At 43.1% G+C, this 243793-nt stretch overlaps 1 protein-coding gene across 1 annotated transcript; it reads left to right on the top strand.

Moving 5' to 3' along the window:
- Positions 1-441: 441 nt before the first annotated feature.
- Positions 442-196205, top strand: TMEM132E (transmembrane protein 132E). The gene is made up of 9 exons (XM_063298507.1): positions 442-594; positions 163981-164887; positions 166997-167137; positions 176439-176631; positions 177916-178059; positions 188011-188216; positions 190045-190324; positions 192115-192306; positions 194108-196205. The coding sequence occupies exons 1-9, from the start codon at positions 522-524 to the stop codon at positions 195140-195142; spliced, it is 3171 nt and encodes a 1056-aa protein (XP_063154577.1). The 5' UTR covers positions 442-521; the 3' UTR covers positions 195143-196205.
- The last annotated feature ends 47588 nt before the right edge of the window (positions 196206-243793 follow it).

The following is a 243793-nucleotide window of genomic DNA, read 5'->3' as shown; positions in this document are numbered from 1 at the left end:
CCCCCGCCCCATTTTGTTTCCTTTCGGGGAGACCGCCCGTCTTATTTTATCCATGCCCTCCTCCCCTCCCGCCTCCCCGCACTTGGTTTCCTCTGGTCCTAATTACTTTGGGGGGGCTGCATCATTAAGCTTTTCCGTGCTGGTCCTTTCTCCATTTTGCAGCCCTCTCCCCCTGGATATTTTTTTATCGCCTAACGTCGCTCCAATTCCCTGATTCCCCCCCCCCCCCGCTTGTTTTGCCCCTATTTCCATCCGGTACCCAGCCCGGATTGCACGTGGGGCCGCTGCGTTCTCTCCCTGCCCCTCGGCGCCTCTCGTCTCTCGAGCCCCACGGACTCCCGGCTTCTAGGCGAGGGGCGGTCTCCCCCTTCGGCCGATTCTGGGCTGGCTCAAGCCCGAAGTAGGCGGCCCCCTCCTCTCGTTCCCTCCTTGGGTCCCCCTTTCGCCTCGGTCTTTGGCTTCTGGTTCGGATCGCACGTGCTTGGATTCGATTTTCTCCGCGCCTCGCCCCGGATTCCGCCATGGCCTTGGCGAGGAGGGCGCGCTCCGGACCCGCCGCCCTTCTCTGCTGCATCGGAGCCCTCCTCAGCCACGGTGAGTGAGCCGTCGCCGACGAAGGGGAGGGTCGCTCGGGTTTAATGAGGTGGGGAGAAGCCGGCTTTGCATCCTTTAAAGCAATAACCGCGATAGGCGTAAGTCTGGGCACAGGCAAAAGATACAGAGTTAACCCCAACTGTCTTGAACTCCTGCCAATTTGCTGTTTTTTGCCTCTGGTTGAGAAGCAACGCAATTCTGGGGGATATTGCAAGTAATCTAATCATGTGCAAAGTGCATTTGTGAACAATCAAGATTAACAAAAAAGAATGTTCTGAGCGTATGTAGAAGGCACTGTTGTTTGGTACCATAGCCTGTAGGGACTTAGGTAACCAGATACAATAACTGTATCAATGCTAGGGCATCTAACCATGTGCAGAGTGCCTTTCCATCACCACCATGCCCACATGGTGGAGCGGGTTCTAGGGTAGCAGTTGGTGTCATGGCCAGGCAGAGCCCCAACTTCGAGAGGAGTTGGCATTGCCGGCGCAGCTACCACACCCCTCTCTGTGTTCTTGTTTTGCCTCCTGTCTTAATTTAAGTCAGTGCTGAAGCTCAGAATTTGATCTGAAGGCTGAGGCTGAGGCTGGTTCCTGGGATGCAACATTAAAGAGTGTGGCAGGCAGTTGGGTAGCCGGGATTTGAGCTGAGCAGGTGTTCTTTAGGGTTGATGGAAAAGAAGATACCCCCCTTCCACCTCCTGCGCTTCAGGGTTGACAACTTGATGCTTCTCCAAGTGAAAATAGTGCTGTTAGGCTGGCAGGAGGCCTAGTGTAGCCTGTGAACCGTTTTCGGGGTTAGCTTTTATTTCTGGATGTGGTGCCTCTGAGCATAAGCAGAGTGTGCACCCAAACACAGAGCCATCTTTGGTGTGTGGAGCGTGACTTGCCCCTCTTTGATATTATTCTTGGTCGCCTGGCTGCAGACTGCCAGCCAGCCAGCCAGCCAGCCAGCCAGCCAGCCGGAGCAAGCAAGCAAGACAGACAGCAAGCCAGAGACCACCAGGGTCTTGGTTTTATGGCCCCCATCAGAGGCACAAGGGCTCTCCTTACCAGTTTCTCTGGGTGGCTTGTCATTCCTGTCTGGCTTATGGGTTTCCCAGAGGCATCTAGACTAGTCTTGGAGAGAACAGATGCTGGACTAGATGTTCCTTGGTCTGATCCAACAGAGTCATTTGTTCAGTCTGGAATAAGTTCTCTTGGCCCAAAGGAGGCCCATCTAACCCAGGAACAGGCAAAAAGGGTCCCTCTTGTTATTTTAGGCTTCGGCTCCCATAGGGTTGGGCTGACCTGGTCAGAGGCAAAGGTTTGTGGGAAAAGTAGTCCAGAATGTCAGTGGAGACTCAGCCTATCTGTTCTAGCTCAGCAGCTTTCTTTTCCATAGGACACAACAAAATGGGACATGAAGAGAACAATTTTGATATGTCCTTCCAGAGGTATGGTACTCACAGATATACTGCCCCTGATCATGGAGGCTCTGTTGAACTCGCAGGCCGGATAGCTTCTCTAAGAGCCCTTTGGCTGGATCAGACCCAGGGCTCCATTGGCCTAGTGCTTTTTCTGCCTTGGTCAGCTTGAAACAAGACCACAGCAACCATTCCCTTTCGGTTGTTTGATTAATTTATTTTTTCAGCATAAACATTTATAAGCTGCCTTGGGGGTAGCTAACTGTGATTTATTCCCCATCCAGGATGGCTAACAATAGTCCAGACTGGAAATAAAAAGAGATAATATACAGTAACATTTGAAAGAAGAAAGGGGAAAAAAAAAGCTCTAAAAAACCCATGTTATGGGAAAAAAGACAGATCCATGGAATAAATAACCTGGCCCCACTTGCTTGCTAAAATTGAGAAGTTTTAGCCAGACAGAGGGCACAGAGTTGCCACAGTAGTTGTAGTGGTTAGCTGCTTTTGAACATGGAGGTTTTGTTTTGCTTCTTGACCCCCAACCAGGTCTTCGTTTTCCTTCTGGTGTCTCGGCATCTTCCTTGGACGCTCCAGGGCATCTCCCGCTGCCCTCTTTTTCCTATCAGGATTGTTGCCACCTGCCCCTCTTTCCAAGTTCATCCCTCCTCTCAGATCTCTGGGGGAGAGGTCTGTCTTTTTTTAAAGCTTGACACCAGAACATTTCTCCTGAATGGAAAGAGGGCAGGGCACGTCCCCACTTCCTTAGTACAATCCTGAGTAAAGCTAAGCTCACATTCTCACCTGTTGGAAGAAGAGGACTGAAATAATTTCATTTCTGCGTTTGTTACAGCACTGTGCTTTTGCCACTCAGTCCCCGTTCCCATCTCCCAGCTGTCTTTCCAGGTTGGACATTTCAGATTGTACCCCAAACACTGAGAAAAACAATTTGCAATTTTAGCAGCTGGGATAAAGCGGGTTTATCCCAGCTGCTAAAGGCAACCCAGCCGCAAGCCGTGCTCAAGGTCTGGGTTGCCTTGCTGAGGGCTGCGCACTCTCTGCATGCTCAGGATAGTGATGTGCTGGTGGGGATGGCTGAAGGAGGTTTTGAAATGGGCTCCTTTAACTCCTGCTCGCTCATACCTTGAGTTCGTTCTATTTCTGCCATGGATTTGTGCATTTGGAAAGAGTTTGTGGGTTTCTTTCCCTTCCGTCCTCTGTTGGTTGCATGTTTTGGTGCGGGCAAACGCTTCCTTTCCCTTGGTAAATCACTCCTTTATTCTACAACGGTGAATGCAAAACCGGCAGTAACCACTAGAGATCCTGGAATATCTTCTCCTGGGGTAGTGGATTCTTTTGGTTTTCTGCAGCCCGCCATCATGCTGCTTTTTCAGCCCCTCTTCCCTATGCCAGCTGGCCATTAATGAAGACTGGGCTGGGGGAGCGAGAAAGAAGCTGGTGGTTTTGGAAAAGGAAAAATGTAGGGGGGCTGCTTGTGAAGTTGCTCTCAATGGGCAGTGAGCAGTAGAACGTACACTGCAGAATGAAGCAAAGCCCTGCTGTGTGTTTGGGGGCAGATGGAGGCAAGCAGACTGCCCCCCAGGTATCTTAATGGCAGCGCTCTCAAGGTTGCTAGGAGTTAATGTCTCATCCCCTCCATTGCCACAACACCCACTTGCAAGGACACTTTTTCATTGAGAAAGTCTGATCGTGCAGGATAGGTAAGGGCAAAAGGCTTTAGATGCTGATGGCTTGGGACTGCACCCACGGCAGAAATGGATTTTGTTTTTGCCTCCCCCCCCTGCCCCACGCTCCTTTCTTTTTCTTTTTCAATGTGGAAGAGCTGAACAGACTAGCTGGGGTAGAAACGGGGGACCTGGTTATGCCATCAAGGGAGTTTGCTCTACTTTTTCATTTCTGATCTCCCCGGGTGGAAGATAAAAACTAGATTTCTCCCAGGTCTGAAAAACTGGTGTACATGGAGTGACGCCTTTCCCACTGCCCAGAGAGGGAATCTGGCACTAATTTCCCCCTTTTTCTCTGCAAGCTGGGAGCAAAGACTGTGCCTCGCCTTGGGGTGGAGAGGAGGGAGCGGGTTTTAGAACTGATCAGAACCAGGCGTGCAAACTTTGCCTTTTCTAAACATTCCTCCTGTCCTGCAGTTTTTTCCCCCATGCCTGCAGCTCGCATTGTGCGCAGCCTGTAGTGTGACTCCCTGTCTGGTGTTTTTTGTTTATAGCTGCTTTCTCCAGGGCCACTGTGGAAGGGGCAAAAAAAGAAAAAGAAAAAAAGAAAAAGAAATCAGCCCACCCCATTTTTTTTTATTTTTCTTCCCTGCCAATCCTGAGCAAGGAACGGAGCCCCGAGCAACAGCAATCTATGCACGCGCATTATAAAAACGGTTAATAATACATCACGACGAAGTGTTAAAAAGCTCGGGGTTGGCGCACTGGATTTTACTGCTATGTCTCATTCTACACGCTTAAGTTTACAACTAGCTGGGTGATTGTTCCTGCCCCACCCCAGAGCTGATGGTGGATGGGGTGGGTGATAAGGAGCAGAGCTGGCTGAAACTGGAGCAACCCACCCTGTCTGTGGGGGAACTGTACAGTTTTTAATATTGATGGCTCTGATAGCTGGGATTCCAAAGGAGTTAGAAATCAGAGTGTTTTGTTTTCCTCCCTTCTCCATCCTTGCTTGCCTTTCCAATGCATTGGCCAACATGTTTCCTACCACCTGTAGCCCCTGTGAAAATAGTGATGAAGGAAGATCCGTTTTGGTGGGGGAGCTGAAAATGGTCTTTCGTGTCAACCCTCCACTGCATGTGCTGCTTTATCAGGAGGTGGAATCTGATGCGATGGTTACAAGGTTAGATGTTGAAAAGGAAAAAAAAATAGATCTATACATGGAATAGATTTCCCTAACCTGCTGCCCTCCAGATGTTTTGGGACTAAAACTCTCCAGTACCCTGGTAGCGTGCTAGCTGCAGTCCCAACAGGAGAGTGTGCAATTGAGAAAGACTGTCCTGGAGGATGAGGCTAACTGCAATGAACATTGAGGATGAAGTGGAACCTCCGTGTTCAGAAGCAGTGTACCAGATGCTGGGGATGAATGGGAAAGCAGGATAGATAGTGTTCAGAATGGCTTTAATTGACATCAGGAAGATGGTGGGGGTGAGAAAAGTTGTCTCCCTTGACTTGGGTTGGATTAAGTACTAGAAGTGTGTTTTTTGAGGTTTGCTTTGTCTTCAAGGAATCCATAAGCTGGAAGGAGTTGGGGCAAGGCATTCCTCTCCTCCCCACAGTTCCTTTTCTGCCTGGCATCTTTTTTTAAGCTCTGGTGCATATTCAGACCTCACTGGGCTGTGGGGGAGAGGAGTCGTATTTTATTTTCTTAGATTCCTTGCTTAAACATGTCCATACATTTCTGCAAAGCTCAGGGCTTCCCTGAACATGCTGATACCTCTGTGTTTCTCATTGTCCCAGTTATGGTATTTTTTTTCTTCTTTCCATCAGCACTTTCCACCTGAGTTCCCAATTAGAGGGAGCGATAACACAGAAGGGAGAGCTTCAAAGCATTCCGGAGTGCGTATAATAATCTTGCAAGGGTCGTATTGTAAAGAGTTTGTAGAATTTCTTTTTATTGCTTTCTCACATAAGCTGCTTCCCTGAAGTGCTGTTATACTGTATCCAAAGGAGTCTTTCAAAACCAACCAGGTTGGAGTTGACCCCTCTTTCTGGGATGCAGCGGATTGTGTGGTATTTATTTATTTGTTAGATTTCCCTCTTTTTGTTCAGGAGCTCCAACTGATGTACCCAATGCCCCATCCTTCTGTTTTCCCCATAACAATAATCCTGTGAGGTAGAAGGGGCTGAGAGGAGTGACTGGCTTTTGCTTCTGGGGTTGGACTTGAACCTAGATCTCCATGGCATCAGTCCAGCAATCCCTACCCCATGCTAAGAGGGCACCCTTTGAATCTGAAAAATCAGTCCGTAGAAAACGAACAATCAAAAAGAGAATATTCAGAGATACGGTTTCTGCAACTTTCATGCTGGGGTCGCCTTGCACAAATGTGTGTTCGTCGGGGCTGTGGGGGTGGCAGGATAAAGAAAGACGCGATGCCAGGACAAAAACAAAACCCTATCTAAATTAAATGTAAGATGGAACCAAATGAATATACAATTAATACAGTCTCCCATTGTGTGTATTATAAGTTTTCATCTTATAGTTTGGTAGCAGTTTTTGGAAAGATGACAGGGCTGCACCAAAGGCCTAGTACATGTGATGCACAGACCTTGGCTGATTTAAAGTGGGCAAAAAAGCAGCACATCAGTGGGGTAAAAAATAAACACCCCAGGCTTTAGGCAAAGATTCCCAGGCAGAACAATAATACTCAAATACCAATCCTTAACATTTCAAGGATCTTAGTTTCTCTCTGTGCCCCAGTCTGGTGGCATGACTGCTGAATTGTCACCTGGGGTGGCTGGGTGGGCGGACCGGTGCCCACATTGGTGCTGTTGTATCCCTCGACTGAAGAAAAGCAGTGAGCGAACCAGGACTCTGTGCCTCAATCTTCCCCCTTCCTACTTGTTCATGGGAATAGACTGGCTAGCTTCCCCCAGCATGTTAAATCCTAAACCTAGCTTAAAACACAAGTGCTGTGCTTGTGTCATATCTTCTGGCCCAAGGATGATTTCTACAGCACATACCCATTTAGCAAGTCTGGCATGTAGATGAACCCAGCGAATGAGTCACATCACAGCGACCTCCTGTTAGCTGGTGGGATGTTTGGCTGTTAGTTGCGGGGGCTGAGCTTCATCAGGCCCATCTGAAAAATCACTTTATCGGTTCCTGCATGTCTGTCTCCATTTGACGGTTTAGTTGTTGACTGTGGGATGGACTGTGTGCTGTTATCCTTTGGTGGAATTGCAGCAGAGTCCAACTTTAACAAAGTTCAGGGTAGGATTGTGTTGAAGCTGTTGCCGGAGCAGGGAGAATGTGGAGCCTGGAGCCGAAAAGCAATGATCTGGGAGAGAAGGGAGACCAAACCAGAAATAAAGGCGGGGTTCAGTGAACTAGAATTATGGGAGAGCAAAATGGGTTTCCTGCTATCTCAGATGCCCAGAATTAATTCCTTGTCATTTTTTTGCAGAAAAATTTGGCAAAGACCCGGTTGATAAACTGCATTAAGCCAAATTGTTATATCACCATCTTAGGTGTGAGGTCCTGCAAAAGCTTTTATTTGAGGTCTTAGTTTTGCATAAGGTAAAGGTAAAGGTTTCCCTTGACGTAAAGTCCAGTCGAATCCGACTCTAGGGGGCAGTGCTCATCTCCGTTTCTAAGCCTTGGAGCCGGCGTTGTCATAGACACTTCCGGGTCATGTGGCCAGCATGACGACTCGGAACGCCGTTACCTTCCCGCCGAAGCGGTACCTATTGATCTACTCACATTTGCATGTTTTCGAACTGCTAGGTGAGCAGGAGCTGGGATTAACAACGGGAGCTCACCCCGCCGCGCGGTTTCGAACTGCCGACCTTCCGATCGACAGCTCAGCAGTTTAACCCGCAGCGCCACCGCGTCCCTCTAGTTTTGCATATATTTCCTATAAAAAGGCACACAAATTTGATGGGGGGAAAGCCTTAGAAGTCAAAGTCTAAAAACCTAACAACCCTTTATGCATCTTATCTAGCTCCTGAACCATACAAAAATCCCTGCTAAATTGAATTTTATAAGCTCTGTGCTTCCCAGATAAAATGTTTATTACATTGTACTGGGTAACTATATTGGGAAGAGGGTGGGGAGATCTGCACTTCAGACTTATAGACTGAAATTCAGCAAAACAATTCTGTATACAGATTCTAGTTTATTGGTTAAAAAAATTCCAAATAGCATATTTCCAGATTCTTTTTTCTCAACAGTTGACAACATAGGTTATTTTCTAAAGAATGTCAGATTGCCTTAGCAATCTCAGGACCAGGTTACTAGCCTTTTTCATTGCTTTCTGTTCAAAAGATTGTGACTGCAGTACAATTAAATTTATGAAACTGTGAAGACTACAGACTAGAGTAGTTTTTCTGTTTAAATGAACCCAGCGAATGAGTTCTGTTTGTTGGTATGAAAACTATATTGGGTTCCTATCTCCTGTTTATTGAAGGTGTATGTTCAATTTTTTTTAAATGGACTACTTACTAGTGCAGAAGAGGAAAATCTTATGATCTTCCTGAAGATGGCTAAAGATTTTCCTGTGTGTTTCAATTACAAAGCTATTCTCCTGATAAGTGTTGATGCTAAGATTTTAATAACTACCTTGGCACGCAGATTATACCTTGATTCTTCCAACCACATTAAACCTCAATTTACTGGATTTGATGTAAAGGACTTCTCATGGAACGGACCAATTTTCTGCACCGATTAATATCATTTGCGTAATGGTACCATTATGAAAATGATGCAAATTTTCATTTGTGTAATGATGACAATGCATAAATGGTTGAGGATGAGCACTCTTTAACAGATATTCATAGATAGTGGATGACCCCTCCCCATAATTTGTCTGTTAAAATGAGGCTTCATTGTATTGTACATCTAGCTCAAGCTACAATAATATTGAGTCATCCGGATTTTGATCATATTAGATTCTTGGTCGGTGTCCTTGCTTTACCACAACTTAGACTGAAGCCAGCAACCATTTTGTTTGTAAGTTGAGAAAGCTTTTGATACGGTCTCTTGGAAGATTGCGAAGGTTTTACATTTTTGTTATTTTTATTCCCATGAATGTTTGGGGGTTTTATTGCGTCAAGGCATTCTATCCTTGAATGACTGGTGAAGAAAGCTGTTTTAGTACACTGGGCACAAGATATTTATTTGGACTAGAATAGGTAGCAATTTGTGGTTACATCACCAGTTCTGTCTAATTTTCTGCATCTAATTAATCTGGTTTGGCTGATAGGGAAGTTCTCATTCTGTGCAATCAAAGCCCTTTATTTATTCATTTATTTAGATTTAGATAGCTGCTCATCTCACATATGTGACTCTGGGTGGCTTATAAGTTAAGCCAAAAGAAGTTTGTTTACAAATTAAAACTCATAAGTAAAATTAGAACAATTAAAACTGATTAACCAAATACGTTAAAAAAAAAACCCCTATTCCTATGTGATTTCTGAATCTGATTAGCATGGTTGTCTGGGTATTGTTTTCTGCAATATAGACTTTTCCTTAAAATGAGTGGCAGAACATGGTTCCTGTTAAAGTTTTGGATTTTACTGCATCAAGACCCTTCCGTTAAGCATGACTGGTATATGTGTTTGGGTGTTAGAAGATATGTGTCTTTTTATATTCATGAATGATGAATTTGGTTGGCTGGAAAGTGGACATTCTTAGCCATTTTCAGTAATAAAGATGTTTGTCAAGTATATAGGTAGTCCTCGCTTAACAACCACAATTGGGACTAGAATTTTGGTTGCTAAGTGAAGCTGTCATTAAGCGAATCCAACCTGATTTTATGACCTTTTTTGCGGTGGCTGTTAAGCGAATCACTACAGTTGTTAAGTACACCATGTGGTCATTAAGTGAATCACACGGTTCTCCATTGATTTTGCTTGCTGGAAGCCAGCTGGGAAGGTTGAAAATGGTGATCATGTGACCAGGGGTGCTGCGACAGTCGTAAATGCAAACTGGGTGCCAAGCGCCCAAATCATGACCATGTGACTGCGGGGACGCTGTGATGGTCATAAGTGTGAAGACCGTCGTAAGTTGTTTTTTCAGCACTGTTGTAAGTCTGAACCATCGCTAAACAAATGGTTGTTAAGCGAGGACTACCTGTAAGTAGTGGAATCTGATTCCAATGGGGAATTTCTGTCACTGTATCTTCACTTTTGAGTCTGACAGGTCTCTCGAAGGTGGTTGGCTTGGTTAGCTGCAAAGTGGGTATGCAAGGTGAAAAACATTTGAGTTTTGCCCTGAACAGGTAGCAGGATACAGAACATGACTCACAAGAGGAACAGCCCCCCTCATGTCTTCTTTCACTGGACAAGCCAAAGGAGTTTCCCCTGCTAAAGAGATGGGACCTCTGCTTGCCAGTGATCCCCATTTTGCTGCCCAGCTGCACTGATTCTTCCAGTCTTCTTGCCAGAACTACAAGCCCCCCCTGACCCCTCATGAGGAGAAGTGAGGCTTGATGGCCAAACAGATGGCAGAGAAGGGAGAGCAGGAACTTAATGATACCCCACCTTCTTCCCCACGGTGGGAAACACAATTGCAACCATCCCCATCATCAGTTAACATGAAGCTACTGCCCCACAAAGATTACTGACCCAACACAACCGCTTGACCTCCAAGTGATCAGTATTAGGTCCCCCTTTTAACCTGGAATGTGCCTGGGTGGGCTTGCATCCATCATAGATCCTTGCTTTCTTGACTTCCTCTCCCACCATGACACGTTGATACAGGAAGCACGGACTGCTGATGAACTGCTACTCAGTGGATTTCATTCATTCATTTCATTCATTAACCACTCAGAGTCCCCTTTTCGGGAGAGATGGGCGGTGATAGAAATTTGAAAAATAAATAAAATAAAATTTCAATTGGGGCTGGACCAGGTGTAAAGCATGGAAGAATGAAAGCGGGCCAGGGGATCCTAGTCTCCACTACTCTGCGTGCCCCACATCAAGGCCTCTCCCCCCACTCAAGTCATATTCCATACCAATGTTAATCCAATTCCCCCACCGCGCCCTGTTGGTAATCAATGCTTATCTGCCCCCAGTGAGGCTGAAACCCCAGATCAGAGTTTCATGGACTGAACTGGAAACTTCTGCTGCTGACCTTATACTGCTGAATCCAAATGCACTTACAGTCCTGGGCGGGGACCTCACTGCTAGGTTGGGCCCCAGTGGCCGCACACTCTGCCCAGCACAAGTGTCCCCAACCCTGAGGCTGATAGATTCCTCCTCACCTGTTGCTCAAAAGTTCAGAAATCAAACTTCTGCCTGGCTCGAAAACCTTCAGGTTAAATCTCCACATTTTAAATGGTACCCTTGAAAGTGACTGTCCAGCTGAATTCACCTACTGGCTTCAGAATGGGTGCTGTCAACTATATTATCACCATATCATTACTTTGAATCAGCTGAATTCTGAGGAACTTGTTTTTCAAACTTTGAGGGGAACTTAAAAGTGTACCTTGGCAATTGTTTGTTTTGAGCATCTGTTATTGTTGCTAATAATATTGTTGCTTCTGGAGCTTCACAGCTGTTACAGATTTTGAAGAAATCAATTAGGCTGCTAAGCAGCAATCTGTATGAGAATGAAGGAAAGTGGTGAAATTGATACAAACTGGACTGTTATATTAGCTACTGACCAGTAGGAGGCACTACATGACCTGCTTCATCCTTATTGGGACTCTTCAGGTGTAGGTAGCTCCCTGCTAGAGCCTCTAAGGACAAAAGCGGTCATGTAGTGCCTCCTACTGGTCAGTAGCTAATATAACAGTCAAAGCTACATAGACCTTCCCTCAAGGCAGTGTTTCTCAACCTCTGAAACTTCTAAGATGTGTGGACTTCAACTCCCAGAATTCCCCTTGAGGCCTTTAGCATGAGGCTCAGACCATCAAAGATCAGAAAACTTTCCAGAATGAGAAAATACGGAAAAAGTGAAGGTGTACTTGCATAGCTTCTACTAACTGTACTAATGATTACACACAGTTTTTAGAAATAATAAGCACAGATGTCCAGCTCTTGTAAGCCAGTGGAGAATTGCTTTAAAAGAATTGAAATTTTGACCAAGGGAACAGAATTCTAGTATTTCAGGTATACTAGAAAGCTCAGATAATGTTTAATGAGGGTTGGTCACAATTGCCTTGCTAATGGAGAGAGAAGATAGGAATTGGAACATTTAATTGTATGCTCTGGTCTTTTATTATTGCTACATGTTGGATTGAAATCCAAAGGATTATAACATGATTTAGCAAGGTTGTTCTATGTTAAGAATGCATATATTCTGCTTGACAACATTTACAGTGTTTGAAATTTGTCAAAACATCAGGAGTTGTGGATTTTTTTACCCATAAGGGATAACAAAAGAGCTATTGTACAACATAGAATGGATAAATGTACACTGGTGTATTGCTGATATGTGTTATCTGTCAGTGTTCAGATTTTTTTTCTTTGCTTTCAACGAAGGGTAAGGCAGAGAACTTCAAAGCAGTTTGGTCAGTGGGGGTGGGATTGTTTAGGTTGAGATATTTTCCATCCCTATTTTGAATGTATGTCATATGTTACAGCTATAATCATGTACATGTCGTTTTTCCTGGGCTAAACAAGGTGAAATTTGGTTTTGGCTAAGCATGTGGTATGAACCACACAGCTGTTGAGGCTTGTGAACCTTGTTTATGGCTTAGCATGTGTGTAGAATTGGAGGAGTCCACCTAGGTCAATTGGACACAATATTTGAGGTGGACTCTAACATGGCGTTTCTTAATCTCAGAGCCTTTAAGATGTGTGGACCAATGCCCAGAATTCCCTGGCCAGCCAGATGTGTGGACTTCAACTCCCAGAATTCCCCAGCCAGCATGCTGGCTGGGGAATTCTGGGAGTTGAAGTCCACACATCTTAAAGGTTTTGAGACGAAGAAACATTGCTCTAACATATGCAGAATAAGGTGAAACTATTGCTTTCTATGATTTGGAAGCTCATATTTCCATTGATATGGCTTAAAACTGTGTTTGCCTTTTGTTTTTGTTTTTTTTGCGGCCATGTCTAATTTTGATTCCTATACTATAGAGATTGTGATCAGTTGTATGTTGTGGTGGACCCAGCCAATTGTGATTTATTTGGTAAACACACCATGCTGTAGTGTGATACATGAAGTCAGTCAAAAAGCCCTGGAGCACATTCAAGACTAATTATTTGGATATGATTTAGTCAGTGTGTTTTGTTAGGTATTAAGATTCCTGGATTTTAGTCCATGAAAACTTACACTGCAATAAAATCAGGATTCTTTAAACTGCTGCCGTGTTTGCTTTGATTTCAAGTACAAGCTAAATATTCACATGTGGACATTAGCTTTTATGTTCAAATAGTCCATCTGTCTATATTTCCCTGAAGCTGGACCAAATATTTCGTTCAGCGCTCATACCATAATCATGACGTTTATGTTAACATCCGGTGTGAATCTGGATCTTTGATAGTTCAACTTTTTCATCACTTATAACGGATTCTGGGAAAAATAGCATCAACAGTACTATTAGAGCTGCATCATAGTAATTTTCCTTTTGGACATTAAAAAATTGATTACTTTGTGAAAGATGAAAAAAATTCGGCATCCATAACAGAGCAATATCTTTATGAGGACAAGTCAATCTTCCCCTTAAAAATTACTTTGGGGGGAGTTCTTCACATGTTGCCATACAGACATTAAGGAAAATAAGCAAAGATCTAGCACGGGGGCAGAAATGACTGAAATATAACCCAAGATTCCAAGCTTTGGAATATACTGTATAGACTTGAATTCTCCAGTACTCTACATCAGGCAAGATACCCACTCTGGAGAGATACGCTTAACCATTTTTCTTATTATGTTTCCCCCACCCCCCCAACATGAGGCTTTGGAATGGGAATGAGAGAGATGTGGAAGAATGATGCTTGTGGCATTTCCACAATGCGTTTAGCCAAGTCAGTTAAATGCAACACAGTGGTTGTATTTGCACAAGTATTGCTTTCTTGTGGTGTAGTGTGTGTCTTGTGAACACAGCCCATTTAACTGGTTTACGAATTAGTGTACGAAGCAAGAAAATGGGTTAATTCAGTAACCACACTGAGTATGTTGTTCAAATCTAGCTGATCTGGCTTTCCTTGAAAATCATCTGTTTTTCTCTTATGCAACTCTGAAAAATTTGCCTTGAGGTTTAAGCTGAATCAATGCAGCATCCTGTTTACACATTCCATTGTGCTGGGCTGACAACCCACAAACTTACTCATTTATTTCTTCATGGTGGTGGGGGTGGGGGTGGGGGTGGGGGGAATGTATTGGGGAAAAAAGTAAGGAAATCAGAAGCTTGAATGGATCTTGCTGAAAGTTTGTTGTACTTAATAGTAATGTTAAGTAATAATAGTAATTAACATTAATAGTAATGTTTGGATGGAAGGACTTCATACTTGGTAGTCTTCATACCAAAAGTTGAGATTTGAAAGTCAAGGAAAAAAATAGTAATGTCTTACCTTCCCCTTGAAAATCAGGAATATTAAGAGGGAGGACATGAAAAAAAATAATTAAGGGAGTGGGTTGGAAAGCCCCTAGTTTTTCTGTTTTGGCCCCTTCCCCCAGGTCTTCACATTTCTATCTGAGGGATTCAGTCTTTGGTCCTTCAGGAGCTTCCTTGTTTCCCAGTGAGAAGATCAGAAATTGCGGATAAGCTCCATGGAAGGGAGATCTGTTTTGGTTAGATTTCATTTTGGCCTTGCCTAATGTGTGAAGCCAGCCATTCTCAGTTGTGCAAATAAACCAAAGATTTGACAGATCATAGCTTGGGGTGATGTGTGAATCCAGCCATGTGTATATAACAGGAGGCATGGGGAAGGAAATCGATAAGACACATTAGGCCTTTCCATGTTCTTATCAGCTTCCTTGCTTGGGAGAGTTTGAATGGAAACTGATCGGGCTTAGTATGATTTTTTTCAGCTTCTTTGGTGAAGTTTCTGAAGAATAATCATAGGGTGGGCAAGAAGGCAGGATAGAAGGGGAGGGGGTTATACAATATTAGTGGTGCCACTTGTCAGGTGGGGTTGCATCTGAATTTAGTCCTAGGGCTGTGTTTCGCAACCTTGGCAACTTTAAGATGTGTGGACTTCAATTCTGGGAGTTGAAGTCCTCACATCTTAAAGTTGCCGAGGTTGAGAAACACTGCCCTAGGGATATATTGCCAGCATCCTGCTGATGAATGAGGGCATACCTTCTCTTTTCATGAGCTAGAAGAAAAAAAATCAGAAAAAGAACAACTTGAATAGCGTCAGTGCAAATGAACGGAACTGGATAAAGATTCCGAGATGATTGGCAATACTTGTATGTGTATATAGCTATGCATAAAAATTAAAGTGGAGATTGAGTGGTTTTCCTTTTCTTAATACAGTAGTGCTAAAAGTTGAGGGGGGGAGGGGGGACGGAGGGCAGGACCAGAACTAACAGGTTAAAACTGCGAAGAAGGAGGTACAGGCTAAATAGCAGGTGGAAGCTCCTGACAATACAAGCTGTAAGCCAGTGGAACAGGCCACCACACAATATGATGAGTTCTCTTTTGCTAGGTGGTCATTTCTCCAAGGTGCTGCAGTGGATCCTGCACTGAGCAGAGAGCTGGATTGGATGACCTCGGTAGTCCCTTCCGCCTCCATTATTCTACGACACTTTGTGCAAGATGAACCAGAATGAAAATGCTGCTCCACACACAGTGTATCTCTAGCTAATGCAACTCACTGCCACAAGATACAGTTGTGGCCACTTGTGTCTTTCTGCATGCCTTATGGAATAAAGTGATGGCATTTTAGGGGGTTCCACTAGAATTGGTAGGAGAAGGAGTGCATCATATTGCAGAGATGTGCAGATTGAGGCGCTGGGGTTGGATGTGGCTCTCTGCAATCCCTCCCAGAGATGCCACCCCATGTAATATTTGTTGGCTGACCCAAGGGAGGAATGATTAAATACTGTACATAAGGAGTAAAAATTCTTGACTGTATTAATTTCAGTTGACATAAATCAAGTGTAGTTTTTATTTGGGTCCCAACCTGCTTTGTGGACTATGCCTGCCTCAAAAGTGGGCCAACCCTGATTGCATGATCTTTCCCATAAATACACGCCCAACCCACGAAAGCCACAGTGCGCTGTTGGATGAAGTGATTGTGGGTTGCCCTCTCTCTCTCTAATGCAGTGTTTCTCAACTTTAGCAACTTTAAAATGTGTGGACTTCAACTCCCAGAATTCCCCAGCCAGCATGCTGGCTGGGGAATTCTGGGAGTTGAAGTCCACACATCTTAAACTTGCCAAGGTTGAGAAACGCTGCTCTAATGAAACTGCCTATCGCATGCCAGGAGCAGGCAATGGGAAGAAGGCTTTCTCTTCCACACCTTCCATCTCACAGCATCTGGCGTATGGGAAAATACTGACTAAATCTAGTGAAATACTAGCAAGTCCACCCCTTTCCCTTCCTCTCATTCCTCCTTCTTGTCCTGCCCTACCTCCACTTGCGTAGGTGAGAACGTGCCGTGGCCAGTAAAGAAATAGACTGACCTGTCATCTTCATCAAGCCGGTCCGTCATAAAATGCCGGCGCCTCACCAGCCAGCGTTCTCCTTTGATGAGATTGCTGTGGCCTGGCTGTATTTCACAGGCCTTCTGAGACAGCTGTTAAACTATTACATCTGCCCACTCTTTTTCCTGTGCTTCCTGCCAGCCTAGAGCTCTTTGTGCAACTGGGCGGGGGAGTGGGGAGCCGACGGGAGGTGGGGGGGGGAGAAAGATCTGCGTCCACGCGCATGGGAAGAGGTAACGGTCATAGATGTTCTTTCTCGGAACAATCTGTCGGAAAATGCACCACTCCGCCCTGCGCCTTTCAGTCCACCCGCTCCTTGCTCTTTCTTTCCTACCTGGAAGTGAGACGGATGGCAGCCAAAGATGGGGGTGGGATAACCCTGGCATTTGGAAATTGAGGCCAGTAGGTGGGGATAGATGCTAAACCTGGTAGCCGGCTCTTGGTCTCTGGCTGTTCTCCTCTCCCGTCTCTGCCAGGCTGCTGCTGCTGCTGCTAGTAGTTGTCTCCGGCAGATGTTTTTTGGGGGTTGTGTGTGTATGAGCTCCTGTTACTCAACACCAGTAGCAACCGTTCCAACTCTCAAGCTCCCTGGGTAATAAGACTCTCTACTCAGCCAGCCAGCTCCAGTGGACTTCTGATTAGTGCTGGGGTGTGTGCGGTGCAGAAGCGACAGCTAGAAGGTTGATCTGCACAAAGGGATCTGTTGGCAAGATGGAAGCGTCTCAGCAGGATTTCTTGTGAAGTGGGTTGTTTGGCTGACCAAAGGTTATCAGTAGAGGCTTTTTGGTTCTGCAGAAGGGCCCATCTAAATTTTCTAAATTTATCACAGCGTAGAAACAGGAATGAAGGCAGCAGCCTGTTCCTTCTGCTTGTCCAGTTAAAGGCGCGCTGCTTCTGAGCATAGTGATTCCTTTAGCGGTAATAACTCCACAGATCCACTGATTTGCTTTTAGTGCCCTTTAAGGCAAGGGCTGTCATCTTGTCTTGGGGCAGAGCTCTGTCCTTTAATGAGGGGTCGAATGAAGAGGTCCTCTCTCTTTGTTGGGATCCACAGCCTGCCAGTCCCAGGAGCTGACCTCAATTTGCACAGAGGAGTTTCTCGCCGCATGCTCTTTTGAATTATGGGCATGCCTCTTTTCTTCGGTTTTTCAAGAGTCGGGGAAAAAACAAGTTCCAACACATATGCCGATTTTTAGAAAAACGAATTGTGCTTGCAGAGAGTCTGTACAACTTGGGAGCATTAGCTCACCCAGGGCAGGTGCCAGCTTGAGTTGGTTGGTGTGCTTATTTATTTTACAAGCTTGTTTTACCAGCCCTGAGCCACAAACGCAGGGAAGTGTATTGCAGAGTAAGGTGTAGAGGGAAAAACACCTAAGAATGAAGAACTGCCCCTGAGATGGCCACCACTCACCAAAGTTAAAAACGCAGTGGAAGAGGGTTGCTTTGATGGCTTTGCCAAACACCAGAAGAGAGGGGGCTGAATGAACCTTGGGGGGCAAGAAGTTCCAAAGCATGGGGGGGGGGAGAGTATGTGATGTAACCTGGGTTCCTCTTTGGGACAGCTGCATGAAAATCTCTATAAATAGGAAGTGCATCTTCATCGGGGCTCTAATTGCATAACTGGACACCATACTTGATTTGTAGAAGGGAAGCTGCCCCCTTGCAAGCTGCTTGGAAGCCCCACTGTGGTGTTTTGCATGCCTGTCTCCAGCTGGCAAAGGGAGGGCAGAGATGCCCATGGCTGGATAGAAGGTTGGTTGACCTGCTGGCCCAGAAGAGGACTGTGTGTAGTGATGGACAGGAAGACTGCAGTTTATTTGCCAACCCTGGGCATCCAACTAATGCTTTGTTGTTGTTTATTCGTTTAGTCGCTTCCGACTCTTCATGACTTCATGGACCAGCCCACGCCAGAGCTTCCTGTCGGTCGTCAACACCCCCAGCTCCCCCAGGGACGAGTCCGTCACCTCTAGAATATCATCCATCCATCTTGCCCTTGGTCGGCCCCTCTTCCTTTTGCCTTCCACTCTCCCTAGCATCAGCATCTTCTCCAGGGTGTCCTGTCCTCTCATGATGTGGCCAAAGTATTTCAGTTTTGCCTTTAATATCATTCCCTCAAGTGAGCAGTCTGGCTTGATTTCCTGGAGGATGGACTGGTTGGATCTTCTTGCAGTCCAAGGCACTCTCAGAATTTTCCTCCAACACCACAGTTCAAAAGCATCGATCTTCCTTCGCTCAGCCTTCCTTATGGTCCAGCTCTCACAGCCATATGTTACTACAGGGAACACCATTGCTTTAACTATGCGGGCCTTTGTTGTCAGTGTGATGTCTCTGCTCTTAACTATTTTATCGAGATTTGTCATTGCTCTTCTTCCAAGGATTAAGCGTCTTCTGATTTCCTGACTGCAGTCAGCATCTGCAGTAATCTTTGCACCTAGGAATACAAAGTCTTTCACTGCTTCTACATTTTCTCCCTCTATTTGCCAGTTATCAATCAAGCTGGTTGCCATAATCTTGGTTTTTTTGAGGTTTAGCTGCAAACCAGCTTTTGCACTTTCTTCTTTCACCTTCATCATAAGGCTCCTCAGTTCCTCTTCACTTTCAGCCATCAAAGTGGTATCATCTGCATATCTGAGATTGTTAATGTTTCTTCCAGAGATTTTAACTCCAGCCTTGGATTCCTCAAGCCCAGCTTGTCGCATGATGTGTTCTGCATACAAGTTGAATAGGTAGGGTGAGAGTATACAGCCCTGCCGTACTCCTTTCCCAATCTTAAACCAGTCTGTTGTTCCGTGGTCTGTTCTACCTGCAAATGTCAGCCTGGGTGGGCGAGAGCTGTCACGGTATTTTTAGGCCAAATCAAGATTGGACATGTGAGAAGGTGCTGTGATCACCTTTTTTTTTTTTAAGATGCCTTAATTAGGATATTTTCCTTTTTTTTTTTTTTAGTGTCTGCCTTCCTCTTCAGTAGAGGGGTTAAAAACTGGCCTGTGCAACAAGGGTGTTGTTTTTTAAATGAATAATTTTGTTTGGAGGAGCAGCGTTGGTGCCAAATACCCACTGCAAAGGAAGATGGTGGGAGAGGAGGGATCTGTCAACACTCCCTGCTCACAAGCACCCTAGAGGTTGTGGGTTAAATTTGCTCTTGATTTTCCTCCGGGGTCTCTCTAGGCTAGGGTTTCTGAACCTTGGCAGCTTGAGGATGTGTGGACTTCAACTCCCAGAATTCCCCAGCCAGAATGCTGGGGAATTCTGGGAGTTGAAGTCCACACATCTTAAAGTCACCAAGTTTGAGAAACCCTGCGCGAGGCATCTCTTCTACACTTCATCTCCAGGAGATCCTCTAAAAACTCGCTCCCCCCCCTCCAAGCAGCGACTAGTACCCCACTTGAACCATGCATCAGAGCCTCAGGAACAACCCCAAGTTTGGTCTATGTGAATATAAAAAGTGGCTTCAGTGACTCCCACTGAAGTTTCCATTGTCCAACGGTCTGCTGTTCTTGGGTATCCCATGATAACAACTGATACGCAGAATCAGCCGCTGGTATTCGGAGATACGCTGCTGCTGCGTGTGGAGACTTTCTACTTGGATGAAGCGTAATGCCACGTCCCCCTTTGGAAATCACTTCTTGCCTTGTGCTTTTGGGCTGGAGTATTTTAATCTCTACTGCAGCATATTGAAGTAAATAATAACTGCACTTCCCCGTATTCTTTTCCTTGCCTCTTTCTGGTTTCTGTCAGAGAGGAGGAAAGCTGCGAAGCTGAATGATGGCCTTTCCAATATGTAGCTGCTTTCATTGTATACGCTTCATCCTCTCATGCAGATCTTCTGTGGGGAGTTTAGCAAGACTATTTTTATTCTCTTTGGGGATTTTTTTCCCCCCTAGCGCAACTTGAGTATGCTCACAGATGGATATGCTGTTTGGGTTTTCTGATTTTCAGGGGATCCCTTTCAGGAGAATCAGTCGTCCAAGGAATCTCTGAACACCTGCCAAGCAAGTCTAGCTTTGCAGATAGAAATAGACTTGTACAAACATGTACACATACATACAGGTAGTCCTCGCTTAACGACCACAATTGGGACTGGAATTTCAGTGGCTAAGCGGAGTTGTCATTAAGTGAATCCAACCTATTTTTATGACCTTTTTTGTGGCAGTCATTAAGTGAATCGCCGTGGGCTTTAAGTGAACCATGTGGCCATTAAGCAAACCACGTGTTTCCCCATTGATTTTGCTTGCCAGAAGCTGGCTGGGAAGGTTGGAAATGTCAATCACATGACCATGGAGTGGTCATAAATGTGAACCGGTTACCAAGCACCCAAAACATGATCACATGACCATGGGGATGCTGTGGCATTCATAAGAGTGAGGACCAATCGTAAGTTGGGTTTTTCAGCACTGTCGTAAGTCTGAACCATCACTAAATGAATGGTTGTTAAGCGAAGATTGCCTGTATGTATGTAACTGCTTAGTTCTCACAGGGCCCTGTTCTTAGGTTTACTTTTTGCATTGCAGCCACTTTGGGGAAGGGTGCTAATTGTCAGGGGCGAATCAAATAGCTAATTAAGAATTAATCCCTGATTTTGCCTCCCTGCCCTTCCTACATCCTTTTCCTTTTCTAAACCTGTTGCAAGAATTCTTTACTAGTGAAACATTCTGGGGTTGTATCCTTTAAAAAAGGAGACAAAAGGGCTTCAATCAAATAAATACCTTTTTTTTCTGGTTGTATACAACTCACACAATCAAAATTCTGCTCTTTGGGGCTCCTGACAGTGTTTGTTTCTTATTTGTGCTCGGTGTGGTGCGGGGGATGCGAGAGCTCTGTGGTTGGTGCAGTCTTGCCCTGTTGAAAGGCCAGCCAGCCGGGATGAGGAAAGGCATCAAAGGTTAATCTACCCTGTTTCTGTATTAGTTTAATTGTCATGGATACTTCTTGATCCTTGGAGTGGTAGTTGGCATACTTCTTCAGTAACAGTGGTCCAGAGAGATCTTTGTTTATCAGTGTAGATTAATGTGCCTTGTTCTTAAAGCATGGCTGTAGAAAACTTGATCATCGTGGGCCTAGCTGTGTTCTTGTAAATTGTTACTAACTTTCTGCTTGAATATCCTGATACGTTTTCAACCCCTCCAGGTTTTTCTGGAACCCGTGAATTTTGTGAAAAGAAAAAAAACACATTAGCCCCACTGATGTGGGGTTTGCAGTGGTCTCTATGCAGAGACTGATTTGGTAGGGCTGCCAGATTGTCTGGATGACCACTAGAGGACAGCAGAGAGATTCAGAAAAGTTAACGTGGAGTCCCTGGTGCTCTCTGAGCCTTGCTGTTTTCTTGCAGACGTTTCATTGCCAGGCTGGGCAACACCTTCAGTGCGAAGAGGGAGTGGGCCTTGCTCTCTGTTTATGTACCCTCACGTTGGTGGAGGTGTTGCTCTCTCCTTGGGAGTTCCTTGATTGGGCTGTTGCTTGCTGCTGGGTTGATTGACTGAGTTAATAGTTCCTTGATTAGGGTGTATTGTGCTGTTTGGTTGTTCATCTGGGGTTAATTGTAGTGTTGATTTTTGCATATGTGGGTGTTGATTGATTGCTGGTGAGGAGGTGTTCTGATCTTTTGGCTTTTCTATTGTCTCTTTTGAATGGTATGTAAATGTTGTTTACCTCTGTGTGTCTGTTGATGGCTGACTTGACTGAGTGCCAGGCTTCCAGGAATTCTCTGGCATTTTTGGATTTGGCTTGGTCTAGGATGCTCACAGTTTCCCAGTTAAAGCTATGGCTGAGTCTGTCCATGTGTTGTGAGACTAAGGAGTTCTCATCGTGTCTTCTGACTGCCAGTGGGTGTTCGTGGATGCGCTCTGCTAGTCTTCTGCCCGTCTGTCCTACATAGTGGCTGTTACAGTTCTTGCAGATGACTCCTGTTTTTTCTTCTTGGGCTTCTGGGTCTTTTGGGTTACTTAAGATGTTTTGAAGAGTTTTAGTTGGTTTATGTGCTACGGTGATGCCATGTGGTTGTAACAGTCTGTTGGTGGGTTCTGAGATGTTTCTGATGTATGGTAGTGTTATCCTTTCATAGCTTCTGTTGGTTGGGTTGTAGTGGGTTGGGTGGTGAGGCACTTTTTGATAAAGTTGAGTGGGTGTCCATTTTGCTGGAAGATGCTGTACTGATGATCTTTTTCCTTTTTCTGGTGTTCTGGGTTGCTGCAGTGCATAATTGCTCGTCTGAATAATGTTCTTACACGGCTTCTCTTGTGGGAGGTTGGATTGTTCCTTTGGCAATGGAGCACTTGGTTGGTATGGGTAGCTTTCCTGTAGACCTGTGTCTCTAACTTGAAAAGTTAATCTTTGCCACCATCTTGAGATTGTCCTGAGTTTTGTTGCTCAGATCTGGTAGTTTTAGGTCCATGTATATTTAGTTCAAAGAGTTTCAAACTCTGGAACAGGTTTGAAAACTGACTCTGGATGCCAGCATATGTTTTCAATTACACTTACTTAACCCTAGTCAGCTTGGCAAATGATTGGGGGGATGGAAATTGAAATCTAAAAAATCTTGGAGAGACCCAGGCTGCAGAAGGCTATATTAAGCTGACATAATAGCACACTGAGAATTTGTTGGATCGGACCAAATGGGCCCTCAGTCTAGCATGTTTTTAAACTAGGATGGCCAACCAAACGCTTTGGGTAAGCCCACTTACGAAGCACAATTTTCCCTATTGTTCATTTTCTGTTCTCATATTTAGATGTTATCTCACTAGCTTTGGAGGTTATTCCTAGTCATGCTGAGCTGGAGCTATTGATGGACAAATGCAAGACGTTTACTGGTCAGTTAAAAATCAGAAAATTGGTTGACCAAGTATTTTATTTTTAAAAAGGGTGGGCAGTTCTAATTTTTTTTCCTTTCAAAATCAGTGCCTCTGATCATAGAAGAATATATGTATATCATCTGTCTGTCTGGTATCAGCCTCATCCATAAGTTTTTTGCCTTCTTGGCTGCATGTTTCAAACATAGAAATCATAGGGGAGTTTCAGGTAAGAGGAAGAGAGTGAGAGTTTGGAAAGCTAATGCAGGCTTAAAATTCTGGTCTAAACAGCTGCCAATTGCTAGAATTCACTTCTGCATCCTAGCAACAGGTTGGTCTCTTTTAAAAGGGAGATTCACCATCAAAAAAGTGTTTGGTTTCCCTGTGAATTTTTAAAAACACAGCATGGCCCCCTTGGATTTCCTCTGTGGAGGAACGTGGTGTGTGTGTGTGTTTTTAACCTTATAGTGTTTTCCCCCTTTTTTTAATAATATTTTTTATTAAAGTTTAGAGATACAAAGATAAAAAACTAATACACACTAAGAAAAATATAAGAGAGTAAAGATAAAAGATAAAAAGTGCAATTTTTTAAAAAGAAAGAAAAAAATGTCGTAAAGAAAAGAGATATATAAAGAAATGACTTCCCCCTTCATCACGACAAGTACAATTTCAGTAACTTATCACCTTCTCTGGTACTACAACAAAAGGTCTCTTCTTCCCATATCTCATCTCTTGTCTATAAACAAATTTTTAAAGCCTCATCATTTGGTCCTGGTTTGGAAAAGTCCACTAAGAATGACCAGAAGCAACAACATATATCTTCTAACCTTGATCAAATAAACCAACTTTATATTCCTTCCCTTTGCTTTTGACAGTCTTGATCTTTAATCTCTTTAAATAGTGTCCCAGAACTTTATTTCTTTTCATTTTCTCTTTGTCTCTTCTCAGAAGCTCCTTCAAAACTTTTAACACATCTCTTTTGTAAATTGAAAGTAAGAAAGTTATTCAAGTCACTCTTCTGGTTTGTTATTTGTATATTCCTTTTAATTATTAAGACATCAGTCAGTTTCATTTGTAAATCCAGTATAACATCTTTTTCCATATTCTTGTAACCTGTCATTTTAAAATCCACATTTGAATCAGCCTCAGTCTCGATCTTGTCCAGTAAAAGCTGTTCTCTTCTATAACCTCTTTTAAATCCATTTTTATAATAGCAGACAATCTTAAGAGTAACTTCTGAGTGCATTGTTCCCAAGTATCCTTGAATTCATCCAAAGTTAGAGTATTTTGCTCCATTCTGTATTAGTGAGTCTCTTCTTCTTTAATTATAATCTTTAGTTCTTTCTGGTTCCCTCTAGTGTCCAACTTCAAAGTTCCATCTTACCATTTTTTTTCCTAATCAACAGCATTTTCCCATGGGAAGGTTTCTTACAGTATACTTAATTTCAAAATCTTCATATATTTTTATATAGAATTTTAAACAACCTGCAGGAAGGATTCTTGTAATTAATTTCAAGAACGTATTTCAAATCCCTCTGGCCCCTTAGTCTGTTTATAACTTTCCAAAATCAACGTTCTAATCACCCTTTTGCTGTTCATTCCAAAATAAGAATTTTTTAAGTCCTTAAACTTGCATAAAACTTCTTTCATCAAGGATTGAAGGAAACTCATCTGGTTTAAAGAAACTTGCCATTGTGAAGATTCTTAATATCCAGAAAATCTTTAACAAGCAATTTCTAGAGGTGATTTAAGAATAGAAGTGGGTGATCCTAGTGTACTTTTGAAGGTGCTGACCATGGCTTGAACAAAGATGGCTATTCCCTCAGCATCTTACATACAGTCTCCTTGTGGAGAGCTACTGTATGGAGTACTTGTGGGCGATCCCGAGTCCTCTCCTTGTCTGGAGAGGAATTCTGAGAATCTAGTCCATTTGTCAGCTCCTTATTCCACCATGGTCATCAGCTCCATTCTCAGTGGAGCTGTCTTCAGTTCACCATTGCTTCCCTGGAAGTCACCCTTATGGTGTGTTTTCCCAGTGGACTGCCAAAAACAAAAATAAACCAACAGTATTCAGAGAGATGCAATCCTCTTGTCTCTGTTGCAGCAATGGAAACAGGATAGGAATGACATTAAAAGAAAATAGGCCCATGCCTTGGTCTCCAGATCTTTTCCAAAAATAAAGCCACTTTGGGGAGAAAAGGAAGTGCTGATCATTCCAAGGCAAATGGTATTGAAAAGGGGGCATTGTACCATTTCTTATCCATGCTGTTTCCTCTGCCCCTGGCCTGCCAATATTTGCTGAATTGCAGCACACCAGCCGCAGCGGACATTGCTGGATAGGTGTAGAATCTTGGAGCTGTAGTTTAACAGCCTCTTGGTTAAGATCTGCCTGTCTGCTGTTAGCTTTCCTGATGAAGGAGGTCAGGTAGCTCTAGGGCAGCCAGAAAGAGGAGGGTGGGTTTTGATGAAAGAACTGGTGATTTATTCTACCCTCCCCACACTAGTTTTCGGATCTTTTTAAAATTAATTTTTAGTTTGCATTCTTAACATACACAATTAGCAAAAGAATAAACTTAAAGAAAAAAATAATGGAAACCAAACCAAAAGAAAATAAAAAATAGAAACCCCCCCAAACAAAATAACACCACCACCACCACCATTGGTCAATTGCAAAAGGCAGCTTTATTAGGAACAGCTTACATCCTATGGTGATACCTTTAATACCATGAAACAACAACATCTGCCTATCCCAGATCCTTGGGAAGGACTCAGTAGGTAGACAAAAATGCCAAATCCAGTCTAAACATCTGGCTGACTGTGCGACCAACCACAATAATACGTTAAACTTGTATGCTGCCCATCTATGGGCAGCTCACAACAACCAAAGAAATTACAATAAAATCAATAAAACATAAAAGATAAAGGTAAAAGATGGCAAGTGCAACAGATTTGTCTCACTCTCCGTTGCCAAAGGCCTGGATGAACAGCCAGGTCTTCACGGCTCTTCTGAACACCAGCAGGGTGGAGACATCTGGATCTTGGGGGGAACCTTGTTCCAGAGGAAAGGCATTGCTACAGAGAAGGTGCACTTCTGGGGTCCCGGTAGATGACATTAGCTTCCCAACCCTGCACGATTAAGCTGGCCAGGTAGATGTTATGAGAGAGAGGTGGTCCCTCAAGTAACCAGGCCCTGTGCCATGTAGGGCTTTATGGGTAACAACCAGCGCCTTGAATCTCCCCAGAAGCAAACTGGCAACCAGTGCAGCTTCTGAAGCAGAACTGTTACTTGGGCATACTGAGGCATGCCCATTACTCCTTGTGCTGCCATATTCTGGACCACTTGAAGCTTTGGATGGTCTTCAAGGGCAGCCCCATGTAGAGTGTGTTTCAGTAGTCAAGCTGTGAGGTGACTAGGTCATAAGTGACTGTCTGGAGTCACTAAGAAATAAGAAAGAAAAAAAAGGGAAAAATCCACCTTACATATTATACTTATCTGTAGTCATCAGTTTACTAATCAGTACACTAATATAAACTATTCCAGCATTGTAAAATATTACGTCTCTAGTATAGTAACACATATTGCTGCATCCTTTGATTAGTGGAAAATACTGCCTTTTCGAAAATAGATAGCTCATGCATTTCTCAAACCATTCTTTAACAACTGGAATAATACCACTTTTCCAATTTCTCAATATGATTCAGAACTAAAAATAATGAAACTGGATTGTCTTCATAGCTTAAGAGAGAGTCATTTGGGAAAAAGCAGTGGAGAACTTTGATATCTTTATTATGGTCAAAAGTCAGCAACTTAAAACACCCCTTTTTCTGTGCCTTCAAGTCGGCCTTTAATTCTAGTGATTGCCTGGACAGGTCTCTGAAGTTTTCTTGGCAATCTTTTTGGAAGTGGTTTGCCATTGCCTTCTTCCTAGGGCTGAGAGCGAGTGCCTGGCCCAGAATCACCCAGCTGGCTTCATAACTAAGGCAGGACGTTATATTAAATATTCAGAGCAAGGGTCAGTAAATGGACTAATTCCGGTTAGCCTGTCACTTTGGGCCAGTCCTTCTCTTTCCGTCCAATCTACCTCACAGGATTGTTGTGGGGTAAAATAGCAGCTATGTACACTCCTTTGAATTCCTGAAGGAAAGATATGTATTTAATAAGGAAATAATTGATATTACACTAATATGGCTATTAACTAACTATTATGGCTGGGTTCTCGACAAGTCTTAAACCTGCATTAATAAAACATGGTTGGGTGGTGTTCATACAACATGCTTGACAGGTCAAGTTAAGACTTAGCAGATGCATTTGTGTAATCAGCTAAACCTGGTTCGTGTTAGGATTTTATGGCTTAGTGTGTCGTGCATACAGGGACTTAGTCTGTGTGGTTATTTCAGTGTCTTCTGCAAATGAAGTCAGTGAGTTAATTCAGTACCTGTGTCCTAACAACCAGGAAACACACTGAGACAATGAACTGGTCTCTAATATTTATTGCTAGTACTTAACAGGAATCCTAACAAACTGAAGAAGCGTGGGAAAAACCCAGACATATAACCCCTAAGGGTTAAGGCGGTCCCGATCTGTGTCTCTTTGAATGGCTGAACAATTCCTCAGTGCTACGCATGCGCTTGACAGTCTGGATGGGAGCCCCCTGCTCGCCATCCTTACTCATGACAACCTGGCTCTGATGTGCTCACATAATATGCTGTTCCCAGGAGGAAAAAATGCCATGATGCTGTGTACCAACACAATATAAGACAGCCAGCTAAACACAATCTGTCTATGACAAGAATGCTGTGCAACCCTAGCCCATGTATTACAGCTGATCATGCTCCCCACCCCCTTTAAAGGGAAACATCACCTGTTTTGGTAAACTAAAGAGTTATGGGCTTCAGTTCTCTATTTTGGTAAACCAAAGAGTTATGGGCTTCAGTTCTCTAGTAACCAGCCATGCTCAGATTGGAGAAGCCTGGGTACATATATATGAAGGCTGCTTTAATCTATCTCTATTGAGGAGGTTTGGCTTGCAGTATGGCTATTTCCTGTCTCAGGACAGTGGCCTCTGGGTGGTTGGCCACAGCGAAGTCAATTTCCCAGGAATCTCCTGATAAAGACATGATATGAGTGCTGTATGGCAGCAGTTGTGTTCGTACAACACGCTGAACCAGATCAGGTAAAGACACAGTGACTGCCTTTGCGTAACGGCTGAAGCTTGGCTAGTATAAGTCTACTGTGTGTATCTGGTCTATTTAGTTAATTTAGTCAGTGTATTATGTGTATTCAGTAAAAGCAGGTTATGGAAAAAGACCTGAATATGGTGGGATCTTCTCAGAGACATCTGCAGAGGGGGGTTCAAAAAAGTCAAGATGGTGATCACACCATCAAAGCCCTGTACATACCTACATATAAAAGGGGTGGGGCTTTGATAGGATCCTGGCAGCTACCATCCTGCCTTTTTTGACAACCTCCCCCACCCCCCTCTTTGGACCGTACTGGATCTTCTACCTGCAGCAGAAGATCCCAGATTCATTCTCTGGTATTTCTCTGGTATTCCTGGAGAGTCTTAGATTAAAAAGGCCTTGCTAAAGATGTTTCTAAGTTCAATCTAGCATAGCCTCCCTGAGGAGGCGAAGTTGTGGCAGTTGCTCACTTATATCTGCTTTGCATGGAAACCACCTTTCAATTCTTGGCACCTTGAGTTTAAAAGAGTGTTTGGCTAAAGGAGCTGGCAGTGAGATTACCTGGGACTCCATCTGAGAAAGATGGAGGTTTGATTTGGGATAAGGCAAAATTGCAGACTCTATGGCAGTGTTTCTCAACCCTGGCAACTTTAAGATGTGTGGACTTCAACTCCCAGAATTCCTCAGCCAGCATGGCTGGATGGGGAATTCTGGAAGTTGAAGTCCACACATCTTAAAGTTGCCAGGGTTGAGAAACACTGTTCTATAGACTCTGTGCTCAAGGATTTATGAGAAAGGGATGGAAGCTGTGGATCGCCTGACAAAGGTGTCCACAAGATCCACCACTTTTGTGAATGTAACAAAAGCATCGTGCCACCGCAACGTGAGCACTGCCAATTTCGTATGTGGACATGACATAATGCGTCTTCAGAAGAGGCATTCTTCCATCATTTACCCCCTGCCCTTCCCCTCCTGCGGGCACTGCTGTCTTGAGTTGTTGATCAACTACAACTAGCAGCCTGCAGGGATCTGTATTTCAGCAGCCTCTAGAAAGCCACAGCTTTTCCTTGCCTTCATGGAGTTCCTGGTCTGAAATCTGGCATGTGTGAAATCACCTTCTGGAGGAAATCCTTCTCTTCCCCCCTCTTTTTTTTTAATTTGCTCCTTTTTAATTTATTTTTTAATAGTAAATTTTATTAGGTTTCAAGAAAAGAATAAAAACTACAAAAAACCAAAAACTACAAAGAAAGAAAAAAAAACCTAAAGAAGTGCAGAGACACAAGAGAAAATTTTTTCAAATTTACAAAAAGATGTGGCTTCCGACTTTTAACAGCAAGGATATACAAAAATTTCCATAATCAATCTCTTACTGTATATTAAACCAAAATACCACATTACTTCTATACATCATTCCACTTTAACACACAATAAAAGTCACTAAATACAGTTATTCCTCCCCCTTATATTAAAATAAAGGAAAAAAATTCATATAAACCTCCTAAACATCTTTCTCCCCACCAAAAGATAAAAATATTTAATTATTCCCTTCCTAACACTATTCTGTACATTCCTACTATAAGAATCAAATTAAAAAGCACATAAGTTGTCTTAATAGTACAACAATTTTAATAATCCCAATCTTAATAAACCCTCCCAAAAAAGACAATTCAAAACAGTAATTCCATATCTCTAAAAGGGAGTAACATCAATGAAATCCTTAAAGCAAACCAGATAAACATTCTTTAACCCCAATACGACAGTTTTAATAATTTTCATCTTAATGAATCCAAAGAACAAAGCCAATTCAAAACAGTAAATCCAAATCTTTAACGCCAAATAGCATCAATCAAATCCTTAAAGCAAACCAGATGAACATTCTTCAACCCTTATCCCACTTCAAAATAAACCAAAGCAGTTACATATCCCCACAATGTGCACAAAGCTTTCCTCTTGAAAGAATCAACCTTCAAGACAGCCCAACTGCCCCCCTCAAAGATTCCAGGTTCTTTTCATGGCATTCCACCAGGAGATCGATTTTACTTATGGCTTGCAGATCACTTTCTCCCTTAGATTTCTCCAACTCCATTATCCAGTCTTCAACCAGCATCTTGATAAAACCCCCAATCCCAGTCTTAAAAAAAGCCTTTCTATCGCTCTTAAATTCCTCAATTTCATCCACCACATCCCCAACCTGATGGCACATTTTAGATCTCATATTTTCCACAATGTCCTGGATATCTTGCATAAAAGCTTGATAGAAGTCGGAAGAAATCTGTTTAAAATCCTGGTGAAAGTCTGAAAGAATCTGTTTGAAATCCTCCATCTCTCACGCAGTAGATTATGGCGCCCCCTAGGAGCATAACCAGCGAAAGTTGAAGATATGGAAGAGTTCCAAAGTGTGTTTACATAAAGTGAGAGTGAGATAGCAGACAGTTCTCAAGGGGAAGTGCAAACAGAAAGCTGAACTTTCAAATCAGCCGATTCAACGTGTAGGAAAATGCTAATATCTTCAAATGTAATACAGAAATAATAACAGGAAGACAATTGTTTACTCTCAATCTTTGAAATTTCCTTTGGAAGGAAAATGAAATCTGAAACTTAAAAGAATTAAAAAAAAAGTAATCCCAAAAATAAAGTTAAGCACCAAGGGAACCAGCTTCTCCTCACTGTAGAAAGCCTCTCTTGGGGTACATATACTTAAAAAAATACAAATTGGTGATTTAGAAATGGGGTGGCTGGTCTTAGTGTCCCTTTAAGGTTACAGTGTGGCTTGGAAAATGGTGAAATCCGTGCCTCACAGCTGGCTCTTACCAGTCAAATGCGAAATGCTGTTTGCGATCTTCTGGTTGCAAGCAGCCACCCAGAGAACAGATGGGACGATTCCGGGTGTTTTCCTTGATCCAGAGAACGTTTCTGGGCTTCAGGAAAATCTGCCTGAGCCCGAAAAAAGTTACCAGCGGGCACAGCCGTTCAGTCCTCCATTCCCACCAGAAGCCCTTTAATTTGCTCCTCCTTGTACCAGCTCCTTGGCTTGGCTCATTGCACTATTCTTCAGAATTGGTATGTTGTACATCTAGAGGTTGCTACAACAATCCCCCCCCTTTTATTTCCCAAGAGGCAACACCAATTTAGCTCATGCTTTCAGTATCCAGCTGGGATTTCAGAACTGGCCGGAGAACATTGTTGAGATAGAATGTTTGGTGTCAACCATTCCTTTCCTTCCGTGTGCATGTTCCCTGAGAAAAATATTGATTTGTCATTGCCTTTGTTTGCTGCAGTTCATTCACAGTAATAAAACATATTTCCCTTCCCCTTTCTTTTGGGCAGGTGGGGTGGGGGAGGAAATGTTGTTTCCTTAGGAGGGGGCTGCTCTCTCTTGAGCATCTGCTCTGCCCCGCCTGCAGTCAGTTACAAGAACCCCATCGATGTCTTTTCTCTTAAAAGGTCTGCTCTGCCTCTTTGCATTACGGTTCTGACATCTGAAACGGGATTAAATGAATGGTGAACAGAAAGACACCCCCTCTTTCTCCACATTGTCGATGAAATATGACAAGATGAATAGTTGGGGGTATCCTTTGGCTGTTGGGCTGTTTACATGGTAGAATGTGATTTCATTGACTGTAATTGTAATCTGTAATTGGTGACTGTAATCACCAAAGCAGCATGAAATTGAAAGGATAGAGAAGCTGTTATCAGCAGTGTGTTCCCCTTTCCAGCTGCCACGTGTGTGTGCGTGTGTGCGTGCAGTGGAAGCATCAAAATCCTTTTGGGCAAAAAGCGATTTGCTTTTCTGATCCGTTCTTTGTTCAAGGCGAGTCCCCTATGATCTGTCAACGTGCACCTTATGGAAGTGGAACTGGGTCTGGAGAGATGTGTAACGGGGATGAGGTGGGCGTAGAACAAGCGTGCGATTCAGATTTCTTCAGCATGGATTTGCCACAACCAAATAATTACCCCTCACTCTCTAAAACACGTGGAAGAAAATTTCTCAATCACCAGAAGTTGTCTGCCTGCAGCAGGGGGAGTGGGGAACAGCATGTCGAGATGGGTCACTATGGAAAAATAGCATTGCTAGCATTTTGCACCATGGTTAAAAGACTTGTTGGTGAATCAGAAAGTTTCTGGTTTTGATCTCATTCCCATCATGGGGTGCCTCTGTTCCCAGTTTCTCCGTCTGGAATAGGAGGGAATAAATAATTTTCCACCTTGTTAATGTTGTTGTTCCTGTAATTATGTAAATGAAATGCTGTGAGGCCTTGAAAATGTTATAAAAATCCTAAACATAATTTTGCAGTCACGCAATGTGCTTAATCTCATGAGTTACCTTTTCTGGATGTGCATAATATTCTGGGCTGTAAATAATGAAATGAGCTAGGTTCACACAATATGCTAAGTCTCAAAAAGGAAACCAAGTTCAGAACTATCCAGTGTAATTCAGCTTGTTGTGCTGTGTGGTGTCAACCCAGCAGACCTCATGCTGCCATTTATTATCATCTCCAGCAAAAGGTCTTGAGAAGAATCTGTTTCCACATTCAGCTGTGAACCACACTATGCGAATCAGACAAGGGCTGTGAATGCTTATGTGCCTATGGGAATATAAGAGCAGGATGATGGAAATTAGAGTCCAAGAGGTCACGTGGGAATTCGGGGAGGGTTATCTTAGACAAGTAAGTGGGGAGAACGGTTGTAAGCCACTATTAGGCACACCACCATGTAGAGAAGCTGTGTGCCTCAAAGAATGATGTTACATTTGCCATTTTTAAAAATCAGTGAAAGCTATGGCAACCTATGTGAACACACCACTTGGTACAGAACTTGGTCATTTAAAAATGAGAATTAGAAATTAAATTCTTAGTGCACCAGATCAACTTTGGGCCCAGATGATCTGGCATCTCCAAAGCCCAGGGAGGTTCTTATAGGGGGAGCTGTGAAGACGTCCCCAGGGGTTAGCCAGGGAAGAGGGGAGAGAGTGATGGTTTGCGGTCCCATAAAGGACCCAGAGAGTTAGCTTTTGATGCTGATGATAGTGATAATGACAGTGATAATGATAATATATTAAATTTACATCTGATAGACTTCCAGAGGTGTCTGTCGCAAACCACAGTGATGCCAGAATACATCACACAAATGCCAGACGTATGTGCATGTATCCTGATACCCGATGCAAGTCCGTAAGTCGCAGCATGATGCCATCATGCATGACTCGTAGTTGTCCCCTCGACCCCCGCCCTAGCGGACACCCATGGATTGGAAATCCACTCAAGCCCAAGCTGTGGCTTCCACAAGCTTGTTGGATGGCTCGAGGCACAGCTCCTTTTCTCAGCTTTTTTCTCAGCTTCTCAGCTCTCTTTTCCCAGTCTTGCTTTTTTCGAGGTACAGATAAACTTCTTGAAACTGTTGTCGTTAAAAATAGACGTTAAGCCAAGCTGGGTTTTTTCCTGGCAAGAGAAAATATGGAGGCATGCTTACATTATTATTAAGTCATTTATCATATTTTTATCCTGTCTTTTGTCCTTACCTGGGCTAGGTAAGGGGAACATAGTGAATCCAGTAACGTAATTTTATCTAAGCGGTTCCTCTCCAGATGAATTCAGCTTCAGCTGTGATGTTGATCTGGCTTGGGAAATGAGTCCCACCAATCAGGAAGGGGCAGGTGGATTACTGTATTTTGCACCATGTGTTAGCACTGTCGTCGTGACTTGGCTTGTGATGCTGCGTGCAGCCTTGGTCCAGGGTTGCCCTAACTCCTCCTTTTGCCCAGGGGTTCGGTTGTTGCCTTTTGTGATGAGTTTAGCTTCTTGAGGAGGAGGAAGAGGACAGAAGGGAGCAGAAGAGATCCTCTTTACCTGCGCTTCCAGGGACTAAACAGCACGCTGGCTGTTGGTTGTGGGTTTTTTAATTTTTGTTTTGATGCTGTTTCTAGTGAAATCCTTCTCCCTACTGTGGGATCCTTGCTACTTCACCTGCTAGAAGGCCTTTTCTCTGGTTTTCTCTCCCAGCGTGCAGATCTAAAGGGAGTTGGCTCATTTGCAAAGCCTCTTCTCTAGCAGCCGGGGCTGGAGGTGGTAATGCCTAGTCACTCTTCCAGATTTCTGAGGCCAGTGATGGCCTCCCTCCCTCCCTCCCTGGGGCATTTGATCCATGGATTCATAGAAGACCTGCCTGGCTGGAGTTCCTTGCAGGCTGCTGCAAGGCTTCCCAACAGCTCTGTCTTTTTCTGCAAGGTCTGAAGAGAGGAGGAGAAGGTAGCAGGTAAAGGTAAAGGTAAAGGTTTCCCTTGACGTAAAGTCCAGTCGTGTCCGACTCTAGGGGGCGGTGCTCATCTCCGTTTCTAAGCCTTGGAGCCGGCGTTGTCCGTAGACACTTCCGGGTCATGTGGCCAGCATGACGACACGGAACGCCGTTACCTTCCCGCCGAAGCGGTACCTATTGATCTACTCACATTTGCATGTTTTCGAACTGCTAGGTGAGCAGGAGCTGGGACTAGCAACGGGAGCTCACCCCGCCGCGCGGTTTCGAACCGCCGACCTTCCGATCGGCAGCTCAGTGGTTTAACCCGCAGCGCCACCGCGTCCCTTGAAGGTAGCAGAGGGCGTTCCAAACTCTAGGTGTGAGATGGTGCCAAGGTTGGGGCCAACTCTGTGCTCTTGGCAGTCAAAGGTAGGGGACTGAATGGACATCTCTGTTGGCTGGCTAATTAGAATACTGCAGGCTGCTTTAGAAGGAACAAAAACACCTGTTTTTTTTTTTTCCTGAGTGTAGACTGAGGCCAAACAATTGTCCTTATTTTTGTTTTCATTTGGGGAAATTGGGAGCAGTTGGGACAGCTTTTACAAACAACTTTGCATTGTGGAGTCCTTGGTGCTCTCTGAGCTGGGTTGTTTGCTTGCAGACGTTTCATTACCTGACTAGGTAACATCACCAGTGCACTGATGATGTTACCAAGTCAGGCAATGAAACGTTTGCAAGCAAACAACCCAGCTCAGAGAGCACCAAGGACTCCATAGTTCAGCCCTGAGCTACAGGTACTCTCTCCTATTGCAACTTTGCGTTGCTTCAGCATTGGCTTCATGAGCCATTTTCCCCCATCACCCTCCCTGCCCTTGACCTTATTTGCCCTCGCAAATTCTTTTGATTGATGGGGTTTATTCATAGCAATATGATGCTTCAGGTGTGATAACAATATAGTGGATGCTCATGCACAAAATTCCATTGTTTGCCATCGTTTGGATATATGGCCAGCTGATTTGTTTGCTTTTCTGATATGAAGTATGTGCCTGTACATGTGTTTAAATGCTGAATGAAAAATAGAAAGGTGTAGACCGGGGGTGTCTGCGGGGGACAGTTCTTTATAATTTTTTTGACCTATCTCTGTGGGTATCCTTGCTGTAGACTCATGCATTCCCCAAGTGCAATTAAGAAGTCTTCATGGCCATGAAACGATGGAATTTGACATCTAATACTCTGGTGGCGTTGAGAGTTTTTTGATTTTTCGAATTATGAGCTCTTGGTTCCAGAACATTTGGGTGTGGGGAGGTCCAAAGGAAAGCAGAGAACAAAAATACATCACAGAGTTACTATACCGCCCCCCTGCTTTGTACTTGCATTGTGATTTCACATGTCGGTGCGTGTGGGACAGAGTTTGCATTGTGACATAATGACACATGTTTTGTCATTTTGACAAAGCTTTGGTTTCTGCTCATGCCTCTGAATTTGCAGCAATTCAAAGAAATAGAATATACAGTTGTTGGGGTCAGGACGAAGTTGAAACTACCATAGGATCATATGGTTCAAAAGGACCTTGGAGGTCTTCTGGTCCAACCCCTTACTCATGCTGGCAGCTCTCATGCTGAAGACAACGGTTATGAAAACATCCCAGCTGCCATCATTAGATCTGCCAGAGGACAGAAAGGTAGCAGGACAAAGCCAAAACTTCAAATGTAGCTTGACCAGGCTCTGAATTCCTTCCTTTGGGGCAGTCAGTTGTTATGTTAGAATCATCATTCTTTTCTGCAATAAAATTTCTAATCTTGTGTGAGAATCTTTTCCCAAGACTAGTGACATTCTGAAAAGGGGGTTAAATGTTTGCAGTACCCGTGATTTACCCATAACCCGAAATCCAAGTTGACTGTTGGCTTGGGGGAGTGAAGGAAGAGTATTTTGCCGGTAGCTTTTCTCTGCTATTCTATAATCTCATTTGTAGTGCTGAATGGGACGGAGTATTGGAGCAGCTTACATTGTTTACTGCTCCAAAATGTTTTCTATTAACTTTGAATAGGAAGACTATTACTATACAAGACTGTAGAATAGCTTAGTGAAGGAAGCCTACATTTGCCTAATTTTGCTCATTGCTCATGGAAAACCTTAACAACAGCTGGTCACTTGGAAAGGCCTTTATTTATTTATTTTCTATCCTGCCTTTATTATTTTTATAAATAACTCAAGGCAGTGAACATACCTAATATTCCTTCCTCCTCCTATTTCCCCCACAACAACCACCATGTGAGGTGAGTTGGGCTGAGAGAGAAGGACTGGCCCAAGGTCAAGGCTATAACAATCAAGATGGCTTCCTACATGTTTTCCCCTTTATTTAATTGAAAGTTTTCAGCACTGACAATATTGAGGACTAGTTACTTGGAAGCCAAAAAACTGGAGGGAAGGGGTGGCCCAAGGACAACAAATAAAAGGAAAAACAGAACAGGTAGAATAGACAGAAGGTCTTCTGTCCTAGGATAGATCCATGTGTAATGGAAAAAGAGTTCTGATAGAGGCAGGGCTCACTTGAGCATTTTAGATATTCTAGATAAGAGCCAGACACAGTACTTCGCCTCCTATTTGTGTTTGCCCTTTTAAGGCTTCCCATCTCACGGGGAAGGGGTGGAATTTGGTAGGATGCTCTAGCTGGAAAGGTATAAAAGACTTCAGAGATCCTTTCCCTGCAAAGTGGGATGGGGATGGATTGGTTTCTGGCTTGGCGGTAAAGTCAGCTTTACCTCCCTAAGAAGTGGTCCTGGAGCTCTTGAAAGAGAGAGGATATTTCCTTGGTGCAGTGGAAATGGGAGGAGTAGTCCAAATTTGGGGGTCTTGGGATGGGGAAGGAATTTCTCTGGATTCTAAGGTTGGGGTCTCCAGTTCTGCAGTGGATTTTGAAGAAGCAAGGCAGAAAAAAATATTGATACTTTGAACATTGGTGTTAGAGAAGACTTGGGGGGAATACCATGGATAGTAAAGAAAACAAATAAATGGATCATTGAACAAATCAATCCAGAGTTCTCACTTGAGGCCCAGATGTCCAGGCTCAAACTATCATACTTCGCACATAATATGCAAAGACCTAGCTCTCTGGAGAAGTCTATAATGCTGGGAAAGGTAGAAGGAAAGAGGAGAGGAGGATAACCAGCAGCAAGGTGGATGGACTCGATTACAGTGGTCATGGCTGCACCATTGGGAGACCTGAAGGGCCAAGTTGGGGACAGATCGTCCTGGAGAAAGTCTACCTGTATGGTCACTGAATGTCCCCTTATCACTAAATAGGTACAGTCCTGCAGTGCAAAAGACATGTAGATCCATGATTTTGACCTGCGCTGCAAGAGAATATTGTAATTTTAATGGCATTCTCTTGTTCTAGGAGCAATAGTTCATTCTTGCAATCAATCAGGGAATGACAGACTGAAGCACAGCATGTATATTTCTAGAGTAAACTAAACAAGGAATTTTAAAAGAGTCTTTTTTCATAGTAATTTTCAAATCATGGCTTAATTGACAACTGAAATGGCCTGGATCTGAAATCAATGCACCTTTCACGGAGGAAGCCATTGTGCTAAATTTTGGCAGTTTTAAGTACCACAGCCTGGTCTTGTGGCTGTGATGCTGAGGCTTCTCACTTTTATTGGCTGAGCTGCTGTGATGACAACACAGTTTGGGGATTTCAAGATTAATACAGTCTTATCTGATACACAGATTGAGTTCGTGCATCATATAAGCCAAGAGCTGGGTAACCTCATGCCTGTTTGCTTGATTTTATCTATGACATCCCAGATGGCATCTTCATGGTTCCAAAGATTTGCACCATTTTGTTTTCTTAACATGACCAGAATATTGCGGGATACACGAATATTGCAAAATCTGGGGTGAGAATGCCAAAATCTCATGAGATTTGGGGGTGAGAACACTGTCCTTTTGTGAGATTTAGTGAGATTTCAACTAGTGTAACAATTTTTTAAACTTTTTTTGGGGGGGGTGTTTGCAAAATCACAGGATAGTTCCTATGCCTGAAACAGATGTGGACCCTTGTGTGCCCTGCCACAGTTTATTGAATTCATTTATTTGTTGGGTAAGTCACAACTGGCTGTGTTTGTGCAACACACTAAGCCATCAACAGGGTTTATAGACCTATAACAACTGGACCCATGTAACATGTTAGGACAGAGGTGCAGACTTGCAGCTGTAGAGCTGTGAGTCTTCGGCTTGAAAGCCTGGAGTGGGTCCCTAGCCTATCTCCAGATGTTGCTGCCAAATAGAATAGGGTGAGACAATGGGAAAAAAGAATAATCATAGAAACTGCACTTAAGAGATAGGAAGGTTTGGGGGAAAAAAACTGGAATAAATTGGGAAAGAACTGTTTTTTCCCTTTTCCCCCCCAGGGCCTTTCCCCCCCTTTTTAAAATGGGAAAGCATTGAAACATTTTGGAAAGAGAAGAAACCTGGCAATGAAATATTTTATTTGAGGATAATGAAAGCAATAAGACAGGGTACTCATATACTGTCAACGTTTACTGCTCCAAAACGTTTTCTATTAACTTAGAATAGGAAGACTATGACTATACAAGACCGTAGAATAGCGGAGCATTTCCATTCCTGTGCATGGAGGATGACCAAAGTAATATAAATCTCCAGTGGAAGAGAAACGGTTTTTTCCTGTGCCCCACCCACTCCTCTGGGGTGCTGCCATTTTTGCCAGGAAGGAAGAAGGATTTGGTGGCCAGTTTGCTCGTGGGCATGTTTGTTGCTGATTTGGTGGATCAGCTCTTAACCTGGCCTTGAAAGACATAACTCTAGCTTGTTTTGTTGGTGGTTTCTTCTCAGCTTTGTTTTTTCTAACTTGTCAAACTGACAATATTAAGAGAGCCCAGATGTTTTGCCTAGAATTGTGTTTCTGTTTCTGACAGTACCTGTTTTGACAACTGATGTACCATTTAAGCGATGGCAAAAAGATGTATCCAAATTTACATGGCAAGGGAAAAAACCACGAATTAAATTATAAAGTGTTACAAGATGCTAAGGAAAGAGGAGGACTGGGTTTACCGGATTTGAAATTGTGTTTTGCAGCTTGTTGTTTGGCCTGGATGAAAGAATGAGTGTTGCTGAGGAACAAGAGACTTTAAGAGTTGGAAGGCCCGACCTGAGGTTTGGATGGCATGGATGCTTATGGTACAATAAAGTTAAAATTAATGTGGATTTTAAAAATAATTTATTTAGATGCGCCATATTGAGACTATGGAATAAACCCAGGCTGTGCCTGAAAACACTTCCGTGGATCTCAGCACAAGAAGCATTCCATAGAAGAGAAACAGCAGGCAAAGACAAATGGTTAACATACCAGGAATTACTGGAAAATCATCAAGGGGAATGTAAGATTAAATCGAGAGAGCAACTAATAGCAGAAGGATATAGTTGTCAGTGGTTTTCCCATTTACAGTTATCAGAAAGATTCAAAATGGACAAAAAGAGTTATGGTAGGGAGCAAAGTAAGACAGAATTTGAAGTACAGTTGTGTGTGGATGATGAACATGTAATTGCTAAAATGTATAAACTTTTGTTGAAATTTGAAACAGAGGAAGAACAGGCTAAAGAATGTATGATAAAGTGGGCTAAGAATGTTGGTTATAATATACAGATGGATCAGTGGGAAAATATGTGGATAAAAGGGTTGAAACTTACATTAGGTTAAGATCTTAAAGAAAATTTTTATGAAATGATGATTTTTTGGTACGTGAAGAAATTATCTAGAATGTATAAAGGCATTTCAAAAATATGTTGAAAATGTAAACAACATGAAAGGACATTTTATCATGCTTGGTGGACATGTAAAAAAAGCTAAAAAAATTTGGATTCAAATTCATACATTGATACAGAGGAATTTAAAGATTAATGTTCAGTTGAAGCCAGAATGTCTCCTTTTAGGACTAATGGATAAACAGAAAAAAGCCATGGAAGATTATTTCAAAATATGATTACTGCAGTAATCTTTCCTTTTTGTTTTCTCTACTCTTATTTAGTTTCTGTTAGTTCTTATTATTGCCAACAAAACTTTCACTAAAAATTATAAAAAAAAATTAAGAGAGCCTAGGATTCTTAGATTTCCATGGCTTACACAAAAATTAAACACTTGAAAAAGTGTTTAATTTTTGTGTAAGCCGTGGAAATTTACTTGAAAAATTTACTTGAAAAATTAGTAACCATAATTGTTGCCTGACTGAATTCTAACATGATAACTCTATGAATAAACAGTTATACATATTGCACTGAATGTTCTTAAAATAGCAAAGTGAACTTAGATCAGTGAAGAGAAGTGTAAAACGAATAAGGTATATATTTAGTTTTCTCCCCAAATGTCCATTTTTTCCCTGGGGTGGAGGGGTGGGGAAACGGAAGAAAGATTTTTTTCTTGTGGCTTCAACATTTTCAGAAACTTTCTGTGTCTAATTACCTTTAATTAGCTTAGGGAACTTAAGTTAAATAAACCTCCGTTTCTGCTTTCTTTTGTCCTGTTTTAAGGAGTGAGGCCAATAGGATCACAGTAAATGGCCAGGTACAGCCTTTGGCAGAAGAAGGTTGCACACCTTGCGCTGTGCCAAAGCCAGATAAACCAGATGATGGTTGAGCCCAACGCTTGAATATGTTCTCTTGATCTTTCTCAGCTGAGAATGAGCAAAGGAGCCACAGCCAGCATTTTACTGCTACCCTAGAAAATATACATCACTTGCTCTACCCTGTCTCCCTGCTTCCTAACAACAGATGCATCCCATTAAACAAGCTATTCTGGTTTAATAAGAGCCAATTTCTTCATTTTCACATACACAAAAAAGACGTTGCCTTTCTTTTTCCATTCCTGTCCGTGGAATGATTTGTGCAAATTACTCTAAATAGCTAGTGAATAAAAACCAAACGGAGGAGTAGGATTTACCTTTTTTTTCCCGGTGTGTTATTATTTTTAAAATATGTTGCTTCTGCCTTGCCTCCCCCCCACTTTTTTTATTAGCAGTTTGTAATAAAGCAGCTCCTGCACATCAGCAGGACTTCAGAGCATGAAGTGCAACTGAGAAGAAGAGAAGCAAAATTGCTGTCCCTGTTTAATATTTAAGGTTTTGTGTTTCGTGGAGAGGAAGCTGTAAGTTGAAGTACTTGAAGTGAATGTGGCCCTGTGCAAATAAGGAGCTGGCTCATACTTTCGTGAGAATATAGAATGTTTTCTGTGGTGATACCACAGGTTCAGCTTCTCAGATTAATGCTGAAGCAATGTGATTGCATGGAATAGTTACAGATAACGTCAGCAACTCAGAGAAGAAAGTTGTCTGAGCTTCTGCAGTTGTCAGTCTTACCAGGTAGAGCAGACAGGAAACATGACCAGATAAGCTAATTCTACTTTATTGTAAAGCTACATTAACAGAATCTTGCAAGTCTGAAAGTAAATTCTCCCCCCGACCTATACAGCCTGAGAAACTAGGCAGGGTCCCTCCTGAGCCTCTTGCCCTGCCCACTATCTAGCTCCTGTCTCTGTCCATAATGTTGTCTCTTACCTGACCATTCCCTAGGCAGCATCTCTTCACCCAGTCTCCCAAGGTCTTTCCCATATGCCATTACTGTACAGCAGTCTTCTGTGAGAGATGGGGAATCGGTTTGTTTGGTTTGTGTTAGAACCTCAGACATGTTTCAAGGACAGCAGGACATTTTCTGGGGCAGGCTGAGTAGGTGAGTGATTCTGGGCAGTGAAATAGGTAGGGGGCCCAGATACAAGATAGTTGAAAGGGAGCAAAGTTTGTGAACCAAAGAAGGGAAGTGTGATTGAGTAAAGTGGGGTTCAGAAAAAAATGCCTTGGAATAATATGAGTTGGGCTTGTAACACATGCTTAGTCAAGTTGGTGAAGACCAAGTGGCACCACATGCAGAATTTAATCAGTTTTAATACTGATTAGGTTTTCTGGTGATATAGTACTGTGTAAACCCAGGTCCGCCTAGTTAAAGCAATGGTGTTCCCCGTAGTAACATATGGCTGCAAGAGCTGGACCATAAGGAAGGCTGAGCGAAGGAAGATAGATGCTTTTGAACTGTGGTGTTGGAGGAAAATTCTGAGAGCGCCTTGGACTGCAAGAAGATCCAACCAGTCCATCCTCCAGGAAATCAAGCCAGACTGCTCACTTGAGGGAACGATATTAAAGGCAAAACTGAAATACTTTGGCCACATAATGAGAAGACAGGACACCCTGGAGAAGATGCTGATGCTAGGGAGAGTGGAAGGCAAAAGGAAGAAGGGCCGACCAAGGGCAAGGTGGATGGATGATATTCTAGAGGGACGGATTCGTCCCTGGGGGAGCTGGGGGTGTTGACGACCGACAGGAAGCTCTGGCGTGGGCTGGTCCATGAAGTCACAAAGAGTCGGAAGTGACTAAATGAATAAACAACAACAAACCCAGTCTATTTCGCTAGTTTATGGTTCAGTATATTGTTGTGATGGAATGTGTCTCTGAAGGGGGAAGGACTTCAGTGACGCTGCTGGTTCTCATTCCAAGGAAGGGAGCAAGATAAGAGAAAAGCAGTCTGGAGCTGGAATGTGGGAAGACTAAGAGATTCAGAATAGCCCCACCCTAGAGCCTTCCAGGTTATTTCTCCTTAGGTTAGGTTGCCAGCTTTAGTCTGGCAAGATTCTGACTCTACCGTGTGAGCAAATAAAGAACTGAAGTTTGGCTGGATTGATTCTTTGTTGTTCTTGGGCTGGGCCTGACAATTGTGTGGATTCAGAAAACGGGTGAATGAGGTTAAGCATATTGTGTAAGTCCAACCATAGAGTCAGAATCATGGTTCATCTACTTAGTATGTTGTTTACTCTGGTTGGCAGTAGCTGACTTGAGCTACAGAGATCTTTCCAATGATCTGCTGATTCCTTAAGATGACAGAGCAAAATTAATCTTCTTGTTCTCAAGTTCAGGTTTTAATTAGAGATGCCAGACAGTAAATCTGGACTTTCCACATATGGGCTTTTCCTCTGAGCTTTGGAACATCCTATTTTTACGCCAAAGCTTTTAAAGATAACTTATTTATTTATTTATTAATTAAATTTATGTCTCCGCCCATCTCCCCCAATGGGGGACTCTGGGCGGTTTACAATAAAATGACACTAAAAATATAACCACCTAATTTACCTTTAAAATATAAATAAAAAATGTATGTAAAATCCAAGTGGAGATGGAACACAATCACTCAGAGGTGCTATGGCGCCAGTCATCCCCGGGTGGAGCTATCGCTCTCCCCCTCCCAAGCAAGGCGGCAGAACCAGGTCTTCAGTTTCTTCCGGAAGTCCGAGAGCGAGGAGACCCGACTCAACTCCAGGGGCAAGATATTCCAAAGGGCGGGTGCCACTGCAGAGAAGGCTCGCCCCCTGGACCCCGCTAGGTGAAATTCCGTTACTGATGGGGTCCGTGGCATGCCCTCCCTGACTGACTGGGTGGGGCGGGTCGATGTTATGGGGATGAGACGGTCCCTCAGGTCCCATGGTCCCATGCCATGTAGGGCTTTAAAGGTGATAACCAACACCTTGAATTGGACCTGGAAGCAAACTGGTACTCAATGCAGCTCACGTAACAATGGTGTCACATGGGCTGATTTTACAGCACCGGTAACTGTCCGTGCAGCCGCATTCTGCACCAGCTGAAGCTTCCGAATACTCTTCAAGGGTAGCCCCATGTAGAGCGCATTGCAGTAGTCTATATGGGAGATGACAAGGGCATGAGTGACTGTTTGGAGGGCATCTTGGTCCAGGAATGGGTGTAGCTGGCGCACCACCCGAAGATGTGCAAAGGCCCTCCTGGCCGCAGCTGCCACCTGCTCTTTGAGCAGGAGTCATGAGTCCAGGAGACCCCCAGGTTCCGTACTGGTTCTGAGTGGGGAAGTGCCACCCCATCCAGAACCAAAGAAGACAACTTCCTGGAACCCGAGGGGCCGTCAATCCACAGCCACTTTGTCTTACCAGGGTTCGGTTGAAGCCTGCTGTTCCCCATCCAGACCCCCACAGCCCCCAGGCACTTGGAAAGGGTGGAGACCGCATCACTTACTTCACCCGGGATGAAGATATATAACTGAGTATCATCGGCATATTGATGATACCTCATCCCATGGTGATGGATGATCTCACCCAGCGATTTCATGTAGATGTTAAATAGGAGAGGAGAGAGTACCGAACCCTGCGGCACCCCACAATGGAGGGATCGAGGGCCGGATCTCTCCTCTCCTATCACCACCGATTGGGAGCGGCCCTGGAGGAAGGAGGTTAACCAGCGCAAAACTACACCATACTACTTAGGGTACATTGTGGCAGGGAATAATCTATCTGATCTAATATTACTGGATTCTGATTGGTCACAGGTCTCTAGAGTCTTTGGTTCTCATCTTTGGCTTGAGGTTCTAGAACAGAACGTGGGACTTCTTCAATGAGTTGGTGTCTAGCTGGTGATAGGAATTGCTGGACTAGACTTGGCAGCCTGTGGATGTCTGAATTATTTCCTGTGTGACTGAGCCTTGTAGGATCTCAGTGCTTGAGAATGTGATCAGGCCAAGGTCCTTCTCAGTCCAGCATTTGATTTCTCACAGCGGTCAATCAAATGCTTTAGTATCCTTGCAAGCAGGAGATGGAGACATGTTCCTCTCTTGCCATTATTCTCCTGCAACTGGTATTTGAAGGCCCGTTGCCTCTAGTCTGGAGGTACCACTGATCCTTCAAGATTAATTGCTCTTGATAGACCCATCTTCCATGAATTTATCCTTTCTCCTTTTAAAGCATCCAAGTTAGTGATCATTACCATATCTTGTGATAGTGAATTCTACTGGTTAATTATACACACTATGAAGAAGTGTTTGCTTTTGTGTGTTCTAAATTTTCTGGTCAGCTTCATTGGGAGACCCCTGATCCTAATGTTCTGAGAGGGAGAAAAACTGCATGCACGCTTTATCCATACCATAAGCACTGAGAGATCGTTCTACCTCAGAAGGAAGCAGATTTAACATGAAGGTGTACCTTTTGTTCCATCTTAGTGTTTTAAATGATGGAAAGCATAATAAAAAGCAGCATGGAGAGTCCACGCTTTGGAATGGTGGAAAGTAAGGAGCATAATTCTTTTCTTGCCATTATTCTCCCATTCCAAACCTCTTCCTCTCCAGCTGCTTTTCTAATAGAGTTTATATGTCTTCTGAAGCCATATTCATAATATGTATCTTCATAAAAGTTTAGTTACCAGCTTTGTAGACACTGCAGAAATGTACTCCTATACTTAAATTTTCAGGGGTGGGAGAGAGATAAATGTGTGTGTGTGTAGGAAGTGACATTGGCCATTGCTTGTCCAAATGATTGATTGTGTAGTAATTTAATACAGGAAGATGGCTTATGAATGGATCAGATTGGCCTTGGCTAGGGATGTTGCAGCTCAGGATTGTGCTTTGTTGCATGAGGACAAATATTTACGAATGATAAGCAAAATAAATAAACAAACAAAGTATTAAATTCTGCTCAGCACACAAGATGTAAGCTGAGAGCCAGTGGGCCTCAGGGCAGAAATGTTAGTTATGTCAACAACCAATAACTGCTCAGCTGCAAGGCCATAAAGTGCAGAGCAAAGAGTCTGTTAAAATAGGGGAAAGTGAGAAAAGCAAAGGGTTTTACCTTCTCTGGTATAAGAGGGAATAACATCCTCATGTTGGCAGAAGGGAATTAACTGTTTCAAATGGCTTCATTCTAATTTGCAGTAAAAATTCTTACCTAGTTATATCATGTTGACGTCTGAGACTCTGCTGCCAGATTCTTAACTAAGAGCCTAGTTAAGTTGTATAAGTTTCGGGAGTAAATATTTTGTTCTGAGGCAGAACAAAACAACCCTCTTGGCATGTGTCCTGTTCAGACCATGCACCAAACCAGTTCTCAGTAAAACTCTTTATTAAGAACTATTTACAATCAATAAGTCCTTAGAAAAAGGAGAGTGGAGTAATCAAGGCTAGACAACGTAGCAAGGGAGCACTAGGTATTCTCTGGGGGAGAGACTGGATCCAGTCGGAACACGAGGACTGGAGACAGCAGATCTCAAACCGGAATAAACCTGGAACAGCACGACACGGGATGGCTGGCTCAATGGATCTGGATGGAAGGCTACGATCCACAAACTGGAGAACATGGATTCTCGGGCATGGGACTTGAACTCAGAACGAGGCTGGACTCGGCTGGAATCACCGGACTGGACTGGATTTCTGGAGAAGACGGGTAGGAGCTAGACTTGAAACTTAGCACTGGGCTAGACTCAGCTGGGCACCCTGGACTGGGCTGGATTCTCTGGGCAAGAGACTCGATGCAAGGCTTGGAACTCAGAACTCAACTTGACTCGGCTGGAAACCCTGGACTGGACTGGATTCTCTGGGCGGGAGACCTGGAACAAGGCTTGGAACTCGGAATGAGGTTTGACTCAGCTGGAAGCCCTGGACTAGGCTGGATTCGCTGGGCGAGAAACAGCCAATCGGGCTGCCTTCTCCTTTGCGCGCTTTTCAGTGCGTCTCTGGCGCACGCTGATTGGTGTATTCAAATCCCCCTCCTGATCTCGCCCAATCAGCATTGCGGATTCGTCCCGCTCTGCTGAGTCGTGCTGGAGTTTTGTTTCTCCAATTCCCGCACAATAAGTTTCTAATTCCTCCTCTGACTCGGAAAGTGAAACTAAATCTGAGCCAGAGGCAGGCCTAGTCCTGACAGTAGGCTAGTTCAAGAAACAGGCACGTCAGGGATTTCGGAAATCGTCTTCATTGTTGTAGTGTAGAATACCAGAATATTGAAAGCCTGTAAGAATTTCTCTCTGCCCCAACTTATCCCAAACAAAATCAAGGCAGGGTTATTTTGAGTTCCTTTCTCATGCTTTCTTCTTCCACAGGACTGGGTAGTCCTGATGATTCATTCATGCCTTCCCATTCCTCAGGCCAGGTCTACATTCCTGTTGAATGTCGTCATGCCTGCTTCTGATCTTCCTGCTATCTGCCTAGCTACAGGATGCTAGATGAAGAACTTGGCGTGGTCTTTCAAGAATAGTTGTTAAACCTTAATTGGATTTGCTCTGGCATCAGTGTAAGAAGGAAAAGACAGAAGTGTAGGACAGAATTAGAACCATTCCAGTAAGTTACTTCGGCAAACAGGAGTGTTGGGCGCATGGTCAGCTGTAAGTGCTGTCTTCTATGATCGTCCCAGCCAGGCGAGATCTCTTGGCTACTCCTACATTGCTCCCTTTCACACACAGCCCCCAGGAATACTCTCTAGCCTTTGACAGCTGTTGATGCAAGTGGTTCTGAAGTATGGGAAGGCAGGAAATCTTCCATGAACCCCAGTGACCCTTGGGCTTCATTGCAGATGACCACCGTTTGGCAACCTCATGTCAATTGCCCCACTCCTCCAAGCCACTGAGGGCCTTTTGAGCCCACGTCTTGAATGGAGGCCCTGTTTAAACACATAGAGGTGCCATTAATTAATGAGGATTCACAAGCTCTTCAGACACCTCTGCTGGCATGCTAAATGTGATATAACAGAGGCTGCATATGCTTTTATTTAATTTTTTGAGAATTGTAGGCTGAAAAAATGGCTCCTGGCCTAGTACAGATTCTGGATTGTCTATTGTTAGCATTTACTAGGTGCAGTCAACACTGAGGTTGCCATGAAGCATGTACAGAATTCTGGTGATGTAGCTAAGGATGCATTCAAAGCACTTTTTATATGCTGTGTCTACCCCCTTCCCTTTTAGTTGTGGAGATACTTGGTCGGTTTTCAAAACTGATCTGAACTGTTAGGGAATCTTCCACAGTTCTGTTTTTTTTTTATGTCTCTGGATGCACAGTTAACCCCAGCTTTTATTTCCTGTGTATTTTGCTCCTTTCTCTATGCTATCGGTGTCCATGTAGGCATTGCTAAAAGTTTGCAAATAAATTTATCTTGATGTGATGCACATTTATTTCAGATTTTTTTCTTGGGTGGTGGTTTAGTGATTGACAGAGTCCCCCTGGTGGGAGGAGATGGGCGGTGACAAATTTGATAAACAAACAAATGAATGTATGCATGAATACAAAAGCACATCCGTAAAGCACTGCATAAAAGAAAAGAGGAAGCTTGTTAGTGGTGGCTGATACGATTGCATCACAATGGTTCTTTTATTCTATCTATCTATCTATCTATCTATCTATCTATCTATCTAATTTATCCCCGCCCATCTCCTCCTGTCGGGGGACTCTGGGCGGTTTACAACTATCAGTTAAAAACCATAACCATAAATACACGGAATAAAATACAGTAATAAATAATATAAATAGAGGTAAAAATAAAGAATCCAAGTGGCGAAGAATCTAAAACAGTCCAAGTGTGGGAGGAGTGGTCTATAGCAGCCATCCCCACGTAGATTGATTCCCCTCTCCACCCCAAGAGAGGCGGCAGAACCAGGTCTTCAGACTCCGCCGAAAGGCCAGGAGCGATGGGGCCAATCTCACCTCCGGGGGCAGCATGTTCCACAGGGCGGGAGCTACTGCGGAGAAGGCCCGCTTCCTGGACCCCGCCAGATGAAATTCTCTTACAGACGGGGTCCGCAGCATGCCCTCTCTGCACGATCGGGTGGGACGGGTTGATGTAATGGGGAAGAGGCAGTCCCTCAGGTAACCTGGCCCCATGCCATGTAGGGCTTTAAAGGTAATAACCAACACCTTGAATTGGACCTGGAAGCAAACTGGTACCCAATGCAGCTTGCGCAGCAGTGGTGTTACATGTGCCCTTCTGGGGACACCAAAAACAGCTCGCGCGGCTGCATTCTGGACCAGCTGGAGCTTCCAGATACTTTTCAAGGGTAGTCCCATGTAGAGCACATTGCAATAGTCTGTATGAGAGATAACAAGGGTATGAGGGACTGTTCAAAGGCCTGCCCGGTCCAGGAAGGGGTGTAACTGGTGCACTGCACATAGCTGCACGAAGGCTCTCCTGGCCACGGCTGCCACCTGCTCTTTGAGCAGGAGCCGTGAGTCCAGGAGGACCCCTAAGTTACGCACCAGGTCTATCTGGGGCAGTGCAACCCCATCCAGAACCAGAGATGTTAATGTCCCAGATACAGAAGAACCATTAACCCACAGCCACTCAGTCTTGCCAGGGTTCAGTTGAAGCCTGTTGTTCCCCATCCAGGCCCGCACAGCCCCCAGACACTCGGAGAGGGTAGTCACGGCATCACTTACTTCACCCAGGATGGAGATATACAACTGAGTATCATCAGCATGTTGATGATACCTCATCCCATGGTGATGGATGATCTCGCCCAGCGGTTTCATGTAGATGTTAAAAAGGAGAGGGGAGAGTACTGATCCCTGCGGCACCCCACAAAGAAGGGGCCGCAGGGCCGATCTCTCCTCCCCCATCAACACCGACTGGGATCGGCCCTGGAGGAAGGAGGTGAACCAGCATAAGACCACGCCACCAACCCCCAATTCCCTGAGCCGCCCCAAAAGGATACCATGGTCGATGGTATCGAGGGCCGCTGAGAGATCAAGGAGAGTGAGGATGGATGCACTGCCCCCATCCTGCTCCCGCCAGAGATCATCCATAAGTGCGACCAATGCCATTTCCGTCCCATATCCCAGCTTGAAACCTGACGGAAAGGGGTCTAGATAATCTTTTGCAGCGTTTATTCATATGCGGTATGTACAGTGATGGGAACATAAGAAACTACAGGTAGTCCTCGTTCAGCGACCACTCGTAGTTATGACAGTGCTGAACGAGGAGACTTACGACTGCTCCTCATAGTTGTGGCTGTTGCAGCGTCCCCATGGCCACGTGATCATGATTTGGGCACTGAGCAACTAGCTCGCAGTTACGACATTGCAGTGTCCTGTGGTCATGTGATTGCCACTTGTGACCTTTACTGCCAGCTTCCGACAAGCAAAGTCAATGGGGAAGCTGGCAGGAGGTTGCAAATGTCAATCCTGTGACCGCAGGATGCTGCAACTGTGCACGATTCACCTAACGACGGCAACTGAGACCGCCGCAACTACCATTGTAAGTCATCACGGTCACATGATATCGAGTTGCCAGTCCCAATTAGCATTGTTAAGCAAGGACTATCTGTACATCTTCTTCTGCCCAGTCTTTGGTTCTGTGTGTTGATTTTTTTTTAATAAGAATTTTATTCAATTTCAACATACATAGTTAAAATACAATGTAAAAAAATATAGGAAGGCAGTGTTGATTTTGACTCTTTTGCTGGACAGCTCTGTTGCCGTTCAGCAATCCTTGTTGCAGATTGGCACCTTTCCCTGCTGTACAGCTCCCCAGCCTCATCTGCATGTCAGCAACACACCTCTGGACTGGCAAAAATGAGATAATTTATTATAGCTTCTCCAACCTTGGTACCCTTCAGTTCTTGGCAGTGGGCACACTGCTGGCAGGGAAATTTTAGAGTTGAAATACTGTACACATACCTGAAAGATGCCCTGATTGGGGAAAGTTGATTTGGTACTTTTATTGGTTGGATTTTCCCACCTGCAAACCCTGGTGGTGCAAATTTTAGTATCAAAATCTAAATGTAGATCCAAAGAGGGAGGCTGGGTTCCCAGCTTAGTCTAATGGCAAGAGTCTGCATCTTGGTTGGCTGAAATAGTCCAGCCTATCTGGACTATGGTGAAGTCCCGTGGAAAGAAAAAAAAAAAAGGAAGAGAAAATTAAATGTTTCTTCTCACTCCCCATGCCAAATTGCTGTTTTTTAAAGTAGTGTATGGAATATTGTATGGTTAAAATGAAAGAAAGCATTGTGTCTAGAAGTATTCACACCAAGCCAAGAAATAAAGTGACATCTTCAAGATTAGAGATCACTTTAATAAAAGCAGAAGTATTTCTGTTAGAAATCTGTGAAAATGCTAATTTGATAAAAAAATAAAGGTTTAGGGAAGAAACCCTTTGCTGATAGTACTTCAGATTCAAAAAATGGGACCAATTAGACTGTTACATATGGCAAAGTATTCTGACACTTGGTTCCTTCTTTTCTCAGTTATTTTTTCTGAAAAATAATGCTTTCTAATTTGATAAAATGGAGAACAACTGCTTGTTACATTATTTTGCTATGAGAATTAATGTTTACTTTTGTTTTTAGTGTTAAGGGTTTTTTTTTTTTTAACTTAATCAGGCAAAAATTAAGATCATTCTTCCAGTCATTATTATTTGCCAAAAATTACGAACATTTTAAAGTCAATTCAACCAAGTCTATGATTATTTTCTGAATAATGTATGCATTTCGGTTTTATATAGCACATACAAGCAACCCAATTACATATAATACGTTTTATAAAGTGAGAACCAGTTTGGGGTAGTGGTTAAAGGCACCACACTAGAAACTGGGAGACCATGAGTTCTAATTCTGCCTTAGGCATGAAACCAGCTGGGTGACCTTGGGCCAGTCACTCTCTCTCAGCCCTAGGATGAAGGAGGGAAAGGCACCTACTGTTGCTGCCAAGAAAACCAGAACTTGGTCAACACCTCACCTGTCTTTGGAGCTCCCTGATTGACTTTGGCACCACCATCCTTCACCTCAAATTACATTGCAGGGTTGTTATTAGGAGTATAAACGAGAGCAGCCTCCCTTCCCAGCACCTCTTTTTGATTTCTGAAGAAGGACTAGGATATGGACCCTGTCCATGAGATACTGTTGATTGGCAGGGTCCAGGAGGAAGGCCTTCTCTGCCGTGACCCCCGCCCTTTGGAACAAGTTGCCCCCAGAGGTGAGCAGGCCCCCACTCTCCTGGCTTTCCGAAAGGGGTTGAAGAATTAGTTGTGCCACCTTGATGGGGCCAATGATAACACCTTATTCACCATCTTGGAATGTACATTTTATATCTTGCATTTTTATATTTTTATATTTATGTATTTATATTGTATTTATTCTATTGATATTTTAATTTTTGATTTTTTACTGTTCGTAAACTGCCCAGAGTCATTGTAATACGAGATGGGCAGGAAAGAAACATGATAAATACATAAATACACACACTACCTTTCTGCTTGGGGGCAGAGGAAGAACTTTGAGAAATGCGGGGAATGCACTGGCTGCCATGGTGGATGTGGCCAGCCAGGAAACCTCTGTTTGCCAAAGAATGGAGTAGCATCCAGCAGAGAAATGTGTTGCTTCAAGGCATCCCAACTGTTTCTGTATTTTTAAAGTTAAAAGTCGGGTGACCCTGGAGTCTAGTGGGCATCAGAAGAGTTTTAGGGCACATGGATGCTGCAGGGACTGTGTAGCCAATTCCTATCCTTGGGGAAAGTGGGATATAAACAGGGTCGCAACTAGAGGGGGGCAAGCGGGGCATGTGCCCTGGGCACCGCACTGGGGAGGGTGCCAAAATGAGCATGGGGGGGGGGCAAAATGGGCACGGGATCCATGTTTGCCCTGGGTGACACAGACCCTAGTTGCGGCCCTGGATATAAACACAGTAATGGGTATAAATAAAGACATGGCATCTTGCCTTGTGAGCTGCCCTGAAAAACAATGTTGATAGAAATACACTAAAAAATAATAATAGACCTTCCGTGATGGGGAACTACTGTGTTCATCTTGGTGGTATTTGGATGCTGTTGTCTCTGTTTTCTTGGCTGGGTCTCATCCTTTCAGAAGCTGAGCTGCTTGATAAACCCGCTGTAAGAATTCACCTCTTGCCTGCACTGTGCTGGCAAAGGCAGAGTTGGGGCGGGTGCAACACGGGTCACGGTAGAACAGCTCCTTTTCTTTTCCAGCTCTGACTCATCTGGAATCCCGAGGCCCTGGTTCCCTTCCATGCGGTGCTGGAATGTAATTATTACATTTGTAACAATTATTCACTTAATTGAGTTCCAATTAAAGAGGAGGGTTTCTGCACATCAAAGAGAGTGCTTTGCTATGTTGTCCCTTTTTTCCTAATTTGTAGCTGCCCCGCACTCTCTTGTTAAAGGGCTTTTTGCAGGGCTCCAGAAAGACCTTGAGCAGGATTTTGTTTTTAGCAGTTTCCAGAAGTGGTCGGTCTTTGAGGTTGCGTGATGTGGGTCCAGTTTCTGGAACGGTGGGAAGTATTCTGTTCAGGGATTTAGTTCTGTGGTAGCAGAGAGGACATTCCACATCATTCTGCAGATGCTGGATGGTAGGTTTGAGTGCTTCTCTCTCCGTGAACACCCTTCCTCCCACCAACACCCCCATTAAAATATAATTGTTGGGCTATATTTATTTTCTTTGCAGGAGGCATGGAAAAATGCAGGAGAGACGTTAAAGTTTGCATTTAATAGCTTCAGTCTCTGGTCTCATAGTCCCATCTTCCAGTGGGATGTTCTCCAGATGTTTTAGGGCTGCAACATTCAGATTTCCAAGCCAGCATGGCTACATCTGGAGGGTGCCAGGTTAGAGAAGTTTGGCCTAGCCTGTTCTACTGTGTGCATTGGTCAGACTGCAATCACATTGGCTTTCAACTGATGATATCAGGATCTGGGATGCAGGGGCACCATCCAAGAAGATGTTCTGGGGTACAGGGCCATTGAAATGAATGGAACTTTGACAACCCCAGATCCTCCCATCTCTTGTATCCTGGAAAATGTCCTGATACATCAGCTTTAACTGAGCTGCATTGGGTCCCTTTAAGCATTCCTTTCCTCTTTCTCTCACCAGTCAGGATAGGCAGCCAGTTGCAGTGGACAGATAAAGCGACCCTGATATTAGTCTCTTCCCAGTGGAGCAACACCAAATGAGTTCATGCAGTACCCTGAACCTGGTTACTGCATTAATTCATTTTTTGAATTTGTATGGTATATTGAAGCATAAACTGATCATAGGAGTTAGGCTTGCACAATACTCTAAGCCAGGAAAAAAGCAACAACATTGACACCTGTTTTAATACTTTGATATAAAACTGCAATAAGGAAAGAAACAAACACATGTGATTACATATAAAACAAAGTAGAATACTGAACAACTAGATTAAAAAAACCTGTCAAAAAGAAAAAAAGACATATGGCTAAATAAAAAGTAAATCAAACGTAATGATAGTATAGAATTGCATCCCTTAAGGAATTGCTACCTCTCAGCTTTGAAACACTGAATTGTGCCTTGACTACATGGAATTATATTGTCCAGTCTTTCCTCAAGGCTGATACAGGGCCAGTTCAAAAGCTGAGTATAGACAAATTTCATCAAGTCAGCTTTTGGTATCTGGTACACAAGTATATTTCCAGGAATACATGATATTTTTTGCAGCAGCCTCAAATTCAAAGTTTGTCATAAATAGATAAACTCCATTTTTTTTTCGATTATTTAGCAACATGCTAACACCTTTAAAATTTAAATTTCCTTTCAAAAGCAAGTATATCCACCAACAGGAAAGCATGTGTATTAAGCATGTATGCCTTCAAATTTATTGAGATCCAGTTTGGTGCAGCGGTGAAGGTGCTGGCCTAGAAACCAGGAGACTGTGAGTTCTAGGCCTCCTTTGGCATGAAATGCCAGTGGGTGACTTTGGGCCGGTCCCTCTCTCTCAGCCCAATCCACCTCACAGGGTTGTTGTTGTGGGGCAATAGGAGGCAGGAGAATTAGATATGTTTGCCACCGTGAGCTACTGTGTATATAAAAAAAGTGGGATATCATCATCATCATGTCCAGCATAAGATTGAGAAACAGCCTTTTTAAAATAGCAATTGAAGGGCCCAATAAATTTGGAATTTTTTTTTATGAATTAACCTTGCTTTAAGATAATATGAAACATATTTACATTTTAACACAGAAGATTTTGTAACATTGGAAATTCTGATTTCTGTTTCTAAATTTCTTGTATGTGGTAAATTAAAGTTGAATGTTACCAATATTTAATATGTGCTAAGTGTGTTGAGTGAACCCAGTGACTGTATGAGGTCATAGAACAGTGCTTCTCAACCTGAGCAACTTTAAGATGTGTGGACTTCAACTCCCAGAATTCCCCAGCCAGCAGGAGTTAAAGTCCACACATCTTAAAGTTGCTCAGGTTGAGAAACATTGTCACAGAGTATAAATTAAAATGGTGGCTAACTTCCAAATAAGTTTTTTTTAAATTTGTGTTGCAAAGAAGTCAATTATTCTTCTGACTCTTAGTTATTCTTTTTTCTATCTTTCCTTTTTTGTTGTTTTCTGCACTTCCTTTTTTTCCTTACTTCTTCTATTTTTTCTTTTAGTTTTATCTTTTATTGCTTGAAAAAATTATATTAAAAATGGTAGTCAACTTTCTCACTTGCTTTTTGGTGTAGTATTCAACACTTTTTGTACTTGCTTGGTTAGAATATGCACCCTGATAAGAAACTGAACAGCTGCTGCACCCATTTCATACTAAGACACATTTTGAGAGACCAAGATAATAGAAGAGCATCTAGCTAGGAGAAAATTCCCATCTTCGAGACTTAAATGAGTAGAAAAATTTGTTGAAATGATTGTGTGTTCTTTGTAGGGATGTCGAGGATTCTGTGTGTATGCTTGTGTGGCGAGGTTCTGGATTTGAACATAAATTCACATAATCTGAAAATTATGGGTAGAGAAATGATCTATATTGAGAAATTATGGATAAGACATGATCTGTATTGGAATCTTCCCCCACCTACCTGCTGAATTTTACAAGAAGCTCTAGAACAGCCTTTTTCAACCTTTTGACCCTGGAGGAACCCTTGAAATATTTTACCAGGCCTTGGGAAACCCCTGCACATTTAGGCTCAAATATAGGTCAGAAGTTACAAAATTGCTATATTGGTTTCATGGGTAGGCCTGTATATATGCATGAACAGTGTTCTTAAACTAAAAAGAAAGAATGAAACTTGCCTCTTTAATGTGAAGTTGTCCAAATTTGAGATAATTTTTTAAATAAATTGTGACCTCCCAGGGAACCCCTAGTGACCTGTCGCAGAACCCTAGGGTGCCAGGGAACCCTGGTTGAGAACCCCTGCTCTAGAAAGTTACTTAAAATTTTGACAAGGGGCATCTTGAGCAGTTGAGGGCTTTGCTAGAAAGCATTGCAGCCACTTCTGAGGTTGAAATGGGTCCAGAAAGAATCGTACCTGACAATATAGTGGCTCTACTGGGAGACTGAGCAGAATTGGCTCATGCCAGTTGAGTGATATGGCATCACATACCCTCCTTTCCCTGGGGCATATCTGGCCCCAATTCGATCCAGGCAGCAGCTTCTGTACACTACTATGTACTCAGCTTCCTTTTTTGTTTTTTTAATGCATGCTGCATTCATTTTCAGTCTACATCTGGCTGGGTAAGATCCATGCTTTCAGTGAAGATAGAACCTTCTGACCAGATCTTCTCTCAGCAGTCTGACTTAAGGCCAACTCAAGCCACACCTTCTATTTCTATGCCTTCTTTGAGTGTTGCTTCAGCCACTTGACCCCTTTTTTTCAGTGGCCAAGGAAGGAGATGGGTATCACTCTCTCTTCTGATTCATTCCATCAGACACGATCTGCTTGCCTTCACTTACATGCCTGACAGATGCGATGGTTCCACTTATGAGCCTTATCACCAAGTCGGGAGGCCTTTGATAGTAGAAGCCATGAAAACTTGTACAATTCTTTCATCCAGGCATCTTCTGTGATGCTGCTAATTTGCAGGATCACTCCATTGCTTGGCCTCTTGTTCTCTGTCCCAAGAAAGGTAGATCCTGGGACCAAATTGTGAGATAATCAGGAGAGTGTGAGATCATTGGGTGTTTTTCTCTTCCTGTAACAAATGGTTGACTTCATATATGGGGATGGATGGGTAGTTGTGAGACACCTGCTGTTGTCTAAGTATGTTGTGTGAACCAGGTCTTCATATTAAGTTGTAATATGTTCTGTTTGCTTAGGCATAGCATATTATGCAAACACAGCAATTGTATTTGTTAACACAGTTTGGCAAGAGTGCTGTGTGAACCCAGCCAACATTTAAGTAGATGCCTTGTTCCTTTTTGAAATGTTCAACTAGTTGTACCGTGTTACTCAGAATTCTGTAGTTCCAAATCTTTCTGTCTCTCTTATTCTGACATTCATTAGCTCTTTTAGAGATGAATTCGATGGAAGAGCCAGATAAGGAGCAAGATAAGGAATTGGAAAGTACAAATAAAATGCACTTTTTGTGCATTGGCTGTCCAACTTCTGAGGATAATAAGAATTGGATTTGGTGAGATTAATAATAGTGGAAGTGTATTTCTGAAGGATTGCCCTTTGCTGATTTTGTCTGCCTTCTTTCCCAGTTTGACACCATTTTAGCGTTGCTGTACTCAGAGAGAGAGAGTAGTTTATGCAGGATAAAAAAACCCTCCCCTTAACTTTTGCAAATATTACTCATCTTGAGAAATCTCTGCTGGAGTTGTCTATTGACTTGCAAATCCTACCCAATTCCTTTGCTATTGACTATGTCGTAATATTGTCATGTTGTATTCGCTGATTTCTAACACCCTATGAAGTCTGAAGGTGATGACTTTGGCATGCTAACAAATTTAAATGCATGCAGTCTTGGGTCTGAGGGGTGTTACTTGTCAATTTGATAGCTGTACCATTGTGTATCTTAAGGGCATAAGAGCCCTGCTGGGTCAAATAAAAGATCAAGCAACTTCCCACTGTGGCTACCCAAAAATTTCCCCCAAAAACCACCTGTAAGGCATGAAGAACCCTTCCACAGTGTTGGTTCCTAGAATCTGGTACTTTGGGGGATTGCTACTTCTTAACATAGAGGTTCCAAATATTATTCTATATAACACCAAAGGGCTATTTTATCTAGCTTCATATTCCTAAGAGTGGATGATTTCAGGAAATTCATAAGGAAGATATCGGGTGTTCAGTTGTCTACTATCTCTGTATTTGGGAGGCATGTTTAATATTGTATTTACAAATTTTCTCTAGGTCTAGGAGGCATCTGGGTTGAAGAACATTGAAAGGTTTGATTAAAAGGTACAGCATTATTTGAGGGCACATGTGGCAGAAGTTGGGAGGATCTATATCAGTGTTTTTCAAATTTGGTGACTTTAAGATGTGTGGACTTCAACTCCCAGAAATCCTTAGCCAGCATAAAGTTGCCAAGTTTGAAAAACACTGATCTATACCATTAAAGGGGGAATCCCCATTTCTGATGTCATCTGGAATTTTTGAAAGACCGTTGGAACTCTCTTCTCACTTCTTCCTTTACCTACATGAGGAAGTTCCATCATGAGATCACTAGCCAAGGCCCAGATCTCTAGATCTCAGATTCACACATACTTTAAAGCCAAAGATCATTCCCTTCTTAAGAGATGCAGAAGCAGTAAATGGTAGTAGGAACGCAGAAGTTTCATGAATCCACTGTACTCATGAGGACCCCAGAAATAATTTGTGGAAAACAAGATACTTCATGACAGTCATACACCAGCTCAAAAACAGAAAGAAAAGTGTGAGACAGCAAATAAAAACCACAGTAAAACCCAATAATTATAAAACCGGTGTGGTCAAGGTGTGATGTAGTTGACAAATTGTAGAACAAAACGTAGCCACGTTAAGAGAGACAAAATCACATTGATTGGATAGTACAGTAGCAGTTGTAAATAAAATGGGTGGCTTGGAAATCTGAGTAGATGGGAAGTTATTAATGGTAAGCAGACATCCTTGTAATAGGAGTGATATAAAATAACATGGGTTAGTGTTTCAGGTCTGTTCAAATGGAATACCCTGTAGTTTCCCCTCAAGAACAGCTGTTGGGAGGGCATTCAACCTTGCCAAAGTTAGGGCCATTCTGAATTCGGAAACTGTAATTTGGCTTAGATATCTAGCCAGCTTGAAAAAGGCCTGCCCAAGAACACATCTCTGGATATGACAGCCAGGTCTAAGTGGGCTTTCAAATCCTTGGCACTCTGTTTGAGGGCTGCCTCTGCCTGTTTGTACCCCATCATCAGGAATTCATTAAATGAGGACCATAGCACTTAAGCTTCTTGTGCAGTGTCCTAGCCCAATATGAAATAAAGTCATCACTTAAAATTAGAAATGTGAAGCCCACAGGAAAAATATAAAACTTTAATAAGAGAAGATGCATGTCCGAATATGGGTTTCAACCCAACTGTGGGCTCCAGCCTTATGGTGTAAGACCATGTTAGGAACACATTGTAGGACTTGAAATACGTTTCTTAAAAAATTTGGATTGCACGGTGGCGCTGCGGGTTAAACCGCTGAGCTGTCGATCGGAAGGTCGGCGGTTCGAAACCGCGCGGCGGGGTGAGCTCCCGTTGCTCGTCCCAGCTTCTGCTCACCTAGCAGTTCGAAAACATGCAAATGTGAGTAGATCAATAGGTACCGCTTCGGCGGGAAGGTAACGGCGTTCCGTGAGTCATGCTGGCCACATGACCCGGAAGTGTCTATGACAACGCTGGCTCCAAGGCTTAGAAACGGAGATGAGCACCGCCCCCTAGAGTCGGACACGACTGGACTTTACGTCAAGGGAAACCTTTACCTTTACCTTAGGAGCTGTATGGGCTCCTACAGTTGGGCTCCGAACAAAAGTTGTGCCCACACTCTAGCTGAGAATACTTTCATCGCAGCAGTATAAATAACCCCAACCTTAGTTTTTGCATAGTTTATTCCAAGTGCTTGCTTTAGAAAATTGGTGTCTGAGATAACAGCACAGCATCATCTGCATATAAGAGAACTTTGGTGTGTTTGTCATTCAGTTTAGGAGATGATGAGCCAGTAATCCTTAATTCATCCAATCAAGAGAATTGGAAATGACAAAAAGACCAATAAGGACATAATACTGTACATATAAATATATACTATACTTATATATATATGTGTGTGTGTGTGTGTGTATCTGCAAATGCTTTTGGAGAAAAAAAAGACACCCCGTAGGAGGTTTTCTGGCACACTAGAAACAAGACAGACAAATAGTTTGCTTAAGGCAACTGAGGCAGTCCTGTAATAACTGAATGTGTGCTACTTCCCATCTAGCCTATTTATTATCCCTTACTTCTTGGAAACCTTAAGGAGGGAAAATCAGTTTAATAAAAAAAGGTACAGTGGAATTCTGGTCAGTTGTGAAGAACTTGTAGTGCATCCTCCAGGGACTCAGCAAAAATAGGGCACAGGGATAGCTCTTCTAACAGAAAGGTGGCTATAAGTTTCCCCACTTCCAGTCTTATTCCAAATAATGAAACAGCTTTTCTGAATTTTTGGGTAGTGACAGATGCTTTGTTGAAATGCTTCTTTGTCAGTGCATCAGAGAAGGAATGTTTACTCCAGGGAAAATTCCCATTTCAGACTTTAAATAGGGAAAGAATTGACAGTTCAAAAGAATCCCCAGTGCATTCTTGTGTATAAATGGAAGAGTTTGCTCAGAGATGCTCTTCTTGTAATCTGTTGCAGACATGAAAGCAGAAGCAGAGCACCTGATGGCATAAGTTTCAGCATTTAGCCACCATTATGAAAATCGCATTGTGACGTTAGAAGCAAGCTCCACCCCTTCTGACTTGCATTGTGACATCTCATGCAAGTATGTCAAGGGCAGAGTTTATCTTGCAATGGTCATGTTGCTGCTTACCCCCCTTTTCCGCCTGTGGATGCCTGTGTTGATGATAAACCAGTTTAGATGTCATGCGTTTCACTCACCTAGGAAAGTGACCTTTGGGTTCCCTCCTTTTCTCTTTTTGTGGGTTTGGTCAGTAGCAGCCAGTTTGTACTGACACAAGGGTGGGCAATTGTGGCTTCATGCCCCATTTTTAATGGTCCTTCCAGTGGCATCCATGGGTGTGGGAAAGGGGTCAGAACGATGAAAGCAGCATTACAAGCTCCATCCATTTTGTACAGGCGTTAATGATGTCATTTTGATGCAGCAGCAAGGTCCTGCTGAAGCCCACCCAGCAATGTCTGCAGGGGTGGAAGAATGTCAGAAACAGCACTGAGACGCAGCCCCCTCTCTTTTGTCTATGCTTTGCGATGTCACTGTTTCAACATGCGAAATCCCACTGCTAACACCATGTTTCAAAGTCTCTTCCAATAAAAATGAGTTGGAGGTTCATTAATACTAAATGTCTTCATTAGCTAACAACTCCCACCTACGGCCTCCTGTTCTAACTACTTGTTGAATAAAATGAACTACTTCCAGGGCCAAAGGCTGTACATCCCAGCAGAAGGTGTGCTTCCTCAATCTCAGTCCTTCCTCTGTGTCACCAACTTTGTCCTCCTGTCTCTACCACTTAGTTCCACCTATCGATACACTCACCACTTTCAGTAGCAAACATACAGACACCTAGATAGGCCCTAAATTAAATTAAAAAATAAATAATGCCTTGACTCCTTCTCCAAATCCAGGAGGAGGATGACACATCTCTGTCCCAGATCATGACCCAGTCTTGTTTGCTTCACATCATCACTCCTCCCCCACATTTGGATCAAGGTATTGATCCCTGGTATGTGGTGTGATCACAGAATACCCTGAGTTTTGGAGGCCCTTATGACTTCCTTCAGGTCTTTATGTTGTAAAGGTAAAGGCTCCTTTGAGTTGAGCTTGACTCCTGATTACTTCAAGGACATGCCTGTCTTGTTTTCTTGGTACCAGCATGGAAGTGGCTTGTTCAGGGCAACAGTGCAAAAGTGGCTCTTCTTGACTTCTTAGTCTAGTCCAGGGTTTCTCAACCTTGGCAGCTTTAAGTTGGGTGGACTTCAACTCCCACAACTCCTCAGCCAGCCCTGGCTGGGGAGTTGTGGGAGTTGAAGTCCACCCATCTTAAAGTTGCCAAGGTTGAGAAACACTGGACTTAGTCTGCGGCACTTGTGCCCTCCCTAGCCGATTTTGAATCAGCTCAGCTTTCTTTCAGATCAACTCATGTTTGCTTGGTAGTGCTTTTTGTTGCTGTGTGAGTCAGGCTTCGGCACACAAGCAGGGCTGCATCACTTAATCAGGCTCACATGAAATCCAAGAACGTCTAATACTGTAAGTAGCATTTACTGAAGCAAGTTAGAAAGCCATACCGAAGAACATCAGCAACTTCTGTGCTTCAAGAACAAGCCCTATATATAGAAACGGCACTCAAAACAATCTTGCTTGTCTTTCTTCTTCCCACCCTACATGACAGAACATTTGGCCCCTTCTTCTGAGCAGACTGGCCTGTTTCCATCTCCCCTTTGTTTTTGCAACTGTTAGATTTGTTATTGTGGTTTTTTTTTCTACTGACTGTGTGAGAACTGACTCACAATATGCCTAGTGAAAGGTTTAGAACAACAGACCTATTGTTTGATATCACCTGGGACTGTTGTGTAGGGCTGATAAAGCTTTACAGTGGCACTTTGCTTGGTTGGTATTTTGTTCAGCAAAGCTCTTCAAGACTGTTTTCCAAAGCAGAGTGGTCCTCTTGTCCCCGAACAAGTGGCTCCATAGCTTTGTGTGTCTTCTGGGTCTCTTCTGGTAGATCTCATAATGGGAAGTAGATTCTGTGCCTAGGGTCCCATCCTCTCACTTGAGCTCCTGGAAGTATTAGAATGGGCTTCTCCATGCGTGCAGGACACATCCAGAAATCTTTTCCAGTTGTTGGATCTACCAGTGGCGGAAGGTTTGAGGTGATGCCAAGCACCTTATCGGGGAGATTAGCTTTGGTTTGTTGAGGAAAATTGTGCCACATCTGAAAGGCTCAGTGTTAAGAACATGCTCGGCTAGGTTAAAACGGGATTGGCTTGAGTAGTTTGCTGTTCATTGTTTTGTAGGAAACCACCATTCTGTTAATATACTGCATAAACTGAACCATCATGTTAACTACAATTGGGTGTCTTTATTTGGCCATAGCATGTTTGGTGGGCATAGCAGTGTGTGTTATTAACTAGGTTTAATGGGTTGTATAAACCCAGCCATTGAGAGTCAATGCTGTAAGACCATGTAAGACAGCATCATGGCTCTGTGATGCCCAAGTGAATTTGGTAGCTCAGGTGGCATTTGGCATTTGCAGAACTTCAAAATTAAGGTCTGTGTGTGTGTGTGTGTGTGCGCGCATGTGTATGTATGTATGTAAATAAATCTTAGAAGTTTGTCAAATCCTGTGAGGTTACAAGCAAGAAGGCCAAAATCTTATGGGTCTGTGGCTAGAATAGTCAAATTTCATGTGATTATGTAAGATCTTGGGAATGAGAGTCACAAGTTTTAAATTTTATTTCCTGGGGACTTCACTGTCCTGTAGACTTGCACAATATAATAGCCTGGCTTCTCAAACACACTGCTGATTCTTGACCTAAGTAAGATGTTGGGGGCTTTGAATTGGAGACTGTAACCACCGGGTCTTGTTGTTTTGCAGCATAATTAAAGTGGACGCCTGAAAAGGAGTAATGCATCACCTGGTAGATGTACAAGCTCTGTGTCATAGTAAATGGCAAGAAATGGCAGAATCAGTATAAGAGTGGGAGAAAAAGTCATTAATTTGCCTAGTTTTTCTTTAAGCACACATACTTATTGATCTCTATTAAACAATGAAAGTGTGTGGATGTTGAGTGAAAATAACAGAAACCAGGGTCATAGAAATGACCTTTCTTGAGTTAGAATTTATATTAATGGTATATGCAGTGTAGATCGTAGGGCTCAGTTATACTTCTGAAACCTGTAATAGCTCCATGGCAGGATTCTGTAATACCTGTGCCTGTACAAAGGCTGCTTTAAAATTACCATACTCTGTGCACCTCGTATTTAACCAAAGAATCTAGTTCAGCATAGGTGTGGTGTGAATGATGACACTATAATTTGCAAGGCAAGAGGCAGTCAGTCACTTGGCTGGAAATGAAGCTGTGCTATTCGTCCACCTGTCCTCATTTCCCCTTTTGTCCTGCAGTGCAATGGCCCTTTAAAAAGAGCTCCAATCCCAGTAGGAGCGGTGGGCACCCTGGGGGAAGGGCCAAGAGGAGAAGGGAGAGGAGAAGGAAGGCAGGATCAAGCTCTAGCAGCTGAGAAGAGAGACTGCTAGAACCTCAGTGTTCCACCTACTTCATGCCAAAGCCCCAGCTCCAGACCAGATCAGAGTATAGGGTGTAGCTTATAGAATAAGGTCTAGGGCAGTGTTTCTCAACCTTGGCGACTTTAAGACGTGTGGACTTCAACTCCCAGAATTCCCCATGCTGGCTGGGGAATTCTGGGAGTTGAAGTCCACACGTCTTAAAGTTGCCAAGGTTGAGAAACACTGGTCTAGGATAACATAGCAAGTGCGATAAGAGTCTTAAGGTAGCATTTCGGGAAATAAGGCACATTATGGTAGATTTAGGTGCTAAGAACAGATAAGGCTGGGACCTCAGATTGGAGTCAAAATCTTTATTTTGTAAAACCTTTGTAATGAAAAAATCACAGTTAAACAGATACAGGAATTGTCTTGCCTCCTGAGCTCTGAGTTGATCACCACCCGAAACTGAATCTATGACACATCTCACACTCTGTTTCTCCGTTGATGGGCTAGGCATGGGTATGCATGCGTTCCCATGTCTTTCTCTCGTTTCCTTTCATGTAGTACTTAATGAAGAGGACGAGCTGTCTTCCCCACTGCTCTGGGAAATTGGTTTCCCTGGATATGAAACATTGCTGGTTGCATTAGGGTAAAGCAAGCCAGGTGAGGGGGTGGTTGATAGGTCCCCCACAGATGGAATAGGAAAAAGAAAAAACAGGAAGTCTTCCTTAGTGAAATTGGACCTTTGCACCCATGCTGGTCCTGCTTCAGCCATGGGCTAGCAACGTCTGCCTCTGGCAATGTCTTTGTGTCCATTTGCCAACTTGCTAACACCCAGTGCTGTGAACACCATTGACTGTCAGGTATGGATTATCTTGCGCTCAAGATCTGTTGAATCACTGCAGCGGAAGCAAGGTTGGAAGCAAACAGAGGACCAGATTAATGGATTAAGCTAACTGACTTGAAAGGAATCAGCCTAATGAGGGACCATCAGTGCTAATTTTTCGCAGGGTTTACGTTTTGCCTGAGCAAAAAATCATTGGGGACCTGCATTAATCTCTGGAAAAACATAGTGTTCCAACATAGTGTATGTTGGAAATGTTCACAAGGAGTAGGAACTTTTTACCATTTATGGTGGACATGTGAAAAAGCAAAAAAAAATACTGGGAACAGATACGTAAAGTTATTCAGAAAATTCTTAAGGTAAATGTAACCAAAGAAGCCAGAATTGTTTCTATTAGGGTTAATGGAGGAAGATTTGGAGAAAAAAAATGGAAATTTACTGTTATGTATGATCACGGCTGCTAGAATACTCTATGCACAATGATGGAAGGACACACAGATACCAAGAGTACAAGAACGGATAATCAAACTAATGGATCCAGCACAAATGGTGAAATTAACAGAACTGATAAGAGATAAAACTATTTCTAGTTTTACGGAAATATGGTGGCCATTTTTAGGATATCTGCTGATGACAAAAGAAGATGAAGCTATGATTATGCGATTTATACAATAGTGAGTTTACTGGTTAGAAATAATGAAAGTATGGATGAACTAATAGTAAGAGAATATATTATATTAAGTATTAGTATATCTATAATTGAAGTAGCCGGAAGTCATTAATATTATAATATAATATAATATAATATAATATAATATAATATAATATAATATAATAATATATAATGTATTTTAATATATATATATATATATATATTTCTTTTTCCTTTTTTTTACTTTTTCTTTTTGTGTATCTTTTTCTTTTTGGTGTATTGTTATATATGTATTGTATGTGTTATGTAGTTCGTTATACTCATTTTTTTTTCTTATTTCTTTTCTATGTAATTTTATTTGGAAATAAATAAAGCTTATTTAAAGAAAAAAGAAAAAGAAAAACATAGTGTTGCCCAACTGGAAGCTTTGGAGAAACGGAGGGAATTATTCAGTTGGTAGAGAATATTTCAATTAATTGTTTTGGCCCTAGTCAAGGCCATTGCTTTGCCTAGACGCCATGTGCTTTTGGGACTGCAGCCCCAGCATGTTCTTTAAGAGTCGGATATGGTGGTTGTCCCCCCCAAATGACTTCACACCATTTTCCTAAGAAATAAAAGTCACCTTTGGCTGCAAAACCAGTTTGTTCCTTTTCTTGGCAAAGCAGCTGGGGGAAAAATGATGGCAGGACTAGCTTTTCCCTTCACACTGATAGAACAGGGGAGAGTTTTATGCCTGCACCCCAAAGATAGTTTATGTAGCCTTTCCAGTCAAATCTCTGCTGCCTGTCATGACTTTGGTCAGTGGAAGCTGTCACAAACCCTTTTTAGTAATATTGACAAGGTTTAGTCTCGGTTACCAGCCTCTACTGTTTTTATCTCATTGTTGTACGCCGCCCAGAGTTGCCTTGTGTGTGATGGGCAGCCGTATAAATATGAGCAATAATTAAAAATAAATTTAAAAAATAGTTGTACCCATACCACATGCAGCATTTTGGCCAGTACTCCGTAAGTGTAGCCAAAGCTAGTTTTTTTCCACAGGCATGATCTCTGTATTCCATGCAAGCTAGGATTGTTACACGTTCCTCTGTTTATTCTTTTCCTCATTCGACTCCCTGCTGTCGCATATGTGCAGGTCATCTCCCTTGTGAACTGTCTAAGCCACTGGGGCTAAATAGGGGCAGCTGAGGCTCAGTAACACTCAGTCTTGGTGGGGGGAGAAAGATTATTAGTGGATGCACTTACACACTTTCAACTGAGATACAGGAGTTCAGAACCTTGTGCAGTAATGAAAATGCTCTAGGGAATACAGAACACACAGCGAGTCTCTGTTAACCTACAAAGCTTTCATTGGCTACAGTTTGCTTCAGCATCACATTACTCATGCACACGCACCCACGTACTCAGTTTCCTCAATATAAATTGGCTAAGGTTGTAAGGGGTTTGGCAGAGGTGAGGCACCAGGGTCTGATGATAGATGCATGAATGTCAAAGTATCTCTTACAGTTTTCCTTTTGATTCCTTACAGCAGCGTCCATCACACATCTATATACCACTAAAATTCTCATGTCTGTTTGTCTGTTTGTAACCTTTAATTGGGTGAAACAGCGTATCATAGGGCACCAATTTTTGAACTAAGGTATCTCAAAAGGGGCAACTTACAGAATGCATCCAAAATCCAGGACTGTGGGATTGAAATTCAGCAAAGTTGTGGCTGCTTCAGCACCGCTGCGCTCCCACGGTCACGTGATAGCCATTTCCAACACTCCCTGCCAGCTTCCCACAAGTCAATGGGAAAGCTGGCAGGAAGTCTAAACTTGATCATGACTGCCAACGCTCCCTGCCAGCTTCCCACAAGCAAAGTCAGTGGGGAAGCCAGCAGGAAGTTGGAAGTCCAAGGCCAGCAGGCAGGTAAGAAGCTGCTGCTGGGTAGGGGTGGGAGCAAGGGTGTGTGTGAGAGGTGCAGTGAGGGGGGTGTGCAAGAGGTGTGTGGGTCAGAGAGGGTACACGAGAGTGCGAGGGGGCACCTGAGAAGTATGGCAAGGGTCAGGGAGGGTGCACGAGGGTGCAGCACAGGTTGGGGAGGGTGCAGGTCAGGGAGGGTGTGTGGGGGCGCCTGAGAAGTGCGGCAAGGGTCAGGGAGGGGGTGTGAGGGTGCATTGCAGGTTGGGGAGAGTGCACAAGGGTGTGGCATGGGTTGGGGAGTTTGCGCGGGGGTGTGTGAATGACCAGCACGGTGTGAGCGCAGAGGGACTGGGGGAGGGTGAGGGGGTGGGGGAGACTTGCCCAAGCAACTTGTGACCTTCCCTGCCGGCTTCCCTATTGACTTTCTCCCTGTGAGCTTCCCACAAGCAAAGTCAGTGGGGAAGCCGGCAGAAAGTCGGAAATTGCTCCTGTTCCCACTCCTTTTTTGCCCACCCGTGGTCATTCTGTTGATCTGTCTAGGTAAGTAAATATCTCTGAAGCAATGCCCCAACTGAAACGATGACCCAACAGGTCACGGGTTGCCTAGTTCCTTTCCACATCACCTCAGCCTTTTATGACCTACTGTGTGGCAGTTCATATCTGTGATGGTTCATGTCCAGACCTGGAATGGTGGCTTCTTTGGTTTCCCCCCCTCTCTGCATGTCCATAGTTTTCTTTGTGTTCAAATTCCATTCACCACTTCCTCCCAATATTTTATTTCTTGTAACAAGATCTCCAAATTAGAGACTACCTTGCAAGTTGATGTACTGTGGCGGGCAACTAACCAGCTAGGAATTACACACATAATGACACACTCAGGATGCAACATGTTAAACTCTAAATTCTTGTTAATAGAAGATGATTGTTGTCGGAACATATAAACCATATTATGAATTATTGTGCTGACAAATTAGCATACTGCTGTTTACATTCACCGTCTAGGAGGTGCATGCAAGTCACTGCCTCACACTGAGGATAATACTGAGAGAAAGATAAAGCAAGAACAAAGAGGGCCTGCGTATCAGCATCCAAGCAGGAGATCCAGAGCATCTCTCTCTAATCACTGATGCCTTCCCTTCCCCCCACGCCCATATCTCCCTTTCTCTGAAACATCCTTTTCTTGTTTCATGTTCTCCTATCAAGATTTGACTTCCTTGGTTTCATAAGGGAATTTCTCATTAAAATCATCAGAAAGTGCAAGAGTCACAGTTCAACAGATAGTCTAAGTGTTATAGGATTGGCGCAAGGTTTACGAAATTCTGTATTTCTGGGCTTTAGGCAGGAAGACCTAAAGCACCTTCCCATTTTTTCTAGAGATGGGCTGAAGGAGGAAGGCCTTTGTAGAAAAGCTGAAAATTTCCCAACTGGAGAAACTAGGGTTTATCAGGAGATTCAGGTGGCAGCCTGTCAGAAGTATTTACCCATGAAAGAAGGAGTCTGCTAGTGAGTTTTTAAGTAATCACTCTTTGTGTTTGTTACAGCTTTGTAAGTACATCACACTAGGTTTGGCTAAAATGCAGTTGGGTAGTTACAACTGAGCATATTGCGTGAACCAGGCTTCACATGAAGCCATAATATGGAATGCAGGTTAGGTGACTGTAACCATTGTCTTTCTGTTAGCCTAAGTTTATCATTCAGCGTTTTGAACCTTTCTTTCCCTACTGTAAGTTTGGTAGTTTGCTAGGTGGAGATTGTAAACCAGGATTCAGGGACTTTAGCCCCAGCCCCAGTCAGCTGCTTGGTAGCAGGAGAGGTACCAATAGCTTGACTGGCAACATGGCAGTATTCTCTGGCCTGGGCCATAGTGAAAATTGGCTAGAAGCTTGAAATAGTTTTATGAGTGGTTATGATGAGTCAGTAGATTCAGGATTTTTTGCTAGGCCCGCACACAAGGGGGCTGTGCTATTCTAAACAGAGAGATCTAGGATGTCTGGTTGAAAGGCACTCCATGGCAGTGTTTATATTTGGATGTTGGAAGGAGTTTTTTGTACAGTACATGAAGTCTGGTATTAAGCTGTCAGAAGGCAAGATTGCAAAGCTAGGGAAGCCAATCTGCTAGTCTCTTAACAGTTCAGAAACCCCTGGACCAGCACAGGCTGCCTTGGTGTCTTTTGAACACAGAAAATGTGTTGCTGCTGTACGAGAGAATCCCCTGGATGAAGGGATACTGAATAAAATGAATTATTTCCATGTAAGCTATCAGCATGCAGAGAAATTGAATATGGAAAACGTAGGTGTGCTGTAGGCCGCGGTGCCCTCCAGATGTTTTGGACAAATCCTATAATCTCTGCTGTTGACCATGCTAGCTTTGGCTGATGAGAGTTGGCCCGAAGCACCTGGGGAGGAGAACATGCCCAGTGGGCTTGGATTTAGGGCCTGCTGTAGCTAGATGAGCTGAGGGTCCGAGTGTGAAAATCCTATTTAAGCCCGAGGTTGGGCAGACATTCATTTAGTGGCCTTTGGGATGCAGGGGTTTCTCTGCTTTGCCCCTACTCTTCAATCTGCCATACTAGTTACTAGACAGGGTTACTAGTGTAAGAGTATGGTGTAAGTGCTGATGAACAAACAGGAAAAGGAGTTTGTTGGTGGAACCCTTTAGTCAGGAAGTGGTGAGCTTTTCTTCATTGGGTGTATTCAAGTGGAGGGTGACAGCTGTTGGCTGGAGATGCTTTAATCGGGATTCCTGCACTGAACGGAGGGTTGGCCCCTTCAACGCTGTGTCAGCCCACCTGCTTTCTATTGGCCCAGAGTGCAAAATATAGAATAAAACCTTAGTTCCAGGAAGGCAGGTTCTGATGGTCTGCTAGGAAAAGGAATGCCTCCAAAAAGCAGAAGCAGTTTATGAGTTTGACAATAGAACCAATGCCCAGAGAGTCGGGGGCTCTCCTTTGCTGAATGGGTTCAGGCAGAGGCTGGACAGCCATCTGTCAGGAATGCTTTAATTTGGCTTCCTGCATTGAGCAGGAAGTTGGCCTCAGTGGCCTAAAAGGGGCCTTCCGAGTCTGCAATTCTGTGGTTTGAAGGCTGCCTGCTTCCAGCCCTCAGATGTGCTTTACAGACTCAGTCTGGATTCTTGTCCCTGAAGAAGCCTTCATACTTCATTCCTGGGCAGTGGAAGCTGTGCATTTACTTCCAGGGCTTGCTAATTCCTGCTTCTGAACATCTGTTAGTTAGGAGAGGGAATATCACAGCAATATGGGGTTCTGCAGAAGGCATTTCGGTTGACCTCTGACTTCTTTGTGGGGAGAAGGATAGATTTATCCCATGTCAACTCCAGGTTTTAGATAATTTTAGAAGACTATACCTACAGCTAAACCCAGAAGCAAAGTGCTTCTCAGTGCCTCTGGTAGGTAAAACACTGGCACCGCTTTCAAGGACAGTCCCACATACAGTACAGTGTAGTAGTCAAGCTTATATCGGAAGATCAACATGGCACGGATGAAGCTGTGCAGTCCAGGTGAAGCCTGGCTCTTGCAATTCACGTCTTTTGGTAAAGTCCCAGACAGAGATTTCTGTTGCAACCACAGATAAGAGTCCTTGTTCGTTTTTTGAGGCCGCAACAATGAGGCTTGCAAATTAATATCTTCATGGGAGGATGCCTGGAGGAGGTTCCAGTAGTCAATTTACCACTTTCAAAGAAGAACAAATGTGATTGATACATTTGTTCAAGCTTGAACAGAGAAACAAACGAGGGAAAGCTAAAGGGGTGGGAAGCCCCTTTGCATATTGCCCTGACATATCATGTTATTGTGCAGACTGGCTGGCAGCAAATCTGGCTTTATCCTTCTGCCTTTCTTCTTAAGAGATCCTTTGCTCTGGTGTGGGCAGAAGTAGCAGTGTCGATTTCCCCCAAGTGTTTAGAAGACAGGGGAGGCCCTGATTTATATCCCTGTTAGGATTTAGAATCTGAATAAAGCAGATTTCCATGACCTTGATTCTTTTTTCCTGGGTGGGCTATATATTTCCATACAAACCCTGGCTGCAGCCATCACCCCTTTTATTTTCGAAGTATGTGAATGAGGCCCTTGTGGGTCCCAGAGGCATTCTTGCAAATAAAGTTTATGTTGGAATCAGGTACTTGGCTTGCTAACATTCTGTCTTCCCATCACGTTTCTATTATTAAAAGGAAATAATGTTAAGAAAAGGAAGCCTGAAGGTGCCTGAAAAGCGTCTTTGCATATTATGCTGTCTTCCCCTGCCCTGTCTGATTCTTTTTCCAGCTCTTTTCCCAAAGGAGTAATACACTGGTCGGGGGGAATTAAAACCAAACCTAGAGAGCTGCTCCCTGGCTAATAAATGTATGTATGTGGTCTGTTTATCAGCTAAAAGCTACACTCCCAAAACAGGTGTGAGGTGAAAGATCCCCTGTGCAAGCACCGAGTCATGTCTGACCCTTTGGGGGGACGCTGTTTTCGCGATGTTTTCTTGGCAGACTATAGAGCAGGGTGGTTTGCCATTGCCTTCCCCAGTCGTCACCTTCCCCAGCAAGCTGGGTACTCATTTTACCGACCTTGGAAGGAGGGAAGGCTGAGTCGACCTGAGCCGGCTAACCGAGAATCCAGCTTGTGCTGGGATCGAACTTGGGTCATGGGGAGAGTTTCAGTTGCGATACTGCCACCTACCACTCTGTGCCACACGAGGCTCTAAACAAAACAGGACAATAAATAAATAAGTAAATAGAATTAATAACTACTCAGTAAAAATGATTGCCTGTAAAACTAGGTACCCCATTTACAGAATGAACTGATTGGCATCTGCATATTGTAGCCATCACACAGAAGCCACTCTGACATACAGAAATGTATAGAAACACACATACTCTCCAGTCCTTCCTTCCTTCTGAACCATCAAAGAATTAACTGCAGATGAAAATGTGGTAAGGGAAAGGAAGGGCTGCAGTGGGAAGGGAAAAGAGAGAAACGTGATTGTACAGGGATGAGGAAAGGGAAGAGGTAAGTGGCCAAGGAAGATAGGGGAGGGCAAAGCTGCTGCAAAGGGTTAAATTCACCAGGCAAGCTGTCCCTGCCAAGCAACTGGCTAGCAACTGGCTAATTTTTAAAGGCAACCATGCTTTGTAGCACTAATATATGCAACCATTTGCACCTTCTCTGCAAATATAAAATGGTCTTCCAGCTCCTGAATTCACAGCCTGCTTGCTTGCTTGCTTATTTATTTATTTAGTGGGGGGCGGAATCCTCTTTTTCATATTTGGAAACACAAGTGAACGCTTGGAACTGGTCCTTTATTTTGTGGCTGTTTGAAAAGAGGACAGTGGGATAAAAGCCCTTGATTGTGTGGGTCTTTTTGCAAAGCTCTACAAAGACCTAGCCTCCAATCTTCTGAAAAATCTTTAGGGCCAGGGCTATGGGATTCAGTGATGATCTGCTGTGTTTGTTATTTCTTTCTTCCAAGGTTAACAGCCTCTCTCTCAGTTTGATCAGGATAGAAAATTGTCTCTACATTCCAGTGCTGCATTGTAGAGGCATGCTTTTCAAAACTCAAAGAGGTTTTAAAAATATTAGAAGAGTGAAGGGCCTGATTACTAGCTCTTTGCCAATTTTTGAAGAGCATTTTGTTTGGACAAGCATTCATGTGTAACCCCCACTCGAGGATGGTTACAGAAGCAAGGCATTCCCGTCACTACTAAGATCGAAGGGAAATAGCTGTGTTGCTCAGCTTGCCAAGAAATGACTTCTAGCTTTTGGAACCCACGAGGAGAGGCTTTGAAGTGAATCCCAGACTGTTCTCATGAGGTCCAGTGGTCACATCCAAAGTCCCAACATATTCCAGATGGAAGAAATAAAGACCAAGCAAAAACGTTCTGATTTGGAAGTAGAATTCACCACCAGGAACAATGAAGCAATGATAGTTTCCCTGGGGAAGTACCAGGACTTTCCCACACAATGCATGATTAACCCAGAGCATTGTAATTAGTCATCAACCATGTACATTGCCACAATAAGAAGGAAGATGGCAAAATAGTAGGATACAACAGCATAATGTTCTCTCTCCAATAATTACTATTCTAGCTTTTATATTTAAAAAATCCCTTCTCACCCTAATGGGTAGTATGTGTCTTCTTCAACCTTGGGTCTTCTATCAGAGGCCTGGGAGTCTGAGGGTTCTGTGCAGCATTTTAGCTGTTTCTAGCACTGCACTCTTCTGGACAGAGAGCTCTGATGTGGTTCCTGGGACCTGCTGGAGCCACTCTCCCAGCTTAGCAGTCACAGCCCTGAGTGCTCCTACCACCACTGGCCTTCACTTTCCACATCTTCTCTAGTTTCTCCTTCAGGCCCTGGTACTTCTCCAGCTCCTTATACTCCTTCCTGATGTTGCTGTCACTTGTCACTGCTACATCTGTCACCACCACTGTCTTCTGGTCCTTGTCTATTACCACAGTGTCTGGTTGATTGGCCAGTACCTGCCTGTCTATCTGGATCTGGAAGTCTCTACAGGACCTTAGCTCTGTTACTCTCCATGATCTTTTGTGGAGTCTCCCATCTGGACTTGGGGGGGTCTAGCCCATATACTGTGCAGATGTTCCTGTACACAGTGCCAGCTACTTGGTTGTGCCATTCAGTGTATGCTGTTCCTGCCTGCATTTTACACCCTGCCAGTATGTGTTGGACTGTCTCTGAGGCCTCTCTGTAGAGTCTGCAGATGCGTGTGTGTATGTGTAAAATAAACGTAAACATAACTGTATGAGAGCCAGCATGGTGTAGTGCTTAAGCTGTTGGACTGGGAGTGGGGAGCCCAGTCTCTAGTTCTCCTTAATGCACAGATGATGAAGGGATGAGTTTGGGCCATGCGTTCCCTCTCAGCCCTTGACTGGGAAGTTGGAAAACATCTATCTAGCAACCTGCACTGGACCAGCATGGTAGATTACAGTACATATCCTTCTGTGAAGAGGCCTCCATCCTCTAGTAGACTGACTCAGGCTGATAAGAATAATAGTCACTGAGTAGTAGTAGTAGTAGTAGTAGTAGTAAGATACGAGTTGAATTAAGCTAAATGACTACATAGCCCCTCTCTCTGGCTGAAAAGTGGCCAGTAAGATGAGCTAAGAAGCTCTGAAGCAATGGATGAAGGCACTGCTTCTTCCCTGCTTCTCCACCACCGCAACTGACATTCAGAAGCATAGAATGCCTTACATTCAGAGGTATACAGCACTTGAGCAGAAGCTTGGTTTAGCTACCATACCTTAAGAATATCAAGTGTGGTTGTGACTATCGCAACATCTTATGGCAGTAAATTCCATAAGGTGACTATCCAGCGTGAACAAATCCTTTCTTTGGAATGTATTGTCCCCATCAATACTATATAGTCCTTAGCATTTATATAGTGTATTTCTGGGCTTCAGAGTATTTTGGATAATTTATCCCTCATCCCCCATTTGTTAGTAAACTTTGGAGACCCTGCCACTGCCTGAAAGACCCTGATATTTGTGCTGATGGGAAAGAAATCATTGGGCCCGGGGATGGGGGGGAGGTGGGGCAAATTATGAAAGCCGCATTGTGCCAGTGCAGCATGAATGTACGTACATGCATCATGATTTTACACACATGTACAAAAGAGGCAGGGACGCGGTGGCGCTGTGGGTTAAACCGCTGAGCTGCTGAGCTTGCCGATCGGAAGGTCGGCGGTTCGAATCCGCGTGACGGGGTGAGCTCCCGTTGCTAGTCCCAGCTCCTGCCAACCTAGCAGTTCGAAAACATGCAAATGTGAGTAGATTAATAGGTACCGCTTCGGCGGGCAGGTAACGGCGTTCCATGTAGTCATGCCGGCCACATGACCATGGAAGCGTCTACGGACAAACGCCGGCTCTTCGGCTTTGAAACGGAGATGAGCACCGGCCCCTAGAGTCGGACACAACTGGACTTAATGTCAAGGGAAGCCTTTACCTTTACCTTACAAAAGAGGCAGAGCTTGTATTTTGGTGTGTGCACAGCTCCTTTTGTCATTTTCATGGAAGTGATGGATGCTTATGGATGAAATCTTCCACCAGAACCTTTATGTTAGGCTGGACTCTTTTTATGTCGGTCACAGTGTGAATGCTATAGTTCTTCTGCTGCCTCCTGGCTCCCTGGTTCTTCTACTCTTCTTCCCACCATGAATCTCCTGTTGCTTTCCTGGCACAGCAGGTGGTTCTTCCTGGATAAGCAGATACTGCTTATTTTTGGTTTGTGTGTCTGTGTGTTCCTTCTGCCTGGGAAAAAAACAAGGAAAGCCTTTCACGGTTACCTTTCTTTTTGGGGGTTACAATGGTAAATCCTGAATGGTTAGGCCCTGCTGGTGTGTGATACCCAAGAGAGTAACATTAAACGAGCAGCTTAGTTGGCATACAAGAAAGAATATTGTTTTAATGCTTAAAGAATGGTAAACCAAGCCACTGTTAGTTTAGAGGAAAATAATGCGCTTAACCAAAAATATAACCTGAGACATTATTTTTGGGCTGAGTTGACACAATGCCCTATGCTATGCTAAAGTGAAGGTTGGTAATTTGATTTTCATGGTTTTCTATGAAACCCAGCCTTTGGTTTAGTATATTGGGGAGGCCAGGCCATGACATTAAGCCATAGTGTGGTTTATTTGGGCACTGTAAGTTATGTGAAAACAGGAATAGTGTTTATTAATCTGGGTTAGGTTTTAGTTTTCGATCCATAAACCCTGTGTTGTGTACACAATTGTGGAAAGTTCTCCCTGAATCAGAGGAGAAGAACAGGGAGAAGAGGAAGCAGCAATGATGGAATGGCTACTATTGGCCAAGCATACATGTCCTGAGACCCAGGTCATAACTCTGGGCCAGGAATCTTTTGGATGCAGTGTTCCCATGCAGTTAGGCAGCTCCATGGTGGAGCTGGACCTGTTCCTCAGTTCTGCAGCTCCTCAACCCTGGGAAGGTTCTTCTGCCACCCAGTTCCCATGATTAAACCTTTTCCTTGGATGGTCATAAAGTTCCAAGAAGCATTCCTTCGAAAATAGTACTTTTGGTTCATGCTATTGCCAGATACAATGTTTCTCCTGCATTTTGCCAGTTCTAATTTGAGGACAGAGAATTTGCTTTCAAACTTTCTCAGAGGAAAAGAGAATTTTGGAGGAATTTCGTGGGTAGGTTCTGTGTTCTTACATTTACTCACTTATGAGGTGGCTGAGGTTTTGCTTTAATTGTGCAGTCCTCTCTGTTTCAGCTTACAGCTTCAATTAAATCCCAAGAGATTATGTTGGGAATACAGGTAGTCCTTGCTTAACAACCACAATTGGGAGCAGCAACTCATCGCTAAGCGATGCAGTCGCTAAGTGAGACATCACATGACTGTGATGGATTTACGACGTCACTTCTGCTGTGGTTAACTGAGTCACCCACGGTCATTAAGTGAGATATCACGTGACTGTGACTTGTGATTTTACTGCCAGCCTTTCCATTGACTCTGCTTGTGGGAAGTTGGTTGTGAAGTACACAAATGGCTATCACGTGAACGTGGGACTCTGTGACGATCATTAATGCCTGCCAGTTGCACAGCACCTGAATGTCAATCATGTGATCATGGTGATGCTGCTACAGCCCTAAGTGTGAGGACCAGTCATAAAGTTACTTTTTCAGTGCCGTCATAACTTCAAACAGTTGCAAAACGAGATTTTTAAGCAAGAGCTACAATGGGAGGCTGCAGAGTGATGCATAACAAAAAACACCATTCTCTTTCAGCTCCAAAGAGAAGCTTAGGTAAAAACAAACAAACAAACCAAGAGAAATTTTAAAGAAATTCTCAGGCATCCTGTAAGTGAAGTTGAAAAACAGAAGCATCCTTCACAGGGGAACAATATGTTTTGAGAGGTTTCAAGATGGATCTCTGTACAGTATTATGCCTAGTTGTAGACCCAGTATATTGTGAAACCCTTATATTGCCTTCAGCTGATGTCTGTGTACTGGGTGATTTGATTCCCTGCATCACTGCTAACTGATGCTGGAAACAGCCAGTCAGAGGCGTGTGTGTGTGTGTGTGTGTGTGCGCGCACGCACGTGCGTCGGGTGAGTTCAAAAAAGTCAAGAAGCCCAAAGCACTCCTTTGATCACATGGTGATGGCTGCCTTCTTGACCTTTTTATGCCTCCCCCCAAACACCCGTGCAGCTAGGAAATGCAGCTGTAGAATACTGCTAAGCAGACTTTCTCTAAATAGAGAGACTTAAATTGGGCAAACTTCATATCTCTGAAGTTTATAATTCCTAGTGCTTAGGAACTCATTTGAATCTGCCAACAAGATCTTTGTTTGTAACCCTCCAAATCCCTTTTAAATGAAGTGTGATTTACCAGTGTACTATTTAAATATTATTGATGCCATGATGTTTTTTTCCATCCAGTCTACACTCTGCCTTTCTGTTTAGTCGAACACTCAAGGTGCCTAATAAAAAGTTAAAACATGCAGAATTGATAGGGAAAAGTACAGTGGTACAGTGAGAAATTTCCTGAAAGTGGAAGGCATTTATTTAATTTAAAATGGTTCTGTCCTGCCTGTAATTTTAGGTACTGTACAGTATGAAAATATCATTGATTCAGTTTCAAATAAAGATTATAAAACAATTTTTAAAAAGAAAACATACTAAAACATGTAAGGTATGAAACCCAAGGGGAACAGAGATACGCAGATACCATTTTTGGTATTCCAAATTTGATAGGTTGCTTTTTTTTTTTTTTTTTTTGCTTTGCTTGGATTCTCCCTTGAAGATGCCTTAGTGCAGTGTTTCTCAACCTTGGCAACTTTAAGATGTGTGGACTTCAACTCCCAGAATTCCCCAGCCAGCATGTGGGATTCTGGGAATTGAAGTCCACACATTTTAAAATTGCTAAAGTCGAGAAACACTGTCTTAGTGAGAAACAGGGAAAAAATTCCATTTTGATGTCATCACAATATATCCTTAAAGTATTAGACATGGATTCTATTTTTTTTTTTTTAATTTCCATTTTACTTTCCTTATCATCCATGTAATAATCAGATATTTTCTGTCTTTTTTTGACAGTTCGTATCTAAGCTTTTTTAAAAATTCTGGATATGAGTGAGGTGTATCACTGAGATGGTAAAAAGGAACAGAGACAACAAATCCCTTTGAAAATTTCCTCTCCTGCTGTTTACATTTCCAATTTCCTCACTATCTACAAAGTTGTTTTTCATTTTTCATAGGTTCTTCTACAAAATTCTAGATATTTGCATTAATATTTCCAAAGATTTCAGTAACTAACTATTGTATGTAGAAGAGAATTAAATGCCTTTTTATAATCAACCCAACCCATTTGCAAGGTGCTTTATTTTGCTTGGTTTTTGTTGGTGTCATTTTATCTGTCAGCAATTGATCTTTTGTTCCTCATGAATTTCGGCAATTACCTTTTTGTTCAGGTGGATACAATGGAGTTTTGAAAATGTAACTCAGAATTGCAGTTGCTAATACACCAGTGAACAGCTTGAACATAGTTGGCAAGCAAATAATTGGTCTGTAGTTGTTTGCAACTGTACCTTTGTCTCAGCCTTTGATTATTAAAAATGCTGTACCAGTTATCATCCATTCTTCAATTTTTCCAATTTGTAGTTGACTGGCCATGGGACGCGGTGGCGCTGCGGGTTAAACCGCTGAGCTGCCGATCGGAAGGTCGGCGGTTCGAAACCGCGTAGCGGGGTGAGCTCCCATTGCTAGTCCCAGCTCCTGCTCACCTAGCAGTTTGAAAACATGCAAATGTGAGTAGATCAATAGGTACCGCTTCGGCGGGAAGGTAACGGCGTTCCGTGTCGTCATGCTGGCCACATGACCCGGAAGTGTCTATGACAACGCCGGCTCTAAGGCTTAGAAACGGAGATGAGCACCACCCCCTAGAGTCGGACACGACTGGACTTTACGTCAAGGGAAACCTTTACCTTTACCTTAGTTGACTGGCCAGTTTTTCATGGAAACACAGTTAAGCCCAAATCCGTGTATTTATCTGTTCCTGATGCTCTCCAAGTTCTTAATCTCCTTTGCTTGCGTTTCAGTCATTTCTGATGTTTTACTGTATCATCCATTTTGATTGAGACAATTTTCCTTTCTATCTCTTTTATCCATTTTGTGTCTTTGTTATGTTCTTTAAATGTTTCTCATCTTTATCAGGGGGAACATCTATGCTTGTGTTATTTCTTAGCAAAGCTTTATAAAACAGATGCTAGTTTGTTTGAAACTGCTGATTTTGTCAAAATTGTTTTATTCTATGTTTATATCTGGACAATTTTTGTCCAGTCTTCTACCTTCCCTTTCTTGGGAAGGTGGTTGAGAGAGTGGTGGCATTGCAGTTCCAGAGGGTCCTGGATGAAATAGATTATCGAGTTTCAGGTCGGGTTTCAGGCCTGGATATGGGACGGAAACTGCTTTGGTCACACTTATGGGTGATCTCTGGTGGGAGCGGGATGGGGGTAGTGCATCCATCCTGACTCTCTTTGACCTCTCAGTGGCTTTCAGTACCATCGACCATGGTATTCTTTTGGGTTGGCTCAGGGAGTTGGGGGTGGGTGGCGTGGTCTTGCGCTGGTTCATCTCCTTCCTCCAGGGCCGGTCCCAATCGGTGGTGATAGGGAGCGAGAGATATGGCCTACAGCCCCTCCTTTGTGGGGTGCTGCAGGGCTTGGTACTCTCTCCACTCCTTTTTAACATCTACATGAAACCGCTGGGCAAGATCATCCGTCACCATGGGGTGAGGTATCATCAATATGTAGATGATACTCAACTATACATCTCCATCCCAGGTGACATAAGTGATGCTGTGACCGCCCTTTCTTGGTGCCTGGAGGCTGTAGGGGCCTGGATGAGGAACAACAGGCTTCAGCTGAACCCTGGTAAGACAGAATGGCTGTGGGTTGGGGGCTCCCGGGTATCCAGGAATTTACCATCTTTGGTTCTGGATGGGGTTGTACTGCCCCAGACAGACCTGGTGTGGAACCTGGGGGTTCTCCTGGACTCACAACTCCTGCTCAAAGAGCAGGTGGCAGTCATGGCCAGGGGAGCCTTTGCACAGCTTCATTTTGTGCGCCAGTTACACCCCTTCCTGGATTGGGAGTCCCTCCAAACAGTCACTCATGCCCTAGTCATCTCCCGCATAGACTACTGCAATGTGCTCTACATGGGGCTACCCTTGAAGAGCATCCAGAATGGTCCAGCTGGTCCAGAATGCGGCCGCACGAGTAGTTTTAGGAGCCCCAAAGACGGCCCATATTACACCTTTGCTGCGCAAGCTGCATTGGGTGCCAGTTTGCTTCTGGGTCCAATTCAAGGTGTTGGTATCACCTTTAAAGCCCTACATGGCAGGGGTCTGGATTACCTGAGGAACTGCCTCATCCCCGCTACGTCGGCCCGTCCCACCTGGTCAGGCAGAGAAGGCATGCTACAGACCCTGTCCATGAGGGATTGCCAATTGGCAGGGCCCAGGAGGAGGGCCTTCTCTGCCATGGCCCCCCCCTTTGGAATAATTTACCCCCAGAGGTGAGGCAGGCCCCCCACTCTCCCACCCTTTAGAAAGGGAGTTGAGACCTGGCTATGCCACCTCGCTTGGGGTGAGAGGGGGCATAGTCAATCGTGGAGGTTGCTGGTACCGTGATGCGGCCCCAGTAAATTTCATTAAGACCATCTTGGACTTCATATTTTATATTTTATATTTTTATATTTTTATATTTATCCATATTTATATTTTATAATGAATCCTTATTCTTTTATTCATTGTAAACTAGTTTTTTGGTTTCTCACAATAAGCTGAACCATAAAGTAACCAGATTAGGTTTTCATAGCACGGCAAACTACAAAGAAGCCCTGACAAACATTAATGCTGACCAAGATTTGCATGTTGTATAAATGCATCTGCTAGTTCTTTTTCTAACCTGGTTAAGTACCGTATATACTCACGGATAAGCTGAGAATTTTAGATCCCAAATTATCCCTCCCAAGTTACGTTTGGCTTATTTGCTAATGGGATGATGATGATGATGACGACGACTGCTACTACTATATTTTTATTCTGCCATACATACAAAGTCAACTCAAGATGGCTAACTTACCTAATGCTCCTGCCTCCTATTGTAATGACTGTCTATTCAAAATAGTAATCAGACTCACACAGGTTTTCTATGGATATCTAATTTAATAATTGAATAGTATGCAGAAACACAGGTAAAGCTGAGAATACCAAAAGCGCTGGATTTCTCCCAAATAATTCAGAAGCAATCTCAAACCCCTCCCCCCAAAGTCAGTACAATTCCATCCCCCTGCAGGTGTTCCTAACGGTTGCTGGCAACCTTCAGGTAATGTCCTTGACCAGTCAAGTTAGCTCAAACATGCATTCCTCTAGACTCGCATCATCCAGCTCACTGCCTGGCACCAAGGAGCAGCAACAACACATGTCAGCACCAGCATGGCATGGGAACTCATTGCAATGTTTCAGGAACATTGGAACAGGAACCATGACACCTATTTTCCCCACAGCAGCAACCCTGTGAGGTGGGTTGGGCTGAGAGAGAGGGACTGGCCCAAAGTCACCCAGTGGCTTTCATGCCTAAGGTGGGACTAGAACTCTCAGTCTCCTGGTTTCTAGCCCAGCACCTTCACCACTACACCAAACTGGGTCTTCTAAAGGGCTCATATGTACTTGTGGATAAGCCCATCCATGGATAAGCTGACCCTCGAATTTTTAACTGAAATACTATGAAAAATGTGCCACCTGCAAATAAGCCAATTGTGAAAATTAAAACATAAGAAAATTTTGGAGGTCGGCTTATCTGCGGATGGGTTTCTCCGCAAGTATGTATGGTGTGTTGTGTGGACGAAGTCTCATAGTACTGGCAAAAAAACCCTCACTCGGTACCCAGTTCCCTTAATCCCCTACCTGGATTATACTCCGCCACTCCCTGAAGACCGTCAGGATCCCCCCTACTAATTCCTAATGCCTTTTTTCAGTATGGTTGAAAACTAGCTTTTTTAAATCAACTTTTTAAATGCTTCTAAGTATGTACCTGAGCTCACTGGGGCTGAAAAGCTTTCTTGTAAATGGAATTAATAAAAGAGTTTGGTACTTTGCTTTGCCGCATGTTATCTTTCCTTTTATTGTTGTTATTAAATTTTCTGTTTTCAATTGGAGAGGCAGCCTGTTGAGCATCAAGGGAAGTGTCCACTTGTGCATTGGTGTCACCACTTTGGAAACTTAAGCTGCAGAATATTTCAGACTTGGCAACGGGGACAAATGGTGCCAGTTTATTCAACCTGCTTTGTTCTCTATGTTTTCATTTTTATGGAAGGATGAGAAGGAATCACGCAGAGCATTGCAAATGCCATTAAAAATCAATGGTTGCCAACCATCAGCGCATCATAAGTACTAGAAACTTTATAAAAACAAAAGTGGAATTTCCCAAAGAAATCAGGGAGTAGACTGCATTTTCCCCTTGAAAATCTAGTAGATGACCAGCCCTCCAATGAGTTATGTAAGTTATTAAGAAGTGTTTTTGGTTCTTTTGTTTAAAGTATTGTTGAATAGTCACATTTTTCATTTGTCTTTGTACCAAGAGTAGGGAGAATACAAAATATGGCAAACAATTATTGGTCAGTTAATCGCTGCCTTTTAGAAGGTGATCTCAGATTTAAACATTTGTGCATTTTGTCAAAGCTTAATAAAGGTCTTGGAGGAAATATGAGAGAGATTTTAAGGGGAAAAAGCTGGCTGTTATTAATAGAAAAATAAACCATCTTTTCTAAGGACAGTAATTTCTAGGTGCTGGGTCTCCCTTGAAGGAATGACTCTTTTGGTCAGGTCGGCTGGCACCCACAGAGCCCTACCCTCTAGAGTAGATATACTGAGAAGCCCTTTCATTTGCATAACCCATTGCTACAGGATATTGCAATGGATGCTAGTTAGCCATGATGATTAGACATAGAAACTTCAACTTTAAAGACTGTATCCCTTTCCGACCAGAAAAGTCCTGGCTAGCTGTCCCAGTATTTTGCTACATGCATCATAATCCAAGAATATCCAGGGAGGTGCCTCTGGTAAACCAGAAATCGAGTATAAAAGCAACAGTGGTTTCCATTCTTCCCTACTTCTGCTCCTCTTTTTGCCTCTGAGCATCTGTTATCCGATAGCTGAATACGAATGCTCCATTTACATATGACTAAAATATAAAAAAATGTATTTGTTTAATTCCTTTCAAAAGTCATCTTGAGGTGAGGACTTCTGGAAGCCCATTGACCCCACTTTGGATCGATCTGGTGCAGTGTCTCTCTCTTTTCTGCTGGGCAGGAAAAAGACCAAATTGTGCTGTTTGCCTGCAAGTATATTATGCCAGCTTCATTTTCCTTGCTTCTGGGGGGCACCTCTTTATGCCCCTCTGGTCTGGATGTCTGCCTCTGAGAATAACTCAAATGCTGGTTCCTCTCCAGGTTGGGAAATCTGGATTCCCACACCCAAATGTGGGAAATGTCTGGTGATGCCAGTCCATTTAGTAGGAACCTCTACAAACAGATTGACGTACAGACATGCCGTGCAGCTCCTGATCAAGTGAAACAAATTGCGGAGCAACCCTGTTGGCTGCTGAAGAGTCTCTGGAGCTTTCAGCACCGTTGAAAAATGCTGGGCTGCATGATTGAGACCCCAAAGAATGGCAGCTGAGTCAGCTAAAGGATGCTTGCCCTGAGTTAATTGGCGGTTTGCAGCAGCATTCCAGTGATTTGTGAAGGGATTGGTTGCTCGCTGTACGTACAACTGACTTGGGACCTAATAAAGTTATGTGTGTTAAAAGACATTAAAAGTCTGCATCCCGGCCCCACCTGAATTCTGCCTGCTGTGCAAATAATGGCAATTTGCAAACTCTCATTTCACTTACTTTTCACTTAGTGTTGGATTCGTTTCCAGATCTTGTTCTGACTCATCAGAAGGGTTCCCTTTCCTGTGAAGATCTTCCACAGAAAGAGCGGCGTCTGTGGCCTTGAGGACTAGACACTTACTCATTACTTTCAAAAGCTGAGCTCCTCAGGCAGAAATTTTTTGGAGGGGGGAGAATTGAGGCCTATAAACAGGCCTCAGGTTCAGCAGAAGAAGGTTAAAGGTGTGCTTTGTGTTCATCATGAAACTCCTTGTGATGCACCAGCTGCTTTCGTTCATACCCTTCTTTCTCTGGCATGTCTGCTCCTTCCCTCCATTCAGTTTTCTCTGTTACTGATTTTAGGCAGCAAGGTCTTTAGTGGGTCTATGTAAAATGTCCTACTTTGGAAACAGAGTGCTTCAAAGAAACACAGAATGTTTGTTTCCTCCTCTGAATCAGGCTACTCTGCCTGGTCCAGGAGCGGTCTGATAGTTTTCTAGAAGCTAATCCTCCGAATCTGAAATAATTTGTGGTGCTTGAGACATGGTCTGCTCTTGAATCCTCTGGATCCCCACATCTGGAATTCTATAAACTGCTCTTGGTTTGGAGGATTAACTTCCTCTCAGTGCGGTCTGGAGAAGAAATTGAACATTTCTGCAGTACGTTTTGCACATCTCTGTTCCTTAAGATTAGAAATGGTCTGTTTGTGTGTCTGTAAATGGGGCTGGCCCTACCATCAGCAACTGCTCTGAGCAGGAGATGGTGGTAGGTGACAAATGGAGGCTGCTGCCCCATCCACTGACTTCCTGACCCGTTGCCCAGGGCAGCCACTTCCTGATCAGTGGCCTAATGCGGCTACGAATGGTGACAGGATTAATTGACTGCAATGCCTCTTCAGTGCATTTGCTGTGAGATTTGCCTCCTTTGTGTGCTGTGTGCATTAGCAAGGGGTTTTAATGTGCTCACTGCTGGCAGCTGCACCCACTCTGGATTGATGGAGAGTTAGGATATTGACCATTTCTCTGCACCATTGGAAAGGCTCCTGAGGAAATGTGTCTGAGAGCCCTGAGGGCAGAAGCCAGGTCAGCCGGTAAAACAAACTCGCTACTGAGCAGGCAGGAAGTGGAAATGCTGAAAGCCTGATGCCACACGGAGTGAGTTTCTCAGCAGCCTCTTGTTGGTGTGACCAGTTCTGGAGCAAAAAAGCATCAGAAGAGGTTGCTGGATCAGAGCAACCTAGACCAGTCAAAACCAGTGTTTCTCAACCTTGGCAACTTTAAGATAGGGAATTCTGGGCATTGAATTCCATCCATCTTAAGTTTGCCAAGGTTAAGAAACGGTGGTCTAGACCTCATTATTCCAGTTGGAGACCCTGATGTAGGATATGGAGTCAGAGGCCGTCTCTGGTTGATTGTGACCAGCATTTGAGCCTTTGGGATAAACTGCCTCTGTGCAGATGGGTTCTGCTCAGATACTGTGTTAATTATTTATGAATATATTTAAGCCGCTTTTCATTAACAGCATTCCCAAAGGGGAGCACCATAAAATGGTGGCTAATGAGTGGACTTGCTAAATCAGAGATTATCCTCCTCCTAATTTGGCATCCTGCATTTCAAAAGTGGTCAGGCAGAGGCCTCTGCTTAAGCCATAAATAGGGCATGAGGGCAAAATTGTTCTCCCATATTTATTTTACTTCTGTCAAGGGGCTCGGACTGATGGGTGTGATGGTTCTTCACCCATAACCCCAAGAAATAGGAAGCTGAGAAACAGGATGACTAACCCAGGCTCTCCTGGTAGCCTTTTAGATGAGATGTGGTGTAAAATTAAAACTCTCCAGTCCTGTACAGTCTAATGGAGCCGTCCCAGATGTGTTAAACTACAGCTCTCCTGATACTAGGTTAGCACACTGCCTGGGGATGAGTGGAATTGCAGTCTAGCGTGTAAGGGTAACATCTGATAAGTCCAATCTAACACTGGTTTTCCAATGTTCCTCCCCCAGTCAGATGTAGACTGTTTGTAAACATGGAGGTTTCATGCAGCCATCATGGCTTAACATACTTGCAGGCTGGTGACTGTGACCCCCCCCCCCCTTTCAAGTTAGTCTTGACTCCTGGTGACTGCCTGGGCAAGTCCCTGCAGTTTTCTTGGCAAGGTTTTTCAGAAGTGGTTTGCCATTGCTTGCTTCCTAGGGCTGAGAGAAAGTGACTGGCCCAAGGTCACCCAGCTGGTTTCATACCTAAGGCAGGACTAGAACTCCCAGTCTCCCAATTTCTAGCCTAGTGCCTTAACCACTAGGCTCTTTTGAAATAATTGGTGCTTGTCCAGTCAAAAAGGTTGTTGAGGAAGGATTGTATAAGGGGTGGGTGGGAGGCCAAAGGTCCAAGTTGCCCTTGGTGCTGGGCCTCGCTCCTTTTCTTCCTGGTTGACATGGCAGAAGTGAGCCCAGTTGCCTTTCACATCTCAGAACCTGTCAGAGCAAATGCCCCATTTTTCTCAGTTGAAAAATGCAGAGCTGTTCTTTGATCACAAACCGAAAAGATGTAGAAAGGAGCAGAATTATTTCTGTATGAAAGATGTAGGCAGGCTATGAGACATGAAGAATGCTTTCTGACAAGATGGAATGCCACTGCTGGGGGAAGAGAGCGCCTTTCCTTTTGCCACAAGAGATTCTTAACATTTCAATGAAGCGATGCTTTGATTTCATAGAACATTGATTCACTCAAGGGATAGGAAAGAGCGCACTTAGTATCCCTTTGCGATCCAACGCTACCTTTCCATTTCAGCTCAGTGGCTTCTGCCATTCAAGGAATTCATTTACTGAAACTGGAATGAGATGGAGTCTCTTGCATTGTTAGAAGATGGGCCAGGCCACCAACAGGTGCTCTGTAAAAGGATGGTGCATGTTAAGTCTTACAAGAGATCCTCCAGTGGCCTGCTGCACTAGAGAGTGCCAGCTGGCCACTGTTCCTGGCCAGAGTTCCTAGCTGACTTCATAGAGGAAGGGTGAAGTACAGGGAAACCCATACATAAATGACTGAAAGTCTGTGGGACATCATCTGGACAGAGAATGAAATCCCCCCATAAGGCATGTCAGACTCCTAATTGTTCAGGTTTTGACACGTTAGGTGCCCATGCTACATTGGAATGACATTGTATATATGTTGTTCTTTTCTTACGCTGTTTTTACTAGGTTTTATTATCTTTATGGCCCTGCTCAAGGGTGAATCTATTACACGTGCCCCCATGTTAAGTTTATGGTCACTTACTCACATGCACACAGCCTGTCATGGCATGCAGATCTCACAGCCCCCCCCCCCAATGCTCTACCTGGGTTTTCCAGAGTGGTGCAGCTAGTGCATATGAGGCACACAGGCCTGGTTGACACTGCGAAATAATTGGGATCTCACGCAGATCACTTTCAACTGAATGCTGAGGCACATCATGTTCTGATGGAATACACAGAGACCCGATGAATTTAGAGCAGCAACAAAACTTTTATTGGTGACAGTGTACATTAGTTTCTCTCACACATGCTCATCCCCACTTATGTGTATCCTTCTCATCTAGGTTGCCAGGCACTAGCTAGAGAGATGGAAAGTCCAGATCCAGGATGATCAAAGTGTGGGTGGACTTCAGGGCCCCTTTTATCCCCAAAAGCCCTTGCCTTCTTGATTCACAAGTCTGGTAGCTATCAATAGGATTGAAGTGGGGGTTCCATGTGCTCAGTGTCTAGCCCCCTTTGTCTGTCTTCCGATAACCTTTCTCCTTTGTTCCTTAATGGCTTGCTTCCTTCTTATCTATCTCCTGAAAGGATCTTTTTGAGGAGATTCCTAGCTTTTTCCTCTTTGTGTACATGCCTGCTCCATTTTTAGATTATGGCAACTTCAGCCTAGTCTCACATTCTCACAGAGCCCAATCTCATGTTCTCACAAATCTGAGGCCAGATTCAGTCCACGCCTCCCTTGCAAGCCAGGTGACATTTCAAGGTGAAGGGCTTAATGGAGGCAGTGGAGGACTAGAACTCTCAATTTCTTGGTTACTGGTACCTTTAAACACTACACCAAATTGGCCTTGTGTTATGTGAGTACCAGCCCCCTTTTGTGCTTTCATGCCAACATCATGGCGTGGTATAGATAATTCTTGGCTGATCCAGAAAAGCCCCAGTTTGAATGGCAGAAGATTCTACAAATACCCGTCCTGGATTCTTGTATCTTCAAGTGCAGTGTTTCTCAACCTTGGCAACTTGAAGACGTGTGGACTTCAACTCCCAGAATTCCCCAGCCAGCATGTGGGATTCTGGGAGTTGAAGTCCACGCAGCTTAAAATTGCTGAAGTCGACAAACACTGTCTCAATGGATCCTGAAAAGCTTTGATCTTCTCACCCCCCTGGGCAACAGCTGGCTCCTCTTGGAAGAAGTTGTAAAAGTTGTCTCTAAAGCAATTACCGGAGCTGACACAATGATGAAAGTCCCCAATAAATTCATCAGGAAGGGAGACCTGAGAGACAAAGCTCCAGCATGCGTGGGGAGAGACTTACTTTATTATTCATCACTTGTAAGCAGCTGGCTCCTGACTGATTTAGGGGCTCTGCTGGAGACACTTTCATTCCACAATGCAATCCGGAAAGGGAAGCTCGGCTTGTTGGAGGAACAAGAAGCCCAGGTGGGCAAGTAATATTGTCTAGACCTGACCAGTCAGTAGCCAGTCAGAAGCATCTGGCAGCATGTGAAGGCCACAAATCACTCCAAGCATCTGGGGGTCAAATAAGTTTTCATTCCCCTCCCCCCTCTCTTTTTATCCATTCAGTCCTGTCCAATTCTCAGAGACTGCCTGGACAAGTCCCTGCAGTTTTCTTGGCAAAGTTTTTCAGAAGTGGTTTGCCATTGCCTCCTTCCTAGGGCTGAGAGAGAGGGACTGGCCCAAGGTCACCTAGCTGCTCAAGGCAGGACTAGAACTCACGATCTCCCGGTTTCTAGCCTGGTGCCTTCACCGCCACACCAAAGTGGCGCTCAGTCTCTCTCTTTAGTGAATTTATTGTTGCCTTCTCAACAGGTGACTCAGGATGGAATCCAAGTTGTCAGCCCATCCAGGTAGATGATCAGACTAAGAAGCCAATGCCATATAGGTCAGGACTACTTTTATTGTAACAGCTATAGTGACAGAATCTTGCAGGTCTGAATGTGCTTTCCCTTCCCTCACTTTATCTTTGTGTGAACTGAAATTAGTTTCTTGGTCTGGGCTCACGTCTCTCTCATCCACCATTCCCTTGGTAGCAGCTCTTCCTCCTGTCCTTCAAGGCCATTCCTTATGCCCTCTGCACAAGTAAAATAATGACATTATTAAAAAATAAACTTAAAATGTAATAAAACAAATTAGGCTAGAGGCAGCTTCAGCAATCAAAACGTTTAAACTTGGATGGGTTCAGAAGACTTCTGAACTAGAGTCTGGTGCTCTGTCTGTTAAGGAACCTTGGATTTCCTAAATTTGGAGATCGTTCAGTTCTGTGCAATGGCTGGAGTTTACATATTTAAAATTTGGAAATTGGCCGTTCCTTGTTTGTTTCTTCATCTTAGTTTCCTTAAGAAAGTTTTAGGTACAACTGGAAACCCTGTTGGAAATTCTGCATTTGGACTTAAGTTTGTAAATAAACGCAAGCCACATAATTCGAACACCAGCCACAGTTTAATCTGTGAAATGTTATTATATTTCTCCCTTTCCTAGCTTTGCTTGCCAAAGAAATCTGTAGATGTTGTTTTGTGCCCTCAGGTTAGCCTACAGAGATGTCAGCAGGTGGCATCAGATGACAAAAACAGCGTTGCACCATCGTGATGTAAGCCTTGCCCCTTTTGTATATGTGTCATGATGTCAAATGCTTGTATAAAAGGGGCCGAGCTTGCCCTGTGCTGTCCTGATGCCACTGTCATCATTTGGATGAAAAGCTCTGATCCTGCAGAGATCCCAGTAGGCCCAATAAAAGTATTTGCTTAATTCAGATTTGTTAATGTGATGGCTGGTATGTTAGCCTTTTAAGTGCAAAGCTTCATTTAGCTGATGTGGTTACTAGCCCTTAATGATCCCATAAATATGTTGAACCTTTTTAATGAGAACTTGTTAAATCAGTCTAACAGGTTTATTTAGTCCAAGATCCTATTTATTGCAGTGTATTTTTGAAAAGAAACTATTCTGGAGTAGTTGCAAGAAATTGTAGGGGATTGTAAAACCACTGATATGGAGAGGAGAAAGAGAGTGGTCTCTCTCTTCTCAACCCCACCCCCAGCCCCTAGAAATGTAGATGAAACAGTGTGGCTGATTGGCAATTCAGCTGGGAGTATACAGGTAGAAAATTGAATACAGGAAGTCCTTGTTTTAGCAATGACAAGTCGTTAAGCGAGGCGATTGCTAAGTGAAACTGCAACTGTGCTCATGATCTTACTTCAGCTTTCCTTCGCTTTACAGACCTGCAAAGATCTTAAATGTGAGGATTGGTCATAAAGTTATTTTTTCATCACTGTTGTAACTGCGAATGGTCACTGTATGAGGCAGTTGCCTAATGAGGGTTACCTGTACATAAGTGGGGTGCGCAAATAAGCCGGACAAAACAATGGCTTTCTCTACGTGCAGTTTGGTTAATGTGAGTTGAGCCCTAATCAGTCTTTGACAGGATGTGATCTTTTCGGATATCATATGGCAGAAGCCAGGCATCAAATAAAAGCTGTGATGCTTTGATTGGCACGTTCTTATGTGCCGGTCTTTCTGGGAAGTGGCCTTCCATGCCTCTAATTTACAGATGCCAAGCAATTCAGTAGTGAAATCCATGTTCTTATCTGAGAGTGCGAGGCTAGGCTGGGAGTGAATAAAAGATGCTCTTTTTTTCTCTCTGTGTCAGCCCCTCCAAAGTGGTACAGTCCTACACCGCAGCTACTCTGCACCTGTCTCTACGGGACAGGTTTTTCAAGTGCACTCGGGGTGTCCATGTGATCATTCATATCTGACCTGCGGAATTTTTCCCGTATGCCTCACGTGACTTCCTTAGCCAAGGCAGTGGGTCTGGCTTTGGAATGGGCCTGGCACAAATCTGCAGGGTTTGTATCTGCGGAGCTGCCTACTCCAGTCAGTATCAGCCCAGCAGATCAGATCTACAAGGGACAAACTGCTACAAATCCCACACTTTGGGGAGGTCCGGGGGCAGAAGCAATGAGGTCTTGCTTTTCAGTGGCAGTGCTGATGCTGGGGAACAGCCTCCTTGTATTGATCTGGCTTGTTCCCTTTAGTGGTTTTTTTCCCCCAGAAAAATGTGCAGACTGAGCTGCTTTGGAGAGTCTTCTCCTGATCTGATGTCACCTTTATCTTTAGTTTTATTTTTTAGGGTTTTACTCTTATACTGTTCGATTATTGCTGTGTTTTTTATTTTTGTATCACAGATGTTTTAAATTGTATTTTTTTCTGCGTCAGCCAGCAATCTTTTTGATTGTGGTGGCGTAAATCAACAAATTTTATTATGAACTAAAGAGTGGCCAACTCAGCAAGGATTTTACGGTCCAAAACACTGAGTTGTTCTCTAAGTATCTCTGCTGTTTGAGCAGGCTTGGTGGCTTCTCTGCTGATTGAGGTGTCCTTTGGATGAGGGTGGATCTGTCTGTCTGTCTGTCTGTCTGTCTGTAGTATGTGGCATTTAATGTAGCCATGTGATGGAATGGTGGGTTACTACCCAAGACAGATCACCTTCCAACTGAAATAGTGAGGAGACATTACACTGATGTGAGGATGAAGACTTACAAGATGTGGCAGAGGGACAGATGGATCACCTCAGTCTTTGCAAATCTGGCATATGGCCACTTGTAAATCTGTTCCATCATATTTCTTCTTTAATCTGTGAATTAGAAAGATTATCTCCCCCAAATTCTATGTTTAAATGTGTATATGTGCACATATTTTGGGTGCAAAGAATCCATTTCTAAATGAACTTCCTCTCAAAATGCACGTTTCTGAGTGGGGACAGGGCTTTGATAAAAAGGGGAAGGCAGTGATTTGCTAGCAAAGCTCTTTCTCTTCTCTAGCTTGTTTAGTTTTAACCTTTGTGTGTGGGGGTCTTCGTGTGTTGTGCAAACTAAGTCCATTTTGTTAATTTTTGGTTCAGTTTATTGTGCATGGGTTAATTGGTACATGCATGTTGGTTGAACTCATGCATGAGTCCACTGCATGGCCACTAGGTGCAGCTAAACTATCCCCAAGCATTCCTAATTATTGGTCAAGCTGGCTGGGGCTGCTGGGCTTTGTAGCTCAACACCAATATCTGAAAGGCCACATGTTGTATAGACATTATTTTATGGCCATTATGGGTGAGGTAGGGACGCGGTGGCGCTGCGGGTTAAACCGCTGAGCTGCCGATCGGAAGGTCGGCGGTTCGAAACCGCGTGGCGGGGTGAGCTCCCGTTGCTCGTCCCAGCTCCTGCTCACCTAGCAGTTCGAAAACATGCAAATGTGAGTAGATCAATAGGTACCGCTTCGGCGGGAAGGTAACGGCGTTCCGAGTCGTCATGCTGGCCACATGACCCGGAAGTGTCTATGACAACGCCGGCTCCATGGCTTAGAAACGGAGATGAGCACCGCCCCCTAGAGTCGGATTCGACTGGACTTTACGTCAAGGGAAACCTTTACCTTTACCTATGGGTGAGGTACAATTTTGCCTTTTCCCCTCCTTCTGGCTTTGGAAGGTATAAAGTTTTCTCTTTGAAATACTTGTATTTTTCTAAAAAAAGAGAACAAAATGAAAGAGAACAAACCCAACCATTATAAGTACTGGACTTACTGGCATCCCAGTGAAGATTAAGTGAGAGACCTGACTGTAAGGCTAGTTGTAATGCTGATAGCAAAAGTGATGGGCAGGAATTGGAGGTGTTCAGACATGTTGTGATAAAAGATTGTTCTAATCAATATAAGATATACCTCCAGGTATATGCAGTGTGGTAGGGTTTTACATACATGCACATATGTGTATAGACACACATACATATAAGCGAGATGGTGGAGCAAGAAGGAGGCAAGAGGAAAACAATATATTTATGGCCGCAATGCTGACAAAAGCATGACTTGATGGTTGTCTGTGTGGGACTGGTATTGGACCACAGAAAAAAAGGCAATACTTATCATGTGGAACTGTCTTGGCAGAACCCAGGATAGATCCATCAAGCACATTTACTTTGGAGGAAAAGAACAAATTGAGACTATCCATCAGTTCAAGTTGCCTTGCTGATAATTTCTCCTTTACAGGCCTGGAAATTTATAGGTTGGAAAGTTTGTATCTCTGAAGTCTCCACAGACACTTAATGTTCTTGATGAGAGGAATTTGGAAAGTGGCAGATCTCACCTCTAATAGCTCTAACTCTGGGCTTTATGTCAACCAAAGATGGTTCAGATCCTGTGAGGACCACCTGTGGAAGCCAGTCCTGTCTAGTTTATTTTTTGAAAGGTCACCTTTTTGTGTGAATGCTGAGATAAGTCACCTTGTTTAATTTTGGTGCCCCTTTGAATTGTTCAGTTAACGTTTAAGAGCTTATTTTACAGACATTGTGAGAAAAAAATGATACCTATCCTAGTTTAAAAGGAGTCAGTTTGGAATAAAGAGACATTCTCAATGGGCAGAAAGATAGAGAACTAAATAAAAGGCAGGTGGTCAGATTTCACTACCTAAGAACTCCTAGGGAAAATAGATATTATTCTGAAAAACCCCAGTGCTTCACTCTCACCTCTTAAGTCACCTTATATAGCTGTGTTGACATAACACACTTAGCGAAGTGAGGTAAATAAATATCTGGTGGCTACATTTGCACAATATGCTAAGGTTGTTTAATTTCAATGTTTTTTTTTTCTGGCTTAGCATGTGCAATCCCAGAAAATGGATCAAGTCAGTAACCCAGTTGTGTGAAAGTAGCTGCTAAGAATGATCTTGTGTAATTAAACAAAGCACCCATTTAGTTGTATATTATGCTTCCAGCTTCATTAGGTAGGGAATTTATAAAGTCAACTTTGCCCAATCTAATGCCCTCCAGATGCATCAGGACTACTGCTACAGGACTACAGACTACCCAGAATTCCTAGCCATCATGGCCAAAAAGTTACAATCGTAACACATTTGGAGAAAGTCAGGTTGAGTACATAACCTCTGAGCCTTAAGCATCATATTCTCATATTTGAACCTAGTAACTCATAAACGCAAAAATCTGCAGTGAAGTTGCACTAAAAACTGTGAACATTCATTTGTTCTCATCAAGTTGCAAAGATCTTTCTGGGGTGCTCTTGATCTCTGGAATACTTCCATTAGGAGTTGGGCAGGCATAATTTCTCTATTTCAGAAAAAAATAAAACCGTATTTTTCCTCAGTGTTATTCTGTTCTATTGAATGGGGTGATCTGGCTGATCATTGACTCTATAATTCTGCCCACAAATAGAAAATCCTGGGTTGCTGCTTTAGGATAGTTTTTTGCCTGAAAGAAAAGAGCTCAGCTACATGGATGCTTCTAAAGTCTGTAAATACTTCCACTTCTCCGCCTGTTTGCATTTGGTTGGCATTACTTGTAGATAGTTAATATTGAGCAGAGCGGATTGGCTTTTGTATTCTCTTCTTTAACCTTAAGTCTTCTACCAGCCATCATGGTTGGCGTATCTGAGGTTGTTGATATTTCTCCTGGTTATTTTCATTCACAATGTCTCTTTCTTCTAGTCTGTCATCTCTCATATTCTGCTCAAAAGCTACATAAATAAGGGATAGTATACAACTGTAGTGCAATCCTTTCTCAATCCTGAATCATTTAGTTGCTCTATACTATATTCCATCTCCTGGTTCCTGGACATCATACACATTTTCAATGAGTAAATAAGGTAGCCCTGCAGGCCCATGTTTTAAGAACTACTCACAATTGGTTGTGGTCCAGCCAGTCAAAAGCCTAAGCAAAAGCCTAAAGCAAAAATGGAGGACTTTTTTTTTGGAATTCCCTTAACTTTTCTGTTACCCATTCATATGTTAGCAGTGTGAACCTGAGTGCTTCTTTCTGTTCTGAATCCAGCTTGTATATCTGGCAGTTCTCATTCATATATTGTTGAAGTCTGGGTTGCAAATTCTTGAGCATTATCTGACTAGCATGTCAGATAGATGCAACTGTTCAGTAGTTTGAACATCCCTCAGCATTGCCCTTTTCCCCAGTATTGGAATATAAATTGATTTTTCCCAGTTTTGGCCATTGCTGTGTTCTCCTTACTTGCCTAGAAACCTCATGTGGCCCTTTAATGGCATCATCTTATAAGATTTTAAATAGTTCTGCTGGTATTTCATCAACTCCTGCAGTCTTGTTGTTAGCAGTATTTTCTAGGGTCCATTTAACTTCACATTCCAGAATGTCTGGCTCTAGCTCAGTGATCAAATGCTTTCTGCCAACATTTGGGCATGTGCTTGGGAATGGGATTGATATATGTCTATGTACATTAGGTTGCATCTGCACAACACATTTAGTTATGCCAGTTAGAGAGCTAGTAGCCTCATTTGCAGAGGAAGCCAAGTTTTCTTAATTTTAATCATGATTAGTTTTTTATGATTTAGTGTGTTGTGCAAATTCAGCCTATTTGGTTAGTTTATGATTCATTATACTTTATAATGGCACTATGTTGTCTCACTGTGGTGGGAGGTGTTCCTGGGAGGGATGAGAAAGATACATACACCAAGAGGGTATGCTCTGAGTAGGGTCACCTATAGTGTGAAGATCATTCCAGCTGTGCAGCTCAAGCAAGTAGCCACCTGTATCACACAGCAGCAATACAGGAAGGTATTGGAGACAGACAATCACCTTAGTGATGACAGAGACATAATTTTATACTCTGCAGAACAAGTCAGTGGTAAGCTGCTCCTAAACATTTTACCAAGAAAACCACATGGATGGATGAGATAGAATGATTATTGATGTAGTGCCAGATGATGGACCCCTCAGATTAGTACTCAGGATAGTACTTAACATACTACTCAGGAAGAGCTGAGGAACTTTCATCAGAGTACTGATGGTGTTTATGATGTAGTTAGATTAAAGCTTTCTGGATTCCTAGTGGCTGCTATTACTATGCAGGAAGTTCTGATACTGCAAAATTGTAGTGGAAACATGGAATGTAAGAAGCATGGACATGGAAAAGCTCAATATAGTAAAAGATGAAATCAATTAACTGCAGATTGGCATTTTGGGCATCAACTAATTGAAATGGATTGGAATTGGACACTGTCAGTCAGAAGTTCACACTGTTTACTATTCAAGATACAAAAAAACAAGGGATGGCACTGCTTTCATAGTCAGAAAGGATATAGCAGAGACAATTCTTGAGTACAGTGTCCTGAATGACCAAGTAATATCAGTTACATTTTATTATTAACATGACAGTTAATCAACTTTATGCCCCAAACTTTGAGGCAGAAGAGGATGAGTTACAGTTCAGGTCCAATCTGAAATCAACTGAGTATGCAAACAGGATGTCCTACATGTGGTTGGAGACTGGAATGCCAAAGTTGGAAATAGTAAGAAGGAATCACAGAAATGTTATTCTCCTTATGCAAAATCTATACATAGGACAGGAAACCACAGTCTAGATGGAACATGGGAAAACAGATTGGCTCCAGAGACAAGCTGTATATTATTCAACCTATATGATGAATATATATCAAGGAAAGCTGGATTGGAAGAAGATGACCATGGTTTTTAGATTGGAGGAAGAAACATCAAAGAAGAAAGAAATATCTGTGCTGTGCTGATGATACTACATTGATAGCTGAAAATGCAAATGATCTATAATCTCTAGTAATGAAAGTCAAGGCGTCCAGTGGAGAAAAAAAAAGGGGGAGGCTGAACTACTGACAGCAGGTACAGCAACCAGACTCAGGACTGATAATAGACATTGAACTGTCAGATGGCTACTGCTTTTTAGAAACAGCCATCCACAATATCCAAGAGTCGAGAAATATGCTGTGGACTAACATTTGATAGCATAGCAATGAAGACCTTGGAAAGCATGTTCAGATGCCACAATATGTCTATACTTACAAAGATTAGAATAATTCAGTCAGTGGTTTTTCTTGTGATACGCTGAAAGTGGGACTGTGAAGAAGAACAATATAAGGGGTACTGATGCTTTTGAATGTGATGCTGACGTAGATTCTAGAGGATACCATGGTTAGCTATGAAAACAAACAATCATAGAATAAATCAGTCTAGATCGCTGCTTGAGGCACAAATGTTCAGGCTTGAACTACCATATTTTGAACACCTTATGTGATGACCAGCTCTCTTGAAAAGTCTATAATGCTGGGAAAAGTTGAAGGAAAAAGAGGATCGCCAGCAGCAAGGGGGATAGAGTTGATTACAGCAACAGCAATGTACCACTGAGAGGTTTAAAATGCGAAGCTCAGATCATTCTGGAGAGAATCTATCTATGTGATTGCTGTGAGTTGATATTGACTTGGCGGCACTTAATCAATCAATCCTGTACAAATCTAGAAAATAAGATAATCGAGTAACCAAGTTAAGTGTCTTCTGCTTTGTGTGTGGTAAGAGTTTTGTATGAACTAAGAGCTTTATGTGGAGACTTGTATGCCAAATGATATTATGTACAGGTAGTCTTCACTTAACGACCATTTAGTGACTGAAATTACGACGGTGCTGAAAAAATGAATTTACGACCTGTGCCCGAAATTACAACTGTTGCAGTGGCCCTGCAGTCATGTGATCAAAATTTGGGTACTTGGCAGCCCGCCCACACTTATAGAGTGGAAAAATTGTGTGTCTGTGGCCAGTGGGAAGATGGGTTATGACTGTGGAGACAAAATTCCTTTCAGTTACATCAGTGAGCTCTCTGCTTAACCAGGTCAAGCACAACCTTACTGGCTGCATTCGTACAACTGTCAACTTGGGTTAGTTGTGTGACTTAGTGTGTTGTTTACACCCAATCAGTTTGGTTAGTTTATGATTGAATGCATTGTGTGGACCCAGAAAATGGGTTAATTGAGTAACCAGGTGAAACATACTGTACAAAGGTTGGCGTAGTATAACTTTGCAACTGAAATTTATTTATTTATTTATTTTGTAAAGCTGTCTGATTCCATAGCAGCTCTGGGCCATTGTGTTGATGGTGAGTGGTGTTGCGGGTTGCACTTCCTTTGCCTGTACTTATTTTGTGGTACTCTTGATCAGCAGTTGACAGCTGGCTAGCATAGTCCTCCCCAACCTCAGTAGACAGGTTGCTAAAAGCTATTAAGAGATGATGTATTTGCCATTGGCAGATTTGGACTATATCCCTTCCCTTCCCATCACCACAAATTGCCAAAAATCCCTGTTCTTTTTTCACTTGAAAATGGGATAGTGAATTTAGATGTAGATGTAAGTCCTGCAATAAATTATTATAGAAGGGAAACATTTCTTGTTTTGTATTCCAGCTAGCCAGCCATAGCTTGTTTCAATATTCTGTTCTAGCCTCACTAATAAGCATGTAGGTTTTTATGGTCTTTGAGCATGTGCAGTACTGTGAACTCTTTTTTCTCCTCCTTAGCTTTTTTTCCTTACACGACCCCCCCCCAAGGTCTCCCAATGGTCTAACCTACTTGTTTTCCCCTGGGTAGCCCTGTTTGTTGACATAGTTTTCATTCCTTAGCACAGTATTACAGTGTTTCTCAACCTTGGCATCTTGAAGATGTGTGGACTTCAACTCCCAGAATTCCCCAGCCAGCCTTGCTTTAGATACTTTAGAGTTCCCTCTGACCCATTTTGAGATAGGAAACATGATAATGTAGTGTAACATAAGCTTAATGTATTTATGTCTTAAATCCTCCCTCCCCGCAGCTCATCTACTTTACATTATCAGCCCACCCACTGCGGTCCTCACCCCCAACAAGTTGTTAAGTGTGGCCTCTGGCTGCTTGTGATGGTCTACCCTAATACACAATACAGTTATCGTCCTCTTTTTTAAAGCCATTTAACTGAGTGGCCTTTGGGATATACAATGGCAATGATTTATGTTGTATGGAAGAATTTCTTTCCTTTTTCTGCCCTGAAATTTGCTACCAATTGATTTTATTGGGTGAACCCAAATTCCAGTTTTCTGAGAGAGAGAGAAAATATGATTCTCTATCAATTTCTCTGCACCACTCATAGTTTTGTAAATCTCTGCCAATCAAAAACTTGTTTTCTAAACTAACAAATCCCAGACACATTTCTTTTTATACAAGATAAATTCCTTGATTGTGACTTAATCATTTCATTTGTATAATTTGATACAATTTTTATCCTGTTATTATTATGGGTGATGGAATACTTTTAGAAAGCTGGTATGATGGAAACAATGCCTTTTCACTTTGTGAGCATAAATTGCTTCAATGTAACTTAGTGGCTGCACACATGCACCACGATTAACCAGGTCAGATACAGATAAAGATTCAGCAGTTGTATTTGTATAGCAGGCTAAGCTTGGTTAATGTAATCTTGAGTAGGTTAGTATCATATGAACTGAGCCTGTTTATGGTGCAGTGTACTTGTGTGAATCCAAAACATGATTTAATTCATGCAAAGTGTCTTATGTGAATGCAGTCATACCATGAATCAATAAATTTGTGTTTCAGATTATATATTAAAGCTAGAAAGCCCTACCAGTAGTGCAGAACAGCCTTTCCCCAACTTGTTATCTTCCATACATGTTGACTATAACTCCCATCTTTCCCAACCAGCATGGCCAATGGGAATTGTGATCTATCCCATCTGGAAGTGGCAGGTTAGGAAATGTTGCTGTATACCATGTGACAGCATGAATAGGCTATCTCAGGTGATGGATGCTGGGAAACAAAAGTAGGATGTTGGGAATATAAAACCCTTGATGTGAGTCTTTAACACAACACACCTGACCAGGTCAGGTAAAGATCAAGCAGCTGCATTTGCAAAATTAGCTGGGGTTGGTTCATCTTAAACTTGTTTAGGTTATTTGCGTTTTAGCATGTTTGTGCAAATCCAGTCTATTTGGTTAGTGTATTGTGTTAACTTGGAAAATGAGTTAATTCAGTTACACATTAATAGTGCTATAAGTGTGTTATACTATAAATGAATTGGTGATTTGACTTGTGATAAAGGGATGGAGTGGGCTACTGGACTTTTGCGGAGATGTATGTTTTTGTGGGGAGCTCTCCAAGGTACTGAAATATGATCGCGTGCCTTTTAAGGAGTTCTCTGCTGTCTCTGCCTTGTTGCCAATCAAGGGTGTCCCATTATTCCAAATTGATTCTTTTAAAACTAGAGATAGATATCATTTTTTTCCTTACACATTTCTGTAGGGGTAAGTTGTTAAGAGTCTTGTTGCATTGTTGGACAGCACTGAAGCATTAGAGCCAAAGATGTTTGCTGCTGTTGTTCTCTTTCTGGCATCTCTCTCTCTCTCTCTCTCTCACTCTCTTTTCTTACTCTACCCCTTCCTGCACTGCCAGGAAAAGGGCCAATCGTTTTCTCATAGATTTGAATTGATTGCCTGCAAAGGGTTTTTGAAATTAGGCTGAGGGCCATGCGATCCTAGGGCAGCATGTGGCTCACCCCTGCTTTAAACCATGTACCAGATAGCTTCCTGCCAATTTTCAGTTCATCTAGAACTTCATCAGCTTATTTCCCCCTAGAATGCATCCTGAACTAAAATGTTTAGCTTGCCAGAGAAAATAAGATATGCTGGCTTGGGATAAAGGGAGTTGCAATCCCACACAGAGGACATCCAGTTGGAGAAGCCTGGGGTAGAGAAACTGGGCTTTAACTAGACCAGTGTTCTAATTTGGTGTAAGGCAGCTGGAATCATATACATATAAAGAAATGCTGGCAGTACTAGGCATCATACCAAGCTGAGGATGATTTGGTACACAGAAAAGTTCTGATTAAAAAGTTTTAATAAAACCGGAGAATTGTCATTGGATACTTCTGCGTGATAAGTTTGGTACCAGCATATAAAAAGACAAATAAAAAGCACATGACATCTTTTCTGTGCCGTGGTTTAGAAGAGCAATGCAGGATAGAATGCATATGCTGGGTATCTGTTAGGCTGTCTGTTTATCTGTTTAATACTGTGGCAAACAAACTCAGTTCAGATTTCTTCTCTTTTATGGGCTTGTTGGGATGGAGAAGATTGCGTTATGTAACCCTAAGCAAGTGAATTCTTCTCTACCTTAACACTTATCTTCTGTGCAGGTAGAAATTGAAAGATTGGCCCACCAGATAATGTAGGTGAAGTACTGAGCATTCAAAACTACTTTGAATACTTAATTCCTTTCAGTGCTAAAACGGGAGATATTTATGTCACACACCTGTAGAGGTTGAGCTATTCATGAATGATGTCAGGAGCTAATCTCAATTATGAACAATGGAACAATGAAGCAAGCATTCTACACATGATGAAGGACATGATTTCCTTGTTATTACCTTATATTTTTGCCAGGGAATGTACATTTTGAGGTTATCTCAAATTAACCCAATAAATGTAGAAATATTAGAACCTAAATTTATAGAACTTAAATGTTTTGCAGGATTGGAAAACAAAAATTACTCTTGAGTATGCATAGGATTATAGCCTAAGGAGCTTTATAGATGTGAACATTGGCAAAGATAGACTAGCTTTAAATATTGCTCTTAGTGGGTTATGTTGCCATGGTTTATTGACGAGACCACAGTTGGCTGGGTTCACACAGATAAAACCTGGTAACTATTACCCAAGCTTTAGTTTCATCTTGACTTGACTGCTGTAAGGCATTTTTCTTGGACCTATCCTTAAGAATTGCCTAGAAGTTTAATTGACACAAAATGTGGCAACCATGTAACTAACTGATGACCCAAACTAGGGGAAGAAATAATAATAAAAATAAATTTATCTATGTTTCAAGACAGGTTCTAGTTTGCAATTCTAGGTACAATTTAAGATGTTACTTTGACTTTTAAAGCCATACATAGTTTGGGCCTGGCAATTTGAGGGACGGCATATCTCAGTGGGAATCAATCTGGATGTTAAGGTCAGGCAGAGAGGACCATATAAAGATGCCGATGCTTCTGGAGACTCAGAGGGTCATGCAGGGTCATAGCAATGAAGGTCTATTAGGCTCCTCACCAACCAAGAGAGTAAAGCTTCTGATTAGTGACAGCTGGCTGCAGCCTTATTTAAGAAGCAGCTCTGACCCATGCTCTCTTTGCTGGAAACAATGTCTGACCTCCAGCTCTTGTGTGACATTCCTGTGAATCCTGTTTGTGAAAGAAACCTTGAACCTCTGACTTCTGGACTGGCTGACAACCCTGATCTGGTTCTCAGAACCCTGGGTTAGATTTGGACCATTCTTCTGTGAACTCCTATTTCAAAGCAGGCTCTTCATGCAAGCTGCTGTTTTGTTTACATTTCTTTGTTCGCTGTTATCTCTTCAACCTTGAAATAAAATTGCTATCTCCATAGCAACCATGTTTGTGTGTGGCTGAAACCTGAAGCAGGACAACAGTTTTCCTCAGTGCACTATACTTGCCTATGTAGTTTATATTGCTACTTTTATTCTGTACACTGCCTGGAATCTTCAGAATCAGTGGCCTATAAATCTAAATAAATTATTAATAATTATTAACAAATGAATTGTGAAGAAAGGGTGTCCATTAAAGCAGAATGTCCATTAAATCCAAATGAGCATTATGTATATGTAGAATGGGAAAGGAATGCTGTGACATGTTTTATGCATTCTAGGCATGCGTATTATTTATTTATTTCCTTTACAATATTTATAGACTGCCTCCACCTCAAAGGACTCTGTGCTTTGTTCACAACAAAAGAAAACTAAAGACAACTGAAGCAGTATAAAAACAAAAATTTAGAAAGCAAACAAAATTATCAACACAACCAAAAATTAAAATCGCAAACAGAATTTTATGTATAAGCAAAGGCATATAAGGTACAGAGAGGTATTGTCTGTTGCACCCAAAGTTCACTAAATGGAGGTCTGTTAAATAATGGGTTTACTTTACTGGTAGCCTGGTAATTTCCAATTACAAACATCTTCGTGTAGAATTTTCATCTCAGGTTCCTTTCTTCTCCCCTTATTTTTCCCTCTTTTAACACCTCCTTCTAAGCCTTCCCCACCCCCAGGATATCCTAGCCTTACTTTTGAGCCCCTTCTTCCTGTCCTCCAGGATATAAGCAGCTCACATATTGGCAGACAGGAATCCTCCCTCTCACTGTCCTTCCATGATGTCAGGGCAGCTTAGCTCTTTCACTCTGGTCAGTGAAAGTACAACCAAGTTCAACCAATTTCATGCACTGTACTAAGCCATAAAATGTTTGGTTTGGTTTTTGCTTTAATGTCAGCTAAGACCTTGGACTTTGTGATTTAAAAAATAAGGCAAATGGTTTAGCATCTTTTTTGCTGTTGCTATTTTTATATTATTACTGTGTTAGTATCATTTTATCCCACTGTAATTAGCACAGATTGAAAAAGCCTGGCCAAAGAGGAAGGTCTCCAAGCACAAGTCCCAAGGGAACTCATGCCATAACATAAGGAACAACCCAGGAGAAGGTTTTTCCTGCATGACCCTCTGAGTCTCCAGAAGCATCGGCATCTTTATATGGTCCTCTCTGCCTGACCTTAACATCCAGATTGATTCCCACTGAGATATGTGCACATACTGATGATACCTGACTCCCCAGCAGTCTCACATAGACGTTAAATAGGAGAGGGGAGAGAGTCAAGACCTAAGGAATCCTGCAAACCACAAGCCCTAGGACTTGATTCCTGTTCTTCAAGCATAGCAACTGGAATTGCCCCCAGAAAAAGGAGAACGTCTGCAAAATAGTGCCTCTACTTCCAAACCCTGAAGTCAGTCCAAAAGGATACCATGAATGATGCTACTGAAAGCCATAGAAAGATCAAAGAGAGTTGCATCATCCTTATCCCAGGCCTATCAGAGTTCTGCAAGCATGATCAATGCTGTCTGGGAGCTATATCCCAGCCTGAAAACTGACTGAAAAGGTTAAGATAATCTGCAGGGCTTTCTAAAGCTGCAATCTAACCACCTTCTTTACTATCTTCCGCAAAAAGGGGAACCTGGAAAAAGGACACAAATTCTCCAGTAACATTAGGTCCAGCAATGGTTTCCTGAGGAGCAGGTGCACCATCACCTCTTTTAAGGCAGGAGGGACAACACACTCAAAGATGAATTCACCATTGCCTTGATATGGCTGGTGGTGGGGAGGAGGATGCAGCACCAGAAACCTCTCGGACAGTGTTTCTCAACTCTGAACTCCTGCTGGCTGGGGAATTCTGGGAGTTGAAGTCCACACATCTTAAAGTTGCTGAGGTTGAGAAACACTGTTCTAGGACAACCAGAGAGTGATCTGACCATGACAAAGGGCAGATGTAATATTCCCCAGGTCGTATCACGATTGATCTGAGGCAAAAAACAAATCTACCTTGTGGTCACTGAAGTGAATTGGACCCTCAATGACCCGGGTCATGTTCATAGTTGTTAAATCAAAGGTTTCCTTGTAATACATTCACATTAGTGATTCAACAAGGCTCTAGAAGGCAAACTCAAATCACAGGCAAATGTACTGTTACTTTACCAGGTTTTGCTTGTACATGTCTTACAATGATTGCTTAGAGCAAATTGATCAAATATAATTTTCCTGATTGCAGAATATGGCTGTAGCCAAAATGTCTCCCCTTTACTGCTCCAATTATGGAGCAAATATAATTTTGCTGATTGTGGGATATGGCTGCATTTATTTATTTGATTAGATTTAGACACCACCCAATTCCAAAGCAACTCTGCAGCCAGAAGGTCCCCCTTTGGTTCCCAGTCATGGGCAACAATGCGGGAGAGGAGGAATTATTACTTCAAGGAGAGGGTTGGATGTGAAATACTCTTTCCCATGACTTACCATTATCTACAACAGATGGAACACAATGTATTGATGGCCCTGGCTGTTTATTTTTCCTCCAGTAATCTCTTCAGAATGATGCTGTGTTATGATATAGCTTCACGTTGGGAGTTCTGGGATCCCCTGGCACTGCCAGCTGCTAGGAGAATCTATGCCACCATTGCTGAGAAGTGAAAGAGGTTGAAAATGTTCCCCTAATTCCTCAGAAATTCAGCCAGTGTTCCCTTCTGATACTATTTAAAAAATAAAGTGCTTAAACTGGCAACTTCTGTACTTAGAGGAAAGAGTGTCTGCTGGGCCAGTGTGGAATGCCTCCCTCACTGTTATTTGCCCCTGGGTTTTACTATTCATTTGAATTAAATAGCATATTTGGGAGCAGAAAAGCCTCAAGGATGCTCTCCTGCTAGAAACTTATTCTCTCCCCGGTAGTCAAATTATAAACATGTTCCAAACTGGGGGTGGCCTGTAGCTGTTTTTTCTTCCCATTGATGGAAGTGGTCAATTTAAAGCATGATTTGTTTTTGAAGGTGCATTCATTACAATGTGTAGTTTGGCTCTTACATTTTTCTCCCCCTCTTACTCTGCTGGGTTTTGTGCAGCCCTGCAGAATAGGCCAGTAGCTGCTGTTTTGCACTGCCCAGCTGTGTGCTCACTGGCCCTCCTGTACACTCTGTCAAGAATTTGTGTTGTTTCTGATGCTTTCCTTTAGCTGTTCCAACTTGGCCTCTTTTTTCTTTCTCTGAGGCTGCAATCAGATGTGGAAGTAAAGGATGACTGAGCACAGGGGGAAAAGCACCAGCTGTATGACCAGAGGCACAGGGAGGTGACTCCACAGCCAATGTGCAGGAGTCCCAGTTCTGGGTCTAATTAGCAGCTTTTGGAGGGGGAAAGGGGAACGCTTGGGCAGGAAGCAAAATGCTGTACTTCCTTTGCTTTGACCCAGAACTGGGGAAACGGAGGCTGACAATTTCAGCTAGCAGCCATCCTAAATCCCAGTAACCAGGGCATATTGAAGCTGGTGTAAATTCTTCTACACAGCATGTGTTTAATCGTAATGCTGGGAAAGACTCAAGGGTTGGGTTCCCACAACATATTGAATCCTAAAACCAGAGTAGCAAACTGCAGTGACTGGGTTCACATAACAATCAAATGGATAAACTCTACAATATTTATTTATCTATATTTCAGATTTCTGGCACTGCCCATCTCCCCTCAAAGGGGGACTCTGGGCAGTTACAATATGATGACTTGGTTCACACAACATGTCAGCCCTCTCTTGACGATGCTAGAACTGGAAGCAGGAGCGAGCAGGCATTCAAGGATAGAAATCTCTGATAAGTACAATTACTGTAAAAAGAAAGCTAATGTAGGCATTGCAAAAGAATTCCAGTGACTATGTACTAAGTGCGAGCCCCATTTATAACGAAATTACAATTTAAATTATTGTTCTTTTTTCTCCTTATTGCATGGTGCAATAAACCTGAAGCCACTCTATTTTGAATGGGAGGGATAGTTTCCTGTCCCTGGTAGTGAATTTGTCTGATTTCAGGCAGTGTCAGAATGGGCTTTCATGTTACATATTAAGACATTGACTGGGTTCCTTCAACACAATAATTCACAACTGCTTGACCCAGTTTTTGCTTAGATTACCCAACTTGTTAGTGATGTCCAATCCAAGCATCTTTTCCCTCTCCAAGTTGTCATAGTGGATTCTCCAGCTCTGATACAGCAGAGATACAGAGGGAGCAGGAGATAAAGGCACTGCATTTTATGACAGTTACTGCTAGAAGTCCCAACAGAAAAGAATATCTGTAGCTCAGGGTTGAACTGTGGAGTCCTTGGTGCTCTCTGAGCTTGGTTGTTTGCCTGCAGTCGTTTTCCTTACCCGACTAGGTACCATCATCAGTGCCTACTAGAAGTATTCTATATCACTGGTCCTCTTAAAGCGTTAAAGCCTAAAACAACTCCACCAAACTATTAAAGCCTAAAGCAATCCCACCAAACTATTAACATAACTGCAATTCAAAAATATCAGTTAAAAACAGTCTACCAGCTAACATGAAAAATTCAACAAGCATCAGCTCAAGGAAGGTAGGTTATATTGTCTCACAAACACTCAGGCAAACAGATGTGTCTCAACACTTGGCATTGTTGGAAACCTGATTATTCCATAATCACTTGTCAACCTTGAGAAGGCTGTTTCTAGCTGATCCCAAGGCAGGGGTCAACTGATAAAAGGAGAAATTCTGTTTAAAATAACTGAAACTGAAATCATGTAGGGATTTCATTCAGACAGCAGGCTTGGTGTTCTACTTGGCAATTGCATTTTGCAGAAATGAAGTGTCTGTACTTTCTTTAAGGTAGCCTTATTGTTAAATTGTGGGGCTATTAGTATCTGAATTCTGAAGTATTCTGGGGATAGTTGAGCTGGGCACAGTTGGTTGTAAGCACAGCTTGCCACTGAAATCAAAAGTGCAACTTTGAATTGAGAACTTCAGTTCTACTACACTTCAGGAAGAAGATAGCCATGTCTTAAAAAAAATCAGCTTTCCTGATGCCTGAACCTGAGAACTTCCTGTCTACTGTCCCTCTGTGTTATCAGGATTCTTCATTCTTACATCATCATTTAGAATTGGTTCTTGGACAATATGTAAAAATAATAAAAAAATCAGCAACAAGATTGTTTTAAGCTCTGGACTGCAATAAATCAGTCTGTACCCAATTGGGTGTCTTCTGGATGAATTGGACTACAGTCCCCATCGCTTCCAGCCAACATAGGCAAGTTTGAGAAGGATGCATTAGGCATGCTTTTAAAACTAGAAGCCCAGCTCTGAAAAGAGTATAAGATCCGCACCTGAATATATCACATTTTCCTGTTTCTTGAAAGAGATTAAAGATAAAATGATAATAGAAGGAGCTGGAGGATATTAGCAATAATCTCAGGCTTTGTGATTGACAGGTAATATGCTACCTGTGGATTGACCAAACAAGGTTTAAATACTAAGAAGTCTGAGACCTGATGCATCTCTCCCGCTGTCAAGACAGTTGCTTCTCCACCACTATTTTCTTTTCCACTGGGAGAAGATAGCTGGAGTCAAGAATTTCCCTTCACCTCGTTGAGGTGGATTTTGATTTTGGAGTTTTCCTGAGTGCTGAATTATTTTGGAAAGACCTTGATTTTTGTCTGAATTCCAGGAAGGAATTTGATTTCAGGAAGAGGGACTGCAGTGGGTTTAAAGCTGTTCTCCAAGGACGTATGTTTAGTAAGATTTGGGATGAACCAGAGTAAATCTGAAGCCACTTTGAGCCTTAGTAGTCAATAGCTTCCACCAGTTTTTGTGTTCTCCATGTCCTTTGGACCACAGCTCATATCAGATCATGGGAGTGTTTATGCAAGACATAGCAGGGTCTGCTGTTATGTTAAAAAAAGTCAAGATGGTGGTTTTGGCAGTACAAACAAAGCTCTGCTTGTTTATGCATGTGTGGGGCACATGGACAAAAGGGTCAGGGCTTTAACTGCACTTCTGCAACTGCCACCTTGACTTTTTTTGACATACAGGTAGTCCTTGCTCAACAACCACAATTGGGACTGGAATTTTGGTTACTAAGCAAAGCAGTCATTTAGCAAATCCGACCCAATTTTATGACCTTTTTTGCAGTGGTCATTAAGCAAATTACCATGGTCATTAAATGAACCACATAGTTGTTAAGTGAATCATGTAGTTTCCCATTGATTTTGCTTGCCAGAAGCTGACCAGGAAGGTTGAAAATGGCAATCAGGTGACCATGTGATGCTGCAATGGTCATAAATGCGAACCAATTGCCAAGAGCCCAAACTGAGATCATGTGACTGTGGGATGCTGTGATGGTCGTAAACATGAACTGGTTGCCAAGCACCCAAATTGTTACCATGTGACCATGGGGATACTGTGTGTCCTGTTCCAACTAAAAGGTGGCCAGACAGAATTACAAAAGAATTTTTTATTTTCAACAACTATTTACATCAGAAGAACGTCCTTAGTAAGTGAGATAATCAAGTCCACCTAGTCAGTGAAAGGCAACAAGGTAAGTCTGCAGGATCGAAAGCAGAACCAGTTCTTGGCAATACAGCAGGACGAGGCTCTGGACTGGAGGTGAGAGTAAGTTTGGCAGAAGCAGCAAGGCTAGGCACGGCTGGAGTGACGAGACAAGGCTTGGAGCTGGAGGCAAGACGAGGCACGGTTGGAGTGACGAGACAAGGCTCGGAGCTGGAGGCAAGACGAGGCACGGCTGGAGTGACGAGACAAGGCTCGGAGCTGGAGGCAAGACTAGGCACGGCTGGAGTGACGAGACAAGGCTCGGAGCTGGAGGCAAGACGAGGCACGGCTGGAGTGACGAGACAAGGCTCGGAGCTGGAGGCAAGACGAGGCACGGTTGGAGTGACGAGACAAGGCTCGGAGCTGGAGGCAAGACTAGGCACGGCTGGAGTGACGAGACAAGGCTCGGAGCTGGAGGCAAGACGAGGCACGGCTGGAGTGACGAGACAAGGCTCGGAGCTGGAGGCAAGACGAGGCACGGCTGGAGTGACGAGACAAGGCTCGGAGCTGGAGGCAAGACGAGGCACGGCTGGAGTGACGAGACAAGGCTCGGAGCTGGAGGCAAGACGAGGCACGGCTGGAGTGACGAGACAAGGCTCGGAGCTGGAGGCAAGACGAGGCACGGTTGGAGTGACGAGACAAGGCTCGGAGCTGGAGGCAAGACGAGGCACGGCTGGAGTGACGAGACAAGGCTCGGAGCTGGAGGCAAGACGAGGCACGGTTGGAGTGACGAGACAAGGCTCGGAGCTGGAGGCAAGACGAGGCATGGTTGGAGTGACGAGACAAGGCTCGGAGCTGGAGGCAAGACTAGGCACGGCTGGAGTGACGAGACAAGGCTCGGAGCTGGAGGCAAGACGAGGCACGGCTGGAGTGACGAGACAAGGCTCGGAGCTGGAGGCAAGACGAGGCACGGCTGGAGTGACGAGACAAGGCTCGGAGCTGGAGGCAAGACGAGGCACGGCTGGAGTGACGAGACAAGGCTCGGAGCTGGAGGCAAGACTAGGCACGGCTGGAGTGACGAGACAAGGCTCGGAGCTGGAGGCAAGACTAGGCACGGCTGGAGTGACGAGACAAGGCTTGGAACTGGAGGCAAGATGAGGCACGGCTGGAACAACAAGACAGGGCTCAGATCTGGAGGCAAGACTCAGCGCAACTGGATCAGCAGGACTCGGCTTGGAACTGGAGGCACGACTAGGCACAGCAGGAGCAGCAAGAAGCTGCTTGGAGCTGGAAACAGGGCTGGACTTGGATGGTGCGACAAGATGTGGCTGGGATCTGGAGGCAGGGCTGCATCTGGTTGGAACGACAGGTAGGGGCTTGGAGCTGGAGGCAGGACGGAACTTGGCTGGAGTGACAAGACGTGGCAGAGATCTGGAGGCAGGGCTGGATCTGGCTAAGGTGGCAAGACAAGGCTTGGAGCTGGGAGAAGGTACAACTCAGCTGAATCAGGGTGTGAGGAAGATAGGAGAAGCTGGTGCCGATTCCGTATCGGTTACAGGCGAGTCTCCGTTTCCTGGCAAGGACTCTTCCGCAAACACAGGCAGCTCGAAGGATCGGTTGTCTCCAGCAACTTGCTCTTTGTGCTGGTGCCTTTTTATCCCATCCTTTTTGTGCCGTTTCTCCTCTGTAGCCAATTGGGCTGCCTTCTGCCTGGTGCACTTCTCTGCTCTCCTCTCTCGAGCCCTGACTGGAGGAATCAAACCTTCCTCTGGATTCTGACCAATCAGCCTCTCTGAATCTTCCTGCTCTGCTGAGTCACTCCTAGTTTCTATTTCCCCAAAACCTTCCCGATAAGTTTTGTTTTCCCTTCCTGACTCAGCATAGGTTTCGTTTTCTGAGTCTGACTCAGACTCAACTCTTACACTGTGATGGTTGTAAGTGTGAGGACTGGTTGCAAGTTTGTTTGTTTGTTTATTCAATTTATGTTGGTTGTTTCAGCACCGTCATAAGTCCAAACCATCACTAAACAAATGGTTGTTAAGCAAGGACTACCTGTACTGTCTGTGGAAACCACTAGCAAGGCTTATAAAGGACTTTAGATTGGAAAAGCCTGCAGGGAAGCCTAGGTTAGGAAGGATCATCCAAGACACTCTTAGTTATTTACAGCTATCCAGAGCAGCACGACACTGACTTCTGTGAGACCAGAAGGTCTTTGTTGATTCAGATGTGTAGTATAACTGAAAGTATGCTTGTCCCCACCCCATTTCATCCCCCTGTTTGGAAAAGAGAGTGCCTCCTTTTTGCATCAGAGAGCTGTCCTTTTATTCTTCCTAAAGCACCAGGAAAATTCACAGCACTATATCACTAGTGATAAACAAATGAATTAAAAAGAGGATACAGGAGCAGCAGTGGAAATGGAAATTTAAACTAGAGGCAACAGCCATGTGGTGGCTGGGAGTGAGACTGGCACTGGGTGGGGCCAACTAGGATTCACCTTGTTTCCCCAATGTGTTTTGGAGGGGTGAGAGTTGGCAATTTTCAGTGATTCCATCACTGAAACTCAGTAACATGGGTAGAGAGGCCTGGTTTTGGGGTGGGGGAGATTTAGGATCAATATGACTGTGCCACAAGTTTAAAATAAGCGTCCTGTTTAAAACCAGTGTCAATTTGGGCTGGTTGAAAGCAATCAAAGCAAAAAACAAGCATCTCTGTCCTCAGTGTAAATATGGATGAGGCCGCATGAGTAGCCCCAGGGAGGAAATTCTACAATCTTGGTGCCACCATCAAGAAATTGAAGCCTTCAGCACATGTGGGAAAAAGTAAGGCCTTCCATACTCCAGCTTTCACACTTTAGGACTATTTCAGTTATACTCAGAAATCAGTAAGGAGTCAGGACAGCTTGGACAATCTGAGAACTGCATGCTGGGAGAAATAGGACTCCATCCACACCATGGCAACCATCTTGTGCACTAGCTGCTGCTCCTAAATACTGGGACATTGTTGCCTACCAGGCCTGAGCTGAAGGAGTTTGGACAGGCAAGGATGAATGCTTAGGGCTTATGAGAGGTTATGCCTATCTCCAGGATTGGACGTGGACGACTACTTTATACGAGTGGTTGAGAAAACCCTAGTGGAGAGCCATTGACTGCACATCCTACTTGTTGCCTTCCTGGAGTGATCTGGTTGGGTATTTGGGAGATGGAGTAATAGGGTGGTGCAGAAATCTCAATACACAGGGTAAAATGGGATTCAGAATGGGCATGGGTCCATATATAACACCTGTCAGGAACACCTCAAATATGCCTGTCCCCTGGATCGTGTATCAGCTGCTGAGAGCAAACATAAAATCCCAGGAAAAGAAGCAGGTGCAGATAGGATAGATTGGGAAGCGGCCCCCCCCCCCCAATCCTCTGGACTACCCTTAATGATAAAGATTTTTATTCTTTATTTTTATTTCTATTTATAATATTTTTATTGTTATGTATTTTATTATTCTGATGGTTTTAATCATTTGTTGTAAACCGCCCAGAGGCCTCTGATGGGAGGAGATGGGCGGGGATAAATTAGATAGATAGATAGATAGATAGATAGATAGATAGATAGATAGATAGTGTATGTCATAACAAACCCTAGTTTTTTTTTTAAACACAAAAATTGAGACTGAATTACCTCTATGTCTTGTGCAGACTGTTGAAAGACATCCCATATGGAAAACGTTGCTTCAGTCTTCCTGAGCACATTCCTCTTTCTCTCTTACCACCTTTTCTGGTAGAGGCAGAGAAGGTTTTCCCAGTTGTTCACAGTCAGCCTTTCCCTCTTTGGCTGCCAGGTGCAAACATGTTGGTTGTTTCTGAGGGAGGTTTGGGGTGACACAGCAGAGTTGCTGAGAAATGTTCTAGCTGTAGCAGGAAGTGTGACCTCTGGAGCATCGGTTAAGTGCTGGTGGAAATGAAAGCTGATGGTACTGAAATGTGGCAGGTCAGAGGTGAAGACAATATGGAATGAAAGGAAAATGGGGTTTGTGTCAACAGCTACAGAACCATTACTGAGGTGGCAGTCATCAAAAGAATGAATTTGTCATAGTGAGATTTATATATTCACACCACAGTTGTTCATGCATATCTCTGAAATCCAGTACAACTCCATGGAGTGGCCCTTCGGAGACCCTAGCAGTGCCACATCACCCACCAACCTGAAATGCACATAGTGGCTGTTACAGTAGGAAACATGTAGATACTGGAGAAAAGGTCTGGTTTCAAGCCAGTAGTGTCCTAAATCAGATAATCCAATCCAGATGGAATGGCTGGGGAAGGCTTAGCAGATTCCCTGTATATTTAAAAGAGGAACAAATGGCAGTCAGGTGCTTTGGAGAATAAGTTAGCTCATAGAAGTGCTGGTGGGAATCAGTCTGTTTTCATTCTCCTTCACCAGAGAATTGAATTGATACAGGGAGGAACAGCTGTACCACAGAGATAAAGTGTTTGGAATTGATTGGGAGTTCTTAAGCTGGATCATGTTGTGACCGAATCTGAATATCATATCCCAAAGAGATGGGATGGAGTCTGGTAATTTCTTAATGGATTGTCCAGTCCACACCTGGTCTAAAGATAAGGGTTAAACAAAGGGAGAGCAGGGGCTTTGAAGCCTGAGGGCAGACTGAACACATAACTTTCTGTGGAGTCCTTGGTGCTCTCTGAGCCTTGTTGTTTTCTTGCAGACGTTTCATTGCCAGGCTAGGCAACATCTTCAGTGCAAAGAGGGAGTGGGCCTTGCTCTCGGTTTAGATACTGTAGCTTGTTGTGCTTGTGTTGGTAGGGGTGTTGTTCTCTCTTTGGGAGTTCTTTGATTGGGCTGTTGTTTGCTGCTTGGTTGATTGCATGAGTTAATAGTTACTTGATTAAGGTGTACTGTGCTGTTTGATGGTTCATCTGGTGTTAATCCTAGTGTTGATTTTTGCATATCTGGGTGTTGCTTGTTGGCAAGGGAGTGTACTGGTCTTTTGGCTTTTCTATTGTCTCTTTTGAATGGTATGTAAATGTTGTTTACCTCTATGTGTCTGTTGATGGCTGCTTTGTCTGAGTGCCAGGCTTCCAGGAATTCTCTGGCGTTTTTGGATTTGGCGTGGTTTAGGATGCTCACAGTTTCCCAGTTGAAACTATGGTTGAGTCTGTCCATGTGTTGTGAGATTAAGGAGTTCTCATTGTGTCTTCTGACTGCTAGTTGGTGTTCGTGGATGCGCTCTGCTAGTCTTCTGCCTGTCTGTCCTACATAGTGGCTGTTACAGTCTTTGCATTGTGTGTTGTAAATAACTCCTGTTTTTTCTTGGGCTATTGGGTCTTTTGGATTGCTTAATATGTTTTGAAGAGTTTTAGTTGGTTTATGTGCTACGGTGATGCCATGTGGTTGTAACAGTCTGTTGGTGGTTTCTGAGATGTTTCTGATGTATGGCAGTGTTATCCTTTTCAAAGTTTCCATTGGTTGGGTTGTAGTGAGTTGGGTGGTGAGGCACTTCTTGATAAAGTTGAGCAGGTATCCATTTTGTTGGAAGATGCTGTGCAGAGGTTCTTTTTCTTTTTTCTGGTGTTCTGGGTTGCTGCAGTGTGTAAGTGCTCATCTGAATAATGTTCTTACACGGCTTCTCTTGTGAGAGGTTGGATTGTTACTTTGGTAGTGGAGCACTAGTGGGTAGCTTTCCTGTAGACTTCTGTTTCTAACTTACCATCATTTCCTCTACTGATGTGGATGTCCAGGAATGGTAGTGAGTTGTTGTTTTCTTCCTCCCTTGTGAATTTTATTCCATTAAATATGTTATTGATGGTTTTGTGGGTTTCTTCCAGTTTCTATTGTATTATGACAAAAGTGTCATCTACATACTGGATCCATACTTTGGGTTGTATGTGTGGGAGTGCTATCCTTTCCAGACGCTGCATTATGATCTCTGCTATAAGTCCTGAAATCGGTGATCCCATGGGTGTTCCTTTGATCTGTTGGTATATTTCTCCATCAAACTGAAAGTAGGTTGTAAGGCAGAGGTTGATGAGGTCCATTATCCTGGGTATTTCTATTTTGGTGTATTTGGCTAGGTCAGGTGTGTTGCGCAGAACTGCAGCCATAGATTCTTTCACTAGTGCTGGGTCTATGGATGTGAAGAGAGCTGTAATGTCGAATGATACCATGATCTCATCTTCCTATTTTTATGTTTTTGATTTTCTGGAGGCACTGTAGTGGGGAGTTGATCTAATGTTCACTCTCCTCTGTGAGTTGTCTGAGTTTCTTTGTAAGCTCTTTAGCTATGTTATATGTGGGAGTCCCTGGTAATGATACAGTGGGCCGGAGTGGTATGCCCAGCTTGTGTATCTTGGGGCGTCCGTAGAAACATGGGAGGACAGGTCCACTGCTTTTCATTTGCCTCTGTTCTTCTTGTGTAATTTGACCTTTCTTGGTGAGGTTGTTGAGAATTCTTTTTACAAACAACAAGGCTCAGAGAGCACCAAGGGCTCCACAGTTCAACTCTGAGCTACAAATATTTGCTTCGATTGGTACACAACATTCTGGCTAGATTTGCAGATAAGATTTAACTTGGTGATTGAAATGACTCCTTTTTAGCGGTTTGCACAATCCTAAACTAAGAGCTACTTTGGTGTGGTGGTTAAGGCACCAGGCTAGAAACTGGGAGACTGTGAGTTCTAGTCCCACCTTAGGCACGAAGCCAGCTGGGTGACCCTGGGCCAGTCCCTCCCTCTCAGCCCTAGGAAGGAGGCAATGGCAAACCACTTCTGAAAAACCTTGCCAAGAAAACTGTAAGTACTAGTCCAGGCAGGAATCAACACTGACTTGAAGATACCAAAACAACAACCACCCCTAACTAAACAGAGTGGGTTTTCCTAACACATTAAGCCTTAAAAATAAACAAGGTTAATATTAACCAAGCTTAGCATGCTGTTAGAATGTTGGCATTACATATAACAGACCTAGTTAAGCATGTTGGATGAAATAACCTGCTTGGTCATGTTCCATGTTTTGCTCGCAGATTGATTTATAAGCATTAAACAGTATCTTAAATATGCTGGACCACAATGATTAGCTTGCTAAATGAGCCCATTTTCTGGATTTACGCAATACACTGAATTATAAACTGAACAAATGAACTTGGCTTATTAAGCCATGAAAAACCTAACATTGGCCAAGATTTGCCTGTTGTATAAATGCAGCTGCTGGGTTTTTCACTACTTTGGATAAACTTGCTGTGCCAACACAGCCAATAATTTTGTGATTTTGTGGCTAAATGTGACTTGAACCAGGGTCTTCCCAATCCTGGTTTAATACTGTACCCAATGCATACAGTTAATTACTTTTCTTGCTTGTAAATAGGATGATAAGTCGATGGAGCATTTTGCTCTGCCCTGCCTATCTTTAACTTCAGAGCTTCATTCCCTTCAACAAACAGCTGAAGCTAAATGGTCGTTCTGGAAAAGGTTATGCTTCTGCCAGAGAATGCAGTAAATAGCATTCTCTGCACTTTATCAGTGCAGCAAGACACCATGTATTTATACCACTAGTGTTTTTTTAACAAGGGTCCCCTGGAAATTTTTCCATGTTGATTTTCCAATCAAAAGCAGTCATTTGTCAGGGCAGAAATGTTCCTCAACCCTCCTCTTCTTAACTAGTTCACCTTTTCTTCTCATTCTATTCATTGCTCTAGTTCTGCATCGTTGTTTTGGCAGTTTTCCCCTCTTCTGATTAATACTTCTTCATAGATTGCTTCGTGGAGCAGTCAACCAAAGAAGGTTCGTAGTGTGAACAAATGCAGTATCACAGTACTGCATGGCCAGTCAAGTTGGACTGCCAGGCAATGCCACTGAGGGCAGATCAAGTCAATTCAGAAAGATGGCGAGGTTCCCGCCAAAGTGGATGTTTTTGAAGCAGATGCTGAAAGACCATCACAAATGATGTCTGTCTCTCTCTCGGTGTATTTTTGAACCCTGTTGAAAACAGGGAGTGCTTTTTCTTCTTCAGATTCTCTTGGGTTCAGCTGTGTTTCTGTGTATTTCTACCGCCCAGAGTCGCTTGCGAGATGGGCAGTGCAGAAATGTGAGAAATAAATAAATAAATAATCCCCCCCTGGAAAATACCCACCTAGCAGTTTGGCTCTGCAAGCCGATTGGCAGCTGATTCCAAAGCGAGATGGCGATGCAAAGGATGAAGGAAGACAAGGCCGGCAAGGTGCCACTGCATAGAAGAATCCCCTGGCTTGCCTGGATTTGTTCCAGCCTCATTAGTATTCAGGCAGAGGAGGCCAAGGCTGTTACTTAGGCTGGCAAGTGCTGCAAAAGGCTGTTTGGAAGGCAACCGGTACACCCCGTACATTATGGAGCTGGCTGATACTGCAGAAGATGGCCAGGCTAAGCAGCAGAGAAAAGGGGCTCAGTTAACCGCAGCAGGAAAGAGGGAGGCTGTGCTTTGCCACAAAAGGTTCAGGTGTGAGCAGACCCTGAAAAGAACGTGTCTCCAATTTTGAGACATTGCCTGAGTCTTTGCATCCTACTCTTTTGTTTAGTTTCATGCCCAGCCTTTATTTGATGTATACTGTACAAGGTAGGAGCCTATTTTTCTTGTGGGCCTCCTCTCCCTCATTCATGTTTGGCAAGTCCAATTTTTTACAGTGTAAGTTTTTCCCCATATAGACCAGAGGTGCCCAACCAGAGGTCCAGGGCTGCATCTGTCCTTCCAAAGCCTCAAGGTTGGCTGGCCCGAGAGACCTTCAAAGGTTTTTCCTAAATTCTCGTTTTGACTGTGTGTGTGTGAGAGAGAGTGAGTGAGTGAGTGAGAGAGAGAGAGAGAGAGAGAGAGAATCTATTCAATATATGACTGAAGAGTCATCGCAATTACTTGACTGAATTTTAATGCTATTTCTTAAAAAGCATTTAAAAACCTTTTAAAGCATTTAACTTTAAAAGTTAAAGTCTCCAAAACTAGATGGACTCCCGATGTATTGGTTTTACTGGGAATTGGGGTTTTTTTTGGGTTTTTTGTTCAGTATAACCAATCCAGAATTAGAGTGTTCAAATTGGGAAGCCATATAAGTGCCATAAATGAATGAACAAATAAATACCCATAAAGTTTTCTTGGCAACAGTATGAAGGTGGTTTGCTATTCCCTACTTCTGGGAATTCCCCCCCACCCCCCTGCTTCCTAGTGTAGCCTGCAGTTCTGAAACCAAACATAACCCTTGTCAAATATAACTTTTGTCCTGGCCTGACCCAATATATACTGTAGGGTTTTATTTGGTTTTTTTTTCTTGGTTTAATGGAAAATCTTGTTTTTAATTTGTTTGCTGCCCAGAGTTTCTTGGATAGATAGGTGGCCATATTAGTTAGATTAATACATAAATAATACAGTAAGTAGATATTTGGGGTGCTGTCTCTGGCACCCCATTCAAAGACTCACTGTGGGAAAAATATGCACCCCTGATCTGTGCAAGTAGAGTATGAGGGAAAGCAACATCTGTTGGATGCTTCTCTTGTGTTTTGTGCCTTGGTTCTAGGCAAAAGGCTACTGTTCTGTGGTAGGGGATAAACTGGACCCTTTTCAGTCAGGATTCAGGTCTGGTTATAGTACTGAGACAGCATTGATCATACTTATTGATGACCTCTGGAAGGCTCGGGGTGGGATTAGGGCATCCATCCTGGGTTTCCTTGATCTCAGTGGCTTTTGATACCATCGATCCTATCCTTCTGGGATGACTCAGGGGTTGGGGGTGGGAGGCACCGTGTTACGTAGCTCTCCTTTCTCCAGGGCCAGTTTCAATTGGTGTTGGTAGGGGGGAGAGGTTGAGCCTGAGGCCTCTGGTTTGTGGGGTGCCTTAGGGCTCTACCCTGTCTCCACTCCTACTTAGCATGTTTGCTGATGATAAAATGGTATGCTGATGATACCCAGTTGTACATCTCCTCTGTGGGCTGACCAAGCAATGCTGTTAAGGTCCTTTCCCAGTGCCTGGAGGCTGTGAGGGTCTGGGTGGGGGAGAACAGGCTTCAGCTCAACCCTGGCAAAACAGAGTCACTCTGTTTCCCGGAATGGGAGTCCTCCCCATTCCGGGGATTTTCCATCTTTAACTCTGCATGCGGGCGTACTTCCCCAGTCAGAGTTGGTGCATAATTTGGGGGTCCTCTGGAGTGTCAAGGAGCAGGTGGCAGCCATGGCCAGGGGGTCCATGGCCATGGGAGCTTTTGCACAGGTTCGTCTTGTGGACCACCTGTACCCCTTCCTGGACCTGGAGGCCTTGCTGATGGTGACTCATACTGTAGTCACCTCCAGTTTGGATTACTGTAACACACTCTGCATGGGACTGCCCTTGAAGAGCCCTCTGAAGCAGCAGCAGGTGATCCAGAATGCAGCAGCACAAGCTACACAGGCTCCCGGTAGGTTTCCTGGTGCAATTCAAAGTGCTGGTCATCGCCTATAAGACCTCCATGGCATAGGGCCAGGCTATTTGCAGGACTGCATTTTTCCTATTGTTTCTGCCTGCTCCACCAGATCTAGTAGAAGGGGCATGCTCTGGGTCCCTTCTGTTTAAACATTGTCATCTTGTTGGACCCTGGAGTTGTGCCTTCTCACTGGTGGCACTTGCCCTATGGAACAGTATCCCCCTGGAGCAGTCTTTCTCAACCTTTTGACCCTGGAGGAACCCTTGAAATATTTTTCAGTCCTCAGGGAACCCCTGCACATTCAGGCTTAAATAAAGGCCAGACATTACAAACTTACTATATTTGTTTCATGGGTAGGCCTGTATATATGCATTAACAGTGTTCTTAATCTAAAAATAAAGAATGGAACTTACCTTTTTAATGTGAAGTCGCCCAAATTTGACATAATTTTTTAAATAAATCATGATCTCCCAGGGAACCCCTAGTGACCTCTCACAGAACCCTAGGGTGCCATGGAACCCTGGTTGAGAAACCCTGCCCTGGAGATTCAGTTGGCCCCAACTCTGTTAGCCTTTTGCAAGGCATCGAAGACCTGGCTGTTCCCCCAGGTATTTGGGTCAGGAGGTAGATGAGCTCTGCTGGTATTGGTGGATAATAGTTAATAGTTCATCCTTAAGCACTAGAGGGGTTTGTTTGTTTTTAATCTTATAAGCCACCCAGAGTCACTGGTGCGAGATGGGCAGCTATATAAATGATATAAATAAAAAAAATAAATTCCCTCTGCCAGCAAAAAGTCCCATTTAATCTCTGGCATCCCTAGCTAGAGCTGGGAAAGTTCCCTGTCTGTGAACCAGGTAGAAGCAGCCACAGTGCAAGGAACACCAAGTGTGCTAAATGCAACCGAAGACAGCTTGCTAGGTTCATGCTCTCATCTCTTCTCTGATTTGAGTAGGAGGAAAATTTCACTTGCTTCCTATGTTAAAGTAGATCTGCCAGATGCAGATTTCCAGGCTGTATCTGTCAACTGAAACAAGTTCTGTGTTGATACTGGTATTTTTCAGTAGTTTGCAGTTGTGGTTCATCAACCCCCAATGTGCTCAAAACATTTTAAGGAAGAATGTGTTAAAAATGTGTATATTAACAGAAGGTTAATATAAAAGCACAAATGGAAATGCCTGCAAAAATGCACATAGGGAAAAAGACATGCACAAAAGTGTCCATCAATTTTTGTGCAGATTTTTTAAAAAATTGATGGCAAAACGAAAATGGATAACCCATCATCATCATCATCAAATTTGGCAGATTTGTTTATTGCTATTCTTCACTCATTCAATTTTTTCCACTTGAAATTTTGCCTAAGCAAGGATTGATATGATTTTCAGTTCAATTAACACCTCCCCCCCCCCCCCCGCAAAAAACCCTTCCTGGCTACTAATGTGAATGAGCATATATTGTTGTCAAGATCATGTAGCTAGGAATCCTGATAAGTGTAGGATCCCATAAAAATTACTTTTTTTTCACTACAACTCAGTACTTGTGTACTTTGGTGTGTTATTTGCAACTTGCCCAGAAAGAAACATATGACAGATTGGCTGGTTCATACAGCACTCTTAACAAAATATCATTCATGTGTCCACATCATAGACCAAACAAGCCATATCATGGCTTAACATCACGGCGTGAGTATAGTATCTAAGACAATGGCTGGCTTCATGTAGTAAATCAAATCATAAATAACTAAACCTTATTTTAGCCTAGTTAGACTGTTGACTGTATCTGGACAGAAATCTGAACAAACTGTGGTTGATTTTTTTTGGTGGCGAGCATACTAAGTTGTTCCTTATGGTACAAACAAAAGACCATTTGGGACCCCAAAATCTAGGGAAAAAATAAGAATGGGGAGAATTTTCAGTGCATTCTTAAGTGCAACATCCTCCTGTATTAAAGCTTCACATGCCTTGGACCAATGTTTCTGAACTCCACTGCCCAAGCAAACCACAGAGGATGTTTTAATCAGTGGAGACAAGGGATGTATATGATCTGTTTGAATAGAAATAAGATTCCAAGATCCTGACACCTCTAATAGTTGCTGAGCAGTATTAAGGAGGTGCCATGGTGATTTCCCTTTCCCTCCACTGTAACCAGTATGGAGACAATGTTCCAGATCAGCCATATAGGATTGTTGTAGTAAGGACTGAAAGGGCATATTTCTGAGTTGTTGCAATTACAGAGAGTACTACTCCCTGTAATCTGGTAGAATACTTAGTTGAAGATCATTTTGACTTCCTGCTTTTCTGCCTGGTGGGGATTCAAGGCAGCTAACGGTAAAGAGGAATAAATAAACCAACAGCTACAACCTGATAAAAGTAATTAAAACCATGATTAAGCTGAAAAGTTAGAAAAGCTTTAGGACATAAAAACATAAAGGCAGGGTTTGCACAACAGCCTCTACTAGGATAAATTGGGATAAAGGTAGCTTGTGGTTCATTGCACTGTAGGAAATTTAGCAGGCCCTCACCTTAAACTGGACAGGGTTTGTGTATTTGAACATAGCATGTTATGTGAACACAGTGATTATATTTTATTAATTTGGGTTTAGGGTTTAATGTGTTGTGTGAACCCAGCCAAAGAGTATGAGCTGAACACAAAAACTCCTGAGCAAGACCATTCCATTTCTTGGAAGCCACATAACATTGAGAGAACCATCTCTGACTTAGCTTGGTTTTCTTCTGTGACAAGTCAGCAATGTGTGTCCATGGTCCTGCCAGATTTAATAAACATAAATGGTTTTAAAATCACCAAAATCTTGTGAAGCCAACAGATATTGCAGAATGTTGTCTAATTTGTAAGTTCTTGTACAAGAATGTTGGAATTTCATAAGCTCTCAATGTAAAATCACCCAGGGCCATTGTGCATGATATGATGGGCTTCTTCCAACTGTATAAGCCAGCATGACAGCCTCCTTAACTGTCTATTACAGGATACCGTATGCAAGTTTCTTTGAAAGGCCAAAGGCTAATCGGATTCATGTCCATTCCAAATGGGAATCTGTGCAGTAGATTATTAAAGTTGAGAATTTGCAGCTCAGAATGGTTGGAACTTGGCTACTGATCTTGGTGGAGGTTCCATCTTGCAATAACCAGGTGGATGCATGTGACATCTATGTTAATTAAATTTGGCAAAGCTAGGCTTTGTAACTGGGCTGTAATGAAGAAAACACCTCTGAACATGGGTAGAATACTTTCTTTAAAGACTGCAGAACTAAACCAAACCACTGTTGGTAGTTGCTACAGTGAAAAAGGAGCTGGAACAAGAACAGCAATGAATAAATACACTGTTTTCCACTGCCCAAGGTTTGGTTTGATATTTGAGATTGGTAAACAAAGCTGTTTCTGCAAATAAATAATTCAGACACAAGATTTGGAAATTTATGGTTCTTCCAGCAACTTTATTGTGCATTTCCTAATGTGGTACTCTCCAGATACGTTACTATCATATTTGGGCTACAAAAATCCAGGAGGTAGCAAAGAGGTTGTGGTCATGTAGATTTCGCTACCCAGATATGGTATGCCTAAGGAATTAAGAGTAGCCCTGCTGCAAAAGGTCAAGAACCATTTTAGTCCAACATTTGGTTGCTAACAGTGGCCATTCAGATGCCTCTGGGGTGCTTGCAAGCAGGAGGTGAAGACATCCTCTTCTACTTCCATTGTTTGCCTGCTGCTGGTATTAACCAACATGTTTGACCAACTCCATTCATTCATTGTTAACTATAGCCTTGCCTACCGAAGCCATGAGAGTAACAAAGATTCTCTTTAGGGAAAGTCATTGTGAGAGTTATGATTTTAAGGCCCAATTTTAGAAACTCACAGCACAAGCCATGATGGATATGTGAAGTTCTTTATTAGGTCTTTCTCTCAGGCTGCCAAAGCCACGACTAGCCCCACTTCCTCCTGCCTCCCTTCCTAAGCCTCCCACCTTTTCTTTGTCTCAGCCCTTCCTCTGCGTTGACAGCTTGCGTGATGGTGGCTTCGCAGTCTTTCAGTTGTTGCTAGCTGCTCTCTTCTTATCCCTCGTCCCTCCATTATTTCTCTTCTCTCTTTCATTCCCCTTGATGTTTAAGGTTAGAGTACCCAGTCGCAATTAGCTATTGCTTCTGGGTTCTCCAACCTTACATGCCACCTCCCTTTGGAAGGATGGCTTCCCCCCGTCCCGTCCCTTGGACCGGGAGATACCTAGAAGACAAAAACCCTATTAGGAGGTAAATAAGAGAAGGCAGCCAGTCTACCTTATGCCAGGTTTAGTGGGATATTGTTTATGGAATGCCCTGACCAGGCGGGGCGCGTGGATATGGTGGCTCGCCACCCACTCCTTCTCAGCCGCTGGTAGGTGTTTCCAGCGTATCAAGTATTGTAATTTCCCCTGTCTTAATCTGGAGTCTAAGATTTCCTGGATTTCGAAGTGTTGCTCACCCTCGATTAGGGTGGGGCTGGGTGGGGGTGGTTTGGGGTGCTATCGCTCCGATGTTCATGCTGGTTTCAGTAGACAGCAATGGAAGACTGGTGAATATTGTGTAATGCTTTTGGGAGCTGAAGTTGTACAGTAACATCATTTATAAGTCGTGTGATCGGAAAGGGGCCGACATACTTCAGGCCAAGTTTCTTTTATGGTTGATTGGATTTCAAATATTTAGTAGAGAGATAGACCATGTCTCCCACTTTTAAGGGCCACTGAACGGATCTCTTCCGATCAGCATACTTTTTGTAATCGGCTTTGGCATCATCCAGGGCCTTAACTATTGCTGGCCAGCTGTCACGTAGTTGGGCAATCCAGTAATCCAAGGAGAGTATTTTGGTGGTAGCTTGTGGGAGTTCCGGGATGGCCACGAAGTCTTGCCTGTTAGCGACCTGGAAGGGAGTAAATCCTGTGCTTGCAGGCACCGCGTTGTTGTATGCTACCTCGGCGAATGGGAGTAAGTCAACCCAATTGTTTTGTTGGTGGCTGATGTAACACCGCAAGTATTGCTCGAGGACCTGATTCCTCCGTTCGCTTGCCCTGTCAGTTTCTGGCTGGTGGGCAGAGCTTAGTGCTTGGTCAACACCAATCAGCTTGAGAAATTGCCTCCAGAATCTGGACGTGAATTGAGTTCCTCTATCACGTATTATATGTTTGGGGGCTCCGTGGAGGCAATATATGTGATGAATGAACATTTTGGCCAGTTGACTGGCTGTGGGAAGTCCAGCACATGGGATGAAATGCGTCTGTTTTGAGAAAAGGTCAGTGACTACCCATATGACCGTTTTCCTCTTGCTCTCTGGGAGTTCAGTGATGAAGTCCATGGCAATTTGTTTCCATGGATGGTTCAGGCTTGCCACATTTTGTAAGAGGCCCCTAGGTTTGCCTCTGATGTGTTTCGCTGTTGCACAGATAGGGCAAGATGCCGTGTACTCTTCTACGTCTTTCCTCAAGGTCAGCCACCAAAATTGTCTTCATGCTAGATGGAGGGTTTTCACAAACCTGAAATCTCCCGCCGCTTTGGCGTCATGGCAACGCTCTAGGATGTTCTTTTGCAGGGTCTCAAGGATGTACAATTTCTCCCCCTTCCACCATAGTCCCATTCTTTCGATGAGGAAAGTTTTGTTGGACCTCAACCAGGTATCTTGTTGAGAGGTGAACTGGAGCTCGGCTGTCAAGTTCTTGTCCACTTTTGCTGCTGCTGTTTGACTGCGTGTCGTAGCCACCAGTCAAAATTGGGTAGGTGGGATGATTGAGTCTACTACCTCTTCCCGTAGGCTGTTATGCTGAGGTAGGTGAGTTAGGGCATCTGCCAAGAAGTTTCTGCCCCCTGGTAAGTATTTCAACGTGAAGTTAAAAAGTCGGAAAAATTGTGCCCAACGTACCTGCTTGGGGTTCAGTTTCCCTGGGGATTTCAGAGCCTCTAGGTTCTTGTGGTCTGTCCAAACCTTGAATGGGTGATGAGCCCCTTCTAGCAGGTGTCGCCAGGTAACCAGTGCCCATTGAACTGCAAATGCCTCCTTTTCCCAAATGTGCCAGCGTCATTTGGTGTTGGAAAATTTTCTTGAGAGGTAGGCGCACGGTTTCAAGTCCCCAGCCTCATCCTTCTGTAGCAAGATGGTACCAGTGGCTACATTGGAAGCGTCTGCCTGGACTATTAGGGGGTGTGCGGGGTCGGGATGATGCAGAATCGGTTTAGATGTGAACAACACTTTTAGATAGTCGAATGCGTTCTGGCACTCAGCAGTCCATTGGATTGGAGCTCCAGGCCTTTTTGCTGCCTTCGAATTCCCTCTCTCCTTCGTCTTCAGTAGATTGGTCAGCTGCAAAGCCACCTGCGCAAAATGTGGGATGAAGTGTCTATAGAAGTTTGCGAATCCTAAGAAGCTCTGTAGTTGTCTTCTGGTTCGAGGGGGTTCCCAGGCAATAACGTCGCTGACTTTAGCCGGGTCCATCCTGACTCTGTTACTGGAGATTCTGTATCCCAAGTAGTCTGACTGCATCTTAGGTTCTCCGACCTTACAGTCATTTTGCAGATTCCTTTCAGAAAACCAAGGAAAAGCCCTGTAGTCTACCAACCTGCTTCTCATAGTGACCATCCAGATGCCTTCAGGATGGCCATAAGCAACTACTTTCCCTTTTTGTTGATCCCCTGTGATTGGCCCTTAGAGCTATATTGCCTTCAAATATAGAGACTCCATCTAGTCATCACACCTACAAGCTGTTGCTCAGTCTGTTCTCACTGTATCCTGTTGGTCCTAATTTCTTTTAGATGCCCCAGAACTAGGGTGGGGAACTTACAGCTCTCCACATGTTGATGAACTGCAGTGCTAGCCAGTATGGCTAATGGTGAGGGGTCAGGTGTGTGTTCCTTATTGGGAGGACTGTGGATGGGAGAGAAAAAAATTGATAATAGCAGAGAAGATGATAAGCTGGAGAGGATTCTCTGAGGGTTCCCACAAATATTGTTTGCAATCTGTTGACTCACAGGAAATAGTAACACGTGGCGGCTTCTAATTACTGTGTTTGATTGATGGTGTCTCCCAGAGCAATCATTTTCTTTGTGTATCTTTAAATGCTGACTTCACAGAAGTGCCAATGAGCCATGTTTATTCAGAAGCTAGGTAATGGGCCAGATCGTAAATAGACTTCAGGCCGTCTCTAACTCAATACCTGGAAGATGTTAATGGGGTGGGGTGAATGGATGAAAGCAGTGTAGTGTTTGCTATCTTTTCGGTCTTGCTTTTTCTCCCCTGAACATATTTACCGATTTACAAGAGAGATGGGCAGCCTTTCTGCAGCCAGCGTGATGGGGTCATACTTAAAAAGAAATCTGAGAAACTACAGCTTGAAATTTGGCAGGGAGTTCCAAGGGCCATGGAAAGAGGCTCCTTCTGCCTATTTATATCATACTTCTTCTACTTGGTTCCCCCCCCAACAGAGTGGAATTCAGCTCATCTAATTCTCAGCCAGCATGACCAAAAATTGGGTGTTGAGCTGAGATGCAACATGACTGCAGGACAATGCAGGTGAAGGAAAATAGATTTATCATTTGGATAACCAGTTGATCAAGATGATGATGATGTAACGCCATGAAAAAATCAAGGTAGGAAAAGCAGTCAGAACATAGCTTCTGGAGTTCTTTCTAATCCCTTTACCAGCAGTGGCCATAGAGGGCATCTGTATTTTCCTTTGTGTAACCAAGTAGCATGTTTCTTCTCCCTGGCTGGGTGTTTTTGCTCTCCCCTTGTGTTGCATCTATGTATTTGTGTGTAGGCATACACAGATTGTATACCAATGTTTCTCAACCGTGGCAACTTTAAGGTATGTGGACTTCAACTCCAAGAATTCCCCAGCCAGCCATGCTGGCTGTGGAATTTTGGGAATTGAAGTCCACATATCTTAAAGTTGCCAAGGTTGAGAAACATCGCTGTATACACTCTGCTCTGGGTCATGTGACCAAGAACAGGGAGGGGCTTTGATTGGAACAGTCAGCAACAGTCAGAGCCACTGCCCAGTGCATCCTGCAGTGATGCATTGGGGAAAGTATTTCTGATTTTTTTTCCTCTGCCACCTCAAGCTGGATCTGGCCCATTTTTGAACTTTATCTGTATTCTGCTGGCTTCTCCCCATTGGCCTCATTATGTTCAGGCAGACAGAGAGCGAAGCCCATTTATTTCCAACATCCCATTGGGTTGCAAAGAATAACAAGTGAGGGAAAACCAGCAGAACATGGTTTCTGGAATTTTTCCTTTCTTTTAATAGTGGCAGGGAGAGGGATTTAAGGATGGAGCAGTTGGCTGTGTTCTGAGCTGCTGTCCAGCTGTTCCTCCTTTGTGGGGTTCTCTCTCTCTCTCTCTCCCTCGGTTTTTTTTTTCTTCCACAGCCTTCAATTGGATCTGCCTCATTTTTTTAACTCGGTCTTTCTTTTGCCAGAAACCTCCCATATTAAATTTGTTTCTCTTTTTGGAGAGCTGCTGTGCTGATGGATAGAAAAACAGACAGAGTCCCTGGCTCTTTTACATATTTTATTTCCAATGTTGTGTTGGGCAGCAAAGAATAAAATGCCTGCAGTGCACTTTGAACATTCACACCCTTTTCTAAATGTCAACACTGAGGTTAAACATCTGGCTGTAAGAAGGAAATGGGTATTGTGCTTTATGTCATGCCAGTTGTGAGTGCTGCGTGCTTTGTTTTTTATCACCCGGGCATAAGATGTCTCTCCCTTGCAGTTGTTTTAATAATTGTAAAGAGTGCGGAAACTGGTGTCTTAAACACTTGGGCTGAAATGTGTTGTATGTTGTATTACGTTTTGTTGCTTGAATTGTTTTGAGCTAATGATTGAAGGATTGTTTGCTTTATTCATTTAATGTGTATTCATTTATTCATTTTAATTTAAACTGCTTCAGAGGCTGGCTTTATGGGTAAAAGCCTTTTCAAGGAGGACTGGAATAATCAATTAAAAAACAAACTCCTGTAACACAAAATTCAAAAACCAAATTAGCCACTTGTTTTTAAGCCTCTGATTCATTGGATGAGCCACAGTGGCTGAATTTTTCCAAACAGGCTGAACCACAACTCCATTTTAGCCTAATTTGATGTGTTACATGAACTCATTCACTATATTAGAGCTGGATAGTACTTGAACCAGGGTTTCTCAACCAGGGTTCCGTGGCACCCTAGGGTTCTGCGAGAGGTCACTAGGGGTTCCCTGGGAGATCATGACTTATTTAAAAAAATTATTTCAAATTCAGGCAACTTCACATTAAAGAGGTAAGTTTCATTCTTTATTTTTAGTTTTAAGAACACTGTTAATGCATATATGCAGGCCTACACATGAAACAAGTATAATAATTGTGTAACTTGCAACCTACATTTGAGCCTGAATGTGCAGGGGTTCCTCAGGGATTGAAAAATGTTTCGAGGGTTCCTCCAAGGTCAAAAGGTTGAGAAAGGCCTTGCCATGCCCTCAGACCTCTCCATCAAAATGTAGTGGCCATAGTGGCCAAATTTGGAAATCAGGTGTGTGTTTTTTTGTATTTTTTTAAAATTGGAGTTAGTATTCCGAAAGGTTCAAAACATTGATTTTACTTACTACCTCCAAAACCTTTGAAAGTTTCCACCAAAACCAAGATGAAAAGGCTTGGCTCCTTTCTGTTTGGTGACACCTGTGGCTATATCTGTGGCCCTGAGAATCTGAAAAAAGAGAAGAATGGTCCTTTCCGATCCACATGCCAAATGATAAACTGTAACTGCATTTGTAGAACATGCAGTCAGGTCAAGAGATGATCTGGTGGCTGCCAATGTACAACATGGTCATGTATGTCTTTGAACAGAGTTATGCTTAAACCATACACTCAAAACAGACATTTTTAAGCAGATGCCCTCTGTATTCTCTTGTCTCATTCCTATCTATCCCTTCATATCAGGATAATATCTCCCCCAGATTCCATTTATTCACAATGTTGCACAGTTTTTCCTGAACGAATTCCTGGTTCTTTCGCTATAACTATTTACTAGAGTGTAGCATGCAACTGTCACCAACTTATGGATACCTACTTTCATACCCCAAGCAATTTAGGATTGAGTTGTAAAAGGTAGGATATAAATCTAATAAATAACCTACCTAGATTACCCAATTCTTGACTTCTGACATACATTTTAGCTTTTTAATTTATATTTAAACCTGCTCTCATCTCCCTGTATGTATCCATCAATTCCACTACCCAAGATCAGGCCACCTTTGTCCAGCTCTAGTACCACTTTCCCATTTCCCTTAGTTCTGTTAGTGTCACAGACATACAGCATAGCTTTTTCCCTTTCTTTCCTTAATTTCCTTAATCTTCACCATTTATTCTTCTTACATTCCAAGTTGTAATCTTCAGTAAGTTATGGTCCTCACTGGGTGGCCTCATGATATTGACTTTTGCTGCCTGTCATGGCTTTGATCAATTGAGGTGTTCACAGAATCCTTTCTAGTAAGGTAGTGGTGGTAGAGCCTAGTTTGCCAGCCTTAGTTGTACCGTGCCAATGTGTCATTCCCTGCTAATGGGAAGGATGGTACTATCAGCTTAGATACATTTTAGCCACCAGCAGAACCAAAACACAGTTTAAGTATATCTTAAATTATATTACAGTTCCCAAATTTAGGAGAGCCCTATCTCTAGCTCGATGTAATGCCCTCCCTGCAGCTGCTTTGGAAGGGAAATATAGGAAAATCCCATATGAAACCTGATACTGCCCCGTGACATGGGTGCCATAGAAACCACAGCCCATATTCTTTTATATTGTCAGTTTTACAGGGACATTCGCCACCAGTTGATTACCCCTGTTTTATTTAAATTCCCAGGGCACTCAGATAATTTTTACTTACGTTATCTGTTAAACAAGCAAGATAAATGTATTTATTTGAAAGTAGCAAAATTCTGCTGCTTTATGTGTAAGCTTCGCCCACAAATGGTTGCCAACAGTTACTGATATTAGGGGATAATTTTGCTTATTTTATAGCATGTATTTTATTGGTCAATGACCAAAATAAAGTTTCTATGTCTAATTTAAGTATATATCTAATCCAGGCATTAACTTGCAAGGCAACATGCTGTTGCCAGCATCCCATGACCTTGGACATGCACGGAGTAGAGTGCTGTACACTTGGGATCTGTGAACTGGGCTGTCAAACTAAGTCGTGTATGGAAATTAGGTTTTGATCACTCTGGTTTAGCCTGTTGTGTGAACCTAGCCCTGGTGCTCTGGCGGGGGGTGGGTGGGAATATCTTCCTGTAGTGTTAGATCATTGAAGGTTCCTAAGTGGTCATATGATCCTTTTCTTTTTGTTGCAGAGATCAAGTGTTTACTTGCCAGTGGGAGAACCAGATTTCGCTTTATATTAAATAGTAGTCTGGTGTGCATGAACTCGCTGGCTGTTTTAAATTGCTCTGGGATCCTTAGTTGGCTTGAGAGAGATGCACTTAAACAGAAGGGTAGCGGCCTCTGAAACGGTTATGCACTTAGCAATTTTAATTGGATTTGAGTTTAAATTTACTGAGATACGTTATCTGCACCTTTTAATCTCTCAGTAGCCACCATTTGCTTTATAGTCAGGGCAGGCTGCAGATTCCAGTTAATGGATAAATGAATATGCAAAAGATTTTTTTTCCCTCTTCCACTATGTCAGTTCTATTGTTGCTTGTTCATTGGTTACATTTAATGTACCAGCTATTTGCTGAACCGTGTTAGCCATCAGATTCAGTAGATGTAATTGTGGAGTCAAGCACAAAATGGCTTGAAGTTCTCTTCCTCCCTGAGTTCTTGGATGCCGCAATTACAGTATCTCAGGTGCCAGGATGATGGGAAGTGTGGTTTCCAGGCAGCCAAGTCCAATGTTAAATATTTGGCTGCCAAGATAATATATACTGGTACTTCTCAGTATTCAATATGTTCAGATTCAGGGATCTGTCTTACCATGTTTACATCTCTGATACTGGAATGTTATTTTACCCCAAGTGCCAGGAACTATGGAAATGAGATTTCCAGCATACCTGAGTCCCCACCAAATGCTTGAATGCCAGAGTAAATCCCACTGTGTACACCATGGATCAGATTGTATTACCTTCAGCCCAAGAGACAAAATCAAAGGCTAATGGGAAGATTTTCATTCAGGTTGGAAGAACTTTTTGAGAAGTTTTAAAAGTGGAGTTTATCAGCAAGATTACCTGAGGCAGTTCACACAGCTCTATACCGTCAACAGATCTAACTTAAATCGGTATTTGAGCTGTATTTTGAACAGTCTATTTAGATTAAAGCAACTGCATGAATTTTGGAAGGAACTCAGAAGTCATTTGGATAAGATAAATGTAGTTGCACAGGAGTTCCATACTCTATCAGAAGGTGACCCTTTTGCCAAGAATTTAATTTGAAGTGCATATAATGCCTTTGTACTTGGATTCAGCTTTGAGCAAATGGAAGTAACAATATCATTTTGATCTGAGAGCATGCCAAGTGTCTTTTCTTTTTTATAAACATCCAGAGGTTGTTCCTACATAGCTGGGTATGACGGTATATGTTCTCTACATCCGTATATATGTGGGATTTGATTGATGGTCAGCCTCCTAAGAAACCTGGTGCCTCAAGGTTTATTTAAATGATTTTTAAAAACTGGCAGTGTTTCCGATAACAGATTCTAAGCTAAGCTAATTGATTTTTCAATGGATGACACTGGAGTTCTGTTCCCATAGTATTTAATGAGTGTTTGTTTTAATGTTTTTACATCTCAATTTAGTGGATCACCAATTAGCAGAGTTCAGATGCAGTGGATATTTTGGATGCCCTGAAATAATGGATGAGTTCATTGCATCTGAAGTAGTCCAGATAATGTACTTAAAAATACTAAAAGAGAAGTTAAATTTCCTTATTCATGCAATTTGCATGATATCATTATACAGATTAATGCAAATTACATATTTGGTATCATTCGTGTAATTATGGAAATTGCCATAGTGATGTATTTTGTGGTTTAATGGACATTTGGGGAGAATGACTTATCTCATTTTTTGAATGGTTCATAAAATCAAGATTGCACTGCAAAAGGTTTAAAAATTATCTTTTTTGCCTATTCTGCTAAAAGTTGGTTAGCTGGTAGTCAGTATGGACAGTCACCCCATCTATTCTTGTAGCCCTGAAATAAAAAATAAAACAAGACTTTTGTTGTTTCCTATAACTAGAACACAGCCAAGTTTAACATTTGCTGTGAGGGCCTGAAAGGTTAAGATCAGAACCTGAGGGCCTAGGACTAGATAAAATCTGCTACAGTAACAATTTATAATGGTCATTGGCTCCTCCAACTGAAAATCAACCAGTCTCAAATCTATTAGAATGCACAAGTGTGAGAAACAGATGTAAGATTTGATACCGTTCTAGTTAGTGTATCAGTCTTAGTAAAACCTGGCCATTTCATCAGAACCTTTCAAATTGGCTGTTTTTCCAAACCTGGACAAAACATATTTTATGTTTCACTGAAATTCTTGTTAGTTGATTATTCATTTTATTGTGTGAAGCCAGAAAATGAATTAATTAGCCAAGTTAACTATTGTGTACTACCCCCGTTTACCTGTGATCAACCTTCCAGGCATTTTGAATAGGATGATGTGGTAATATACTCCATCCGTGCTTATAATTTCTGAATATCTGTATGGGGCTAGAGTCATGGCTAGATAACTTGCATATTTATTTATATCTGCTTTTTTTCCCCAGAGAGCTCAAGGCAATGCATGCGGGAGTCTTAATTTTATCCCCATAATAATAGTCCTGTAAGGTAGGCCAGGCTGTCAAATAGTGACTGGCCAAAAGTCCCTCAGTGATCTCCATGATCCAAAAGGTCCTGGATATGGATTTCCCTGATGGAAAGTCCAGGCTTTAACCACTGTGTTATACTGGCTTATACCATAAAGGGATGGCGTCTTGGTTATCCCATGGTAAGTAATTGACTTACCATGCACCATTTTGTTCTAAACTAAGTACAGAAGAAGAAAAGGAATGCAGTGGGTAACTTTTCACTTGATGATGTTGCAAGCCTGCTGCCTGATTGCTGTGAATGAATCTCTCACCCTGGCTCTGAATGGTGATCAAAAGAATGGCAGCCTTCTGAAAAAGCTGAGCTGGTTTTTTAAAATGGAAATTATACATGAAAGAAAGCACCTTTGGAATAACAAGACTTTCTCTCTTGAGTCTGATTTTGGCTAGCAAATCAACTGCACTGCTGGACTGTTTTCTGTGTGTCCCCAGCATATGCTCTGTATATAAAGCAGTGGTGATAATGATGGTGGCAATAATGATGATTATATCCATAATAAAAATAAATTGAGTGCACATCTGAAGGCAGTACAACTCCAGAATCTTCTTCCCATTTGGCAAAGGATGACCTTAGCAATTACAGGTAGTCCTCGCTTAACAGCCATTCGTTTAGTGATAGTTTGGACTTATGACGGTGCTTGAAAAACCAACTTGCAGCAAGTCCTCACACTTATGATCACACACAGTCCTCACACTTATGATCGCTGTGTCTCCCCCGTAGTCATGTGATCATGATTTGGGCGCTTGGCAATTGGTTCGCCTTTATGGCCATCGCAGCATCCCATGTTCATGTGATCACCATTTTCAACCTCTCCAGCCAGCTTCTGGCAAGCAAAATCAATGGGGATCTGTGTGATTTGCTTAATGACCATGTGGTTTGCTTAATGCCCATGGTGATTTGCTTAATGACCGCCACAAAAAGGTCGTAAAATGGGTCAGATTTGCTTAATGACTGCTTTGCTTAGCAACCAAAATTCCAGTCCCAATTGTGGTCGTTAAGCGAGGACTACCTGTATATTGACATGCTTTTACTACTAATTCTGTATAAACCAGTCTTATACACAGGGCATGTAAATGCATTTTAGTCAACCAGTTGCAACTGTGCTATATCAGGATCACACACACACACAAATACAGACAGCTTCTTTTGGCGCAATGTTTGGAATTGTTTCCTTTGGAGTATTGCTAGAACTGGTACAAAAGTTTGGGTTTTGAATAGGATCAGCTTCTCTCTCTGTCTCTTCCCACCACCGCCAAGCAGGATCATCTTGTGATCTTTTTTCTCTCTTCTCGTTTTATAACACACACTTCTTCAGCACCCTATTCCCACCCCATTCAACTTGTATATTTTTGTTAAGCAAAATGCTTTATTAGCATGGAATGAACCAAAATTGCTTCAGAGTGGGCAGTAAAATAGTGTCAAATAATGTGAAAGAAGTATATTGTGGAGGCTATTTCAGGCAACTCTCTAATTTACATGCAAACAATATGCCACGAACATTCATTTTATTCCTATTTTTAGAAAAATTATATAGTATCTAGGCTTCGTTTTAGCATCACACTCCCAGGGCACCATTCAATTGGTGATAAAATTAGTATAAAATTACAAGCAAGTTGAATAAGAATAATAATAATTTAAAAAAATCACAGAAGCAGCAGCAATAAAAAATTTAATCCAGCATAACTACATTGTAATATTATAAGCTAACATGTCTGAGGAAATATGATGATGATGATGATGATGATGATGATGATGATGATGATGATGAAGAGGAGGAGGAGGAGGAGGAGGAGGAGGAGCAAACATGGCTCTAGATAAATGTTTTACAGGAGCGTATTTCAGATACTGGATCTGGAGATTAGTTTCGTATTTGTTTATAGGATCTGTCTCTTACCTCCAAGGAGTTCTGAGTTTGTCATCATAATGCAAATGCAAGGAAGATCTGGCTAAGCACTACTAGCTGGCCCAGAGCCACCTGTGGAACTTCACGGCTCAGTGCATCTCTCCAAGACATCCGGGAGCACCAAATTGGGACAGGCTGTCCTAGCTCTAAACATTCTCCTCTGAGTCAAGCTCAGCTCCTGAGGACTGCCCAGGCTTGTCCATGTAGTTTTCTTGGCAGTAATGTTGAGGTATCACCTTCTTGAGGTAATATCACCTTCTCTGAATTTTTTTTTCAACTCCTCAGTTTAGCCTACACTCTAGTATTTCTTTGTGGTCCTCCATATAATAAGCAGTTCTGTCTCTGCTAAGTTCTTCAGTCGGTCAATTTTGGCTCAATGCTATAATCACTACCTGATGGCGTTGGTACGGCCTCAGCTGCTGGAAATGAAACAGAGAGGGATGTGATAGCTTCTTGGTAATGAACAGGCCTTGGCATGTGTTGGAGGGCAGCGTGTGACTGCTTTGCCTGCACCACAGAGGTTTCCCACACACTGCCCTGAGCCCAGCTTGTAACAGGCTTATTACCCAACCTTAAATACTCAGTGAAGCAACTCCATCTGTCCATGCAAATAGAGAGTTGAGGGGATGAAACTCTTAGACGGTTATTTCTTCCTCGCCCCAATTGACTTTCAGGCTTTGCTTGACTGGTTCCAAGCTGGCTTGCAGGGAAAAACAAAATTTACTCTCAGAGAGCTAAAGGCTACACTTCCTGTTCCCCGTGAGCGATTCTCAAGCAGCTGCACGATTAATGGGGCGTCTCTCTTTTTTCTTTGGTCTCTACAACCCTGCGTCGGCAGCCCCTGTATCTTACTTACAAGCTGCCAAGGGAATTCCACTGATTTGCCTAATCGAATGGAAAGCTGAGCAGGACGTGAGTCTGTACCGCTCTGTCTGTGGCAAGAAGGAGATCGCAATTAGCAAAGGAACTCTTTAATCTTTCAGGTGCAACACGAAAACATTCTTGAGTCAGGTTGTAATGGGGATAAATAATTCACACCACCAGTGCATACAGGAGCTGTGATGAGCAGCCTCAACATTGACCAGGCCAGAGGAGAAGACCAGTGATTGGATCACTGCCTGCTGCAGTCTTTGGGGGCTGCGTAATGCAGGAGTGGGAAGGCCTGGAGCAGCAGTCCGGTCCTCTGGGTCAGGCTTTCATCTGCTGAGTTTGGGAAAAGAAGTAGCCCTTGGCGTTTGTGGAGTGACTGAGCACATATTTTCTATGCAAAGAGCTTCTTGGAGACAATGCCCAGCATCTCCCTTTAAAAACATTTAGCTAAGTAAGGTCACCTTTGCTGGATGCTTGGGAGGGCTGAAGCCAAACAGAATTAGAGGGCCTAAATTTGATGGATTGCTGTCAGAGAGCAGGTGGAGTGTGCCACCATATGTCAGACAGTGGGAAAAGGGATAATAACTACACTCACACACACATACACACAATTACAGTGATGTTCATTGTTACTGTGATTTTCAGGTGAAGAGTGTGTGCTGAGTGGCCTTAGCTTAAATTATGTATTTTCTACACAAAACTATCCACAGTTTCTTAACTGTCTTGCTCCCTGATTCACACGCACGTTCCTTATCACAGCTTTGATCTGCTCAGTCCCTTGGCCAGCATTTGTGCTTTCAGTTCTCAGGCTTGGTTTAGCCTAGAGAGAAGGAGAGAAAGAAGGAAAAATAACTCTTTTTTGAGCTTCTTGAAATTCCAGTTCCTTGGTTAAGCTTTCTTCACTGATTCCCAACCTGTCCTTTTCAAGTACAGCAGCCTTGTCCACCAGCCAGTCCACTCTTCAGATCTCTTTTTCTGATTCTGCTGGCTCCTGCTGGTCCCCAGCTGCAGATTCCTCCTCCAGCTGTGCCTTGATTCACACTGCACCTCCAGTCCATCGGATACAAATACAACAACATCTGTGTCCAATAAGGACCAGCAACCTACTCCTTCTGTAGAAATGGATGTAACAGACAAACAAGTATTACATCTTGGGTGCTTATAACTGTGATTAGAACAGTTGCACTGGCTTCCAGTTTGTTTCCAGATCCCATTTAGAGTGCGGCTGTTGACTGTTATGGCTCTGAATGGGGTATTTGAAAGGCTGCTTCCTCTTGTATAAATTTACTTGTCCGTTGAGATGATCATAATGATCCTTGAGGTCCACCTGTTTGGGACTAGAGAGGGGAACTTTTCAGTGGATTTCCCCATGCTTTGGAATTCCTTTCTGAGGGAAGCTCATCTTTTTGTACTTCCTTACTTTCAGTCTTCCAGAAGTTAGTGAAGAATGTTCTTTATAGGAAGATCATCAGTGTTTGATTGGTTGTTGGTTTTCCTAAATGGCTTTTTTCAAGTGTTTACAACATTTATGTAGCTGCTCAATGTTTCTTTGTGATTTTATTTCTTTATAATGCTGTGTTGTATAGATGCCATGAACTGCCATGAAGTGTTAGAACTACCACCTAGAGCTGGTAAGGCTAGGGGGAGGAATGTACTTGCTCACACATTCCTTGATGTCTGTCAAGTTCCCTGGTCTAATTTTATTCTTTTAGGGCCTTTTAATTTAAAACATAAATGGGAAATTGTCATACTGCAAAATAAGGATGTACAAGTCTTTGGATCCCAAGCTGCAAAGGTGCGTTGGACGGGATGTGGGCACAGTTGGCAGTCAAGGTGTTCCCAAGAGAATATGCAGTGCATTTGAGTTAAGGAGTTTAGGAGGTATCAATAGAGCAGGACAGGTCATCATACCCTATTGCTGTGTCCTTGATGCCTGAAATGCACCATGTCCTGGGAGCTAAGGAGAAGTCATGGCTTCTTGGTGCTAAGAGATATATATTGTTTCACAGGTAAAATTGGGAGGACTCAGGGGAAGGACAGGTGTTTTGCATAATGGATCACCTTTGGAAACTAGTTTAACGGGACCTCTGGTGAGGACATGGCAGACTGAACAGCTGTGTCTGTGGGCTCAGCGGGCAGAACTGACAACGTGGCAGTTTTTTCAGGCTCAGGCAGGTTTTTCCTGAAGCCCAGGAGTGTTTTTCTGGAAAAAAGAAAGCACCTGGAATCACCCCATCTATCCTCCGGACAGCTGGTTGCAGCCAGAAGATCACAAACAGCATTTCACATTCGACTGGTAAGAGCAGCCGGGAGGCTAGGATGTCACCATTTCCAAGCTGTGCTGTAGCTTTAAAGGGACACTAAGACCTGCCACCCCATTTCCAAATCAACCAATTTTTATTTCTTTTAAGTATGCATACCCTGAGATAGGCTTTCTACAGCAAGGAGAAGTGGGTTCTCTTGGTGCTTATTGTTATTTTTGGAGTTTATTTTTCAAGTTTTGGACTTTGTTTTCCATCCAAATATTAAGGAGGATTGAGAGTGAATAATTGTCTCCCTGTTATTATTTTTGTATTAAATTTGAAGATACTAGCATTTTCCTACACGTTGAATCAGCTGTTTTGAACTTCCAGTTTTCTGCTTCTACTTTCCCTAGAGAACTGTCTGCATATCTCACTTTCGCTTATGTAAACACATTTCGGAATTCTTTCATATCTTCTACTTTTGCTGGTTAAGCTCCTAGGGGGCGCCATAATCTACTGCTTGAGACATGGGGGATTTTAAACAGATTTTCTCTGACTTCCAACAAGATTTTAAACAGATTCTTTCTGATTCCTACCAAGTTTTTATGCAAGACATTCAGGACATTGTGGAAAATATGAAGTCTAAAATGTGTCATCTGGTTGGGGATGTCATGGATGAAACTGAGGAATTTAACAGCGACAGAAATGTCTCTTCTAAGAATGAGATCAGGACTTCTGTTGAAATGCTGAATGAAGATTGGATAGTTGAGTTGAAGAAATTAAAGGGAAAGATCGAGTTGCAAGCCATAAGTGAAATTGATCTTCTGATGGAACGCCATGGAAAAGAAGGGGTTATTATGTATGGATGGGAGGTCTCCTGAAGAGAAGTTGGAGTTTTTGAGGGGGGCAGTTGGGCTGTTTGATTTTTTTAAGAAAAAAGCTCTGTGCGCATTGTGGGGATATGTAAATGCTCTGGTTTATTCTGAAGTGGGATAAGGTTTTAAGAATATTTATCTGGATTGCTTTTAGGGTTTGGCTGATTTCATTTAACGATTTGGATTAAGATAAGGTATAATAAAAAATAATAAATGTTTGGTTTTGGGTTTAATATGATTAAGGTTATTAAGATTGTTGTATTATCAAGTACAATGGTAGACAGTTCATATGTTTTTTAGTTTGATCTTTATTATAATAGACAGGAATGTATAGAATAGTAGTAGGAAGGAAATAATTAAATAAATGTCTTTGGGGGGATTATTAGGAGCTCTGTGTGTGTGTGTGTGTGTGTGTGTGTATTTTAAGATAAGATGAGGGAGCAATTGTAAGTAGTGATTTTTATAATGTGCCAGTGGAATGATTTATAGAAATAATGTGATTTTGGTTTAATACAGAGTAAGGGATTATGGAAAATTGTTGAATACCCTTGCTGTTAAAAGTCAGAAGTCACCTCTTTTTGTAATTTTGAAAATTTTTCTCTTGTGTTTCTACACTTTTTTAGTTTTTTCTTTTTTTTTCTTCGTAGTTTTTTCTTTTTCTTTGGCTTTTATCTTTGCTTGAAAATAAAATTCTTGTGTGTGTGTGTGTGTGTGTGTGTGTGAAACTGGTTTAATGGATCTCCAGTAGCAGGCATGGGAATAATCTGTCTCAATCCAAGGAGATTTCCTGCCAGCCAAGGATGGCAGCCCTGAGCTAAACCGAATGGAGAAGGGGACAAGCTCATTAGTAGGCAAGTGCGTATATTCAAATTGTAGTGAAAGGTTTTTGCTGGGCTGTATGTCATGGTTATAAATTTCCAGTGTATTCAAATGGTTTATTGAGAATTCCCAGCCTCTTGCTGTGAAATAAACAGGTAATGTTGAGGGCTTCTTTCTTTTGAAGCTTGTTAATTGAATTACTAGCTGGCTCCTGGGAATAATGAAACATTGGCATAGTGCAATGGATTTAACAAGTTTGATTGAAGATTGCATCTCTCCCTTGTAGATCACCAATTGTGCCCATTTGCAGCAAGGTGTGTGTGTGTTTAGATGAGACTCAAGTCTGAACCAGAAGTGCAAGTTGATTTTAGTTTACTTCATAAAAGCTTGGAGTCCAACAAGGAGGACATTTATTTAAAACTTTTCCATGCAGCTTCCTATTAAAAGAAAACTAGACATGGTTAACAGTTAAAATTACATTTAAAACAAGATTTTAAAAAAACAGATTAAAGCAATTAATAAGAATATACAATTTCTTTCTTAGAAGCTAATGTTTAAGGGTGTACATACTTCATGTAGAAAAAATTAAAATATCAGCATCTCACACCCAGTTGATCCATATTGTCAATATAGGCTTTGGTTATTTGCACAACTCTCCCTTGGGAGACAATTTATTGTCATTATTATTGTTTTTAATATTGTAACCTGCCCAGACTCTTTTGATTTGGGTGGGCTATAAAAATGGCAAAATCTCTCTCTCTCTCTGCTTTTGGAATTCTATTAATTATCAGCAAAGACACATTTATTTATTTATTTATTTATTTATCTATCACATTTCTTCACCACCCATCTCGACGACTCTGGGCGGTTCAATGTTATTCAGCAAAGCTTATGACTTTTGAGACTCCACCGAACAAGAATCTCAGCACCACCTCTGAATCATAAGGCTGGATATGATTTATTCAGCATTTAAAATGAAAGTGCAACTGATGTAGGAGACAAGTAGAGTCATTTCCCACACACTATGATTTTTTAAAAAATTGGACATGAGAATCAAAATTTCCACTGAGGAGGAAGGCGGTTAAGGGAGGGAGCCATAGGTCTGAAATAGAATCAGAATGAAGAAGAGGGATTATTTTGTTCAGGCCTGGAGAGCCACTATCAGCCAAATGGGACAACCCAGGATGAAATGGATGCGCAGTCTGAATAAGGAATAGCATTTCAAGTATATAATTTATCTACCAAGCCATTTCCTAATGCAAATCAATACTTGCCCCCAGACCCTGCTGTGAGCTCCATACAGAAAGCCTTTTTAAAGCTGGTGCTTTCTAGATGTGTTGGATTTCAAATCCCATACTTCTTAGCCAACACCACTGGGGATTATGGTAGCAGAAGTCCAAGAGTTTTCGGAGAGCACTGGGTTGGAGAAGATTGAAGTAGAGACTCCAGACATGTATTTCTTTCTCTTTTTTTTAATAATAATTTTATTAAACATTACAATTAAAAAACTAATACAAACTAAGAAAAAAAGAATAAAAAGAAAAAATAGAAAGTGCAGAGAATAAAAAAATAGAAGAAAAATAGAAAAGAAAGAAAAAATAGTAAAGAAAAAGAAAAGAAATATATAAAGAAGTGACTTCCCACGTTCATCACAAGTATAATCAGTTGGATTACCACCTTCTCTCAAAATACAACAAATGATCTTCCCATGTCTTATCTCTTATCTATAAACAAATCCTTAAAACCTCATCTTTCAGTCCTAGTCAGCAAAAGTCCATTAAGAGTTACCAGAGACAACAACGTATCTATTTTAACCTTGACCAAATAAACCAACTTTATATTCCTTCCTTTTACTTTTAACAATCTTGATCTTTAATTCCTTCAATTAATGTCATAGAACTTGATTTCTTTTCCTTTTATTCTTTGTCCCTTCTCACAAAATTCTTCAAAACTTTAACAAGTCTGTTTTGTAAATCCAATATAGGAAAGGTGTCCAAGTCACTCTTTTGGTTTGTTATTTGTATATCCCTTTTAATTGTTAAGATACCAGCCGGTTTCATTTGTATATCCAGTGTAGCATCTTTTCCCATATCATTCTTGTAGCCTGTCATTTTTAAGTCCTCTTTCAGATCAGTCTCAGTCTTGTCTGGTAAACTTGTTCCTCTTCCATAACAGTAAAGCATTCAGATGGTGATGATCACATTTCCTGGTGTGACATCCAGACATAATGAACTTGAAGAGGCTAAGCCTGATGCCCTGCAGACATGTTGGAAGCATCTGAGAAATTCCAGATATGTTTACTGTTTAGGAATAGTTGCTCCTGATACTTTGGAAAGCTTTGTTTCTTCAAGGCCCAGCCAGCTGAAAGTCCTTTCAGTGTAGAAGCTGAAGATTCAGGCAACCTTATCTTCTTATCTTCTGTTTCAAAAAGGCATTATGGTCACTGAGCCTAGCATGAAGTTGAACACTTAAAAAGTCATTGGGATTTGGGTAGCATACAACATACATACGTACATACATACATTTACAAGTCTCAATAACCAGAGAGACTGCTTCTGTCCTGCAGAAACTCTGTGGTTGGTGGGCTTTACAAAAATGTGGCCTTTCAAGAAATTGTCCTTTTTAAATGGGCCATAGGGAGCTATCCAGAGGATCACAGTCATCTGCAAGGGGCAGTACAGCAGGGCTAGCCATCCTTATTCAAATCAATACTACGTCTGGGTTCATCCCATTTCGTGGATTATTACACCCTTGGTTAACAAGCCACAGCTGCTGTGTTCATGTATGCCCAAACAAATCATATTGTAGCTTAATTTGATAGCTTGGTTTATATACCATGCTGACACTATAATTGGTAACCACAAACCAGCCAGTCCTGCTTTAATCTAGTCCAGCATGTTGTACAAATCCATCTCTTAGGTTTTACTGCAAGAAAAAGATAATAATAGCAACTACCAGGGCTGCAGTACAGAGAACATGCCAAGTATGTTTTGAGCATTTTGAATGAATCCTGTATTAGATTGTAGCTCAGTGCAAAAGTCTTAGGTGATTTGAATTTGTACCTGCATTGAATCTGCATGTTAGTAAAGTGACTAGTCTGGAAAATCAAAGCATATTTTATTTTTAGGTGATGCATGTGTGTGTCATCTTAGATCGTTTCCTCACTTGCATCTAACCACAACCCGAACATGCCCTGGCAACTTCTATTTTCTGCTTTGTCCTCAAGATGTTGCATGATCCCCAGCTCATACTTAAGGGTTAGAATTAGAGTTAGGTGGCCTTAACTCATCCTTATCCGTCCATGTGTTAATGTAGTGTTTTCCCTCTTATTTTGACATGACTTTTGCTGTGGATACAATCTCAGCTACTTCAAAGATATTTTTTTCAGTGGTGCTGGCAGGCCCAGCTGCTGATGGTCACTTCAGACTGGTATGGGCATGTCCCCTGCCCTTGGGTCCCTGGGCATTCTTTTCTTTTTTTAATCCCCATGAAAAGAACTGGGTATAAGACCCAAAGAACCTGCAGTTCCTTCCATCCTGCCATACAGCTTAGAAGGTCTGTTGGAACCTTGTAGTTTGCAGACATGGTGGGTGAGAAGTCAATTCTGCCCCTCTACTTGTTATGTCTCCAAGATGGGGGGGCAGTGTGCGAACCCTCAGCAACTGTAAGCTTATAATAAGCTCTTTAGGGCCAAACCCATTCTCAAAAGGAGCCTGGTTAACAGCTGATGAGTGCAGAGGAGAGCCCCCTCTTGTGTCATTGCCCAGTCCTTCCAACACAATTCAGTTATTGGTCAGGCTCTTTTTGGAGCCACCCACACAAAATACTTGTACAAAGTCTGGGGTGAGTTTTGACAGGTGGCCAAACCACTGGTTTAGCCATCTGTCAAGACTCACCTCCGCCCAGCCCTTCATGTTAGTAAGAGAGTGATTGGTCGATGTTTCCCCACTGACTACTGAAATTTGCTGAGGGGGAAGGAAGGAAGGGGATAAATGCACGAATGAATGAATGAATGAATGAATGAATGAATGAATGAATGAATGAAGCTAGGAAAAACCAACAGTACATTTCCATAACATGCCCTGCACACAATAAATAAAGACAATAGGAATTTGCCTGTGACAGGAGAGGGATTGGTAAAGAGGGCAGCAAACATTATGCCAATATAGTTTCCTGCTAGACTAAGGTCTTAATAGATGGCATTTACAGCTGCGTTAGAGACCCATAGAAGAGATATTCCACCCTGTGTGTAAAAGAGGCGTTCCTCATTTAAGGAATAAATGTGATCTCTGCAGTGTTTATAAGTACTTGCACATGAATTGGCAAATTTTAAAGAATCAAAAGGAATAAGTCACTTTTGTACTTCTAACTTAAGTAGCACTTTTAACAAATGGATGTTATTTACTTGTATCATGTATGTCTTGCTGGGACTAATGAAAGAGAAATATTAAAATTTTAAAGCAAAATGAGATGGCTTCTGGCTGCTTTTTGTTGCTTTGATGCTCTTCACGGGAAAGCATCCAAAGAAAGGCATAAGGTAGAACATTTTTTTAAAAATACTAAAATTTGTCTGTTGGTAGTCATTATAAGGATCTATGTCTAAAATATACACCCAGTTATACAGTACAAGTATTTAGTATTATTCTGCCCCATGCATGATGTATGACAGTAGATTAGTAAGACCCACAAGAAGTGGAACTTGTTCTTTGAGAACTTCACCTGTACAGAAACTCATCTGCACATTGCCTTTAAACTGTGTTTAAATTTAGGTATACATTTAAAATAAATGTATTACCCCGGAAAATCCAGTCGTGATTAGAAATAGTCACAATTCTCCCCATTAACTCCCTCCCTCTATATTTTTATTCAGGGATTGTAGCAGTTCTGACCTCCCTACAAATATGTTTGTCTTTTTTCTGGTGAGTAAAAGATGCTTTTGGAAGATAACATCCACACTCAGAAGGCCATCTCGAAGTGCTCTTGCCTATTAGAAGGTCAGTGTGCAGCTGGGAAGTTGCAAGGTGATCTCAATTAAAAGGTCAGGAAAGTGGCAAATCGCAAACATCTCGAGTATGGGGGGAAAAATCCAGTTATGTCTGCTAGGAGTCAGTGCAGCTTTTTGAAGCTAGTTAACTAAGCAAAGCTTGCTTTGTCAATATGCTCTGAAAATAGCACAAAGGACAGGGCAGTTTTGGAATTGACACTATATCATTGCAGAAAAGAGAAAAGGTAAAGAGTTGATTTTTCTACGTATTTCTAATGTTGGGTCAGAAGTGGGAACGGGTTTTGGCAAAGGAATGAGGGAGGATGTGTGATATGGGAAGTTTGATCAGCAAGTACATCTCCTGCTAGGAATAGTTGAGTAGGTCTGGAGTGAGCACAGGGCAGAATTTCTTGAGTTACTGCTGAGAAACATATTGTTGGCTTTGGAAGCAAAGATTCTGAAGTTGATAATTTTGCTGCCTTATGTAAGGAGAATATTACCAGTTTCTCTCTGGCTCAGTTTGAATCCTAACCAAAGAAAAATGGTTCCCCTCTTTCTTCCTCCCAACCAAACTAACTCATTTTTTCTCATTTTCCCTCCCAGGCCTTTAGAATCTGTTCATAATGGGTCACATCTAAGAGGCAACAAGCTCAACCCCCCCGTAAGGAATTATAACATATAATATCATGAATCACCCAGGACAGAGACCTAATTTGTATTCAGATTTGTGTGCTCTGCATTCATGTTATCTAATAAGCAGGCGAAACCAAAGAATTTTGCTATTTGACTTGGATTCAGTATTGCTATAGTGTGCTGATTTCAAGCTTGTCCTGATTATTGTGTTCTTAGAAAAGACACTGTTTTGAATGTATTTTATCTATTCTGTTTCTGAACCAGATAATTTGCTAAGCTCTTCATTTACTAGCCCGTTTGCTTATTCAGATCTCGACTAACATTTTCCATCTACTTCCCTTTAATTCCAAGGATTGTGTTGTGATATGTAGGGTTCAAATCAACTCAGAATTGATACACACTCAGCTGAGAGGTTTTCTGTTTTATGGGAAGAAATGGCTTTGATTAATCTTAGTTGAGCTGAGCAGTAAGTAAAGCAGGATTGTAGCTGCTTGATACTTGGAAGGGAAACCAATGGGAAATCCAGGGTGGTGGACTGGGAAATTGAAAAAGGGACCCCCTGAGATTCTTAGAAAATAGGAATGTAGATGGCCATTACCCTTGGACTTCATTTGGAGGTGGCGTCATCTACTCCCCTACCCAAAAATAAGCTGGAATGGGACAACAAACCTCATTCCTTTGCCTTCTAGTGACTATTTTATGACTAGCTATGGTCATTTTCTGAATAGGCAGATCTGACCACCCATGGCAGCCATTTTCTGAGTGTTCATGACATGCCCTCAAAATTCTAAATGTGCCAACTAGCTCAAAAGGCCACCAGTCCTTTTCTAAAAGAACTGGGATCACCTAACTACAGAGAAACCATACTGTGCATTTGTCTGTGAATCATTGATAGGGGAACAGTGGGCCTTTTCTCCTGCAAATGTTCACATCTAATACTTAATCAGATGGAGTAAAGGAAGCCCTACTTCCCAGGGACCATGACAAGGGAATTTACACAGCTTTCCACCTAGATATTCTTAGAACAATGATTAGAGTTTGCTACATTTTTTAATCCTCAGTAATCTGTATTTCATTCAGGATAGGCAGATCACTCCTTCCTACTGCCCTGCCTCCTTCAGAAGCAGATGCCCTCAACCAAGCGGGACAGAAGTGATGTGGATCTAACTCAATATAGTTGATGTAGTTGTCAGCCTTAACATTTATGTCTACTATTAGAAATCCTGAGAGTTATTGACTAAGTTCACACTCTGCGGTGGACTTGGGTTTGGCTAATTGGCTGTTCAGAGTACTGTGGAAAGATAGCTGTTGTGTTAGCACATTGTGTCAATTTAATCACATCATTAAGCGTTATCTTGGTTTATTTCTTCAGGCATTGCATCTTACATGAACACAGTGAGGCTCAGAGTGTTGTGTTAACTCAACCGAGTCAATAAAAAACCTAGTAGCTGCATCCACACAACATGCAAAGCTTGGTTGATGTGAACCTTGGAGATGTAGTACAAATCCAGCCTCCTCATTTGGTTTACGGTTCAGTGTATTGTAATGACCCAGAAAATGGAAGGAGTATTAGGTATGTCCGCCTCCTTGAGTTATTTATAAAAATAATAAAGGTGGGATAAAAAATAAATAAATAATTCAGTAAGCACATCAAGCATGTTGCGTGAAGGCACCCACCAAGTTGGAGAAGAACTTGCAGAGTGTAGACCATCTACTAAAAGAGCAGGCAGCCTTCCAAGGGACCGTGTGTCAACCTGATCATATGGGCAACAGATTCAGTTTGTAACTTGCTTTCTTGCATTACCCTAAATGCTCACAATCTACCCTCCTTTTTTTGGGCCCATATTAATCCCAGTGGTCAGAGGTCATCCCAGAGAATGTCAGGACAGTTTGGTTTTGTGGGCTGGGTGTTTCAGCCTTTGTCTTTTAGAATCCAGCATAAACTTGATGTTCCTGAGGGCAGAGGATAGTTATTGTCCAGTCAGTGGGATGACTAGCAATGCTAATAACAGCATTGTGGGCTGTTCTCGGGGCTTGTTCAATCACTCTTGCTGAAGATCCACTGATCTCCTGTTTTAATTAACCTCTTCCCCTTTCCAAACACACACACACACACACACACACACACACACGGCAAAGGTAGCATATCATCTCCAATTTATAAGCCTCTGGTACCATGTGAAATGAGCCAGCTTCTGTCCTTGTTATGCAGGGGCTTTTGCCAATATTCCTGCTAGGGTTAAGAATATCAGGATATTAACAATGATACCTGCTGAGAGATCAGGCTGTGAGACAAATGGATGGGGCTGGAGCTGGGATCTGAATGTAGAGCTGATGCTAATGTAGGACAAATCAGAAAAGACTGCTTGGGAGGGATGCCTCTAATACAGTGTTTTTCAATCTTGGCAACTTTAAGACGTGTGGACATCAACTCCCAGAATTGGCTGGCTGGGGAATTCTGGGAGTTGAAGCCCACAAGTCTTAAAGTTGCCAAGGTTGAGAAACACTGCTCTAATATGAGGCTGGATATGGAACAGGAAGAATGGGAAGAGGGGGGATCGCAGGTTTGAATGCTTCACTTTCTGTGTTAATGCCTCACTTTCTTGCTGCACATCGCAGCAGGTATCAGCATCTAACTAGCCATGGTTGATCTCAAAAAAATCAAGCAGGGTCATACCTAGTTAGTACTTTGGTTGGAGACTGGCATAACATCCCAGGATAGCCAAGTTGAACGCACTTCTTGGAGGAAGATATTTGCAAATCATTGCCATATTGCTACCAAGAGGAATCAAGCTCGACTCAAAGGAGCTTTGTCCATAAGTGTCAGTAGAAGCCACAGTGATGTCACAATTACAGTATGTAATTTGTATCACTCAAATAATGACATCGTGACACATACGATGTCACCCGTGGCTTTATCTATCTCAGCCTACATATAGACATTGAATAATTCAAAGAAATGGCTGGCTGCGATTCTTTTGGCTTGTATTACTACTACTGTTTTTTCTCCTAGCCACCAGCAGTGACAAATTTAGAACTAGTCTTAGCACAGACATATTTTAATTCTTAAAATCTGTGGGGGGTAGGGGGAATCTAATTTTGTATGCTATGCAAATGATTTGCTAATAATGCAAATCCATCTCCCTCACTCGGTTTGAAATTATTACTTATTAAGCATTTAAAGATACAGGTCATCTGCAGACAAGTCAATGAAATTAATTGTAGGAAAATTAATAACTGAATGTTTAATAACTTGATTAGTCACAGTTGAGGTATACTGACCATCTTGTAATTTGGAAGGTTATTTTCTCTCAGGAGATTTTGGCTGGAAAACGAAACCAACTTCAGTTCCATCTGCAATTTAACAGTACCGTAGTCTGCATTGCAAAATTGATGTAATTCAGTAATCCATACTCTTTGGGTTAACTCACTTCCTCCTACCTGCCATGTGGGAATAACCCCCTTGATTGACACTGAATTGGCAGAGCATTTTTAAATGAGAGAGAAGTCACTTTTTACCATTCCTTCCCCAAACCGTAGGTCTTTCTTGGACATGATGCCCGGGAACTTTTAATCCAGATGTGCACAATTATCATCCAACACCCGTACTTCATCTTTGACTAGTGTGTAAGGCAATTTGAATTAAATACTAATTAAAATTAAGGAAGTGAAATACAGTTAACATAGTTATTCTCCATAGATTTTCTGATTGCCCCTGTGGGTTACATTAAAAATGACTGTGATGGCAGCTTTGGTTTAAGGATTTTTCTGGACCTTGTATAGCTTTGGGGTGACAGATTGTATACAGCAATACAGGGAAGGGAAGGGAAGGGAAGGGAAGGGAAGGGAAGGGAAGGGAAGGGAAGGGAATTTTACCAAGCATCAGGGCTTCTCTGTTTGCTCTCTCAGTTCTCTGGGGGAGAGATTCCAAGATTCCCATGGAAATATCCTGGAAAATATACTTCTCCTTGTTTGAAAACCCTTCAGATAGATTACTGGGTTACTCCTGATGTTATGGTCATTTTATTCTGCCTGGCTAAATCACAGTCCTCTAGCCTGCTTAATAAAAATATTATAGCTATGGGTAACATTTGAAAGACTGTGGTTGTGTTCAGACAACATGCTTAATCAGTTAGGTCAGGAGCTTGCAGAAGCATTTACACAATGTTTCAGGCTTGGTCAATGACAGCTAGAGTTGTCATTATTAAATATATTGTGTAAACCCAGCTTGTTTGGTTGGTTTATGGTCAAAGAGTATGCAAATCCAGAAAACGAGTTAATCCAGTTACTAGGTTAAGCAGGTTGTACGAATGGTTCAGTGAGATACAAAAGTAGAACTTTGGTGGAGTAGAATAATTATCCTCAGTTGGCATCCATGTACGTGGACATGCTTGATTTCACAATTCACAGGAATTTCCCCAATGCTATATATACCTTGTTGTTGTTTATTCGTTCAGTCGCTTCTGACTCTTCGTGACTTCATGGACCAGCCCACGCCAGAGCTTCCTGTCGGTCGTCAACACCCCCAGCTCCCCCAGAGATGAGTCCGTCACCTCTAGAATATCATCCATCCACCTTGCCCTTGGTCGGCCCCTCTTGCCCTCCACTCTCCCTAGCATCAGCACCTTCTCCAGGGTGTCCTGTCTTCTCATTATGTGGCCAAAGTATTTCAGTTTTGCCTTGAATATCATTCCCTCAAGTGAGCAGTCTGGCTTGATTTCCTGGAGTATGGACTGGTTTGATCTCCTTGCAGTCCAAGGCACTCACAGAATTTTCCTCCAACACCACAGTTCAGAAGCATCAACCTTCCTTCTCTCAGCCTTCCTTATGGTCCAGCTCTCGCAGCCATATGTTACTACGGGAAACACCATTGTTTTAACTATGCGGGCCTTTGTTGTCAGTGTGATGTCTCTGCTCTTAACTATTTTATCGAGATTTGTCATTGCTCTTCTCCCAAGGATTAAGCGTCTTCTGATTTCCTGACTGCAGTCAGCATCTGCAGTAATCTTCGCACCTAGAAATACAAAGTCTTTCACTGCTTCTACATTTTCTCCCTCTATTTGCCAGTTATCAATCAAGCTGGTTGCCATAATCTTGGTTTTTTTGAGCCAGCTTTTGCACTTTCTTCTTTCACCTTCATCATAAGGCTCTTCAGTTCCTCTTCGTTTTCAGCCATCAGAGTGGTATCATCTGCATATCTGAGATTGTTAATGTTTCTTCCAGCGATTTTAACTCCAGCCTTGGATTCCTCAAGGCCAGCTTGTCGCATGATGTGTTCTGCGTACAAGTTGAATAGGTAGGGTGAGAGTATACAGCCCTGCCGTACTCCTTTCCCAATCTTAAACCAGTCCGTTGTTCCGTGGTCTGTTCTTACTGTTGCTACTTGGTCGTTAATACAGATTCTTCAGGAGGCAGACAAGATGCCTTGGTATCCCCATACCACTAAGAACTTGCCACAATTTGTTATGGTCCACACAGTCAAAGGCTTTAGAATAGTCAATAAAACAGAAATAGATGTTTTTCTGAAACTCCCTGGCTTTTTCCATTATCCAACGGATATTGGCAATTTGGTCCCTAGTTCCTCTGCCTTTTCTAAACCCGACTTGTACATCTGGCAATTCTCGCTCCATGAATTGCTGAAGTCTACCTTGCAGGATCTTGAGCATTACCTTACTGGCATGTGAGATGAGTGCCACTGTTTGATAGTTTGAACATTCTTTAGTGTTCCCCTTTTTTGGTATGGGGATATAAGTTGATTTTTTCCAGTCTGATGGCCATTCTTGTGTTTTCCAAATTTGCTGGCATAAAGCATGCATTACCTTGACAGCATCATCTTGCAAGATTTTGAACAGTTCAGCTGGGATGCCATCATCTCCTGCTGCCTTGTTATTAGCAATGCTTCTTAAGGCCCACTCAACCTCACTCTTCAGGATGTCTGGCTCTAGCTCACTGACCACACCGTCAAAGCTATCCTCAATATTGTTATCCTTCCTATACAGGTCTCCCGTATATTCTTGCCACCTTTTCTTGATCTCTTCTTCTTTTGTTAGGTCCTTGCCATCTTTGTTTTTGATCATATCCATTTTTGCCTGGAATTTACCTCCGATGTTTCTAATTTTCTGGAAGAGGTCTCTTGTCCTTCCTATTCTATTGTCTTCTTCCACTTCTGCACATTGCTTGTTTAAAAATAATTCCTTATCTTTTCTGGCTAACCTCTGGAATTTTGCATTTAATTGGGCATATCGCCCCCTATCACTGTTGCCTTTTGCTTTCCTTCTTTCTTGGGCTACTTCTAGTGTCTCAGCAGACAGCCATTTTGCCTTCCATATATACCTACATACAGAATTATGTCACGAAGAGTCGGAAGCGACTAAACAAATAAACAACAAAAACAGAATTATGTGTGTCTTCAGAACCACATGGATGTTCAGTTCCCCTTTTCCCTGGTGAGCATCCTTCATGGAGAAGCATGTGCCGTTAGAAGCTTCTCTGTTCATACATGGCTGGCTAGCAAACAGACAACTCTTTGGGAATTTGGCCTTGGCTGTGTACCACCCTTCCCACTGCAGAGCTATCCTCCAATGAGCACCAGGCAAAAGCATGCATCACTCTGCTTTCCTTTCCAGATGTTAATTGCAGGACAGATTGGAAGTGGTTTGGCTGACTGCTTTGAATCAAGTTAGGGCCAGATTGCCTGGGAGGACAACAGGGGAGAGATCAGGAATGCTGGCCCATTTCTCCAGCTCCAGTTTGCATATCCATTAGCAGCTTGTGGGTTAGTCCTTGTAAAGTTATTGTCTACTAAATGTGGATATATTTATTCTTTATTTTACCAGGCTTTTGTTTTTAGTTTAGTTGTGGATTCAAAGATGTGTATTGAAAGTGGTATGGAGGAAGGTGACAAAAATATGCAGGAACTGTTACGTAGGCAAAAGGGGCTGAAATGTTTTATAAGTCCAGAGCATTGAGATAACATTCAGAAACAGCTCAGGCAGACACCTCCCTAAATCATTGGAGTATAAGGGGGAGGAGGTGCAACACAATTAGACCTACAAGATTCTGTTATTATAGCCAATCTCAATAAGAATAGTTTTAGCCTTTCTGTGGAGTTGATTTCCTGGTCTGGTCTACCTGGAGGAGCTGACAGTATTGAGTATGAGCCTTGAGGTGTTTCCCACAAAGTTGCTGTGAGGAATAACCAGGGGCACACATTGGCAGGAGATGGTAGGGGTCTTGACCTCCTGATCATGCCCTTTGGCCCTGTCTCCCTCCTGTCTTGACACAGCTTCTGGTTATGGGTCACATAGTACTTCCTCCTGCCACCACACATATTCCTGGAGGAAGGAAGAGCCTTGGCCAGGTTCTTTACCCTTAGCATCAGCTTGAGAGAGAGATGGGACTCTCTCAACCTGAGCAATTTACTGCTAACTGGTAAATAATATGGTGATGATGATAATGAGGATCCCAGCCCTCTTGTCAGCCTTCCCAGGTAGAGCAGACAGGAAACACGACCAGATGAGCTAATTCTACTTTATTGTAAGGCTACATTAATAGAATCTTGCAAGTCTGAAAGTACAAATCTCCCACAATCTCTTTTTACAGCCTGATAAGTTAGGGAGGTTCCTTTCTGAATTTCTTTCTCTGCCCGTTATGCTGCTGTGGGCTCCCCCCCATCTGATTGTTCCCTAAGGCAGCATCTCTCCCCCTACCCCCCATCCCCCAAGGTCATTCCCACATATGTTACACCTCTAGGTAGTATCCCCCATATGGTTCCCACCCTAATAATGTTCAAAAAGTCTCTGAAAAACTGGCTGTTCTCCCTGGCCTGGGATAGAGGTGCTGCTGACCCCTTGTGGGTTGCTTATTATTGTTATGTTTGGTTTTCGTCTTCTGGATATCTATGATCTGTTTCTTAATTTGTTCTTTTTTTTGCTTTTAAAGTATAAGCTGCCCAGAATCATCTGGAGTCAGGCAGCCTCTAAATTATATGAATAAAGAAATAAAACACATGAACTACCAACTCCGTATCATTGCCTCTTGGCCCTAGTAGCTTTTTGAAAAGATGAAAAGAAGTGCGCCAGTCTTACAATTTAAAAATCAATGTTATTCAAAATAAGAAAAGGCAGGCAAGTTTTTCTTCTAGTTTGCATAGCCAAATTCCCAAACAATTGCAGTTGGGTGGAATAAGGCATTTAGTGCTGAGAAGACCACAACCAGAACTTCAAATGTTGGTCTTCCATAGAAGGCTGTGGGGACACAGATCCAAATGGCAGGATCTGAAGTTCATATAGCTTAGATGGAAGAAAACATGTAAGAATGGGATTTTGCACAGAAAAGTCTGATAAAAAAGCAGAGGCAAATTCCTTGAAACAATTAGGGGACATGTTCAAAATGTTGAGAGATCATGCAGCTGAGTACAGAGCTTAACGTAAACCAAATCCAAATCCTTGCCTACAGCTTTCACTTCATCTCTGAGAGGAAGGATTTCTCCTGTTCACTTCTCTAGCCTGCTGGTCCTGGAGTGCAACCTGCAATGAGGGTTTTGAGACCTCTCCCTCTTAACACCTGTTGACTTCCTAGAGATTTTTGGATCCCTTTTACCACCAGCCCCGAGACACTTAGCTCTGCTCTTATCATGGGCTCCAAATAGTCCACTTCACTCTGTCTGCCTAGAGTTCCTACCTCCTTTCTTCTCAAGCAGGCATTACTCTCTGCTCCCTGAAGATTTCTCTGGTCCAGTTCAGCACCCTTCTTTACATCCTGTTCCAGAGAAGGTTAGCTTTGCTCTGACTACCATTCCCTCCCATGTAAGTGACACTTAGCTGTCTGGAAACTGGCTCATGTGGCTGTTTCGAGCCGCCATCTTACTTACATCTTCCAGCAACCTTTCCCTTCTCCTTCTTCCAGGTGTTCTTTCTCCTTCATCCCTTCCCAGAAGATCTGTTTCATTTCACATGTCCCAGCTATCTCTGTCCCCCTTGTGTCAAGACAAAGGGCTTTTAAAACAGAAGATGAGAGGCCGGGGAATTCACCCGGTGGGTGAAGCTTGTCCAGATCCTCCTTTCTGGAGGCCAGATTTCCAAAAACGCCAAAGGAAGGGGTTGCGGGTCATCTTTGAGGTCCCACAGCTTGCATTTGAAGTCACCATGGATTAGTCTTCCTGTTTGCTCAGGTGTCTGGGATATATGTGTATTGTCTCTCTAGTTCAGTGTTTCTGAACCTCAGCAAGTTAAACTGTGTGGACTTCAACTGCCAGAATTCTCCAGCCAGCCATGCTGGCTGGGGAATTCTGAGAGTTGAAGTCCATACAGCTTAAACTTGCTGAGGTTCAGAAACACTGCTTTAGTCAAATGCAGGAGAATGAAGGGCCTGCTGTGCCTTGCCTGAGTGAATAAGGTATGTGAGTTTGTGTGTCCATTCACTACAACTATGTTGTAGACTTTGTAGGAAGGGAACCATATTAGTCTATGGTAGCACAAAAATCAGGGGGGTCAGGTGGCACCTCTTTCAGCTTTATGCCTTTTAATAAAATTTGTTAGTCAGAAAAGGTGCTACCAGACTGGTTCTGGGTTTTTTTTAGCTACATTACAGATGGTAGCAGTTCCCAATTTTTTTCTTTCATGCAAATGGTATGATCATCAGTCATAGCTTCTGGGGACCATAAGGTGTAGATACAGCGTGTGAAGGCACCCTGCCAGAGGTGACAACTTTACTCCCAGTAGATTTTATGAAACCCACAAGTAAAATAAAAGGGGTCAAATAGCAAAAGATTGCTGAATCTCATGAGATAGCGGCATTTTGATTTTTTTCCTCTTTCGTTTGAAAACCAAGGATAGCTAGTGCCAATTTTGTCCCATCTTGAACTTCTCTTTAGAGCCTCAGCTTGATAGGGTATGTTCACACAACCAAGTCAGTTGAAGGCTTAGCAATTACATGTGCACAGTTGCTAAACTCTGTTTGTGGTAATCTTGGTTAGTTTTTTTAAATAGCTTAGTGTATTTTCCAAATTCACCCTGTTTGGTTTATAGTTCAATCTATTGTGCAGACCCAGAAAATGGGTTAATTTGGTAGCCAGGCTAAACTCTGTCGTGTGAATGCAACAGCTCAAAGCAATCATGGGCAGGTTTTTAGAAGCCTAAGAGAAATAATTACTAAAAAAGTCTGTTAATTAAAATTTATTTCAGACAAGACTAAGGAACCGTATGTGTTGCTCACCCGGCATGAAATGGCACATCTTTTAATGTAATCATCTAGCCTTCTGTGGCACTGCAGTCTGAGAAAAAGGAAATTTAAAAAACTGACATGACTGCCAAAATCATTACATCTCAGCCTTTTAAAAAATCAAACAAGTGCCTGGTATTAATCCGTTTCAGGCACTTGACAGAAGACAATCAGGCAGACTTCATTAGCATGGTAAGCTCAACATACCTTTGGACATCGCAATTAAATTCAAGGAATTTGGGAGACTGAAGGGACAGGACATGCAAGGGACATGTTTTAGCTCTCAGGTGTTCTGTGGATACACCTGGAGTATTCTCCTCAGAGTAGCGCTGAAAAGGTAAAGATGTCCCTGAGTCATGCTTGACCTCTGGTGACTACTCAGACACAAGATATCTATATAGTTTTCCCAGCATCAATATGGATGTAGTTTCCTTTCTTCCAGGATATTTTTCAACTTCCACTCTAATCCATAGCCCTGGGTTTCCTGGTGGTATGTTATCCAATTATAGGTCCAAGCCTGCTTAACTTCTTTCAAGATCAGCCAGGGTTGCCTAAATGCTGGCATCTGCAGTGACTAATAAAATGTTTAGAATTACAGAAATTGTATTTTGCATTAGCTGCCAACTCCTGGTTGTTTTGTATCTGCTTTTATTTTGGTATGTTAAATATTCCTATTAAATGATGAGGCAAACTTAATTGAGTTACCATCTTTCTAGAGACAAAAGTCTTGTATTTATTTTCCTGAAGCTTTGATGGAAACTAAATCAACAAGGAGAGCAAGGGTAGGGCCCAACAGTCGTAAAGCACATGGGTAAAAACAGCATAAAGTGATGAAGATCTTTATTCTTCTGTCAGCTGCTTCTCATTTGAATGTTTCCACATTTGGCCATCCAGTAGCTCTCCCCACACAAATCTCTCTGTGCAAGAATTCTTTAAAGCTTGGGTACAAAGGCTTCACATGTTAAAAATATTTTGAAGTTGTGAGCTTAAGCACCTGCTGTTCAAATAATGGTGGTACAGAACTCAGAGTTTCTTATCTGTCTAGTATAAATTTAGACCAGAATGTGAACAAAAAGTGAAGACAGAAGTTGGGTTGCGTTGTGTTAGCCTGACAAGTCAGGTACATTCTCTTCTTTGTTTTTGGTTCTATAAGTGTTTATAACAAAATGTAATCTCCCATTCTATATAATTTATATCTGCAACAGCCTTGACTGAAGAACTGTTTTTATAACAAAGTGGATGCAGTAAGACTTACTCCTTCTTATCTCATAATGCTCAAGGTCAGCACATGAGACCAGTAGATAAATACATTTAGCACAAACCAAACCTAACAAGGAAACTGGAAGGAAGGAAGGAAGGAAGGAAGGAAGGAAGGAAGGAAGGGCATTTCTTTTCACAGTAGTAATTAGCATGTGCTGCTATCTGCCCCAAGCTATGGTGATAGCTACTGATATAGAAGGGTTTTTAAATGGAAGCAGCAAAATACATGGAGGATGAAGAAGACCATTAGTTGAGTCCTCTGTGCTAACTTCTGTGCCCAAAATATTAAACACATCTAGTTACATAAAGGTTTGCTTATTTTACATAATTAGTATCAGCCGTAGACAGTCTCTTCACACTGCTGCGTGTGGTGATCACTCTCAAAAAAGACTGTTGTCTTGAGCACAACAGAACACTTTGAGAACTAAATTGGTGAACAGGGGTATCTGCAGGGCCTGGTAACAAAAAAAGTCTAGATAGCAACCACAATGGTGCAATCAAAGCTCTGCCTGTTTTATATGTGCAATGCACATTTTAAAAAAAATGAACAGGGTTCAGTTACACCATTGGGACCATCATCTTGACCAATGTTTCTCAACCTTGGCAACTTTAAGAAGCGTGGACTTCAACTGGGAATTCTGGGAGTTGAAGTCGACGCATCTTAAAAGTTGCCAAGGTTGAGAAACACTGATATAACACTGATATAACAAGGTTGAGAAACACAAAGTCAGCCCTCCTGGTGAGGCTAGTCCTCCTGCATCCTGCCTAACCCTCTGAGCTCTCTTGCAGGCCCAATTTCCCTTAGTCTTATTTTCTGAGTAGTTGGGTCCAAAATAGAAGTCATAGTAAAAGCTGGAGCTTTGGTTATCATTATGTTATCCTTCTGTTGATTTACAGTAAATGAAAAAGAATCTGGAAAAAAAAATACCTGGTTGGGTCAGGGCCTAGCAAGAGTCAGGGAAAGGATTGGCAGGCATCATGTCATCACTTAGTTTACATTTTATGATCAGTGTGCAAACAGTAGGGGAGACCTGTTTTTTTCCTGTCCTGCTATCATCTGCCTGGGAGCAGCTTGTTGGCTTCCATTACAAAGAGGACGCTGAGAAAGATAGTGTGTGTTGTGCGTAGAGATAAAAAGATGGTTGCTGAGAATGTGGTCAAAGAAAGCAAGGAATAGTTAAGAGGAACGCAGAGTGATTTTGGATTGAAGGGATGGGGGGCCTAAACGAGGAGCCTCTAGCAGAAGAATTAAATTAAAAACGATGAAATGATTTTGCACGAAATAAGGAATTCCAGAAGGAGTGTGTCAGAGATGTGTTTGAAATTGATTAATTGATCTGATTTACATTCCAAATTTATTTCATGCCACTCAAGGTGGCATACATAATGCTCCCTCTTCCCAGTTTCCCCTCAACAGCAGCCCTGTGAGGTGGGGCAGGCTGAGAAAGAGTGACCGGGCCCAAATCATGCTGCTGACTTCCATGTCTAAGTGAGGGCTACAACTCATGGTCTCCCGTTTCCAATCCAGCACCTTAAGCACTACACCGAGTGAATGCTATTAATATTAGCATTGAAGAGAAAATCGATGAAGCGATAAATGGTGTCAGAAAATTTTAAAATGGTAAGGCTGCCAAGTTAGTGTAAAATGTGGATATCGTCTGCTTAATGAGGTGGCTGTGTGACTTGTTTAATGTGTGTGTGAAGACTGCATCAGTGCCTGACGGTAAGAGAGTAAGGTTATGGGTCCTGTACACAAAGTCCAGGCTAGCAAGAATGGATGCAAACACTACAGGGGGATGTGGTGTCCCAAAGCATTTGAGAGAATTCTGATTGAAAGGGTACAGGAGATGATAATGAGCAAGATTTCAAAGTGCTGTGTGGTTTTACGCCAGGCAGGGGGGGTGTTGAATAGATTTTTGCTCTTCGGCACGCCATTGAGAAATGCATGGCTATGGGAAAGAAAGTGTATTGTAATTTGTTGAAGTAAAGCAAGAACATGAAAAGTTGAAGATTAGTTGTTGAAAGCTGCAAGAGATGTATACGATGGAAGGAAAACATACCAGGGAATAAATGGAATACTTAGTAAGTGGTTCCACAATGAGCTGGAAGTAAGACAAAGATGTGTAATGTCCCCTTGATTGTGTAAGGTATAAGGAAAGCTTGTGGTGCTATTAGAGGTGCATTGGTTGGAAATGAGAATGTACTTGAATTTTCCTATGCAGATGATGCTGTGTTGCTGGCAGGAAACCCAAATGATTTGGAGGGAACGTTAGCTAGATTGCATGATGGCAATGGGGAATAAGGATTTGAACATTAATGTGTCAAAGTCTTAGATTGACACAGAAAATGGACTGTCTACCTATCTACCTATCTACCTATTCAGTCGTGCCCAATTCTCAGAGGCTGCCTGGACAAGTCCCTGCAGTCTTCTTGGCAAGATGATTATATAAACGTTACACAAAAAATAACGAAAAATAGAGCAAGTAGATGGATTTGTGTTCCTTAATGGAATGTTGACTAAAGATGAGGAAATGCATGGAGAAATGGTAAGAAGTGCAGATATTCTGAGAAAAGTAGTCATTCATTTGTTCTTGGTGGCGAGTCATGAATACCTGTGAGAAGGAATGGAAGTCCTGTGCATAATACTGTACATTTCTTCTGCCCACTTTCTTGTATGGGAGTGAGCATTGGGTGTGTCAGGAAGAACATAATAGTCAATTGAATGCTTTGGGAATGGGATACTTAACAAGTGTGTGCACTAAAGCTAGAAGAGATAAGGTCAGGAGTGTGGATTGAATGCAAAGGTAAATAATGCGTACAAAAAGAGTACCCTGGGGTGGTTTAGTTGCATAGAGAAAATGAATGAGGATTGAATCACAAAACAAATACATAAAGCTGCTCCAGAAATTGGTACCCTGCGTAATATAGAAGGAAGAGAAAATGCTTGGCTGCATGAGAACTAAACCAATTAACAGTATTCAGTTATCTTTTTTTTTTTAATGTGGGTTTTGGGGTAAAATCAAACGCATTTTTATCCCTGGTGCCACCTAGCTTGTTCTAGACTTGCCCTCTTTGGCAATGTATGTAGGTTCCTCTCCTGCTGGTTTACCACTCAAAAGTGGCTCTGGAGGTCAAGCAACAGTGTGGGTGTGTGGCTAGCTGTTGGCCATGCTAACTGGAGCTGATAGGAGTTGAAATGCAACAATATCCAGACAGTTTGCAAATTCTCCATTTCTCATTGAAAATGCCACTAATCTATATTTTTAACAGCATGGAAAACCTTTTTAAAGGATTTTTAGCTTCTAGCACCAAAATATTTTCAGTTCCTATCTGCTGCCTGGGAGTGCCAGTATTGCATTCATGGGTAGGAGTCCCTGAGACCCCTTCATACCCAAATATTTGTTTCCCCTTGACAGATGTTTAGTTAGGAGCTATAAATATGCAGCCACTATCTCTGTTATACCAAGAGTACCTGATTGAAGGACACAATCTGCATGCATTTAGGAGGGTTAATGAAGGTGTTTGCGTATTAATAGCTCTAATTTTTCCTCTGAGGCTGGAGATCAGGGAGGGCAACCTAAGTCCTCCCTTGTGCAGCTGCTTCTAGCACTTGAGTGGTGAAAGGTGCCAGTTAGTGGACAATTCTCCATGGGTTCTTCTAGCCCCAGAGATAATCTGAGCTATCCTATGAACACACAGTCACTTGGTGATCAAAAAGAGGCTCGTGCTGCTAGGATGATGATGATGATGATGATGATGAGGAGGAGGAGGAGGAGGAGGAGGAGGAGGAGGAGGAGGCCTTGTTGCCAATAATGCTTTGATAATAAGGTAGCGAAAAATGTTCAGAGTAGGGTGGCCATGGGCCAGATTCTAGAGGACTATTATGCACTGCAAACTAGATAACCAGGGGCCTCAGGGCCATATGCAATTCCCATTCCCACATTTTGTGACTCCTTGAAGCCCCCTTTGATCCCAGTTGCCCAAAATCGATAATGTATTTTTCTGACATTCTGTAGTGGGAAACCCACCAAATTGCATGGTAGGCCCTGAAACACATTTTTCCTAATTTTAAAAAGAAAGAAAAAACTCTTCAAACCAGAGGGAAAAGACACGAAAATCCCTTCTTCCCTCTGCTCCTGCCCTGAAAGGTATGATGAACTCTACCCTTCTGGAGGGCATTCAGGCTGGGGAAGACTCTGTTGAAATACATGAATTGAATCTGCCCATCTAGTCCAGTTATCTGGATAATGCCTACTGAATGTCCTTTCTCTGTATGAGATATATGGGGTATGTAGTAACTCCTAGTTTGTGGAATATCCTGACCTTCATCCCAGGTACTACCACCTTACTGCAGTTCTGTATACAAGTTAAATCTGTTTTATTTCAGCATTATTTGCCCTGCAGCTGTTTATTTGTTGGTTTATTCAATTTATATAGCCGCACATCTCAGATATGTGACTTGAGAGGGCTTACAATAAAATAGATAAAATACATAATATAAAACTAAAAACACACAGTAGCCGAGCACCATCAAAACAACCATCAGCAAAGCCAAGAGACAGGCTCTATCACACACCCAGAACCCCAGGCCCAGGCACAAAACCAAGGTGGAGTCCTTGGTGCTCTCTGAGCCTTGTTGTTTTCTTGCAGACTTTTCATTGCCAGACTAGGCAACATCTTCAGTGCAAAGAGGGTGTGGGCCTTGCTCTCAGTTTAGATACTATGGCTTGCCCTGCAGGGGCAGTATCTAAACTGAGAGCAAGGCCCACTCCCTCTTCGCACTGAAGATGTTGCCTAGTCTGGCAATGAAACGTCTGCAAGAAAACAACAAGACTCAGAGAGCACCAAGGACTCCACAGTTCAACCCTGAGCTACAAATATTTGCTTCGATTGGTACAAAACCAAGGTTTCAAGGCCTTATGAAAGGCCAACAGGGTTGCGGCCAGACTAATTTCAGATGGAATGATGTTCCACAGGGAAGGTGCCATGGCAAAAAAGGCTCTCTTGGGCTCCGCCAGCCAACACTCCTTAGCTGACAGGACCCAGAGCATGCCTCTCCTGCCAAACCTGGTAGGAAGGGTCAAAACAATAGGGGAGATTAATTGTGGGTGTCTGCCCATTCAGCAGATTTCAGATGCAATGTCAAAATTTTAGTTGGAACTTCACTATCAAATAAAGTCCACTAGTTCCAAAACAGCCTAGACAACCGATGTAATTTATATCAGTAGTATTAGTTTACATCATTTGCATCATTACGTAATTGACTTCACTTGTATAAACTTAAGTAAATTATGTAATTAAACTGTATGCTGTTGATATAAATGGATGCAAATGAAGTTATATCAAATTGGATTTCATGGACATTTAAGTTTAACAGACATCTTTCAACTGATCCATAAAATTGAGATTTTACTGTGTGCAGAAAATGGGTTTTGTTGTCCAGAATTTCCATGTTGGCCTGGGAAATTTGGGACTTGTAGTCCCAAGACACTTGGTGAGTGCTAGGTTAATCGGAGGATGCTGTAATGAAGGGTAAACAGAAGATAGGGTGTTGGATTTGGACTGAAGAAATTTCATGTTTGTTCCTCCTTAGTCAAGGAGGTTCACTGGATGACTTTGGGCCGGTCACTGACTCTCAGCCAGACCTATCCCACAGCCCTGTTGTCTTAAGAAAAATCAGAGAATAGCTGATGCTCCTTCCTTGAGCTCTTTGGATAAGTCCCTTTCCTTTTATTCCTTTATTCCTTTTGGATAAATTCCCTTTCCTCCTTTTTTTTAAGAAAAGGTATAACATTCAATATTCTTCAAGTCCTATTCCAGTGCTTCTCAACCGTGGCAGCTTTAAGATGGGTGGACTTCATGGCTGGCTGGGGAATTCTGGGAGTTGAAGTCCACACATCTTAAAGCTGCCACGGTTGAGAAATCCTTTCCTATTCCCACATATGACACGTGTGAGGTATAACTCAAATGTTACATCCAGATTGTGGAATAACCAACCGGTGGAGTATCACTTAAGGACTGGAGGGAATTCTTCAACGGATGTAAAGAATTGAAACAATTCCAGGATTAGATTTATTTGTTGCAGCGCCCTCTAGCAGATGGGGAGTGTATAGAAGATGGACAATACTAACGGCCAATGACTTAATGCTCATTCTTTCTCTCCTGTTTTCCAGCTCAGGCCAAAGTTCCCCCTACCAGCTCAGAAGCCCCAGAGGACCCCCAGCCTCCTGCCGCTGCTGCTCTTCCGGTCACGTACAATCTTTCCAACACCCGCCTGGCGTTCTTCCTGAGGGAGACGCGGCCAGTGCCAGGAGGAAGCAACACCCTTGGCTTGACCCGCTTGGAGCCTTTTGTTGTGTTCCAGACCAAGGAACTGCCTGTGCTCAACATCTCCCTGGGACCGTTCAGCACAGGCCTGGTGCTACCCAAGGAGCTGCTGCAGCCCTCGAGCACCCTGGAGATACCCGAACGCCTGACGGTGAACTGGAAAGTGCGGGCCTTCATTGTCTGCACGCGTGTGCCAGCCAGCCAGCCCACAGCCCAGGTGCTCTTCTACGTGGCCGGGCGCGACTGGGATGATTTCGAAGTGACCGAGCGCCTGCCCTGTGTGCGACTCCACGCCTTCCGAGAATCCCGTGAGGTCCGGGCCTCTTGCCGCCTTCGGGGTGGCCTGGCTACCTGCCTGGCCCAAGCTGAGCTGCCTCAAGCCTGGTTTGGACCTGCTGCCGTCCCCTTGGGGCGCAGGAAAGCAGCAGAGGACATTGAGCCAGCTGGAGACGTGCAGCAAGTAGAACTCTATTACACGCTCCACGCCCCCGACGCGGTGGGGGAATGTGGGAGAGAGCCCATGGGGCGGAGAGGCGGGGCCGGGGCACGGATCGAAGGCCCCACCCAGCACCCTCTCCTGCGCATTGGCAGCCTGAGGCTGGTTCAGCCGCTGCCCGCCCAGCCCTTGCAGGAGCAGCGTCTGGATGACAGCATCTTCATCCGGCTGCCTGAGAGGCCTCTTAAACCAGGCGAGGTGCTCAGTGTCACGCTTTACCTGATGGGCAACTCGACGGTCGAGCACTTCATGCTCAGGTAAGCACTGCCTGCAGGGGCCAGGGGTTGTTAAAGGGCCCAGAACAAACATAGCTCTCCATAGGTGTGGTAGGTGTGGTGGCATCAAGCCCTGATCGCAGGGCACGATGCCGGAAGCAAGATCACCCAGGGTTTTAATGAAACAATTCATCTTGGAATCTTGGAAAACTACAATAGAAAGCTCCAGCCCTCTTTTATTAGTGAACTCATTAAAGCGGAGTCTCTTTGCATATTTTGAATCTCCTTTTCCGGGGCTTTTTGCAAGCTGTCATTTATAAGTTACTAACAAAGCCGTCTTCCATCTGTTGCTTGTTTATGTCTAGAGTTCCTTCCTTTTTCCCAGCTTCCTTGCAGTCTCTCGCAGAAGCACCCTGGAAAGGTGTGGAAGGTTCTTCCTCAGTCACACATGCAGACTTCAGCAAAGACCACAGTCACTATCTTGTAGGCCCCAGCATAGGAAGCAGGGGGGGGGGGGAGACAAAAAGTGCTTTGTGGCTTTGCCGTGCAAATTCTGCCCCTTTGTAATGGTGACACTGTGACCAAAATACAAAAGGATGAAGTTTGTTATGATGACACCACACACATTTGGCATCACCGTGGTTATACAGTAATTGGATGCCTGTGGGCCCCAAGATAGATGAAAAATGGTGGTATGGTCTCCTAACCCGGAAGAATTCTACTGTAGGTTTTAAAATAGGGATGACACTGTTGAGCAGCACTTGATTTGAAGGCAGAATGGTGCTTTGGAGCAGGTGGAGGTGGCAGGTAGAGAGACCAACCTTCACCAACTTGCACCAATCAGAGACGAGCTCAGCTAAAGGCCAATCAGCAGTCAGGACACCTGGCTATAAAGACAGGAGCCCAGTCAGTTCCTGCTCAGTTGCCTGTGGTCTGCATAGTAGACCCCCTTGCTTCTGAAGATGGCAGCCATAGTTGCTGGTGAAACATCAGGAAATCTGTTCTCTAGAACACAGTCCCTAAACCCTGAAGCCCAACACTGCCCAACAGCTACTGGCTGTGAAAGCCTACACCAGTATACTGAAGGTGGCTTGTCTGAAGCACCTGCCTGAAGCTGCATAGAACACACATTTATGGAATTGTGATGCAGTTTCCCCCCCGCCACATTTCTCACTGTTGTTTAGCTCCACCAGTCTACATTTTCAGAGGCACCACTGGTATACTTTCAGGAAATCTTTGTAGCCATAAGATCTAGACCAGTGTTTCTCAACCTTGAGAACTTTAAGATGTGTGAACTTCAGCTTGCAGAATTCCCCAGCCAGCATGTAGTGCCTGGCACCACCTTCTGTGACATTTAGGCATTCACCTAGCCCTACATGGAACAGAGTTTGGACCAAGAAGAACATAAACAATTTATATTCCAAACAGAAATTCAGAGCTTCACAAGTAGATGCAGATAGGTTGTATAATTTATTCATGTTTATGCCTACGACAGCATTGGGCTTTTTATGGAATTTGGCAAGAATATAGCTTCAAGTTTTCCCCGCCAAAATACTCAAAGGCAGTTTGCTTTTGTTTGATTCATGAGCTAGTTTATATATACCTCAGTTTTTCCATCAAATGAAACTTGAAGAAGTTTATTAAAAATGTTAAAAACTATAAACATATCAACCATAAGGCAATATAAACTGTAAACATAGCAGTGGACGTGAGCATCCTAATGATGCTGTGATTACATCTGATTCAGATCCTGAAAAAACAAAATCCTATGCATATATAAGAAATAATAAAGGCGGGATAGAAAATAAATAACTAAGAAATAGGAGGGTGTTCCAGTAATAGGGCTACCATAGCCAGGTTGCAAAAATCCAGAAGACCACCAGATGGCCGCCAAGGCACGTAGATGGCCATATTGTGGCCATCCTGACATGGCAGCTCTTTCCAGGAATTCAGGTGCTATAACAACAATGGCCCTAACTCTGGTACAGGTATAGCCACCCGCTCTGAATTCAGCCTTCGTTTCAGCTCAGTCAGCTGATGTCAGGCAGTTGTGTGTTATGCCCAAGGAAATGCAGAGGGAGAGAATGGAGGGAGCTAACTTGAGGGTCCTTGAGAAACAGATGTTGCTCTGTCTCTCTTGTTGCTTGGCAGGGTGAAGGCCAAGAAAGGGGTGAACCTGCTCACAACCAGATCCAAACACCCCAAGTGGCTTGTGAATTCAGAATTTCAGACAGGCAGCAAGCACTCCACCTCAACCGTTGAAGTTGCGTGGATTGGTGGTCTCTTGCCCAGGTAAGACACTGGATTTTAAGATTCTGATCAGCATTGCTCATTTTCTGAGCTGCAAGATCTCAGAAAACTTGTCTTTTTTTGAAATGAAAGCATATTTGTAATTCAGGATGAAAAAGGTTTCAAGGGATCTTTGGGGGAATCCAAGTCCTCAGCAGCTCCTGTGAGCTGAAGTTCAGTATGTCTGGAAGCTGTTGATTTGGGGAAGGTGCAAAAGTTAACACTTCCTCTGAGATGAGTGCAAGGCTGATGCAAGACTTGGGACTTACTCTGAGGGTTGCAGAAATTAGGAGGAAAAAACCCCATAGCCTGAGCAGAGCTTTGAAAAATAACAAAGCTATCTCTGGTGGAACGTGAAACCAAAGGCATGGATCAAAAGCTGAGTTTCTCTGCCTGAGGAGTCTTCCTGGAGAGTGGCTGAAAAGTCTTTGTAGTGGGCTTGTTTCACGCTGAGTTCCTCAAGTGGGATAGAGCCCAGATGAACAGCTTCCATTTCTCTTGACTCTGGGATACAGGAAATGAAAGCTGAGAAGCTGGTAGGGAGGAAATGGACAGCGTTGATGCTAAGCAGACCTCAAAAACACCCAGCCTAGAATTAGAACCTGGTTCTGCAAACACCAGAGTTAAAATGTAGGCTGTTTGTGGGACGAGAGTAGTAGTTACATGGTGCATAAGTCAGATGCAGAAATAATCTGGCTCTCTTGTTTGTCACATCTGGTTTTTATTAATCTATTTTTGAGAGTAAGAGGGAGTCTTTTTTTCTTAAGTACCTAAATGGATCTTATCATTGATGTGATCTTTTTTGGGTCAGTCTTCAAAGCCACGAGGACTAGAAGCTTAGTTTTTGTTTTAAGTAAATGCAATGGAATAGCCAGACAGCCATTCAGCTGCTACAGTGAATAGATCTTAGGGATGCATCTTTTGGGGGATTTTTATTTTTAATGTTTATATTTTGTGCTGGATTTTACTGTAAACCGCCCAGAGTCCCTCTTTTGGGGGAGATGGGCGGTGGCTAAATTTGAGCAATAAATAAATAAATAATCACATAAAACAGTTATAATAAAATACAGTAAATAAATAAAATCCAAGAAAGGTATAAAATCCAGGCTGGTGGGAGGGACTCTAGGGCGCAAGTCACCCCCAAGAATGGTTATTCACTTTCCTGCCCCAGGCGAGGTGGCAGAACCAGGTCTTCAGGGCCTTCCGGAAGGTCAGGAGTGAAGGGGCCTGCCTCACCTCTGGGGGCAAGATGTTCCAGAGAGCAGGGGCCACTACAGAGAAGGCCCGTTTCCTGGACCCCGCTAGATGAAATTCTCTTATGGACAGGGTCCGCAACATGCCCTCTCTGGATGATCGGGTGGGGTGGGCCGATGTAATGGGGATGAGACGGTCCCTCAGGTAACCTGGCCCCATGCTTTAAAGGTCATAACCGTTTATTTGGGTAATAGGCAAAGAGATCTCAGTTAAATCCCTGACATATTGCATGCTGAGGGTGGTAGGCATAGGCTTTTCCCTGTTGGTTTAGATCTGGGTTCCCCACATTCCAGCCTCAGCTCCCTGAATAACTTTCGGCAAATTACTGTTTCTCAGCTCAGCCTACTCCAGAAAGTTATGGTGAGGATAGAGTGGGCCCAGAACCAGGCATACCATCTTGGCTCTTAAGAGAAAAGGTAGGGTATAAATTTAATGAAGTAACAGAAATAGGAATAGGAGTCATAATAATAATCACAATAACAAAAGTAGCAGCAAGAAAAGGAGAAGGAGAATTTTTATTTCCTTGTGCTGTGGCTTCAGGGTGGGTTGGAGTCAAATGGATGAAGCATTTTCTTGTTCCTGCTGTACTATGGACCTGGGAGGTTTGCTGCGATGCTGGTCCAGCACACCACACAATTTATGTTCATTACGTATTTTTAGCTGTAACAAGATGAAGGGGTTGGCCATGAACCAGCGGGAATCTGGCTGACTCTCAGGCTGCAGATTAAATTCAGCCTTGAAAGGTTAAAGTGGGCGATGAATTTGAAGTGATTACAATCACCTTTTAAGAAAACATTCTGATCAGATCTTACAGCAGTGGAAAGGAACATGACGTTGGAGTGCTGGTTTTCCATCCCTTGCCCCTGCTCCTTTTTAGAAGTTTGAACATCAGAGGCTTTTATTGTCTCGACATTTCAACTCTCAGCATCAGTTCTACCACCAAGAGCAGATGATGCTTTCTGGGAAGAGACTGAACAGACAAGTAGAGGAAGTGGAAAGGAATGGGACTGTCAAGAGCAGTGTTTCTCAACCTCGGTGACTTCAAGATGCGTGGACTTCGACTCCCAGAATTCCCCAGCCAGCTTGGCTGGGGAATTCTGGGAGTTGAAGTCCATGCATCTTGAAGTCACCAAGGTTGAGAAACGTTGGTCAAGAGGGTAAGGGTGCATCTGTGCTCTTCATTGGGTTTCTGTTCCTCAGAGGAATCAAGACATAACAAGTAGCCTTTTGGATTGTAAGATGTTCCAGGTCGCAGCGGACGCCCCTATACAAAAGATTTAACTGAGCAGCAGATTCCTCTTTTCATTCACACTACATGTGTAACCTCGTTTCTAAATTGGTTCGTTTTCTGAGTTCATAAAAGACATTGAACCGTAAACTAACCAAACAGGCTGGGTTTGCACAAAACAAGGTTGACCCTAGCCAAACTTAGCATGAAGTACAAGTGCAGCCAGAAGGTCTTTATTCGCTCTGGTTAAACCTAACAGCTTAGGTTTTATCTGCATTTTGCCCTGCTTGTAGCACCACTGCTTCCCTCTGAGTTTCCCTGGTTCTAGGAAAAAAAAAATGAAAAGAGCCTGCTGGATTAGACCAAAGGCCTTCTATCATCCATCGCCTTATTTTCCACAAAAGAGAACTGGAAGTCTCCACTAGCAAAGTTGGAAGGCAGTGCTGCTTTTCTGTGGCTTCTTCAAACCAAGATCTGTTTCAGGACATGGCAGAGAGATTTCATTCCTTATAATCATGGCTAATAAAATGAGTCCACCTGAATCAAGTCAAAAGTCCATTTTATTCAGTCTCTTCTTCATTGGCCTTGATTAATCTGTGCCCTGGAAGCCCACACACAGGGCATGAAGGCAGTGGCCAACCTCCATTGTATCTGTCTAGTGTCTAATACCTAGATGTGTGTATGCTTTCCATTTACATGAAGGTTTGATTCCTAGGTATCACAACAGGTAACTGTATAAGAGGAAGAGAGCAGCATGGTGTCATGTTTTGAGTGTTGGAAAGCTGGTGGGGAAAGGGATGGACCATCATCATAAAGCCATAACTTTCATTGGGTAAACTTAGGCTTCCTTTACCAACCTAATGACTTTCAAACATGCTGAATTACAGCTCTCCCAGCCAGCAGGAGAATGATGGGAGTTAGGGAAGGCCAGTTGTTTTCTTTGTGAGGAAGCTTGATGCTTCCATGAATGGTAAATGCAGGACATGAAAGCAAATTTTATAGAGAGAAGGGCTACCTTGGAATATGGAATTCCATTTAGCTGATGGGATTAACGGAGTTCTCCCCTTCTCCATAGACTTTGATCTAATCCTCTTTTAAAGCCAGCTGAAACAGAGGCTACAGCACCTCTAAGAATGCTTAACAGAGAATACTTCTGTTGCTCTATCCCTTATTACGTCATTTTCTAGTGTGACGTTTTATTCCTTGCAGCAATATAGGGACATCTGCAGTGTTTCTTGATGTGCCATTAAGGTGGATGTTATGTTTGCTTGCAAATCCTTTGTCTTTGTAGATTGGCAGAGAGCATCCCCCATAAACTTGGCACCTGCCAGATAGGATTGGGATGGCTGCAAGTTTTGGGAGAGAGCACCAGCTTGCAGAAGACTGATGCAGAGAATAACAGCCTTTTAGACAAACACCTTCTGTGTAGACACAGCAAAGTCCCTTTAGGAGATGTTTGGGTGGTAGCCCTTAACAGTTGAGTCTAAGCAGGTTAAAATAGCAGTCTGACCCAAACAATAGATAGGATTAGCCATTTGAACAAATTACAAGAATGGAAAGCAAATGGCTTCTCATCCTCTCTCCTCCCTCTGCCCCTTCTTTTTTTGCATCATATGTGTTTATGGCAGCAATAATGGCTATGTGAAACATTTTCCTATCAGTGCGACATCCTTGGCAAATGGCGTTCCCATATTGACTGCACCCTTGCATAGGACAGATTCATTGCTTTGTCACTGTGGGGGTGGGGGCACTGTTGGGCTGTGAATCTCTAGTTTTCATAAAACATAAATTGTGTGGTGCTGGGCTGTAAACAGCTGGGCTACTTAGCTGTGCCCCCTTTCTCCCATTAATTAGCTAATTGCCCAGCCACCCCAGGATGCTTCCTCTTGTAAGCAATTTATTTTATTTTGTAAACAATGTAAAGCCATTTATCTTCATTGCTTCTCATCCCTGGAATTCTCTTCAAACATGCTGCCTTTTCTCTGTCTTAAAATCTGCCCTCAGAATTTAAATTATCCATGAGTCTTTTGGCTTAAACTTTTTGGGTCTCTTTTCCATATACCCAGTAAGGCTTAGTTCAGATGATAAATTACTACCTTGTTTGTTTGTTTGTTTGTTTGTTTGTTTGTTTGTTTGATTGATTGATTGATTGATTGATTGATTTCTATAGCCGCCCATCTCAACAAGTGACTCTTGGTGTTCCCTAGAAGCTGTGATTGACTAGTTGCCATTAATAGCTTGCTTCGTTCATCCATTCAGTCATTCAATTTATAAGCTGCCTACCTCACATCCATGACTTTAGGCAGCTTACAATAAAATAAATAAAATAGGTATAATACAAAATATAAAGAAATAAAACACATGGCAGCTGGGCGTCAACCAAACAATTATCAACACAGCCAGGAGATGGGCTCTGTTGCACACCCAGGGCCCTATGCTGGGGCACAAAATCAAGTTTTCAAGGCCTTACAGAAGGCCAACAGGGAGAGGGCCAATCTAATCTTGGGGGGGATGATTTTTCAAAGGGCGGGCACCACAGGAGAAAAGGCTCTCCTTCTGGGCCCTGCCAGCCAGCACTCATTAGCCAACGGTACCAGGACCATGCCCCTCCTGCTGGATTGGGTAGGACAGGTAAAAACAGCTGGGGAGAGACGGTCCTGTAAGTAGCCTGGTCCAAGCCATGGAGGGCTTTAAAGGGAATTGTCAGCACCTGGAAGCCCACTAGAAGCCAGTGCAGCTTGCGGAGCAGTGGTGTCACATGCACTGAGTAACTGGCTCCATTAACTGCCCACACTGTTGCATTCGGCACCAGCTGAAACTTCAGAATACTTTTCAAGGGCAGCTCCAAGTAGAGCTCATTGCAATAGTCCAGTCTAGAGATCCCAAGGGCATGAATGAACATGAGCAGACCCCCCAGTCCAGGAACAGGTGCAACTGTTGCACAACTTGAGCAGGAGCCATGAGCTCAGGAGGACTGTCAGATTGTGCACCAGGTATCTCTGGGGCAGTGCCACCCCATCCTATTCTTTACCTTCGATTCATCTAATCCATTTTATAATCATCTTAAACTAGAGAATGTTTTATCCTGTGGCAATGAGTTCCATATGTTTGAAGCATTTCCTTTTAGTCCTGATTGTTTCCTTTTTCCTTCATGGGATGATCCCAGATTCTAATATTTGTTGTTGTTTATTCGTTTAGTCGCTTCCGACTCTTTGTGACTTCATGGACCAGCCCACGCCAGAGCTTCCTGTCGGTCGTCAACATCCCCAGCTCCCCCAGGGACGAGTCCGTCACCTCTAGAATAGCATCCATCCACCTTGCCCTTGGTCGGCCCCTCTTCCTTTTGCCCTCCACTCTCCCTAGCATCAGCATCTTCTCCAGGCTGTCCTGTCTTCTCATTATGTGGCCAAAGTATTTCAGCTTTGCCTTTAATATCATTCCCTCAAGTGAGCAGTCTGGCTTTATTTCCTGGAGGATGGACTGGTTTGATCTTCTTGCAGTCCAAGGCACTCTCAGAATCTTCCTCCAACACCACAGTTCAAAAGCATCGATTTTCCTTCTCTCAGCCTTCCTTATGGTCCAGCTCTCGCAGCCATATGTTACTACGGGGAACACCATTGCTTTAACGATGCGGACCTTTGTTGTCAGTGTGATGTCTCTGCTCTTAACTATTTTATCGAGATTTGTCATTGCTCTTCTCCCAAGGATTAAGCGTCTTCTGATTTCCTGACTGCAGTCAGCATCTGCAGTAATCTTCGCACCAAGAAATACGAAGTCTTTCACTGCTTCTACATTTTCTCCCTCTATTTGCCAGTTATCAATCAAGCTGGTTGCCATAATCTTGGTTTTTTTGAGGTTTAGCTGCAAACCAGCTTTTGCACTTTCTTCTTTCACCTTCATCATAAGGCTCCTCAGTTCCTCTTCGCTTTCAGCCATCAAAGTGGTATCATCTGCATATACCTGCAGAATGCCCAATGTTACATGTGCAATTTGGCTTTGTGCTTATGAGGATATTTCCACTTGCATTCAACTGTACACAAGGAGAAAATCCTTTTAGATCTTGCTGCCTAGTGCAACAAGGTCTGAAACTGAAAGGGTATTACAGGAGTTGCTTCCCAATTAATAAAAGATTCAGGAGATCTGTAAACAGCCAACAGCAAGCTCCTCCATTATCAGTGAAAAAACATGCCATCTTGCTGGTCCACAGGAAGGCATTTAAGTAAGAAAATAAAGAATATTCCACCTTAATGGATGTTGTGGATATGTTGGCATTAGATGGGAAATAGGTCAGTTGCTGGAATTCTTGTACCCTGATCCCTTTCTTTTTAACAAATCTTGCTAAAGAGATCTCGTGAGAATGCTTGAAAAAGGAATTCTTTTTGGTTGTAGACAGTAGTCAGAGAGCCCAATGGGACAGAGATATGGTGTACCAGGATACTCAACCTCATTTGCCTCTTTTCCCAGTTTGAACCCTCATGTGTTCCATGGAGTACATCAGGGCTTCTGGGTACATGTATCCATACCTAATTTAGTCCCACATATAGATCAGCTGGGTTCACACATGCTAAACCTTAAACCAGGTTAATAAAACACAATTGCTGTGTTTAAGTTATGCCTAAACAAGCAAACTGCATGATGGGTGTAACATGATGGTCAGGTTCATAAAACATTTATTTATTTAATTATATTTTAGTGCTACCTGACTCCAGAATGATTAAGAAAATTCCTGGGTTCTCCGAACATGTTAAATCACCAATTATATAACCCATTTTAGCTTGTAACTTAATATTACTATTAGCTCATTGCTTGGCCTGAGTACAGCTCTCTGTTTAATGCATCAAATAGACTTCAAGAACAGCATATCCCTGACATTTGTACAACCCCAGTCCTGTTTCCTTTTCACAAAGTGTTAAAGACTTGGGGCCAGGATGTTAGATGAGCCCATATTATGCAGTGTTTGTGTTTGAGCTGAGGTACACGTCTTGAGCACAATGTATCTTTATGCTCTTTTTTGCTGTTCATTTATGTTGTTTTTTTAAATCTTACAGTAGCTGCCTGGGTTTACAAGTGCAAGTCATATAAGTTGATGAATAAATGAATAAATTATTTTTTTCTGGCCCTGAAGAGTAGCATCAGAAGTGCTGAACTGGTTTTTTAAAAAATTACAATGACTGATTTCAGTGAAAGACAGGGAGATTTGAAAATGGGGGCCAGGAGGGTTGACCAAGTAGAGAAAAGCTTGGAGAACATATCAGCCAAATATCACCACAAATATCTCAATTTTTTTCCCCAGCAGCAATTTTGCAGCCAGAGAGTGACAGGCAGTTGTACTGTGGAGCAGCAAAGGGGCCCAAGAGGAAAGGAACTGTGCTGAACATGCTTTGCGGGTCAATATGACACAACTGATGGGATGTGATGCCAACTGGGTCATGCTGTGCCCACATGGGAATGGGATTTCTTTTTCTGTGACTGTGTTCAGATAAAAACTCAACATTAAGCTTGGTCTGTGTGAACCTTTGCTAGTATCTTTGTGGCCCAGGGAGTGGTGCAAACTCAACCCATTCGATTTGTTTTGGGAGTGTATTGCGTGAACCCAGAAAAATGAGGGAATTCAGTAACCAGCTTCAGCAAGTTGGCTGAATGCAGTCTCTCTCTGGTTCTCTTTGGATATTTTCTTCAGTACTGTGTTTAGCTTGCTTTAGCGCTTACATTAGTTTCTTGTACTTCCTAGCTTAAAACAATGGTTAACAAGAACAGATTTTTAGTCCTGGCAATCAGAGGAGCGTATGCAGAAAGGGATTCTGGGGCCCTACATTGCCAACCCCTGCCTTAATCAGTGACTAGGTGGTAGCTGATAGATTGGAGTTCTTCCTTACATTTTGCATAAGCTGAGGTTTTCCTTCAGCTGAAGAGGTATGTGAATTGCTCCTCTTGCCTCCTTTCTCTTTCCCTCTCAGCAGATAATTTTCAGCCACTGTATTTGACTTAGCTCCGTATTTTTATTCTGTTTCCAACCTCCTGTTGTAGTCTTTCAGTGGATAAATAACTTCTAAAGAAAATTGCATGCAGTCAGGGTACTTATATTTAGAACGTTTTAGATAGGACTAGTAATTCTTCCCGAGTGTGCAGTCCTGTGTAAGTCCTGCTGAGGACAACACACAAAGACTTATTTCTGAGTGGAGTAACAGCAGTTTGTTCTTGAGCAACTGCTGGAATAATATTTTTTTTATGTAATCCATTTTATCAAAGGCTAACATTTCTATATTCCTAGAGGTTTATTACCAAGCAACCTGAATACTGCAGCAATAATGTAATGAATACGATATTCTGTCGGGGGTGTCCTTTGATGAGGAAAAAATGGATTCAGAAATGTTTGCAGAAATAATGTTGTTTGTTTAAAGCATTTGTGCCTTGCACTTCATCTAGCAAGGCTGATTACAGATCAATAAAATGAGAGAATCCCCAGTCTGACAACGTAAAAATATTGCATACAAGGAAACAGGGGATGTGGCAGGAGAAAACAACAACAACCCAACATTCACACAGCAATTTAAGGTTCTTGCACTGCCTTAGCCTGCTGGGGTGGCTGCTGGAAGATGGTTTGAAGAGTAGCAAAGCTTCCCAGGAGGGCTGACATTAGATTGACTTTCTCTTCCTCTCAGACATATGAAGTAAAGCTAAAAGGAGTCGTGAGCATCTTCTAAATATGGGAAGAGATTCTAATGTTTGTCTTTCTGTCTGGATTGAATGCTCTGTCCTTCCCCACCCTCCCACCCTTCCTATGGCATCAGGCGTCATCCAAGCCCCTTTTTCTCCTGGCAGGGACCAGGACTCGCCCTATGAGATCATGCAGCTGGACTTTGAAATGGAGAACTTCACCAGCCAGTCAGTGACTCGGCGCATCATGTGGCATATAGACTATCGGGGACGCAACCCACCGCCTGATCTGGAGAAGGCTGTGACTGAGCTGACAGTAATTCAGAGGGACATCCGTGCCATCCTTGCCCTGGCCATGGTGAGCGTCTTTCTTAGGAGCAAGCTAGAAGGCAGTTCAGTTCTCTGCCTGTTTATCATCTTAGACCTGAGATACGCATTGAGATGCTTGATATAATTCCTATAACTTCTTTATATGGGAACTATGGGACCCTCAGTTTAGGAAAGTAGAGGTACCCATATGTTGTAATACAAAAAAAAAATTGATCCTGCCTTTAAACGTTTTACTTTATATTTGCTCGATTATTTTTGATACAAAGAAATAGCTAAACCAAGTGTGATGAATGAACCAAGGCAGTTATGCTTTAGTTTCTTTAACCAAAGTTTGTTGAAAAAACACAGTTAGTTGGAGTCATTACACTTAGCCATAAATTATAGTTTACAAAGTATATTAGTTGGCTTCATACAACATGCTAAGTCTAAACCAAACAAACTACTTAAGTGCTTAGTGTGGTGGTGTGAACCCATTCTTAAAATCAGTGATGTAAGAGTTTTATCTGTTTTTTTGGGGGGGTGTTTAAACACAGATGCTTTGCTTTTATGTCTGCCCACTTTATTTTTCTGTTTTATTTTCCTTTTTTGCCCTGATTTCTTTGCTGAACAGCAGGGTAAATCTACCTACCTACCTTCCTACCTACCTGTCATATTAGTCTGGGCCAATCTTCAACCAACACCTTGGTCTGTTTTTCAAAAATGCCACCAGTTCATGATCCAGGTTCATGGGAAAGTAATCTCTCTTCTTCCCTCTTCATTTAATCATCACAAAAATCCTTGAGATGGTGAAGCTAGCAGTTGGTGACTATCCCTAGATCATCAGCCCGGCATCATGGCTGAGTATGGACTTGAACTTATACCTCCCCAATCATGTCTATATAAGGGCATCTTAATGTACATTTACACTCTTGTTTGGGAAGCAGTGAAAACAAGCTTTTGGAATGAGTTCTGTGGAATGAGTTCTGTGAATATGCCTTTTTTCTGATGTTCTCAAGTCTACTACCCTAAACATCAGAGAATAACTCTCAGAGAAAGTACATCAGCAAAATAGCATTTCCTAGAGGAGTCTTGCCCAATCTGGTGCCCTGCAGTGTTGGTTTCCAATCCCATAGTCCCTAATAGCATGGCCAGTAGCTAGCAAAGCTGTAGAACACCGAGTTGGGAAGACTTCCCTTGGCTCAAGCATTCTTGTAAAGGTTAACGGAATCTCAGAAAGACCTTCCTGAATATCCTGCAGAGATGAGCTCATGAGGAGAAGATGGTGGGACCACAGTCCACTCAATAAAACATGGCCTCCTTTATCATCCTTAAGGACACAGAAATCATCAACACAGCCATCCTCACAGGACGGACGGTTGCCATCCCCGTGAAGGTTATCGCCATAGAGATGACAGGAATTATCCTGGATATTTCGGCAATGGTCAAATGCAAGTCCAGCAATGAGGACATTATCAAGGTGGGTGAGGGAGCTGATGTGTGGGAGGAAAGTACATCCTCTTGAAACTGGGTGGCCTGGTATTGTGGAGGGATGCCCAACCAAGGAAGTATTGTGAGGGCTGGGTTTTCATGGATGCTAGATTGAGCTAAAATGGTGCTGGGTAATTTATGGACCACTGTCTTACATTGTTTTAGCATGTTGCGTGAAAAAGCCATCATAATAGTTCATAATAAGATGTATTTCCTGGGCATAGCACGTTATATGAACACAGCAGTTATGTTTTGTTACCCGGAACCCAGCCATTGACAGTGTTGCTGCTCTGGGCCAAGTGTTTTGTTTCTGATACTGGACAGCCAAATACATCTGCAGATTTATAGACAAGGCAGTGGTGGTTGCAACTGTTCTAAGTATTCCTTCTCAGCACAGTGTAGACTGCCTCTGAACATGGAGTTCTATTACAATTATCATGACAAATATCCATTAATAAACCCCCACCTCCCCATTTCTTTTTAAAGCCATTTGGCGTATGCTTCATCAGCATTATTCACTATGCGAAGAAGTCCTTCCTTCTATCTAGCACGAATTTCAGGCTGGTCTTTTTCATTGAATGACTCATTGTTCTATTCCTACCAGAGGGAGAGAAAGCTTTTCTTTATCTACCCTTTCTACACCATACATATTTAATAATCTGTTGCAGAAGTTGGCAGTCCCCCATTCTCCAGACCCTCATGACATGCTCACAAGCCCCTCCAAAATGAAAATAGAAGTGGCACAGTGTAGCAAAATCTTACATGAAAATGTCATCATTTTGCAGTCTTGCGAAAGGTATAATTATAGAATGTACGGGACCATCTAGTCCAACACCCTGCCCAGTGTAGGAATCCAATACTACATCATCCCCAACAGATGGCTGTCCAACCTTAGTATGAACGCTTACAGCAAAGAAGAATCCACCACCTCCAGAGGCAGTCTGGTCCTCTGGTCCTTCGTTGAACAGCTCTTACTGCTAGGACTTTTTTCCTGATGTCCAACCAAAATCTGTTGATCTTAGAATTTGGGGAGCCGAAGGGTCCATGGTGTGTAAGCATGTCAACCCTCCATCTGTGCCCTCTCTTACCAATCATCTCTTTGCAAAGCAAAAACCTCTGGCCCTTTAGTCCTGCCTTTTGGGAAGATGCTCCAGTCTTTCGATCATTTGAGATGTTTCCTGTACTCCATCTCCATCACATGAGTCCCTTCACTGGACTCTTCTGGGCCCATCTGGCAACCTGAGCTGGTCTTCAAGAGGGCAACTACTTCAAGAATCAGTGGAAACTGGAACCTCCTGGCTGAGTGGCTCCCACTCCCTCCCGCTGCCCAGTCTGGATAAAATAGTCTGCCCGATTTACCAGTTCACCTTTTTAAATGGTTCTTTTCAGCCTGAATAAACACTGCAGCCATTGCACACTTCCGGGTAGGCTGTAAGACACTTTGATGGGCTAACATGTTACTTTCCTGCTCATAAATTTCCCTGGTTGCTGTCTCTGGCTCCAGGGAAAGCAGAAGCAGGCCAGAGTGTGCAAGCCGGGATGAATAATTCATCAATTTTCTGGCCCCTCACCTTCTGTTTTCCATTAAATTCCTTAACTTCCTCCCACCCCTGCTTCTGCCCCCACTGAGTTATGTCGACAATGCTGTGAAGAGGTGTGTCTGGTAGGAACTCTCGCTTACCTGGAGAGATTGCGATGCGGGGGGGACAATTGCTCTGTCAGGACTATAAACTGAGGCCATTCATCAGGCAACCTGCTATCTGTTACTGTAAATAATTCAGCATTAAGGAGGATGGCAATGCTGTTAGCGGGCTGTCTCCTGACTCCCTGAGTGTGTGCAACAGGGGCATAAACAAGAGAGGGAGCACCATTGATCTCCTGACACAAGGGGTGCTGGAACAAGACTTTGGCCATGCAAGAAGTGAGCCATAACGCAGCAATCCTGTAGGGTTCTGCTGGAATTCCTGGCTTAACATCAGGACACAGGGTTTGCATGTAGCGGGTCCTGGGTCTAATCCCTGGCAGAACTCAAGGATGAGGGAGTGTAGCGTTGCTGTCTGTAGGCATGAACGGCTGCAGTTCTGGTGGACCTGAGAGCCAGGGTGGTGGTGTGGTTCAGGTGCTGGACTAAAATCCATCTTCTGCCACAGAATTTGGATTAGTCACTCTGTCCCTCTTAGCCCAATTTAACTCATAGGTGTGTTGTTTTGGGGATAAAATTGGAGGTGGGCATGCCATATTTCCCACCTTGAGTTAGAGGAAAAGCAAGATACACATTTGTGTATAAGATAGGTTTGTATATGGATGTCATTATTTAGGAAGTCCCATCGTTCTGATTGTAAGTTAGAAAGATTCCCTCACTGTCTAAGAGTTTGGACAGCTGCAGGCTCAAAGAATCAAGTATCTCCTTCTGTATATAATAGCTCCTCCGAGTAAGGCTTACAGCTTAGTAGCTCTGTAAAAACCCTCAATTTCAGTCTTCAATCTCTTGGCTTAAACAGGGGGTGCAGCTTCTTTGGATGTGAGGGTTGCTTTTGACCTTTGAGTGGTGGGCGAGGCCTGGATAAAAAGGATACTTCACTTAATTTGTATTTTAATTAAAATCCATTATAGTTAATAGGATTACTCAAATGTGGGGCGGGGGGGCTTGCAATCCTACAGTCTCAGATTATATACTTTTGGATTAAAAGAAAATGATAAAGGTAATGGGGAAGCCTCAAGTCCTTGAAGAGCCATTGCCTATAAAAATAGACAGTCCTGACTGAGATGAGCCAATTGCTGCATTCCCACATTGTGGCATACTTGCTTGCTTTTAATTATGATTTGTTGAACAAGCCAAAAATAAGTTAGTGCCAGTTTTGCAGATGAGCCAAATTTGCATTCCTCATTATGTCAATTCTTGGTTTGTTTTCCTATAATTTTTAGCAACTCTTGCTTCACGGCTTTATGGCTTAGAAAATAGCTAAATTATTCTTGGTTATTGAGTGGAGCAATAACCAAGAATAACCCAGGAAGCCATAAACCATGTATCCCATATCTAACAAAGTTACAGTTGCAGTCAGTAACCTGAAAACGAACCAGGGTTTCAACCAGTGATATACAGTAGAGCTGTCAAATAAACCATGGTATGCTTTTCTGTTTATAGATCATAATGAGTCCAAAGACACATCATACGAGCGTGATGTGTGAAACTATCATGGAGGCAGGTTTGCATTTTAATTTGAAACAATTAAGTTGCTGGCATGGAGTTGGCAGCTTCCTTCTGTGAGACTGTGGCAACCTGTGGATGAACAAATCTCTCCCTTGTCTGATTTGTAATTAATACAGGGAAATTATTTCTTTTTATTGATATTTAGTTCATAGGCTACACTGTCTGCCACAAGGGCCCTTTCTAGCAGCTTACACTGAAATAATCCATAGAAACTCATAAAACCATTCATTGAGAAGCAGAAAAAAATTAGCAGTGCCTCCTTCCATTTGCAGAAATAACAGTTCTTAGGAGAACAAGATTAATTTGAAACGATCTCTTAAGCAAAGGTATGGAAATCTTATGCTCATGGAATCTACATTTTTCACTGGAATCTCTAGGTTTGCCAGCTGGAGCCCAGTACCAAATTGTGGCTCAGGAAGACGAATGAGATTTTGTGAAACAAGGTGCCTGTGAACATTTGCTCAGCTCATGTTTTCAGTCCCCAGCTCTTTATATGTTCTTCCCAGTGTAAATCAGCAGCTTAATTTAGAAATGGGAAGGAAGTTTATTGTTATGGTGTCTTCCAAATCCTTGGCAAGTACCATCCAGATACTGAGATACTGTTGAACTACAACTTCTGGCTCTTTTTGCCTTTTTATTTCAAAATAACAGTCAGCATATATAAAATGGTCTCTACTAGGCTGTGTTTGCACAAGGTGCTTAATGAGAGTAGGTGAAAATTTGCATTTCCCAATACGCTATGCTTGGTAAGTGTTTTCAATCATCCCCCCCCCCCCCGCTTTTTTGCAAAAAAGAGCAAACCACCACCACCACCACCTCTGCATTCAATTTCTAAAAACTCACCACGAGATTCCCTGCAATCCTCCTGAACATGCTTCTCCCTACCCTGCAAATTTTTGGCTGCCAGCAAGAGAGGATGCCTGAACAGAGCATAAGCAATGTCAGGTTAGTCCAGATTGCCTTAATGGCTCCATTTGCGAGCAACTCCAGCAAGAAAGAGCCACAAACCCCCCGTTCTTTCTCCCCCCTCTCCTTTTTTTTGTCTTCAGAGATTGGTGTTCCCCAAAGTGTGGCTGAAACACAACACAACAGATGAAGGAGCTGCTTTTTAGGCATGTTGGAATGGAGACGGTATTAATTTTAGTGATATTTACATTCGTAGGCCCCGAGAGGCTGGGAGAATCTGTAATGGTTTGTGCCGATGGGTGTATTTATTAGCGTAAAGGATGCAAGCGACAGCCCAGCATCTTTATTTTGATGAATGACATGGTATCCAGAAATGCATTTCAGGGCTCATTTTTATTCCGATGCCAAGCTGGGATTGTCTTTGCAGACATGCTGAGCTTGTGTCTCTTGGATGTCGAAGCCAAGCTTAAGTAGCCCTGTGGGAATAAGAGGAAATAAACCCCAGCAGTTTTTGCCACATACGTGTGCAGGGACACAGACCCAGAAAACACATTATCATCATAAACTCTCTTGGCTGTTAAATTTCAATTAAAATATATCTGAGTGAAGGGCAGGGAGCAGATTTAAGTGAAGAGGGCCATGATTTTCAGAGCAATTTTGGTCTCTGGTTGAAACCTCCTGAGGGACAGCTGATTACTCGATGGTAGACCACCTGTTTGGCAAGGAAGATGTTTCAGGTTCAATTGCTTGTCTCTCTAACTAAAAGGATCACAGAGAACATAACTGAAGGCGTTCCTTTCTCTCCAAGTGCCAGTCAGAATAGACTCTACCAGGCAAGATAGGTCAGCATTCTGAACTGTTATGCAGCTGTGAGAATTTGGTGTTATTCATAGTGAATAACAGAGATGATAGGGCCAAAAGGGGGGAGGGTTGTAAAACAATAGTGAACCAAATGGCAGGTTGGACATAAAGTTTAAATTAATGTATTTGATTTCTATCCCACCTTTCTTTCAGGAGCTCAAGGTGGCCTATATAGCAAGTTCTCTATTAGTTACTCATAAAACTGAAAATAATACTATTTTGAGTCTTCAAAAATAGCACAAAGAAAGGCTCTTGCCAAAGAAATGCATTACCCCAGCATCCATTAGATGATGTCATTGCTCCATGAGAAGAAGAGGAAGAAGAAGCAGCCTAAAAACTGTTGCTGTCTTTGTTTCCCATCCATTACACTCTTGCTTAAATTTGAACAGCACTTGAACATAAGAGTGGGAGACTAACTCTTAAAAGTTTTCTTCACTCCTAACAGTTCATGTCTACTAATGAACACATTTGGAACATCCTGCAGGTTTCAAGGCAGTGGCGTCTGTCCATCTCTGTGTGTGCCAAAATGAGCAAGATGGTAGATGGAGCGTTGTGATGCAAGCTCCCCACCTTCAGGGATGGGTTTGCATTGTGATGCACAGTTCACCATCTTGCCCATTTTGACCCATGCGTAGACATACACATACCATGGATGCTGCTGCTCCAAAGGCAGCCCTATTAGAAGTTGCTAGAGTAGTCTAGCCCAGAAATCACCCAAGTCTGGATTACATTAGCAAGGTTTACTAGATTCTAGGGGTCTTGGAGCATTCTTTTTAGCTTGTACGGTACCTACAGTATCTATCCTTGGCCACCACATGCAATTATAGGAACAGTGCAAAATCACAAAGCATCCAAAACTGCAAAGTGGAAGCTTTGGGGATCCACTAGAGCTGTGCACAGAAAACTTTTGTCTCCTCTTTCAAGAGCCCAAGGGCCTTTTCATGGAGGCAACGGTTTCTGATTATTCCATTTATGGCAAGATGTCCATCCATGCTGTGGTTCAGCATTTGAAAAGATCAAATGGATCAGTACTTTTCATTAAAGCAATAAAAATAAAGTAAAAATAAAGTGATGATTCCCAAGAGTTATTTCAGTATTTTGTGTTTCTCTACATTTTATTTATTTTATTTATCTGTTTATTAGTCCACTAAGTTTGGTGAACAAAAGCAATGAAGAACAAAATTAAACTGTGAAGAAGCTGAGAGAAGAAATGTGAGGGGTGATTCCACCCCACCTGGTCTTTCCAAGGCTTAAAAAGTACCTGGGGATCCATTGTGTTTTGCCTGCTTGTCTGATGTTTTGATAGAAGTTTCCCACTAGGAAAAATAGGAAATAGGGAAAAATTAATAAGCATCTATAACTTTAATAGCCATTCCAAAGACTTCAAATGACTTGTCTCAGCTCACTTTGAGTCTGAACATCTCCAAAATAGGATCTATTGTTCTCAGAGCATACACATTTTTCAAGGTCAGCATTTCCATCTGATCTCATCCTATCCACTATTGATTCCCTAGTAGTTTAGAACAGCCATCCTGATCTGTTGAGTTTGGAGTGTGATGAGTTTTCTAATACATCTGGCTCCCAGGTCTCTAGTCAACATCTCTCACTAGTTTGACTGAGCTCTTATGTTACGAAGGTGTTTCCTCAACCAACTGCTCTCCAGATGTCAGCTTCTCCAAACTAGGATTCAGTAATCCCCTGTTTTCACATGCATTCACTTGGCCTTTCCCACATTTTCTTTTTTTTTTTTTTGTAATAAATTTTATTAGATTTAAGAAGAAAAATAAAAACTACAAAAAAAAACAACCTGTGAGAAAACTAAAAAGTGCAAAAACAAAAGAGAATTTTTTTCAGTTTTACAAAAGATCTGGCTTCCAACTTTAAACAGCAAGGATATACAAAAATTTCAATTATCACTTACTCTGTATTAAATCCAAACCACCACATTATTTCTATAAATAATTCCACTAACACTTAATAAAAATCACTAAGTACAGTTACTCCTCCCCCTTATATTAAAAAAAAAATCATATAAACCTTAACCCTCTTTCTCCCCTCCAAAATTATATAAACAAAATTTTATAAACATATTTAATTAATCCATTCCTACCATTATTCTAAGGGACGCGGTGGCGCTGCGGGTTAAACCGCTGAGCTGGCCGATTGGAAGGTCGGCAGTTTGAATCCGTGTGACAGGGTGAGCTCCCATTGCTAGTCCCAGCTCCTGCCAACCTAGCAGTTCGAAAACATGCAAATGTGAGTAGATTAATAGGTACCGCTTCGGCAGGCAGGTAACAGCGTTCCGTGTGGTCATGCCAGCCACATGACCACGGAAGTATCTACGGACAAACGCCGGCTCTTCGGCTTTGAAACGGAGATGAGCACCGCCCCCTAGAGTCGGACACAACTGGACTTAATGTCAAGGGAAGCCTTTACCTTTACCTTACCATTATTCTATACATTTCTGTCTACTATAATAAGAATCAAATTAAAAAGCTTAAGTTGTCTACTATTATACTTAACACTACAACAATTTTAATAATAATAACCAGGTAAACATTCTTTAACCCTAATACACCAGTTTTAGTAATTTTAATTTTGATAAACCCATAAAAAATCAAGACAGTAAATCCAAATCTTTAAAGGCAAATAACATCAGTCAAATCCTTAAAGCAAACCAAATAAATTTTTTCCAACCCTTATCCCACTTCATAATATAACAGAGCAATTACATATCTCCACAGTATGCACAGAATTTTCCTTTTAGAAGAATCAGCCTATCCAACTGCCCCCCTCAAAAATTCCAGGTTCTTTTCATGGCAGTCCACCAAGAGATTGATTTTACATGTGGCTTGCAGATCACTCTCTCCCTTGGTTTTTTCCAAGACCCTTAATCCAATTCTCATCCAGCATCTTGATAATAATTCCAATCTGAGTCTTAGAAAAAACATTTCTTTCACTCTTAAATTCTTCAATGTCATCCATCACATCCCCAACCTGGAGGCACATTTTAGATCTCATGTTTTCCACAATGTCCTGGATGTCTTACATAAAAGCACAGTAAAAGTCAGAAGAAATCTGCTTGAAGTCCTGGTGAAAATCAGAAAAGATCTGTTTGAAATCCTCCATGTCTCATGCAGTAGATTATGGTGCCCCTTAGAAACTTAACCAGCAAAAAGCGAAAGTCAGCAGCTTGTTTACACAGAATGAGAGTTAAATCAAAGATGCTCTCAAGGGAAAGTGAATAGAAAACTGAAGGTCCAGATCAGCCAATTCAACGTGTAGGAAAATACCAGTATCTTCCAATTTGACACAGAAATACTAACAGGTAGACAATTGTTTAGTCTCAATCTTAGTTTCCTTTGGAAGGAAAATGAAGTCCAAAACTTAAAAGAATTTTTTTATTAAGTAAACCCAAAAATAACATTAAGCATCAAGAGCTCCAGCTTCTCCTCGCTGTAAAGAGCCTTTCTTGGGGTATGCTTAAAAAAATATGCAAATTGGTGTTTAAGAAATGGGGTGGCTGGACTTAGTGTCTCTTTAAGGCTACAGCACGGCTTGGAAAATGGTGAAATCCCCCACCTCCCAGCTTATCTTACCAGGCAAATGTGAAGCTCAGTTTGCAATGTTCTGGCTACAATCAGCCGTTTTGGGAGGACAGATGGGGTGGTTCCTGGAATTCTCCTTAAGCTGGAGAATGTTTTTGGGCTTCAGGAAGACCTGCCTGAGTCCAAAAAAAGTCACCGCGGTGTCAGTTCTTCCTGCTGAACCAGTGGGTGCAGCCGTTCAGTCCACCATTCCCACTGGAAGCTGCCTTTCCCACATTTTCAACAGATTCTTTGCCCTGTATTTTATGGCCTTGAAGCCAAATGGTTGTTGATATTATTGACATCTCTGCCCTGGGAATCTCTGACTCTTGACATCTCTCTCACACCAGATATGTTGAAGCAAGCTGGAATCTTGCAAAACCTCAGAAAATATGGTTCCCTGGGTGAAGGAACAGCACATGCACCCATTTCTGATAGGAATGGAACTGTGAGGGTGTGTTGCTTTCAATTCCCAACTTTACAAAGTGCTTATGAGATAGATACTGATGTGTTCTAATAGTTATTATAATTGTTATGCATTTGCTTTGATTTTGAATGGTTATAACACTTCAGTAGAATTTGCATCCTATCAGGACAATTGGTTTTAACTGGGGCACAAATCCGATATAGTCACTTTTATGAGTAGTTGGGGTGGGAGTGATGGGACAAAATTGGGCCTCCTGGGCCCAGTTCAGTATTGCCTGCCCCAGGACCTTCTTTCTACAACTGTCAGCAAAGGGTTCTGTGAATCCTTTGATCGGGGGGGATCTGACAACAACATTCATGTTCAGAATGTTCACTTGACAGAACATAAATCTGCAGAGTTCAGGGAGCAGAATATCCAGAGGACACAGCTTTGAGCATGCTTACTTGCCACAATAAAGGCTATATTGTGTGGATATTAAGAAATGGTTTGTTAACTCTCATGACATCTGAGCCACATTATGTATATAGAATTATGTAATATCCTTAACTGCCTGTCCCTCTAGTAAAGGCCATTGTTTACTTAGCCAATATGCATATTGATCAGAGATAATGGAAATATTTTTTCCAAACCAAAATTTTCATTTTCTGGTTCTGTTTTTTATTTGTTCGTTAGAATGGTTCAAGAAATGCTTCAGTAAATCTATGCTGTTGCTGCTATTATTCCTTTACTTATATATCCATCTTCTTTTTCTCTTCCCTCTTTCTTACAAACATGACCCAAGTGCTTTGAAACAATCAGCAGACTTGTAAGAGGGCAGTTTAGAAACTATCACCTATCTGATGGTAATTTGTTTCTTAGCCTCAAAATCCTCAAAATCCAGAAAAATGTGGAAGAAGGGGGGACTTTTGCTCACCACATGTCTTCTTTTTCCTTCCCATTTTTCTATAGGTGTCCAGTAGCTGTGACTATGTCTTTGTGAGCGGCAAGGAGTCTAGGGGCTCCATGAATGCAGGTGTGTTCTTCAGCTATGAGCACCTCAATGCCCTCTTGGAGATGACTGTTTGGGTCCCCAAACTCCCTCTTCATATTGAGCTGTCTGACCCACGCCTCAGCCAAGTGAAAGGATGGCGAGTTCCTATCTTACCAGATCGGAGGTAGGATAGTTTTGGGCTCCATACTTTAACAAGGACTTAGAGCAACTGGAACAGATTCAGAGGAGGATGATTAATGGAATAGAAATTGAGTTTAGTCAAGAGAGATAGAAGGATCTGAGCAGGTTTAGCTTTGGAAAGAGAAGACTGAACGGGGATATGACAGATTTATTCTGTCATTTCAGAGGGCAAACACAGAAACATGGATATTAAGATGGCAGATTCCAACTGAAGTTTAGGAAGAAACTTACATGGAAGAGTAATTTCAGAGTAGAACTAGTTACCCAGAGAGATAGTGACTCCCCTTTGTTGGATATGTTGAAGAGAAGACTTTGATTTGGATTCCTGCACAGAACATGCCTTAAGTGATCCCCTCTAAACCTGTGGTTCCATGATTCCAGTGGTATAGAAAGGAATAGGATGGAGAAGTCTGCCCCAGAAGATTTAGTGGTCAGCTGTGCATGGTGAGACTGTAGCCATTCTTAGATATATTTCTTGTAAACTTGAGCTTACGCTAGACTTTCCACACTAGATACTCAAATTTGTCAACTGCAGAATATATAAGCAGTAACCATGGCTCAGTAAATTATGGGTGTTAAATTCACTATCATGATCCGAAAGATTACTTTGGAGGAGAACAGGAAGCATTGTCCTTTCTGATTTGGTCTTGTGTTGATCGTGGGCCGAAAGATCCACTTTGGAGGACAGGAAGCATTGTCCTTTCTAATTTGGTGTTGTGTTGCCATCATATTTATTGATGAATGATATTATTGATGAATGATATTATTGATGATTTTATTGAATTTTAAACTGTTTTATTGTGAACCGCCCAGAGTCCCCCGTGTGGGGGAGATGGGCGGTGATAAAAATATGATAGATAGATAGATAGATAGATAGATAGATAGATAGATAGATAGATAGATAGATAGATAGATACCCAAGCTCCAACTGGCTGCATGACACCACGGTGGGATCAGAGTGACTACCTTATCTACTTGATAACAGAACACATTTTCTCCCGGATTATTAATTGGGCAGGGGAGTCCCTTCAGTTCAATGATAAGGATAGAAAAAGTTGTTGAAGGTAAACATATGGGCAAAAGGTGCAAATGGCTGCAGGCCTGCAAATTAGTTACTTGGGAAGAGAAGCTGTTTGCCTGGTGAATTTATTTTGTAACACCTGTGCAGCACTCTGGGTGGATCACAATTTCCCCTTCCCTGCATCTCCATCCTATTTTTTCCTCCCTTCCTTCCTTCTCTACTAGAGAGAGCACAATGTATAAGTACGTGTTTACTTGTCTGTATTGTGATGTGTATGTAAGAATGTGAGAGAGTGAGAATACACAGATAGCAAAGAACTAGTTTCGTAAATGGGATGCCATATTTTACAAACAGTTAAATTTAATTAGTTGCCATTCCTTGAGCCAGTACAAATTAATTTTGTTGGCCCTGACCCTGTCTGTTTTGGCGTGTGGATTATGACAGAAATATATATAGCTATGCACACAAGTATAGTAGTGTGTCGTAGGCATACATATCTTTGGGATAGGGGTATAATTCTCAGGACTGGTTTCAACTCCAGTTGGCAAGGTTAGCTTGACAAGCTGGGGAAGCTGGGCATTCCATGTGAGTTTTATGTATATTTATCTTTCTTTTCCTGTCTATCTACAATTGTTATTGGAGGGTGGACAGTCGTTTTAAATTCAGTACCTGATTCCTGACCATCTGAGAAAGAAAAAAACCTTGATAAGAAAAAGGAAAATAGTTGGCATTAAAACAAAGCTGCCAACCAAATCCTTTTTCTGCACTGATGTCCTTCAACTTCTCACAGGTCCATACGGGAGAGTGACGATGAGGATGAGGAAGAAGAACGGAGACAGAGCAGGGGCTGCACACTTCAGTACCAGCATTCCACCCTGCAGGTGTTCACCCAGTTCCACACCACCTCCTCTGAGGGCACAGATCAGGTGGTCACCATGCTGGGCCCTGAATGGATGGTGGAGGTCACAGACCTAGTCAGTGACTTCATGAAGGTCGACAACCCACGTGTGGCACACATGGTCAATAGCAATACACTAGCTGGCAGGGAGCCTGGCACTACCTTGTTCAAGGTAAAAGCAAATCAAGTGTTCTGTGTTTGTTGGCCCTGTAGGGTAGGGAGAAGGAAGTGGAGAGAGAGAGAGATTTTTCATTCCTTGGATGCAGAAAATCCCAGTAAATGCCATCAGATTTTCATTAGATGATCCACAAGCAGTCCTCAGACTGAGCAGGCAGGCTGTTGTAATGGCAAGAGTGAAGCAAGGGTAGTTTGCAGACATCCATAGGCCCTTTGCTTATTATTGTCTCATACATGGTGTGGCAAAGAAAATGGATGTCCTGTTTTCAAAAATATCTAACCTTTTTCCACCCAACCCATGCTGCTACTTTATTTTCTAGAGCAAGAGTAGCAATCCTGTATAATGTTTGCACTCAGCACCTTTTATTTTTTTTCAGTGAGAACTTTATTGGAGTCAGGCTTCAGTTAGCAACCAGTGAAAATGTATTTGGCAGCAGGAATGAGGTTACATAATCTAACACAGAGAATTCGGATATGGAAGTATAACCTATTCAGTGTGTGGTTCTGTGTATTTAAGCCAGCATTCCACAATCTGCTCTATGTCTATGCCCACAATTCCTAACCAGCACGGCAGTTGGTTTAGCTTGGGCAGGACTGCATCACTGGAACCTCCAAGAACACTTTGGTGTACCCCTCTTCCTCCACTTTGCATTCCTCACCCAATATTCCTTGCCTCTCTCTTGTGCATTTTCTCCCTGAAACAGTTCTGAGCAAGGCTTGAATCTCTGCCAGGCATCTCTGTAGCTACAATTAATTCCAGGCTTTGACATTGTATTGCTTTCCTAAGCAAAAATCCCAGGCTGCCATCTTCAAAGATATTGTGGCTCAAGGGAAATACACTTTGAAGAACTTTCTGGGCGTCTGTGTGAGGGAGAGACCATGAATGGGTGATGATCTGTGGACTGGCTATATTAATATGAGAAGCCCAGTTCCAAAGGGAGAAATGGAAAATGTAGCTATAGATCTCAGGAGGCAGTTTTGAAATCAAGAATCTCTGCTACAAAACCTCAGAAGCTGTTGCATTATGAGCATTCCTTTTCCTATAATATATTCTTTGCTTAAAAGTGAAAATATTTTCTTCGTGTAAGATAACCCATATTCAGTGCAGAAAAAAGATAATATGAATAAATTATGGCAGTCATACAGACTTGTATCCATGTCTGTGCTGCAGTATTCATTAAGCTTTGCTTATCATTGAGCAATGCAATGTATATTTTATTCCTTTCACACACACTTTTTTTTAAATGAAAGTCTAGATTCCAAGAATATCAAGATCTGTACCTGATCTGCCTGTTTGGCTTCCACTTGCTGTGCCTAAAAATGTCAGGTCCCAAGCTAAGATAAGTTTTTTTTTTAAAGGTGGATAGCGTATTTCAAGGTCTGTTTCATCCTGGCTGTTGTCTACCATTACCTGAAGAGGTGCATGAAAAAAAGAAAAGTCAGCTCAAAAAATTGTGAAATAGGAGCATCTTTTTTATAAGAAGAGACTTGGCAGGAGTGACAATTTGAGTTCTGTGGGCTACATTTGCCCCTCAGCACTATTTTCAGTCCACAGAAACCCCCCCCCCCACACACACACCCCAGATTATGCCACCAAAATTAGGTAACAAATTAGTGTTGCTGTGAAAGAAGATGCTCACTTTGAAGGATCTTCCATTTAATCCAGAAATATTATTTTAGTCCTCCCTGTGCTTTTAATAGGGTTGTTTTCATATTTTCAAAATCTGATTCTTTGAATCCCCAGCCATAATCCTTTATCAATGAGGTCACCCATTTCTTCTACAGGTAGTTTCTCCACTTGTGGAAGCTGTCCTTGGTGAGACACCAGTGACTGTGGTTGATGAGAAGGTTACCATTATGGAACTGAAGGCTCAGGTGGTCTCCAACCTCTCCCTTTCCCTTCATGTCAGCCCTGAAAATAGCCACACCCTTGTGGCCAAGACAACAGCCCAGCAGACTCTCAATTTCTCCAAGCAGGTAATGCTGACCACTCTTGGGGAAGGTAGTCTCACATCGTAATCCCCAGAAACCCCCAAGGCTCAATGCCAGCCCATATGGATGGGCTCCATTCTCCCAGAGAAGCCAACTGTTCTCTTCAGACTGCGGAGAGAGGCCCATGTGATGGGAGGCTGAAAGAATTCCCTGTAGACAGAGAACCAGGCTGCCACAGGAAAGATGGAACTTGGGCTGAGCAAAGTGCTTTTCAAAAATTTCCCTATCAGAGAACAGTGAATTTTTCTGTGTATTGATGTGGAGAGAGGAACTCGTTTATCAGAGAGATGCTGAATCTTTAAAAGGTTCAGAGAAGTTAGTGGTTAGTGTTAGGAACAATTGGAGTTTTTCTGTTTTTTAGGAGAATGTTTTTTTAATCACTGAAAATTATAGCAAAATTCTCACCAGCTGCCAGTGTTTTCCTACCTCACAACGTATTATTTCAAGGCCACTGTTGCTGGTTTGCACAATAAGGTGAACAAGGTCAGTTAAGGGTCTAGCAGTTCCATTCACGCAACATGCTAAACAAGCTTGGTTTTAAGTGGTTAATGTTGTTGTTGCTTAGATTCTTGTGTGAACTCAGCCTACATGTGTATAGGAGAAGGTAGCTTACCAGTGAAGGCAATTTTTACAAGATTTTAGTAGCTTCATAAATGTTTATTTGATAGGTCCATTGATTACACCATGTACCATAATCCAAATGACTCCAAGCAGTTTATAGAGTAAGCTGTACAAAAAGAAAACATAAAACAATTGCAAAATAATTCATGCAACCAATTAAAATAAAATAAAATAGAAATCACAGAAGAATAACACCACCTCCAGGACCCATCCCTAGCGAGGGTGACGTAAATAGCCATGTAGGCTTCAAAAGCCCTACAAAACAGAACAGATTTCACTGTCTTTCTAAACAATAATGAAGTAGGGGGAGTCCAGTCTTCTGGATGTTTTAATTTTGCTTTTTATTTTGGCATCATTGCAGATGCCATTTGGGGATGTTGCAGGCAACAGGATATCCACCAAGGCTGCATTGCCAACCCCTGCAGTTAGACATACCATAATTTATTTATTTGAGCGTAACATGTTAAGCAAACACATCCATTTCCCTTTGTTAATCCAAATTTAGGGTTTCACATGTTGTGTGAATATGGAAAACTGAGAAGATATGAATAAATGAGACAAAAGAGACCGATTTGGGGGAAAAGACAAGCTAATGTGCACTAGATGGGAATGATGGGAATTTGTATTCCAGAACATCTGGAGGGCGATAGGTTGGGGAAGTTCTAATGTGAAATACAAACACAGATAGATGGATGAAAATGATGGAATGTGGGGAATTAGGACTGATAGAGAGTGGTGGTTTTTGAACTGGGGATCCAGGTTCTGGGAGATCATAAGATCCCTTACTATGTCTTCCTTGATCAGCAGTGCATATTGGCAAAGAAGCTTTTCTAAATTGCATTTAACAGCCATTCACGACACTTCTGTCCTGGCAGCCCATACATAATAGTTGGACAAAAGATACCCCAGAACATTCTGTAGTCCATAGGGTAGGAGAGTTCTTGAATAAATACTTTTAAAAAATAGAAAATGGTTTTTCTATCGAATGGAATGACAGGGCATGCATTTTGAACTGGGCTATCCATAACTAAAGTGTTTCACTCTCCAGAGGTTGTATTTGGTCTCTGATTTATGTTCTTTGGGGTCTCGTAGGAGATCCAAAAATACATTACTGTGTAAAAGCTTATGGATGGTTCCAAACAGTTTTGTCCTTTTTCTCAAACAGGAAGCTCTGCTCAATCTCTGGGTGTCGTACAGTGATGGCACAATCGCCCCCCTCTCCTTGTATGACCCAAAGGATTACACACTAGTGGTGACAAGCCAGGACAAGTCAGTGGTGTCAGTGATGCCTGAGCGGACCTTCCCAATAGTGAGGGCTGAAGGAGAAGGGTCTGGTGAGCTGATCAAAGCTGATCTGCTGATCTGCGAGAGCTGCCAGAAGACCAAGCGCAAGAGTGTGCTGGCCACCACACTGGCCAGTGTCCGTGTGCATTTCAGCTCTGAGGAAGAGCCCACCTATGATTATGAGCCTGTCCAAACTCCTAGCAGGCCTGGACGGGAGAAGGGTATGCCTCGCACCACACCACGGGTGGAAGTGGAGTGGCCTCTGGTGCCAAGTCAGGAGAGTTGGGTACCCAGTGTAATCCTTCCAACTGAGGATTTCCCAACCATTCCCACTGGCTACGTGCAAGTCACTCGAGGACTCACAGACCTGGAAATAGGCATGTATGCCCTGCTGGGTGTCTTCTGTTTAGCCATTCTGGTTTTCCTTATTAATTGTATTGTCTTTGTACTCAAGTACCGGCACAAACGGATCCCGCCAGAAGGACAAACCAACATGGACCACTCCCACCACTGGGTCTTCTTGGGAAATGGACAACCATTGCGGGCCCAGAATGATCTTTCCCCTCAGCCTGAAAGCCCAGGCAACCCATTGGAGAACGTGCAGACCTGCTGCCATGGTGACCACCATAGCAGCGGCTCCTCACAAACCAGTGTGCAGAGTCAGGTGCATGGGCGGGGGGATGGCTCTTCTGGTGGCTCCACCAGGGACCAGAGCGAGGATCCGCTCAATTCTCCCACCTCCAAGCGTAAGCGGGTCAAGTTTACTACATTTGCCACCATGCCCTCTGAGGAACTGGCCTATAATTCTATCCCTATAGCAGATGAAGAGGACTTGGAGTGGGTCTGTCAAGACATGGGCTTGCAGGACCCTGAAGAGCTGCACAACTACATCCACAGGATCAAGGAGATTGCATAACGGGTCGGACCCCACACAACCCAAGGAGAGAGATGTACGGGATGCTCTCCCTGGGCTTGCAATGGCTAGATGGCACTGCCCTCCTATGCGTGCTGGGCTCTCCTCTGGCTCTTCCTCTCAGTGGACAAGCCCACCTGCACGGCCAGGAATGGTTCACAGGAAAACCGGACATCTTGTAGAATGGGATGTATCTTTTTTTTTTCTTTTGGAGAGAGAGCCCTTATTGAAAGGCTGCTTGTGGTGCATCTATGGGTCACTCTGTATGGGTGAAGGAGACTTGGCTGGAGCAGGCTGGTTGCCTCTGGTGCCCACAGGCAAGCATTAAAATGGGGTGGGAACTGACTGGCACCATCAAGCAGGCCAAGAGAATGGAGTGTCTGAGCCATTGTTTGGAATTAGCCAGAGTGTGCCATAGGTCCTTGCACCTGATTGGTTGCTTGGGGGAATGTTACTCCTTGCCTTGCCAACATCCACTGCTGCCTTTGCTGCCCGTCTCTGAAAGGCGATGCAATCCTTTGGTCTCTTGGCTTTTTTTTTCTTGCACAATAAATGTTGACTCTTTAAAATAAATAACATTCAGGGATTCTGCTCGGCCCAGGGGGAGCCAAAAGGAACAGTGTTCTGGGGCATGGGGAGGGAGAAGCCTCAGACCAGATAGCCATCAGCTGATTGCAGACCCCACAAGGCAGTTGGGACTCACTGTTGCTACCTGGGGAGGGGATCTGAGAAACAGAACTGCCCCCCTCCTGCTACTCTAAACACCACCTCCCCCTTCTAATGCCTGCACTGCTTCCTCCCTAGTTCCAGTCTCAGTTTTTCCAAGATTGTGTATCAGGTTAGTAAGCCCACCCTGTTACTCCAAGCAGAAGAGAGTCAGGAGCAGTGTAAATTAATCCTCCTGGAAGAAGCCATCTAGTTTCCAAAGAGGGATCAAGTTCCCAACCTGCCTTGTTTTTACATGTGGGATGTTTGAGCTTGAAGACCCTCCTGGGTGGCTTCTCCATCAACTGACAGCCATGCTAAGAGCAGTTTTCCCTTCTCTTAGAGGCAATACACTTTTCCTATAGAAGGAGGAAGAGGGAGGTGTAGCTACTAGTCTTACACTGTGAGCAGTCCCCTATTCCCTCTCTCACTGGCTGAGCTTCCGTGAAGTCAAGGAACATGGAAAACAAAGCTCTTCCCAAGTGTGCAACAAGGCACAGATTGTATGAAGAGTCATGATATAAATGAGGGAAGTGCAAGCAAGATGGGGTCAGGCATGATGATCGTACCCTGATCAGGAGCAACTATATACAGAGGGCTGGACTTTACATTTTGATTAAAAAAAGACAGATCAGTCCAATCTGGCTGCAGGATTCTAATTTTTCCAGAGGTCTCTCCTTGGCTTCTTTCTTGTTCTGTCTACTTATTCTTCACTTTGGGAGGGGGAGTTGGGGCTTGCAAATGAAAATACTGGATTTGATCCTCAGGAGGATCATGATACAATCAGGGTGGTGGGAGGCCTTTGAGAAAAGTTGAAGAATCACTGACATTGCTGTTCCTCAAGAGTCCTGGGAAACTTTCAGATGTTGGAATAGTGGGGAGAAGAGGCACATACAAGGGGACAGCAGAGGGTAGAAGAGCAAGTAAGTATAAAATGATTCATTTGGGAGCAAAATACTTTTAATTTTTCATATACACAGATGGAGCCTGAACTGTCTGTTACTAACCAGGAGAATTATCTTGGGGTCATATGGGTAGCTCAGTGAAGATGCTGATGTATATGGCTGTTGTTGGAACGACAAGCTCCAACCAGGAAAAATAAAGAAGGAATTAAAAATAAAATTGTCAACATTGTACACACTTACATAAATCTAGGGTATGTCCACACCTGCAATACTGTGTATTCTAGTCACCATATTTTAAAATGAAGACTGAGCTGGAAATACAGAAGTGGACAACCAAAGTAATTAGGGGGCTCTAACAGCTCCTGAGTGAGGTGTCTACCATTATACATGGCATGAACAGAGTGGATAGGGAGAAGCTTTTGTCCCTCACCTCAAACACTAGGACCAAGCTCATCCAGTGATTAGAAGCAAGTTAGACAAAATAGCTTTTCACATGGCACATGATTAGCCCATGCCACCATGCTTTGTGGCAATGAGGATGGGTTTGTCAAAGGCTGTCAGTCTTGAGGCTCAACGTTAGGCTGATGGCAGCATGCCTTCAAATGCCAGTTGCAGGGGAGCAATGGCAGGAGACAGGTCTATCTCTGCAGAGAAGCAAAATACTGGACTAAGATGGACCTTGGCCCCACAAGTTGAAATCACAATACATCTGGAGAAAACCAATAAGTGTTCGGCATTCTGCAGAAGATCAGAATGGCAGGGTCAGTTGAAGTTAGGGGTATATTCTTTCTCCTTTGAAGCTTGTTCACACACCACCCACCCAATGTGAGTATATTAACAAAAAGGACTACAACAGCACTTTGCACTGGTTGGATTTTATGAGACCCTGATGATGCATTTTATTTTGCTGTTAACCTTTGTTACCTCCCAAGCTCTGGGTGTTTGAACATCTGCTTTTAACAGGACCTCTCAGACTATGCTATGAAAAATTAAACTGCCACATGGCAAGAAACTACAGTAGTCACTGGAGTACATACCTGAATGCCAAAAGTCTCATGTCTGATTCCCAATATCTCCAAATAAAGCAGGAGAGCTTGCAGAGGTGCAGTGGCCAATGAGACTTCGAAGAGCCTGCATGAGCCCCAGTGTCCTTCAGCAGCTTCCAAGCTCCAGGGATAAGGTTACAAAGGTGAATTATGATACCTTCTCAGTCCTCCTGCCTAGCTGGTCCTTAGGCTATGAATTTCCTTTCGTTCCAGTGGCTGGGGGCTGTCAGGGGAGTGTTACTTTCCCCGTAATGGCTTTGAGCATGTGGTGTGTTGCCATGTCAGGTGCTCCCTGGGCCATCCTGAGAAATTTAAAGTGGTGCAAATGCATCCACTTCCATCCATCGAACCAAACCTGAATTAGATCAATTAATTCCTGACTTGTGTAAATGTAGGGTGCGTTCACACGATATAATTAACTTGATTACTAAATTAACCCATTTTCTGGGTTTAGAGAAGACATTGAACCATAAAGAACCAAATGGGCTGTTAAAAGTTAACATTAATCAAGCTTGTTGTAAACAAGCCACAGAATACATTCACAGCATGCAGAAAATCCCCCGTTCCCTTGCTAATGGGTTTTTCCAAGCCAAGGAACTTAATACAAGATAGGGCTCCCATACTGACTGTGATTCAAGAGTAACGTGCATGCATTGGATGCTGGATCCTGAGTTCCATCAATGAGCTCTTTGGGATCTTTGCCTTAAGATTTTGGGAAGCAACTATTCCTGATGGGCCAGCGGCCTGACACAATTTAAACAAGTTGCACACCATTGTAAATAACGCACACCACCCTGGCATCTTGGGAGAATTTGGGGGCTGACATTCTTTTGCTACGAGCTCCAGTTCTCTGGCTGGGCCCACAATAGCACATTAAGAAGCACAGCCAGGAAGATATGCCAGGCAGGATCAATCTGAAACTTTTCAAAAAAGGAAAGGTAAAATTCCCCTTAAGAAATTACTTTGCCCCATAGAAAGGAATGCCCCCAAGTTAGAAAGATGTTTGAAAAGATAAAATGGAAAATGACATGAAAAGGCCTCTTGGTTAGACAAATGCAAGGATTCATTTTTTGTGAGAAAGCCGGGGTTTCCCCTTCCTTCCCAAGCACTTAGCTTATGTGATGCAAACATTCATGGGAATTGAGAAAAAGATGATCAGGGATAAGTTTCTGTGGCCGAAAGACCCATACCCAAAAACCTCTCCATGCATGTCAAAACAAAGTGCAAAGAAATAGAAACAGCTTTCAAGTGCCTTTCCTCGGTTACACCTGACCATGGCACAAATATGCCCCAAATTGCTATAGCCTGAGGCATTTCCCCAAGCATTCGGTTGCTGATGTGGTCAAGTGACTCCTTGAGGTTGGGAACAGCCCAGCTCCTATTGGCCAATTTAGGCTGGTGCAAGCACACCCCCTACCCTCCAGTCCTTGGGCCCTGTTTTCCAGGGCCATCCTGGTTTGAACAACAGGAGAGTCAAATTCCTTCAATCCAGACTCTCCATCGATAACCATCAGACATCGCAGCAATTGGCTTGGAGATCTGGATCAGCCTAAACAGCAGCTGACTTTGTATGTGTAATGGGGAGATGTGGTGAGACTGGCAAGAGGAGAGATGGCTGCTCTCTGCCTCCACTTCCCCCAGTGTCTCCTTGTAAGACCCATTGTCATTCCCTGACCTGTTCTGGTTTTTCTACATCATTTTTAAAATCTGATGCCCAGACAGAAGAACTTGAGCTGAGGGTCTCACCAATGTGCAGTAAAGTGGTATTATCACTTCCTCTGATTTAGAAATATCCATTTCAAGGGGATAGTTACATGCTACATTAGCTGGTGAATTGGTGAGCAAAGTCTGGGATATATTATAGTACGTAATGGGCAGCCTGGTAGTTTTATCTTTGGGCTACAAAATGTGGTGATAAAAGGGTTTCTATAGCCAAATGCTCAAACTGTTAAAATAATTTGGGACCAGGCTTAAGATTCAAAACTACCTCTCTGGCCTTCTGCTGAATATTTTGCTAGCCCTTCTTCGCTGGCTTTCTTCTTGAAATGTTAGTGACCAATGTGGCAAAAGTCGATTTGCATCATTTGGAAAAGGAGCATGTAGTTTGAGCAGCAGAGTGTGTGCTGTGCAATCTGGGCTGTCCCCAAATAGCCAAGAAATAGGGACTTTTGGCTGCACATGAGAGATTGTATTTGGCTCTGCAGGTTATTTTGGGGGAGCTTGTAATCTAAATCCCTTGAGGTTCTCCCAATCACACTGTTTTTTGTTGTATGTAAGTTCTGGAAATGAGTGACATTTGCACGTTGCCCTTTTGGAAATTTCTCCTGGGGCCTGATTTCTAATAAGCGGAGTATCTTTATACATTTGAACTGGTCCTCATGTTTATGTTTCCCTGTACGAATCATTTAATATGGTTCCACGCATGATCACACTGAAGTAATTACATCTTTACTCCCACGATATACGTAGCTGGAAACAAGAATTTTATGCAGAACTTCTGGTGCATTCTCACATTGGAGGAAATGTAGATTAATACCACCAACAAAGAAATTTGGTACTCCTAACTTGCTGGCTTCACTGATACTTAATATAATCAAGAGCTGACATGCAACAGCACCTTGTCTCAACCATATTTGGGGGGGGGAAAAGACACATCTACAGGTAGTCCTCGCTTAACAACCATTCGTTCAGTGACTGTTTGAAATTACACCGTCTGCTCCCCAAAGTTACAGCCATTGCTGTGCTTCTGCGGTCATGTGATCAAAATTTGGGCATTTGGCAGCTTCTCCGCACTTAGGACTGCAGGGGCGCTTCAACACCCCCCACCCACCTATCTCCCCATCATCTCTACCCTTTTGGCCGCCCTGCACAGTGGCATTTATTGTTTATTATTATATTATTATTATTATTATTATTATTATTATTATTATTATTATTATTATCCCTTTATAATTTTTATAAATAACTCAAGGCGGCAAACATACCAAATACTCCTTCCTTCTCCTATTTTCCCACCACAACAACCCTGTGAGGTGGGTTGGGCTGAGAGAGAGTGGGTGGCCCAGGGTCACCCAGCCGGCTTTCAGGCCTAAGGCGGGACTAGAACTCTTCAGTGCTGGGGCTGAAGTAGAGGTCCAGAGCTCTCAGCAGTCTCAGCTGGCCATCACCACCCCCGGACCTCTACTTTAGCTGCAGCACCGCCGCTACTGAGGAGTGCCACCTCAAGCCCTGTGCTGTACCCAGCCACCACAGCACCAAGCCTGTCATGAGTAAGGATGGCGAGCAGGGGGCTCCCACCCAGGCTGTCAAGCACATGCGTAGCACTGAGGAACTGTTCAGCCATTCAAAGAGACACAGATCGGGACCGCCTTAACCTTTGGGGTTTATATGGCTGGGTTTTCCCACGCTTCCTCAGTTTGTTAGGATTCTTGTTAAGTACTACTAATAAATATTAGAGACCAAGTCATTGTCTCAGTGTGTTTCCTGGTAATCAGGACAAAGCCCTAGCCACCCCGCCGCCCTGTACTCCGCAGCCCTCGCTGCACCCAGCTGAACTTTGCCGTCTTCCACCACTGAGGTGGTGCGCCTGGCCTGGCCTGGCCTTGGGTGAGGCAGCTGCTGGCCATGCCAGGCCTTCCTCCTGAGACTGCGTGCGATGGCTGAAGTAGAGGTCTGGGGGCGGTAGCAGCTGGCTGCGACTGCTGAAGGCTAGGACTCTACTTCAGCCTCAGTGCCGCCACCACCTCCAAGGAGTGCCCCTGTGCAGGGAGGCCAAAAGGGCAGAGATGCGGGGGGGAGATAGGCGGGTAGGGAGAGTTGAAAAGGAGACAGAGGAGGCAGTCCCTTACCCTACTGAGGCTTGGGGCTGGGAGGGACCAAGCCAGGAATGGCTTGGATCGGGGTGGGTCCTCACCTAGCAACCTGGTGGGATTCGATTAACAATGGCAACTGGGACTGCTGGGATTGCCGTTGCTAAGTGATGTGGTCATGTGATGTCGAGCTTTATGACTGCATCGCTTAGCAATGGAAATTCCGGTCCCAATTACCATCGTTAACCAATGACTACCTGTATAGCTCACAATCCTGAATTTTTGAGTGGAGAAAGTTGAAAAGATACATTGAACATAATGCCCTGAAACCTAAACAAATTGCAATAGGTGGACTCTATTTCAATATAAATTAACTTCTTTCCTGAACATTACAAACCAAAGCAAAACCAAACAATGAATGAATGGGCACAGTGTGAGTTGACCATATCTGGGTTTTAGCGCAATGGGCTGATCTGTAGCATGGCTACAATATCAGCTCTGAATAGAGCTGAAGGAGTTTGGTGAGCCTCATGAGAACCTATGGCAGTGGGGGCGAGTGATGTCATGTCCATCATGACATCAGTAGCCAAATAACGTGAACTGTGTAATGCACATCATTTGCACAATAGCACATTGGGGCAGCATTGGGGTTTCTACCAGATGCCTGTGGTGAGCCTTGAGGCTACTTTACAGCACTGATGAGTCTTGGGTGAATATGTACCTGGCCGTGCAGTAACAAAAATACCATCCTATTAATCAAACTTACAATTTAAAAATTAAGGAAATAAAAATGAAAAATCTGTAAGGATCAGATGAATATAATCCAGAAGTAAGGGAATGTGACAAAGAGTGGAGTTTGATACTTAGAAACTCACTGTAAACTTCTGAAATACTAGATTGACTTGAGAAATCATAAGAGGGGGAGAGACTTCCATTGAAATCTCAAAGGATTTTATTTTGGACATTCACATCAGAATCAGCTCTATATCTCAAGTGCTGTATCAACCACAGAAGACATTGCAAGTCCGTCCTAACTCATCCTCAGTCCCAGTTCTTTCAGCCTGCAAGATGGGAATTGTGGATTCTGTTGAAGTTGGTGCGGGCAAAGCAATTTACAAATACAATGCCTTGAAAGAGGATCTGTGCTAGAAAGAGCATTACATTTGGTGATGCCAAGTAGGGTCATCTTGGTTTACACCCATACCATTACTACCTTAACAGCTAGGATTTTTCTGCATTCTTTTCTCTGGGCATCTCTACTGCACTGAGGGAGAGAAAATCAACTGCATCAAAATGAAGCTTCAGGTTTCATCTTTCAACAAATAAATATTGACTCTATAATCACTTTGTTTACCTTACATGTCAATCCTAGCTGTGACTTCAGTTTTTGGTTCCAACAATGGAAGGCAGGCCCAATCAGGGGCATCCCCAGGGGGCTCAAAAAAGGCAAGATGGTGTCCACCACTGCACCAATGAGACCCCTCCCCTTTTGTGTATGTTGCATGTGTGACCCATGTAAAAAGGGGTGGAGCTTTGATTATGCCATTACACCTGCCATCTTGATTTTTTTTTTAAAGTCTTCTTGGGGGTGCCCTGGGCCCAACCTAATTTTCACCAAATTATAGGCCCAAAGGCATCTTGCACATTTTGGCTTCATACCATCAGAGAAATAAGATAATTAAAACTTGTTTTAAAAACAAAACTACATAACCTTAGAATCTGGTTTTGTTGAGTCCTTGATGGGCAACAGTCTCTTTTGCCTATTGAATGAAAGAGCTCTGTCAGATTAAACTAATGAAAAGCCCTTGCAGTTACATTAAAGCAATCTAATTCCCTCTGTCTAGTTTTAAAGGCTGCTTGTGATGTTGAAAAAAAAAGCACCACATGCAAATAGTGGAACATAATAAAAATGTAATTGCATTAAGATATGCCAGCAAGTATGACATCTTCCTCAGCAGCTTGAGTCTGTTAGGTTTCAGGCTGCACATAAATCACATAAACAAACAAAAAAGTGAGACTGTATTTATTTATTTATTTAAATGTATTATAGCTGCCCAACCCCAATGGATTCGGGATGTCATACAAATCCCCCCCCCAAATCCATACAAACAGATAAAACCTAAAACTATACCGACAGCCTGGATCAGAATAGTCTGAAAGTGACCCAGATTGAACAGGCCTCCTCAAAATGCAATGATACATCACCTCCAGGCCTGGGACCAAAGCTGAGTTTTCAGAGCATTCCAGAACCCTAGGAGGGAGGCCGCCATCCCTACCTCTGAGACAATGTTGTTCCAGAGGGTGGGGGCTGCAACAGAGAAGGCACACTTCCTTGGTCCCACCAGATGACAACGTCTAATGGAGGGGACCTGGAGCACACCCACTCTGCTGGAATATCCTGGATGGGCAGAAACTATTGGAGACAAGCAGACCCTCAGGTATCCAGGCCCTATGCCATACAGGGCTTTATAGGCAATACTCGTTTAGTGACTGCCTTGTACAGCGACTGGTTGCAGTTACAACGGTGATGAAAAAGTAACAAACGACCCTCACATTTACAACCTTTGCAGGTCTGTAAAGCAAAGGAAAGCTGAAGTAAGATTGTAAGTCCAGTCACGGTTTCACTTGGCAACCGCTTCACTTAACAACCAAGTTACTGGTCCCAATTGAGGTCACAAAACAAGGACTACCTGTAACCAGCACCTTGAGTTGCACTCGGAAGCCAACTGGCAACCAATGCAGCTATTGTAGCAGTGGTGACACATGGGCATACCGACAGGCACCCATCACTGCTCTTGCTGCTGCATTTTGCATAAACAAATAACAAAATGATAAATTCTGCCCATATGGATTCAGCTTCACAAGCCCAGCCATATCTGAAGCTTAGCCTCCTGAGGACATTGGTGCCTTTGATCACTCACTGATGAGAGAGGCAGCACATCATAAGAGGAAGGAACCTCATAGGCCATCCAGCCAATCCTGTCTTTGACTCAGAACCCAGTGCTAGATAGCTTCTCAGCATCTTCTCAAGGACCACGTTACACTGTCAGAGAATTGTGCCTGGGGTTATCCATCATTTAAGCTATCATTTGTTTTAACCAGGTTTGCTGCGTAGCACATAACATGTTAAGCTAAAGTCAAAACATAACCTGGCTCACTTCATACAAGACACAACTAACAACAATTTCCAAACTTTTGGGGCCAATGGGCATATTTGGAATTTATAGGAACCCTCAGAAAATGGTGGCCATGGTGGGTGTGGCTGATCACCACACAGCCAATCCCCAGAAGGCAAACAGTTGATCCACTTCCATGGGGTGTTCTCTTCTACCCTCTTCCCTCCAGAAAGCACCAGATTGCAGCTACCCACTTTCTCCCCATCACCATAATATTCTCTCAAGTTAATATACTGCTCAGAGAAAATTCTATTTGAAGCTGGTACTATGCTTTGCAGTATGTTAGATCCCCACTGGTGTTTAAAATGTAAATAAAAGTGATTTGCTCGTTTGTGGCTTAAAATTGTGTCTGAACCCAGTGATTGTATTTTATTTTTAAAACTGGGTAAGCAAAGCATAGCTTAGCATAATCTCTGATCCCATTTACTGTGTTTGTGGTGACACAAGATTCAAAAACAGAATTTATGCAGACTCTTGAATCATCAGTGACTCAAATATGCAATTAGATTAATAGCCAAGCTCATTGACCAAGATCCTCATTGTGGCTTGCAACAGTTATACAATGGAGTAACAATTTCAAAATGAAATTTTCAAATTACATTTGAAAAAAAAAGAAATAATTGCAATTCTGAGGCAAAGAGGACAGGCTAGAAATGAGCAGAATTTTTTGAAAAGCTCCACATGAACAAGCATTGTGGGATATTTAATTTGAGCAAGAAATGGTAAAAGACGGCCTGTTAAACGTAACCTGATTCAAGTTTGTGATGATACTGAAGCCCACAGATTAACATGGTCATAATAATTATTTATTTATGAAATTTATATGCCGCCTGACTCCCAGCAACTCTGGGCAGTTTACGATTGTTTAAAAAATATTAAATATTTAAAAAAGAGAACAATAAAAAACACAAAAAGAGCACAAGACAAAGGAACAATGGCAAAGAAAATAAACCCAGAAGGGATCAGAAAGGAAGGAAGGAAGGAAGGAAGGAAGGAAGGAAGGAAGGAAGGAAAGAAGGAAGGAAGGAAGGAAGGGGCACCAGTCATCCTCTCTGAAGACCTGGGCAAAGAGCTATTCGAATTTGGGGGGTAACCTCATTCCATACATCCATGATGTATGAACCTTTCCAGTTTTGGCTTATACAACTGCATAAACTGTAACTTGGTGCAATATAAAAGTCCAATAAGGACAGCTTCCTATCTTCATTGTTCAGGAGAAGCCCAGTTCCAGACTGTGTGGGTTTGGATGGGAAGGAACAGATGCAAATTTGATCCTGTCAAGACCAAGTGGCTGTGAATTTTTGCCCCCCCACCCCAATCTGGGGACTTTCCATCTTTAGTCTTAGAAGAGGTTGCACTTCCCACATTCAAAAATGGTGTGCAATCTGGGGATCATCTTGGATTCACAACTCCTGCTTAAAGGGTAGGTGGCAGTTGTGGCCAAGAGGGCCTTGGCACAGCTTCATCTGATGCACCAGTTGTACCCATTCCTGGATTGATAGTCCCTCCAGATGGTCACTCATGCCCTAGTCCCCTCTCACAGTTGGACTATTGCAATGTGCTCTACATGCCCTTGAAGACCCTTCAGAAGCTACAGCTGGTCCAGAATGCAGCAGCATGGGCAGTGCTGAGCATGACTTGATATGCCCATGTGACACCACTGCACTGCAAGCTGCACTGGCTGTCAATAGTCTTCTGGATGCAGTTCAAGATGCTGGTTATCACCTACTGTAGAAAACTCTTTGTGGCATAGGGCCAGGTTATTTGAGAGACTGCCAATCTACCCTAGTCTCTGCCCATCCTGTAAGATGAGGCAGAGTTGGTATGCTTCAGGTCCCCTTGATCTATTGGGATCCAGCTGCTGTGCCTTCTCTGCCATGGCACCTGCCCTCTGGAATGTATCCTCCCAGAGATCTGTTTAGCCCCATCCTGCTGATATCAAGCAGATCTTTAAAAACCAGGCTGTTCTTCTTGGGGTAAGGTGGCTGGATCCCTGGGTGGTTGATGGTTGTATAGTTTGTCTGGATGCCTAGGTTCTTCCTACTGTTCTCTTATTGTTTTCTATTTTAAGGTAAGCTGCCCAGAGTCATTTTGGAGTTGGGTGCCTTCTAAGTCTACTAAATAAATAAACAAATATATACATAACACAATGCCAAGAGTCCAACTCTTACTGTAGGTCCATCTGACCAATTTAAGCCATTAACTAGTTAGCAGGGGTAAGAAACATTTCCCTTTTCTTGAGACTTTGGAAAGTTCAGAGATGACAATAATCACCTGCATCCTGGATGCCCAACTTTTGGGGTTAGTAGGCACTTTTGGCACCTGGAGAACATATTGAGGTGCTCTCATAAAACAGCTGCTGTTTTATCTTACATCTTACCCATTTACAAAATGGCCTCTGGGCAGGGACATAACCGGGTTACAAAAGCCCAAAGAAGGAGGATGCTCACTGCCACTGCTTCCTGCTACTACTGTTATTTCTGGACAGCTGTACACTTCTGGAATGTATCTCGTCCACCCTAATCTTTGATTAGATTAATGGTTTTTTTTTTCTTCCAATGATTATAGATTCTGGTTTATAGCTAAACCATAGGAAACACATCACAGTCTTTCCCAACCAGACAGTTCTATGTTAGTGAATAGACACTGTTACTGGGTGAGAGCTATGTGTAATTTCTAGACTTAAAAGTGCAGAGCTTCTGCAAGTATTAATTTGTTTTTAGAAAATTATATACCATCTCTTCAATACAAAGTTTTCCCAGAGCAATTTATGAAGCATATTAAAATCATATAAACAATAACTCCTAAACAATAAAACCACAGCCAAAAAAAGAAGTTAAAAGGCCCATTGCAACATAAGAATTAAAAGATAAAGATATATCTAAATATGTTAACATGCTTGGTGGACATGTAAAAAAGCTAAACAAATTTGGATTCAGATATGTATTTTGATACAGAGGATTTTGAAGATTAATATTCAATTGAAGCCAGAACTTTTTCTTCTTGGATTAATGGATAAACAGAAAAAACGGCATGGAAGATTATTTCAATATATGATTACTGCGGCAAGATTATTATATGCCCAGAGATGGAAAAATTTGACACGATCCACTATGGAGGAATGGTTGATGAAACTGACAGATCTTGCTGAGATGGATAAACTGACTTCTTTGATTAGAGAAAAGACACTATCTACATTTATTGGTGACTGGAAACCTCTTATGGCCTTTTTTGCTTAAAAATGAAAAAAAATGAACTTGTGATTTATGGCTTGGATGATTAGACAGGATAGCTTATAGAAAGAAAAGATGTAACTTTAGAGAGAGAGCTTAAAATATAATTGTATTTATAACTGCTGTGAAGAATATTGGAAGCCACTTCTTTGTATCTTTTTTCTTTCTTTTCTATTTTTCTTCAACTTTTTTTCCTTTTCTTGCACTTTTTGCTTTCCCTTTGCTTTCTTTCTTTTTCTTTTTTCTTCCTTACTTTATATCAGTTTGTATTAGTTTTTATCTTTTTTAAAGTTTCAATAAAAATCATATAAAAATAAATATGTTAAAATATATATGTACATACATACATATGAAGATATGCCAGCTTTTCCCTGCCGGCTGTTTTTTCAAATGTATTGGAAAACAATATTGTGTCTGGAAGTCTGGGAATTATAGTCCAACAATCTAGAAGGCATCAAATGGTGAAGGCCAATGATGAGTGCCATGTCATTTTGAAAAGTCTAGTAATTGAGCTGATACTGCTCCACATGCACTGTGTTATCTTGCAACCAGCTAGCCCTCTTAATGCATCCTTCCCATGCCTAACATTGATTGCCCCATGCATTTTTCTGGCTAGAATCATCTGCATCACTGAAATCTGAAAATCCTCTGGTGCTTAGCCAAGCCTGGGTACAACCTGATTGAAAGTCACCCTAGAGTTCCCTGCAGGGCCCAATCACCCTGGGAATCCTCTGTGAGAAGATGTGACCTATAAGTAGGCTGACCATATTTCCTTGAGACAAAAATAGGACATTGGGATGGCAAAATGGGACAGGGCTGGGCAATGGGCTGGACTGGCAGGCAGGAACTTCTCCGGTTTTCTGGGGCTGGGAATCTTCGGATTCCTTTGTTTGCGAGAGGCAAGGCTGGGCTGGAGAGTCTAGTGAATGGTTGTCCCTGACAAGCTGTTCCTCCTCTGGCTGTGCTTTTAAGTTCTTCCTGCCGTTTCAAGGCAGGAGCCAATCAGCTCGCCCTTTGATCACCGCCTATCAGCTGATCCTGTTTTTTCCTTTTTAGGTTTCCCACCGGGTTGAGCTCTGTGGCTTTTTTCCCACCATTTCTGCCGAGCTCCCCCTCCTTCCACTCAAAGTCAGACGTTTGCAGGAACTTTCAAATTTTTAAGTAAGGTTTTTAAGAAAATGGGACAAAATGGACATGTTAAAAGAACGGGATGGTCTGGAAACGTTAAAAAAACAGGACTGTCCCATTCAAAACAGGACGTATGGTCAGCCTACCTATAAGAATCAACAACCTGTGAGAGCCACTGAAAACCACAACTCTTTTCACTTACTTGGCTATCTCTCAACTCTTATCATTCATCATCATCATCATCATCATCATCATCATCCCCTTCAATCAGCATCTCTCTGTTTTAAGCAAAAAGGATCTTTGTGTGTTATTTCTATTATATTGTATCGGAGACCCGTGTAGACAGAGAGGTGGGGGGCTGGCTAGCATGTAACTCCTTGTTTCTCAATCTCAGCAACTTTAAGATGTGTGGACTTCAACTCCCAGAATTCCCCAGCCAGCAAGTACACACATCTTAAAGTTGCTGAGATTGAGAAACACTGATATAATTAAAAGCAGATGTGGAATTTTCCAAAGATGGAGGAAACCCAGTGAAGTTTATTCTCCCCAGTCCCTTAAGCATTGAAGGACAGGGTTTGAAAACATCACCACACTCTTTAGATCTTAAGCAATCCAAACTAGAACTCAAAGTAACATTCAAAATAAAATGCTTAACCAAGGAGGTAGTTTTTGCTGCAACTATTGGAGGCTTGTTCTGCTGCTCTCTCACCAACAGTCTCCATAGAGCCTCCAGCCTCAGCTGTGGGTATATAAGCAGCTTCTTACTTGTGTAGTCTCTGCCTCCATTTCTTCCCTCCTGACTTCCCCATTTAAGAAACCAGCTCTGGTCTCTACCTGATCAGTCCGTTGTCTCAAGGCCAGGCAGTGTAGAAGGTGGTGGAGTGTCAGCCTTCACAGACAGACAGGCAGGAAACAAGACCAGATGAGGGAATTCTACTTTATTGTAAGGCAAATTAACAGAATCCTGCAAGTGTGAAAGTACAATTCTCCCACTGTCATCTTTACAGCCCAATAACTTAGGGAGGGCCTCTGCTGAGCCTTTTGCTCTGCCCCGTATGCAGCTGTGGGCTATGCTGTCTCTTATCTGACTGTTCTCTAGGCAGCATCTCTTTGCCTGGTCTCCCAAGGTCATTCCCACATACCATTACATCAAGTTTGCTGTGTGGTCCTGATGGGGCTAATCCAGCAGTTTTCTAGTCTTTCAATTTTCTTGCTGGTGTCTGGTGTCTGCCATGTCCCTCATCCTTCTTCTCCATCCTGCTCTCCCCCCCCACTCCTTCTCCTGAGCAGGAGCCTTTATGCTCAGCAGGTGCTGTCTATAAAAATTCATTCACTGCTTACTCACAAGACGGCTGGGCTCTTCCTTTTGCCACATGAGTCAATCCCCTTTGCCTTGTTTTTGGTTCAGAGCTGGCTGGACTTAAGCAGTTGGTGAAATGAGAGTTCAGAAACATCCTCATGAGAACAGAATTGTTGGCTAAACTTATAACAAGAAATCAAGAAGTCTGTAGAAGTTGCTAATGCTAATTTGGATGAGGATTTTTTTCCAGCAGCCTAGACCAGTGTTTCTCAAGCTTGGCAATTTAAAGATGTGTGGACTTCAACTCCCAGAATTCCCCAGCCAGCAAGTTTTTAAAACCTGAAATCTGTCCTAATACTTCTATTTTAAGGAATGCTAGCAAGGCTACCATTGGCAACCTAACAGCCATTTCCCCTTCCCCAGTGATAATTTTCTTGGAGCAGCATTATGGCTTTGAGAAAGTCATTAAAAAAGAAAAAAAACTTTTGCAGAATTAACAAGGTAAGGAAAACATGCAGGATGTGACTTCAGAATTCTATCTAATCCCTTAATAGCAGCTCCACTCTGGGTCACATGATTGGGAAGAAAGTGGGAGGGGGGGCTTAGAATGGAGGAGTTGGCAACATTCTGAATCACTGCCAACTGCATCTCCCATAGGGGTGCATCTGTGGATTTGTTTTCTCTGCAGCGCAAGGGTTATTTTTGAAGATGGTCTTTCTTTATTGGCCTCTCCCCCACCCTTAATTTGGCTCCATCTGAACATCAGCATAACTCTCTGGAAACTGAAAAGTTCAGTTTCCAGAGACTTATGCTGATGTTCAGACAGAATCCTGGCCTCATTAGGATAAGTTCTTTCCAACATTCTGTTGGGCTGGAAAGAATAATAAGATAGGGAAAATAGGCAGAGCATGGCTTCTGGATATCTCTCCTATCCCTTTGCCAGCAATAACCATAGAAGGCATCTGTATTTTCTTCTGCAAAATGAAGTAATGTGAGGCACCCATGTTTCTGCTTGTGTTGCACACTGGCTGGGGAATTCTGGAAGTTGAAGTCCGCACATCTTCAAGCTGCTAAGGTTGAGAAACACTGTTCTAGATGGTTTTCTCTGTAACCTCAAGCTGGATTCAGCTTGAGGTTACAGAGAAAAAATTTTTGAACTTGATTTTTATTTTGTTGGCTTCTCCTGCCACACCAAACTTGGTCCTGTTTAGTTTTCAGAGAGTTATCCTTTTGAGAGACACTGATGGACAGGAAGTCCCAAGATCCTTCAGATCACTTCTTCCAATATTCCTTTGGCTTGGAAAGACTCAAAATGAGTTTGCTTTATTTCAGAGTGCTTCTTGGCAGTTTAATCAATTCAGGCATTAGGTTTTTCTTATCTGTTTGATCCAGAAGCTACTGCTGGTGAAATTCCACAGTGGCTGGAGATTATGGAAGAATTTTTGCTTCTAAGATAATAACTTTTTTTAAAGCAGGAAATGAAAGGGATTTGATAAAATGGATAGTATTTATTTTTGCAACTCTGGAATAACGAGCTTGAATATCTTGTTCTGCTAAAACAGTGGAATTAAATAATGTGAAATTAGTTTCCTAAGATCTTAAAATTAGGTTAATTGATAACAATGAAACAACAACACAGTGCTTTAGGTGTACTAAACACCTCAAAGACTATTTAATACAACCTGGCTGCAATGGCCTTGCTGTTGAAGGTGCCACTCAGGAGTTGGAACATTAACTCACATGGTTTGGTGTTGTTGTTGTTGTTATTATTGCCACATTTTGGACTGAAGTCAACAGGGTTGTAGTTTGACTGGATTTATTGCTATGTGCTAAAGATGTATATGTTTCTGTAGGCTATAGACCTAGTATTGGAATGCTATCAAGACAGGAAGAACTATGGATATTTTGGCATGGGGGCTGACCATACAACACTGGAAGGTGAAATCTACATTTGATTCAGAGCAATAGATTGCTGATATGTGTGGTTTGTCATTTGAATTAATTTTTTTTTCAACAAAGGGACAAGATTTTGGGGTGATATGGTTGAATTTTCTTTTTTGTTCTGTTTATAGCATATTTTATTTTATTTGGTTGTTAAATAAATAAGGAAATAAATCATATATTGCTAATATCATTGCATGTATACTTGGGCCATCAGATATCTAACCCTGGACTAGGAGGTTAATTTTCAGGCATCTATAGAGGAAAGAATCTGGAATTGCCCAGGGGATGGAGGAAGGACCCATCTTCTTTCTCACGCCTGCACCCTACACCATTGTTTCTCAACCAGTGTTTCTTCTCAAGCAGGCATTACTCTCTGCTCCCTGAAGATTTCTTCAGTCTAATTCAGCACCCTTCTTTACCTCTTCTTTACCTCCTGTTCCTGAGGAGGTTAGCTTTGCTCTGACTAGTGTTCCCTCCCATGTAAGTGTCACTTAGCTGTCTGGAAACTGGCTCATGTGGCTGTTTCCAGCCGCCATCTTACTTACATCTTCTAGCAACCTTTCCCTTCTCCTTCTTCCAGGTGTTCTTTCTCCTTCATCCCTTCCCAGAAGATCTGTTTCATTTCACATGTCCCAGCTATCTCTGTCCCCCTTGTGTCAAGACAAAGGGCTTTTAAAACAGAAGATGAGAGGCCGGGGAATTCACCTGGTGGGTGAAGCTTGTCCAGATCCTCCTTTCTGGAGGCCAGATTTCCAAAAACGCCAAAGGAAGGGGTTGCGGGTCATCTTTGAGGTCCCACAGTTTGCATTTGAAGTCACCATGGATTAGCCTCCCTGTCTGCTCAGGTGTCTGCGATATATGTGTATTGTCTCTCTAGTTCAGTGTTTCTGAACCTCAGCAAGTTTAAGCTGTGTGGACTTCAACTGCCAGAATTCTCCAGCCAGCCATGCTGGCTGGGGAATTCTGGGGGTTGAAGTCCACACATCTTCCAGTCGCCAAGGTTGAGAAACACTGGCCTATACTATGTCTGAAGCAGGCAATTGTGCTTGTTCAACAAGCCACTGCTGAAACAAGCCAGGGCTAATCATGATGTGTGAACCTTTACCAATGAAACCCCAGTGATTTACAAAAGCTGGTTCAGAGGCAGTTCACAATTTTGTCTCATAGCAGCAGAAAAAGAAGCCGAGCATTGCTTGCTTGCATGCCCCTGTGGTTACACTGCATTGCCCACATTTTTTTTAAGTGTCATATCTCAGTGAGTTTGTTTATGCATATAAATAAACTTAATTAATGTATAAATACAAGTTAAAAAGAGAACAACCAGTCACTCATTCGGCCTCTGGTTACACCTACATAAAAATATTACAGCAGAATGTATTGAAAAATAAGGGGAAGCCACCAAGAGAAAAGGAGAGGGGAAGGAGACATTGTACGGCAGCAGCAACAATAATTGGGAAAAAAACTGGGAAAGGACATTACTTAGTTTTTAGAGAAAAGCCACGCAACTCTCCTGGCTGTTCATCAACACCAAGAGCATCCCTTAGTGCTGTTCAGGGTTGTGGGCTTCTTTTAGGTTTTGCAGAACCCCAGAGGAACCATGCAGGCTCTTGCCTCTGCCAAAATACGATGGCTTCCCCGATAATAGCTTCATGAGAAATTGCAGACATGGGCAATGACGCTTATTTGGGGCCGACCAGTCAATCAGCACCGTTTCCAACCAGTGTTCTCCTCTCTTCCCCTGCAGCCTGCTGTTCCCTTGCTGGCACTGCTGTGAATTATTTACACTTGGAGAGCTCAGCCAAGAGAAGGGGCACTGGGAGAGAAAGGCACAAACGCTCTCACACACACGCCAAAGAAGCAGGTTATGGCATACGTAATTTATGCTGTGGAAAATGAGTTCCTCCTTGCCTCCCTCCGCATTACTTCAAAAGGATATTGCCCAATACCTTATGGCCCGGCTTTCCACAGTCTGCCAGCCTTCGCTGAGTTGTTTGCATAATTTCTGTTGTTCATGCTTTCCCCAGTGCAACCATGAGATTCTGGGGAGGGATGCAGTTCTCAGCCTGGAAGTGGAGTTTGGGAGGGGAACAAAGAGGTGCAAGGCGGCAACTCCAAGGTAGGCACTGCTCAACTATGGAGCTGAATTAGGGAATTGCCTAAATGCTTCACATCCAGAGTCACAACTCTGTAAATATCAAAGAAAGAGAGAAGTGCATGGCTGGCTGGGGAATTCTGGGAGTTGAAGTCCACACTTCTTAAAGTTGCCAAGGTTGAGAAACATTGGTTTGGATGGAACTACTATTTTCCGAAAAGGATAACAAGAGGTAAATCCTTTTTCAAGGTTGAGCTCAACTCCCGGTGACTACAAGGAAACATCCAGCTAGCTTTCTTGGCAATGAAGTGGTAGCTACCACCTTATTTCAGGATGTTGGTTTGAAAGTCCTAATTCTTTCTTTTTGTTTGTTATTTAGAGGTAATCCTTGCTTAACCACCATTAGTATAGCGATGGTTCAGTCTTATGACAGTACTGAAAGTATGACGTATGATTGGCCGGTCCTCGCGCTTACAACTGCTGCAGCATCCCTGCAGTCACATGATTGCAATTCAGGCATTTGGCAACCTGTTTTACTTTACCACTGTCACAGCATCCTGCAGTCATGTGATTGCCATTTTCGACCTTCCCAGCTAGTGCAAAATCATTGGGGAACTGCAACTTAGCAAGTCAGATTCACTTAATGACCGCATCGCTTAGCGACAGAAATTCCAGTCCCAACTGTGGTCCTTAAGCAAGGACTACCTCTATGTATTTTTCAAGGCTTATAACTGCTCCAATCAAAGCCAACTCAGAGAAGTTCCCATCTCTGGAACTCAAATCAGAAGCAACAAAAGAGCCCGTTTGGTCTAGTGGTTAAGGCACCAGGCTAGAACTCAAGAGACTGTGAGTTCTAGTCCCGCCTTAGGCATGAAAGCCGGCTGGGTGACCTTGGGCCAGTCCCTCTCTCTTAGCCCAACTCACCTCACAGGGTTGTTGTTGTGGGAAAAACAGGAGGAGGAAGGAGTATTAGGCATGTTCCTCGCCTTGAGTGATTTATAAAAATAATTAAGGCGGGATAAAAAAAATCTAAAAAACAAATAATAGTATAAACAATAATAATGCAATAAACCAGAGAAGCAACAATATGGAAAAACTGGGAATACCACAGTCAATGGTCCTCAGATTAAAGTCCCATTGCTCACCAAAGTTCCTTGCTCACCATGGTGGCCCCTGTGGCCTGATAGAACAGCTATATATTTAAACATATTTTTACAAACTTGCTAAAAGCCAGGAGGGAAGGGGCCATTTGAATATCCAGGGCAAGTTATTCTAGAGGAGTGGACTATAACCAAGCTCCCTTCAGGTGACAGTCCCTGAAAAAAAGGACCCAGAGTGAGCCCACCCTACTCAACCTTGTTGGGAGGGCAGATGGTACTGGGAGAAGGTGACCCTGCATATATCCAGGGCCTGAATCATAAAAGGCTTCAAAGATGACAACCTGAAGTCAACTGCCAACCAGTGCAGGTCTTAAAATAGAGGTGTTACATGGGTGAACCACGATATACCCATAACTACTCAGGCTGCTGCATTCTGGACCAGCTGTAGCTTCATAAGATTCTTGAAGGACAGCTCCATGTAGAGCACATTGCAAGAATCCCATCATGAGATTACTAAGGGAAAAGGGACTCCAGTCCCCTAGAGATTCATACAGCTCCCATCTTTACCTTAAACCCTCAAAACCTAGCTTTTCTACCAGGGCCTTGGGGTACAGTGGGCAATAGACTCCTCCATGTGGAGCTTTGATCTACAGTATTTGATGGTGATAGTTATCCCCAAAATTTCTTTTTTAGGTTATGTACATTCTTATTTAGCTTTATTTTGTACACAATGATAGCTTGGGGTGGCCTGTACATTCCATAAATAAATAAGTCTTCTTAGCTTCCAAGATCAGTCAAGGTATTACTGATCCTTTTCAGGCTGATGACCAAAGGTTGACCTCTGAGTGGGATGCCGGGAACCGCCTTTCCCAGGGAGCAAGAGAAATGAAAACTCAAATTTTCAGTGTAATTCAAATTAAATTGAGTCAGTATATCTAATCCAATAATTATTCCATGCATTTACTAACCTTTGCTCATGTTAAGCATCCATTGGAGTTGGGAAGCTTATAAATTCAAATAAATCATCATCCTCATCCTCATCCTCACAATTTGTTGGCAAGTTTTAGAGGACTCTGGGGCCACACCAAAGCCTTGGGAGTTGAATGAAGCCCCAGGCTGAGTACCTTTTAGACAGGAAGAGACACTCAGTCTTGGGATGTGGACCCAAGTAGTGTTTACAGGTGATCTGGATGAATTTACAATGGTCCAAAATGGGAAGCTAAATATGGTATATAGATATATAAATAATATTCAGTTGAATTATTATGTCATCCACAAATACAGCTCTTTAGTTTTCTCTGTAATCCTTTCTTACATTGCATTTTTATTAGCTATTGTAAAAGAAACCCTATACCTCTCTGGAAAAGAAGCGTTAAATAAATAAGCAGGCATATTGTTTCCTGCTCAGCCACAGTGGGTGTGCATCTGTATGGAGTTCAGAGACAAAGCCATGGAGGATAACTCTGTCATTGGCTTTGGATAATTTATTCCTGATTTATTTTCATTAGGCACCCCAATCCTTGTTCTATCCTTGGGGAGTGAAAAACCCATCTTCATGTTAGTGGGGCTTTAGGCTTGTTTCCTGCAGCTGGATTTAACCCTTTTGATCTCTGTCGCAGATTTTCTGGCAGAATTTCTTCCTCCCTCTGCAGGGATGCATTTTCCCTGGCTGCTTCCCTTCATCATGAGATGGGTGGCTATATAAAACTGACAAATAAATAATTAAATAAATAAAATCATTCCCGCAAGGTGCTTATTCTGAGTCCTGGAAGGCACGTGTCCTGCCTTTTGTCCTCTCCGGAATTCCTGATCATCATTATTTAATTTTCCCAGCCTATCCCATCCATCTCAGCAAAGAGGCAACAATTCTAGGTGGGCTGAATAAGCAGCCACTTCAGGAATTCAGGTATGGAGCAGTCAAAAGGTTGAGTGTTCTCTTTCCTGAGAGGGAACAACAAAGTGAACATGCCTCAACAGGAGTAATTGATTGATTGATTGATTGATCGATCAATCAATCAATCAATCAGAACTCAACTCAGGCTGGCCCTGCTTCAAAGATCAAAATGTATTCCCATTTGATAGGTATGTGTTATACATACATGTGCGTGTGTGTGCATGCACACACATGCACAGAATTATCCTTGGTTTCATCAGAATAGACAGAATAGACCTGTCTCTGCATTTCAGAAATTCTTGCCACAGCCTTACTATGTCAAGTGACTGCTTTGATTCCATCAGCACTGGCCCCGGCCAGTCAAGGCTGCAGGGGAAGATAAAAACTAACCGCTCAGAGTCCCCCTGTTTGGGGGAGATGGGCAGTGATATAAATTTGAATAATAAACAAACAAACAAATAAATAAAAATATTTCACAAACATACATATATACCCATCATGTTTTTCTATTCTGGGGTAAGCAACATTCTGTGAAGTGCAGGAAAAGAGGGAGAAGAGGTTAACACCATCCACTCATCTGCTGCCTTTTATGGCTTTGGTCAACCACGGCTTTCATATACTGCTTTTTAGTACTATAGAGAAGGCCTCCTCTTTGCTTGTGGGAAGCCGGCAGGGAAGGCTACAAGCGGTGATCCCATGACCCTGGGATGCTGCATCTGCTGTAATTGTGAGCCAGTTGCCAAGAGCCCAAATCACCATCACATGACCGTGGGGTGCTGTGATGGCTACAACTCCAAGGAGTTGTCATAAATTCCCCCCGTTCAGCACCGTTGTAAATTTGAACAGTCGCTGAACGAGTGGTTGTAACCTGAGGACTACCTGAAGAGTCACTTTTGGCAAATCATGGCCAGTATGTCACAAGCACAATCAAAGCCCAGTTTAACCCAGGCATGCTCCCACTATTCTATCCAAGATAGGATCAGTACTCCAGGACTATCTTTTGACTATCTTTTGTTGCCTTTGCCTCACCAACTAGGAGTTGATCATAGTGTAATACGTGTACATAGTTCATATACTGTATATATACATATATGTACATAGAGTACATAATGCGCATGTTTGGTATACCAAGAATAATTTGGTAATGTGTATTTGGGTTGAAATTTTCCTTCACAATCCCAGATTAATTCTGCTGCTTCTTACTCCCCTCCCCTCCCTGCAAGACATCACATCTTCCTTTAAATTGCCAAGTAGGGCTGCATCACTTCTGACCTTTGGGCAGCACTTCTAAGTGTTTCTAAGTGTTTCACAAACAGATAACTAGCAAAATAATAAGGTCAGAAATGGGCAACTGACTTTATATGCTCGCTGACTGAATCAATGCCAAGCAAATGTCTGAAAAAGCCCAGGCAGCCAAAGTAGGCTCACAGATATTTTACTCCCTACCTCCTTGCAGACATGTCCATGAATGCAGAAGTGCTCCCCCCCACCCCAAATTGTGTTTTGGGAAGTTGTGGTGGGGGTGGGGGAGATGGCCATGAAATTTGTCAAGGTTGAGAAATGCTGGCCCATGAAATTTGCAACAGGAAAAGATGTTCCTTTCTTTCATGTTCAGGGTGTTATTATAATTATTACTCTTACTGTTATATCTCTATCCCGCCTTGGTTTTCAGAAAGACAGAATGCAACCAGGATACGTGGAATGGAACCAAACTGTCTTGGGAATCTGTAAATTATAGCAGGGGCTGTTAAAAGATGAAAAATCTCAAATCTGGGTGTTATGAATTAAGTCTGGCATAATTTAATAGTGATGGGGCAACTCTTACCGTAACTGTTAGATCAGATGAGTGTAAGTATGTAATTTAGATATTTATACTTCCTTTTACATTACTGTCTTCCTTGGAACAGTAAATATAAAAGGCACATTACATCAAAATGCAGCTACTGAAACACTTAAAAAAGTAACGCATCCTCTGAGAGTAGATCAACTCTTTAAGGTTCCATGGATCTTTCTATGTTGTTGTTATTGTTGTTTTAGTAATAATACAGCACCAGAATCATAGAATTGTGGTGTTGGAAGGGGGACCAATGAGATGGGGAAGCAATCAGGACCCAGCTTCCTTGGCTTCCCGTGACATGGACCAATCAGCGATCACTTGCCAGGTTCCAATACAAGAACCCAGTCAGCCCAAGAGCACACCACAAAGCAGCTCACTCGGCCTCTGAAGATGCCAGCCACAGCCTCTGGTGAAATATCAGAACAAAAGAAAAACAGACCATGGCTATTCAGACCAAAAGCTCATCACTGCTTCATCTAGTCCAGTGTTTCTCAACATTGGCAACTTTAAAATATGTGCAGTTCTGAGAGTTGAAGTCCACACATCTTAAAGTTGCCAAGGATGAGAAATGCTGATCTAGTCCAGCCCTCTGTAATGGGCAGGAACCATCCCTGATAACAACTATACAACCTCTTCTTAAAAACCTCGAGAGTGAAGCCAATTCAGTGGCTTGCTAGAACCACTGAAATGGAGCAGAGCTTAGAAGCTGGCACAGAAAAAGAAAATTATCTTAGATAGCTTCAGTGAGCATGCAGGAGAAACACAGGTTGTTGCTCTTACACATTCAGCCCTCCCAAGCATAAAGAATCACACACTTAGACACATAAGGTTAAGATAAGTAAAAGAATCTTACTGGCTTTATTCTTTGTTGCTTCTGCTACATCCATCTTGGTGGAAAAGGTGAAGTTCCTTTGTTCTTCTTTCCTTTCTAATTACTTAGTTTTGCCCTAAACTCTCAGCCCTACAGCTGCCAAGAGGTGTGTGAAAGAAAGGGGGAGAATCAAGGCCCAAGCACATGGCCCTGAGGAAGAGAGCAGCATCCATGCTGCCTCTCCCTGGGTGGAGAAGGGGGAAAAAGAGAAAAACAGGAAGTGGGAGTGGCAACAAACAGCTTTCTCAGAGTTGCATTTTGGGCAACTAAATCTACATGTTAATGAGGCATGCTGGATTTGCCAAAACTCTCAACACAGAGATGAGGAATCTGTGTCTTCTGTAGGTAGACTGGTCTGCTGTTGTACAGATCTTACCATTGGGATTTTTTTTCTCATATTAAACAAAACCTAGGTAGTTGTAACTTATAATAATTATTTCTGGTCTTGGTTTCTATGGCAATGGAAAAGAGTTCCTGATCAACTTTCCCATACCATCATTTTATGAACCTAAACCCAGATATCATGTCTTCCTTTAGTCTTCTGTGTTCCAAGACCCTTCAACCCATCTTCATGGGGCATGTCCTCAGATTCCTGCAACACCATCCCCTGAACCTGTTCTAGCCTGTCAATATTTTCTGGAAACAGAGTGCCCAGAAGTGAATATATATTCCAGGTATGATCTCACCAGTGCAGAATAGAGGGTAATAAGGACTTCGCATTCCTTAATACAGTGCAGCCCAGACTATGAACTGTTGACTCATCTTCAGCTTGTCAATGAGTCCTTCTCTGATGTAGTGTTTCCAAGCCATGAATGCCCCATCTTGTATGTACAGGTAGTCCTCGGTTAATGACCATTGGAAGTTGTGACAGTGCTGAATGCATGGTACTTACAACCGGTCCTCGAAGTTCTGGCCATCGCAGTGACCCCACAGTCACATGATCATGATCTGGGCACTTGGCAACCAGCTCACACGACAGTTGTAGTGTCCCATGGTCACGTGATAGCCATTTGTGACCTTCCCTGCCGGCTTCCCACAAGCAAAGTCAATGGGGAAGCCATCAGGGAAGGTTGCAAGTCGCTCCCACTGCTTTTTCTCCTGAGGAGTCCTGCTTCAGAGTACGAGATCCCAGGGATCACGTATTCCATAGTGCACTTGTGCCATTGCACCTTTCCCCCAGCCTGCACTCACTTGTGTGGCGCCGTAGCACCCCATCCCCATCCAACACACACTTGCCGCAGCACCCCCTCACTCCGTGGTGCTCACCCACCTGCCCGCCTGCTTGCAAGCCACCCAGGACTTGCAACTTCCTGCCAGCTGCCCCATTGACTTTGCTTGTGGGAAGCTGGCAGGAAATTGCAAGTTGCAGTCATGTGAGGTCCTTGCTTAACGACAGCAACAGGGACTGCCAGGATTGCCGTTGCTAAGTGATGTGGTTATGTGACATCACGCTTTACAACCACATTGCTTAGAGATGGAAATTCCAGTCCCAATTACTGCTGTTAAGCTAGGACTACCTGTATACTCTATAGTCTTCCCCCCAGAAGGCTGCTTTTGGGGTGACACTGCTTCAACTCCATATTGCCTTGGATTTGTGTGCAATTTGCAGAGGCCTGCCATCCTAATATTCGGCAGCTGCATGTGGCAGAGGACAGCCTTTCATCTTGAAAGCATCCTGAAATGAAAACCAGTTCATAAGCGAGCAGGTAAATTACCGTCAAACTATTCAGAGCCTTTACCTCAGCATGAAAATCGAGAGAGAGCTGATGTTACTGAAGAAAGTACAGCATGTGCTCTCCAACCAGTCCTTACAAGCTGCCTGGCTGAGAGATTTTATACTAATTGAAGTTTTCAATAATCATTAAAGATTTCACCATGTAGACAATAAAGGTAGTCTTTGCTTACTGATACTCGTTCAGCAACTGTTCGATGTTGTGATGGCGCTGAACAAGTGGTACTTATGACTGGTCCTCGAGGTTCCAGCTGTTGCAGTGCCCCACGGTCATGTGATTTTCATTTGGGCACTTGGCAACTGGCTCACATGATGGTTGCAGCATCCTGCGGTCACGTGATCACCATTTGTGACCTTCCCTGCCAGCTTCCTACAAGCAAAATCAATGGGGAAAGCGGCAGGGAAAGTTGCAAGTCACTCTAATAAGCCTCCCTGGCCTTCCTGTGCTTGGGCTGTGTTGCACCATCCACCCCTTGGCCTTCCTGCATGCATGCGTGGCCTGTGCTGGGCCTCCCCCAGCCTCCTCCACCCACTGTGGCACCCCCCCACCACCACTGTGCAGCACCCTGTGGCCCCTCTGTGATCCTTACCAGGGACTCCTGCTGCTTCCCACTTAACGACCCATCCATCTTGAGGTTACGACAGCAACCAGGACTGCCAGGATTGACATTGCTAAGCAATGCAGTCATGTGATGTTGTGCTTTATGACTACATTGCTTAGGAACGGAAATCTCGGTCCCAATTTCCATCAGAACCCAAGGACTACCTGTATTATAATAGCCTATGGTGTATTTAGATGTTTATCAGTTTTATGGCAAGAAGAATGAGCCAAAATGAGCAGAGTGAAATTTAAGAGGGAGAAATGTGAAGTCCTGCATCAGGTAGGGAAAAAAATGAAAAGCACAAATACAGGAGGGAGGGGGGAAGCAGAAGGAGCTAGGTGTTTTACTATATAGTAAGTTGAAACGAGTCAACAGTGTGATGCAGCTGCTAAAAAGGCAAATGTTATTTGACCTTGGGCCAGTCATTCTCTCTCAGCCCAACCCACCTCACAGGGTTGTTGTGGGGAAAATAGGAGGAGGGAGGAGTATTAGGTATGTTCACTGCCTTGAGTTATTTATAAAAATAATTAAGGCAGGATAAAAATAAATAAAATAAAATATAAAATAAAATAAAATAAAATAAATAGGAGGATAGAGTCCAGATCATAGCAACTGTCCCATTCTGCTCTCCCTTGGGTAGGTCCCTTGCAATATGGTGACCAATTTGGGGCAAATGTGGAAGGAAAGCCTTGCAGTGGCCAGCAGGAGCCCTTCATTCCCTTGATTTGATGTACTGGGACTTTGAGGCAGCCCGAAGAACACTGGACCATACCTGGTTTCCAAGTATAAAAGAAAAATACAGGTAGTCCTCGCTTAACGACTGCAATTGGGACTGGGATTTCAGTCACTAAGCGATGCAGTCATTAAGCAAGGAATCACATGACCAGACCCAATTTTATGGCCATTTTTACTGTGGCCATTAAGCAAATCATGCAGTCATTAAGTGAATCAATGGTTCCCTATTGATTTGGCTTGTTGGAAGCTGGCTGGGAAGGTCGCAAATCATGACCACATGACTGCAGGGCACTGCAACCAGTCATAAATGCAAGCTGGTTGCCAAGTGCCAAAATCACGATCACATGACTGCGGGGGTGGTGTGACAATTGTAACTTCGAGGATGGGCTGTAAGTAACATTTTTAGCCCCGTCATATCTCTGAACCATTGTTGAACAAATGGACTTTAAGCGAGGACCACCTGTACTGACAGCCCCTGGGTGTGGTTGTGTAGGTGTTTGTTGAAGGAAGATTCATGTCATGTGGAAGAGCAGAGAGGGAGAATTTGCAGCTGAGCGAGTGGAGCAGCTGTCAGGATAAAGTGCAGCTTAGCAGGCAGCTGATAGGGGAGGACAGGAGGCAGTGGCTTGGACTTCAGCAAAGCAGCAGCAGACAAACTGCAAGGGGAAGCAGAGCCCAGCAGAGATGCTGAGAGCCCACAGCCAGTCAGCAGCTGGTAAAGGCCTTCCTCTCCACTCCCCAAGCACAGACTGAGAAGCTGCAAAGCCAACACTTCAGCAGCAGCTCAGAACAGCAGCTGGCAGCAACAGAAGCCTAACTTGAAGGTGGCTAAGAGTGGCTAAAGACTTTGTTACAAGCTCAGGCAACAAAAGAGAACCAAATTGTTCATAGGACTGCTTGGTTTAATGGTTAAGGCATCAGGCTAGAAACCGGGAGGCTGTGAGTTATAGCCCCGCCTTAGGCACAAAGCCCGCTGGGTGACCTTGGGCCAGTCACTCCCTCTCAGCCCTAGGAAGGAGGCAATGGCGAACCACTTCCAAAAAACCTTGCCAAGAAAACTGCAGGGACTTGTGTAGCTGTCACAGGTCAAGATGGATGGTGAACTGAAGACATCTCTGCAAAAGTGGAGCCAACGACTGCGGCAAAGAATGAAGAACTGGTGAGCAGCCCAGCTCTTTGGAACCTCTCTGGCCAAGGAGAAGATGGGAGATTGTCCACATGTGCTCTGGACAGCTGATCCTTGCGAGGAGACCGCAGGACAGCGATCCCCTGCGGGTGTGAGTACTGGGAGATGATGGGAATAGCCATCTTGCTTGTGACTGTTGTGACTGTCTTTTAAAAGACACTAAGTTCACTAACCTTACTTTCTAATCACTTTCGGAAATTGCTGATAACTCCTTTTAAGCTATCAGAGACCTTTGGAATGAGAGGTTTGAAAATGCTGGGTGAGTTTGCCTTCAATCCTGAATGAAACTTTTATTCATAAGCTTAAGAACTTAAAGAATTTGAAATAAACAAACAGCAAAAAGCTAAGTAGGATTTTGATCTTAGAAAGTTATAAACAGACTAAAGGTCTGGATAAATATGGAATATAGAAACTTTTACAATAAGATTTTGGAATTAATTATAAAGAACAAACAACGTCTCATGGGAAACAGATCTGTTTTGGTTTTTCCAATATATAACCAAGATAAGTAATTTTATGATTTTAAAAACTGGACCCTAAAGGGGACTAAAGATTCTAAGCAGAGGAAAAAAACCCCACAACCCTACCTTTTGTGTTAATTAACTGGCACCTACAAAGGGACGCGGTGGCGCTGCGGGTTAAACCGCTGAGCTGTCGATCGGAAGGTCGGCGGTTCGAAACCGCGCGGCGGGGTGAGCTCCCGTTGCTCGTCCCAGCTCCTGCTCACCTAGCAGTTCGAAAACATGCAAATGTGAGTAGATTAATTGGTACCGCTTCGGCGGGAAGGTAACGGCGTTCCGTGAGTCATGCTGGCCACATGACCCGGAAGTGTCCTATGGACAACGCCGGCTCCAAGGCTTTGAAACGGAGATGAGCACCGCCCCCTAGAGTCGGACACGACTGGACTTTACGTCAAGGGAAACCTTTACCTTTACCTTACAAAATGATGCCAGTTAATTAACATAAATAGAAGGGGAAGAAATGGAAGCAGTGACAGATTTTATTTTCTTGGGCTCCAAGATCACCACAGATGGTGACTGCAGCCATGAAATTAAAAGACGCTTGCTCCTTGGGAGGAAAGCTATGGCAAACCTAGACAGCATATTAAAAAGCAGAGACATCACTTTGCTGACAAAGGTCCGTATAATCAAAGCTTGGGGTGAGAGATGTGAGAGGGAGTACAGGTTTGGATGGGAAGTGAGAGAATACTCACCCCGAGTGAGAAACAGGAGGTGAGGAGTAGTGGCTGGGGTGCCCTCCCCCTGACCAACGAGAGAGGTCAAGGGCGGCACAGTGAGTGAATGTGTGGGCAGTGGTTGGTCCCTGTCAATGCCGAGAGTACAAGCTGGTGCACTGATGCAGCCCTCCATCGCCTTGTGATCGATTGATTGGGAGTGAGGCTGTATGAGTGAATGGAGGGACCCCTATTCTCAACCAGTGTTCTTGGGAGTCCAGGAGTGGAGGCCAATGGATTCAGAGACTCTGGGGGGCGGTTTAGGGTGGGGCAGGCTATCCCGGTGGTGAGGGGCAGGGAACGATACGACGGGAGCCAGAGGGTGGGTCATCTTGGAGGAAGGCGTCCCTGGTGTTTATTACTGTCATGTTCTCATTTCAATGTACTGTTAACATGGTAACGTTTCACATGTCATCTTCTGTTCCATGTTCCTTCACCCGAGGTTTTTCCATTCCTTCACCCTCCGTTGTTTTGAGGGTCAAAAAAAGGATGGGTCATTAAGGCTTTGTACCGATTTCCGCGGGCTCAATGCGGTCTCAATATTAAATAAATATCCTTTGCCCCTGATCAAAGATATGTTATCACATCTGGCCAGGGGTAAAATTTTCTCAAAACTGGATCTGAGAGAAGCCTATTTTCGGATTCGCATAAGGGAAGGGGACGAATGGAAAACAGCATTTAACTGTCCTCTTGGAGCTTTCCAATACAAAGTCTTACCCTTTGGGTTATCCGGAGCACCGGGGGTCTTTATGCAACTAATCAATGAGGTCTTGCATGACCACTTATTTAAGGGGGTACTGGTATACTTGGATGATGTATTGATTTATACCGAAACCCTATCAGAACATATCCACTTAGTACGTCAGGTACTGGCTAAATTGAAAAAAGCGGAGTTGTACGCAAAACTGTCAAAATGTGCATTTCATCAGTCACAAATTGATTACCTAGGCTATCGAATTTCAGCTCAGGGCATTGAAATGGACCCTGCAAAAGTAGAAGCTATTATGGCATGGGAGCCTCCCCGTACCAGGAGACAATTACAAAGTTTCCTTGGATTCGCTAATTTTTATCGGGCATTCGCCCAAAATTTTGCTGAAATTGCCCTCCCCCTTACTGAACTGTTAAAAACTAAAGGACAGGGGGATACGCGACGTTCAAAGAACCCAGGAGCGCTCCTTAAATGGACGCCTGCCTGTCAGCAAGCGTTCGAAGCGCTCAAACAAATCTTTACCACAGAACCAGTTTTACAGCATCCAAACCCCTCTAAACCCTTCGTGGTGCAAGTCGATGCTTCTGATTTTTCCATAGGAGCAATTTTGTTACAAACTGACCACTCTGGCGCCTTAAAACCCTGTGCCTACCTCTCTCGCAAATTCACTGAAACTGAGAGGAGATGGCACGTTTGGGAAAAAGAGGCTTTTGCTGTAAAAACGGCTTTAGAAACATGGCGACACCTATTGGAAGGCACTTCCAACCCTTTTGAAGTCTGGACTGACCATAAAAACCTGGAAGCTCTAAGCACCAGTCGAAAACTCAGTCCCAAACAGCTGCGCTGGGCTGAGTTTTTCAGCCGCTTCGACTTCACCCTTAAATTTATACCAGGCAAGAAAAACTTTTTAGCTGATGCACTCTCCCGCAGACCCCAAGATGCGGGCCCAGGGCCAACGGTCCAAGGCACCGTCTGGACCGACAAACAATTAAGTTTGGCAGCGGTGACTCGCAGCCAGACCCGAACGCAATCAACGCAACCTCCAGCCGCTCTGCCTTCCAGCCGCTCGCCGCGCTTGTCAATGCCATCTGATTTGCAACAACAGTTGCTTTTCCACCTTAAAACAGATACTTGGTTACAAACCAATAGAAACACTTTAACCTTCACTGACGATCTTGCCTGGCACAACGATCGCCTTTATATACCCGATGCTATGCGTAAAACCATACTCCAGCGTTGCCACGATGACAAGCTGGCTGGACATTTTGGCTATGTAAAAACTCTACACCTTGTTCGCCGACAATTCTGGTGGCCAACTTTACTCAAAGACCTCAAAGCATATGTTACTGCGTGCCCTGTGTGTGCCGCGATAAAGCGCAAAACAGGCAAACCCCAAGGTCTCCTTCAACCCGTTGCCACCCCATCTGTCCCCTGGCAGGACATTTCCATGGACTTTATCGTTGATCTACCCCCTAGTCAACGCAAAACTGTCATTTGGGTGGTCAAAGACTTTTTCTCCAAACAAGCCCACTTTATCCCATGCGCTTCTATCCCCACCGCACAACAGCTGGCACGCCTCTTCCTCATCCACGTGTACCGCCTCCACGGTATCCCCGCCCGTTTGGTGAGTGACAGAGGCACACAATTTACGTCACAATTCTGGCGGGCATTTTTAAAACTTTTAGGTACCAAACAGTCACTTTCCACCGCGTGGCATCCGGAAACGGACGGATCTACAGAGGCGGTTAATTCTACACTGGAACAATATCTCAGGGCTTTTGTTAACTACCAGCAGGACAATTGGGTCGACCTACTCCCATTTGCTGAGGTCACTTACAACAATGCCGTTCATCAAACCACTGGTCAAGTTCCTTTTAAAACAGTTTTTGGACGTGAGTTTGTTCCTATTCCTGAACTTCCCCATCCACAACCGCTGCCAGCCTCCCTTGCTGACTGGGCGGACTTTCTCAAGGACTCCTGGTCTAATATTCAACAAGCTCTCCTTCATGCCCAGGCTGCTTATAAACGCCATGCCGATGCAAAGCGTTCCCCAGAACCATCCTTTGTTGTCGGGGATAAAGTCTACTTATCAACTAAGTTTATCAAATCCCCACAACCCTCTAAAAAACTTGGCCCTAAATTTGTCGGACCTTTTCCAATTATTGCTCAACTCAACCCTGTTACGTTTAAACTTGATTTGCCTCACAACCTTAAACGTTTACATCCTGTTTTCCACTGTAGTTTACTCAAGCCCTACCTGTCGTCGGACCGCTGGCATCCACAACCCATTCCACCACCTCCACTTATGATCGACAACCAGCAACACTTCGAGGTGACATCCATCCTCGACTCCCGACGCCAGCGCTCCGCTTTACAGTACCTCGTCCGCTGGAAACATTTCCCTCATCCTGAATGGGTTGCTGCTCCAGACGTGTTTTCCCCTCGTCTGGTAGCCCAATTCCACTCTGCCTATCCTGACAAACCTGCTCCATAGTTTTTTTTTGGAGGGGCAATATGTCATGTTCTCATTTCAATGTACTGTTAACATGGTAACGTTTCACATGTCATCTTCTATTCCGTGTTCCTTCACCCGAGGTTTTTCCATTCCTTCACCCTCCGTTGTTTTGAGGGCTTGGAATGTATGTTTGGGTTTGCGCTCCTGCTCAAGGTTACTTTCCCAGGCGCGTCTAACGGCTTCTAGCACCTGGGAGGGGGAGCGCCCTGACGAGGGATGGGGCGGAACTTGCTCACAGGCAAGGCTTTTAAGTTTGTATTTGGCGCGCTTTTGCTCATTCTCAGCTTTCTCTGTATTTGCATACTATTCCTTAATAAATCAGTTATCTTTAAGCCCGAGCTTGTGAGACTGAGTGTTTGGGATTAGGCAACCGTTACAATTACCTGTGGTGTGTTCCAGCCCTCCGTGCACAAACCCAGGCCCTGGACAGCGGACTCGTGGTTGCCCTGACTTTTGGCTGCTGCTTTGTAACGCCAGGTCAATTAACAGCAAGGCCCCCATCATTTGTGATTTGATCACAGAGGAGGGGGCAGACCTGGCGTGCATTACCGAAACCTGTCTGGGCATGGAAGGAGGGGTTCCTCTTTCAGAGATCTGCCCAGCTGGATTCCTAGTTTGACACCAGCCAAGACCTCAGGGCAGGGGAGGAGGGGTGGCTGTTGTCATCTGGGAATCCCTAGAAGCCATCAGGGGCCCTGTTGCACAAGTGGCCGGATGTGAAACCATTTTTCAAGTTGGGTTCCCAAGAGCAGTTGGGAGTGTTGCTATTGTACCAGCCTCCCTGCTGTGTAGCAACCTCCCTGCCTGAACTGCTAGAGGCCATCTTGGGGTTCGCGGTGGAGTTCCCCAGGCTTATGGTCTTGGGGGACTTCAATCTGCCTTCCCTGGGGTGTGCCTCAGAAGCGGCTCAGGAGTTCATGACCACCATGGCAACCATGGGCCTGTCTCAAATTATTTCGTACCCCACTCAAGACAGTGGCCTCACTCCAGATCTAGTTTTCTTGCTGGAGCAGTGGTAATGTGATCTGAGGGGAGAACTACATTTTTCTCCTCTGTCATGGTCAGACCATGCCATGGCAACTTTGAGATTGTCTTATGCCACCCCCCTCCACTGGGAGGCAGGACCCATTCGATTGGTCTACCCCCAGTAACTGATAGACCTGGTAGGGTTTCAGAGGGAGCTGGGGGTTATACCCCAGGACCTGCTGCATGGTCCAGTGGAGGCTCTGACTGCCACCTGGAACAGGGACACAGCCAGAGCCTTGGACAGGATCGTGCCGGTGCGGCCTCTCTTGTCCATTCAAACCTGACGCTCTCCATGGTTTACAGAGGAGCTGAGGGTTCTGAAGAGGATTAAGAGATGCCTAGAGTGCCACTGGAGGAAGACAAAGACCGAATCTGACCGAACACAAGCTAGAGCTGCAATTAAGGCCTACCTTGTGGCAGTAAGAGTGGTGAAATGTCAATATTTCTCAGCATTAATTGCATCCATGGAATGCCACCTGGTGGCCCTGTTTAAGATCACCCAATCCCTTTTGGGGAGAGGGGATTCAGAACTCCATCTCCAGGGTCATGCTGAGGAATTTGCTAGGCATCGGCAGGATAAAATCACTCGGATCCGTTCCAAGTTGGACTCCAAGTGTGAGACAGAGTCTGAGAAGATACCCAGGGAATGTACTTAACATGTTATCTGGGAACAGTTTGATCCTGTTGAACCTGAGCAAGTTGACAAGATCCTTTGGTCTATAAATGGATCTAACTGGCTACCACTTGCCAGTTAGATCCATGTCTCTCCTGGCTGGTGAAAGCAGCCCAGGAGGTGACATGTGGCTGGGTCCAGGTGATGGTGAATTCATCCTTGGGAGAGGGGGTGTTTCCAGCAGCCTTCAAGGAAGCGCTGGTGTGCCCCCTCCTCAAGAAGCCATCCCTGGACCCTACTGTGCTGGACAATTTTCACCCAGCCTCCCACCTCCACTTTTTGGGGAAGGGGTTGAGAAAGTGGTGGTGCTACAGCTCTAGAGGGTCTTGGATGAAACAGATTATCTAGAGCCCTTTCAGTCAGGTTTCAGGCCCGGATATGGAATGGAAGCAGCATTGGTCACACTTATGGATGATCTTTGGTGGGAGCAGGATGGGGGCAGTGCATCCATCCTTGCTCTTCTTGACCTCTCAGTGGCTTTTGATACCATTGACCCTTTTGGGATGGCTCAGGGAGTTGGGAGTGGATTGTGTGGTTTTGCGCTGGTTCACCTCCTTCCTCCAGGGCTGGTCCCAGTCGGTGGTGATTGGGAGGGGGAGATCCACCCCACAGCCCCTACTTTGTGGGGTTCCGCAGGGTTTGGTCCTCTCTCTGCTCCTCTTTAACATTTACATGAAACCACTGGGTGAAATCATCCGTCACCATGGGATGAGGTATCATCAATATGCAGATGATACCCAATTATACATCTCCGTCCCAGGTGAAGTAAGTGATGCCGTGACCACCCTCTCCGAGTGTCTGGGGGCTGTGGGGGCCTGGATGGGGAACAAGCTTCAGCTGAACCCTGGTAAGAAGGAGTGGCTGTGGATAAATTACTCCTCGGCTTCCGGGAATTTGTCATCTTTAGTTCTGGATGGGGTTGCACTGCCCCAGAGAGATCCGGTGCATAACTTGGGTCCTCCTGGACTCACGACTCCTGCTCGAAAAGCAGGTGGCAGTCATGGCCAGGAGGGCCTTTGCACAACTTTGTGTTGTGTGCTAGTTATGCCCCTTCCTGGAATGAGAGGCCTTTCGAACAGTCACTCATGCCCTGGTTATCTCCCATATAGACTACTGTAATGCGGTCTACGTGGGGCTATCCTTGAAGAGTATCCAGAAGCTACAGCTGATCCAGAATGCAGCCGCGTGGGTAATTTTAGGTGCCCCAAGGGTGGCACGCGTAACACCTTTACTGCGCAAGCTGCACTGGCTGCCAGTTTGCTTCTGGGTCCAATTCAAGGTGTTGGTTATGACCTTTAAAGCCCTCCACGGCATGGGGCCAGGCTACCTGAGGGACCATCTTGTCCCCATTATATTGACCCGTCCCACCCGGGTATGCAGAGAGAACATGCTATGGATCCCATCTGCTAAAGAGTTCCATCTGGTGGGATCGCAGAAGCATGCCTTCTCTGCAATACCGCCTGCCCTTTGGAACATTCTCCCCCCGGAGTTGAGGCAGGTCCCTTGCTCCTGGGCTTTCGTGAAAAATTAAAAACCTGGCTTTGTCAACCTGCCTGGGATGGGAAAGAGAATAGTTCCTCTCGGGGATGGTTAGCTCCATAGAATTGCCCTGTTTTGCTTGCAGACAGAGAGAATACCTTAGCGTTCTGGATTGTATTATATTTTAACATATTTATATTTTGCTGTTATTATTATTGTATATTATTGATATTATATTATGGTTAAGTGTTTTTATTGTGAACCTCCCAGAGTCCTTCCTTCTGGGGGAGATGGGTGGTGATAAATTTGATAGATAGATAGATAGATAGATAGATAGATAGATAGATAGATAGATAGATAGATAGATAGATAGATGGTATTCCCAGTAGTAATGCATGGCTGTGAGAGTTTGACCATAAGGAAGGCTGACCGCTGAAGAATCAATGCTTTTGAACTGTGGTGCTGGAGAAGAATCTTAAGAGTCCCTTGGACTGCAAGGAGGTCAGATCAGTCAGTCCTACAGGAGATCAACCCTGACTGTTCATTGGAAGGACAGATACTGAAGCTGAAGCTCAAATACTTTGGCCACCTAATGCGAAGAGAGGACTCACTGGAAAAGACCCTGATGCTGGGAAAGACTAAAGGCAAAAGGAGAAGGGGACGGCAGAGGATGAGATGGTGAGACAGCATCACCGATGCAATGAACATGAATTTGAGTAAACTCTGGGAGACAGTGGAGGACAGGAAGGCCTGGTGTGCTGGTCCATGGGATCACGAAGGGTTGGACACGACTTAGCGACTGAACAACAACAACAAAATGATGCAAAATGTTATAACACTGAAAATATTAAAGCAGTCTTTTGAAGAATGGAGCCAGAAATTAGTAGCCACAATATCAACAGTGTCAATTATGATGTCTGCTTCTATGGATAAACTATTATGTCCAAAAAATGTTATTGAATAAATGACTGATGTGGAACAAATTTTACCTGACAAGATAGAGATGGTACAGAAGTGGATTTACAAATGACAGGCCAAAGAACAACTTGGAAAAGGATGTTTCACTGGATCTACAAAAGAAACTGGCTGATGCTTTAAAAATCAAAAGGGAAATACAAATGATAAATCAAGAAAGTGACCTGGATAGTTTTTTCTTATTGGATTTACAAAAGAGGCTTGCTAAAGACCTGAAGAACTCTGTGCGATGGGATAAAGAAGAAATGAAGAGCAATCAAATCCTACTACAATATTTGAATTAACTATAGATTAAGACTGTTAGAAGTAAAAGTCAGGAATATAAAGTTGGTTTATTTGATAAAGGTTAAAACTAGATATATTGTTACTTCTGGCAACCCTTTATGGACTTTCTGCGTCACCAGGCCTGAAAAGATTGTGCTTTATAGATTTGCCTGTAGATAAGGGATGGAATATGGGATGAAGAGATAATTGTTTGTAACCTTAAAGGGGGTGAAGAGTCACTAAATTTGTTTATACTTGTGATGAAGGTTGGAAGTAACTTCCTTATATATTTCTTTTCTCTTTATTATATTCTCACTTTTCTTTCCTTTCTTTTTTTCTTGCATTTTTATTTCTCTTCCCTTCTCTTTCTTTAAGTTTAGTTTGTATTATATTTTACTATTATAATTAAAATTCTTAATAGAAATAAAAAAAAATCCCTTCTCACCCCTATGGGTGTCTTCCTCAACCTCGGGTCCTCTGTCAGAGGCCTGGGAGTTTGAGGGTTTGTGCCGGATCTTAGCTGTTCCTATCACTGCACTCTCCTGGACAGAGAGCTCGGATGTGGTTCCTGGGATCTGCTGGAGCCACTCTCCCAGCTTGGGGGTCACAGCCCCGAGAGCTCCTACCACCACTGGGACCACTTTGGCCATTATATATACAAAGACTGACTCAAAGGCACAAAGCATTATGATAGGTTTAGTGATAAGTGTGAAGTTAGAGGTTAGGAAATAAGTTTGTTAAGCTTTTTATATACAGTAATAAAACCTCCCTGGAAACACGGGGGATGCAGGGTGGGGGGAGATAACAGTCTCTTTGTTGGTGGTCTTCCGTTTCCCAAAAGAGTCCCCTCACAGCACTGCAGTCTAAAAATGACATCAACAAATTGGAGTGAGTTCAGACAAGAGCTAATAAGACGGCGAGGGGACCAGGAACCAAGTCCTGTGAGAAACAATTAAAGGAACTATAGTAGGTCTGCTTAGCCTGCAGAGGAGGAAACTGAGAGAAGACACAATAACACTCCTCATATATCTGAAGGGTTGTCATAAAGAGGAGGAAGATGACTTGTTCTCTGTTGCCCTGAAGGGCAGATCTAGAATCAATGGGTTGAACTGCAGGGAAGCATATTCAGGTCAGGTATTAGGAGGGTTTTCTGATGGTAGGAGCTGCCAACTAGCAGAAGAAATGTTATGTTGTTCCTCACTAGAGGTTGGATAGCCATACATCTGAAATGCTGTACAGGTTGAGGACTAGATGACCTTTGAGGACCCTTCTAACAGCATGGCTCTATTCTATGATAATAGGATTGTATTTAGCTAGGATGATGAAACTTTGGTACTTCTGTTCAGGGCCAATTAAGAATGTTAATTCTTTTTTTTTTTTTCAATACAGGAATAAGTTGTTGAAAAAATTGTTATATGTTCACCAGGAACTGACAGCCTGGTGTCTGACGATATACCGGACTACACCTCCCAAAGCCCCAGCCAGCATAGGCAGTGATGATGGGAGATTGTCCAATATATCTAAAGACCTGATATTAACTAGCCTTGCTGTAGACCTGTGTTTCTCAACCGTGGCAACTTTAAGATGTGTGGGCTTCAACTCCCAGAATTCTGGGAGTCGAAGTCCACATATCCTAAAGTTGCCAAGGTTGAGAAACACTGCTGTAGACCCTTTTCTGGAATAAAGCTTCACTGAACTCAGTGGATCTTACTTCTGAAAGCAGATGTAGAAAATAGCAGTGGATAGCCCACCTCTTTGTACCAACCAGGAACGACTGTCTTCCATCTTCCAGCCGAGGGTGCTGACTCCTTCACTGACCTATCAGTCCAAATCCCAAATCCTGAAAGAACTTCAGGCAAAGCTCAAGTAATCTCCCAAACTCCGAATAACTAGCATGTGAAATAAATATCCAGCAAGCTGATATGGGACAAGTAATTTCCTTGTGGTAAAGAGCCACACTTTTAACTTTTGGGGGCTCTGAAGGACACCACAAGTTTGGCAGATGACCCCAAGACATCACTGGAGTTGGTGAGGCTTCAGATTTCAGCCCACATTTGTGGTAGGCTGGGATAGGGTAAGAGGGTAAAGCAAATGACAATGCAAATAATACAGTAAGATATTGAATAAGCCACAAAAGAATAACAATAGCAAAATCCACACTGGTGCAATGTTCAGCTGTTAATTTCCAAAGGTCTTCACCAATTTCTGAAAGGCTGTAATAGAATGGGGGGCTCTATGTGCCTTCAGGATCAACTGCTCCAGAGGAGAACAGTAGCCACAAAAATGTCTGCCTCTGCACCACTTCCCATTGTACCTCCTCAGAGGATGCAACCTTTAGTAGGCACTCTCTATTCATCCAAGCTATTATAAGTGATTTATAGTGACTGATGAAAATGGCTTCCTTCTGTTACATTCTCTCTCCCACCTCTGGGATCTGAGGTTTTACTTACATTCGGCCTCCAGGCTGGTTACTGGAAGCAGATTTAAACAAAGAGGCAGAAAGTGCACTGGAAAAGAGCAAATGAAGATCGGGGGACTTGAAAAATGGCTATGTTCAAAGCCATGTAGGGATCAAATCTAAGACAGCAGTCAACAGAACTGCCCAAATGCTAAAGGAGTCATTTCCTACAACAGAGAAGCTATTTAAATTGAGAGACAACCTCTGTGGATGATGCTTTATAGGGCCAGGTAGGCTGGGATTGGTCCATAGACTCTGTTGATAGAGTTGACAGATCCCCAAATTTCAGCCTTTATTTGTGGTAGGCTGGGATATGATAAAGGAGTGAAAAATAGACAGGCTGGTACTGTAGCCAAGATGGTCCCCCAGAGCACAGACTACAGCCCCCGTTTTTCAGTCAGTGTTGTCTGCAGGGAGGGGTGTCAAAATAGTCCAGATGAGTGTTTCTCAACCTTGGCAACTTGAAGATGTGTGGACTTCAACTCCCAGAATTCCCCAGCCAGCACAGCCAACAATGGCTAAGTTAAAAAAACAAACAAACTAGTCAGGTTAATGCTTGGATGGGAGATGACCAAGACATTCCAGAGCTGTGGGTTATCTTGGGAAATTGAAAAACATTCCAGAAAAAACTAATGGTGATCTATTTCTATACTGTTGTCAAGACTGACTAGAAGGAGACTATATTTGAGGCTACATGGGCAGGCCCACTCCTGTTAAAGCTGTATTCATTCCCACTGCTGCCAACCATCTGTGCCTAAGTAGAACTGTTTGAATGGCACTTCTACATGTGCCTGCCTGTTCACAAATAGAACACCTTGGGTGAATCTAACCCAGTGTTTCTCAGCCTTGGCAACTTTAAGATGTGTGGACTTCAACTCCCAGAATTCCCCAGGCAGCATGCTGTTAAAGTTGTCGAGGATGTGAAACACTGCTCTACAGTTTCAAAGATGATTTTCTCATCACCTTGATATCCCAAATACTGGAATCTGCTCTAAATAATGCATTGTAACTAAAAGTTAAATTAAAACTCTTGAGAAATGCAATGGCTTTGGAATATTAGACTGACAGAGAAAAAACCTTTGCATATAAAGAATTCCCTTTGAGCTGGATGGCATTTCTTAATAATACAAGGTGAGAAAATGTGATCCTGGTTGCTCTACTCAGAGAACTGAAGGCTCTTTTTAATATTGCTGCTGTAGAACACAGCTAAATAATTAAAGCAGTTTTAAAAGCTTTACTAGTTAAGAGGCATCAGCTGTAATCCTAAACTCACTGGCCACAATTCTGCTTAGAACTGGCTTGATATACAGAAATACTATTTTGTGCCCAGAATGCTGAAAAACTAAACAGGCATAGTGTTCATATTTTTTTAAAAGATGGGGGAAATTTTCATCCATAAACTACAATTAGTCACATTAACTTTTATTAAAAAGAAATCAATAGAACTAAAATGCCTCGTTTGCTGCTCACATCCCAGTATTTTTGATACAATTAGATCTAAGTGAAAACTTCACATTTTCCCCACTCAGCTTGGACAGTCTGCATGCAATGCCCAGTCCCTGCCAGGCTACATTCCAGGCTCCCATTCTTTCTGGAGAGACATGCATGCATTTTGTCCAGGCAGAGCAGGAAAAAATGTGAGGTTTGGGGGTTTGTTTGTTTTTTGGACTTTATTTTTTACCCTTGTTATTTTTATAAATAACTCAAGGCAGGGAACATACCAAATGCCCCTTCCTCCTCCTATTTTCCCCACAGCAACAACCCTGTGAGGTGAAGGGATAAGAGAAAATGGCTGGCCCGAAGTCACAAATGTGCAAAGGACTGCTGCTTCTCATTCCCTAAATATTTGCTTCTGTTCACATGCATTCCCGCCCAACAGCCAGCAGTTTCCTGTGGAAGGCCACAGTAACTTTGCAGTCCCCATGAACAATCTTCAACACAATTCAGCCTGTGTTTGTGATATATAGGCTTGGTGGAATAACAGCTACATTCCGTTACATTCATTCTCCCGCTACCGTCATGTGTAGACTCTAGACTGGAGTTCCAGAAACAAGCAAAAAGGCGGAAACTGAGGTGCAAAGGAGCATATTCAAAGGGACAGGGTTTGGTCACAATCACCATCTGCACCGGTGTTCCTCAACCTTGGCAGCTTGGAGATGTGTGGACTTCAACTCCCAGTGGCAGTTGAAGTCCACACATCTTAAAGTGGCTGAGGTTGAGAAACACTGCTGTGGAGGGTCAGGAGGCCACAACGGTTGAGAAGCTACTACTTAGGGGTGTCCATAGGGAAGAGGTAAAAAAAGTCAAGATGGTGACCACAGCCATGTTTTACTCCTTACCTACTTGTAGGCATTTCCATGACTACAGAAGTGCTTTCTTTAAAAAAAATGGGGGGTGGGGGAGAAGGGGAGAAGGGGAGAAGACCAGTGAAATTTGCAACAGGAAAACAAGTTTTCTTACATGTTCAAGGCTGGTTCTCAGAAGGACGGACTGCAACCAGGATGTGTGGAATTGGACTAAGTTGTATAACATGTAAAAAGGGATGGGGCTTCAGTCCCATGGTTTTGGCTACCATCTTGACTTTTTTGACCCACCTTTCTGAAGATACTCCTGCCACGATTAGTATTAGTGCAGGAATAGTAGTTTTATTTATTATGCCCTTATAACTAAGCATTGTACAGACACAGAATAAAATGATACACTACTTTATTACAGTCAATTATAACATCATCACGTAAAATGAGGTGCCTCTAAATCAGCAGTTCTCAAACATTTTGGCCTCAGGGCCCCTTTACATTCTTAGAAATGATTGAGGACCCCAAAAAGCTTTGGATTATGTGGGTGACATCTATGGATATTTAGTGTACTAGAAATTAAAACAGACATTTTAAAGTATTTATTTATCTGACTTCATGGACCCCCTGACAGAGTCTTGAAGACCCCCAGGGGTCCCCTGACCACACTTTGAGAGCCACTGGTCTAACCAAAAAGACATATAAAAATAGTAACTCTTATAAATTCCAAGTGACAGGTCAGCATATGCCATCAGTTTGTGCTGGTTTATTTCTCAACTTCCCAGGCAAGAGGTGGGGTGAACCCAGGATAAACTTGGAATAGTAGCATTCTGGACCTGAATCAAAGGGCAGAGTGAGGTCTCAGATAACCCAGCCAACGGTGGGGGCATCCATAGGGAGGTCAACATCTGCAAGGCAGTGGGGCATCCCGATGTAAGACCTGCGTGATGCAGGTACAAAAAGGGGCAGGGCTTGGATCGTGAGGCTGCAGCTGCCAGGGGCATCCATGACAAAGGGGGACAAATTAAGACAATCCCTGCCTCATAACGATGTCACGGCACAAGCTCCTTCATTGCCTGCCTGCCCCGTGATGCTGCTGAGGGGCGGAGCTTGAGACATCACCGCAGATGCTCAGCTGAGTCTTTTGTTTTTACTTGCCAGCAAAGAACAAGCCCGTCAGTCATTGCAGAAGGGAGAGGAGATCAATTGCTGGCCAGTTTTTTTTGCTGGCAAGGCATCGTAAGAGTACCTTTTCAATTTCCAATGTTGTTTTCCCACTCTGGTTGGACTAAAAAAAAGTATCTGCGGATCACGTCACTACTGTACAGCATGCATGGGTGTATTGGTCCCTTCTGCTAATTAACCACGTGGATATTTCTTGCGGGGGGGGGGAATTAAATATGATGAATCCCCGCCCGACGTAGCTGACGCCCTCGGCCAGAGGGGCCGCTTCTTGCCTGGCCGGTCTCCCACATCTCCGGCCCTTCAAGAGCCCCTCCTGGCCCTTCGCGTCTTTGCCAGCGCCGCCGCCCGACGAGAAAAAGCTGCAGAGCACACGGAGGAGAAGCAGAGAATGAAACAGGCGCGCCTGCCGCCGCCTCCTGCCTGCTTCGCGCCGGACTATCTGCTCCCACCAGGCGCCGAGACATTTGCATGTTAATGCGAGGCTTCGAGAGGCCCGCAAAGCGCTTTCAGTTGGCAGCCAGGCTCGCCTCGGCGCTCCTCGCCTCTTATCGCGGCGGCCGCCTGCTGCCAAGGTGATGCCGGCCCGCCCGCCCGCTCGCTCCCCCCGCTCCGCCCGAACTTCGTAGCGAAGCTCATAAAACATTCCAGGGCTTCATCTAATAAAGAGCGAAAACAATATTTGCTGGCCAAATAAATTTGTCTGCCTTGCTCGCTCTGTTACGTGGAGACGGCGACGAGGATCTAACATGCCGCTGCTGGGGCTGGGGAAAAAATTAGCTCAAGGCTAGCACGCTTATTTAGGCTGAAATCCTCGGGAAAGGCCAACTCTTACATCCTGCCAACTGTTCGGTATTATCTGTCACTTCTATCCAAATCTAATGCTTCGTCATTTCTCCTTAGAGAAAGGCAGCGTCACCTGCTCGTCGAGAGGCACTTACTCGCTCTCTGCCTTGTTCTTGCAAGGCCAAGATGATTTCTTTTTATGTGGAGCTGCTGCTACGCAATTACCCCACTCCTTCTGTAATATTTGTGTGATGGGTTGTAGCAGCCTTCATTGACCTGTCTGGTTCCCTTCCCCAAATTTAAGCAAAGTTAGACTCGATTAAGAGCTGGATGGGAGACCACTAGGAAGTTCCAGGGCAGGAGGCTAGATTGAAATTCTGAAAGATCGTTCTTCTATTGCTTGTTAAAAGCAATAACAAACCACTCCATGATTTTCTTAGGAAAACTGCATGCATGTGAGCATGTCGTTCTCAGGAGTTCAGACAGACTTAAGGGAGTCTTTAAAAAAAAACTATAATATTTTGTGAATCTTTTTGGCCCGTTGATCACATTTAGAGTTTTGGAGAATGGCATGGGAACTCTCACAAAATGGTTGCCATGAGGCCAGGGTTTATCTGATTATAAAATGACTGTGGGATGCATATGGCCAAAGCCAGAATACCCATCCAGTGGAAGGCAAACCAGTCCAGTGACCCAATTGTAGAACGATAGAATGTCATAATTGGAAGGGACCTTACAGATCATCTAGTCCAGTCCCTGCTCAGTGTTACATCATCTCCAGCAGATGGTCATCTGGCCGTCAGCAAAGGAGAGTCCACCAAAGCATGACACAGGTTGTCCAACTGTTGAACAGCTCTTCCCATTAGGACATTTTTCCTGATGTCAAACCAAAATGAGAGATTTCTTAACTACAAGTCCCTGGAACAGATATTTAATGCAAAATCATTGTTGCCCACTGAGTGATGGTGTTCCCAATTAAAAAAAAAGTATTTGCCAACAACCAAATTGAAAGAAAACACTAGAAACCAGGCTGCAAATACTTTCTCTCCTCTCCCCACCTTTCCACTTCGTCATCAGTGCCAATAAGCTGATTTCTTTATCACCTAGATTTTAAAGAGATCTGTTAAACCCACCTCACTGGCATAGCTACACCTTAATCTCTGCTCTGGTCACACTAGGAGGTGACTGAATACAGAGCCCAAAGGTCATTTCCCATTCCAACTATGTTTTCCAATTTTGCATCAGGCAGTCTGCTGCTGGAGTAGCACTATATATAGGGCACAGCTGCAGCAGCTGCTAAGTATCTAAGCCAGTGTTTCTCAACCTCACAACTTTAAGATGTGGGGACTTCAGCTCCCAGAATTCCCCAGCCAGCATGTATGTGGAATTCTGGGAGTTGAAGTCTACACATCTTAAAGTTACTGAGGTTGAGAAACACTGGTTTAAGCTGTGCTTAAGAGGTCAGCACTTTCTCAATTTGAGATGACCACCCTCTTTTGCCCTTCAGTTCTGCAGTCCTGGCCTGCTAATTGTGGCCTGCTTCTTAGACTAGGACGAAGTATAACGTGGTAATGTTCTTGAACCCTTCGAAGTGATAAATAAGTGTTATTAGGAGTAAGTTAAAGGTAATGTTGCCTTTGAGTCAAACTTGACTTTTGAGGTCTACATGGACATAGCCATGCTGTTTTTTGGACAGGATATGGAAATGCACCTACAATCCCAGATGTATGTATTTATTTACATTTATTTATTTGATTTAGATCTTGCCTATGGACTCCAGGGAAAACTCCATGTGATTTCCTAGTGGTCTTTCATCCATGCTTTGACTAGGTTTCGTCCTATTTAGTTTTTCTGAGATCAGAGAACGTTGCTTATTAGGAACAAACAGCAATAATTAACTCACATGGAAAAGGGTTTGGATTTGGGGGGGGCATGTGTAAGTGGGCTGATCTTTTTCCCTTCTCTTGGTGACCCAGGATATTAAGATTCCAGTGTTTGGCTGCTTACTTTGAAGGAGGGGGGTGGTGGCCTAAAAATGCCCATGGTGAAGGATGAGGGAAAAAGACACTCCAGAAATTGCAGATATTCCCATTTTTTAAATACATAACTGTGCCTATAACCCAGGTCTTTTCCACAAGGTAGGGAGCCTCTCCCTCCCTCAGCAAAACTCCCTGGACCCTATGAGTCTCATTACTGTCATGCTAGACCAGTGTTTCTCAGCCTTGGCCATTTTAAGATGGGTGGACTTCAGCTCCCAGAATTCCCCAGCCAGCATGGAAAGGGCCTTCCTTTCCTAGAGGAAAGGGCCTTCCTTTGCCTATCCCTTTCCATTTGCCCATTATGATTCCCTCTGCCTTAGGAACTGAGGTTGGTGAGTTATATTCTCACACTCTTTCACATATCCTGGCTGAAAGTTACTTTGCTGTGACTAAAAAAATATAGATACACTGCCGAGGTTGCCTCATTACCCCTAGCTAGCTGAGAGAATTGGTCAATATATTCCATTAGGGTAGAAGAAGGAAATGCCAAAAAGAAAAGAAAAGAAAAGAAAAGGCATTTGTGCAGAACATTCCACACTTCTGATTAAGAAATAGATTTTTCTTGCTCTCTTTCTTTATATCTCTATGTCAGGGTCTTGTCACACTAAAACAAGTATTTCCCCAGATCTCTAGTAAATAAAGTGTTCTCCTCCCACCTCCCAACAACTAGATTTTTCCTCATTTAAAGGGTGTGTGTGTTTAGTCTATAGCAGTGTTTCTCAACCTCAGCAACTTTAAGCTGTGTAGACTTCAACTCTCAGTCTGGTGGGAAACAATATCTTCTGCAGGCAAACATCTGCATCTCTCTTTTTTTAAAGCTACTATCAATGTTTGAATGTATGTTGTAAGGACAATATAAAAGTAAGCACAGATCAGAGACCTACCTTTTCTTAATCCCACAGAGGTTAGACCAGTGTTTCTCAACCTCGGCAACCTTAAGCTGTGTGGACTTCAACTCCCAGAATTCCCCAGCCAACTTCGACAGTCCACACAGCTTAAAGTTGCCGAGGTGGAGAAACACTGGTCTATAGACTAGAAATACATCCAACCTCAAACTTTTCCCCCCTGTCATTAGAACCTCTCATTTCCAGATTCACCCAAAACTGACTATGCTTGCTCACAATTCTAAGGCAAGAAACACAAGAAAACAGTAATGAAAATTCTAAAATAGGCTTTGATGGTGGTGGTGCCTTTGAGTCAGTGTTGACTCCTGGAGACTGCCTGGACAAGTCCCTGCAGTTTTCTTGACAAGATTTCAGAAGTGGTTTGCCATTGCCTCCTTCCTAGGGCTGAGAGGGAGTGATTGACCCAAGGTCACCCAGCTGGCTTCGTGCCTAAGGTGGGATTTGAACTCATGGTCTCCTGGGTTTCTAGAATGATGCCTTAACCACTACGTCAAACTTAAAAAAGGAAAAAAAAACTCTAGCCCTTTAGTTCAGCTCCATGGCTGGCTGGGGAATTCTGGGAGTTGAAGTCCACACAGCTTAAGGTTGCCGAGGTTGAGAAACACTGATCTAACCTCTGTGGGATTAAGAAAAGGTAGGTCTCTGATCTGTGCTTACTTTTATATTGTCCTTACAACATACACTGAAACATTGATAGTTTTTTTTTTAAAAAGATAGTAGCAAAAAAAGATCTGCAGAAGATGTTTGTCTGCAGAAGTTGTTGTTTCCCACCAGACACTTCCAAATACTTCCTCACTGAAGTTCTTGTCAGCTCAGTCAT

The sequence above is a fragment of the Candoia aspera genome, chromosome 1 (genome assembly GCF_035149785.1).
Source record: "Candoia aspera isolate rCanAsp1 chromosome 1, rCanAsp1.hap2, whole genome shotgun sequence".
In the NCBI taxonomy this organism is placed as follows: Eukaryota; Metazoa; Chordata; class Lepidosauria; order Squamata; family Boidae; genus Candoia; species Candoia aspera.
The sequence above is the reverse complement of the archived record's forward strand: the minus strand, read 5'-3'. Positions and strand labels throughout refer to the sequence as shown.

What these genes read in the sequence shown, in the direction of transcription:
- TMEM132E (XM_063298507.1), top strand. Translation starts at nt 522, where the DNA reads ATGGCCTTGGCGAGGAGGGCGCGCTCCGGACCCGCCGCCCTTCTCTGC. An exon ending in GTCGAGCACTTCATGCTCAG is followed by an intron (nt 164,888 to 166,996) that starts GTAAGCACTGCC and finishes GTTGCTTGGCAG; the next exon opens with GGTGAAGGCCAAGAAAGGGG. An exon ending in CTCTCAATTTCTCCAAGCAG is followed by an intron (nt 192,307 to 194,107) that starts GTAATGCTGACC and finishes TTTCTCAAACAG; the next exon opens with GAAGCTCTGCTCAATCTCTG.